We start from the raw sequence: 288,358 nt of genomic DNA, 5'->3' as shown, positions 1-288,358 counted from the left end.
ATTTCCTTATCTCAGGAAAGAGATCATTGCCATAGAGAGAGTGCAACAAAGGTTTGCCAGACTTGTTTTCAGGATGGCGAGACTATCTATGAAGAGGGATTGGGGAAAATGGGCCTGAATTGTCTAGAAGTTTGAAATATGAGAAACGATCTCATCAAAACATATCTGAATTATGTTTAAAGGGATATTCAGGTTAGATGCAAGAAGATGTTTCTCCTGTTTGGGGAGTCTAGAACTAGGTGACATAATTCAGAAATAAAGGATTGCCACTTTGTTTTGAGATAATGAGCATTTTATTCTATTTGGCAGGCTGTGAAGCTTTGGAATTTTTATCACAGAGAACTATTGAGGCTCAGTCATTGAATATGTTTAAGACAAAAATTGATAGAATTCTGATGACAGTGGCATATGGGTTTATGAGGATGGAATGGATAAAATGCATTGGTATTGATTGTATTGAATGGCAGGGCAGACTCGATGGGCTCCTACTCCAATGTTCCTATATTCATAAATCCATGTTGGCTCTTTTTGGAAATTAGTTTCTAAATATCTAATAATCGTATCTTTTATAATAGAATCTAGTATTTTCCCTAATATCAGCAGCAGATGAATAGGTCTGTAATTCCTGGTTATCTCCCCCTCTCTCCTTTCTTAAACAATGGAGTTACATTTGCACCCTTCCAAACTGCAGGTCTAGTTGCAGAATTAATAATATTTTGAAAGATGTTCACCAATGTATCTCCTATGATATAGTGAAGATCATCCTGAGGTTTGTTAGCTTTCAGTCTCTTTCATTTCTCCAATGCTTTTTTAACTAATACTAATTTCTTTCAATCCATGGTCACACTAAACTTGTAGATTTTAATTATTTCAGCGAAACTTCTTATATCTTCCTCTGTGAAGCTGGATAGCAATACACATTTAGCTTCTGTGCCATTACTGTATTTCCCATTATAAATTCTCTTGTCTCTGTCTTAACTGAAAATTCTATCATGCTATGGTCACTATTCCCTGAAGGTACTTTTACAACAAGATTATTAATTGCATAATTTTAGATCTAACGTAGCCTGTGTCCTATTTAGTCCTTCAACCGATTGTTCCAACAATGAGCTTTCTTCCTGGAATAGTTCTGGCTGGATGAATTCTCATGTTCTAGGAAGAGTGGTGTAGATTCTGACATTTACTTTGAGAACCCTCCTTTTACAGTGTTGTGATCTTCCAATGTGTTTTCAACCCTCAAATTTATGAAGGCTTTCAAAGAAAGAGAAATTGGGTGAAGGCATATGCCCTTGTGGCAAGCTCTCTCTACATGTCTTCATTGAAACAAACATCATTTCTTACATCCACAAACATAGTCCTCTTGACCTCTATTTACAAAGGTGATATAGACAAAGGTGGTGACTGCATAAAATAAGCCTGTGTTCTATGCATATGCAAAATATTTGCTGTTGTAACTAGCATACTTCACTTTGTGCCTTTCAAAAGTTCATGATTTTATTTGGATAGCCAGGCAATTATATTATAAGTTAATTTTTCAAGTCGCACATCTTAATTAGAACCTATACCATGTGGACTGCAGCAGTACAAGAAACCAGTTCACTGGTACTTTTATAACTGAGATAGATAAGCTCTTGATTGCCAAGGAGATCAAAAGTTATAGGGAGAAAGCGTGAAAATGGGGTTGAAAAACCTAATAGCCATGATTGAGTGGTGGAGCAGACTCAATGGGCCAAATGACTTAATTTTTACTCCTATGTCTTATGGTCTTATTTTCTTCAGGGCAATTGGGAGTTGTCCATCATAGTCATGAAAGTCCCAAAAAAGTTACAATTGAGAATGCGTATTTAATCCAATACAATCTTGATTATCCGAACATGAATTATCCAAATATCAGATTATCTGAACAAGATCTCAAGGTCCCATGAAAATGGCATTAGGCAACTCAGCATTCAGTCATCATTTAAATGGCATTATGATGTGCATTGCCGGATAACCGAGGCATGTTCGGATAACCAACACTCATAAATTACCACTTGTTTGTGATCAGACCAGTTATCTGAACAAAGTAGTCCCTCCTGTCTCATTTGAATAATTGAGCTTGTACTGTATTTGTTTATGAATAAAGGTTTTTTTTATATAATTTGAAAGTTTTGGTTTAAAATTTGTTAGTTTATTTTGTATTTCTAATTCAGTTTTGATTAGCTTTATCTTCTGGGGATAAACCTTTTCTAATTAGAACGAGGATATTAGATCATGACAACAAATAAGTCAAACTCTGGTTTGAAATTAATTTTATTTATTTTAATACATGATCTGTTTCTTTTAATTTTAAGACAACTTTTGAAAAGAAATTAAATGGTGGAAGCAAGGCATATTAAAATTCAGCAAGTATGACTTTAACTTCTAATTAAAGGGATGCTGCCAATATGTTACAAAGCAATTTCCTTAGTTTGGAGGCAGGATATGTATACTGATATTCTCTCATGCACACTGTTATTGCATATCAGTGGGTAAAGCAGAATTAATTACCAAAATGCAATCCGTACATTCCAGAAAAGTCTTGGTAATTTTTTTCTCAATACCTTGTTGTGGTGATACTCTAACAACAACTTGCTTTTGTATGGCATCTTTAACACTTTAAAATATCCCAAGGTTTTCTCAGAAGAATTAATTAAAATGCATAGACAGCAGGCCAGATAAACAGACATTAGAATGCAGATGATAAAAGTTTAATCAAAGAGTTAGGTTGCATAAAATGTATTAAATGAAGAAAGATTATGAGAGATAGAGAGAAATGGCCTTTGGCAGTCAATAGCATGACTTCCAAAGATGGAGGAATTAAAATTGGGGATGGACATAAGGCCAGAATTTGAGAAGCGTAGATAGCTCAAAAAACTATGAGATTGAAAGAAGTTACAGAAATATGGGGGCAGGGGAAGTGTTATCGTAAAGTTGATTATTTAGAACTAATTTATGTCAGATTTTTTCTGAAGACTACATTGGAATAAAAACAAGAATATTCATAGCTTCCAAGAATCATTGTTAATGATATTAGAATTTACTGTTAAAATGATTTTGAGGCCAATATTTGGATTGAAATGAAATTTCTGTCCTGGGTCTGTTGTAGTCATGTAACATCTTCCATGAGGTACACACCGTGTGGGCTTAAGCTGCACTTCAATAATCATCATCTTAAACTTCACTTCAATATAGTCCTCATGTTGTAGACAGTGCTTTGATGTACACTCAAAATATGGCGTCAGAAGAGATACTAAGATGTGTGTCCAGAGCTACCGAACAGACCAGATCTTGCATCATGCTATCAAATATTCCAGCTACAGAAGGCAGAACAATCATAAACAAAGGACAGGATGTTCATCATGAGGAGTAAGAAGCTGAATGGTTTTTCACACAAGAGGAAAGTATAGATTCTGAAGAAATATTTTACACTATGCTACAAGTTGGTCCAGTCAAGTCAATAAATAAAACCTGGTTTCTGACTGTTGGAATGAGGACTGCAGAAGAACAATATCAAGTCAACATAAAGTGTCAGATAAATACTAGTGTGTCATGCAACATCATGACCTTCACACATCTGTGCAAAGTGGCTCAACATAGCAATCCAAAAATGATGCCCTTGAAGTAAGTTTAAGGCGATATGATGGGACCATACACATGCTGAAAGGATAGGATACTCTGTGAGCCCATTATAATAACATGAGCAAGAATCAAGAGTTTCTGAATGTAGATGGCAAGCATATGCCATTCATCTCAGCTGGATCAAGTCTAAAGCTTGGATTGATACCCCTCAAAGTGCCAAAGGAGATTTGCAACATTCAGCAGCACAATAAACCATCAATAATGCTTCATATCCAACCTGAGTATAAAGATGAGTTCACAATATCAGGATGTGTTCTAGGGGAAGATGTATGAAAATACAAGATCAGTTCAGAATCTGCTGAGAAAATTGCCAACTGTCCTCAAGTCCAGTCTGAAAGGCAAGATAAAAAGCTGGAAAAGAAGAGAAATTTAAGAAACTAACAGCTCCTGTAGAATGGATTAATAGCATCATAGCAGTGAAACAACCTGGAAAGCTAAGATTATGCATTGACCCAAACGATTTAAATAAGGCTCTGAACAGATCCCACTGCCCCATGCTAACCATTGAAAGAATTTTGCCTTAACTTGCAAAGGCAAATTTCTACACTACTGTGAAGAGTAGTTATTGGCAAGTGAAGCTCGAGGAAAGAAGCAGCTTTTTAATTTTTTTTGTATATGTTCATGGACTTTGTTGACTGGCCATCCCTGGTTTTCTTGAGAAGGTGTTGTTGAGCTGCGTTCTTGAACCACTGCAGTCCACTTGTCTTAGGTTGACCCACAATGCTGTTTAGGAGTGAATTCCAGGATTTTGACCCAGCGATACTGAAGGTTCAATGATATATTTCAAAGTCAGGATGGTGAGTGGCTTGCAGGGGAACTTATAGGTGGTGGTTCCCTTGTATCTCTGCCCTTGTCCTTGTATATGGAAGTGGCTGTGTATTCGGAAGGTGCTTGTTAAGGTTCTTTGGTGAATTTCTGCACTGCATCTTGTAGATATTGCACAGAGCTGTTACTGAGCATCGGTGGAGGGAATGGAGGCCTGTGGCAATCAAATGAGCTGCAATGCCCCAGATGGTGTCAAGCCTCTTAAGTATTATTGGAACTGCGCTCATCCAGGCAAGTGGGGAATATTCCAACACACTTCTGATTTGTGCTTTGTAGATAGTCGACAGACTTTAGGGAGTCAGGAGGTGACTCACTGCCATATTCGTTGCAGTATTCCTAGCCTCTGACCTGCTTTTGTAGCCACTGCATTTATGTCGTGAGTCCATTTGAGCTTTTGGTCAATGGTAATCCTAAGGGTATTGATAGTGGGGGATCCAGTGATGATAATACCATTGAATTTCAAGAAACGGTGGTTAAATGGGCACTTATTGGAGATGGTCATTGCCTGGTATTTGTGTGGTGCAAATGTTAGTTGCCTATTGTTAGCGCAAGCCTGAATTTTATGCAGATCTTGTTGCATTAAACATGGACTGCGTTTGTATCTGAGGAGTTGTGAATAGTGCCAAACATTATGCAATCATTGTCACTTCTAACCTTATGATGGAGGGAAGGTCGCTGATGGAGCACCTGAAGATAGTTGACCATCTGTTGGGAAATACAGATGGTTGTGCACGCTGTTTAAGATTTCTAGCCCCAGAAGGATATGAACACAGGCAGCACTAGATAGTTAGTGATCTTCCTGGAGCGGAGACTGTCTGTCGATGGTCTGTTACTTATGGATCCAGAGACACAGCCAATGAAATCATTGCAAAGGACGATCAAAATCCAATGTGACTGCTGACTCGAGCTCACCAGGTAAACTGGAAGTTGAACAAAAAAGAATCCAATTAAAGATGCCCAAAATGGAGTACATAGACTATGCGCTGACAGTGAAAGGTCTTCACCCAGATCCTGAATAGGTTGAGAGCTCTGGTAGCGATGCAGCAACTGACAGATAGTGATTTGTTGGATTTGGTAGCCATTTGGCAGAAGATTTACCCAATTTGTCGTTAGGTTAGGTTCCTGGAAACAGCATTTCTCTCATTGTTGAATGCATTACATGGTGTGAAGTTGCTATATCTGTGCAGTAGATATGAACTACATTTTACTATAGAAATTAAGCCAAGTCATTTAGGTCGATGTGCTTTTTAACAACATATGTGTTAATTACTATCAATTAACTTCTTTAGTACTGGAAAGTAAGAATTATAAATGTAAATTTGTTTTTAAGCATTGTTGGAGATTTTAAAATATTGATTTGAACTTTTTTTTCTTCCTGTATCCTTTGTCCATCTTTTCTCATCTGCCTTTCTTTTCCCTCTCTTCTTATTTTTGCACATGATTTGGCACTGAATGTGCTGTTCTGCTTAACGTGTGCTTATTCACAAGTTGAACTGTTTAATCCTCAGTCAGTACAAATTATGAACTGATTTCTTCAAGAGGTAGATAGATGCTATATTTGCCCTATTCACTGACAGGTGTCCCACGGAAGGTGCCATTTGTAGCTGTTTGCTGTGCAAGGTTTCATAGAAATTAAACTTATCCACCTTGAGATTTACAGCAGATCTTAGGTTTCAAAATGACGATAAATGGTAGTAAACCCTAATCTGGTGTAGTTCAGTACTAATTCAATGGGAGCTAATATTGAGAGATACCAATAAACTTTTTCTGATTTTTTTTTAAGCCCAGAATTTTAAATTTCATGGAATATATATCAACATGAGTGCCTTAAAGCATTTAGTTTTGTTATCATGTTGCACTTCCTGAAACATAGTGACATGAGAGCGTACTCTTGAGAAGAGTGCTAACCTGAGAATTAACAAAATTGCAATGCCTCAGACATTGGAAGGACTGGTGCAGCTAATACAATTTAATTGTCTAGTGTCTTTGTGTCCAGCACATTGAATATAAAAACAGTTTCATTAACTTAAGTGACTTGATGTTTAAACTAAATTATTTTCTCAAGTATTTCTGTGAAAGTATAGTTTAAAAATCCCAAAATATGACAGATGACTAGTGTATTGAATGGAAGAATTTACACTGCAAAGTAGATGGTGCTTTTATCACATTTGTTGACCAATGAAAGAGAATTTTAGTGTATATCTAGCTGTTATATCTAACCTCACTGTTTAACTCACTATTTTTGTTTTGTCAGCTGAGATCCAATTGTCCTCTCCCCAATTCCTAAAATTAATGTAAAGCTGAAAGAAAATAGTCATTAATCCTTTGCTTTCATTTTGCTTCTGAACAACATTGCCTTAAAATTCTTCCATAGTCTTTCCAGAGAGGGCAGTAATGTACATTTCATTCAAATTAATGTCAGGCAAATTTCCTCTATGAATGCCAGTGCAATTGAGTGTAAAGCTGTTCCCTTAACAATCTGGCACTACTGAGTCCTGAACAGCTGTTTAGTTGCTATTTGTTTTAAAGGACAGCTGTCAGGATATATCTTCTCTACATTTAATTTTTTAAAAAACTTTGCTTTCAGGCTTATTAGAGTATGTTGACAACATTTTTATTTAAAGATGGGGCTATGCTTGATATATTTTTACAACTCTCACTTATTTATTATTTAGTTTATGCATAGACAGATAAAAAGAAACAACTCCATGCTGCTTAGGGCTGCAAAGTGAAGAAAGAAAAAGCTTGCATTTAAGCAGAGTTTTTTATAATCTAAAGATTTCCCAGAATGCTTCACAGCCAGTTACACTACACAGTTGTGTTGTTGTCGATACTGTAATGTAGTGAAACATAGGAGTCAATTTGCAGGAGCAGGAGTGAGGTAAAATGATCAAATAATCTTTTTTTGATTGAAAGACAAATATTGACCAGAATAGCTAAAGTATACAAGGAGAAACTATCTGCTCTTTTTCAAATAGTGCAACAGATTCTGTTCCGTCTAAGACAGCAAATGGGCATTGGTTAAATACCTGATTGAAAAGAACCTGACAATCAAGTATTCTCCTCAATATAGGCACTGGAGGGTCAACTTTGATTGTGCACTCATGCCTTTGGAATTGGACTTCAACTCATCACCTCGTAATATAGTCCCATCATGAACTCAAAACAATTTGCAATTATCTCTTAAAATTGCTCTTTTCTTTTGTTCCAATTTGCCCTTGGAAAGATTTTTAAAATTACTTACTTAAACTTTGTTAAGAACTATTGCATTTCATCTTCTTTTTCATCAAAGCAGTCCCAAGAATCTCTCTTTACACTTATTGATACTGAATCTAAGTTTGCAAAAAAAAAGGAATTTGCTCAGAATCCCCTGTTTTATTACTGAAAGAAGGACATACATATGGAGACCTTGGGACCAGGAATAGATTGTACAGCTCCTTGAAGTTGTTCTACTTTTCAGTTTGATTGTGCCTGATCTTCTATTTTGGCTCCACTTCCCACCCACTCCTCATATCCTTCGATTCCTGGAGAGACCAAAAATCTGTCGATCTTAAATGCATTCAATGATTAAGTATCCACAACCCTCTCTGGCAGACGTTCCCAACAATTCAAAATCTTCTGAGAATTTTTCCTCTTCCCAGTCCTAAATGAAAGGTCACTTATGCTGAGTCTCCCTCCATATTTGCGGTTACACAGCCAGAGAAAATAACCTCTCATAAAAGCAAAAGGAATAGAAACAAGAAAACATTGCCTCTCATGCCTAGTCCGTCTTCAATACAATCATGGCTGATCTTGATCTTCAACTTTGTTTTCACATGCATTGTTTCTTTCCCTGTGAAACTAAAAATCTCAGTCTTAACATCCATGTTATGGAACATCCACAGCTCTCTTGGGTAACGGACTCCAATATTTATAAATATTTGACTGAATAAATCTCTCACCTTAGGCCTCTCATCCTGAAACTGTGTCCCCTTATTCTGGATCCCACAGCCACGGAAAACAATTTTTCAATACCTATCTTGTCAAGCTCCTTTAGAATCTTTCATATTTCAATAAGATCGCCTTTCATTCTTCTAAGCTTCAGAAAATAAGCTTCAGTTTTCTCTGTCTCTCATCACAGGATAACATCCTCATCCCAAGGATCAATCTAGTACTCCTTCACTGCACTGCCGACAAAGCAAGTGTATCCTTCCTTTAACATACAGATGAAAATTGTGCCCAAGACTTTAAATATGCTTTCATCAAATTGTGTACAATTGGAGCAAAACATCTTTCATCTTGCACTCTGATCCCCTGCATTAAAGGCCAGAGTGCTATTTGTCTTCTAATTGTTTGCTGTACCTATAAGCTAACTTATTGTATTCCTTATATGAATTTAGCTAGATGTCTCTGAACATCAACATTTACAAATTTCACATCAGAGGGTAGTGGTGGAGGGTTGATTTTTCTGACTGGAGGCCTGTGACCAGTTGTTTTCCACAGGGATCATTACTGGGTTATATAAATGATTTGGATGAGAATATAGGAGGCATGGTTAGTAAGTTTGCACAGATGACACCAAAATTGGTGGTTTTGTAGACAGTGAAGAAGATTACCTAGGAATACAAAGAGATCTTGATCAGTTCGGTCAATGGGCTGAGGAGTGGCATGTGGAGTTTAATTTGGATAAATGCGAGGTGTTGCATTTTGGTAAAATAAACAATTGTAGTATGTATGCAATTAATGGTAAGGCCTTGGGTAGTGTTGTAGAACAGAAAGACCCGGGAATTCAGGTACATAATGCTTTTGAAATTTGCTTCACAGAGAGACAAGATGGTTAAGAAGGCATTTAGCATGCTTGTCTTCATTGCCCATAATTTTGAGTATAGGAGTTGGGATGTAATGTTGAGGCTGTACAGGATGTTGGTGAGACCTCTTCTGGAGTATTCTGTGCAGTTCTGGTTGCCCAGCTATCAGAAAGGTATTATTAAATTGGGGTGTGTTCAGTAAAGATGTAACAGGATGTTACTGGGATTTGTAAAGAGAGACTGGGTAGGGAGCTGGGACTTCTTACATTGGAGCGTAGGAGGTTGTCGGGTGACTCTATAGAGGATAATAAAATCATGAGGGGCATAGATAAGGAAAATAACAAGAGTGTTTTCCCTAGGGTGAGGAGTTCAAAACTAGGGAGCATATTTATAAGGTAAGCAGAGAAAGATTTAGAAAGGACAACTGAGGGGCAAAGGTTTTTGCACAGAAAGTGGTTCGTGTGTGAAATGAACTACTAGAGGAAGTGGTGGATGCAGGTACAGTTACAACATTAAAAAACATTTGGATAAGTACATGAACAGGGAATAGGTTTGGAGGGATACGGACCAAGCGTAGGCAAGTGGGACTAGTTTACCTTGAGAACCTGGTTGGCATGGAATAGTTGGACCGAAGAATCTGTTTCTGTCCTGCATGACTCAATGAGGGTTAAAGGGTCTGAGCTATAGGGAGAGGCTGAATAAGCTGGGGCTGTTTTCCCTCGCATCAGAGGCTGAGGGGTGACCTTGCAGAGATTTATAAAATCATGAAAGGCATGGATAGGGTAAATAGACAAGGTCTTTTCCATGGGATTGGGGAGTCCAGAACTAGAGGGCATAGGTTCAGAGTGAGAGGGGAAAGATTTAAAAGGGACCTAATGGGCAACTTTTTCACACAGTGGGTAATGCGTGTGTGAAATGAGCTGCCAGAGGAAATGGTGGAGGCTGGTACAATTGCAACAATTGGTACAATTTAAAAGGCATCTGGATGGGTATATGAATGGGAAGGGTTTAGAGGGATATGAGCCAAGTGCAAACAAATAGGACTAAATGAGGATAGGATATCTGGTCAGCATGGACAAATTGAACCAAAGTGTCTGCTTCCATGCTGTACATCTCCATGACTATTATTTCCTACCATATTCCATTAGTCGCCTCATTGTTCATTCCCTAAATCTATCTATATCACTTTGCAGCCTCTGCTCACATTTTATATTTCCACTTAGCTTTATTTCATCAGCCAACTGTATTGCCTTATTCTCAAACTCTTTGTCTCACTCTATCATTTGCAGCCTTCCAACTTGAAAATTCCTTGATTGTCCTACCCTTTGCTTTGAGCACATTCACCATTCTTCCATCCAGGTTGATATGTGGCACCTTATCAAATGCTTTTTGGAAATCCAATTATACAGCATATGATGGCTCCCATTCAGCTACAAAACAAATCACACCCTCAAAAAGCTCTTGTAAAATTACCAAACACTATTTTTCTTTCATAAGACGAGATTAACTCTGCGTGATAATACTATGGTTTTGTAAATACTTTCTTAAGACTCCATTAATTATAGATTTCAACAGTTTCCGAACAGTTGACGTAAGGTTAATTGGCTGATTTTTTTCCGTCTCCTTCCTTCCTTGAATTGTAGTGTTACAAATGTTGAAATCCAAACCATTGGGATCATTCTAGGATCTGAGGAATTCTAAAACAGAATCACAATCAGTTAATCCATAACCTCTTCAAATTTCTTTTTCAAACCCTAAGAATATAGATCAGGGGATTTGTCGGCTTTAGTATCTTAAGTTTCTAAAATACTTTTTTTCTCAACTAACATTTTTTAAGTATCTTGAGTTCTTAATCTTTATCATTCCATCCTGGAATCTTTGGTATGTAATTTCTGTCTTCCACTGTGAAGATGGAGACAAAGGGCTGGATTTTATGTTCTAATCAGGGATGCAATGGGAGAATAGGTAGAAGCTGAAAATAGCCTCACAGACAGACATGTTGTGACATGTTGTTTCCCCAACTGACATCTGTTGATGGGAGGTGGGATAAGTGGGGAACTTGGAAGATCTAAGGTTCACTAAAGGCTACTTTAGTCCAGTTAATGACAGCCAATTGAAATTTTTCAGTTGGCCTTCAGGTTTCCATAGCCAACATGGACCCTGTGGCTAACAAGTGAATTAGCACTCTAGAGAAGCCACGAGAGAACTTTCTTCATTGCCTGGGTACAGCAACAAATATAGCACTCCCAAATAATACTTGAAAGTTAAGATATTAATTGAACTGGAGCTCTAGTTTGAAGGACAGAAGAGCCAAATCTATTATTTGGGGCATTTGCAAACTTTACTGGGTTTTTTTTGTCCTTCTGGGTGCTCCTTCCTACTGGGCTGTCCAACCAGCTGCTGTTTTGACAACTCTCCCACAATGTTTCATTAGACAGCGAGCTGGCCCTCTTTCTATAAACTGGCCACCTTCAAGAAAATCCAACTGAGTGACAGTTTTAGAATTTTACCGCAGGTGGATTGCTTGCTCGCTGCTGGACTGGTAAATTGGTGATGAATGATTTGTGTTTCTCATGGCAGTAAGTCCCGCCCTCTGGAGCTGCTAGCCAATTCGACTAGCCACTAGCTCTAGCAACCAGTCCTATGAAGAAGTGAAGTAAGATTGAGGTACACTGGGGTTTATTGAGAGGCAAGGGTTTGACCAATTTAGACTGTGATAAAGGACTGAGTTTTTGGAGAACCAGCAGGTAAGTAGCAAAAAAAGGTGGGCACTATGTTTGTGGGGAGGATGTCTTTCGCACATCAAAGCATGACAACCAAAGATAGTACTCTACTTTCCTTCTCGTATTATTAAGAGGTTTTTTTGTTTCAAAGTAGACTGTACATTTCCACCACTTTGCTCATGCTAACTGTATTATGATGTGGGCAATGTATTACTCAGGCCAGTAAGGTTGTCAACAAGTCTAATTGACCATTAATTCTTCAGATAAGTATGGTAGGTATGCTGCCAATTTCAACACCACCCCTCCCAATGTATTATGGAGCTGAGCTTGAGCATAAGTGGGGAGATAGTTTGCTAAACTCTACCCATTTTACCTCCTCCATTACTACTAACATGCCTGATGCAAAATCCTCCCCATAATGTGGGCTTCTGACCCGTAGTTTAGCCTGGCACTGGGGTTCAGAAGCTCAGAAGAAAAATCCTTTCCAAAATATTTGTTCACTTTCAACTCTTTCAGTTCCCAATTTGCTGATATTCCTGGATATGCTAGTTCCTTTTCTCCACATTTATTCACCTATTGGTGACCTTTTGCTAGTTACTAAATTTCTCCTAATCCTGAGGCTTTCCATTATTCTTTGCAACATGTGTAAACCTCTTATTTTAATCTAATATTATCCGTAACTTTCCTAGTAAGCTAGAGATGGATCATTCTTGCTGAGTTTTTGTTTTAGCAAAATATAGTTTTGTCGAACATTTTGGTTCATTGTTTAACTGTTTCTCGTTCTGTTTGTTCTATCATACTTTCTGGTCTATTTACCGAATCTACATTTTGGTTTAAAGCGCTTAGGATTGGAGTCTATCTCTCTCAAATTTAACATGGAATTCCATTAAATTATGATAATTATTTTCTCAGAGGACCTCTGAGATTACTCATTAAAATTGCCTTGTTTCAGAATGCTTGATCCAAAATGGCTTTGTCCATGATTGATTCTACAACAGGAAAATGACGTGAAAGCATTCAACCATTGGAAAGGCTGGAGTTACCATGAAAGACTCTCCTTATCAAACTCTCAACTTGCTGAGGTGTGGTGACCTTCAGGTTAAACCACAAACACTTATTTCTCTCTAATGAGAGAGCAGCCATATGGTCCAGTATGGTCCAGACTTTGCTTTTATGTCTTACCATTGGGCATTGATCCTGGGTGGAAGAGGCTATTCTGTATATTAAACTCATCCCCTCATATTTTATCTTAGCGAACCAATTATATTTGTGAATTCTAAATTAAAAACGACCTCAATTCCATTATCTTAATAAAATATTTAACTAGAATGTGCAAGTAGTGCATAATATTGGCATATCTACCTTGGAAGAGAAAAATTGCTTTTTGTCCATGTTGTATTTGGCAATTAGGATAATTTCTCACTTTGGCCTCATGGTATTTTTGGCAAACAGTAGTGTCCCTAACTCTGAGCCAGGAGGCCCAGGTTCAAATCCCACCTGCTCTAGAGGAATATCTGTTTGAACAGCATGATAAAAACTATCTAACTTTGGCAAACATGGCTTAACAATTAGCAGTTACTTCACCAGGATGGAGTGAAAGAATTGTGTTGATATGTCTTTGTAAGTAGTTAAATCTGCATGGCTCATTTCCCATGTGATATTGTGAGATGGGAAAACAATGTGGGACAAATAAGATGAAAAATCTACTTCTCTAATGTACATGTTCCAGTCGCTGTAATGAAACACCAATTATCTGAGCAAAACATTAATCAGTTATTATTTTTAATCGAAATTATATAATGCAGGAGGCAATAAGCCTTTGATTGTTTGGCAGATTTTGCCTGTAAATAACAACAGCAATGCTATTTGTGGTCTATTGATGCAACTGTAAATAACAATACTGGTTGTAGCAATCCACGGTTGATATCAATGCCTACTCAACAATAGGATTTGCATTCTTGAATCAGGGACTTCAAGATAGGCAAACATTTATTAGCTCCCAGCAATGGTGCACTGTTTTGTTTTAAATTAGAGGTTTGTATTTAGGTAGCACCCTTTATAAGCTCTTGATGACCCAAAATACTTCACAGCAAATCAAATACTTTTGAAATGTACTCACTTTTGTGATATGGAAACACAGTAGTCAATTTAAGCATAGCACACAAACAGCAATGTGCTGGTCACCAGAATTGCTCTTTTAACAAATTCAGTTGATGGGTAGTCATCTACCAGAACACACATCTTTGAAATATTGCCTTAGGATTCTATATCCAGCTGAGAAGGTGGACTCTGTTGAGCATTATCTCTACAAGATGGCATTTCGAACATCAAAACGAGATGTTGTGATCAAGTTACTGAACTGTGACATGGCCTCACAATCTTAGACTCCAAATCAAGAGGGCTAAGAGTGACAACTTAGCTCCTATAACTGAAAAAGCATAGTCACCACTTCTTCATTCATTTAAATACCTTTTTCACCTCCCTAGTCCCAAAAGTTGCTGCTTCATCTCTTAACAGGTATTTGGAGAAAATTAAGTCAAAGGGGGAAAAGAAAATCAGCCGATTAGCAAATCCTTCTTGTCTGTTTTGTGTCTGCTGAAGCTCAGTTTCACCCACTGACCTTTCCTGGTGTGCATCGGGGTTAGTTCCAGCATTTCTCCCACTGGGCATTTTTTAAGTATAAACTTAAACAGTGAGGGTTGACAGGTTATTTCATTAAGGAAAAAGAAGCTGCATTTATTATTTTGGCTTTCCCAACCTCAGGATATCCCAAAGCACTTCACAGCCAACAAAATACTTTTGAATTACAGTCATGCTTGTAATGCAAGGAGCCAACCTGCATATCAAGCGAAGTTCCACAAACATCAAGGGACGTCACAAATGAACTTGTTCCTTTTTCCATACTCATATGCACAGACTTTCCAGCAAGGGAAACTCAGTCTGTGTCTGATTTATTTTTAACCTGCTGTCATCCCAAATCACTGAGGTCAACTATAGTGACACAGCTGCCTCTCCAGCTGAGATCAACCAGCTGATCACAGTACAAGAATTAAACCCGGCACCTTCCTGCTCTCTATTTTGCGTTTCCCTGCTGATTCATGCATTTACCAGTTGTGCCGCTTGTAATCTAGCCAGGCCTTACACCAGAACGTTGACACATTGCGCTGAATTCTCATCAATCCACCAGATGGAGTGTTCATGTGATCCTCAAATCTCACCACTGTGCCTTAATCCTTTTCCTAGGTTAGAAGTCAATTATGATAAACAGCAGATTACTCAGTGCCACAAAGGACTGGAAGAGGTGATAGGGAACGCATCCTGGATTGTTGAGTATGTTGAATACTTTTAAACTGTAACCCTTAGTTCTTGATTTTCCAAGATAGGGTAACATTCTGTCACACTGTCAAAGCTTCTCAGAATCTTCAATGTTTCAATAAGATCATCTTCTATTCTTCTCAACTTCAATGCAAAACAACCCAGATTTTCCTGAGAAGACCACCTTTTCATCCCAAGTGTCAACAGACTGAACATTTTCTGAACTGATTCTATTGCTGGTATCCCCCTTGTAGTAAAGGCCAGCATTCTCTTTGCCTTCACAGTTACTTGCAGTACCTGCATGCTAATTTTTTTGTGCTTCATGTGCATCGAGACCACTCATTTTCTTAATTTTTTTTTCTGTTTTATTATATTCCCTGCCTAAGTGGGTAACCTCAACATTACAGCACAAGAACAGGCCATTCAGCCCACCAGGTGCATGCTGACTATAATGCCATTCTCAACTAATCCCATCTCCCAGTATATGGTCTGCTTCCCTCTATTCCCTGCCAGTTTATGTATCTGTCTAAATGTCTTTTAAAATTTGTTACCTTACTTGCTTCTAACACTCTCCTGGCAGCATGTTCCAGGTACTTAGCACGCTCTGCATTAAAAAAATTGTTTCACACAATAGCTAATGCAGTCCAATCCAGGAGACATTCTCTTTCACACCCTCTGCAAAGCAGCTTTCCTATAGTCTCCATGACCTGCAGAACTCCATCAACTTAGCCAGAAACACACACAATATTCCAAATATTGCCTAACTAAAGTTTTATCGAGCTGCAACATGACTTGCCAACTTTTATACTCAATGCATGGACCAACTATGTGCTCGCATATCATGTGCTTTTTACCACTTTATCCATTTGTGTTTTTTTTTAGATTAGACTTACAGCGTGGAAACAGGCCCTTCGGCCCAACAAGTCCACACCGACCCGCCGAAGCGCAACCCACCCATACCCCTACATTTACCCCTTACCTAACACTACGGGCAATTTAGCTTGGCCAATTCACCTGACCCGCACATCTTTGTGACTGTGGGAGGAAACCGGAGCACCCGGAGGAAACCCACGCAGACACGGGGAGAACGTGCAAACTCCACACAGTCAGTCGCCTGAGTCGGGAATTGAACCCAGGTCTACAGGCGCTGTGAGGCAGCAATGCTAACCACTGTGCCACCGTGCCGCCCGTGCACCCTCCTGTGCAGCTGCAGCTCAAGTTGGGAGGTGGTGGTACAATTCAACAATCACATTCTTGGTGTAATGTAGCCACCTCAGGAACTGTCCTAGACTGAAATAGAATTAAGAATTGCTTGCTGGTTATGATGCTCTGTTCTTCACTTCCTTACTCTATGCACCACTTCCCATCTCTGCAATGTATAATCACTCTGTTATGCTGCAAGCCAGCAGGAACTGCATATAGCACACATCAGCAATGGGAAGCTATTCATTGACCTTCAAACTCCCCCCAACTCTTTAAATAAGTGCAGTACAACCTTGTTTCTGATCACAACAACTTTTCAGACCACCTCCAGCAGCACATGGTTATAGATGTGAAGAGGCTTATGTTTTGGGATGATATTTTCAATTTTTAAGTAAAATCAGATGAAGGAAGAGATACTATGTCACCTGCTCTGAATTCTGCCTGACAAAATGCTTGCGTGGTTTGGTTATTCAATGTTTATGAGGCCCAGGTTTTCCTGCTGGAAAAGTAGTGTGAGATAAACAGAAAAACAGGTAACTATAGGCTGATTAGCCGAACAGCTATTGTTGTCAAAGTATTGGAATCAATTATTAAGGAAGTAATAGCAGAACAGTTAGAAAAGCAGAATCTAATTAAGCAGTGTCAGCATGGCTTCATGAAAGGGAAATCATGTCTGACTAATTTATTAGAGTTACATGAGAAAGTCTCAACCAGAGTGGATAGAGAGTAACCAAACAATATGTTATATTTGGAGTTCCAAAAGGCATTCAACAAGGTAACTCACAAAGGCTACGTCATAAGAGCCCATGCTAGTAGTATATTCACATGGATAGGGAATTGACACATACACACAAAACAGCGAGTAGGGATAATGGGTTATTTTTCAGGTTAGTTACTTGTGACCAGTGGAGTTCCACAGGAATCAGTGCTGGAACCGTAACTGTTGACAATATATATTAATTACTTGGAGGAAAAAGTTAAAAAGCACACAACATCAGGTTATAGTCCAACAGGTTGGACTATAACCTGGTGCTGTGTGAATTTTAACTTTGTCTACTCCAGTCCAACACCAGCACCTCCACATCTTGGAGCAATAAGTGAATACACTGTAGCCAAATTTGCAGATGACAGAAAAATAACGGAAAGATAAATTGTGAGAGGGATACAAACAGTTTACTGAGCAGTACTGATAGGTTATTTAAGTGGACAAAATGTTTGCAATGATTATAATGTGGGCAAATGCGAGGTAGTCCATTTTGGAAGGGAGATTAAAAGAATTGATTAAATGGAGAGAAACTGCAGAATGTTGTAACGCAAAGAGACTTGGGAGTATTTGTGCATGAAACATAGCAAGCTGATACACAGGCACAGCAGGTAATCAGGAAGGCTAAGGGAATGTTGGCCCTTATTTCTCAGGGGTTGGTGTATAAGAGTAGGGAAGTCTTACTGCTACTGTATAAGGTGCTGGTGAGACCACAGGAAGAGTACTGTGAACCATTTAGAATCATAGAGTCATACAGTAAGGAAACAGACCCTCCAGTTCAATTTGTCCATGCTGACTAGATATCCTAAATTAATCTAGTCCCATTTGCCAGCATTGACCCGTATCTCTTTAAACCCTTCCTATTCATGTACCCATCCAGATGCCTTTTAAATGTTGCTATTGTACCAGAGACAGATCTCAATTAAAACATATAATCAAAAAAGGAATCACTCCACTCACTGTTGTAGATTTACAAAAAACAAAGTAAGGTTATACTTAAAACTAGCCTCTTATTGCTCCCCTGTGGTGAGTTGCCCCATGCGGGTTTGAATTTTGATGTTTGTTTATTTTTCTCAGATGAACGCTGATGTCCAGAGATACTTGAAACCAAACAGCAAAGGCAGTTAGCTTTGCAGGTTGCTGCTGGTTAAACAGGTTTACTGCTCCATTTGATTCACTTCCCATTTGGTTACTGCCTTTGTTTCTCTTCCTCCTTTCTAAAGTGCCGTTGTTTTGATTTTTTTTCTCCAAAGTTCCAAAACAATGCAACAGCTTATAAAACAGCAAATACTGTTCCTAGATATCAAGGAGATCAACTCCAACACTAAAAATACCTCAAAAAGGAGCAACTCTTACAGCCACAATTTTTTCCTGTGCTCCATCTTGGATTACCCAGAATCCTCATGGTCCCCTTATTTAAGAAAATGTATTCTTACAATGAAGGGGATACAGAGAATTGTCTGTGTGGAATTTGCATGTTCTCCCCGTGTCTGCGTGGGTTACCTCCAGGTGCTCTGGTTTCCTCCCACAATTCAAACGTGCAGGCTAGGTGAATTGGTCATGCTAAATTGCCCATACTGTTCAGGGATGTATGGATTAGGTGCATTATTCAGGGGTAAATAGTAATAGGGTAGGGGAATAGGTCTGGGTCGGTTACTCTTCGGAGGGTGGTGTGAGTTTGTTGGGCCAACTGGCCTATTTCCACACTGTAAGGATTCTGTGATTCTAATTTACTAGGATGATCCCACTGGTATGGAGGGATTGTCTAATGAACAAAGGTTAAACAGGTTAAGACTCCATTTATTGGAATTTTGAAGAATGAGAGGTGATCTCTTTGAAACATGTAGGATTATTAAGGAGCTTGAGAGAGTAAATGCTGAGAGGATGTTTCCCCTCCTTGGAAAGTCTAGGATCAGAAAGCATAATCTCAGATTAAAGGGGCACCAATTTAAGACGGAGATAAGGAGGAGTTTCTTCTCGTAGTGTCATAGAGATGTACAGCACAGAAACCCTTCCTATTCATATACCATCCAGATGCCTTTGAAATGTTATCATTGTACCAGCCGCCACCACTTCCTCTGGTAGCTCACTCCATACATGCACCACCCTCTGTGTAAAAATTTGCCGCTTAGGTCCCTTTTAAATCTTTCCCCTCTCATGTGAAACCTATGCCGTCTAGTTCTGGACTCCCCATCCCAGGGAAAATACCTTGTCTATTTATCCTATCTGTGCCCCTCATGATTTTATAAACCTCTATAAGGTCACCCCTCAGTCTCTGACAGTCCAGGGCAAACAGCCTCAGGCTATTCAGCCTCTCCCTATAGCTCAAACCCTCCAACCCCGGGCAAAGTCCTTGTCAATTTTCTCTGAACCCTTTCAAGTTTCACAACATCCTTCCAATAGGAGGGAGACCAGAATCGCACACAATGTTCCAAAAGTGACCTAACCAATGTCTTGTACAGCTGCAATTGTGAATCTTTGCTACAGAGTGCTGTGGGGGCAGAGTCCTTCTATATATTTAAGGTTGAGGTAGATCTTGATCACTCAGGGAATTAATATTATGTGAAAAGACAGGGAAAGTGGGGTGAAGAATATCTGATCAGCCATGGGAGACATTCTGCACCTTAAAAAAAACACGTGAAGCTGGGAGTATATGAGAAAAAGTATTAATCAAGGCCTATGAGGTCTAAAATGGCAGGTTTAGCATCAAATCATCTGAGTGACATCACAGTCTTCCCACTTGCATGTCGTGGGCCACCCATATTAAACCTGTACTGCAAGCAAAGTACACCATGCATTCCAAAACAGAAGTTGTCATTTTCAAATTTCTGGGCCTCCATATCACTGGTGTAAGTGGGAAAGCAGTACTGTGGTTTGCTCCAGATATGCTAGGTTGATGTTGAAATAACTCCACAGAGGCCAGTATCCCATCGTCAAGTCACCCTTTATTTACACATGAACAATCCTCTTAACTGATCCAGCTCTCTGAGTGAACAGGACCTCTGACACTCCAGTTTAATTTTGTTTTACTGTGGAGAGATAGCGGAGTTAACATTTTGTGTCCAGTGAACCTTATTCAGAACTTTAGACCTTAGAATCATAGAATCCTTACAGTGTGGATACAGGCCCTTCGGCCAAATCAGTCCACACCAACCCTTTGAAGAGCACCCCACCCAGACCCATTCCCCCTACCCAATATTTACCCCTGACTAATGCACCTAACTTACACATCCCTGAACACTATGGGCAATTTAACACGGCCAATTCATCTAACCGGCACATCTTTGGATGGTGGGAGGAAAGCAGAGCACCTGGAGGAAACCTACACAGATGGGGAGAATGTGCAAACTCCACACAGACCGGCACCCAAGGTTGGAATCGAACCTAGGCCCCTGGTGCTGTAAGGCAGCAGTGCTAACCACTGAGCCACCATACCGTCCATACTTCAGTTTATATTGGTCAGCTGAGGCTCCCTGATTGGATCAGATTAACAGCCCCAACTAGAGAATTCATATTCTTTATGGTCCACCTGGCTGACCATGTTACAGAAGTTATACGTTTCAAAGCAGAAGCTTTCAAGCTAAGGACCTGGCAAGTAAAATAAAAGATTTTAAATTAGCATGTGGTTGAAATACTGGAAAATTACCTCCTGTTGACTTAACTGACACTTTGAAGACCACTGCACAGTGGCCATTTTATTTCTTCCTAAATTCTGAACCAGGACTGGAAGACTTCCAGAATTGTACAGATTACTGACTACGACATATAAATAGGGAGTTGGAAAGCATCTCACCTTACAACAGATGGTGTCTCAGACTGCAGCTGTCAGAGACTTAACAAATTAGTACTCGCCTATTTTTATACTGTAACTGTGCAACAGACATTTTTATAGTTTCCATATTGCCTCTGAAATATCAGTACACTTTGGAGATTTGCAAAAGATTGATATTTGATCTATCTGAGAAATTCAATTGTGAAATATAGGAATTTATTTTGGTTTGAATGTTACTTTTGGTGGTAGTGTATTAAGATATTTGTTAAACATTCCTTTGACTGTGGAATAAATATTGGAGGGTTAATTCCTGCATTAAATTCATAAACAAAAAAATGTCATACAAAACACATAAATATTCTCTTGCTCTTATTGCCAGCAGTAATATTTGACCTGTGACCAATCTTGCTGTTTAACAATAACCATAACTGCAAATGTTTAAATAAGTTTGCAATCTGTTTTCATTTTGCTGATCATAAATCATACTCACAGCATTTTGCCACAGCTCACAGTTTTAAATATTCCTCTAATCAAAACTCTAATGGTTCTATGAGTTTATTTATCAATCAGTGGTTGAGACCAGGAGTACACCAAGTTCAATTCTCATATGTGATTAATTGGCTGATCTCAGATTTAGCATGAGCAGGATTGTGTCAATGAGTTCCGTTATAATCTCATGGAAGGGAAAAATAGACTGTGCTGTTGCTCGCAATTGCTATCCAAATACACTGCTACAATGCAGATATAAGGATAGCTATCAGATGAGTTTAGGACTGACTGCAGCAGCTTATGCAGTTGAATAATCTATGTTCATTGTCATGAACAATGACAACAAATTAAAGGAGGGCTTGTGTCCTTTGAAACAAGTGTCAGCAAAGGATTCAACACCATGGTGTTTATAGGAAAGGTGTGGAGAAGGACAGAAATAGCCAAAAAGACACAACAAGCTTGCAAATGTGGAGGTCACCATGATCATTTCTCACCTGGTTGGGAGCAAAGCCAGCAGCAGTAGACCATACCCAGGGATGGTCTTACAGATAAGAAAAAAAGATGAGTGTTATGTTGGGGAGATTATCAGATGTCAGGACTGGGGAAAGACAGACATTGTGAATGGAAAAGTTAATCATTGTGGTAGGACAGTTGGTCTTCAGAGAGACAGAGGATATTAGAGAAGGGTGTTAGATATCAAGGTGATGGGATATTGGGCATCAATAAGGTCAGATATCCTCCAGGCCATGGGAGAAAGATATTAGGACAGGAAATATCAAGGAGGGGATATCAAACATCAAGGAGAAGGGATATCTGCAGATGCTGGAGATCAGAGCTGAAAATGTGTTGCTGGAAAAGCGCAGCAGGTCAGGCAGCATCCAAGGAGCAGGATAATCGACATTTTGGGCATGATCCCTCCTTCAGGAATCATGCAGATTAGGCAAGTCCCATTTCCCATCTCCCAACTTCCATGTTTCCCAATCTTCATAAGTCATACAAGCAGGATTTCCCAAATGAAGTTCCCATTTGCCGGCAGAGATGACACACAGACACCCTGATACTTGACTCTGTAAAGCCACAGTACCCATGTACATGATGGGTTTATGTAATGTTTTCCTCATTTGATGATTTAAGCCTTTATCACTGCACTTGTTGCTCATTTTCTGGGTGTCAGGATGTTATGGTATCAAGAACATTGCACTCAGAGTTGAGGAGGTGAGTGAGATAGCAGCTCCTTACATTGATTTATCCCCTTTAGTGTATTCTCGAGTTCTCTGAAGACTAACACTTCGTCCAAGAGTGGTATTTTCAAATCGTAACTGAACTCTCAGCCTTGTCCCCACTTCAAATAACAACTTCTTCATTTTTTTTTCAAAAAGGTACACACTGATGTAATAATTTTCCCATTGTATGTTCATCTATCAAGTTATGTTTTGCTTTGATTCTTTGTGATTAAATATAGTGGGCCCTGAAACTCCACAAAGCTGTTCAGTCACCATCATAACTTCTCTCTGGCAACCACAATTTAAGAGGATTTATAAACAGCCATTTTTGGACATATATAGTACCTCTCCAGCATCCACAACCTTGCTGCTGAAATGAAGGTGGAAGAGCCAGGGAACCCAAAAGTAATATTCTTTTCTACTTTCCTACAGCTTACTCACAATTCAGCGTGTTCATAAATTATCTCAATGTGATTATATAATCAAAAAAAAAACTTGCTTCATCGCTCTAGAGTAAATAATTAAAGTTCTTGCACTTTGGGTGAATTATTTCTCCTTTCCTCTTAAGCTGCATTTACCTTTTCAGTGCCAACCTGTGGAAGCACTCACCATTGGACTTGGGCGAAATTCATTGATCCTCAATGACCAATCTGCATCAGGAGGTCTTTTTTGGGACCTGTAGCTTCCTTTCTATTCACATTCAGTGCCAAATTTGGCCACAACTTAAACTTCTTCCCTGTAGTGCTTGGAAGAAATCAGCAGAAGCTTGCTGTCTTGGCTCACAGTGCTGTATGAGCAACAATGTTCCACATCTGCTCTGGTCAGTATAACACTAATGCATGTTGTTTTCCCATCCTTTGACTCTCTAATGACTAATCCATTCTGAACTGCTTCAGTGCAATGGTAATATTTTTAATATAAATCCTCCAAAAGGGAAAATGGTCACAAATTTTGAATTGTTACTTTGACTCCACAGCAATAAGTGTCTGGTCATAGCAGGAATTCAGATTTTATCATTTCTTATCATAAATAACTGTACCTGCAAATTTGTTTTACTGAATAGTACATTTCTATTATGCTTATTTTCTAGTATATATTTTTTAAATAATGGAAAGAACAAATTAAATTATATTTGCTTTTCACTCACTGTGCTCAGATATATGCTTCACTCTTAAATTCTTTCAAAATCGAGTTTTTCTTCCTTCCTCTTCCTACTTTGTGTTTATTTAACATGAACTGTCACCTAGTAGTTTAGACTCACTGTACTGGATAATCTAAGATGACAAATCAAACTGATTCAACAACTGTCCTAAGGGTATTGATGACGTTAACAGTAACAGTTTCTAACAGACTATTTAATATGTGTGTCCCAGTGTGATGCACCAGCGTTAGTATCATTAAACTCCATGACATCAAATAAAATACTTTGAAATCCTTTTCCTTTTCCTCACTAGTCTATATAATATCTGGAAAGAGTGATGACCTTAATCACATGACTAATTATTAGCATTTTTGCAAGTAACAGGAATTCAGATATCTATCTATTTAAGAAATCCAAAGCATTAAAAAATAGTTACAAATCCTGAATCATAGTAGAGATTCACAGCAAAAAGTCACCAATTATTATCAGTATTCAAATTATATTAGCTGGAACTGGCATTAAGCTGGATGGGATAGATTTTGAACAGATCCATCAACTCAAAGATCAGCCATCAATTGCAGCAAAATTGTATTCAAACAGAATCTGTAACCACAAGGCCCTCCATATCCCTCCCTCTCTACCACATGCATTGTTGAATCCTCCACTATTAGCATCCTACTAACCAGAAACTGAACTGGACCAGCAATGTAAATGCAATGGCTACAGAAGCTGGGAAATCTGTGGTGTATAACTCAGCTCCTTTCCCTAAAAGCCTGTCAAAGGCATAAGTCAGAAGTATAATGGAATTCACTTACCTAGCTAAGCACTGCTCCAACCACACTGAAGACACTCGATACCTTCATGAACAAACCCATTGATTGGCACCCTATTGTTCTGACCAGATCCCAGGGGAGGTTCCCTAAGTCATTACAATTTCAAGAGGGGGCACCCCAATGTTAAGCTCCTGAGTGGGATGAACTGGCTCTCTTTCTTTATTCACCTACCCTCTCAGTGGGTTTCAATAAAGATTAAAAAGCATTCCTATCTTTGTGGGTAACTTTCTCCCAGACCCAAACGAATTTAGGCTTATTAAGGGGCCAATTTAATCAGGCTTTTTTGAATTAACAGAAAGAGTGAGTTTTGGAATTTCTAAACATGGTAAGAACTAATAATTCAACACCAATTTGAAATAAGAGGTGAGTGCAAAAAGCTAATTTACAGACCAATCTTTGAACTGTTCATGAAGACTGGGCATTTGCAGTGGTGGTTACTGATAGTGTTCATGTTGGCATTAAACCAAGATTAATGGCTTGATAGGTTGTGCTTTGTAGTTCTTCGCTCAGCTGGTTTGAAGCTTTCAGAATGGCAGAAAGGGACTTCCCATCCTACAAAACAAGGGTAACTAGGGATAGTTCTTCAACTGTGAACTTTGTAGCTTGGTAACATTTGAAACGAAATCTAATACATATGAGAGTGTTCAGTCCCATTAGTCCTCTTCAGTAGAGTTGAAACTGGCTTTTTAACCTCTATTCTTGTGCATTCCTAGAGGTCGAACACAGATGTTTTCCAAGAGATGGCTTTCTGCACAGAATGTGGAAGATAATCACCCTCTTCATTATTTCTTTTTGTCAAGTCTCTCCCTATTTGAAGTTTCTATGAGTATTTACATTTGCAACATACTATTAAATTCAATCGGCTTTGCCAATCACTGAATTTAAATGCACAGTTTTCTGTAGAAGCTTCCTTTTAAAAACAACACATTTTACACAAAAGTATGAAATGTGCCTGAATACTTTGATCCATTGTCATAGAACTAGTCATCATCTTACACTCACTGCCTCTACTGCCGATGCACTGTGGCCGCAGTATGTACCATGTGCATTATACACTGCAGCAAGAACTCATCAACCCTCTTTTAACAGCTATTTCTAAACCTGCGCTGTCTACCACTTAGAAAGATAAGATCAGCAGCTGTATGGGGATGCCACTGGATGCAAGTTCCCCTCTAAGTCATATGCCTAGAACCATATCTCATTCTTCCACTATTTCTGTGTTAAAATCCTGGACCTTTCTTAACAGCACTGTAGATATAAGTATGGTACATAGATGCAATGTTTTAAGAACACCGTTCTAAACCACATTCTAAATAGCATTTAGGGAAGCCCAACAAACATTGGTCGATCTAGTAATGCTCTGTTACCATTAAAGACTTATTTTTTAAAAAACAATTTTGCATCATTCATTATCAATTACAGCTGTATCTGAAGAAAACTGGCTAATATCTCTCAGAAAGGCATCATATGTGAGGTTTGTGAGGAAACAATGGATGGGCAGAATCAAAACTCCAGGTCTCCACTGATCAGGAAAGTAATAGACCATTTATTTAAGCCCATTAGGAGCTCATATAATATTAGTCCTGCAAAAGGAAGTATCCACTGAGGTAACAGAATATGATATAACAATGGAGGGGATTCACTGTTGGAGTAAAGGTTAAATGGGGATCTTTTCTGTAATTTAAAATACAAATTGCTTACTGAGTAGTATTTGGTCAGTGTTTCTCTGAGTTCATTTATATCAATAGAAGTCTTAGAACTTGAAATCTTTTTGTGCGATCCTTGCAGTCAATTATGGTCCTCTTGAGGATTTGTAACATCCTTCTGTGATTGGGTATTATTCTGAAAAATTGCTTCCCTATTATAGAATAATCTTCATTTCATTGTCGCTTCTTAAATGGCTGCTGTCTGGTTGATGAAGTAACTGTTAGTTTGATAAAACTGAGTGGGTTGCTTTGGCCACATCTGAGGGAAGTTAAGATTCAAGTTCTAGCGATGTGGAAAATTTCAAATACCGTTTTAAAGAACAATAAAAGTATAATTAAAAAGAAGCTACTTGCACATTGATTGAAATGCTGTGAAGCTACAAAACGCTGTTCATGAAGACTGGGCATTTGCAGTGGTGGTTACTGATAGTGTTCATGTTGGCATTAAACCAAGATTAATGGTTTGATAGGTTGTGCTTTGTAGCTCTTCGCTCAGAAGGCACTTACCTGACATTGAAATGCAAGGTGTATGTCAGCTGAATAGACATCCAAGTATAAGCAGAGGTGTAAGAAAATGTGACAAACCTAACATCTTTTCATGTTCACATGAATGGATAGATTTAAAAATTAACCAAGGCATTGATGTTATCATGTCTGACAATCTTCTCCCAATCCTGATTTGAAACTGTTCACCAGTTCAGGTCAAGGCTTTCACCCCAACTAGGAGAAAGCCCCCTCCCCACTCCCCCCTCCTCCCCCTTCAGGAATTGCTGGTTGATCAGATGACTGAGAACTCTTCAATCCCAACAACGCCACCAGGAGCAGTGCCCACTGCTGAGGTCACTGCAGATATCATACCAAAGGGAGAGGGGCAGTTTCTCTTGGCTCAATTAGACAACCCCACGAAAGGGGAGTGATTGAGTGGTCAGGGCAGAGCATCTCCATTGGCGGGTGGATTTTCTCTAGAGCGCACTGTTCTCAAACAGGGGAGACTCCTCCAACCCAGCCAACATCAAGGCTGCTAAGGTTCAGCTGGCAGCCTTTACTACCATGGCACGGGCACACATGCCATGAGCAAAATAGGCAGAAGGTAACAGAAGGAGGCGGGCTTTAAATGGCCTCAACTGGCCCACAGCAAGCAGCCCAACCAAAATTATCCATCGAATAGTAAAGTAGGTAAGTGGTAGGCACAGTGGCACCCCACCATGCCACCCAGTTTACATCTCTCTACACTGCCCATGCCCATCAACCCACTTCCACGGGGTTGGGGAGAAGGAACCTAGAAAACCTTACATTTATTTTGGGTTTATGATATGTTTGGGATGTCATAGATTTTAAGCAAGTTGGGCCAGCAGGAACACCGCGAAAAGTCTGTGATAGGATGCAAAGCAGGAGTCGTTAACTGACAAAAAGGATAATGGTGAAACGCAAAAGAAGGAAATGGGACAAGAAACAGGAAAAGAAATTACGAATCTGGAGGTTCTGTAAAAAGAAAAAGCAGAATTACTATCTACAGCTGTCGTTCACAAAAGGAAGTCTCAGCAGCCATTATGATCTATATTGTTGAACTCAATGTTGAATTCAGAAGTCTGCAAAAGTATCTGATCAAATTTATTCAGAGTGGCTTTGTGATGAAGAATTAAAATGATAGACAAGCAATCAAGCAGCACATACTCAGCAATAACCTGCTCACTGACACCTAGTTTATGATTTGTCAGGGTCACTCAGCTCCTGACTTCATTCCAGCCTTGGTTCAAGAATGGGTAAAAAAGCTGAATTCTGATATCAAGGCTGCATTTGACTGAGTTTGACATCAAAGAGACCTTGCAAAACTAGAGTCAATGAGAATCGAGTAATGATTGGAGTCATATCTGGCACATATGGAGATGGATGTGGTTGTTGGAATTTAGTCATCACAGCTCCAGGATGTCTCTGCAAGAGTTCCTCAGGATAGTGTCCTAAATCAGGAATGTGATGATATATTCCCCACTTGCCTGGATGACAGCAGCTCCACCACAAGAAACTAGACACTATTCAGGACACAGCAGCTCCCTTAATTGGCATCACATCCACAGACATCTCGTCCCTCCACCACTGACAGTAGAGACTACAAGATGCACTGCAGAAATTCATAAAACTCCTTAGCCTCCACCTTAAAACTCATGAACTGTTTCATCTCAAGGGATGGAGACATGTAAATACCAGCACCTGCAAGTTCCCCTTCAAACCAATCACCATCCTGATTTGGAAATATAATGCTATTTTCTGAATGGCAGTAAATGGGGAAAAGGGGATGTGCAATGAGACCTGAGTGTCCTTAAACATCAGTCACTGAAAGTAAACATGGAGGTGCAGCAGGTGGTAAAGAAGATAAACAGTATGCTGGCCTTCATAACAAGGGGATTTGAGTACAGGAGCAGGGATGTCATGCCGTAGTTGTACCAAGCTTTGGTGAGACAATACAGTATTGTGTGCAGTTTTGCTGTCCTGAGCAAAGATGTTTTGGCTATGGAGGAAGTGCAACAAAAATCTATCAGATTGATTCCTGGGATGGCAGGACTGATGTAGTAAAAGAAACTGGATTGGTTAGGACTATATCCACTCGTGCTTAGAAGAATGAAGAGGCCTCTCATAGAAGTACGTAAAGTTCTAATGGGACTAGACAGAGTAAACACAGGAAGGTTGTTCCTGATCACTTTGGAATCCAGACCAGGAAAGCTTTTAAGCTTTAAGCTGAGAAAATGTGTTAATAAAATGTGAATAGATTTATTCACTGCAAACAAATCAAGAATAAGCAGATTTAGAGGGGGTATACACAAATTAAATCATAAAATACATTGTAGCAGACAGTTATCAGCATTGCAATGTTTTTGATTAGATACAACTAGAGAAGGAAACAAGAAATTTCAGTTAAGACATGTAAATGTGGATGGGAAACGATTTTGAATTAAAGTAAGCAACAAACTTGTTTGAGGAGAAAGTGAGGACTGCAGATGCGGGAGATCAGCATTGAGAGTATGGTGCTGGAAAAGCACAGCCAGTCAGGCAACATTCGAGAAACAGGAGAATCGATGTTTTGGGCATAAGCCCTTCATCAGGAACGAGGCTTGTGGGCCGGGGGCTGAGAGATAAATGGGAGAGGGGTGGGATTGGGGGGGGTTGGAGAGGTAGCTGGGAAAACGATAGGTGGATGACCGTGAGGGAGAAGGTGATAGGTCAGAGGGGGCAGTGATGGACTGGTCTAGAGGGCAGTGCCGAGTTGGAGGCTTGGGACTGGAATAATGTGGGGGGAGGGGAAATGAGGAAGCTGTTGAAATCCACATTTATCCCGTGTGGTTGCAGGGTCCCAAGGTGGAATATGAAGCGTTCCGCCTCCAGGCATTTGGTGGTAATGGTTTGCCGGTGGAAGAAGCCCAGGACCTGCATGTCCTTAACGGAGTGGGAGGGAAAGTTGAAGTGTTCAGCCGGGGTGCGAATGTCCCAGAGAACATCTCTGGAGGAGGAATGCCTCATGTTGTGCCTTGGGATCCTGCAACCACACAGGATAAATGTGGATTTCAATAGCTTCCTCGTTTCCCCTCCCCCCACATTATTCCAGCCCAAACCTCCAACTCGGCACTGCCCCCTCTGACCTATTACCTTCTCCCTCAGCTTCATGCACCTATCGTTTGCCCAGCTACCTTCCCCCAATCCCACCCCCCTCCCATTTATCTCTCAGCCATTTTTCCTCATTCCTGATGAAAGGCTTATGCCTGAAATATCAATTCTCCTGCTCCCCGGATGTTGGCTGACCAGCTGTGCTTTTCCAGCACCACACTCTCAACAACAAACTGGTTTGAGTTTAAATATTTCGCAACACGTATACGATTATTTCTCTTTAGGAAAAACTAGAGAGATAGCCGAAGTGAAAGATTTATTGTATTTGACCTTCATTTCCCAACATTATTAGGCTATAGGCTTGAAATGATTTTGCTTGTGTTTTCTTATCCCAAGATATATTGAACGAATAACAGCTAAGCACTGGGAGTCCCAGTATGTGAATCTGCTTTTAGATTCTATCACTTCAAGGGAAACATTGCTCAGAACTGTTTATACAATCTGATTATTGTAGTTTAGATCAAGTTGTTTTTTCCAACTCAATTTGACTGAATTGTTCAAACTCTGAAGTTGACACAACCCACATGACTCCCACCTTCTAAAATTGATTAGTTAAATCATTTGCCTGCTCAGTGAAAATGAACCAAAGTAAATAAATACTAAACTATTTGACCTCATTTGAGTTACCATCTCCCTACCTCTCCAGGAGAAACTGGACATGTGGGAAGTTAAAATACTCTAATCCCATAATGTGAAGATCTAAGAAAAGAAGTGAGAGAATCTCCACTACCAGCTTCCTGATCCTGGTCATCAGGAACATCCTTCCTATGTCTATCATGACTAGTCCCTTTATAGGAAACTTTACAAATTTCTACACAATCCCCCTCATTCTTCTAAGATCCAGTTTCTCTTACTATGTCAGTCCTGCCATTCCAGGAATCAATCTGATAATTTTTTGCTGCTCTTCCTCCATAGCCAGAATATTCTTCCTGAGAGGAGAGCAAAACTGCACACAAACTCTAGGGTGTGGTCTCACCAAGGCCTGGTATGATTGCAGCAAGACATCCCTGCTGCTGTATACGAATTGTCTTGTTATGAAGGCCAGCATATCATTTATCATCTTTATCGCCTGCTGCACCTCCATGCTTACTTTCAGTAACTGATGTTCAAGGACATCCATATCTCATGGCACCTCCTCCTTTCTCGATGTATAACCACTCAGATAATAGTCTGCCTTTTTGTTATTGCTACCAAAGTGGATATCCGCACATTTATCCACATTATACTTCAATCTGTCATGCAATTGACCTCTCACTCAACTTGCCCAAGTTAGACTGAAGCATCTCAGTATCATCCCTATAGCTCCTCTCTCACACAGCTTTGTACCACCTGTAAACATGGAGTTATGGCATTTGATTCCCTCATTTAAATTGGTAATATATATTAAGAAGAGCTGGGGTTCAAATGCTGATTCCTGTAATATTCCACTAATCACCGGCTGCCACTCAGAAAAAGACTGATCTTTTTATTTATTTACAGGATATTGATGTCACTGGCTGAGCCATAATTTATTGCTCCTTTCTAGTTTCCCCTAGGGCAGTTAAGAATCAAACACAATGCTGTGTGTCTGGAGTCACATGTGGGCCAGACTGGGGAAGGAAAACGGCTTCCTTCCCTAAAGTTCCCGAGAGAACTAGATGGGTTTCCTAGCAATCTACAATGATTTTTAATTCCAAATTTTTATTGAATTCAATTTCCACCGTCGTCCATGCCAAGATTCAAACCTGGTTCCCCAGAACATTAACTGGGTCTCTGGGTTAATAGTGTAGTGATAATGCCATTAGGCCTGTTTCCTGTCTGCCAACCAGATTTGTTGTCAGTATATTTACCCATTCCCTTGCACTTCAACTTTGCCTGGGACCTTATCGAAAGCACTTCTGAAAGTCTAAGTAAACCACATCCACTAATTCCCCCTTATCAACTCTTCATCCTTGAATCATTTGAACAGATCTGTCCAGCATGGTTTCATTTTTGATTCCATCTTGTCGCTGTGCACTGCTATGAAGTATTTAAAATGGACTGTACCTTTTACAACATCTGAAATCACTTACACAAAGTTGTAAGAGTAAATTGCAAATTTCACTTTATTGAAAAGTATCACTGTGATTCATAAAAATACATTGGCTACAATTGCATTGCTTCAATTATATAAAGGCTTATAACAGCAAGTATTTCATCCTCATGTATGTTCACAGATAACAACAATCATTGGAATTCATAGTCTATGTAAAAAGAGTCTATAACCACTTGTTCATCAAACTGTGGGTTTTCAAGCACCCTATTGTGATAATGCATAGAAATGAAATCATACATCCAACACTAATCTAGTAAATGGAAGCCCTCAAGTTGATGCCAACTGGCAGAGTGAAGTAGCAAATAATGATTCTTTTTAACACTCAGACATTTTTTCAAACATTTAAAGAACAGGACTTCTAAGTGCCTTGACATCTTTATAATTCCCTTTAACAGCAGTATTTGACAATTCTTTTTGTCACTTCTGGAGATCCTTTTGGCAGGTGCTTTAGATATTTTAGATAGTCACCTCTGACAGGTCCAATTGACAATTACTTTTGATAATTTATTGATTTTGAAGGGTTAGTGATCATAGTTACCTAATACAGACAGTTGACAATTATAGCAATTATTTGATAGTTTATTGAGTTTCACAGGCAGCAGTTTAGATATGACACATCAGTTAATTAGACACAGAAAGTATAAAACTGTGACAGATGGGAACACTTCACTGATGCAGAAGCTATTCTAAAGAACAGAGAAGCAGAGATTGTTATTTTGTGACGGTAGAGTGTTCTTCTCTGATTACTTTGGCAGTAGTCTTTGGTAGTAACAATGTCGTTTGTCAATCAGGGTGAAGTAGCGTAACTCATAGTCTTCTCCCAAGAAGCTAGTTTCCCTAGAACCTCTGTGTCCCACTCTCTCCCACCTGCCATGTTGAAATACTTTATTTTGAGGCCTGGCAATCTATGCTGTGTTGATAGCATGTCTAAATTATATCAGTTCATGACCACAGGCAGTTACTCATGATGCGAGGTTGACCATTGCCTCCCCTCCATTTGAAGATTAGTTTTCATTCTTCTGAAGAGCTAAAATTTAATATTTTGTCCAAACACTGCATTGATAATCAGGTAATGTGCCCCCAAAGAAGCAAATTATTTACATCTGTAGAAGGCTAGTTACACAGTTATAGAGGTGTCATGCTACCCAGGAAATACTAAGCATGGAATACTAAAATAACTCACTTTTAAAAGGGAGTCCCAATTTCCAACAAATGTTGACAGTTGATAGTTTCAGTGAGATTGACAGTCATGTATTTATGCAATTTTAATGCACATTCGGCGCTGCTTTGAACAACTCTAAAGTGCATCTTACCTCCCCCAAAGGACACTTTTTCTCTCTCAGATGGCATTAGGCCTTCTACAAATGTATCACAGGATCATAACTAACAGTATCTGACTTCTTCAAAAAGGTACCTTGGCTATCTAAGAGATGCCACAAAGCTCTGCGCAGCTCCTGCCAAGTCTCATCTGTGTTCTTCAATTTTCAGACACCCAGCTTACCAAATCATGTGGAGTGGAGGAACCTGACGATCTCTGTGGGCAGTTGCCTCCATAGTGTGCACATGTGTGAATCACAAAGTGCCCCCACTCTGGCCCCTGCAAAAGGGACAAGTGCCTAGTTCAGGCATTGGACTTCTGATTTTCAGACTTGATTAACGCTTTTGACATGACAGAAAGGCTCTTTTGTTGCAAACATTCATGCTTGGGTTGACCGTTTCCCCTTATTCATCTTCCCAATAACATTCTCAAAGAAAAGCTCTACTGATTTGTATTTTTCATAATTCCCATAGTGAGCTGACTTAATCATACACTTAATTGTATTTAATCTGCTGTGAACATTTCTGATATGTTTCTTGGTCTTCCTGTACAAAATTCTCCCAAGCTTCAGGCTTACAACTTTTTTCAAAACTTTTAAGCCTTTTCCTTTGATTTATTTTTATGCCTATTGAGAGTTATAAGATCTTAAGAATCAGGAGTAGGAGTAGGGCAATTCAACCCCTCAAGCCTGCTCCACCATTTGATGCAATCAAAGCCGATCTCATCACGGCATCAACTCCACTTTCCTGCTCACTTTCCAAAGCAAGTTCATTGTATTTATAACAAGCTGGGGGGATTAACAGGAAACCAGTAGATGTGGTGTACTTGAATCTTCAGAAGTATGATAAAGTGCATATAAAAGTTCATGGGGTTTTGAAGATGGACTTTTAGCATGAATAAAGACTTGTCAAACTAACAGTAATGGGGAAATCAAAATAAATAGGTCATTTTCAAGCAAGTTGTAATGAATGGCATGCCAAGTGCTGGGTCATTAACTATTTCTGATCTGTACTAATGAAGGAACCAAGTATTTTGTAGTGAGATTTGATGATACAAAAACTGGTAGGAAAGGACGTTGTGAGGAGGAAACAAAAGCTCAACTTACATGCCTCCATCTATATTGGATCAGGAATGAGGGATTTAAAAATGGCAGAAAGGACCTACTTCTAAGATTCCTGACCTCTTTTCTATCTGATGGAATTTCTGTGACCCAGGATAAGATGCAAATTGGTACCCTTCATTGTGCAGAACTACTCCATTGCAAGTGGGCTTCTTAGAAGTCTGGCTATTTTAATGGAATTAGACCTGATTTTTTTAGGGAAAACTAGTTCACAAGATGAGACATTGTGAACCATTGGAATTATCCAATTTCAAGTGGGGAACCAAAGGAAAAGTTGTAATCTACCATTGAAATTCTTTCATTGAGATACTAAATAAATAAGTCCTTAAAGTTTTGACGTTCGATGCACTATTGTCACCTAGATTTTCTTTTACCAAAATGAATAATTAGAAAGTGACACGGTGGCACAGTGGTTAGCACTGCTGCCTCACAGCGCCAGAGACCTGAGTTCAATCCCACCTCAGGCGACTGACTGTGTGGAGTTTGCACATTCTTCCCATGTCTGTGTGGGTTTCCTCCGGGTGCTCCAGTTTCCTCCCACAGTCCAAAAATGCTCAGCTTAAGTGAATTGACCGTGCTAAATTGCCCGTCGTGTTAGGGGCAGGGGTAAATGTAAGGGAATGGATCTGGATAGGTTGCGCTTCGGCGGGTCGGTGTGGACTTGTTGGGCCGAAGGGCCTGTTTCCACACTGTAAGTAATCTACTCTAACCTAATCTAAAGCTGAACCTTGCAAAAATAAGTTGATGATTATATTGATCAACATTGTGTAAGTGTTGAGATTCATTAGAATGATTTTCCCATTAGAAAAAGTGCTCATATGTATCACAAGCTGAAGAAAACCTCGATTATAATAATCTGAAGTGATTTGCACACCCTGAGTCTTTAGAAAAGGACAGAAAAAACAGAGACATTTTTGGCTTTGTTATTCTTTGATTAATAGGAAATCTCAGCTCAGAAGAAAAGACCATTTGGTTTTTCCATTTCAACAGACTCTTAGATTAGATTAGATTAGACTTACAGTGTGGAAACAGGCCCTTCGGCCCAACAAGTCCACACCGACCCGCCGAAGCGCAACCCACCCATACCCCCACATTTACCCCCCACCTAACACTACGGGCAATTTAGCTTGGCCAATTCACCTGACCCGCACATCTTTGGACTGTGGGAGGAAACCGGAGCACCCGGAGGAAACCCACGCAGACACGGGGAGAACGTGCAAACTCCACACAGTCAGTCGCCTGAGTCGGGAATTGAACCCGGGTCTACAGGCGCTGTGAGGCAGCAGTGCTAACCACTGTGCCACCGTGCCGCCCACCAATCCAGACTCATTCCTGGATTTGTTATCATAGCTGAACCTATTTTGAGGGCTTGGTAGAGACTTAAAAGTTCCATTGCAGGAAGCTGTGTTCATGTTTTGACCGGTTTATGAGGTTAAGAAAGGAATATCTGTCATTGGTGTGGTTAATGAAATTGATGTTTTATAACAGATTAACTGCTTGATGAAATTTAAATCTTTAAATGGATTTTACAAATGAGTAATTTTTCAGTATGAAATGCATTTTAGAGAAATGTGGGAACATAAAAACATTAGAGTAGGAATAGACCATTCAGCTCCTTGAACTTGCACCAACATTCCAGATTATGGCTTATTTTCTTCATAAAATCAGTCCAGATAGAGACATTTTGGCCTGTCAAGTCTGCACAAACCCTCCAAAGAACATTATACCCACACTCCCCTAATCCTGCATTTATCATGGCTAAGCCACCTAACCTATACATCTTTGCACTGTGGAAGGAAACTGGAGCACCCAGAGGAAATCAACAGAGACATGGCAAGAACATACAGTCACCCACTCAAAGTTGGAATTGAACCTGGGTCCCTGGTGCTGTGAGACAGCAGTGCTAACCACTATGCTGCTCCAGGTATATCTATCATCAATTCCATTTTCTCAAACAATTCTACTATCCCTTGATATCATTATGATCTAGGAATGTATCTACCTTTGTCATGGATGTACATTAGGAAAGTGCTTTCATAGCACTTTGGGTAGAGAATTCCACAGATTCAATATGATCCGAGTGAAGAACTTCCTCCTCATCTGAGTTCTAAATGGCTTGCTACTTTTTCTGCTAAGGTTAAGTTCCCTTTCAGAATTTTGTATGTTTCAATGAGATTACCTTTCATTCTTCTAATTTGTGGATGTTATGGCCCAGGCTCCTCCGTCTCTGCTCATTGGACATTTCCACCAACCCGAATAACTCTGGTAAACATCTGTAGTATCCCCTCTATAGCAAGCATGTCCTTCCTTCAGATAAGGTGACCAAAACAGCACAATTCTCCAGATATGAGTTCACCAAGGTTCTATACAACTCGAGCAAGATACCTTTTTTACTGTGCACTGACAAATCTTTGTTTGTTAAGTGTTTTAAAAATTGTCATCTCAAAGGCATGGCTCCTACTGGATACTGGGTCAGTACCTATGGAAGATTCATGGTGAGCCATGGGAATATAAGGATGTATAGAGGGGTTATGGGGTGTATGTTGAGATATGAGAACATGGAGAATATGAGAATTGGAAATATGAGCACACATAGGGTGAGTGGGGAAATTAGGGTGCAGGTTTGAGGAACTGACATACTACATTAAAGCTGGACTCATGTCTCAGTAAAGTGAAGTAGGTACTCCGAAGCAAAGTACTGATCACTGTGCTGTGTAAAAGGGGGTTATTTCGATTCTCTAGTTCATTGTGCTGAGGATACCGATCTGGGCCTGTGCAACATCCACTTATTCCTATTTCTGGAAGACAGATTCCCAAGTGTGCCACAAAAATGGTCCAAGTTAGGCATTATATTTTTCCCTTGGGCATTATGCTTCTTGAAGAAAGAGCTTGAAATTGTAAAATACATATTTCTTCCTCCCAATTTCTTATAGGCAGTGAATACTTCTGTGCTGTTCTAAAATAACTAGCATTTACACACAATTCAATAAACATACCTTATTTGCTTTTCAAAAACAGTCTCATTTGATTCCACAGTTAATTTCATGCGAAAAATGTTATTCTATTTGTATTCAGTTTGTCTATTTACTTGGAATTGACTTGATAGTAGCATCAGCAAGTATTAGTTTGCACAGTAAACCTTTTGTTTCCTGCCTGTCCTAATCTGATCTTCCAGTTCAGTAAGCTATATAAAGCTGCTTGATGACTTTTCCCAATATTGCGATCACTACTAAATAATGAATGATAAAGAAAATAAATCTACTTGAATGGATGGTTTTGCCTGAGATATAACAGAATGCATTTTGAGATTAAAACAATTTTACAAATGAACAAATACAAACACATGAGAAAAGTCCTTAAGTAGCAAAACATGTTCGAAAGAACCGAGTTGGTCTGATTGTGTCTGTGGAGATAAAAACAAATGAGAAATGATTTGAAGGCCAGATCGTTTTACCCGGGACTTATTGAAGTAAGTAGGAGTCAGCTCTGGCCTGAAGTCAGCATCAATGATGTCATGCTGGTGAGTGAACATGGCCAGGTGTCATTGCCAGAATCAGAAGAAATCAATTTGAAACCAAAGTAATGAGGATGCTGGAGATTTGAATTAAGATGAGAAAGTGTTGGAGAAACTCTGCAGATCTGACAGTGTCTGTGGAGAGAGAAAAACAGAGCTAACATTTCCAGTCCAATATTCCTCTTGAGGAGGAGCTGGTCTCTGACAGTCCTCTGTGTGCCAAAGACCTGAGATGATTTTTCCTCAGCTAGCTGTGAAGTTGTCACCGTGAGGCGATCACCAGTTTGATTTCCCAAATATTCTAAACCTGACGTTCCCACCAAGGTGTCAGGATCTAAGCTACTGGGAGATCCAGAAAGCAGCCTTGCTGATGCTTCCTTGTAAACTCTTCCTCGGAGATCAGGAAGGTGCCTTCTGGAAGAGAACGTCTTTTGTCTGCAGGGGCCATGGACATCCCACTGAAAGGCATAAGGAAGGGATGGCGTTGTGGCCAATGGTTAGAAGTGGTGTGCAATGAATGACATTACCACAAGTTATTTTAAGAGTTGCAGTTGAATGAAGAAGTGCACTTTCTCAGTTGGCAGGATATGGATATCTAGCATCCCTACAGTCTTCTGAGAATGACAGGATTCTCCCCTCGTGATGGGTGATGAAACTGATGTCAGGCACCCCTCCGCCCGTCCTGACTCTTTCTGCCCTGTTTTGTGCTGTTTTCTGCTGGAATGAGAGAAAGGAAGGGTCTGGTGAGGTGACAGTGGTTGGCACAGCTATTAGTGCTGGTTACGGTAGTTCTGAAGGTAATGGTGTCCTGAGTAGGAGACTGGACAAAGCAGAGACTATGTAGTGTATGGTGTGAGGGCGGGGGCAGATTTGAGAAATGAATCTTGACACAACTGATAGCTAAAAAAAACCAAGAATCAGCCCATAATTGTTACAATAGCCTTTCTTTTAAAAAAATGATGAAAGGTACATGCAGAGAGTAAACTGACATAATAAAATGATAGAGATAAGGAAAATAAACCTTTTTTCTCCAGATGCGGCCTTACCTGATGAATTTTCTGTTTGTGTTTCATTTTCCAACATCCACAGTATTTAGTTTTTGAGAAACATTGATCTTTTTCATAATTAACTGTGATTTTTTTAAAAAATACAGGTAAAGGTTTTTTTTTGCGGAGCACGTTCAAATTGCTTTTTCTTTCACACAAAGCAAAGAGGAAAATTAACTGGAAGATTAAAAAAATGCAAAGATTAGCTGATGCTAAAAAGCTCAAAATGAAATATTTACACATCAATTTACAGAGCATTGGAGCCCAGTCAAAACCTCAAAACCTCAGTTTTCTTATATCCTAAATACAATCGGTATGCATTGCCTTAGCGAGGGTTACAAAAGTTGACAAATCTAACTACAATAAATGTTACTTACTTGGGGAATTTGTTATGTGTAATTTAACAACAAGAAGAGCTTTGAGGGTCCTGGTTCCTTACAGAAATGTCCATGAATAAACCTACATTCTGTGATGAACTTGCCCAGTTTCAACAACCTTTCTATGCTTTGATGGAGTCAAGGCAGCCAATTGACTGAGGTGGCCGGGCATAGGGAGAGGGAGTGAGTGGGTGTAACATGGAGTAGCAGTCACCTCTGCCAGTCCCTGCCCAGGGCTTGATGGCAACAGTCGAAGGTGATTTCTCAAGGGCTTGGAGCATTCAGTAATCCAGGCTAAGGGATGAAAAACACACCCGTATTACTCGAGAAGGTGTGAAAACTGGTCCTGTTATCCCAAAGTTGAAGGAAGTGTGGCAAAGCTGAAATAAAACAAAGAAACAAAATTTGGATTCAAGAGATGCACTTTGTAGCTTTCTATTTGTTAGACAACATAAAGGACAGAGATTTGGGTTCTTGTTGAGACATACCTTGAAGTGTATTTGCAACACAATTGTTTATATGATACAATATTGCAGACTTATTTACATAGAGGCATAGTGGCATAGAATCATATAGTGCAGGAAAGACATTGGCCCATCAAATTTGTACTGACATAACTACCATTAAAGGTGCTAATTCCAATTTCCTGAACTTATCCAGTATCTTCGAATGTTATGGTATTTCAGTTGCTCATTCAAATATTTTTTAAAAGTCGTAAGAATTCTGGCCTGCACTACTTTTCCAGGCAGTGCATTATGAACCCTGTTTCTGATCCATCTCACCATGTTCCTACAATTCCATGTGCTTTAACCTTCTCAATATGTCTCCCATGTGGAACTTTGTCAAAAGCTTTGCTTTAATCCATATCAACTACATCAATTGAACCTCCCTCATCCACACATTTTATTACATTTTTTAAAAATTCTAACAGATTTGTTAGGCATGATTTCCCTTTGACAAAACCATTCTGACTATCCCTAATTAACCCATGCCTTTCAAGTGGATATTAATTTTCTCCTTCCGAATTTTCTCCCAATATTTTGATACAAAGGGCTGTAATTTCCTAGTTTATCTCTACCATCCTTCTTGGAACCATATTAGCCATCCTTAAATCCTCTGGCACTTGCCGCTTGGCCAGAGAGGATTTAAGAATTTGTGTCAGAGCCCCTGCAATTTCCTGCCTCACCTCCCACAGCATTTGGGATGCAATTCATCTGGGCCTGGATATTTATCTGTTTTTAAGGCCAACAGAGCCTTCAATATTTCCCCTTTTCCTGTGTCTAACTGTGCAGGTTCCTCACATTGCATTTTCCTGAAATCTGCACTTATATTCTCCTTTTCCAAGATGAAAGTGAAGTATTCATTTAACATACTTCCAATCTCCTGCAGCTTCACACACAAGTTGCCATCTTGGTCCCTAATGGGCCCTACTCTTTCCCTGGCTAACCTCTTCCTTTTAATATATTATAAAGTACTGTAGGATTCTCCTTAATCCTATTTGCAAGTCCTTTCTTATGACTCCTTTTTGCTGTTTCAACTACTCCCTTGAGTTCCCCCTTGCACTGCCTAAATTCCTCTAGGTCCGTAGCTCAATTGCCTCCTTTGGAATTTCTAAAAGCCTTTTTCATCTTCCTCATCTAGTCCTGAATTGTCCTGCATATCCCTGAACTTATTGCTGCTACATTTCCCCAAAGGGTACTTATTGGACCTGTACTCTTCCCAGCTCCTTTTTGAATGCCACCCACTGCACTGCTATAGACTTACATGCAAGGAAAGGTTCGCAGTCTACTTTGGACAGATCCTGCTTTATTTTACTAGAATCGGCCCTCTCCCCAGGCCAGAGCCATCTTTTGCAGGCTATCATTTTCCTTGTCCAGAACAATTTTGAACGGTACAGTGTTGTGGTCACTATTGCTAAAATGGACCGTTACTACTTCATCAAACACTTCTCCAGCTTCATTCCCCAGAACCAGATCCAGCACCATGCCAATGCTTGTTGGGCCTGCTACATATTGATACAAAAACACTCTGCTGGATACATGTCAAGAAATCCACCTCCTCTAAATCCTTAACACTATCTCAGTGAAAGGTGAAATCCCTTAGTATAATTACCCGATTATTACTCATACATGCCCATGTGAACTGTCTACATATTTGTTCCTCTATTTCCCACTGACTCTTTGGGGGTCTATAGTACTCTCCCAGTAAAGTTGCTGACCCTTTAGCATTCCTAAGTTCTTCCACAAAAGCATCTTTTGAGGACCCTCCCAAAATATTATCTCTCCTTATTGCAATAATTGACTCATTAATTAATAGTGCTACATCACCATCTGTTTTGCACTCTCTTTTATCTCACCTAAAGATCCTATAGCCTGGAACGTTAAGTGGCCAGTTCAACCTTCCCTCAACTATGTTTTGGTGATGCCAACAATGTCAAACTTCCATGTATCAATCCACGCCTTTAACTCATCAGTCTTACTCATTAGACTCCTAGCATTAAAGTAAAGACCATTCAGCCTTGCCTTACCCACTTGACACTCAATGTATTTGATCTCACTCTGACTTGTTTCCTTTGCTGAAGCTCTACTTCATCAATTTTCTGTGTCCCATCCTCATACCAGACTTAACTCCTCCCAATAACACCAGCAAGCCCATCTGCAAGGATGTTGGTCCCAATATGTTTCAGGTGCAAACCGTCTTGATTAGATATGTCCTACCTTCTCCAAAAATAGTCCCAGTGATCCAGGAATCCCCTTGCACTAACTCCTGAGCAACTCATTCATCTGTCCTATTCTCCTATTTCTAAACCCATGAGCACATGGCTCTGGGAGTAATCCAGAGATTACAATCATTGCGGTTGCCTTGGAAACCCAGAGCTTTAACTTCTGCAGCTGGGATCACATTTTGCACATCTGGTCATCTAGTACACTGGCAGTGTCCAGGCCTCCCCCCACATGTCCTTTATGATGTTACTGTACTTTACATAGACATAACTGACTAACTGAAGACATTACATTGACACCATTACACAGAAAGATTGGCTGTTGGCAAGTTGGGTGACTTTATACCAGAGCATCACATGTTGTCATGTGAAAGTTACAGAGTTGATAAGTGTGGTGCTGGAAAAACACAGCAGGCCAGGCAGCATGCGAGGAGCAGGAGAATCGACGTTTCGGGCATAAGCCCTTCTTCAGGAAGCCCTTCTTTCCTGAAGAAGCACTTATGCCCGAAACATCGATTCTCCTGCTCCTCGCATGCTGCATGGCCTGCTGTGTTTTTCCAGCACCACACTTTTCAACTCTGGTCTCTAGCATCTGCAGTCCTCACTTTCTCCATGTGAAAGTTACAGGCCTGTCTGGTCTGGAATGTGTGCAACATTTCCCAATTTCTCTTTAAAGAATATGAAATGTTTTTCCAAAAACATGAATAAAGATGTATAAAGATATGTCACTGGACTAATAATCTAGAATTGCAGTTTAATGTTTTGGGAGCATTGGTTCAAACTCTACCGTGGCCAATAGGAAAATTTGAATTCAATTTTAAAAATCTAGAGTCAAAAGAAAGCCTTACGACAACCATATAAAAACTGTCAATTGGTGAAACTCATCTGATACACTGTTGTCTTTTAGGGAAAGAAATCTCCCATCATTACACAGTCTGGCCTACACATGACTCCAGACCCATAACTGTGTTATTGATTCTTGTCTGCCTTTTGTACAATTAATGATGGACAACAAATTCCAACCTGGCCAATGATGTCCAAATCCCATGAATGAATAATAAGAAATATAAATATATCATGTTTGTTCCAGGCAATTATATCTTGACTTATATCCAGGATTAAATGATATCACTCTAGTATGCTGTTTGTCATTGCAGATGAATGTGAGTCATTTGTCATAGATGTGGAGTTGTTGCCTGGCATGATATCCTTGATATCCAAGCCATCATTGTGTGTGCTAGGTCATTGATGATATGCAGTTTGGCTGTGATTTCTGTTTCTTCACAGGACTTGCCCATTGCTCATATCATATGACCTAAGGTGGACACAACAAAGTCGCAAATTTCTACAAACTCACATGTTCATATCACCTATGTCCATATGCTTTGTCCTTTTTCCAGTGGGGTTATGTGTCTGCACAATCATTGGCCATGCTGTTGTACCATTTTCTCCTTTCTTCCCAAGAATATGTCGTGCAAGAGTATGTTAACGTTGGAAAGAACTGCATGGATCTGTCTTCCAAACATGAAAGCGACTGGTGAGGGTAAATCAAGATGAGTAGCATTAAAATGCAACAGAGCTATCCAAAGATTTTGGCAATCTGCTTTACATTGAATTTTATTGAATGAACAATATAGTCTTTACACAAAGGATGGGAAAGGTTTTGGTTTGAAGTGAGATTCATGCTAACTGGCCCTCCATGGCTCATGGTGATGTCACTCATATAACCTTCTATTCTTCAGCACATTAATTATGCAGTCGACTTCTCAGACACTCGCCTCATAAATTTTAGCAACAGAAGTGGTCACTGTTGCCAGGACATTGTGACATTCACGCCACTGGCTGCATAATTCATTCTACACAGACTCTGGAAATCCACACTGAGACCCTGCACCAAAATCCTGAAGGTAATGTGTCACATGGGCAAGTTAGTTCCTTGGTTCGCTGTCATAGACCTGGAGGTGCTTCTAGATGTGTTGGTAGAAGTGGGGGGGGGGGGGGGGAGCGTGGGGAGTATGCCATCAGACTCAGCCAACTGGATCAAAATGATGATCTGGCTCAGTGCTGTTTCCTGGGTGAAACGCAATGCCTAAAGCTGCAGGAAGAAAGTTAATGCTCTTTCTTGCTTTGCAAAGGTAAGTGCCACTGTCTTCTCTCTACCACCTCTCACGCACAAGATCACCACTCACTTGAGCCTTGTCACTGCGCATGCACCTCACCCATTCTCATGGACGAGAACTTTCCTTATTCTTTGCATCATGTGCATTCAATGACTTTCAATCATCCTCCCAGGTTATTAACCTTAACTGTCCTCTGTGTTCCTACTGGTTCACTGGGGACACCTTGCCTCCTCTCCCGCTCGTGAATACTTTTCCATCAACTTTCTCTTTAAGTCATCGTGGGAAATACTGCCTCACCTCCACACTGGAATCAGATAATTCTCTTGACTGACTATGGTGGTGCATCCTGACTGACCATAGACCCTTGAACCCCTTAAGAACTGACCCCCTTTGAGTTCCAGACATGGCCATTTGGTTCGTATAAGTTGTTGGCACGTGTGACTGTAACGTAGCATAGTGGTACTTAGCAACTGTGTACTTCTTTGACTATTCAATGCCCTGACAAGCTGCAGGCCTCACCTTCTGCATTAAAAAGCAATGTTTGCCACCAAAGAGAAACCTTCAAATAAACACAAAGTGAGTGAATACTCAAGAGTTAAAGTGAAAACTGAAATGTTATCCAATACATCCTGTATGAGATATGTGTGTCCTTAGGTGCAAAACAGCAAAACATGGAAGAACCATGTAAGTCACAAATGCCACTGAACTCAATGTAGTGAAGTCCTGAAAAGCTTGCGGTGATTCATTCCCAAAGCACCCATGGTTTGGTGATGCCAACATGCATAGAAGAGAATATTGAAGAAACATACAGGAACCTTGCTGTGAAGACTGAGTTGTCTGAAAGTCCACAGAAGCCAACGACAATCTGCTGCTGCCTATTGACTACTGTGACTCCCATGTCAGGAATTGGCAACACTTTGTTTCTCAGAGAAGAATTGGAGCTGATTAGAAATACGGCAAGGTTAGATAATAATGCAATACAAATGCATGTAAATAAATTGGTGCCACTTATTAGTCAGGTTTAAAAATTGCTGCTTATAACCGAAGAGGGAAGCTAAAAATTCTTTTCTTGATGTCAAGCATCAGATTTTTCCATTTTGTCAATACTTTCCCAAATTTCTTGCTATTGTTCACACGACTCAAGGGAGCAGAAAATTCTGCCCATAGTCTGTGCTTCATACTCACTGATGTTACCATGCATTGCAAATACATAACTGACTGAACATATTACACTTAGTCCATTACATTGTTGGACTGACTGCAGATAAGGCAGGTTCCTTTATACTGAATTTTCTGATGTCATGTAACTATCTTAAACTACATTTCTGTCTGGCCTCTCATTTCACAGTGAGATCATATACCACTCTCCACACATGTTCAATCATCCTCCCAGATTATTAACCTGAACTATCCTCTGTGCTTCCTACTGGTTCACTGGGGACACCATGTCTCCTCTCCCGCTTGTGAATATTTTTCCATCAATTCTCCCTTTAAGTCATTGTGAGAAACATTGCCCTATCCCCCAGACTGGAATCAGATAATTCTCTTGACTGGCTGTGTTGGTACATCCTGACTGAACATAGACCCCTTGAACCGATTAAGAACTCACCCCCTTTGACTTCCAGACATGGCTATTTGGTTTGTATAAGTTGTTGGCATGTGCTGTAGGTGTGACCTTAAACCTGCTGCACCCTATCTCGGTGCTATGTTCAGAATGAAGCTACTCACTGCGTACTTTTTAAAGTTACTGCATCCTATCTCAGCACTGTATTTAGAATGAAGCCACTCCCTCTCTGTATGCTGTTTTTAAACCTGCTGCCTCTGCTTTTGGCTCTGTGCTCAGAATGAAATCGCTCCACACTAACTGCAATCTTTTAATCCTGCTGCCTCCTCTCTGAGCGCTGCGTTCAGAATGAAGCAATTCCTAATCTCCATCCTATTGTTAAACTTGCCCTGCCTCTACTGTCTTGGCCTTCTGTTCAGAATGAAGCCATTCCCTCCTCTCCACATCCTTTCTGTATTCAAATAAACCCACTGTTCCCTCTCCACGTGCTATTCAGACTTTCTGCCTTTTTTCTTGCTGCTGTATTGAAAATGAAGCCACTCCCATCTATGCCATAATACAATGCACAAACCTGGAAACAGGCAAGTACAAAGGTGTTGCAGCCGTTTCTGCTATTTAAAAACATAGAGTCATAAAGATGTACAGCACGGAAACAGACCCTTTGGTCCAACTCGTCCATGCTGACCAGATATTCCAACCCAATCTAGTGTCACTTCCCGTATCCCTCCAAACCCTTCCAATTCATATACCCATCCAGATGTCTAAGTGTTGCAATTGTGCTAGCCTCGATGACTTCCTCTGGCAGCTCATTCCATGCACACACCGTCCTCTGTATGAAATGATTGCCCCTTAGGTCTCTTTTATATCTTTCCCCTCTCACCCTAAGCCTATGCCCTCTAGTTCTGGATTCCCCGACACCAGGGAAAAGACTTTGTCTATTTATCCTATCCATGCCCTTCATGATTTTATAAACCTTTATAGGGTCGCCCCTCAGCCTCCGATGCTCCAGGGAAAACAGCCCTGGCCTATTCAACCTCTCCCGAAATCTTTTCCGAACCCTTTCAAGTTTCACAACATCCTTCCAATAGGAACGAGATCAGAATTGCATGCAATATTCCAACAGTGGCCTAATCAATGTCCTGTACAGCTGCAACTCCTGTACTCAATACTCTGACCAATAAAGGAAAGCATACCAAAAGCCTTCTTCACTATCCTATCCTATCCTGTGACTCCACTTTCAAGGAGCTATGAACCTGCACTCCAAGGTCTCTTTGTTCAGCAACACTTCCCAGGGCCTTACCATTAAGTGTATAAGTCTGCTAGGATTTGTTTTCCCAAAATGCAACACCTCATATTTATCTAAATTAAACTCCATCTGCCACTCCTCAGCCCATTGGCCCATCTGGTCCAGATCATGTTGTAATCTAAGGTAACCTTCTTCACTGTCCATTTCACCTCCAATTTTGGTGTCATCTGCAAACTTACTAACTATACCTCCAATGTTCACATCTAAATCATATACATAAATGACAAAACATTGTGGACTTAGCACAAGGACTGATCCTTGTGGCACTCCACTGGTCACAGGCCTCCAGTCTGAAAAACAACCCTCCACTACCACCCTCTTTCTTCTACCTTTGAGCCAGTTCTTAATCCAAATGGCTAGTTCTCTCTTATTCCAAAAGATATAACCTTGCTAACCAGTCTCCCATGGGGAACCTTGTCTTACTGAAGTCCATATAAATCATGTCTACTGCTCTGCCCTCATCAATCCTCTTTATTACTTCTTCAAAAAACTCAGTAAAGTTTGTGACACATAATTTCCCACGCACAAAGCCATGTTGACTATCCCTAATCAGTCCTTGCCTTTCCAAATATGTGTAAATCCTGTCCCTCAGGATTTCCTCCAACTATCACCGACATCAGTCTCACTTGTCTATACTTCCCTGGCTTGTCCTTACCACATTTCTTAAATAGTAGTACACATTAGCCAATCTCCAGTCTTCTGCCACCTCACCTGTGAATATCGATTTTACAAATATCTCAGCAAGGGTACCAGCAATCCCTTCCCTAGCTTCCCACAGAGTCTTAACTAGAACTAGTCACACAGTACACAGGGTTATCACTGAGTTGTGGATAAAGCTGCTCCTATGGAATTAACATCATTCAGACTGTCATGAGCAAAACTGAGGAGGTTCTACAGAAGTAAAGACTATGCCCATAGAACTTGAGTTGATTGGGAGCTCCTGTCAGAAGAGAATTTATGGCTAAATCCTCAATGATATAATGATATGATTTATGTTGATTATGATTTGATTGAACAATTATTTGATTGTTTCAGTAAAAATTACAAAATGATGAAATCTTGACCATTGGTTTGCCTTTGGGGCTGTTCAGTAAAATTGCTGGTATTGTGTTTTGTTGATCTGCATGGCAATCTTACAAGCAGATCCCCAATCAGATTTTAGTGCAGCATTGTAAAGTTGCCGTTGTTCCAGAGGACTGCTTTCTCATTGGGGAGCTTTGACCAATGGTGGTTTAACTTAAGAGTCACCATGCCTCAGGAGAGGGGAGACGTTGAGAAAGAAAGACTTTCATGGTGACTCAGCTCGTGAGGATATTGAATCCATGCTGTTGGCATCAGTCTGCATCATAACCGACTGTCCAATCATCTGATCCTGATTTGGGTCTGATACAGGATCCAAAACAGTAACGTACACCATACGATACACAGGTGGATTTAAATGTTTAGGAACAGATTATATCATAAGTGATATCAAAGAGCACCAAACATACATATCATAACCTTAAATAACACTGCAGCAACAGACTAATGCAAGGCAATTCATAGATAATGATGTAGTGCAAGTATTAACAGGTCAAGGGCAAACACATACCAGAAAATATATCTTTTATCATGAAGAACATCCACAGCACTGCCCATTATTTAGTCTTATGGATTAAATAGGCAAGATCACTTTTCTACGTCAAGCTTTTTGATGTGGTTAGTAACTAGTGGCTTTGACTGCTTCTTGCTGCTTACTGTAACGTTATTAGATTAGACTTACAGTGTGGAAACAGGCCCTTCGGCCCAACAAGTCCACACCGACCCGCCGAAGCGCAACCCACCCATACCCCTACATTTACCCCTTACCTAACACTATGGGCAATTTAGCATGGCCAATTCACCTGACCCGCACATCTTTGTGACTGTGGGAGGAAACCGGAGCACCCGGAGGAAACCCACGCAGACACGGGGAGAACGTGCAAACTCCACACAGTCAGTCGCCTGAGTCGGGAATTGAACCCGGGTCTACAGGCGCTGTGAGGCAGCAGTGCTAACCACTGTGCCACCGTGCCGCCCACAAACCCTGTTATATGAACCCTGATCTCGCGTCTTTTCAGCAGTTTTTATTTTTGTTTATTACGCCCTTACAGTCTTTGAATTGAATAAAAGTGCTAGTGTTCCTTGGGGTTTGGGATACCTTTGAAAGAAGTATTTATATTTTCTGAAACTCAACCAGCAAGTTAAAATTAATTGACAGAAAGTAAACTGTTTATCAATAACTTCCATCTGCAACTACAAAAAGTTGTTGTAAGGAAAGGAGAGGCATGACATACTGCCTGTAGAAACTCAGTCATCCACTATAAATTATTTTTCGAAATTTAGCCTAATGATTCAGTAATGTTATGGCATAAACGTCATCATAACACATCCTCCAATTCAGCATAGTGGTGCTGTTACAGAAATGATCATTATTGTGAATGCAGCCATCTCCTAAATGAATTTTGTAGTAATAATAGATATTCTAGTGCAATTTCAAGGTTCCAATCACATTTTGGGTTCTGTAACCATCGACGACTCTCAGATTATGGTCTCATTTGTAACAGTAGTCTATTCAAGTCTACAGAAACTCAGATTACACATTTAACTAAAACAAATCAAAGTACTGCAAATATGCAGCATGGCAGACAGCATCTGTGGAAGCAGGTGGCTTTTCATCAGAACTGGAAGACATCACAGATGAATACAGTGACACATACATAACCAGGAGAAGGAGACAGGGAAAGAACAAGAAGGAAAGATTCATGTTGCAACCACATAATGATGATGATACAAAAGAAAGTAAGGTAATAGTGGGTAATATCCAGTGATCATGTAAATGATTTCCAGCGTCTGCAGAATTTTGAATTTGTCTTAGACAATTAGGGCAGAATATTCTGAATTTTTCTCTCCAATTTTCACAATTGTACCTGCATCTCTTATGCTTCATTTTCAAGAAACTGTGAGAAAACTCAGGTGGGCAGCATTGTGACACTTTATACTTCTGTTTTGCTCTGACCAGACTTTAAAATCATAGGGTGTCAGTAAGCATAGGATGTAATGTGACCCTGGCACTTGCACATTCTAACCATCAACCACACAATGGGTAGATCGGTTTCTGTAGCACAGTGCACTCTTGGTACTGAAACTGCCATTATTAACTGATTACTGTAGGTGACCAATAGCAAGGGAATGTATTGTGAGTTGAGACAAGAGGTCATGAAATGAAACAGTCTAGAAAATGGCCCAGATTTAGCTCTCCAATTGCCTGGAGAACAGCTGGAAGAATTTCTTTTGCCTTTGTAGGAGGATGTAAGAATGCACTCCTGAACTACCACTTGTAGTAGCATACTATGTGCAGCTCCATTCATTTGAAACACATAACCCAGAATGGATTAGGACTTAAAGGCAACAATTGATACTATTGTAACTGTAAATTTTTGGAGTGGAGAAGAAGGGACTACCACATGTCATTTGTATCCTTTTATTTGAGAAAAGCATGCGGTTGAAAACAAACATCTGAAACATCTATGAAAGCTACCTGGAATGATATAACATGGAAGGCTTCTCTTTCAGTTTTTCCTGTCTGTTGCTGAAGCAACTAGAGAATAAATTTCCATGGGAGTTCTGCCAATTGTCTGCATAATTTCAGCAGAATAGCTGCAGTAAGTCCAGGTGATTCTTTCATGCTGTTTTCCTGAGATATTCATCATTCTTCTGCTGAGGGTATGATGGATGACTGGGAAATTCACCACCCCACCTCCCCTAACCTCACCCAAAGAAAATTTACCCCCTCTCCACCCAACTAACACCCTCATACCCCTTGCACTCACTACTTCTCCAATAACAGAGCTAAGATCATGAACTTGCATGATTTAATTGATCAATGGATGTAGGTTTGCTCACTGACTGGAAGGTAAAAACAATGACTGCAGATGCTAGAAACCAGATTCTGGATCAGTGGTGCTGGAAGAGCACAGCAGTTCAGTCAGCATCCAACGAGTAGCGAAATCGACATTTTGGGCAAAAGCCGATGAAGGGCTTTTGCCTGAAACGTGGATTTCACTGACTGGAAGGTTCATTTTCAGATGTTTCGTCACCATACTAGGTAACATCTTCAGTGAGCCTCCAGATGAAGCATTGCTGGTGTTTCTTGTGTTCTATTTATAGGTTTGGGTGAAAGCAGGAAACACCAGCAGTGCTCCGTCTGGAGGCTCACTGAAGATGTTACCTAGTATGGTGACGAAATGTCGGAAGATGAACCTTCCAGCTCAACAATCAAACCTACATCCAGAACCTCAACCTGAACTACAAATATTTTGCTTCTCAGAAAAATATATGCTGTCAATCGAATCAAATCCTTATCTCATGCTGCATTTTGAACAAGCTATTCAAACTTCTAATTTAGATTAGACTTACAGTGTGGAAACAGGCCCTTCGGCCCAACAAGTCCACACCGACCCGCCGAAGCGCAACCCACCCATACCCCTACATTTACCCCTTACCTAACACTACAGGCAATTTAGCTTAGCCAATTCACCTGGCCCGCACATCTTTGGACTGTGGGAGGAAACCGGAGCACCCGGAGGAAACCCACGCAGACACGGGGAGAACGTGCAAACTCCACACAGTCAGTCGCCTGAGTCGGGAATTGAACCCAGGTCTACAGGCGCTGTGAGGCAGCAGTGCTAACCACTGTGCCACCGTGCCGCCCCTACTAGCATCCACTTTATTTTTGCTTTTGAGATAATTGATCATTAGGACGATTGAAACTCATGTTTTACTTTTTGAGGCGTTATATTTGTGGAGCATCATGAATGACTTTGCGTTTGTGCACAGATCAGAGAGGAATAGACTGAACAATTCTCCAATGCTAAAAGCCTATTTTCTTCAGTCACGGTGAAGGTCATGCACGGCAACAGCATTAGAGCATTCATATGTTTCTTTGTTATAGACATAAAATATTTATGAATTAATTCGCAGCACACTAGTACTCGGTCAAATCTTCGATGCCCTAATGTCCGAAGTACAATTAGCTTACATTGTCTGTGGAAGCACGACAATCACCTGGCAAATCTAAAAAAAAAATGTTGCTTCCAAGGAGAATCTGGTTCATGCTGGGCACTGAAGCAAATACAGATTTGAGACAAGGTCATTGGCCTAATCCATTAATGCAATATTTCTCTCACCATTGATGCTGACTGACCAGCTGAATGTTCTCAACATTTCCTACATTTTAGTCAAATGAAAAAGCATTGTCTTTATGTGATATTGCGTATGCAAACTATTTTTTTATTTTTTTAAACAATAAAAGTTTAACTTGTAACCACCAAGGCAACAATTTTGAGCTCGCACCTCTACTTTCCAAGTGTGGTAATAGAGACTATGGGACTACAATTACTAATCACTTCATTTATTAACCCAGGTCAAACAAAACTGTGACCCACCAAGATCTAAATATTCATTTCTGGAAGTGCAAACACAGGAACTTTCCCAATCCTGAAAGCCTGACACTGGAGAAACTTCTCCCAAGTTTTTGGAGTTTCAGCAAGTGTTAACAGAAGGCATGTCTGCCAACTCCAAAATAGTGCAGCAGCAGCAACAGTGAGGGCCAGGTTTGGAGTTGAGCTGTTTAAAAGGCCCAGCTCAGAATTCCAGGACTTTATCCTAGTTATTAAAAAAAAAGTAAAACCTCACACCCCCAACACTTCCCATGCCTTATCCTTCCAAGTCACGCCACCTCATGCCTGTCATCTACTTCCCATGATCCTTCATTTAGTTCACACCATTCAATGTCCTTTAGTATGTTTGGTGCAGACAGAAACATTACTAAGTGCCTCTAGAGTGATATTGCAATCAATATCTTCATAATTATAAAATCATTGAACGACTTAATCTTGTGCTTACATATTTTAATTTGTAATAGTAGTGTTTCATTCTCTGCTAATGCTGAGCGTAGATGCACACTTCTTAATTGTTTCAAAGCTTGTTCTTAAATGTTTACTGCCCTTTTTCATTGAAAGACCATGCATGGTTATTTCACTGGGATCTGTCTTGGAGTGTGTCCTGAGATTAGCTGTAATCCAACAACCAATCAGCTCTCCATTTACACACTGCTTCGGGTCCAGAATAAGATCACGTCACCACTTCCTCGAGGTTTAAGAGTACGTTACCAGAAGGATCTTAGTTTGGGGAAGGCAATGGACGAGTGGTCTTATTGGTGGGCTAGTAATCAGAGACTCAGGTTTGAATTCCACCATGGCAGATGGTGGAATCTGAATTCAAGAAAAACATAAAATTAAAAGTAAAATGATAATCGTGAAACCAATGTTAATTATCGTTAAAACTGATCTGATTCACAACTGTCCTTTACTGAAGGGAACTACTGCCCTTATCTGGTCTGAATGTGTCTCCAGACCCACAGTATTGTGGTTAACATTTGCCTGCCCTTTCAAATGGCTGAACAAGCCATTCAGTTGTACCAACTTCTAGAAGTGGAAAAAAAGGAATGAAAATGGAAGACAACCTGGTATCAAATAAGACACCAGAAAAAAACAAAAGCAAACAGAGCCCCGTCAACCTTGCAAAGTTCTATTCACTAACACTTGGTGGCTAATGCCAAATTGGGAGAGATGTCTTACTCATCAGGTAACAGCCTGTTTGTAGTCACACTTCACGGTATTATACCTTACACACTTGGTTCCAGCCAACACAATCATAATGCTGGGCTATGTCCTGCCCCCCTCCCTTAGCTTATAAATCAAAGCTCCTCCATTGTTGATAATACTATAAATGAATAAAAGAATAACATTGGACTTTAAAAAACGTTAATTTAGGCTTTTCGCTAAAGCACAAAAGTCATCACAATATCGCTTCATATACCCATTTTTCATATGGGTTTATTGGCATCGGGTGCTACTACATTAAGCAATTATGAAGGATACTACTGAAACTGTGGTCCTGTCTTCATATGATATCTGCAAACATACTGTTAAAGCAACAATCATTGAATATGATCAGGAGTGAGTTACTTTTCCTTTCTCTAATCCAAACTGTTACATTACCACCATTGTCAGAGATTAACTAACTCAAAACAGACCAGGAATGGAACATTCACTGTCCACATGAATCAGTGTTACCTGAACTTACCAAGTGAGTTTTGGAAAATGTCCTGAACCCATTTTAATCATCCAGTTATTTTACACAGTTGTTTAATTAGTAAAGCAAATACTTTAGTTGATGATGCATTATTTTAATTAAAAATAATCTAGCAAACCTTTGTTTCTTGTCTGAGAGAAAAAACTATCCTGCTTTTGTCAAACTGTAATTTAAAAAGTGAGTCAATTATTATTTCAGGGGCTTGTTTTCCTAGCTCTATAATAAGAAATAAACAGGTGCATGTGAATATGATGCTTTAATGTATGTTACTCAGATTGACATAATGAAACATCGTGCAAAAAACATTTAGAATTCATAATCTGGTATTGTTCAGAAGTAACAGATGAACTCTCATTGGTTACCATGGCAAAACCAACATTAGAAGTAGATCTTCTGTTGTACTATTTACTCGTTCCATTTTGCGCTCATTGGTTTGATGCAGGTTCCAAGCGAAAGTGCCAAATTCTTCATACAGTGCTTTCACATTCAGTGCACATCTATTGAAACATATGTCTGTTATCTGATTCTTTCTGGACTAGACCCTTGCAGCTTGATTACACCCAAAATGAACACAAACGGTTAGGGCATCTGCATTACTCACTGCTTGTACTGGGCTGAGACCCAAGCAAAATTGGATCACATTAATCAGCAAGCTCATCAGAAGGAGGGGGCAAATTATTCCAGGGTTTGCGAGGGAATGATTAAAGATGCCGATAGATTGTCCAAAGGAATTTGATGGAACGGCACTACCATTTCCACTGCACTAACTTAAATCATGACTGAAAATCTATTGGCACTTTACAGACCAGCACACAGCAGTCCTTAAGTAGATCCTTAGACACTCAAACTGTGATAGAACGGAGAATGGGAAGCTCAGATTCCTCCATTTACATCAGAACATCACTTTGTAATCCCCAGTGTTGGTTTACAACCATAGTTTACTATTTTATAAGATGTCATGACTGTTTTGGGTTGGCGGGCTAGACAACTCGAAGTCACCCAAGCCTTTAACACACATCTCAGTTCTGATTTGGCATGACATGTAATGAGAAGGCCAAAAGCCTACTTTCCAACAGTGAAATGGAGCGCTACAAATTGAATTCTCACATTTTTTCCTAGTTTTAATTAATAACCCATGAGAATTGCCAGAATGCTAGCCATCAAGACGAGTGGATTTTAATGCTTGGGGGAAAACAGTTGAATTCATGGAGTGCAAGTTTTAAAACACTGATTAAAAACCCTGTCTTCACCAAATTTCAGGTGTGTTAAGCTTGAGAAATGCTAGTCAAACCATTTCCCAATTTCAAAACCAAAGCCTGCAACCTTTCTCCATACCTGCCACAATTAACTGTTGGAGAAATGGATAGGCCATGTTCAGGTTTTCTGAGTCCCGAGGCAGCTTCAAAGAAGTGCAAATTGATTAGAATGTCCACCTCAGTTCACTAAGACAGCAGTCCTGCTTCCCAACATAGTCTTCCACACATATCTTGTGTCCTCCATGCTCACCCATGTACCCATGCTGTCTCATAGCTGCATTTCCCTTATATTCCCCATGCAGCCAGCAGGGTCCCTCATAACCTGATGCCCCATTACACTCTGAATGCACTCCATAGACATGCCATCTCTCAACTTATACACACATGCACACACATAATCTCCATGCGTACAGTCTTTAGATGTGGAGGAAAAAGTACATTTCCTACAATCTAACAGCAAGCTTGTCACACAGCTTAACATGTTAAAACTGTCAATAAAACTGTGAACACAATCCCTGGTAAGTTGTTCTTTAATTTTGAAACATAGTAAGGCATATATAAAAGTCCCCAGCTATCAAATAGAACATAGAACAGTACAGCACAGTAAGGGCCCTTCAGCCCTCGGTGTTGTGCTGACCTATTCTATTGTAGGATCAGACTAACCTTCATTCCTTTCATTCTACTAACTTCCATGTGCATATCCAAGAGTCAGTTAAAGGTGCCTAATGCATCTACTCTACTACCATGACCGACAGTGCATTCCACATACCCACCACTCTCTGAGTAAAAACCTACCTCTGACATCCCCCTAAACTTTCCTCCAATTACCTTAAAATTATATCCCCTCGTGATAGACATTTTTGCCATGGGAAAAAGTCTCTGGTCATCCACTCTATCTATGTCTCTCAATATCTTATACACCTTTATCAAGCCACCTCTCATCCTTCTTCACTCCAATGAGAAAAGCCCTAGCTTCCTCAACCTTTCTTCATGAGACAGGGCCCTCCAGTCCAGGCGACATACTGGTAAATCTCCTCTGCACCCTCTCTAAAGTTCCCACTCTTTCCTATAATGAGGTGAACAGAACTGAACAAAGTTAAAAATCACACGACACCAGGTTGTAGTCCAACAGGTTTATTTGGAAGCACACTAGCTTCGGAGCACAACACCTTCGTCAGGTGGTGGTTGCTCCTGAGCGGCACTCCGAAAGCTAGTGTGCTTCCAATTAAACCTGTTGAACTATAACCTGGTGTTGTGTGATTTTTAATTTTATACACCCCAGTTCCTACACCGGCATCTCCAAATCAGAACTGAACATAATATTCCAAGTGTGGTCTAACCAGGACTCTTTAGAGCTGCAGCATAATCTAGCAGCTCTTAACCTCAATCCCCTTGCTAATGCAAACCAACACACCGTCAATGCTCAACATCGTGACAAATTTACATCTGTTAGACAGAACCCTATAATCAATCATTTACTTTGTCATGCAACATCTAGTAATGACATTTGTGACATTTGAAACCGTCAATCCATTGAACCAATCTTTAACCAATTTCACAGCAGGCTCCGAGGCTCCTGAACTGTCAAACAAGGCTGTCAGAAAGCTTCCAAAACCCAGCCAGCCTGATGCAAATACACATTTCCCCTTTGACTGTAAGTGGTAACCTAAGTGATTGGATGTGTCTTTGAGGTCACAATCCAACCCGAGGCTGTCTCAACCCACATATGAAGTTGGTGTTAGATTGGGAAGGCACAGAAATTCAAAATTACAATGAGAAAATTAAAGTTTTTGCCATTCCTAACTGCTTCCACCTCCACAAAGAATGGAATGTATGGCTCTAGAAACAAGTTTAGAAGTGAATAGGTGCAGAGTGATCAGGCCAAAGGTTATGGATGGAGAATCTACTGGTTTCCTTTTGCGCCACATTAAACCTGAGCGGAAGACCTTAATTAGACACTGAAGCATCTCATTCCACTGCCACAGACATTAGTGGGGGATTTGCCAACAGGGATTCAATCAAGAAAGCCTTGATGGATTTTCTAAGACATTCTTGGGTGTCTGGCGTTCAAAGGCTCAGTGTACCTGAGTAAGGGAGCTGGCATGAGGAGGAAAGAGTCTGCAGAAGCCCCCTGCTGCTCTATCAGCCACCCGCTGTTCAATCTGTTCAGTGCCCTCCCTCCTTGGGACTCCTATTCCACCCATACTTACCCATCTCTAAAGGATCCATTGCCAAAGGCCCAGATCTGATAGGCAGGTAATGCTAAGAGATGGACTATCCAAAGTAGAACATGCAGAGTTCAGCAGATTTCCCGGTGCATATTAGGACCGTTATTTTGTTGGCACTTTGATTAGGTTTATAGGAATGGCACCAGGTCTCACTGGTGATAATATGCCCTGTCCTCCCCACATCCACATTAAATTCCACTTTATAAGCCTTGTTCATAGAAGACACAGATCCTTTTCTTTGTTATAAACAAGACCATTTTGTTTCTCAATTTTCAAGATGAAATCATATAATCCAAAACAAGAGTGGAAACTGTACAGATTTAAATTACTAAGTGTGAAATTTATCTTCATTGGCTGGAGAAATAGGCTGGGATTGGATTAACCACACTTCTATTTTCTCAGTCCAGAAAACTTACATCACAGAAGCAGGCCATTTGACTCAAGTCGTCCATACTGGTTATTATACTGCATCCCACAAATCCTCTCCATCAAATTCAAACAGTACAAACCTATTTTTTTATTTTGTTTATCAAACTTCCCTTGAATACATCTGTATGTTTCACCACAACTCCTCATTATGTGAGCAAATTCCACATCCTGATCATTCTGTGGATAAGGAAGTTTGTCCTGGATCCTATCTCAGATTTCTTAGACTCATATTATGATCCTTAACTTTGGTCACCCCCTTCACAAGCACCTTATTAATTCCTTTTGCAATTTAATAAACCTGTATCAGATCACTCATCGTTAAGAAAATAGTACATCTTTTTTGGGCCAAGTCTATTACTGTCTGATTTGTATCACTACTAGTTGAACTCCCCACCCCACCACCCCCCCAATCCCCACTGAGCTAATTCCAGACACCGGTATCCTGTCACCAAGTCACCCTTTATTTACATGTACATAATATTTGACACTGGTCAGGCTTCCTCAGATGGGTCTCTTAGAGTGAACAGAACCTCTGACATTCCTATTTTTATCTGTCAGCCAGGACTCCCTGATTGGGGCTGTTAACTTGGTCCTGTCAGGGAAATCATATTCTATGAGGTCCACCTGGCTGACCTTGTTACAATCATTACACCCACAACAACTCTGAACCAGTGGCCGCTCAATAATGGGTAAATTTGCTTAACCTATGAGTGTTAGGCATGGAAATAATCAAAACAATGTCGACTAGCTGCTGGCAATTAACATGCTTCAGAACTAGTTTAGACAGTGAACGGGTTTTATACTGACACTGACTCTGGCATCAGTAGGAAGGCACATTCTTTTTCTTATTATTGCTTTAATGATTTTGGCATTTAATGAGCACAAAATCAAAATTTCAGTTTTCATTTTGGATAACTACAATGGCCCCAATTTGCATACCCACATTCAGATCTCTTAGAAGTTTCTGAGGTTGCATTTATTGTAGTTTGAGAAACATTAATGCTTCCTGAAAATGTCCTAATGAAAGGTCACAATCTGAAACGTCAACTCTGTTTCTATCCTTACAGAAGCTGAGTTTTCTTTGTTTTTATTTCAAACTTCTCGTGTCCAGTTTTGATTTTGGATTAGTCTATGAACTAAACCAATCCATTCTAATTAATTGGAAACAATGCATTGGGCCAGACTTCGCTGGAGGCATAAAACATTTTATTAGTGCATTTATGTCAAAACAGCAAATTACACGAAAATAAATTCCAGAAAGGTACAGTAAATGTAATTTATATAATGCGTGTTTTCTGGAGTTGTACTACATAATCAATGCACTAATGAAAATTAGACTCAAATAGTCCTACAATAATTAAAACAATAGAGTGCTGCTTTTCAGCTGAACATTTGCTGCCTATGATCTCTGCATATATGGGATCTTATTTTATATGAATCGGTTATTTAATTAGCAAACTAAAATTCATAGTAAAATGTCATAGAAAAATGTTTGGATAAGAATCAGATGGCTAAGGATTTTTTATTTTTTAATTTGTATCAAATTTTAACTTGTTCTTTGATAACCAGAAACTACGGACTCTGTACTGAAAGACTCAATGACATTTTTTATTACAGTGCTTCCTTTTTAACCCAAGTGATGGGAAATTATGTTACTGATTGGTTATTTCCCTTTGTCACTTTACAGGGCTTTCTCAAGACACCTCCTGATAATAACTACAGTTATTAAATGACTTGGGAAAAATATCAGCCACAAGAATGAAAGGGTTATCAAGCAACCGAGGCCAACATCATGCAACTAACTGTGACCCTTTGTGTGATACGTTGTCCCACCACCAGGAAAGGAAGCCATACATTCTCAATCCAGTTGACTCCCACCATGACGATCATTCCTATTGCCCCCAGAGGAATTCCTTTCACTCAGAGTGCCCGGTTCCATTCAGTGATCAAATATCTAGTAGTACTTTTCCCAGAAGACATTACAGTTCACAACATGACCTTAAGGAAGAATGTGCCCTGGTGCCTGCACCTTCATCCAACAAAACCAATCGCATCCCTGCCAACCTTCTGGACCAATTTGAGAGGCAACTTCCAATCCGCCGGGATGGGTTCCACACATTACAATATAAGCGGTCAGCCCTGGAACACCGAAGTGAAAGTCCAGGAAGAATCCGCCACTTGGTTCACTCAGTGCAAAAGCTGTTTACCAAGTCACATTCTCTCGAAGGACCTTCCAAAGGAAATATAAATGGTAATAAAGCAAGTCCTGATGAAATGCATGCGACGAAACGTGGCAAGCGCAGCAAAAGCAAAGATAGGAAGTCGGAACTGAAAAACAAATCTAATATTTCAGGGTGGTGGAGTTCAGAAGATAACTTGGATGGTGATGTATGCATTTATCATGGCCCAACAAATGTAATGACTATGGGTCGTTGTCCTGACCGTTCAACATCTCAGTACTTCATGGAAGCTTATAATACTATCAGTGAACAGACGTTAAAAACTTCCAGAAGCAATAATGACATGAAATGCACAACTTGTGTAAACATCCCACTGAATGTTGATGCACAAATCATGAAGAAGAGTTCGTGGTCTTCAACATTAACAGTGAGCCGAGCCCATGAGGTTTTTCAGAAATCCTCAATGAATCTTGATAATAAAACGGTCATGAAATCGGAGTCGTGCCAGAAAGAACGTTCATGCCAGTATCTCCAGGTATGCACCCAGTGTATAGCAATATCGAAGCACATTGCTGCTACAAATATTGTGTACAAGTTATTAATGTTTATATATATGTACAATAGCTATGATTTATGGACTCTGTTGGAAACAGCAAAGTATTACTAGCACACCAAAATAAGAAAGATTTCAGATTCCAATTTATTACACTGGAAAGAAAAGCTTCATTGGGGCATTGGAGTTATAAGAAGTCTTTAACAAATTAACCTGCATGAAGATTGAGAAGTTCACATTAGCAGAGCTAGCCACAAAGAATTAATACCACGGATTTGGGACTGTTTCCAAGAAGACAGTTTTTTTTTAACTAGGGATGAGCTATTTTGGATCTGTTGATGTGTAATGATGCAGGTTTAATAAATGATCTCAGAGTAAAAGGTCCCCATTAATGCAGTGACTGTAATGTTGTAAAATTTGGTCTCCAGTTTAAGAGGGACAAACATGAGCCCAGAATAACTGTACTAAGCCTAAGTAAGGGTAGTTACAAAGTTAATGAAGGCAGAGTTGACTGGAGTGGACTGGGAAGTTTCCGCAGCAAGGGTGGTTGAAGAACAATGACATTTGAGTTCATGGTTCACAGCAAAGATATATCCCAGTCAGGAAGAAGGATTCAAGAAAGGGGTTAAGACAACCATGGTTAACCAGGAAAGTTAAGGATAGCATCAAATTAAAAGCAAATATGCCCAATATGGCAAAAATTAGTGATAAGCCAGTGAATTGGAAAATTTTAAAAACCAACAAAAGATTACCAAAAATAAAGGAGAAAATAAACTTTGAGGGTAAACTTGCAAGTAATGTCAAGGAAGAGAGTAAGAGCTTCTTTAGATACATAAAAAGACGTGAGGCCAAAGTGAAAACAGTCCAAGTAGAGAATGAGGTTAAGGTAATAATCATGGGGAACCAGGAAGTGGTTGAATAAATAGGTAAAATAAATATGTCAAATAAATACTTTGCATCAATATTCACAGTAGAAGACATGAACAGCGTTCCAAATATACTAAATAATCAAGGGGTAAAACATGGTGGGACAGGGCAGAAGAAATAAACGGTCGAGAATGTGGAGCTGGAAAAGCACAGCAGGTCAGGCAGCATCCGAAGAGCAGGAAAATCAACATTCGGGCAAAATCCCTTCATCAAGAACGTCATTTTCCTTCAATGTCAATTTTCCTGCTCCTCGGATGCTGTCTGACCTGCTGTGCTTTTCCAGCACCACACTCTCAACTCTGATCTCCAGCATCTGCAGTTCTCACTTTTGCCCAGAAGAAATAAACACAATAGCTATCACTGGAGAAGATAAATTAGGGAAAGCAACAGTACGAAAAGCTGTTATGCACCCTGGAGCTGGTGGGATGCATCTTAGGATAGAAAGGAAATTATGACAGAAATAACGGATGCACTCATTGTAATCTTCCATGCATCCTTAGATTCTGGAATAGTACTAGAGGATTGGAAAACCACCTTTATTCAAAAAGGGTAAGAGACCAAGAATAGCTAACTATAGTCCAGTTAGCTTAACATCTGTTGTTGGGAAAATGTTAGAGTTAATTATATATGCTACAATAGCACAGCATTTAGAAATACATCAAAACGTAAGCAGTAAACATGGCTTCATAAACTTGACAAGTTTATTAGTATTCTTTGAAGAAGTAACAAGCAATACAGATAGAAGTGGAGCAGGAGAGATAATATATTTGGATTTATAGAAGGCATTTAATATAGACCCACACATTAGGCTGCTTAATAAGATAAGAGTCAATGGTATTGGAGACAGCATTTAAACATGGATAGAGGATTGGCTAACTAATAGAAAGTAGAATGTTGGGATAAGGCAAACATTTTCAAGATTGCAATCTGTAACAAATGGGAGTGCCACAGGGATATAATATAAAAGCAAAGCATTCAGAAATGCATAATAAAATCAAGCAGAGTCAATGCGGCTTCATGAAGGGGAAATGATATCTGACAATGTTATTATAATTCTTTGAGGAGGTAACAAACAGGATATGTAAAGTGGAACCAGTAGATATAAACATTCAAAAATAAATACTGCAGATGCCAGAAATCTGAAAGAAGCACAGAAAATACTGGCGAAACACAACACATCTGGCAGCACCTGTGCAGAGAGAAACAGAGTTCACATTTTGAGTTTGGTATGATCCTTCTTCAAAACTGACCATTCTAAATATGTTGTCCTTTTTCAATGACATTGTACCAGTCTTCACCACATCCTCTGGCAGCTCATTCCACACACATACCACCCTCTGCATGAAAAAGTTGCCCTTTAGGTCTCTTTTATATCTTTCCCCTCTCACCCTAAACCTATGCCCTCTAGTTCTGGACTTGCTGACCCCAGGGAAAAGACTTTGTCTATTTACCCTATCCATGCCCCTCATAATTTTTAAACCTCTATAAGGTCACCCCTCAGCCTCCGATTCTCCAGAGAAAACAGCTCCAGCCTGTTCAACCTCTCCCTATAGCTCAAATCCTCCAACCCTGGCAATGTCCTCGTAAATCTTTTCTGAACCCTTTCAAGATTCACAACATCTTTCCGATAGGAAAGAGACCAGAATTGCATGCAATATTCCAACAGTGGCCTAACCAATGTCCTGTACAGCTGCAACATGTACTCAATAATCTGACCAATAAAGGAAATCATGCCAAACGCCTTCTTCACTATCCTATCCTATCCTATCCTATGACTCCACTTTCAAGGAGCTATGAACCTGCACTCCAAGGTCTCTTTGTTCAGCAACACTCCCCAGGAACTTACCATTAAGTGTATACGTTCTGCTAAGATTTGTTTTCCCAAAATGCAGCACTTCGCATTGATCTGAATTAAACTCCATCTGCCACTTCTCAGCCCATTGGCCCATCTGGTCCAGATCCTGTTGTAATCTGAGGTAACCCTCTTTGCTGTTCACAACACCTCCAATTTTGGTGTCATCTGCAAACTTACTAGCTGTACCTCTTATGCTCGCATCCAAATCATTTATGTAAATGACAAAAAGTAGAGGACCCAGCACTGATCCTTGTGGCACTCCACTGGTCACAGCCTCCAGTCTGTAAAACAACTCTCCACCACCACCCTCTGTCTTCTACCTTTGACCCACTTCTATATCCAAATGGCTAGTTCTCCCTGTATTCCATGAAATCTAACCTTGCTAATCAGTCTCCCATGGGGAACCTTGTCGAACAGCTTACTGAAGTCCATATATAGATGCTCTGCCCTCATCAATCTTCTTTGTTACTTCTTCAATCAAGTTTGTGAAACATGATTTCCCATGCACAAAGCCATGTTGACTATCCCTAATCAGACCTTGCCTTTCCAAATACATGTACATCCTGTTTCTCAGGATTCCCTCCAACAACTTGCCCACCACTGAGGTCAGGCTCACCAGTCTGTAGTTCCCTGGCTTGTCTTTACTGCCCTTCTTAAACAGTGGCACCACGTTTGCCAAGCTCCAGTCTTCCGGCACCTCACCTGTGACTGTCGATGATTCAAATATCTCAACAAGAGGCCCAGCAATCACTTCTCTAGCTTCCCACAGAGTTCTCGGGTACACCTGATCAGATCCTGGGGATTTATCCACCTTTAACTGTTTCAAGACATCCAGCACATCCTCCTCTGTAATATGGACATTTTGCAAGATGTCACCATCTATTTCCCTACAGTTTATTTCTTCCATATCCTTATCCCCAGTAAATACTGAGGCAAAATATTAATTTAGTATGTACCCCATTTTCTGTGGCTCCACACAAAGGCCACCTTGCTGATCTTTGAGGGGCCCTACTCTCTCCCTAGTTACCCTTTTGTCCTTAATATATTTGTAAAACCCCTTTGGATTCTCCTTAATTCTATTTACCAAAGTTATCTAATGTACCCGTTTTGCCCTCCTGATTTCCCTCTTCCGTATACTCCTACTTCCTTTCTACTCTTCTAAGGATTCTCTCAATCTATCCTGTCTATACCTGACATATGCTTCCTTCTTTTTCTTAACTAAACCCTCAATTTCTTTAGTCATCCAGCATTACCAGTACCTACCAACCTTCACTTTCACCCTGACAGGAATATACTTTCTCTGGATTTTTGTTATCTCATTTCTGAAGGCTTCCCATTTTCCAGCCGTCCCTTTATCTGCGAACACCTGCCTCCAATCAGCTTTCGAAAGTTCTTGCCTAATACCGTCAAAATTGACCTTTCTCCAATTTAGAACTTCAACTTTTAGATCTGGTCTATCCTTTTCCATTACTATTTTAAATCTAATAGAATTATGGTCGCTGGCCCCAAAGTGCTCCCCCACTGTCACCTCCTTCACCTGCCCTGCCTTATTTCCCAAGAGTAGGTCAGGTTTTGCACCTTCTCCAGTAGGTACATCCACACACTGAATCAGAAAATTGTCTTGTACACACTTAAGAAATTCCTCTCCATCTAAACCTTTAACACTATGACAGTCCCAGTCGATGTTTGGAAAGTTAAGATCCCCTACCATAACTACCCTATTATTCTTTTGGATAGCTGAGATCTCCTTACAAGTTTGTTTCTCAATTTCCCTCTGACTATTAGGGGGTCTATAATACAATCCCAATAAGGTGATCGTCCCTTTCTTATTTCTCAGTTCCACCCATATAACTTCCCTGAATATATTTCTGGGAATATCCCTTCTCAGCACAGCTGTAATGCTATTCCTTATCAAAAATGCCACTCCCCCTCCTCTCTTGCCTCCCTTTCTATCCTTCCTGTAGCATTTGTATCCTGGAAAAATAAGCTGCCAGTCCTGCCCATCCCTGAGCCATGTTTACGTAAATGCTATGTTATCCCAGTCCCATGTTACTAACCATGCCCTGAGTTCATATGCTTTCCCTGTTAGGACCCTTGCATTGAAGTAAATGCAGTTTAATTTTCTGTCCTACCTTGTCCCTGCTTGCCCTGATTGTTTGACTCACTTCTGTTCTCAACTGTATCAGTCTCAGATTGATCTCTTTCCTCACTCTCTCCCTTGGTCTCCCCCCTCTACCACCCCCCCCCCCCTCTCACCCCACCTTACTAGTTTAAATCCTCCCAAGCAGTTCTAGCAAATTTCCCTGCCAGTATATTAGTCCCCTTCCAATTTCGGTGCAATCCATCCTTCTTGTACAGGTCACTTCTACCCCAAAAGAGATTCCAATAAACCAAAAATATGAATCCTTCTCCCATATACCAGCTCCTCAGCCATGCATTCATCTGCTCTATCCTCCTATTCCTGCCCTCACTAGCTGGCCACAGAAACGTCTGTCTGTACCTCGGACTACAGAATCCCCTAACGCAATTGATCTCTTGGAAGCCGACATACCCCTCATTGCATTAGAGCCAGTCTCAATACCAGAAACTTGGCTGTTCGTGCTACGTTCCCCTGAGAATTCATCACCCCCTACATTTTCCAAAACAGCATACCTGTTTGAAATTGTTATATCCACAAAAGACTCCTGCACTAGCTGCCTACCTCTCTTACCTTTCCTGGAGTTAACCCATCTATGTGACTGTATGTGAGACTTCCTATAACTGCCATCCATCACATACTGTTGCTGTTGCAAATTCCTCATCGCTTCTATCTGTCTTTCCAATCGATCCACTCGATCTGATAAGATTCGCATCCAACAGTATTTATGGCAGATGTAATCCGCAGTAACCCTTAAACTCTCTTTAAACTCCCACATCTGACAAGAAGTACATATCACTGTAAAGGCCATTTTTGCTCCTTCACAATCTACAGACCCAGAAACTAACACTGTCTTATTCATTTACAAAACACTGCATCAGGTTAAATTAATAGCTATGGCTTATATTTTAAGTTTAATCAAGAGACTTATCTCCAAAAACATATAATCAAGAAAGAACCCACTGTACTCACTAATACAGTCTCTTGGACAGACTTAAAACAACAATTAACTTATCTGATTCTGTGTTGTGAACTTCACCCAAACCAGTTCCTCCAAGATTAGTTGTGAAATTCACTGTTTGTTAATTTTCCCAGACACACTCCGATGTTCAGCGACACATGAATTCAAAAACAGCAAAGGCAGTAACTGTGCAGGTTTTCTCTCTCTCTCTCTCTCTCTCTCTCCTGCACTGTCCTCACCATGTGCTTCCTTTGTCTGCTCTTCTCCCTTTTAAAACTGCTGTTGTTTTGAATTTTTTTCCCAAAGTTCCAAAACAATGCAACAGCATATAAAACAGTAATTGTTGCTCCTGGAATTTGAGGAAATCACCTCCAGCACCTAAAATACCAAAAAAAAAGGAACAGCTTTTACAGCCAGAAATTTTTCCTGTCCTCTGTCTTGGATTACCCAGAATCCTCTCATTGGAGATTTGAAGAATGAGATGAGGCCTTATTGCAACATACATTTTTATGTAGGTGAAATTATATACTCGAGTGAGAGAGTCCAGGATGAGTACCTATGATCTGACTAGGGCCCATCCATTTAAAGGAGAGAGTAGTGAATCTGTGGAATTCTTTACCACAGAGTGCAGTCGAGGCTAAATCTATTCAAGGCTGAGATGAACATATTATTAATCAGTAAGAAAATCAAGGGTTATGGGGAAAGAAGGCAGGAAAGTGCAGTTGATGTTTTATGGCAGAGTAGATTTGATGATTCGATAGCTACTTCTGCACCTACATCTTATCTTATGGTCTTACCCACATTAGTCAACTTTAGAGAAAGACATTTCTTACTCACAGTCATTTTATTATACCTCCTGGATACACCTTATTTTATATGCTGCTTGGAAATCCCTCAGTCTTTGCTTTTACTACATGTCTTTTAACTGTTCTCCTTATACTAGACTTCGCTAGTTTTATTTTCAACCAGAGATGGGATTAGAGTGGTGCTGGAAAAGCACAACAGTTCAGGCAGCATCCGAGGAGCAGGAAAATCGATGTTTCAGGCAAAAGCCCTTCATCAGGAATAGAGGCAGTGTGGAGAGATTTATCTCTCTCTCTCTCCACACTGCTCGTCGATTTTCCTGCTCCTCGGATGCTGCATGAACTGCTGTGCTTTTCCACACTTTCATCCAGAAACTGGTTTCCAACATCTGCAGTCATTGTTTTTACCTAGTTGATTTCAACCAGAGATGCCAGCCAAGTCTGTGGTTTGAGTGATTATGATTTTCATCTTTTCAAGATCATAGTTACCAATCGTGTGCTCTATGGCCTTTGCAAAATTCCCACAATGGATTCCTCACATATATCCTCAGTCTTGAGAATGCAACTTCATTTAACATGGCGCCATACAGCATGGAAACAGGCCCTTGGTCCAACCAATCCATGCCAACCTCAATCCTAAACTAAACCAGTTTCACCTGCCTGCGTTTGGCCCTCCAAATATTTCTTATTCATGTACTTATTCAAACGTCTTTTAGAAGATTTTACACACATGAAGCACTGTCTGTGTAAAAAAAATTGTCCCTCATGTCTTTTTTAAATCTTTCTCCTCTTACCTTAAAAATATGCTCCCAGATGTGAAATCTTGCACCCTGGGGAAAAAAAAACACTTGCCATTCATCTTACCTATGGCTCTCACGACTTTATAAAACTCTATAAGGTCACCTTTCAACTACTTACTCTTCAGTGAAACAAGTCCCAGTCTATCCAGTCCCTCCTTATAACTCAAACCCTTCATTCCCAGCGACATCCTGGTAAATCGCTTTTGAACCGTCTCCAATTTAATAATATCCTTAGGGCAACAAGAACTGGACACAGTCCTCCAGAATAAGCCTACTTGCCTGCCCATTTTCATTTCTCCTGAATATTACTCAACTTCTCACCTTTGTTTATTCATCATGAAGCTCTTTGACACGGTGGTGGTGAGGGTATGGGATGAATTGTCCAGAAGTGTGGTCAAGGAAGGTAGAATTGAAGCCGTCAAGAGGGAATTGGATGATTTTTCAAGTAGAAACATTGTTCAGGATGAGAGGGAAAAGGGAGTGATTGGCACAGAGTTAAAATGCTCAGAGAGCCAACATACACATGATGGGCTGAGCAGTCTCTTTCTTTCTGAAACAATTCTGTGATTATGATGCTGCACTTTGCTAATGATAACTTCACTTTTGCACCACTTTATTTAGCTGCTTAGAACCACTATCAAGGTCATGTTATGACACGAGGTAAAGCCTCCTGTTTAATTTAAATCAGCAACACAGTAAAGATTTATCCTAAACAATCATCTGTGAAAATTCAAGAGGTCAAGAACTATTTAAACTAAAAATTAACAACTTTTTTATTAAATATAATAGAGAATAATTAACTAACAGCTATTTATAACTCCTTCCTCTAACCTATCTTTTACTTTCCCTTCTACAACGCTAATCCGATAAAAATCCCTATTAAGATTTACAAACCAAAACTTCTTATCTCAAAACGAGGCAGCTTTCAGTTCTTCTCCGTATTCCTGTCTTCTTTTCTTCTTCTTAGGAATTCTGCTTTACAGGTTTTTGATCGATAAAGGTTCCTTAAAGAGAACTATTTTTCAGGCAGTCTTTGCGTGCTGGCAGCTTGGCAGGTCTCCTCCCAACTGTTAAATTTTCTCTGGTGTTATACCCCCAGAGCATTGGATTGTGTCATTGGTTTTTAAGATTGTTAGTATACTAAATTCAAACTTGATTGGAATTTGGTATTTTTTGGTATAATTTAAACTTATTGGCCTAATTCAAACCTGTTTTCTTTTTTCCAGGCAAACCAGCTAATGTAGCTTTCAATAAGTGTTACACTGTTACTTTATTGAGAACACTTGGTGCTGTCACATAGTTCTGCTAGCTTCTAATTCACTTTAAGAGTATTTACTGTGGAAAAGTATAGAGAAGGTATAGACTGAAGGGAAATAGATGGTGACATCTTGCAAAATGTCCATATTACAGAGGAGGATGTGGTGGATGTCTTGAAATGGGTTAAGGTGGATAAATCCCAGGACCTAATCAGGTGTACCCTAGAACTCTGTGGGAAGCTAGAGAAGTGATTGCTAGGCTTCTTGCTGAGATATTTGTATCATCAATAGTCACAGGTGAGGTGCCAGAAGACTGGAGGTTGGCTAACATGGTGCCACTGTTTAAGAAGGGTGGTAAGGACAAGCCAGGGGACTATCGACCAGTGAGCCTGATGTCGGTGGTGAACAAGTTGTTGGAGGGAATCCTGAGAAACAGGATGTACATGTATTTGGAAAGGCAAGAACTGATTAGGGATAGTCAACATGGCTTTGCACGTGGGAAATCATGTCTCACAAACTTGATTGAAGAAGTAACAAAGAAGATTGATGAGGGCAGAGCAGTAGATGTGATGTATATGGACTTCAGTAAGCTGTTCGACAAGGTTCCCCATGGGAGACTGATTAGCAAGTTTAGATTTCATGGAATATAGGGAGAACTAGCCGTTTGGATACAGAACTGGCTCAAAGGTAGAAGACAGAGGGTGGTGGTGGAGAGTTGTTTTACAGACTGGAGGCCTGTGACCAGTGGAGTGCCACAAGGATCAGTGCTGGGTCCTCTACTTGTTGTCATTTACATGAATGATTTGGATGTGAGCATAAGAGGTACAGTTTAGTAAGTTTGCAGATGACACCAAAATTGGAGGTGTACTGGATAGCAAAGAGGGTTACCTCAGATTACAACAGGATCTGGATCAGATGGGCCAATGGGTTGAGGATTGGCAGATGGAGTTTAATTCAGATAAATGCAAGGTGCTGCATTTTGGGAAAGCAAATCTTAACAGGACTTATACACTTAATGGTAAGGTCCTAGGGAGTGTTGCTGAACAAAGAGATCTTGGAGTGCAGGTTCATAGCTCCTTGAAAGTCGAGTTGCAGGTAGGTAGGATTGTGAAGGAGGCGTTTGGTATGCTTTCCTTTATTGGTCAGAATATTGAGTACAGGAGTTCGGAGGTCATGTTGCGGCTGTACAGGACATTGGTTAGGCCACTGTTGGAATATTGCATGTAATTCTGGTCTCCTTTCTATCAGAAAGATGTTGTGAAACTTGAAAGGGTTCAGAAAAGATTTAAGAGGATGTTGCCAGGGTTGGAGGATCTGAGCTACAGGGAGAGGCTGAAGAGGCTGGGGCTGTTTTTCTTGGAGCGTCGGGGGCTGTGGGGTGACCTTATAGAGGTTTACAAAATTATGAGGGGCATGGATAGGGTAAACAGGCAAAGTCTTTTCCCTGGGGTCAGCAAGTCCAGAAGTAGAGGGCATAGGTTTAGGGTGAGAGGGGAAAGATATAAAAGAGACCTATGGGGCATCTTTTTCACACAGAAGATGGTACATGTATGGAATGAGTTGCCAGAGAAAGTGGAGGAGGCTGGTACAATTGTAACATTTAAGGGGCATTTGGATGGGTATATAAATCGGAAGGGTTTGGAGGGATATGGGCCGGGTGCTGGCAGATGGGACAAGGTTGGGTTGGGATATCTGGTCAGCATGGACGGGTTAAACCAATGTGTCTGTTTCCATGCTGTACATCTCTATGACTTTATGACTCTAAGATACAGTACACCCATATCTTGATAACTGTTGTTTCTGAAAATGGTTATGAAATAAGATAGTTTTGATCAAAAATGTGTTTTATTATTCTGCATCATCTTACCTGTTTCAATCATTTGTTCTTTTACACGTCTTCCTCTAATGTACTATAATAACGTCACATCAATAAAAACTAAATAAAGTGGTACAAAAGTAATTCTGAATAAGAATTACATTCAAAACCTTTTGCTTCTTCCCATTAACTAATTCCTTTCTGCATTGGTTGTACTTTTGTAGAGTTGCATTTAGCCTAATCCCACAATATACCGGATTACCTTGAATAGTTTCCTAAACTTATCTAGGTTAAGGCCTATGTGCCATTTCTGAGTCCATCTTATGAGTTGACCTAATTCTTGATTTTTCAGCACTCCTTATTAATTGCATTACCATATCCTGTCTCATCAATAAATTTTGCTCTACTCTAAATAGTCACCTCAAATTAAATTATGAATAGCAAGGGATTTATAACTGGATGCCCCTCACAGTGATCTCCAATGTTTGACTAGTCACTGCCTTTAGTTAGTTTTCTTCCCAATTCCCTTTGCTTTCTTTTCCAATTGTTAAAACAATTCTCAAACTAGTTTCAATTTGACATTAATTCCATTAATCTGAACTTTGTACACAAATCTTGTGAAAATATATTAGATCTCATATGAAAATTCAAGTAAGTTATATTTTCTATATTTCCCAATTGTCATTGAAGATATAAAAAGCAAATTATACCCCATAGCCTAATGTCAATGTTCTCCATAATGGTACATCAGTGTGCAAAACACCTCCAGATGCAACTCACTGCTTTTATTCTGCAAAAGTGATTACTTTCTGTATTTCCTGTAGTTCAAAAGTGAAAGTATTAGAACACCTAAGTGTTCACCACCAGCCTAGAATATAAACGAAACATTTCTTGGCTGGTGAAATGCGCTAATTCAATAAACAGAGCATTACACGAGAGAAGCTCCAACATAATGAAGTCGGAAGTTTTGCTTCTTTTCCTACAAATTCCCTGAACACATTTCACATTCACATTAAAATTTCAGTGCTTGCAAATCAGATTTCATGATTGAATTTGGGTTGGTGTAGAATGAAAAATAAATGCAAGCAAAACGGCAAAAAGTAATGGAACCAGCCTTTGCAGCTTTTCATGGAAGACTGGTGTTCCTAACTGGATTATTATACCTTTGACTGCTCTTTATTGCTGATGTTCATCGCTTGGTGTTATGGGATCTCATGGGCTGCTTTTCAGTGACCCACTGAATCTCATCATGATTCCCTTTTGTATTTTTCTCCCTTAATTCTGTATTTCTGAATTGGATATAATTTCACGTAATTTGCATGACAACTCTGCTTAAGTAGCAACAATGGCATTCCACTCAACATCATCTTTAAAGTATATATACAATAAAATTTATGTTCCACCAATAAATAGTGTGCATTTATGTTAGAAGTACCAGAAGATGTATAAAAGTGTTCCAGTGCAAAAGTTATTAACATCCTTCTCTTAGTTACTCCTACTCCTGTCAAAACCTATATGCAGAATCTTATTGGCATTTGAGCACAGAGTCATACTGCATGAGAACAGACTTTTTCGTCCATGCTGGCCATAAATCCCAAAGTAAGCTAGTCCCTCCTGCCTGCGCTTGGTCCATATCCATCAAAACATTTCTTATTCATGTACTTATCTAAACGTCTTTTAAACCTTCTTACTGTAACTGTATCCACTACTTTCTCAACCTCCTATGCTCTAGTGAAAAATGCCCCAGCCTATCCAGCCTCAGCTTATAATTTAAACCTTCCATTCCTGATAACATTCTGGCAAATCTCTTCTGAACTCTGACCAGCTTAGTAATTTCCTTCCAGTAACAGGGCAACCGGAACTGCACATGATACTCCAGAACTCCAATGTCTTGTACACTTTTAACATAACATCCCAACTCTTATACTCAATGGTCTGAGCAATAAGGGCAAGCATACCAAATGCTTTCTTAACCACACTATCTATAAGTGACACAAGCTTCAAAGAATTATGAAGTTGGACCCCGAAGTCTCTCTGTTCTACAGCACCACCCAAGGCCCTACTTCTAATTGTATAAGTCCTGCCCTTGTTTGTTTTACCGAAATGCAAGACCTTGCATTTATCCAAATTAAACTTCATCTGTCATTCTACAGCTTAGTGTCCCCTTAACCACGACCTCACTCCAATCATCAGACCATCATCTCCTAGACCATCCACCTCATCGTCTCAGGGGATCTCCCATCCGCAGCCTCCAACCTCATAGTCCTGGAACCCTGAAACACCCATCCAAGCTCCAAAGGATCTTTTCACATCTGGCAGAGATTTTGCTACGCATCCAAACACCTCATCTACTGTGTCCGTTGCTGTCGATATGGTCTCCTCTACAGGATGCCATTTCACAAAATGTTTCAGTGAACATTGCTGAGACACATGCACCAAACATCCCAACAACCCTGTGGCTAACAACTTCAACTCCCACTCTCACTCTGTCAAGAACATGCAGGTCCTGGGCCTTCTCCACCGCCAAATCCTAGCCACCTGACAACTGAAGGAAGAACACCTAATCTTCCATCTTGGGACCCTTCAACCACATGGCATCAACATTAACTTCACCAGTTTCTTTATATCCTCTCCCCCCACCTCATAAGCCAGCCCTGAAACTCAGCACTGCCCTCTTGAACTGTCCTACCTGTCCATCTTCCTTCCTACCTATCCAATCCACTCTCCCCACCGACATATCATCATCACTCCAACCTTCATCTACCTATTTCCTTTCCAGCTAACTTCCCCCACCCTCCTATTTATTTCTCAGCCCCTTCCCCCCAACCCCCCCCCCCCCCCCACCCCCACCACCACCATCACCACCACCACCCCATTCCTGATGAAGGTTTTATGCCTGAAATGTCAATTCTCCTGACTGGCTGTGCTTTTCCAGCACCACACTTTTTGACTCTGATTTCCAACGTCTACAATCCTCACTTTCTCCTAGCCTATTGACCCAATTGATCAAAATCTCATTGTAACCTTAGATGACCTTCTTCACTGTCCACTATACTACCATTTTTTCAGGAATGTGGGTTATGGCAAAATGTGTGGCAGAATCTGCAATGAGTACAATGAGGTCCATCTCAATGTGGAGATCATCTCACTCCATCTGGATGCTTTTCACAAGCAGCAGGCGAGATTCTCGCTAGGCAGCTTTGAGGTGCCAATGGATGATGATTATTGTTTGTTAATTGCTTTGTTAATGCCACAACTCATCTCACTAATATTTAGCCTTCAATCTAACCAAAGTCATCAAACAAACTAGACAACAAGGTAACTCGATATAGAACTAGTGTGTGTACCTGGCAGATTCAGCTTTCCACTTGCTCTGAATCACCTCCAAGCTGGACATGGCCCAACAACATCTCAAAATATGGCACCTGGCTAACTGCTCGCATTCCTCCTTCACGGACATTTGTATCCACCATCTGTCAATCTACTGTAACCATTCTGGCACTTCTACTATTGCCTGTTCTGGAAGGCAGGCTTTTATTGCAGGCTGCATTGGAATTGTCCTAAAAAGGCTGCAACAAAAGCACAATGTGCACAAGGTGAGACATCCAGCCCATGGATTGGACCAGGCTGCCATTTTAGCATTACTCCCCTGGTCCCTTAGAGTTTGCTCACTTAGCTCCTACCTAAATGGTCACAGCACTTGCCTTGCATTGCCAATTAGCACAGTCGCATAAAGAGGCAGTTGACCTTGTTGTTATGCATTCCTCAACTAAGAGGATTGACATCGTACTGTGCAGCACTTTGCTACATCAATCTCACACATCTGCCATGTGCAAGCAGCTTATGTAGCAAACAAACATAGCATGTATCAGGCAGCCATATTTCAAAGTTTTCGTGGAGCGATATTCACCAAGATCCATGGAGGCACCCATCAATCAGGAAGTCTCAGCACAGTAAATCATGAGCAATCACCCATACTGGTCAGGTGTCAGGACAGGATGGGTCTCAGTTCTGGGAGAGGGGGCCAGACCTCTGCATTCCAGGGAATGGGACACCAATTATCCATTGATTCCATAGCAGCAAATCCATTGTGTAGAGTTAATGCAGTTGATGAGATGTTATATGCATCAATCATGGATCTGGGCATACCTTGCCCAGGGCCATCCATCATTTTGTTGGAGAGAGTGGGTCACCATCAACATCGGGTCCATCCACAGAAGCAAAGGGAGCATGGGAGGGTAGTAAGAGCTTCCATAGCTGCTGCACTGATCCTGAGCAGATCAGAGTTTAGAAATGGTGGCTGCGTGTTCAGGGCTGGGACACAGAGATTGTGAAGCTAAAGTACAATATACCATGGCTGGGAAGAGTGTATTGTGGGACTGGGGCTCGTCCACAGTCAGGGAGGGACATAGTGTGGCCACAATAGGCATGGTTACCTTACATGCCATGTTCTAGCTGGGAAGGGGAAACAAGGGTAGGCGAATGTACCCAGTTTTTCGGGACTTAGGAAATGTGAAGTGTGCAGTAGGAGGACATGTGGATATTTGGGAGCTCACTGAAAATGTCAGGCTGACTCTGGAAGCTGCTGAAAGAGGAGTGCTCATTAACCCCTTCCATCGTGTTGGCAATCAGTTACGTGCACTGGGGAAGAGAATGGCCGCAGTCAGACTCAGAGTGAGCGGAGCAAGTGACTCAGCTGGTGAAAGCGGGAGCTGCAGCAAACACAGATCATTGGGCTTTTAAAGGGGAACAACGTAGGTCACAAGCAGGCAGGGTGCCTACACTCTTGTGGCCTTATAGCACTGACCCTGTATGTACAGGTTAGCTCACCACTACAGCCAGTACGGGACAACCTTTTGGCAGTTACACGTCTGTGCACAGAGGGAGAGAAGCATCAGGAATATTGAATCAGGAAGGCTGACTGTGTCACCAGCACCACTGCCATCTCTGTGCATTTCTCCCCCTGAATGCAGGTGATGGAATCGGCTGTCATAACAGAACTCCACTCCTAAATCTTTGTGTGTGGCCTTGAACTGCTGTTGGCTGATGGGAAAATAAATTGAGTGTTTGCATAGAGAGAGAGTCAAGAGCAGATACATGAAGGTTAAATCCTCAATATTTATGTATTCAGTCCCATTTACAAATCAAAACCTTCTACACCCGTGCTACTGAAATGCCCTGAATAAGCTGTGTTCATTTTCTCGCTCCCATTACATCTCAGTGCACTCCTTGGTCTTGCAGCTGGGGCTGGAGGGAGCCCATTCCGACATGGAGCCTGTTGACCCGAGAGATTTGGCAAGGGGACTATGAGGCTACTTTTGTCTAACCAGGCCTCACATGCTGAGGGTCTTCCTGTATTATATCTCACTGGAAATAAAGCCCTGCTATTACCCGATTCATCACAAATGTTAAAGATTTTATAAAAATGCAGACTGTCTTTTGGATCCATGTTGGCCGAAACGGTAGACCACGTTTCTGTACTTAACAGAAATTACTATTCACTATAAATAACAAAATTGCAGCTACAACAAATGATTATGAACTATTGATACGTAATTCTATTTGTTAAGACTCTGTGACACTCTTTTTAAAACTCCCCCTATACAGAGGGAACTCGATTATCTGGCATTCGATTATCCGAATATTGGATTATCCGGCAAGGTTACAAGGTCCCAATTCCTGGCTAAACTATGTTATCCAGCATTCGATTATCTAGAATTCAATTAACTGAACGAAATACTCCCCACCCGTGTCCTTCGGAGAATCGAGGTTCTTCTATATACATATGCAGACACAGCCAATTCACTCAGAATTCACTGACTTTATCCTTTTGTGTTTGTCAAAACCTACCACTCCTTGACCTTCCCTCTCCAGGGGTACATTTGCTTGCAAGAGACATAGAGCAACTGGTTCACACCTACAAAATCTCCAATTTATTGGCTAAGAGCCACAGCTTACAGCAACTGATGAATGGAGATAAACTTGCTTTTGTCCGGCTTGACATTTATTTTTTAGTAACTGCAGAGAAAAGGACAGTTCACACGATAAATTATTCAGCCACCCCGAAACTCATCAAACAGTTCTTATTAGGCAAAAGGCATTTATCATCGACAATGGCTCCCCATTCCACAGATCAACCAGCTACGTGCTGCTGACTGAATTTCCCTTTGTATATAACCCATTGTTCTAGCTCACCTGCAACTGGATTCCCCGCCCTCTTTCCCATCACGTCTTGAACAGACAGCAGTGTAAATAGCACTTACAAAGTGAGTCTGGTATCTTATTAAAGAAAGCAACAATCCCTTCCAAAGTTTTTTTTTAAAAACTGTCCTTTTTCCTGTCTACCATGAGAAGTACAGGAAAATAAAAAGATGCAGTCTTTACACTTGAAGGGGCAAGATGACCCTTCACTTGGCTTGAATTTACAAGTTTTGAAGGGATCAGGTAGAGTGGAGAAGGAGGGTCCAGCCGCCCATGTGTAGAAACTGCTAAGGATCTTTGTATGGTTCCACTTGTGGGTAGGTGCTGATACTGCCCTATCTCCTTGCAAGGAGCAGCAGCTGGACTGGGGTCAAGGCTTCCGTCCCCCTACCTTCACTACTTTGGTCATGAGTACCATTGGCTGGGGAAAGGGATTGCAGATGTGTGCATCTCTCCAACTGCACCGGATCTGTCTGGCAGCTGGCAACCCTGGCATGGAAGCAGGCAGAGCAGCTGCTGCTATTTCTTCCTTGGCCTGTGATGGCGCTGTCATAGTGAGGTGCTCACCAGATCTGTATCCACATTCTCTATATGGACAGTTATCCATGAGGTCGAGAGTATGGTGCTGGAAATGCACAGTAGGTCAGGCAGCATCTGAGGAGCAGGAATGTTGATGTTTTGTGTGTAAGCCCTCCATCAGGAATGGGGATATTCATCAATTCTGCTCCTCAGATACTGCCTGACCTGCTGTGCTTTTCCAGCACCACACTCTCGACTCTGATCTCTAGCATCTGCAGTCCTCACTTTCTCCTAGTTATCCATGATGTGTCAGTAGCTGAGCATGTGGATGTGCAGAAGGCAACCCTGTCAAAGCTTCCTCTGAGGCCTCTTCATTCTCATCCTTAGATGTCCATGCATTCAGTTCCTATTTCTCTGTATTCAGTGTGGGAATGCTTGTGAGACATGCAAGGCCAAAGAGAAAGAAGGCTATGTGGCCTGTGGTTAGAAGTGGTGTGCAATGATTGAGAGCAATAGCAAAGTTAACTGGAGAATGGCAGCGGCATGGCTACTTACTTGTTTCTCAGGACATGGATGACTCCGCATGCCCATGCACTGACCAGGATTCTCTCAACATCTGGATAAAGACATCGTTTTCAGGCAACTAATGCTGGTCTCTTTGCCCTGTTTTGTGCTATATGCTCCTCGATGAGAAAAATAGGGTGAATGAGTTAGTTGAAAGTAGATGGCACATATCTGTAATTGCTGGTACATGTGGAGAAATGGTGGTGAGATATAGTGAAGTTGAAGGCAGCAAAAAGAGCATGCAGGGTTTGTGGTGTGGGAATCTAGGAGGAGAGTAACTGAGGGAAGATACTGCATACAATAGTGAGAGGGTAGAGCATGGATCTTGGTGTGAGGTATATGCAGTAGTTGAGATAGAACAAGGCAGCAAAGACCTTTCAAGTCATTAATTTTTCCACAGCAAGTCATTGACCTTTCCACATTATTGGCCGTTCCTTGATACCCTGAAGATGGCACTGTCCGGGGTGATGATCGAAGACCAGAACGGACAGTCTCGTGGTGTGACCTCTTCTGCTGGTCCTTCTCTTCTTGACACCACACACTGACCAGGTGCCAGTCTTCTCCTTCTTTCCCATAGTCCACTTCATGAACAGGGCAGCATCGGAATGCCAGTGTTCATCTGGGGACATGGCTGCATTGTATAGATCACATGGACATGAGGGTTGCCCGTGTTTTGGTGGATAGCTGGTGAGTTGTTGTAGGAATTGCACATTATGAGATCGGATGGAAATCAGTTGTGACAAATGCTATGTAGGTGAGGGGGTAAATTTTGAAGATTGGGTGAGAAAACCTGCTCGGTCTCTTGGCAAAGAAAATCATCCAAGAGACTTATACAACTCAGACTTGAGTAAAAAGAAATAAGACTCAGCCCAGTTGTCACTTTCAGTTAGTGGCAACAGGCATTCTTCATAATGACTGATAAGTTTGCAAATTTCTCTTTGAGATTACAAGTGAGTTGTCTAGTATTAACTAGTGGGCTGACCCAATTTATAAAATGCAAAGTGTAAACACGAGACCAAGCAAACTCAATTTCAGATCAAGAATGATGCTTTCATTTGTGGATGAATTAGTCATAGAGATGTACAGCAGGGAAACAGACCCTTCGGTCCATGCCGACCAGATATCCCAACCCAATCTGGACCCACCTGCCAGCACCTGGCCCATACCCCTCCAAACCCTTCCTATTCATATATCCATCCAGATGCCTTTTAAATGTTGCAATTGTACTGGCCTCCAACACTTCCTCTGGCAGCTCATTCCCTACATATACTATCCTCTGTGTGAAAAATGTTACCCCTTCGGTCTCTTTTATATCTTTACCCTCTCACCTTAAACCTATGCCCTCTAATTCTGGACTCACCCACCACAGGGAAAAGACTTTGTCTATTTATCCTATTCATGCCCCTCATAATGTTATAAACCTTGATAAGGTCACCCCTCAGCCTCCGAAGCTCCGGGGAAAACAGCTCTAGCTGAACCACCCTCTCCCTATAGCTCAAATCCTCCAACCCTGGCAACATCCTTGTAAATCTTTCCTGAGCCCTTTCAAGTTTCACAACATCTTTCCAATAGGAAGGAGACCAGAATTGCGTACAATATTCCAACAGTGGCCTAACCAATGTCCTGTACAGCCGCAACATGACCTCCCAACTCCTATACTCAATACTCTGACCAATAAAGGAAAGCATACCAAACGTCTTCTTCACTATCCTATCTACTTGTGACCCTATTTCAAAGTACTATGATCCTGCACTTCAAAGTCTCTTTGTTCATCAACTCTCCCGTGGATCTCACCATTAAGTGTATAAGTCCTGTTAAGATTTGCTTTCCCAAAATGCAGCACCTTGCATTTATCTGAATTAACCTCCATCTGCCACTTCTCAACCCATTGGTCTATCTGATCAAGATCCCATTGTAATCTGAGGTAACCTATCTCACGGTCCACTGCACCTCCAATTTTGGTGTCATCTCTTATGCTCACATTCAAATCATTTATGTAAATGACAAAAGTAGAGGACCCAGCACCAATCTTTGTGGCACTCCACTGGTCACAGGTCTCCAATCTGAAAAATAACCCTCCGCCACCATCCTCTGTCTTCTACCTTTGAGTCAGTTCTGAATCCAAATGGCTAGTTCTCCCTGTATTCCATGAGATGTAACCTTGCTCCCATGGAGAACCTTGTTGAATGTCTTACTGAAGTCCATTTTGATCACGTCTACTGCTCTGTCCTCATCAATCCTTTTTGTTACATCTTCAAAAAACTCAATCAAGTTTATGAAAAATGATTTCCCATGCACAAAGCTATGTTGACTATCCTTAATCAGTCCTTGCCTTCCAAATACATGTATATCCTGTCCCTCAGGATTCCCTCCAAGAACTTGCCCACCACCGATGTCAGGCTCACTGGTCTATAGTTCCCTGGCTTGTCCTTACCACCCTTCTTAAACCGTAGCACCATGTTAGCCAACCTCCAGTCTTCCAGCACCTCACCTGTAACTGTCAATGATATAAATATCTCAGCAAGGGGCCGAGCAATCATTTTCCTAATTTCCCACAGAGTTTTCAGGTACACCTGATCAGCTCCTGGGGATTTATCCACTTTTATGTGTTTCAAGACATCCAGCATTTCCTCCTCTGTAATATGGACATCATGCAAGATGTCACCATCTATTTCCCTACATTCTATAACTTCCATTGTCCTTTTCCACAGTAAACACTGATGCAAGATACTTGTTTAGTATCTCCCCCAGCTCCTGCAGCTCCATTCAAAGGCTGCCTTGCTGATCTTTGAGGTGCCCTATTCTCTCCCTAGTTACCCTTTTGTCCTTAACGTATTTGTAAAAACCCTTTGGTTTCTCCTTAAGTCTATTTGTCAAATCTATCTCATGTCCCCTTTTTGCCCCCTTGATTTCCCTCTTAAGTATACTCATACTGCCTTTATCCTCTTATAAGGATTCACTCAATCTATCCTGTCTGTACCTGACATATGCTTCCTTCTTTTCTCTTAACCAAGTCTACATGCTAAGTTGATCAATTGAAAAAATATAAATTGCGTTTTTAATTTCATAGTTCTGGCATATTCTCTTCACATGCTAATATAAAGAGAAATTTCAGGCGTAATCTTTCCGAGAGTATATTTTTCCAAGGAAAACCCAACAATTGGTTCATTATTCATTCTAGTTGCATTTGAGTTTCCCTACTGTACTCAGTCAACAAAAATACATTGAAATAACAGAGGTTTTGAAGAAAAGAGCATTTTGTGAAACTGGCTTGCACTATGCGTAAATGTCAAGGTTTGAAAAATGAGTTGAGATCTCAAGTTCTGATTCTCCTCTTTTACATTGTATTTTGCTTTTTTCATCTCTTTCTGGTCTGTTGCCCTGCAGACTGTGCACGGACTACTAAAGCCACCTGGAAAGCTTATGCTAAGGATCCATGTTTATCTTGTCCATTGACGCTATCGCTGACTAGAGGCAGGTGACTGCATAAGTACTGAGATACACATAGTGTTTTGAGTTTTGATTACAATGAAACTTTCAACAATGAATAATGAGTTATTTACAGTCTCAGTAATGAAAGAAACAGTTTAGGAACTGATTGTGGGATTTGTGTTATAAATGGTAACATTTCATGACCACTATTACATAGGAGTACATCTGCCAAGAGACTTATTGCCTTATGGATTGGTACTAAACTGAAACCCAACTCCCAGTTGAAACACAGACAAAACTGCTTCATTCCAACAAAATGGGCAAAGATTTTCCAGTGCTTCATTTATTCCTTTCTCTTTCATTCATCCGCACATACACCCAGTGTTTATCTGACGGTCTCTGCCAGAAATTTAGCAGCTCAAAATCCCATCATAATTCACTATCAAACTGCTTGGAAACCCAACCAGACACTGCATTTAAATGAGGTCAACTGTTCAATAATGGTTTTGATTCAGTCTACCCATTCTGGCTCAGGGCTGCTTCCCTGCACCCACCTCATGTAGCTGTCTGCTTTTATGTCCCAAATAACTGGCAATCAGTTGTAAAGAGTAGATTTTAAAGTCTGGTCTTTAATCTAATCTATTTTACCTCATCTGGTTTGCACAGTTGGTAATTGCCACAACTCTGACAATGTGATAGATCATGTCCAATGTGAAAGTTGCACAAAACAAAGCCAGGGTTGGAGGAGGATGTTTTACGAGTTTAATTTCACAAACTAAAACTGGATGTCAAAACATTTAGCTTAGGAAACAAAGATAAATTCCCCAATCCATGCAGATTGCTTAGTGCATGAGTTCTTCTGCCTCAGGACACACTGAATATAGCTGAAATAACTGTTTGTGGCAGAAAATACATTTAAACCCAATTAACAACCTATGGTATTGATCACAGTTCATTTTGTGTCTTCAGAGAAGTGTCCGCCTTAGCTCAGTGATAGCAATCTCACTTCAGAGATAGAAAGCTGTAGGTGGTAGAGCCTTGAAGGTATGAACACTTGAGTATGGTATTGAAGGAGTGCTGTAGTGTCAGTGTTGCTGCCATTTGGATGAGATTTTTAAGCAGTTTGCCCTCAGCTGGATTTGAGAGACCCCGTAATAATATTTAATGACAACCAGGACAGGTATCTTGGCTGATCAGCAACTGCAAGAAAAAAATGGTAGGCTAGCCATTATTTCATTGATAACAAAAATAGAAGTCGTTAGAAAAGCCCAGCAGGTCTGGTAGCATCCGTGAAGAGAAATCAGAGTTAATGTTTTGGTGACCCTTCCTCAGAAGTTCTACCAAGCTTTTTCAGCAACTTATGATTTTGTTTCTGATTTGCATCATCTTTTAGTTTTTATTATTTCATTAATGTTTTGGGACCTCACCTTGTTTCTCTGATGTGTCACATTGACCACAGAAGTGGGTAGACAACTGCAAAATGTCCAGAAATTGTGTATGTAATATATAAATCCATTTTCTTTGCTTTAAAATGGAACCTATTATAGTCCCATCTGCATCAGTGAAATTTATTGTGTAATACAACATGAAAATTGAATGGTACAGTAGGTAGATCTACTTTATAGATCTGGGATGTAAACCAACCTAGACAAATAGATATAAATGACCTTTCAGCTTCCAAATGTGGAGTGAAATGAGTTTGTGCAATATCCTTCCATGATATGGACCATCAGCTTAAATATGTTCATAGTTTGGCATGAATTGTGCTGAATATCAATTGTGTAAGTCTAATGCCTCAGAATAGTTAGAATCAGGATCTTAAATTTCCATTAACTTTGCAGCGATGTGCGGAAAGAACTTAGTAAATAGATTTTTCCATAGTGTTCCCAACCAAGTTCGAGCAATGTGTGGCAAACAGCCAAAGAAAAATCAAAGGCTGACTTGAAAACCAACTAAAATTGTTAATACTTTGAAAATTGTGCATGAGCAAGATGACAGGCTTAGTCAATATCTGAAATAGTGATAAATTCCTTTCAATGATTAGCAACATGGTCACAAAATAAACCTAATCACAGAAACAAGTGAATGGGAGATTAGACTCTGAATTTCCCAATCACAGATTATGATTGAAGCAAAGCCTATAAATGCATTTGACAGGAATTAAATATTTGCTTATGAAAGGCATGTTAAAGGATATGAAGAGTAACGAAGAAAGAATTGGTGACTCATGTAGAAAACAAAACACTAGCACATACTTAATACACATCTGTTTCTACACAATAAAATTCTAAAGTTCTGAATTTCTTATTGTCCTTAATTTACTGGCAGCATTAACCCTCATATCACCATCCTTTCCTGCTAATTGGATTCAAGAAAGTAGGAGCTTTGTCATAGCAAGGCAGTATGGAATAACAACAGCAGTAGTGTTTTCTTTATGAGAGGCAGGAAACTAGTTTATCTCCAGTTCCATTCATCATTTACTGGAGGTTTATACTTCACTGAATTTTGTAATCTGTTGAGCAGCAGATTTGAAGTCTTCATCATTGTCTCTCTATTCAGGCAAGTTCGTTGGAGGAGAAGGTTACAACACTGCCTGGTGCTTTTATTGTATCAATCTGAGCATTTCAGAGCGAAGCAAAGCTTGGTAAAATGCAGTTGCCCCATGCTTCCAGCTTCAGTACATACTCTGGAATTCATGCAACAGCTCTCCATATGTGCAGCAGTCTTCAGTTTTAATCATGGGATGTGGGCATCGCTTGCTAGGTCAACCTTTATTTCCCTGAAGCCGGTAGTGAGTTGCCTTTTTGAACTGCTGCAGTCCCTGGGTAGATGTTGATTTAGCAATTGTGAAGGAGCATTGATATAATTCCAAATCCAGATGGTGTATAAGTTGGAGGGAAACTTGCAGATGATGGTGCTCCAGTACTACTGCTGCCCTGGTCCTTCTAGCTGGTAGAGGTGAATGGTTTGGAAGATGCTGTTGAAAACACTTTGCTGAGTCACTGCATCTTGTAGATGGTGCATGGTGCTACCATCAGGCATTAGTGGTGTTGAAGAAAATGGATAGAGTGCCACTTATGTGGGCTGCTTTGTCCTGAATGGTGGCAAGCTTCTTGAGTCTTGAAATCGAGACCCAGAGAGGGCTACAGCGCAGAATAAGGCACTTCAGCCCATCGAGTTTGCACTGGTCAAAGCAAACATCAAACCATTCTAATTTCATTTTCCAGAAATTGGCCCATAGCAATAGACAATAGATTAGATTAGATTACTTACAGTGTGGAAACAGGCCCTTCAGCCCAACAAGTCCACACCGACCCGCCGAAGCGAAACCCACCCATACCCCTACCCCTACATTTTCCCCTTAACTAACACTACGGGCATTTTAGCATGGCCAATTCACATGATCTGCACATCTTTGGACTGTGGGAGGAAACCGGAGCACCCGGAGAAAACCCACGCAGACACGGGGAGGATGTGCAAACTCCACCCGGTATTTTTAAGCTGTGTCCTCTGGTTTGGCACTCACCCATCAGCGGAAACTTGTTTCCTGCTGCCAGAGTGTCCAATCCTTGTATATTTTGACATGGCAAGTGTATATTAAATAATCTGAGGGGGGGGGGGTTGCCTCTATTGCTCTAAGGCAGTAAGGTTCCAGATTCCCATCATCCTCTGGAGCTGTACATTTCTGTGACTCTATGGCTCCTCTAATCCTCTGTCCCTTGCCTTAAAACCATACCTTCTGATCATTGATCCCTTCACCAAGGGGAAACATTTCTCCCTGTCTACCCTACCTTGTTCCTCATAATTTTGTACATATCCCCCACTCAGGCTCCTCTGCTGTAAGAAAAACAACCCCAGTCAACCCTAAACAAAAAGAGAAATTGCTGGAAAGGCTTTGCATGTCTGGCAACATCTGTGGAGAGAAATCAGAGTTAATATTTTGGGGTGAGTGACCCTTCCTCAGAACAGGTAGTAGCTCGGAAAATGTCAGTTTATATGCAGAAGATAGGGTGGAGGGAGGGGTTAAGGAGTAAAAGATAGGTGGAGATAGAGCCCAAAGAGAGAGAAGAACAGTTGGACAGACAAAGAAATGGATAATGACCTGGCTAGGAGGGTGGGTAGCTATTATTGGGGACTGTTAGTGGCTATCAATGGGTTGTTGTAATTGAAGACTATGTAATAACAAGGCCTGGTATTTGGAGATTGGGGAAAGGACAGGGGAGAAGCTCAAGCCCTAAAGTTGTTGAACTCGATATTGAGTCCTGAAGGCTGTAGAGTTCCCAAGCAGACAATTAGGTGCTGTTCTTACAGCTTGTGCTGAGTTTTGCTGGAGTACTGCAGTAAGCCTGACACAAAGATGTTGACCAGGGAACACAATGGTGTGCTGAAATGGCAGGCATCTGGAAGCTCAGGGTGTTTTCTGCAGACAGAACCTAGGTATTCTGCGAAGTGGTCACCCAGTCCCAACATAAGCTTCCTGGTCTTAAACGTTACGTCTCAAATGAGAAAAGCAAATATTCCATATGCCATCTTAATCTGCCTGTCTCACAATCCCAGTGGACATGCACACCAAAGTCCCTCTAATGCTCAGTGTTGGAGCTACACTCATCCAGGCAAATGGAGAGTGTTCCTTAACATTCCTGACTTGCCTTGTAGATGATGGTCAGGCTTTGGGGGGCCAGGGAGTGAATTGCTTGCTGACCTGCTGCTGTAGCCACTCTATTTAATATGGCTAGTTCAGTTTCTAGTAAGTGGCAATCTCCTGCATGATGCTAGTTGCAAAGTCAGTAATAGTGCAGCCATTGAACATCAAAAGACGATGGATCAATTCCCGCTTGTTGGAGATGGCCATGGCACAAATATTCCACGTACTTGTGAGCCTAAACCTACATGTTGTCTTGGTTTTACTCCATACAAATACAAACTGCTTCTGCATCTGAGGAGTCTAAACATAGTTCATCAAACAGCACCACCTCTCAGCTCATGATGGAGGGAAGATTATTAATGAAGCAGCTGAAGATGTTTGAGCCTAGCAAGTTGTTCTGAGGAACTGCTCTGTTATCCTGGTGCTGCGATGATTGATCTCCAACAACCACAACCATATTCCTTTGTGCCAGGCTGGACTCCAACCTACAGAGAGCTTTCCTTCAGATTTCAGTTGAAGTGGGCCTTTTGAGGTCGCACTCGGTTAAATACTGCCTGGGACTCAAAGCAAGTCACTTTATCTCTGGAGTGTAGTTCTTTTATCCAGATTAGACCAAGCTATAATGACATAAGGAGCTGAGTGGAGTTAGCGGAGCCCAATCAGTGAGCAGATTATTGCTGAGCAGGTGCCGTTTGATGCACAGTCAATGACTGTTTCCAGCACTTGGCTAAAGATTGAGAAGAAACTGATTGTAAAATAATTGGAAAGGTTGGATTTATCCTGCTTTCAGTGGATAGGATATACCTGGTCAATTTTTCACATTGTCAGGTAGATTCCAGTGTTCTAGCTATACTGGCACAAGTTGGTAAGGGGTGCAGCTAGTTCTGAAGCACAAGTCTTTAGTACTATTATTGAAATGTTGTCAGAGAGCATAACCTCCGGGTTTCCTCCGGGTGCTCCGGTTTCCTCCCACAGTCCAAAGATGTGCGGGTCAGGTGAATTGGCCATGCTAAATTGCCCGTAGTGTTAGGTAAGGGGTAAATGTAGGGGTATGGGTGGATTGCGCTTCGGCGGGTCGGTGTGGACTTGTTGGGCCGAAGGGCCTGTTTCCACACTGTAAGTAATCTGTAAGTAATCTAATCTAACCTTTGTCGTATACAGTTCCATGGAATCATAAAAAAGTTACGGCATGGAAAGCAGACATTCAGTACATCATGTCTACACTAGCTGAATAAACCAGCCTAATAAACTAATTCTAATCTGACTTTCCAACATCTGGTCCACAGCCTTACAGATTACAGCGCCTCAGGAGTAAGTCCGGTATCCTTTTAAGTGAGTTGGGAATTTCCACCTTAACCTCCAAACTGGGCAATGAATTCCTTACTACCTATTAAAAGCTCAAAAAGCTTTTCTTCATTTTCCTCCTACCAGCCCTGTAGTATTTGTCCTACCTGCTGCAGGTAACACATCTTTTCTTTCCACTCTAACTAAGCCACTACTTTGTGCACCTCAATTAATTAACCTCTCAGATTCCTCTGTTCAATGGAAAATAAACATTGCATATCAAACCTTTTCTCATTGCTGCAATTTTTAAGCTTTGGCTTGTAAATCTCCTGTGAACTCTCACCAGAGCAATAATGTCCTCCCTATAATTTGTGGCCTTCAGGCATTTCTTGGTATTCTTTGGCGTGAATCAAGTTGGCTCTCAATTAGTGGCTATGACACCTCAGGAGGAAGCAGAGATGGATCATCCACTTGGCACTTCTGCCTGAAGATAGTTGCAGATGCTTCAGCATTATCTTCTGCACTGATACTGGGTTAGCCTGTCTTTGAAGATGGAGATACTTGATTAGATGTTTAATTGTCCATCACCATTCACAACTGAATTTAATAGATCAACAGATCTTGATCTGATCTGTCAATTGGGGTATCACTTCTACTAATACAATCATGGGCAGATGAATCTGCGACAGATAGCTTGGGTCGACAATGTGAAAGGGGAGGTGTTATCATAACGATAATGTCACTGGAGTAGTAATCTAGAACCCAGGTAATGTTACGGGAATATGACTTCAAATCTCACTGCAGCAGATCGTAAAATTTGAATTCAGTAAAATTTTGTAATTAAAGGAAAAGCAAGCGTTATCATGTAACTATTATTGATTGTCATTAAAAACCCACCTAGTTCACTAATGCTCTCCTCTCCTTACCTAATCTGGCCCATATGTGACTCCAGACTTATAACAATATAGTTGACCCTTACCTGCATTCTGGACACTTAGTGACATCCACATCCTGCAACTGAATATAAAAAAGGAGCTTGACCTTCTTGATAGTTGTACACTGTCTGATGCAAACCCAGTTTAACACCGATGTCATAAATATAAACAGAAAAAACTGGAGAACCTCTGCAAATCTTAGAGCATTGATAGGCAAAGAAGCAGTATTAGAGTTTGAGTATAGTAGAATTCTTCTTCAGAGCTGTTATGTCTTTTACAGTTACTCCATTAGGTTTTGACCAGCTTGACAGTATGGTGCTATTGAGTATTCTAGGTCTTTAAAATCCCCCAGCCACTGTACATTCAATAGTTCTACTCCTTCTGCCACCCTCACAAGTTCTTCTTCCAAGTTGTATTCAACTTGGTGAAGTACAAGGGCAGCAGAAGGGTAGGACAGTACATACTGATCAGCAGGTTTCCTTGCCCACGTTTGACCTGATTTCATGAGACTTCATGGTGTCTGGTGTCAACGTCACGGACTCCCAGGACAAGTTCCTTCTGAGTATATTCCAGTATTCCACCACCTGGGGAAGGGATGGGAGATGGGATTGTCTGGGATGTTGTAAGGTTTGATTCCAAGGGTATGTCTGTCAGGCTGTGAAATGCTTGACTAGTCTGTGGGATAGCTCTTCCTGTTTTGGCACAAGCTCCCAGATATTAGTAAGAAGGGAATTGTAGGGTTATCAGGCTGGTTGTGCCATTATCATTTCTGACGCCTCTGTCAATGCCAAGTTGCCCATCTGGTTTCATTCCTTTCTTTATAATTTATAGCAGTTGGATGCAATTGAGTGTTTGCTGCACCATTTCAGAGGACAGTTCATTGCTGTTTGTCTAGTGTCAGAGCAGATCAGGATGACAAAATTTCTTCCCTCAAAGACATTAGTGAATTTCCTCACTGGGGACTCTCATTCTATCTGGCAAGTACTGGAGGTTGATAACTATTTGAAAGTCGCCTTAAACTTCAATATCCAATAAGCAATCCTCTTTGAAAGGCTGGACTGTAGATGTAAGTTTGCATGGTCACACCTCCTTGGGATGAAGGACATCTTGTTTCTCAAGTGAGGGGCCACCTGGTATTTTTCTTTCACTTCCATCTTCTTTGAACCCATGTTTCAATCACTTTGTGACCTGCTGTCAAATTGATTGTTGAGCTGCTCCTGAGGTTCTGTGCAGGCAAAAAGCAATGTCAGGTATAATGATCCCAGCTCTTGGTACTATTGGGAAAGGCAGATCCCAGAATGAAATTCAGCTTGATAGATCATTTTAAAACATTTTAGTTAACATGGTGGTCAGTCATTGAAACACCATCACACGAGGCTGCAGAGTTTCTTTGACATCACAATGGAAGTTTATTGCAGCAAACATGGAAACAAAAAATAAACAAAGCTGTCTAGTTTTTTTAGACTGTTTAGAAAAATCTTAAGATACACCACAAAACAAATGTTCAGCCTATTTTCTAGCACCATCAATTTACAAAGATCCAGGCCCAGAGAAATGACCCCTCTGTGTGGAGTTTGCACATTCTCCCCGTGCTTCCGTTGGTTTTCTCTGGGTGCTCTGGCTTCCTCCCCCAGTCTAATGATCTGCAGGTTATATGGATTGGACATGCTAAATTGCCCACAGTGTTCATGGATGTGCAGTCTAGGTATGGGAAATGCAGAGTTACAGGGATAGGATCGGGTTGGGGGGGGGGGGGGCGGGGTGGGTGGTGGTTGGGTCTGGGTGTGATGCTCTTTGGAGGGTCGGTGTGGATTTGATGATCCAAATGGTATGCTTCCACATTGTAAGGCTTCTATGATTCTATATCAAATCTTTACATTCTAGTTAACTGAATTTTCTCAGCCTCTTTCCTATAGCTATGTAGACTTGAATACTCTTGCTGCGACCTGACCTGTGTTTTACATATGTATAGCATAGCTCTATTACTTTTGATTCTATTGCTCCATTAATAAAATAAAGCATCCCGTAACCTCTCATAGTAACATTCTTAATGATCTGGTCGCTTTCAAATAAATAAATATTATCAGCTCATGCATCTGCGTTAAAATTGTAACCTTTAATTCATCATTTACTCCCTATTGAAATGTACTACTTCATATTTTTCTGTATTGAATTTAACCTGTTGGGTATTCTTCCCGTTAACCAGTTGATGTCTTTCTACAACTTGTCGATAACCTCCTCATTGCTTGATACAATTGTGAGTTTTATATCATCCGAACAGAAATGACATTATACCTTGTTTAACCATGTCCCTGTCACTAAATAAATTCAAATGTAAAGGCAATACAGACCTGAACAACATTGGTCTGTTTATCAATCACTTTTCTAATCTGAGCTAAGTTAACAATTGGTACATTATCTGATGCTCCTGGATTAGAAACATTAGCTAGGAGTCCTGGACTTGGTCACCATCTAGTACCAACTTCTAGAAAATGCAAGTGGGCAGGCACTGTGAAACTGGGTTCAAGCTTAATTTGTCTGAGATCTGCCATGCCAAATCAAGAATAACATGCCAATATTCACATTCCAAGTTCATTCCTTAAGAAGGCATGACTGAAAGCTGGAATGGCGGAAAGAAAATTGACCTCTTTTCTGGCAGAAAATTATGGCCAAAAAAATAATTTAACAGGACTATGCTCTCATCCCCTAAGGATAACTGAAAGACATCAGACTTCATTATCGGTTAGGCTACCACTTTTTCATGATTCTTCATTAAATATGGACTGCTGATCCCCAAACTTGCAGCCACTCCACTCCCCGCGCCCCCCCCCCCCACCCCCTCACTTCCACCTCCAGTTACCAAAACTAAAAAGATGACATGGAGATTCCTTTTGTGAGCTGTTTTAGAATTATAACAGTCAGAAAGTTTACAATTGTACTATAATGATTGCTGCACAAAGAAATCAGAGGCAGTTCACCCCAACGTTTAAATTCCATTTGGCCTGCATTTATAGTGGGAAGATTGTGATATGAAAGCTGCTTGTCTAATTTCCACTAGGAGAAAGTGAGGACTGCAGATGCTGGAGATCGGAGTCAAGAGAGTGATGCTGGAAAAGCACAACTGATCAGGCAGCATCCGAGGAGCAGGAAAATTGACGTTTCAAGCCCTGACTGGCTGTGCTTTTCCAGCACCACACTCTCAACTAATTTCCACTAGATCCAACTTTTGCAATACTTGAATATAATCATCAAATAAGAATAAATGCTATTATATAAATTACACTTGATTTATTTATGCTTATTAATTTTCTTGATGTGACTCAAACGTCTTTGTCCTTTTCAACAGTCTATTAAAGTGACCTGGCTATCAATAACAATGTATTGGTTCATATTTTAATTAATTTAAATGTTAAATTATCATACAATCATAGAGTTTGCAAGACACTTTTTGGGTTCAAGTCTGTACTATCAAAATTAATTCATATTCTCTTCAAAAGCTTTGAAAATATTATCTTACAAAATTGCTGATGCTATTAAAGAGAAAATCAACTATCCAAATGTAGTTGATTAGAGAAATGCTGACTAAAAATGCCGAGCTATTTATAATTGTTTCAGTATACAGATGATAAGTAGCTGTACCCTATTTGTGAATGCTTAATTTTGTACCCTCCCCTCCATAACCCCCTTCAGTATCACAATCTTTCTGAATCATCCAGTATATTTCAAAAGCAAGATTGATGCTGTTTTTTTTAGATTAGATTACTTACAGTGTGGAAACAGGCCCTTCGGCCCAACAAGTCCACACCGACCCGCCGAAACGCAACCCACCCATACCCCTACATTTACCCCTTACCTAACACTACGGGCAATTTAGCATGGCCAATTCACCTGACCCGCACATCTTTAGACTGTGGGAGGAAACCGGAGCACCCGGAGGAAACCCACGCAGACACGGGGAGAACGTGCAAACTCCACACAGTCAGTCGCCTAAGTCAGGAATTGAACCTGGGTCTCAGGCGCTGTGAGACAGCAGTGCTAACCACTGTGCCACCATATAATCTCTTTATACTTTAAAAGGCGATATTTAGTCATCTTTCAATGCCAGGTAATATGCTAGCTATTGTCTCTCAGTCACCCTTTTGTAACCAGGTTGAATTGCTAATGAGAGGTTTATCTGAGCAGAAATTGCGACATTCCACTTCAGTGACACCATGAATGCAGGTACTTACTTCAGTCCATTGCTCTTGCTATAAACCATCTGCTTGCAGGCTCATTCAGCTAATATTGTAAAACATTGAAACAGGGGAAATATTAGAATCATATGTCCTGTCAAAAAAAACCCTGCTTTTATAGGATTTTATAACAATTTAGTAAAATCGGCTTCTATTTCAAACAATAAGAGCAGTTTAACAGCTTTATTTTGTCATGAAAGTAATGTCTGTATCCTCACACTGTTGCTGTTTATGTCCCCAAGGGTCTATCCATTCCTCCCAACCATTGCTCATCAACATGCTGCCTCTCTTAAACTAAGGTAATTAGCTGAGTCCGTAATATGCCTTACTTACATTTGCTAGAAGTGACACACATTTCTTTGCAAACAAAAAGAATTTGTTCAAGCCCTGCACAGGAGTTTGAGAGCCAATTGTTTCCTATTGCTTTCTTGATGCAATGCCTCATTGAATCAGAGTCAACTTGCCAATCAATCAGAATTCCAACTTCCTGTAGCATAACTTGCTGCAAATATTTAAAGTTTGGCATTCTTGCTTTTATCCTGATCAGTGAAGGGCATGAAGCTTGAGGGACATGTCTGTCATTTTCAATGATTGATAAATATTTCCCACTCCACAGACCGGATTTTTGGAGCCCTTTCAGGATAGGAGCAAGTTGGGGGTTTAGAATACCATAACATGGCAAGGAAAAGTAGTGGCAGTGAATTGGGTCGGAGGGGCACAGGGTGTTGGCGTGTTCATTGTCTTCCAGCTGCCCATGCTAACTTACCAGATGGTGCTCCCAACCAGAGGTTAATTAAGCCAAATAGGTGGCCCATTTAGGACCTTTTTCAGTATGATGGACATTTAGTAGTGGCGGTAGGCTCTCAGGTGAACCATGATAGTGACCCTTGCTTAGGATGAGATAGTGTTACTCCTAATTGGACATGCTTTTGTCCACAGAGATAACTGCTAACTGAAATGATCATCCCTGTAGCAAAAATGCCACATGCTTTCACCAACCACACATTCCTCCCCTAAGCCTGCTCTAACCAGTTCCAACAGCCTTGACCTTATTTACCTGAGAGGGCAGAATCCCCCTACCTTGTACTTTTCTTCTAAGGTGTACCCCAGTTGTGGGTACTACTCCCTCTATTGGCCAACAGTTCTTGAGGCAAGTGGCCATCCTATAAGAGGACTACTGACCGGAAGGCAGTTAATTCAGCTCATACCATGTGATACAAAGAAAGCGATGAAGGCACTGATCACTGCAAAGGCTATGGGTCCTGACAACATTCCAGCACAGGTATTGAAGATTTATGTTCCAGAACATGCCGTGCCGACATTCAAGCTGCGATAGCACAGCTCCAACTGGCATTTACTCGACAATATAAAAGATTGGCCAGATGTGTCCTTTCTACAGAAAGCAGGACAAATCCAACCTGGACAATTACCACCCGATCAGTCTACACTTAATCATTAGCAAAGTGATGCAAGGGGTTCTCAACAGTGCTATCAAGCAGCAGTTGTTCAGCAATAATCAGTTTTCTGATACTCAATTTGAGTTCCATAAGGCAATTTAGTTCTTGACCCCATTACAGCTTTCATCCAAATATGGAGAAAAGGGTTGAACTGAAGAGGTACGGTGGGAGTGACAGTCATAGAGATATACAACACGGAAACAGACCATTCTGTCCAACTCATCCATGCCGACCAGACATCCTAATCTAATCCCATTTGCCAGTATTTGGCCCAAATCCCACAAAACTTTTCCTATTCATATACCCATCCAGATACTTTCTAAATGCTGTAATTGTACCAGCCTCCACCACTTCTTCTGGCAGTTCATTCCATAGATGCAACACCCTCTGCGTGGAAAGGTTCCTCCTTAGATGCCTTTTAAATCTTTCCCATCTCACCTTAAACCTATGCCCTCTACTTTTGAACTCCCCCGCCCCAGGAAAAAGACCTTGTCTATTTACCTGATTATGCCCCTTGTGATCGTATTAATCTCTATAAGGTCACCCCTCAGCCTCCAGCATTCCTAGGAAAATAGCCCCAGTCTATTCAACCTTTCCCTATAACTCAAGCCCTCCAACCCTGGCAACATCCTTACAAATGTTTTCTGAAATCTTTCAAGTTTCACAACATCGTTTCTCTAGCAGGATGACCAGAATTGTATGCAGCATTCTCATAGTGGCCTAACCGATCCCTTGACAACAAGGCAACATTTGACCAAATGTAGCATCAGAGATCCCTAGCAACACTGGTCAATAAAAATCATGGGGAAAACTCTCCTCTGGTTTGGATCATTCCATTAAAGGAAGACTGGTGTGTTTGTTGGAGGTGAATCATCTCAGTCCTGGAATAACACGCAGGTGTTCCTCAGGGCATTGTCCTCAGCCCAACCATCTTCGTCTGATTCATCAATGATCTTCTCTAGCGTAGGATCAGAAGTGGGAATGTTCATTGAGGGACAACTTGCAGCACCATTTGTAATTCCTTAGATATTAAACAGCCTATGTTCATATCCAGCAAAACCTGGACACCATCCAGGTTCGAACTGATAAGTGACAATTCATACCACACAAGTGCCAAGCAATACCATTTCCAACAAGAGAATTTAATCACAGACCCTTGATGTTCAACTGCATTACAATCACTGAATCCCCTGTTATAAACATCCCAGAGGTTACTATTGGTCAGAAACTGAACCAGAGCAGTCATATAAAAACTGAGCAAATCAGAAGCTAAGAATTCTGGGGTGAGAACTCACCTCCTGACTCTCCAAAGCCTGTTCACCCTTCAAAATGCACAAATTAGGAGTGTAATTCAATAGTCCCCATTTGCCTGACTTGGTAACAACATTCAAGGAGCTCAGCATTATTCAGGGCAAAACACCCTGTTTGATTGGTACCCCATTCACCAAATTCAACATTCACTCCCTCCCCTATTGATGCACAACATGCACTCAGTAATTCACCAACATTCTGTCAGCAGCACCTTCTGAATCATGATGTCTGCCACCTTGAAGAACAAGTGCAGCAAAGACGTGAAGGTGTTGGACTAGGGTGGACTAAGTTAAAATTTACACAACACCAGGTTATAGACCACCAGGATTATTTGGAAGTATGAGCTTTCGTAGCTTGTAGGTACCTGACGAAGGAGTAGCGCTTCAAAAGCTTGTACTTCTGAATAAACGTGCTGGTTTATAACGAAGGGCAGCAAATACATGGGAACACCACCCACTGCAAATATCCTTCACCATCATGACTAAGATTCATTAAGTGTCAATTGGGCAAATTCTGGAACTCCTTTCCTAACAGTGCTGTGAATATATGTACACAACTCCCAACTCTGAAGTGGTTCCAGAAGACAGCTTACCACCAGCTTCTCCAGAGCAATTACTGATGTGCAATAAATGGCAGCACGGTGGCACAGTGGTTAGCACTGCTGCCTCACAGCGCCAGGGACCTGGGTTCAATTCCCGCCTCAGGCGACTGACTGTGTGGAGTTTGCACATTCTCCCCGTGTCTGCGTGGGTTTCCTCCGGGTGCTCCGGTTTCCTCCCACAGTCCAAAGATGTGCGGGTCAGGTGAATTGGCCATGCTAAATTGCCTGTAGTGTTAGGTAAGGGGTATATGTAGGGGTATGGGTGGGTTGCGCTTCGGCGGGTCGGTGTGGACTTGTTGGGCCGAAGGGCCTGTTTCCACACTGTAAGTAATCTAATCTAAAAAAAAATGTTGACCCAGAGCAACTCCCATATCTGTGAACAAATAATAAAAATTCGATACCTACTTGCCTTGAAATGTGACTAATAATCCTGCAAAGGCTGAAGCTGGGTTGCCTCCAGCTTGTCCCCAATATAATGATAAAATTCAGCCCACAGCATTGAGAAGTATATGTTGCCTGGTGCCAGTCAAGATTATATAACGTGGGCCTCCTATTGGGCAGGAAGATAGAAATAGGAGCAAAGTGTTATGACCCAGTTAAAGGCTGATAACATTGAAATAGAAACCAAACCAGTAAAGCTATGCCACAAGATTTAACCTTTATTTTGAATCAAAACATTAACCTTGCTATGTATAGAACAAAATTAAACACAGCCAATACAATTAAGCTGACACTATAGCTTAGAACTACTTAAGGTTATACATTCAGGTTACTTCTTATTTCCCCTACAAACTCTCTTATAAAACACATCAATCTTCAAATCAATTACTTTAGTATGATGCACCCATAAACATTCCACTGTCCTTAGGAGAATTCTCCTCCACCTAATCTGAGGTAAAACTTTAATTTACTCTTTTGATTTTGGAGATCTTAGTTTCTTGTTCCAACTGCCTTTCCTAGACATAAATGCTAATCTACTGGCTACTTTACTTTGCATTAAGACCCCAGCTTCTTTACTTTGCAATATCAGGCCCTCTCCAGTCTCCTCCACTTACTTCAAACTGGGGAATCAGTCAGCTTCTGTTCGCTTGCGAAATGGAAACTGAAATTAAGCCTCCACTACCATTCACACAATCAATGATCTGGTTGAATGACAGAGTAGGCTTAATGGGCCAACTTTGAAAAGTGTGGTGCTGGAAAAACACAGCAGGTGAGACAGCATCCAAGGAGCAGGGGAGTCGTCATTTCGGAGGTAAGCCCTTCACCAGGAATAGGCCATCTTGATGGGCCAAATTGCCTATTCATATTTTCTAAGTGTTTATGTTTATTCATTATCTTTGCTGCTTGGCACCTTTTGATGGTTTTTTAAAATTAATTATTCAATTTCTTATATTAGCATATTGCTTTGACATTTTTTTTGCTAAATTCATGTTTATTATTTCGCGAAACCAGATCTCAGACAATTGCTGTCAAGTTTCTTGCTGAAGGGGAAAGAGAAACTAAAAAAAACTGAAAGCTTCTTTGAGAGCTGGCAAAAGTGGCTTTTTTATATAGGAATAAGAGGTGTTAAAAATGTTCAGCAATTCTGGTGGCATCTGTGCAAAGAGAGTGCCAATAGTTAGTTACCCTTTTCCAGAACTAGTGCAGTTTGTGGACATGAAGTATTGATGTATTTTCTCTCTCTCTCTCTTACATATGCTGCCTGGTCTGCTCAGTATTTCTAGCATTTTCTATTTACTCATCAGTTTTCCATTAGCTGCAATACTTTGTTCTCCTATCATTTGCTCAATGCTGGGCCTCTGTGAATGTGGCTAATTACAAGTTAAATTGAGGAAACATTTATCACTAAATGCAAAGCCCAAATCTCTTTGATGTTGCTGTCCAGATATTGCATAGGGTGAGGTTCAATGAAGTGGAGCTGATAGTGAAATACGAATAACCAAGTTGTGTGTAATTGCCTGACAAAGAAGAAGCTGTAAAGCATATCTACTGAAACCTGAGCTTTTAATAGACATCATAAATAAAGACATAAAAGGACAAAACCCAAGACATCTTGCTTCAACTGTATGAAATAAAATTACACCATTATGACAGAGATAGGATAAATAGACAAACTTTTCCCTGGGGCAGGAGAGTTCAGAACTAGAGTTACAGAGGAAAGATGGGCCAAGTGCTGGCAAATGGGATTGGATTAATTTAGGATATCTAGTCGACATCAACAAATTGGACTGATAGGAATGTTTGTGTGCTGTACATCTGTATGACTCTATAGATTAGATTCCCTACAGTGTGGCCCAACCAGTCCACACCAACCTTCCGAAGAGTAACCCACCCAGACCTATTTCCCTCTGACTAATGCACCTAACACTGTGGGCAATTTAGCATGGCCAATTCACTTGACCTGCTCCTGGAAACAAGAAAAGCACTAGGGCCCATGATTTTTCTTCCAGGCCATAACTTCACTCTCTGCCCCCCTCTGAGTTTCCAATCTCAGGTAGAGTGTGGGACCATGGTACTTTGTAAAATCCAGCCCATAGTGTCTTTAACCATGATACCATATTGGAGCAATGAAAGTCAGGGATTTGCAAGATCCCAGAATCAGAAGAAGGCAGAGTTCATGGATGATTGTAGACCTGAAGGACATTCCAGTGATAGGGAGGAATTAGACGATGGATTGTGGAGAAAAATTCTTTTTTCTTAAAGTCAGAAAATTTCTTAACCAGAAGCCAATGTTGATTTGATTTGATTTATTTATTGTCATGTGTGTTTTGTTATGAAATATGGAGAGAAGTGTTGTATAGTGTTACCATTCTTCGGTGCCATCTTAAAACAGAAAAGTAAATCAAAACATAGAATACAAAGGCAGAGAATAAAGAAATAAAGGAAACGTCTTCAAAATTTCAGTTCTTGGTGTTAAGTGCCCTGCCACTGGCCATCAGTCTGTTGGGGGGGGGGAGTGGTGCGAGGTCAGGCATGAGTCCATTAGCCGTCCTGTCACTGCTGAAGTGACAGTCACCACTCTATAGTGCCATTGCGCCTCCACTGATGCCATCTTCACTATGAGTCCTCGCCAATGCAAACACCACCAATGCAGACTACCACACTGGCCCAAACTCTACCATGCCGTGAGTCAGCTGCAGGCCCACTTGCACATGCTGTCACAGCCAATGCTGCTGGGTCTTGTACTAGGCGCAAACTCAGCCCCTCTGCCTGTATGAATCTATGCTGGATGCAGACGCTGCTGGCAACCCAAACTTGCCTCGGCCTCAGTAGCCGTGAATCGGCACTAGGACCACCTCGTTGATGCACCAAAACTCACTCTGACACTGCCACCACTGTATGTCACCGCTGATGTTGTCACCGTGACCTCCCAAGCTCTTCAAGAGATAAGTAAAACAAAAGAGGAAAAACAAGAAAAGAAAGAGTAAATGAAGAAAAAGAAATGAAAAGAAAAGCAGGCAGAGCAGATGAGCCCTGGGCTCAGAAGCCCTACTCCAACACCGTCTTACCAGAAGGAAAAACGTGGAGTTGTGATGAGCGAATGTGACTTAGTAAAAGGTTGGACACAGTAGATAGACTCTTGGATAAGCTCAGGTTTATGAAGGGTGCAAGTATGGAACCATCAGAACCAGATGCAACAAAGGATGCTGCAGACCTTCTCCAGCACTTCCTGTTTTTAATTCTTCCGAATATATTTTATAAAATGTAAGACAATATTGTTTAATAATCTTTGTTGGGTGGTTGGTATGTTTATATTGTAACAAATTGCATTGTCACATAGATGAAGCCATGTATTCTTTCTTCAATAGCTGATTCCACCAGATATGAATATTAGCTTGGTCAAAGTGATTTATATGTTCAATTACTGTTTCATTTGTTCAATATTTCAAAATAATTTAGAAAAGGAGTATTCCAAATTATGATGTTATATTTAATTAGGTTCCACAAGATGAATGGAGCGGTTATTCTCCACAAAACAAAGACGATGAAATTCCCTGTCGACGAATGCGCAGTGGGAGCTACATTAAAGCGATGGGAGATGATGACAGTGGCGACTCAGACACTAGCCCTAAACCTTCTCCAAAGATTTCTGCACGGCGTGAGAGCTATCTCAGGGCCACGCATCCATCCCTAACAGAGCTCAGCACACTCAAGTAAGTAGAAATGCGTGTTTGAAAAAATCTCCAGCTAATGTCTTTACCTGTATTTTTATTCATTTTGGAAGATCGGGACCAATGTCATTTATTGGCAATCCCTATTGCACTGCAAAGTTGGTTACAGGCCTTTTACTTTACACTGCTGTTTTTTAATATAACTAAGTGGCATGCTGGTGCACTTCAGAGTCAGTCATGCTGATGTACAGCGAAGTCATGTCTGGGCCAGAGCAGGTTCCCTCACCTCGGTGACATTAATGAGTCAGTTAGGGTTTTATTATAGTCTGAAAACCTCAAGATTACTTTTATTGACACATGCTTCTTTTTCCAGTTTTTGAAACTATGTGTCTACATTTCTGGCAATCCATTGGGGGCTAAAATAAAATTTCAACAGGTTTGTGCGGAGGCGTTATGTATCCAATACTTGAAACTTCACAACTTAACAATTTTTCATGGATTAAAGGGAAATATTTTCCTTATTACCTTAAATGACCTTCTTCAGAATAAATTTCAAGCAATGTCATAAAAATTGCAGCTTGTGATAGATGAATAATAATGCTTAACAAAATAATTATAACTGTGTTTTATTGCTAAACTTCTCTTTTTAACTGATTAAATGTTTCGAACTGTGAACTTTCAGTGCTGGAAATAAAAATGCCTTTTCACAACCATAGAATCTCAGGATTATAACAGCACAGAAAAAACCATTCAGCCCATTGTATCAACACTGACTCTTCAAATGAGCATCATTAATAATGTCAATCTTCTTCTTTTTCCCATACCCTTGTACACTATTTTTATCCAAATAACCATCCAATGCCCTCTTACATTCTTCAGTTGAATCTCCCTTCACCACATTTCCAGGCAGTGTATTTCATACCCTAACTACACTGTGAGAATTTATTTTCTATCACACCACTATTGCTTCTTATGCACATCACTTTAAATCTGAGCCTTCTCGTTCTTGTTGCTTTTACAAGCAGGAATAGCTTCTCCCAATCTAGTGTATCCAGCCCTGTTATGATTTTGAAAACCTCTATCAAATCTCATCTCAGCCTTCTTCTCTCCAAGTAGAACTGTCCAACTTCTTCAATCTAAAATAACTAAAGTTTCTCATTGCTGGAACCATTCTTGTAAATCACTTTTGCATTGTCTCCAGTGCATTCACATCTTTCTTATAATGTGGCAGTCACAACTGTATTCAATACTCCACTAAGATGTAACAAACACTCAACATCAGCTCTTTGCTCTTATACTCTAGGGCTCTATTAATAAAGCTGAGGGCACTTTTTGCTGTACTAACCGCGCTCTCCACCTGTCCCTACCTTTATTGATCTCTGCACGTAAATACCCAAGTCCCTTAGCTCTTGCACCCCATTTAGAATTGTACTGGTCTCTTTATGATTGTCCAATGTTATTCCAACCAAAGTGCATCACTTTTCATTCTCTGCATTGAACCTCATCAGCCAAATATCTGCTCGCTCCAGTGATTTGTCAACTACTTTTGATCTCTACTTTAAGTGAATCAAAGCAATTTAAAAATTCTTCTTTATTTGATTTCAAATTGCTTTAGTGACCACTGTGGAAACTCTCATCCCCCTTTCTCATTGCCCTTTGCATCCAGAGACAATAATAGGTCAAGTGCAATTTGTTAAGAAACAGTAGCCTTCAAAACAAAATCAATTTTCAGTCTGTTTGGATTTGCCACAAGTTCGTAAAGTATGAATGATACGGGATTCTGAAAAGCTGCTTATTCATGTGGCTACAGCACAATACATAAACTAGGAGAAGGATTTAATAGACCTGTCAAAACTGACAATTGTACACTAACCTCAAAAGACTATCAGGAGTTGAATGTAAATTTAGTCACAATATCCTTGACTGCACCAGATAGTTACTCAACACCTAATATGATTCCAACAACTCATGCATTAGCAGAGATTTTGGGATTCAAAAACCTACTGGTTTTATTTTTCTTGGTTGTATTTGCATATGGGAAAATTCTGCATGGTCAGAGGAAATCTATGGAAAAGTGTATCACCTCAAACGAACTTGCATAGAAATGATATTACTTATTTTTTTTTACAGTGTGTGGGCCTTATACATCTTAAAGTTTGCACTGCACTGGCTGCCCTCGGTGTAAACAGTTAGCTGATCATTGGCCAGGAATCAAACCTGAAATCTTTATGATCAATCTAAGCCATCAAGTCTCACCTTTAATAGACAGGCCATTCTGTTATAACGCATGTTTCATTACTGTGAATGCACTGTAACGCAATTGACGAGTTGGGGATGCTGTTTCGACAGCGCCAATTTTTAAACATATGTTGGTTGTAATGCAGTTACAGCCCCAACACTTCAAGTGCTGTTTTAAACGTGTGATTTTTCTATAACCAGAACATAACCATCGCATTATGCACGAACTGCCTGTACACAGGATACAAAGCACCATAACCTGGAGGCACCCAACTTATGAAGAAGGAAAACTTTTACCCGAGAGAGATAAAATTAAAAGCTGATCAAATTTCATTAAAGTTACCAGCTTGTTCAGAGTTGTCCAACAACATTTGAATTTCCCCTAGACTTTTATTGGCTTGGGGGTGCATGGATGAATGGAATCACACTGGTGGCTGTTCATCAACATTATACCACAAGACCTCATACATAAACAAAATACTATGTGTACTGGAGATCTAAAATAAAACAAAGTGCTTGGAGATGCTCAGCAGGTCTGGCAGCATCTGAAAAGATAAAAATGGAGTTACTATCTTGAGTTCAAAATGACTCTTCTTGAGAACTGACCTCTCTTACCTCAAGATCTCTTTGTTAAGTTGCAATTTAAAATAGTTCTAGTAATTAGAATAATTAACAAAGCCATTAAATACCTATTGTCAGTGTCTCATAAAAATCTACAGCTATTACCATGCAACAGTACACTGTTACCATGCATAACATTTAATAATGCAATACTCTAATTGTTGTGCATAATACTCTAGTTGCCCATCTCTGGTTGAATGAATGCTGACCTTGGCAGTGACTCCCATATCCCTTGAAAGAATAAAGCGTCTGCATATGTTCAGTTTTTGAAATGTAATCTTAGGAGAGAGATATTGGTGTTAGAAGAGATATAGTGCAGGTTCAGCAGTATTACACTAGACTTTGTGAGCTTAAATGATGACTGATATGAAAAATGACTTGCATTTCCTTGAGCTTAGGAGGTAAAGGGGTGATCTATTGAAGAGTTTTAAATGACAGAGAGATTTGATTTTGATTTCCTCAACTAAGGGAAATTTGAACAAAAGAGTACAACCTTAGAAGTAGTAGGTCTGTAATTTATTATCTAATAATTTGACCAGTCTACAAATGCTTCTCGTATGAAAAATCTACACCATCCAAACCCAAAAGCAAAGAGAATCAACGCTGTATGATAACTTATGTGAATAAATCCACATATGCTGAATTAAAAGTAATATGTTTTATTAAAATTAATGTACATTAGTCAACTAAAGAATTTTAAAAACAAGATTTTCCCTTACATGATGGAGATGAGAGGAATTTATTTTCCTCTTGGAGGGTAGTTAGTGTGATAGATGTGTAGATAATGTGTAAATGAGACCATAACCAAATCAGACTTAAAGACACAAATGGTTTTCTTGTAAGTCTTATGTTCTTAATTGCTACTCATTCATTTAAAAACAAATATTCCAGTTGCTGGAAATCTCATATAATGAAAAAAAGCACCTGTATTTTCTGAAGCTTTTATATTGGTGTTTCATTCTAATTGAGCTCGGGATACTTTTATATACAGTAGTTGCTGACAATCAGGTCGTTCAACAACTTGTGTGTATATATTCCATATGTCTTTATATATATATAAACATATAGGATATATAAAAAATATATAAATGATTTCAATATAGGAAAATGTCCCAGGAGAGTTATCAGACAAAATTTGACACTAAGCCACATGAGATGTTAGGATAAATGTAATTCAAAGAAGTAATATTCAAGGAGCAATTTAAAGGAGAAGCCACTTGCTGAGAGTTGGAGGGGTTTTGGGAACAATTTCCCGAACTGAGAGCCTGACTACACAATAAAGCACATCAAAAACGTGAGAGAGGCTGGAGTTACCAACAGTAATCGTTAGCCATATCCATTCAGTTGTGACTAACAGTGAAAACAAGAAATAGGAACTGTAAATTCATAAATCACTGTAAACATGAGAATTGTTTCTGTTTCTTAGCATCATTGCTAATGACAGTATAGTTCTTTTGGTGCCTCCTACATCTTTTGGATTCTTGCCAATCTTCTTCTTCCCACTACCAATGAGTCATCTAACCACCCCCAGCTTTCCTATTGTGATTTGAATGAACAAGACAGTTTTTGTCACATATCTTACTATTAACAGGAATGGTAGCTTTCTATTTTAGTAATCGGTAGATATCAAGCTGAACTGTTTGCAATTAAAACTCATTACTTCATTGGCATTATCTACAAGGATTATATTGGAAAATTACCTCAAGTGAGCTTGTTTTAATTTGTCCACAAGTTTTGCTAGCTTCGTGCAGCTCACTACCACTTTCTCAAGGGCAAGTAATACTGGCCCAACCAGTGTCGCCTACGCCTCATCGCCTACGCCTCATGAATGAATGAAGATGTGATAAAATCAGAGCAGTTACTCCTTTTTTCCATTCAAGAGAGAATGTATGGAGAGGTACAAAGACAGTTGGTGGAATCTTGGAGAGTTCTGGCTGATGGGGGTTAGATGTGGCAGAATTGGGCAAGAACTCCGACAAGGCCATCTCAACATCAAGGTCATCTCGCTCCATTTTCTATTAGTGGTATGGAAAGATTCTCGTTATGTGATAACAGCAATTGTTAGGGTAGGGACTAACACATGTTAAGTATCTTCTTAATGCCACAACTTGTCTGATCAGTATTTAGTTTCCTGTCTTACCAATCCACCAAACAAACTAAACATGGAGAAAACTCAACAAAGAAACCACATTATGTATGGCAAATTCAATTCACCATTTGCTCCAAACAATGTTCATATTGCCTATGACCAATCTGGTACCCAGAGTATGATCAATGGATACCAGACTCAAGTGCATCTACCCCACAGACACTGGCAGCTGGCATCTCCCAACCCTTCCTAGTACTGGTACATATTTGGAAATAGAATTGCACTGCAGGACAGTCTAGCAACTAGCATTGAAAGACTGTAGCAGGGATGCCATGCACACAGGCACAGGCACTTTGCTTACAGTCTGGACTAGGCTACATCTCACTACCTCTCTGAGCACTCACTTATTTGTCGCCTACCCCTGCATGCTCACATCGTTCCCTGCCCTACCTCACGTGGACTTGCATTGCTTTGTCAATGAGCATAGTCACACATTAGGAAGCTCAATTCAGGGAAACACATCTTGCTGTATGGTAGGTAGGTCTATCTAGGTAGGTAGATATGGTAGGTCTATCTCCCACGTGCAGAATTGTAGCAACAGCTCAGAAAACAAACAGAGACTGCAAATGCAGCAAGCAGGTAACCTTGTCTTAAGGAGTAGTTCTTACCAAAGTCCATAGAGGCACCCATTAGTTAGGAGATCATGATGTATTAAGTCAAGACCAGCCTCAAAAGCCCATTAAGGGAATTAGCCATGGTCAGGTGTCCAGTTGATGTGTTCTGTGTCAGGAGGTCTTTCCCTCTGCACTCAAGCGAGTGCGTCATGATCAATCCATTGGCTCTGTAGCTAAGGCAACCAGGGAGATGTATATGCACCAGTCAGAGATCTGGGCACGTCTTACCAGGGTTGTCCAGTCATGTCAGGTAAGGGGACAGGCCAGGGCCAATCTGTCAGGTCCACCCACAGAAACAAAAGGGGTCATGGGTTGTGGACCAAATGCAGCGATTATCATGAGACTCGTTGTCTGCAGAGTCTGGGCAAGGATACAGTTCTGAAGAGGAGGGCAGTAGGTAAAGCATGGCTGCAGTGGGTGTAATGTGGGAGGGGGTCATCTATGATCAGGCTTGGCTTCGAGTGGGAAAACAGTGAATGACCACATCTGCAAGGGCTGGATGGGAAGGGAGGCAGGTGTAGGCCTGTGTAGATGGGTTGGGTACAGGAAGTGAGGTTATGGATCAGGCCAGACCCCCTCAAAATATTTTAAGAAGATTGCCAAATCCTAGCATTTTCTTATCTGAAAGGCAGATGTGAAGTGGAAATTTCGTGTGTGATGTAGCTGGTCAAATCATTCAATCTTAAGCAAAAGAGAATTTATTTAAAGCACAGTTGAAACACAAACAACAGAAAATGGAATTTAGACAAACTTAACTCCTGGAAAACTTAACCAACCTGATACAACAACTTAACCAAAGAACTGTTCCAATCTATTAACCTCCCATAAACACATCCCTTGGCAAAAAGATAAATTTAAACACAGATTCTCACAGGCAGGAGGGAACAACATCCAAAGAGATTTCAGAGAGGAAGTCAGTCAGGAAACATTTGCTGAAGCTTGCAACCTCCTGGTCTCCAGCATCTTGTGAGTACCACAGTTAAGCCAAAAGAAGATAAAATCTGAACTGGAAGAACTGGCCGCTCCCCTGACATTGTTAAAATAGGCTCTTCCCAGACCCCGCTGCCCCTCTGTCTTTACGATCTTTCTTTCAAAAACTCAAGGACAAAATAGCCTTGTTAAAGTGACAACATCGCCACATGAGGAAATGTGAAACTTGTGTGGTCAATGGGATGGGCTACTCAAAGTGGGATGTGGATGTTTGGGGTCTCCCTGGTATATGCAGGTGAGGGTAGAGGCCAGTGGCAGTGGAACACTCACTGTGGACCTTACACCGCAGTGGAAATTGAAAGTGCGCAATGAAGAAGAAAATGGCTGTGAGCACACTTGAAGTGGGTGGGGTGAGTAACGTGACCTGGGAGGGAGAGGGGCCCTCAGTAGGGCTTTTATAAAGGGAAAGAACATCTTTGGAATGCCAGTGCTCGTCCAGGTACATAACCAGCTTTTAAAGATGGCAATGATGCAAGGGATAGAGTAAAAAGTGAGGTCTGCAGATGCTGGAGATCAGAGCTGAAAATGTGTTGCTGGTTAAGCCAGTTTTTCAGCAGGTAGCTACAGAATGGTGAGTTGTTCCAAGACTAACGCATGGTATGCTGGGCAGGAATCAAACCTGAGAGACATCATGGAATAGAGGAGAGATAATTAATGTGGTGAGTTGGGTAAGGTAGGGCAAGAAACCTGCTAGACCTTGTGATCAATAGACCTCCAGAAAACCGTTGCAGTTTGGACATTTCATCTACTGCTTCAGTTCCATTCCATCACAAAGAATGATTTTCTTAAAAAGTAGCTTTCAAATACCCTTGTTCCTCCTAAAATAAATTGAATTCATTGATTTATGGAAGGTTATATTTATTTGCAACATGTTATTGTAAACAGAAATAATCTCATCCAATGCATTTCATATAAAATGTGATAAACTGAGCTGTGAATCCATATTTATCCTGCACCATAGATTCCTGGTCTTTGTGTCTTGTGCCATCAGAGTAATTCCTGTTCATGGGAAGCTTTGAGACATTTCTAACAAAATACAATCAAATAATAAGTAACATAATTGGAATATAGGTCACGAGAAAACACTGATGGTAAAATTAGGGTATCCCCAAGATATTGTATCATTATATTAAGGGGAAGAGGATAACCATGTAAAGAGGAGACAATTTGTGCGCGGAGCTGGAGAAAATTGGTCGGGTGTTAAATGAGTACGTCACTTACGAGAAAGGGGACAAAGGTACAGAATTCGAGAAGAAGGACTATGAGGTTCTTGAGCAGATTGACATGGAGAGTGAGGAGGTATTGGAGGTTTTGGCAGGTTTAAAAATGGACAAATGCCTAGATCTGGATGCGTTTTATCCCTGGGTGTTCTGACAGATAAGGGAGGAAGTTACGGTGGCTCTGACCTACATTTTTAATTCCTCTCTGGCCACAACTAGTATGGTTCCACTTTTCAAGAAGGGTGGCAGAGATAAACCAGGGAATTACAGACCAGTAAGTTTCAAATCAGTGGTAGGGAACCTGGTGAAAAAAATTCTGAAGGAGAGAATTAGCCTCCAGTTGGAGAGAGAAGTTTTGATGGGGGTAGTCAGCATGGTTTTGCCAGAGGGAGGTCATGGAAATAAATTTGATAGAAATCTTTGAGGAGGTGATCAGGTATGTAGCTGAGGGTAATGCAGTTGATGTACTTTACCAAGATTTCACCAAAGCCTTTGGCAAAGTAGCATATTGGAGGTAAATACTTATGGAATCCAAAGTAACTTTGCAAGTTGGATCCAAAATTGTCTGAGACCGAAGTTGATGGGAGAAAGCTGTTTGTGTGACTGGAGGACAGTGCCCATTGGTGTACCACAGAGATCAGTGCTGGGTCTCTTATTGGTGGTAATATATATAAATGAAAAAGATAGGACTGTTGGGAGGATGACAAGTAAATTTGCAGATGACGCAAAGGGAGGTCAATAATGAGGAAGGGAGCCTATAGGAACATGAGAAGGCCCTCAAGCATACTCAAACATTCAATAGGATTCAATATGGATGATCTGCCATTCCTCATATACATTTTCCTGCCATTTCCTCATGACTCTTGATTATAAGACACAAGAGAATACTCAGTGAATGGCAGGGCTATCGGAAACTCTAAGGAACTGAGGAACCTTGGGGTGCTTGTTAACAGATCCCTGAAAGTGGCAGGACAGGTTAATATAAAACATAGAACATTTGCCTTTATCAGTCGTGGCATAGACTATAAGAGCAGGGAGGTTATGTTGGAACAGTCCAAAACTTTGTTAGGCCACAACCGGAGTACTGCATGCAGTTCTGGTTGTCACACTATAGGAAGGATGTGATGGCACTGAAGGGGTTTGCAGAGGAGATCATGAATCATAGAATCAAACAATACAGAAGAGGCCCTTCAGCCCATCCAGTCTGGATCACCAAAAATAAACTACTAACTACACTGATCCCAATTTCTTACAGTAGGCCTTTAATGTTAGACACGTCAAGTGCTCATCCAAATACTTTGAAAGATGGTGAGGTTTCCCATGACAACTACCCTCCCAAGCAGGGCAGTCCAGATTCGTACCAACCTCTAGATAAAAGCATTTTTCCTCAAATCCTTTCTAAATCTCCAGCCTTTCACTTTAAAACTATGCTCCCTTGTTACTAACACTTCAGCTGAGTTAAAAATCACACAACACCAGATTATAGTCCAACAGGTTTAATTGGGAGCACACTAGCTTTTGGAGCGTTGCTCCTTCATCAGGTGGTAGTGGAGGGCTCGATCCTAACACACAGAATTTATAGCAAAAATTTACAGTGTGATGTAACTGAAATTATACATTGAAAAATTGATTGTCTGTTAAGTCATTCATCTGTTTGAATACCAAGATAGTTTCACTTCTTTCGTGTGGAAATCACAAAACTTTTGTTTTAAAGTTGTATTCTCGGGTTAGCTGTTAACAATGGGTGATAGCTAGACAAGATGTTGAAGGTGCTAGCCCCCTGTGTCCTCTGTCTATGCCATGATGTTTAGATTGATTCTGATCTAAAAAGTGAGATAACGGAGTTTTACAGGAATGCATGCAGTTTTTGAGCAAAGTACAATGTAACGCTGCAAGTACAAATTCACCCCACAAAATATATGCGTGCATGTGGGTCTTTGTCCGTGTGTGTGTGTCTGTCTGGGTTGGGGGTCGTGAGTGTGTGAAAGTGTATATGTGTGTGTGTAGTGAGTGTAGTGTGTCCTAAGTCTGTGAGAGGGTGCATGTGTGAGTGTGGGAGTGTGTGTGTCTGTAAGGGTGTGTGTGGGTGTCTGTGTGCGCGTCTGTGTATGTGTGTGTCCATGTGTATGTGTGCATGGGAGTGCATGTGTGTGTGTGTGAGAGAGAGAGTGTGTGTGTGTGTAGGAGTGTCTGTCTGTGTGTGTGTGTAGTGCAATGGTGGTCACCTGTAATGTGACATGAACCCAAGATCCCAGTTGAGGCCCTCCCTATGTGTACCGAGCTTAACTATCAGCCTCTGCTCGGTCACTTCGCTGCTGCCTGTCCCGAAGTCTGCCCTGGGCGATGGTCACCCGAAGATCCGAGGTCGAATGTTCTGGACCGCTGAAGTGTACCCCAACTGGGAGAGAACCCTCCTGACTGTTTATTGTTGTGCGGTGTCCATTCATCCATTGTCGAAGCCTTTGCTCGGTTTCTCCAATGTACAATGCCTCAGGGCATCCTTGCCTGCAGTGTATAAGATCGACAACATTGGCTGAATCACATGAGTACCTGCCATGTACAAGGTGGGAGGTGTCCCCACACATAATGGTGGTAGCCCATTGTTAACAGCTAGCCTGAGAATGCAACTTTAAAAAAGGTTTTGTGATTTACACATGAAAGAAATTAAACTATCATGGTATTCAAACAGATGAAGGACTTAACAATCAATTTTTCAATGTATAATTTCAGTTACATCACACTGTAAATTTTTGCTGTAAATTCTGTGTGTTAGGATTGAGCCCTCCACTATCACCTGATGAAGGAGCGTCGCTCCGAAAGCTAGTATGCTTCCAACTAAACCTGTTGGACTATAACCTGGTGTTGTGTGATTTATAACTTTGTACACCCCAGTCCAACACCAGCATCTCCAAACCATGACTTCCGCTGAGGAGAACAGCTGCTTTCTGTTCACCCTTTCTGTGCCCTTCATAATCTTAAACAAGTCTATCAGGTCCTCCTTCAACCTTCTCTACTCCAAAGAAAAAAAAAATCTAAGCTTATCTGGCCTTTGTAGCTAAGATGCTCCATCCCAGGCAACATCCTGGTGAATCTCCTCTGTACCCCTCCAGGGCAATCACATCCTTCCTATAGTGCGGTGACCAGAACTGCGCACAGTATACCAGCTGTGGCCTAACCAAAGTCCTGTACAGCTCTAACATAAGCTCCTTGCTCTTATAATCTATGCCTCAGCTGATAAAATGGGTCTAATGACCCATTTTAATGACGGTGGCACAATGGTTAGCACTGCTGCCTCACAGCGCCAGAGACCCGGGTTCAATTCCCGTCTCAGGCAACTGACTGTGTGGAGTTTGCACATTCTCCCCGTCTCTGCGTGGGTTTCCTCTGGGTGCTCCGGTTTCCTCCCACAGTCCAAAGAAATGTGCAGTTTAGGTGAATTGGCCATGCTAAGTGTTAGGTGATGGAGTAAATGTAGGGGACTGGGTTGCTCTTTGGAGGGTTGGTGTGGACTTGTTGGGCCAAAGGGCCTGTTTCCACACTGTAAGTAATCTAATGACATGACCTGCCACCTGCAGGAACCTGTGGACAAGCACTCCAAGATCCCTGTGTTTCTCTGTGCTTCATAGTACCTTTCTATTAATTGAGTATCCACTATCTCGTTACTTCTTCTAAAAGTACATCACCCACATTTATCATGGCTAAATTCCATCTACCACTGCTCTGCTTATCTGACCAAGCCATTTATATCCTGTTGTAACCTAACACCTCATTGTCAACCACTCAGCCCATGTTTGTGTTATCCACATACTTAATTACCATCACCACGCCCTTCTCCCCTTCTCATGTACAAATCTCACAAACAATAAGGAACCCAGCATGGATCTTTGTGATACATTACTGCACACTGAGCTCCAGTCACACAAACAGCCTTCTACCACCATCCTCTGTCTCCTATCACCCGTTTTATGAGTTTTCTATGCAAGTCCCTGTCAAAGGCATTGATGAAATCCATATGAACTACATAATTCGCCTCATCTGCACTACTCTCCTTGAAAAATTCCATTAGATTGTTCGACATGACCTCACTCTGACAAAATCATGCTGACTATCCCTGATCAAATCTTACTTCTCTAAATGGAAATTAATTTTCTCCTTCATTATTTACTCCAATATTTTCCCTATCATTGATGTGAGATTCATTGATCTATAGTTCCTTGGTCCATCTCTTGAAAAGTGGAACCACATTAGTTGTCATTCAGTTCTCTGGGACCTCCCCTGAAAATATGGATCAGATCTCCTGTCATTTCCTCCCCATCTCTCACAGCAACCTGAGACATAACTTATCCAGACTTGTCGACTTTTAAATCTGCCAAAACGTCTAATGCCTCCTCAATCTTTATATCCATCTCCTCCAATAATCCACCTTCTTAAATTCTGTACCTGCATCCTCCTTTACCTGAGTAAAGGATTCACCAGGATATTGCCTGAGATGGAGCATTTTAGCTATGAAGAGAGGCTGGATAGGCTTTGGCTGTTTGGAATGAAAACATCTGAGGGGGGAACCAAATAAGGTGTATAAGATTATGAGAGGTATGGAAAGGGTGAATAATAAGCAGCTGCTCTCTTTAATTGAAGAATCAATAAAAAAGGAGCATAATTTCTGGTGAAAGGCAGGCGGTATAACGGGATATGAGGAAATGTTTTTCACCCAGAGAGTGACAGAATCTGGTAAGCACTGCCTGGAAGGGCAGTAGAGACAGGAAACCTCGCAACCTTTAAAAAAAGTACATGAATGACCACACGAAATGTCATCAATTTCAAGGCTGTGGGCCAACTATTGAAAAATAGTATTAGTGTAGATCGGTTGGTGCAGACTCAATGCCAAATTGCTGTTCTGTCCTATATGTCTCTATGTGTCTTGTGGCTGAATAATGATCACTCATGACATACTGTACCTTCAACCAGTCTGCTCTGACAGTCACTGCTCTGAATGCAGGATCCATTTTGAACCATTAGCTTCATTTAAAATACATGGAAGCCAGAAATAAACAATCTGGATAATGTATTCAGAAATGCTTAACAAACTCTGTGTTGTATCATTTACCTATCCTAGCACAGAAAATGTGGCTCAGGTTTATATCAAATTCCTAAAAGCTGCTCTTGGTTGTAATGATCTGGGAGGTGTTTCACATCTTCATAGAGATGCCTCCGTTGAAGTTGAAAAACTATGATTCTATTCAAGGCACAGTTGTGTTTTTTTTTCTCAAAAGAAGTAGATCCCTAATGAGACTGAAGACTGCAAACAAAAAATCATCTTGATCCGCAAGAGGTTTTTCTGGGACCATGGCTACAGGCTTTAGCTCTGGGAATGTTGTGCCTAGTTCCAGAGCTGGTCTGGATCTGGACTAGGACTCAGAAAATGAATATAAATGTACCCATGGCCAAAGGGTAGAGCATTAGATGTGCCATTTCCACGCAGTATTGTTGAAATACTCAACCATTTGTCATCATCTATTGCTAATCTTGTATTATTACTACAGCCTCAATAGTTACGTTTCAAAACCAAGTGTCCCTGAAAATGCCCTACTGTATCATAACTTATAAGGAAAAGTGGGTGTTTCTCTCCTTTCCAGAGAAAATTACCACTCATCATTTTCTCAGCTGATTTTTTACATTTCCTGCTCACAATGAACAAACTGCCCTCTTACTGAAAAGTACCCTCATTTTCCCTCAGGATATCAAGCGAACATTCTCCCAAACTTCAAATACGAAGCCACAGTTACCTGCGCGCAGTCAGTGAAGTCTCAATTAATCGAAGTTTGGATAGCTTGGATCCTGCAGTGCTTCTTGCCTCGCCCAAGTTCCGTTCTCGCAACGAGAGTTACATGAGGGCCATGAGCACCATCAGTCAGGTAGGCAATTTGTGATTATTTAGGTTGAAATTTTAAGTAATCTTACGTGCTCTGATCTAAAAAGCACTTGATGAAATTTCTGTCTGTAGGTGAGTGAGGTGGAAGTTAATGGACAATTCGAATCTGTTTGCCAGTCAGTATTTAGTGAGCTGGAGTCCCAGGCAGTCGAAGCGCTGGATTTGCCTATGCCAGGATGTTTCCGTATGCGAAGTCACAGCTACGTGAGGGCCATTGAACATGGCTGCTCACAGGATGATGAAAGTTTGTCACTTAGGTCAGCATCACCGCCTCGAACAACCACTACGGTGAGGACCATCCAAAGCAGTACTGGTAGGTTCTTGGATGATATTGAAACCCCTTCTCTCTAAAGTGTGTGGGCGGGTGTGGCTAGGAATTGGGAAAATAATGAGCAAAAAGGACCACATTTCTTTTTTTGTCTGCATTGGTCCTTCACTTCTTTGTAATTGCCAATAATCATGAATTAAATTTGAATTCTCCAAAATTGCTCAGGTCAAACATTACCAAGTTGTTAAATTAGGGAGAAAGGCCACTATTCTCCCATTTGTCATTTGAAGAATTCTGGGAGCCAGAATCTTGTCAGAAAATGAAACTCAGAAAATTAAGTCAATTTTAGATAATTTACTCAAACTTCATACACCAGACCCCATGGAATCAGGAAGTGTTCCAAGCTTTTGCTATCAGGCATTAATGGGTGGAAAATCCTGGGCTACTGCATCTTGTTGGATAAGGGTACCTGTCTGTAACACAAACTCAAAACTAACCCTCTCACTTACCCCTCCTGTTCCTCAAATGCATTTATTCTTGCCTACACTGTTAGTAATATTTGATAATGATGAATGTTGTGACTAACAATTGTACATTCAATAGCAAAATTAGTACTGTCTCAATGAAATATATATTTTATCTTCATTTAAAGACTGAATTGTAGCATATCAATTCTAGAGATGACAGATGGTTTTGAGAGGGTGCCAATGCTTTTACTTGTTGTAAAGTTAACCGTAATATCTTTTGTCCAATAACAGCTGCTAATTATTTCTTGAAATGTCTAAATTGCTTATTTGGTTCAAACAGATTTCACACTGTGTGACTCTAGGTAAAGGAAAATCACACTAATTAGACAATAGAGAGCAATGCAAAGAAAAAGGAACCATAATAGCAACTGAATGAGTTTATTTAACTTGACAGATTGTTCAGGGCTTTGCTGGTGTAAGGTTAAAAGGTAACAGCATGTTTTAAAAAGAGTAAATATAAAAGGCCGCATTCTTAAGATGGAGTTTCACTCATTGGGAGCGTAGTATGTAGAATTGGCCTATTATTGGCCTAAAGTGTCTAAGATAACCTGCATTCCTATTATGCAACATCCATGTGAGAGTCCAGCATCACTCAGTCTAGGGTCTAATATGACTTAACACATGTTTCATTCTTAAGTACATAATTTCCTGCCATGACCTTTAGACATATGTAGATAGTGCTAACTTGCAGAATTTAATAAGGACATAGAAAGAGTGCATTTAATTCACACTAATTTTCAGTAAACTGACAGTACTAAATTATTTTGGCCTTCCGGGATGCACAGCAATATGTTTTTTGTGCCAGTTGTTATGGAGTAGGCCAGACCACTCAAAACATCTCTTGCCTCTAACTCAAGCTGCTTCATTTGCAATTGAATTCATGCCATCTCTGTAGATTCTGATGGTTTCTCCAGCAAGTTTAAATGTTGAGCTACTGCTGTAAATATCTCTCCTTTCCTCACAGAAGCAGGCAGTTCCAATTCCAGCTTGTCTGCTAATTCCTGCAGCTTGATCTTATTCACTTTTTGCAGAATTTCCAGAGTCACCGCATCCACATCCAGAAAACCTTCGGCGACTGAAAGAGCCATTACTATCCCAAGCTTTGTCTACCCAACCAAACCAACACCCGAAATAAAGATGCTGTTTAAAATCCCGCAAAGAACCCACAATTTGTTATGGACTAGGCCAGACTACTCAAAACATTCTTGAGCAGGCAACCCAGACCATAACTTTGCAATTTGTTTCTGTAAGTGTACAGTGAAAATTACCTGGAGTTAAGTTGCTAGCTTGACTACTAGGTTTTAAAACAGACAGAAATTTATTCACAAAATTACACAATGAAACACAAAGAACAGAGTAAAGAACCCCTACAGAACACAGTTTATCCAAACTAGACTTAATTATGCTGTTCCAAATATACATAACAGTCCCAATAATCAAACCCCTTAACAAGCAGTTTTTATAAAAAGGTACAGATGCTTACAGTTTGAAGTTAGAAGGGCAGAGAGAGATAGAGAGAGAGAGAGCCTAGCCACACAGTCTACTGCTGACCACTTCCCTTCCATTATACAGGTCACTTCTAAAACATGACCACTTTGGCCTGAAGTCTCATCTGTTTACAAATAAACAACAGGTCTCTCAAAAACCTTTTCATCTCTGTACCAGACTAGTCTAATGAGAGCCCAGCGCATTTATGATCACTTTGAAAAAATCAAGGACACAATATCCTTGAGAAAAGGAACAGCTTTTAGAAAAAAGGAACCAGCTTTGTGACACAGTGGCTGGTTTGTGATGGCATCAGACTTGGAAAATTAATGATTGTTGGATTGGTCTTAAAGGTTACCAATGTTATGTGGGAATAGAACATTTCCCATAATTCATTGATGCAGCAGTCCCATGTCAAGAGCAACGTGACCTTGATTTGAGATGGTTCTTTGTCTGCACCTGCACTTTTATCAGTTTAACAAGAAAATTGACCACTTGCAAATTGTGACGTTTAATGTTCCAGAAATTGCATTCCTACAGAGCACAGAATTGTAACTGCACTTGGGGCCATGGGGCAGGTTTGGTTGCAGTTTGGGAGTTAAGGTCCCAAGAAATGTTATCATTTGGAAATCTGACATCGTTTTCCCATTTCTGAGTTTTATTGAAGTCCTTTTGGAACTGAGTGGGAAGCTTCCACAGAGTTGTCAGGTAAGTAATTTAAACATTTAAGATAGTCACTGGTTTAACTCATAGTTAGTTACAGAGTTTCCTAAGCTGAAACCATGTTTCTGTGTGAAACTGGGCATGGCCAACAAGGTGAGGATGGAGCAAAGAGCCATTGTTCAAAGAGAAGAACATTTACATAGTGAAACTTAATAGGTGGCTATGCAAAAGACTTGTGATCACAGCACTTGTTCAGAGAGCCAGATTTCACTGTTTCACCCGTGATTAACCAATGTTTTGGAAATAATTTTATTTGCTGACAACTTCCCTTATTTTGTTCCTGATGAAGGGTTTATGCCTGAAATGTCGACTCTCCTGCTCCTTGGATGCTGCCTGACCTGCTGTGCTTTTCCAGTGCCACATTGCAGTCCTCACTTTCTCCTTCCTCGATGACAGTTTTCACTGTAGTTTGGAAGCAGCTAGCGTAAATCTGCCTGTAGATCTCTGAAGAAAAGCTAGAGTAGCAACAATGCCATGAGCAACAGTCCTCTCCTCTTCTTCTCTTCAGCAAACACATGCTGCATCACAGAGCAGAAGAGGTGGACCCAGAGATCCAGCTTGGAGTGGGAGATATGCCAATACAGGTTCCACACAGGCAGAGGATCACTTTGCTCAACTAGTCAGGCAGGTCAAGCATCTGATGCTTCTTAGAGCAAGACGTCCTACATTGTAGAACTAGTGGAACTGAAGAGCATGCATTGCCAGTGGCTCTTAGCCCACAATTGTGTGTGAGAGGTGTGTGAAAAATGTTTTGTATGGTGGGGACACATTAACAACATTTGTCATGGGCCACTATGAGACATGAATGCAAGATGTTAGTATGATGCAGATTTGTATTAGTAATGGTTGTTCTAATAGAGATGTGCAGAGGTTCCTGGTGAGAGGGGAGCTGCAAGGTATGTCGGTTTGAGATGAGTTGTGTAGGAGAAGGCTAAAGACTACGCAGTGCAGGAATTGGCAACTGTAAGTGAGAAGTATTCAGTGTTTCTGCCCTTCTAAGTCAATTGTGTTTCTCAGGGCATTATGTCCTATTTGAGAAACCAGAATCCTAATACACATCTCCTCAGTCACTTTCGTTGTTTCATATGAGAGGCTGATGTCTTCCCCCTTGGAAAGCAACAATTCACTGCTACACTGTCTCTGAGGATTAGGGATAAGTGAGAGCTCTGGAGCCAGGAACAGGAGAATAGATTGCAAGCTTCCCTTACCTCCTTTCCATTCCTTCAATTACTGTAGCCTGAAAAGGTGGTATAGAATTTGGCATCATGCCCTCCCATTGTAATTGGGCAGGAAACCCAGAAGTGAAATGAAAGAGCAAAAAATGAGCAAATGTTTCTTGACATTCTTTCTCTGAGGTGCATGTGAAAAGGTCATGCAGCACTACTTTGAAGAGTATTCTCATCAACCTCTCTGTCTCAGGCAGCAAAACTAAGAACAGATTATCCAAACTTTATCATATTGCTGCTTGGCATAAGTGAGGACTGCAGATGCTGGAGATCAGAGTCGAGATTAGAGTGGTGCTGGAAAAGCCTGTACTATGTGGCCAGACACTATCAGGAATGAAGGGCCTTTGCCCGAAACGTCGATTTTCCTGCTCCTCAGATGCTGCCTGACCTGCTGTGCTTTTCCAGCTCCACTCTAATCTAGACTCATATTGCTGTTTGTCATGCACAAATTGACTGCCACAGTTTCTACCTTACATCCCAAAATCTGAATTAGGGACAGAAATAAGCCACCTCACCTCTGAAGCCAGCCCTGTATGGCTAAGTTGCTTATTCCACATTGTCACCCCCTCGTGATAACATTTCACCTCCTTGTTTCCCAAAAAACTATTTCCCTCTGCCTTAAAAAGATTGCAACTTGGCTACCACTACCTTTGAAAGAAGAAAACTTCAAAGACTCATGACTTCCTGAGAGGAAAGAAATTCTTCTCATATCTGTCTGAAATGGGTAATCCTTACTTTAAATAGTAATCCCCAGTTCTGGAATCTCCCACAATAGGAAACATCGTTTCCACATGGATCTTGCCAAGACTCCTCAGGATAGAGTTGTACAGTCATAGAGATCTACAGCATGGACACAGGACCTTCACCTCAAATTGGTCTATGCCAACTAAAAATTATCATTCCCGCTCACCCCATTTTCCTGCACTTCTAAACCTTTCCTATCCATGGATCTTTCCAAATGCCTTTTAAATGTTGTTAATGTACCTGCCTCAACCACTTCCTCTGATAGCTCATTCCATATGTGTACCATCCTCTGTGTAAAGAAGTCGCCCCTCAAGTTCCCTTTGTTTCTTCCCCTCTAATCTTAACCTGATGCCTTCTGGTCTTAAATTCCCCAACCCTGAAATGACTGAGTACATTCACGCTGTCCATGCCTCTTGTGATCTTAAACACTTCGATAAGATTCCTCCCTCAGTATCCTACACTCTAAAGAAAAGAGTCCTAACTTGTCCAACCTTTCCCTATAACTTAGCCCCTTGACTCCTGGCAACATCCTGGTAACTTTCTTCAGCACTCTTTCCAATTTAATAACATTGTTCCTTAAGCAAGGTGACCAAAACTGAACAGAGTACTCCAAGTGCGGCCCCACCAACGTACTGTACAGTTGCAACATTGGATGGCATAATGGGTCAATGGTTAGCACTGCTGCCTCACAGTGCCAGGGACACGAGTTCAATTCCAGTCTCAGGCGACTGTGTGGAGTTTGTACATTCTCCCCATGACTGCATGGGTTTCCTCCAGGTGCTCTGGTTTCCTTCCCATAATCCAATGATGTGCATGTTAGGTGAATTGGCCTTGCTGAATTGCCCATAATGTTCGGAGCTATGTAGGTTACGTGCATTAGTCATGGGTAAATATAGAATAACAGGATAGGGGAATGGGTCTGGGTGGGTCACTCTTCGGAGGGTTGATGTGGACTTGTTGGACCAAATGGCCTGTTTCCACACTTTAGGGATTCTATGGTTCTATGATTGAACTTCCCAAGTTCTATACTCAGTAGTCTGACTGATAAAAGCCAGTGTGCCAAAAACCTTCTTCACTGCCCTGTCTACTTGTGACTGTACTTTCATAGAACCATGCACCTGAACTTCATGGTTCCTCTGTTTCACTGCACTCATCAAGGCCTACAATGATTTGACTTTCCAAGAAGAAACACCTCACAATTATCTATAATAAACTCCATTTGTTCCTTCTGGGCCATTTCCCCTGCTGCTGTTTCTGATAACCTTCCTCAATGTTTATGATACCACCTATTTCACTGTCATCTGCAAAGTTACTAATCATGCCTTGTCCATTCTCATCCAAATCATTGATTATAGATAATAAACAACAATGGGCCCAGCACCGACTCATGAGGTACACCACTAGTCACAGGCCTCCAGTCTGGCAAGAATCCTTCCACTAATACCCTCTGCTTCCTACTATCAGGCCAATTGTATATCCAATTTGCCAGTTCACCCTGGATTCCATGCGATCTAATCTTCCAGAGCAGCCTACCATGTGGAACTTGACGATCTTATATATTTCAAACAAGTTGCCTCTTACCATTCAAATATCGATGTGATATAAGGTTAATCAGTCTGACTTTTCCTCATTATACAACCTGCTGATTCTAGGTATTGGTTTAGTAAGATTTCTCTGAACTGTTTCAGATAAATTTACATCCTTCCTTAAATAAGGAGGTCAATAATGTGCACAATCAAATGTGGTCTTACTAGTGCCTGTGAATAGCTGAAGCATAATCTCCCTAATTGACTATGACTTTGAGGTGCCGGAGTTGGTCTGGGATTAAAATCACACAACACCAAAGTTAAAAATCCCACATAGCACTAGCTTTCGAAGTGCGCTCCTTAATCAGGTGGTTATGCAATTCCCCTCATGGCAACAGTAACATTCTCTTAACTTTTCTAAAGACTGTCTACATAGAAAGCTTTTACAAATCAGGTATTAGGATCTGTATGCCTCTCAAAACTCTGCAATCTCTAACCATTTAGATAATGTGCTTCTTCTTCAAAATGTTCTTCAAAACAGACAATTTCACATTTTCTCATATTGTACTCCATCTGCTATTTTTTGCCCATTCAATTAACCTGTCTATTTCCCTTTCTAGCCCCTTTATGTTCTCTTTGCAACATATTTTCCCACCTATCTTTCTGTCATCAGCAAATTTAGCAACCATACCTTCAGTCCCTTAATCCAAGTCAATTATATAAATTGTAAACACTTAAAGTCTCAGCACCAATCCCTGTGACACACCCACATATTACCAGAAAATTGCTTAAGTATGCCTCCAATGCTTCCTGTTAGCTAGCTAATCTTCTATTCATGCACTTTGCTGCCCACTAGACCATGTGCTCTTTTTTCTAAGCACAGTAACTATCAAATATTTTCTAAATCTAGGCACAGTGTATCCACTGGTTCCTCTTTATCCACAGCACGTTACTTCTTCTGCGATCCTCAAGTACCACTGTGGTGGGCTGCTTTGAAAGGTTAGTTCGTATAGAATCCAGGGTGAGCTAGCAAATTGGATACACACTTAACCAATAAGGTGGCTAAGCATGACTTACCTTTCACAAAACCATGTTGATTCATCCTGATAACCTCGAACTTGTCTAAGAGCAATGCTATAACACATTTATAATAACCTTCAATATGTTCTCCATGTCACACGTTAAGATAGCTGCTCTTTAGTTTCAAGCTTTCTACCTCCCTTCCCATTTTGCATAAAAAAGTTATGTTTGCTTTATTTTCTAATCTAATAGAACCTTCTCCAAATCTAGAGCAATTTGGAAAATTTAAAGCAACAGGTCAACCATTACACTAACCACTTCTTTTAAAGCCCTTGGATAAAGTCCATGAATACCTGAAAAATGGTGACCTACAGCTCCAACGACTTGATCAGTTTGACATTTCTGCTGGTTGTAATTTTCTTGAGTTCCTCCCTCTGTTCGATTTCCTGATTTACGGATATTTCTGAGAGAATACTTATTTCCTTTATATGAAAAGTAATGCAAAATGTTTGGTCATACTTCCTGTGAGACCAGTGCACAATTTGTTAACTCTTTTCTATTTGAAATATCTATAGAAACTCTTATTATCCATTTTTATATTTCCTGCCAGCTTTCTGTCAAGCTCTATATTTTTCCTTCTTATTAGTATTTTATTCACCTTTGCTGCTTTTATATTCTGTCTGATAATCTGACCTGGCACCCATGTCTGCATAATTGTATGATTTTCCTTAAGTTTAATTCTAACCTTGACAATTTCATTGATTTGCAGATGATGGGTCCTGCTCTTGGATTTTTGAATTTTTCTTTCTTGTATTCTGTGTATTCCAAAACATCCTCTTATGTGTCGACCACTGCACCTCTATTGGACTAACCCTCAATTTAATTTAACAGTTCACCTTAGCTAGCTGTGCCCTCATAATTGCCCTTATTCAAATCTCAGGTATTAATTTTTGACCCATCCTTCTCTCCATGAAACTGAGCGTAAAATTTAATCATTCAAATGCAACAGTGGCTACACTTATAAAGCGCTTAATTAGCTGTAAATTGCGTTGGAATGTTGCAAGGTCAGGAAGGGTACTGTGTAATTTGAGTCTATTTTATTTCTTGTAAACGTTTCAAAAAGATTAGTTTTGGAATGGAAGCTATGTGTTTTAGAGAGGGCTGGTAATGCAAATATTTCGTTAAACAATTTGATTTTTTACACAACAAAATTCAGTACAGTTTAACGCTCACTGCTCGTAATCTCAATGACAATTTTTTAAACAGTTACGGTCACAACTTCGTATCAGCGCACGCTGCTGTATCATTATGATCCCTTGGAATGCAGAATTCAACTAGTTCTGAACAATTGTCAAAGTCAGGCTTTTGTCTGAATTTGACTTATGTTCTGTGTCAGTGAATTCATTTTAAATTATCAACAATGTTCAGATTCCTCCTCGCACAGCTGGTTTCTGATAAATGCAATACCTGTTGCCAAGAAACCTTCTGTTTTAATCAGGGTTCTTTGTAACATGACTACTTGAATCATTCAACCAGTCAGAGAATGAGAACACAATTTTGAGTGTTTAAAAAGATAATTGAGGAAGATTTCGATGTATGGATCAAGATTAATTGTAGTGCTTGAATTAGCTCCACGCAATTGAGGGAATAAAATGGTTTGATTCCACAATGTCACTGATAGGAAACAATTTGGCCTTTGGGATGCATTAGTATTAAAATAAATGGAAAGAATTTGAGTTCTTTTGGATTATTTACTTAAAGAGTGAACAAATATAATTTAGTTTATCTGAATTTAATAGATGTAGTTTATTCCTTGAAGATTCAGTGTTCATTTCACAAAACCAATTTGCATTTATGTGCTCCCTTTCATGTAGAAACACAAGCATTTCACAGAGTTGCAATGAAAATAAGACAAAGAATGGGAAATTAGGATGAAATTTAAGGACCAGGTAGGAAATTAGCCCATTGAATATGTTCTACCATTTAACAAGATTGTTCCTGAACTGAAGTTCAACTCCATTTACTTGCTTTTTCTCAACGTTGTTTAGTAAATTTAGTTCACAAAAATCCTACAATTTCAAATGGACAATTGATCTCACAGAAAAGATTTCCAAGCTTCAATCACTTTAGATGCATTTCCTAATTCTATTCCTGAAGAGATGGGCTTTAATTTTTAATTTATGTCCCACGTCTAGACAATCCAAAGAACATAAATAATATCTATCTACTGCATCTTTCCTGTAAATAGTTTGAGAACTTTGATCAATTTGCCTCACAACCTTCTGAATTACTTGGAACAAAACCCCAGCTTGTGTAATTTCCCTATACAATATATCCCTTGAAATCCAGATATAATTCTATTACATTTACTCCGTCAAGGCCAAACTATTTGTCCTAAGGATTGTTGACCAGAGTTATTTACAGTATAGGCAGTCTCTAGGTTGCAAAAGGGTTCTGTTCTGGAGTCTGTTCACAAATCAATTCACTGTAAGCCAGAACACAATAATACAAAGTGAAGGAGCCAATCATAAATGCAGGACATGTTTTGATGTCAGATTTTTAAACTTACAGCGCATATGAGATTGCATTCGTAAGTACAAGCATTCATGAATTGGGCAAGTTGTTGGAGGGAATCCTGACGGACAGGATGCATGTGTATTTGGAAAGGCAAGGACTGATTAGCGATAGTTAACATGGCTTTATGCATGGGAAATCATGTCTCTCAAACTTGATTGAGTTTTTTGAAGAATTAACAGAGGATTGATGAGGGCAGAGCGGTAGATGTGATCTATATGGACTTCAGTAAGGCGTTCGACAAGGTTCCCCATGGGAGACTGGTTAGCAAGGTTAGGTCTCATGGAATACAGGGAAAACTAGCCTTCTTATACAGAATGGGCTCAAGGGTAGAAGACAGAGGGTGGTGGTGGAAGGTTGTTTTTCAGACTGGAGGCCTGTGATCAGTGGAGTGCCACAAGGATCGGTGCTGGGTCCATTACTTTTCATCATTTATACAAACGATTTGGATGTAAGCAAAGGTATACTTAGTAAGTTTGCAAATGACACCAAAATTGGAGTTTAGTGGACAGTGAAGAAGGTTACCACAGATTACAAGGAGATCTTGATCAGATGGGCCAATGGGCTGAGAAATAGTAGATGGAGTTTAATTCAGATAAATGTGAGGTGCTGCATTTTGGGAAAGCAAATCTTAATGGGACTTAGACACTTAATGGTAAGGTCCTAGGGAGTGTTGCTGAACAAGGAGACCTTGGAGTGCAGGTTCATAGCTCCTTGAAAGTAGGTAGATAGGATAGTGAAGAAGGCGTTTGGTATGCTTTCTTTTATTGGTCAGAGTATTGAGTATAGGAGCTGGGAGGTCGTGTTGCGGCTGTACAGGACTTTGGTTAGGCTACTGTTGGAATATTGCATGCAATTCTGGTCTCCTTTCTATCAGAAAGATGTTGTGAAACTTGAGACAGTTCAGAATAGATTTACAAGGATGTTGCCAGGTTTGGAGGATTTGAGCTGTAAGAAGAGGCTGAAAAGGCTTGGGCTGTTTTCTCAGCAGCGTCGGAGGCTGAGGGGTGACCTATAAGGTTTATAAAATCATGGGGGGCATGGGTAGGGTAAGTAGGCAATGTCTTTTCCCTGGAGTGGGGAGTCTAAAATTAGAGAACATAGGTTTAGGATGAGAGAGGAAAGATATAAAAGAGATCTAATGGGCAACTTTTTCAAGCAGAGGGTGGCACGTGTATGGAATGAGCTGCTAGAGGAAATGGTTGAGGTTGGTACAATTGCAACATTTAAGAGGCATTTAGATGGGTATATGAATAGGAAGGGTTTGGAGGGATATGGTGCTAACAGGTGGGACAAGGTTGGCTTGGGATATCTGGTCAGCACGGACAGCTTGGACCAAAGGGTCTGTTTCCATGCTATACATCTCTTTTGCTCTCTGACATTCACAAATTGAAGTCCCCAGTACCTCACATGTTGTCTGGCCAGCTGTTGTACAGCTTGTGCAGGACACTTTGCCTTTCTCACTCCTGTCCTCTCGATATAAAATCTAGCATTTCATTAAGCTTTTGAATTATTTTAATACCTGCTCATGATTGTTTAATCATATATGTATTCTCAAGTCTCTTTGGATCTCCTCTGTTCAATAGACTTTGGGGTTCTCCTTAAGTTTAGTTTGTGTCTAAGTCAAATACAACTATAGAGTATGAAAGAGTCAATCTAAACATTTATGAGTCCTGATTATTTAGAAGAACGATTTCAAGTACAAAAATATTTTCCCACATTTTACAGACTGTATTACAGTAGTAAAAAAGAAATAATACTTAATAAGTCTTTTTCACTCAATCTGTTTCAGAATTCCAATTCATGGCACTGGTTGAGTTGGTACCAGTCTCCCATTCAGTTGGCTGAAGTTCTCCCTCTGTGTTTGATTGTCCTTTTTGAGCACTGAACCACTAAAATTCAAGCAATGTTAATCCTTGCTAGTCCCTCTGAGGTGGTGAGAATAATGGCAGGTGAGGTGACTTAAGAGAGAGTCCAAAAAATCAGACCTTCAATATCAAGAAAAGCTGTCTATTGATGAGGAGTCAGGCTGTGTCCTCTTGCATGCAGAGGTTCCTTGAGTGTCATAAATTACATGCCAAGAGAAGAGACAGTAGTTGAAGAAAGATAAAGCCTCATGCAGAACAACAATAAGGAAGCACCACCAGAGAAGAGAATAACACAATGGAACTTACCAAGTTTGTTGCCCATTGTTGTCTCCACATAGCACATGAGGGGCCTTGGTCTTGTCTGACCAGCTCAACTATCTCCTCTACATAGGAAGTCAGGAACTTGATATCTCAACATCTCAGTCACATGTATAATGAGGTGAGAAAGTGTAGTTACAGGAGATAGCTCACCACAGTCATGGTGAAAATGATGCTATGAGACACATTCACCAACTTCAACATGGAAAACTCTAACCTTCAAATGCTTATCTTGTTATCCCCATCCTTTGTGTCCTGCCAGTAAGCCCATTTTCTAACTAAATAAATGATTTGCCTTCAATTCTATGAGCTTTAACTTTAGCAAACGCTCCCTTAATAGGACTTTCATCAGCAGTCTTATGAGTGTCCCAGACCAGATGTAAAGTCAGGAGCAAGGTCCATTCAGATATAGAAGAATGTTAAGACAGTCCATTGAGTGGAGACGACAAGGGCAGGATAACATACATGGCTGGTCTAGAAAGGTAAATTGTTCTTATTTGAATAATGAACTTAGAGCATTGATTGACATTTGGAATATGATCTTATTGCAGACACTGAGGCATGGTTGAAGGAAGAACAGGGCTGGCAGCTCAACATTCCAGGAGATAGAAGTTTCAGGCATGATTGGGCGGGGGGATGTAAGAGAGGTGAGAGCATTGCATTCTTGATAAAGGAAACCATCTTTATAGTAATGAGGAAGGCCAAAATTTTGGGGGTAGTGACAATAACTCTGTATATTTCAAAATCATAATGGGAAGGGATGGTGTAGTGCAGAAGTCCCTAAAAGCCACTTTCAATATCCTGAGAGAGGCAATGGGGGACTGGGAGCAGCTACTTGAAGGTAAGTCTCTATTTGGAAAGTATGAGTCTTTTAACGGTAGCATAATGAGAATTCAGGCCAGTGTGTTCCTCTTAAGGGCATGGGCAGCAAGTCCAGGAAAACCTGGATGTGAAGGGATATCAAGAGTTTGATGAAGAAAAAGAGGAAATATATGTCAGGTACAGTGCATTATAAATTCTGAAGGCCCTTCAAAAGTATAGAGAAATCGGGAGGTTGCTTAAAAAGGAAATTAGGAGGGGCCATGAAGTACCTTTGGTAGTTGTGGTCAAGGAAACCCAAAATCCTTTTTTATATTAAGAGTAAGAGGATTACCAGGGAAAGTGTGGGGCCTATTATAGACCAAAGGGGCAATCTGTGCTAGTGGAAATGGTGGACTCTTAAATAAATATTTCTCATCTGTGGTCACAAAGGACATTGTAGCTGGCAATTTCAGTTGGGGTGGTATGGTTCTAAAACCTGTTATGATTAATAAGGAGATATTAGATATGTAACAGCATAAAGGCCCATGGCCTGATGAGATGTGAGCCAAGCTGCTATGGGAAGCAAGGGTGCAGATATTTAGTATCTCATTGGCCACAGGTGAAGACTCTGGTGACTGGAGGATAGCTATTGTCATTCCTTTATAGAAGAAGTTAGTCTGACATCAGTGATAGGGAAATTATTGAAAAATATTCTGAAGGATAGGATTAATCAACACTTGGAAAGGCAGGGATTGATTAGGGCATGGATTTATTAGAGGGAGATTATGTCTGTTAAATTTAACTGAGTTTTTTGAAAAGATGACTGAATAGATTGATGGAATGATTTAATTAACGTGATTTATATGGACTTTACTAAAGCCTTTGACAAGGTCCATCATGGTTCAAAAGATAAAGAGCCCATGGGATACAGGGCAAGTGGGCAAACTGGTTCCAAAATTGGCCTACAATTATGAGGCAATTGGTGATGGTGGAGGCTTGTTTTGTGATTGGAAGTCTGTGACTACCACAGGGATCAGTGCTGGGACCATTGTTGCTTGTTATGTACATTAACGACTTGCTGTGAATGTAGGAGGTATGATTAGTGAGTTTGCAGATGACATGAAAATGGATTGTGTTGTTGATAGGATGATGATCTCAAGGCTACTGTCTGATATTGATCAGCTGGTGAATCGGACAGGGCAGACTGAATTTAATCCAGGTATGTGTGATTTGGCAAGTCTAATAAAGGAAGAATAGACACAATGTACACAATGCACACAATGGCTCCTAGGGAGTATTGAGGAACAAAGGGATCTTGGCGTACAAGTCCATAAATACCTAAGGTACAGATAGTCAGAGTGGTGAAGAGGGCATACGGGATATTTACCTTCAGTTAGCCCAGGTATAGAATATCAGAATATTGGAGCAAGGAAGTCTTGTTACAAAATTATAAAACACCAGTTAGTCCACAGATGGAATGCTGTGTGCAGTTTTGGTCACCACACTGTTGGAAGGATTTTGTTGCATTGTTGCAGGGTGCAAAAAGATTTCCTGGGATGGGAAATTGAGTTATGAGGAAAGACTGGAAAGGTTGATTTGTTTTCTTTGGATCAGGGGAAGCTGAGGTTTATAAATTGATCTCATTGAGGTATACAGAATTATGGGAGGCAGGAACAGAGTAGATCATGATAATTCCTTCCTTAGACATGTCCAAGACTAGAGGGCATAAGTTTAAGGTGAGGTGTAAGTGGTTTAGAGGAGATCTAAGGAAAGATATTTTTTCATCCAGTGGCTGGTGTGTATATATATGTGTGGATTGTGGTACCTGAGAAAGCAGTAGGGACAAATACTCTTGCAACTTTTAAAAAGCATCTGGATGAACACTTAAAATGCCAGGTAAGCTGCAGGTAAATGGGCTTAAGTATAGTTTGGTATTGGTGGTCAGCATAGACATGGGTCAAAGGGCCTCTTTTTATACTGGATGACTCTAAAAATAACATCCATAGAGATTTCACTGTAGAAGTCATGCAATGCAGTATGTCATGTCCTCATCTGTGCAGGATTTGATGATTTTGGAAGGTAGTTTCGAAATGTGGCCAAATAGATTGACTGCCAACTTGTAAATATATGAATGACAGGCAGTAAGTGTTACAGTGATTCTTGGTCAGCTATGTGGTGGAAAGTAAATGAAACCTCTACCATCACCATCCATAGCTCCAGGTATAGCTTGCATGCAAAAGTATACAGTGTCACAATAACTTGAACTCCTTGTTGGCGGGACGGGGAGGGGTGTTTGGGGCAGTTGATTCAGATGGTAGTGCAGCCAGTGTAGTTTGATTGATGTAGCAGCACAGTGATTGGTACCCGTTTCTGGCTGGGCTGTCTCCATGCTCTACACGTGTGGAAAATGTAGTACTTTGAATCAAGCCTGCATTTTGGCAAGTAACCAGAGAATGAAGAGACAATCCCCTGTCCACTACTTTATTTCTTTTTTTCAAAAACATTAATGAGATTCATCAAGCATGATTTACTCTTTACAAATCCATGCTGCGTCCCTCTAATCAGCTGGAAATGTTCAAAATGCTCAATCACCCAATCCTTAATTGCAAATCTCTCATAATTTGCTGACAACAGATAATTGGTCTGTAATTTCCTGGTTTCCTTATCTCTCATTTTCTACATAAGAAATAACTTGCATAACTTTCCGATCATAAAGAACTGTTCCTGAATCAAGAGAGTTTAATGACCCAAAGTTTGTTGTGATGTGTGTTGTATAGGAGAGGGAGGTGGAGAAGCAGAAATGTTTATAGAGTGTTCTGAAGCTTGACCTTTTTAAAACTGTTAATATTTAAAAGTGTCCCCTTTAATTTAAGATGATACTGAATGTGTGATGACGCTGTGGCTTTAAGAAGTGTGTTTTGCCCTGGTTTCTTTTAGAGAGAGAGAGACTGACGACAGGTGCCGAGCAGTCTATGAGAAGATAAGCAATTTGTGAGTCATTGTCTTTCTATAAATTTGAACAATATAAGCAACCTGAATGAGTGCGATCAGACTTTCACAGATCCAAGATTTTCTGTTAGCTTTTGGCAGTTGTTGCTGAGTCTCAGCAGGCTGGAAGGCAATGAATCCCTCCAGGCTGTTACATTCTCTCTCAGAATTGTCTTTTCATGTTTTTTTTTCTCCTGGATTGGGCAACTGAAAAGATTTGTGAAACTTGAGAGCGTTCAGAAAAGATTTACAAGGATGTTACCAGGGTTGGAGGATTTGAGCTATAAAGAGAGGCTGAACAGGCTGGGGCTGTTTTCGCTGGAGCGTCAGAGGCTGAGGAGTGATCTTATAAAGGTTTACAAAATTATGAGGGGTATGGATAGGGTAAATAGACAAAGTCTTTTCCCTGGGGTCGGGGAGTCCAGAACTAGAGGGCATAGGTTTAGGGTGAGAGGGGAAAGATATAAAAGAGAGGGTGGTACATGTATGGAATGAGCTGCCAGAGGAATTGATGGAGGCTTGTACAATTGCAACATTTAAGATGGGTATATGAATAGGAAGGATTTGGAGGGATATGGGCCGGGTACTAGCAAGTGGGACTAGATTGGGTTGGGTTATCTGGTTGGCATGGACGGTTGGATCGAAGGGTCTGTTTCTGTGCTGTGCATCTCTATGACTCTATAACTGCATGTGAAACAGTCTATTTTCTGAATTTGTCTTTTGCCAAGGGTGTGTTTATGGGATGTTATTAGATTGGAACAGTCACTTAGTAATAGCTGCTGCATTTATTATTCTGTTAAGTTTTCCAACAGAGTTAAGTTATTCTAAGTTCCAATTTCTTTTGCTGTATTTTAACTGTAATGTTTGAATAAATAGCGTTATTCTTAAGGTCGAGTATTTTGACCAATCGAATTGCATCTGGAACACAGTACCTCCCTTTTAGTTTTAAAATAAGAAAAAGATATACACAGTCTAAGCTACCTTCTTTATATATCATGAGGGGGCCTGGTCTTTTCTATAACAAATGTTCCAGATCAAGGGATTTTGGACATACTAAACCTTTGAGGAGAAAGTGAGGTCTGCAGATGCCCAGAGACAGACCCATGTGATTTACTTCTCAAGTGGGAAAAAACACAACCAAGATCAATTGAAAATCAAGTGGCTTGACACAGAAAAAAGTGATGACCAGCTTTTGGATTTGGAGACACAGGGTCAAAGCATGGAACAAAGCAGAGTAACCTGTTCGTATGTTAACAATTTGGCTGTCAAAGTTTCAGTTGGTAAAGAAGAGGAGACAATGGCTGAGTGTCATCATCATTAGATTATTAATCCAGAAACTCAATTAATATTCCGGGGGACCTGGGTTCAAATCCTACCATAATAGATGGTGATGTTTGAATTGAGAATCTACTGGAATTAAGAATCTACTGATGACTATGAAACCATTGTCGATTGTCGCAAAAGCCCATCTGATTCACTAATGACCTTCAGGGAAGGAAATCTACCATCCTTACCTGGTCTAGCCAAAATGTGACTCTCAATAATGTAGTTGACTCTCAATTACCCTCTGAGATTGGCCTAGCAAGCCATCCAATTGTATCAATCTCGATCAAATCTCAAAGAAATCAAACTGGATCAATCATCTGGCATTAACTAAGTATCGGAAACAACAACGGCAGAAACAGCCCTGTCGACACTGCAAAATCCTCCTTATTAATACCTGGGGGCCTGTGCCAAAATTGGGAGAGCTCTCTCACGGACTAGTCAAGCAACGGCCTGACATAGTCATGCTCATGGAATCATACCTGGCAATGTCCTAGACAACACCATCACCATCCCTGGATATTTCCTGTCCCACCAGTATGGCAGATACAGCAAAGAGGTGGCAGCACAATGGTATACAGTCAGGAAGGAGTTGCTCTGGGAGTCCTCAACATTGACTCCGGGTTTCATGAAGCCTCATGGCAGCAAATTAAACATGGGCAAGGAAACGTCCTGCTGGTTACCATATGCTGTTCTCCTCCATGTTGAACAACGCTTGGAAGAAACACTGAGAGTGCAAGGGTGTAAAATATACTCTGGGTGGGAGATTTCAGTGTCCACCACCAAGAGTGGCTAGCAGCAGCATTATTGATCAAGCTGGTCAGGTCCTCAAGGAAATAACTACTAGACTGGGTCTGTGGTAGGTGGTGAGGGAACCAACAAGAGGGAAAAACATACTTGATCTCATCCTTATCCATCTGCCAGCTGCAGATGCATCTGTCCATGTCAGTATCAGTAAGAGTGACCATTGAACAATCCTGGTGTAGACAAAGTCCCACCTTCACATTGAGAACAACCTTTGTCATGTTGTGTGGCACTATCAGTGTACTGAATGGAATAGATTTTGAACAAATCTAGCAATTCAATACTGAGCATCCAGAAGGTGCTGTGGGCCATCAACAGCAGCAGAATCTGGGCGGCACGGTGGCACAGTGGTTAGCACTGCTGCCTCACAGCACCAGAGACCCGGGTTCAATTCCCGACTCAGGCGACTGACTGTTTGGAGTTTGCACGTTCTCCCCGTGTCTGCGTGGGTTTCCTCCGGGTGCTCCGGTTTCCTCCCACAGTCCAAAGATGTGCGGGTCAGGTGAATTGGCCATGCTAAATTGCCCGTAGTGTTAGGTAAGGGGTAAATGTAGGGGTATGGGTGGGTTGCGCTTCGGCGGGTCGGTGTGGACTTGTTGGGCCGAAGGGCCTGTTTCCACACTGTAAGTAATCTAATCTAATCTAATCTAAAACTGAACTTCAATATGCTATGCAACATTATGTCCCAGCATATCCCCTACTCAACCATTACCATTAAGTCAGGACTCAACACTGGTTCAATGGAGAGTGCAGGAGGGCATACCAGGAGCAGCACCAGGTATCAACCTGTGAAGCTACCAAACGGGTCTGCTTGCATGCCACACAGCATAAGGACCAAGTGATAGACAGAGCTAAGTGATCCCTCAACAAACGGATCAGATCTAAACTTTGCAGTTCTGCCATATCTAGTCTTGAATGATAAGGCACAATTAAACAACTCACTGGAGGAGGAAGCTCCACAAATATCCCTGTCCTCAATGATGGCAGAGCCAAGCACATCAGTGAAAAAGTAACGGCTGAAGCATTCACAGCAATCAGTAGCCAGAAGTGCCAAGTGGATGATCAAATGTCTCCTCCTCCAGTGATGCTGAGCATTTCAGATACCAATTCACTCTGTGTGATATCAAGAAACAGTTGGACACACTGGATACTGCAAAGGCTATGGGTACTGACAACATTCGAACAATAGTACCGAAGACTTGTGCTCCAGAACTTCCAAATAGTCATATGATACAATAATAATGGAGTTCTTGATTAATGGAAAATCATCATCTATCAATTTGCCTGAGCCATAAATGAGGCAAAGATATTCCCCAAAATGGAAAGTGATGATCACCCAATACTTAAGAGTGTGGAGGGAGAAAGGGAATTGGTGATTACCAAGCAAACAAAACAGAACAGGCAGGTCGTGCAAAAATCCCTTGCATGCATCCCATTCTTAAACCAGCATTTTGTTCTGAATACTGGTCAAAATGATAGATCATTTGTGGACCATATCCTAGAGCCAGGTTTGAAGCATCACAGATGGCTCAGCTGTCCAGGGGGTACAACAAAGGCAGAAGAGCAATAGGAATAGGTGATTCAATAATTTGAGGAATAGAATGTGGACTTGTTGGGCTGAAGGGCCTGTTTCCACACTGTAAGTAATCTAAAAAAAAAAGATATTTCTGCAGATGCAGGCATGCATTGAAAGTGATGTGTTGCCTCCCAGATGCCAGGATCAGATATTTCACTGCATCCTGATTGGGGAGATTGAACAGCCATCATTTGTGGTCCACATTGGTACAAACAATATGGGCAGAAAAAGTATGCGGTTATGCAGTCAGAATTTAGGGAGCTAGATAGCAAGCAAGATCTCAAAAATAGAAATCTCCAGATTACTTCCAATACCACTTCTCAGTATAGAAAGACAAAGAAAAAGCAGATGCGTGTGTAACATTAAGGGTGATTGGAGGATGGTTTTTGGTTCTTGGGACATTGGGACAGGCTATATAAGAAATGGGATCTGCGCAAACTGGATTGGTTGGGACTGAGTTCCCTGCAAGTGTTTTACTAGTGCTCTTGCGAAGGGTTAAAACTAACTTGGCAGGGAGGAGAAAGTGAGGACTGCAGATGCTGGGGAATCAGAGTCGAAAAGTGTGTCACTGGAAAAGCACAGCAGACCAGGCAGCAAGCAATGAGCAGCAGAGTTGATGTCTCAGGCAGAAGTCCCTCATCAGGAATGTGGAGGGGGAAGGGTGAGGAGAGATGAATAGGGTGTGGGGCTGAGAGGAAGGTAGGGGCTGCCTCAATTGCCAAATCAAAGCCACCACCAACTGGAGGAAGAACGCCTCATCTTCTGCCTCAGGACCCTCCAACCACATGGCATCCATATTGACTTCACCAGTTTCAACATCTCCCCTCCCCCATTTCATCCCAGATCCAACTGTCCAACTCAGCACCACCCTCTTGAACTGCCATACCTCGCTACCTTCCTTCCCACCTATCCATTTCACCCTCCTCACCAACCTATCACAATTACCTCCTACTTATCGCCTTCCCAGATACCTTCCCCACCAGTCCCATCCCGATCCCCATCCCCATCCCCCTATTTATCTCTCAGCACCCTCGTTTCTCCCTCCACATTCCTGATGAAGGGTTCCTGCCCGAAACATTGACTTTCCTGCTCCTCGGATGCTGCCTGATCTGCTGTTCTTTTCAAGCACCACACATTTCGTTTCTAACTTGACAGAGCCAAAAGATCATATCAGAGGTGTGCACAGAAGATGTGGAGAGATAGATGGCACATGAATAAGGAACAATAATTTAATAGTTGGGGTTATAAGGAGAAAAGTAGCAACTTTTAAAACAGGGGTGCTGTGCATATTTGTGGTAACTAAGATTGTTGAGTTATTAACACTGGTTATCATGTAGAAATACAATGTGTGGCTATACTAGACACTTGCCTTGAGACAAGAGAAAAGTTTAAAATTGAGAAGGAAGCGGTATTAAAGAGACTGTATTTAAAATGATGAAGGCACTAGGAGTAGATAAGGTACTTTCAAGGATACTTAAGGAAAAGGGAGTGGGACTTGCAGAGGCACTGTCGATAATTTTTCAATCTTCCTTATACCCAGCTTGTGGAGACAGTCATTAGGAAAATTGTAAATGTCACACTCTTGATCAAATTGGTGTGCAAAGATAAGCCCTGCAGCAATGGACCAGTTAATTTATCTCCATGCTGAAGAAAGCTCCCATAAATAATGTTTCAGGACGAAATAATGTTTACTTGGGCAAATGTGGATTTATACGTTTGTCAGCATGGCTCTCTTAAGAGGAAATCATGTTTAATTAACTTGCTGGAGTTTTTTGAAGAGTTAACAAAAGGAATTGTGGACAGACTTATGAATAAATTCATAGCTCATCAATTAAAAGGCACAGCACCAATAGTAGATATGTAATTTACTGACAAGAAATAAAGAGTTAGTGGATGTATTTGGGGCAGGAGGAATGAGTATCCTCGAGGTCTGCAGACCTCACTTTATCCTGGAGATCGCCAGGGCCAGTGTTGGGACCCTTGCTGTTCTTGATTTATATCAATGACATGGACGTTTATGTACAGGGTGCAATTTCAAAGTTTACAGATAATAAAAACGCGGAGGCTGCATTGTGAATTTTGAGCAGGTTCATGTACAAGGTAAGAAGCATAATGAAAAGATAATGGAATGGGTGAATAGGTGGCACAAAATGTGAAGAAATGTGCATTCATTAATTTTGGTGGGAAGAACACAGAGAGACAGTAAAACATAAAGAATAAAACTCTAAAGCAGGTGCCAGTGCAGAGGGATTTGGATGTGCATGGGCATAAGTCACTGGAGGCGACAAGACAGATTGAGAGATGAGTTATTGAAGTATGCAGTCTCCTAGGCTAAATTGTTTGGCTCATAGCATACAAGAATAAAGAAGTTACGTCAAATTTGTATGAAACATTGGTTCATTCACAATTATCAGGAGTCTGAACAGAATGAATAGGGAACAATGGTTCCCACTTGTGGAGGGATTGAGAATAGAAGGGTACAAATTCAAGTATTTGATAAAAGCATCAAAACTGACATGAGCAATTTTTTTTTTCGTGCAGTGAGTGGTTAATGTCTGGAATGCAATCCCTAAGAGTATGATAGAGGCAGATTTGATTGAAATATTCAGAAGAAAATTAGATTGCTGTCTGAAATGAATAATGTGAAGGGTTATAGAGAGAAGGCAGGGGAATGGAACAAAGTGAAACGCTCATTTGGAGAGTTGTGCATACACGATGAGCCAAATGATCACCTTCTATGTTGCAGTAGTTCTGTGGTTACCTGTAATGTGCTTCTTAAAGTGTACCATAGTAAATATATTAAATATCCCGAAATGCACAGACACTGGATTCCATCATATTATTTTATGAAAGAAATCTAATTTTCATTTAAATCTGCTTCCACAGTTGATCCAAGTGACCTGCTTCATTCATTGTTCACTTGTTGAACCACTTGTTCACTGAAATAATAACCCATAGTTTGCTGTGAAAGTAACTATGAAGTGATCAGCACTGGCTACTATCAGGTATAAATGTTAAAGTAACTTCAGGTGACAGTGGATGTGTCATTAAAGGCAGAAATAAAAATGTTGGAAGTGCTATACTGCATCAACTTGTGAGAACAATTTTGTCTGTTCTCTCTCTCTCTCTCTCTCTCTCTCTCTCTCAATAGATAATATTTCTTACCTTGGCTTTATTTCACTTTCTGTACCAGATTGGGCATTAAATGTACTTCCTCTAAGTTAATGTCTCCTCTGTGCCCTTTCACGTATAAGCCTCAAGCTAATTGGCCAAGCAGGTACATCAACATACCAAGATATCTAGTTTCCCTATGTTGTTAACAGTTCACATCATCTTCAACAACTTGCAATTCAAAAACTAATAAAACCTGGAATACATGGGAAAGTTGAACTAATCACGAATACTTGAAGTATAAGTTGTGGATCTTTGTTTTTATTGTTACAAACAAATTACGGTGTACATGGTCCCATAGTGTACATTATCCTTCCAACTTCCCTTTTAAAATCCAAAAGTATCACCTCTCAACTTCCTCTTTTTCAATAACAATATGTCTAGTTTATTTAATCTTCCATTGTTCAATTAATTTATTTCCTTAGACACTTTGCTTGACCTCTTCCCTCGCCTTTCAACATCTGCACAGTAAATTTCTTGTCTTGATGAAATCAAAGTTGTTCATGGTATCTCACATCCAGTTGCACCAACGAATTATAAATTTTGAAGATTTTCATGAAATGTGAGCATTGTCGTATATTGACTGTCCCGAACTGTCCTGGATATGAGATGGAAGTGAGCGGCCTTCTTGAAACGTGGCAATCCACATGCAAGCACACCCACAATGTTGTACAGGGTGGTTTTCCAGAACTTAGACATAATGATAGTGGTATTATTACAAGTCAGGATGGAGTGCAACTTCAGGGACCCTCCAGATGAATTGAATTCCAATGCATTTTCTGCCCTTGTCCTTCTAAGTGATAGATGTCACAACTTAGAAGGATGCTGTTGAAAGAGCCCTGGTGAATTGTTGCAGTGCGCTTTTCAAATGGTACACATTGCTGCCACTGTTTGTCATTAATGAAGGGAGTGAATGTTGAAATTGGTGGATGGGGAACCAATCAAGCAGGGTGCCATGTCCTGGACTGTGATAAAGCTCTTGAGTATTGTTGGAGCTGTGCTCATCAAACAAGTGGTGCGCATTTCATGACAGTCCTGAATCACCCTGTAGATATGATCAAGCTTCAGGGAGTCAGGAGGCAAGATAGCCTTGCTTCACCCAATGCCACAGAACATTATTGTGACATCTTCAACAAAGTGTTAATCAGGTCCCTTAAATTTCTTTCTTTTTCCATGCACTTAATTTTCTATTTGAGCAATAATACCTTCCTGAATATTGTGCCTCCATGTGAAACATTGTAATTCTCTGCATCGAGCCTCATTTACCACCTGACGGCCATATAAATATATTCAGTTTTTTGCTAACATGAGAAGCATTCTGTAACTACAGAAATGTAATGATAGTGAGTCATTATGTTCCACCATGTCACCATGCTCGCTCATTTATGAAGCATTATCTCTACAGGAAATAAAATGAAACCTCCAAATTTATCTCATCAGGTCTCAATGGTCTCCAATGATGTCAATAAGACCATGAGCCTTGATTTTTAACATTACCCAGCTGTGAAAATGGGTAGCCTTTGATTGAAATAGCAAAGCAGTACTAATAGAGTCATACAGCATGGAAACAGATCTTTGGCCCAACTAAACCGATCACGTTCCCAAACTAAACTAGCCCTACTTGCTTGCATTTGGCCCATTCAAACTTTTCCTACCCATGTAATTATCCAAATGTCTTTCAAATGTTGTAACTGTACTCGCATCCACCAATTCCTCTAGCAGTTCATTCCACATATGAACCATCCTGTATGTAAAACAAAGTTGCCCCTCATGTCATTTTTAAGTCTCTCTCTTCTCACCTTAAATCTATGTCCCCTGGTTTTGAATTCTCCCCCCCCCCCCCCCCCCCGCCCAAGGGAAAAACCTTCACTCTTCACCTTACCTATGCCCCTCAAAATCTTATAAACCTCTATAAGGTCACCCTTCAACCTCCTATCCTTCAGTAAAAAAAGGTCCCAGTTTTTTATCACTGAAGCCTTCCATTACTGGCAACATTCTGGTAAATCTTTTCAGAACCTTCTCCAGTTTAATAATATCTTTCTTATCGGGGTGGCACAGTGGCTCAGTGGTTAGCACTGCTGCCTCATAGCACCAGGGACCCATGTTCGATTCCAGCCTCAGGCAACTGTCTGTGTGGAGTTTGCATATTCTCCCGGATTTCCTCTGGATGCTCCGGTTTCCTTCTACAATCCAAAAAATGTGCAGGTTAGGTGAATTAGCCATGCTAAGTTGCCCATAGTGTGAGGTGCATTAATCAAGAGTAAATATGGGGCGGATGGGTCACTCATCGGGGGGGGGTCAGTGTGGACTTGTTGGGCCAAAGGGCCTATTTCCTTACTTTAGGGAATCTAATCTAATCTAAACAGGGCGACCAGAACTGTTCACAATATGCAAGAGGAGATCTCACCAACGTCCGGTGCAACCTCAACATGACAAAGGCAGTGAAGTGAAGCATACCAAACACCTTCTTAAGCACCCTGTCTACTTACTATCTTTTCTGATGCATTTTGAACAATGCAATTTACAGAGATGGGAGAGGCATCCTTGGCAGTCACAGGACATCTCATGAAAATAATAAAATTTCATCCCTTACACAATAAAGCCCCCAATGCTGAGCAAAACATCCTGCAGTCCCACCTGGTCTACTCTGTGACATGCAGATTCAGTGTCAAAGAAGGCCTGGAAAATGAAATAATTTAACTTTTCTTCAGCACTGTTATTGACCTGTACTTTTGTCCTTCGACCTTCTAGAACAAAGGGAGACCAGTTCTTCTTAGGCAAGGGAATCAAGAGGAGAAAGTGAGGTCTGCAGATGCTGGAGATCAGAGCTGAAAATGTGTTGCTGGAAAAGCGCAGCAGGTCAGGCAGCATCCAAGGAACAGGAGATTCGACGTTTCGGGCATAAGCCCTTCTTCAGGAATGAGGAAAGTGTGAGGCCAGGCAGGAACGTGGAACTTAAAACCCAAAGAGAACAGACATGATCATATTGAAGGGCAATGCAGGATTGAGGGGCCAGATGATCTACTTCTGTTCCTAGCATGTGTTTGTATGTCCTGTCAGATGTCAAAACCCAGGTTTATCTTTCAGAAGAATCAGAGCAATACTTTTCTTGTGTTATTGTTTTTAGATATTTTCATTACATGTCACAGTACGCACATAAGTCAAATGACTTGTAGTTTTTTCATGCTGCATTCAAATAGTTTCACTAAAATTCAGGCCAAAAGTCTTGAAAATTGAGGTTTACCAGATGTTTATCAGTCTGACTCCTTACAGTCATTGAGAGCATTGGGGAAAGGAAAGGGTGGAGGTGCAGATCTGCGTGGGATTTTCTTCAGGGAGTTGGTGTGGACCTGATGGGCTTCCTTTCGCACTGTAGTGATTCTATGATTAAAAAACGTTATTGAACCAGGTGAGTTTTAATGACAATTGACAACAGTTACAGAATCATCATTAAGCTATTAATAATTCAGATTTTGGGATCTGTAATTTCAACCCATGCTGCCAGAACATGAACCTGGGGTTCTGGGATAATGTCAATGACCAATGACCTGGCCATGATGCCATCTCCTCCCTTCCAGCAATATGACTATAAATGACATGTCTGAATTGTTCTTCAGACTCACAGTAATGTGGTTGATTCTTAACTGTTCTCCCAGCAAGTAGGGAAGGGCTATTACGAGGGGGCATAGCTTTAAATTAAGGGGTAGTAGGTATAGGACAGATGTTAGGGGTAGATTCTTTACTCAGCGAGTTGTGAGTTCATGGAATGCCCTGCCAGTAGCAGTGGTGGATTCTCCCTTTTTATGGGCATTTAAATGGGCATTGGATAGACATATGGAGGATAGTGGGCTAGTGTAGGTTAGGTGGGCTTGGATCGGCGCAACATCGAGGGCCAAAGGGCCTGTACTGCACTGTATTTTTCTACGTTCTAAATAAAGGCCAAACCAGTTACACTAACATCCAATAAACACATTTTTTAAAAACCCAGAATAATTACCCAACACAGATGCCTCAATTTGTACAGTCATGGAGACTTTGTGGAGTTCTCAAACTGGTGGGTAGGGCTCAATTCCGGGATTCCTGTCCCCACTCATAGATTCCAGAAATTTCACATGTGAGATATGAGACCACAGCCTGCAATCTTGACCTGGTGGAGCTGGGCATTTCTTGTCCTGCCACAATTTTTGTAGAGCAGAGTCTGCTTCTCCATTGCTTAAGTTTGATGGATCTCAGGGGATTCATGAACAATAGTCTAGATTTGAAAATATTTTAAAAGAAATGTCCAAAAAATGTTACTTAGGCACCTCATGTCCTCTCAGGATGGCATATCAAGTCACAAACCCACTCCAAATGGCACTTTATAAACTCTAGCCTAGATTAGAGTGGTGCTGGAAAAACACAGCAGGTCAGGCAGCGTCTCAGGAGCAGGAAAATTCGACATTTCGGGCAAAAGCCCTTCAACAGGATTGCTGACCTGTGCTGTGCTTTTCTAGCACCATTCTAACCTAGACTCTGGTTTCCAGCATCTGCAGTCCTTGTTTTTATCACATTATAAACTCTATGCCAGCTCATGGCTATTGTGCTTCCATATACCCAGTATACACTCAGTATATGATCAATGGACTATCTCAAAACAATGACATGCATGAATTTGCTTTTAAAAAAAAGCCATTTATAAATCCTGCAAAGCAATGCATTCTTAAAGGCCTATAAAAATATCAATTAAATAGACCATTAAAATATTAATAACAGGCACTTTCGCCACTTTACGCCACTAGATCAAAGCAAAATATTGCAGATTCTGAAAATCTGAATCGAACGCAGAGAATGCTGGAGAAACTCAGCAGGTGTGGAGAGAGATATAGAGTTCAGGTTTGAGTCTGAAAGGTTCAATTCTGAAGTACAGTCATATCAGACATGCAACATTGTCACTGTTTATCTCTCCACAGATGCTGCCAGACCTACAGAAACTCAGCAGGTGTGGAGAGAGATATAGAGTTCAGGTTTGAGTCTGAAAGGTTCAATTCTGAAGTACAGTCATATCAGACATGCAACATTGTCACTGTTTATCTCTCCACAGATGCTGCCAGACCTACTGAGTTTCTCCAGCATTCTGTGTGTTTGTTTCAGATTTCCAGCATCCACAATATTTTGCTTATATATGCAATTGGGTTATGCCTTTTGTAAACAGTAAGATGTTCTCTGTCTATCAACAAAACAACAGCATATTTAAAGGTGGGCTCTGATTGTCACAAATTTAATCAACCCAGGAGCCTATGAGGAATGATTGCTGAGACACAATTCTGTGATTTCCACTTTATTTCTATTTCTGGCAGTTTCTACCATTCCAGAGTAAGGGTGTGGCAAGCTCTTTTACATGTAGCATTCCTTTCTTTGCTGGCTCCATTATGAGCTTGGGCACTCCAATTACCTGCACCATCCTCCCTTCCCCCCGCCCCACCAAACATTTCTATGGAATTGGGCCCCTATAACAAGGATGTGTGGTTCATAGCGCTTCAAATTCGTCATGAATTACAATAGATCCACAATCTGAAAATAAACTGCTCTTCGAATTCTTTCCTTGATAGACGTTAAAATTAAAAAATAATCTTTGTTTTTAGTTTCACTGCTTACATGCTAAAGTGTAGGTTAAGTGTGTTTCTGTCTGCCGTGAAAAGAAAATGTAGAAACATTCTTCCAGTATTGAGATTTATTGGAATAACTGAGATTACATATTCAAGACTGACGAAAATGGTTGTGAACTCAACTGTCATAATCTGAAGTATTTAATTGTTCACAGCCCTTTCAAACTGGATTGCAGAGAAAATAGACAGGCCATCTGGTGTAACCTAGAAATATAATCTGGTCTTGATGTTTCAGTGGACTTCATTACCTGAAACAAGAAAGATGTGTTATAACAACTGATCTCATTATGTTTGACTGAGTTTGATAGATAATTTTAAGGAGTTATTTAAGGATTATCTGTTTTTGATCTCATTATATGTTCTTAGAACATATAGACTACTTCAAGTGATTTATATGTTTTTGAGTAGATGTTTTGAATGAAGATTTTTTTCAGTATGAAATGTGTTTAAATGTGACTATGTTAGATTGGGGTAACTTTAATCTTGTCTAATGTTAATTTCAAAGACATGGCTCCTGAGATCTGCAGAAGTGCATACTAAGTGTTTAGTTATGGAGTTTTTATGGGATGCACAGAGGCAGCATGCAGAGAATTTAGAATGGGACTAGGCATGGCAATGAAGGCTTGAAATCCTTACATTCATTGCAACATAATCCCAGTAAAATATATAAAAAATTAGATTCATTGGAATACTTTTCTTCTAGGAGAAATTGAGTTGATGTATTTATTATCATAGGAAGCATTTTAGCCTGCCAGCCTGGCCATCTGTTCAGTTCTGTGGCAACATCAAGCCTTTCGGAAAGAGTGTGTCTAAGGAGGCAGATCTGGCAAATCAGGAAGTTTCCTAACTCGACTTTGCCATTCCCTTCAGAATAACTAGGCCAGGCTTATTTATGAAGGCAAGGAGCCTGTTTACCTAAAGGCATCAATTCTGTAAAGATTAAATGTGGAAAGTTATATGTTCTATTTTTCAAATTGAAAATAAATTACAGACGTAATATATCTTTTTTTATACATAATCTGATTATTTCAGTTTATAGAAATTACTCAACTCTGGAGATTTTGCAAAGGCACCTTACACCATCAACTTAAATGGTGATGCTATCAGTCTATGATTAGAGACTTATGCTGAGCTAACATGAAAAACGATGAAGAAAATCACTGCTTAGCAGTATCATGATGTGTTTTCCAATATATCATGCTTCACTGTCCAGGCTCCATGAGGATTAAAAACACCTCTCTGCTGTAATCGTTTGCAGAATTGTGTTCTTGGTATTCAAGATGTAGATATAACTGGCAACTGTTAGAATGTTGCAGTTTTTGTCATTTTTAATTTCCTTTTGTCTCTTGTGATTATATTTGAAGATCGTATGAGGAAAGGCTGAGGCACTTGGGGCTGTTCTCATTGGAGAAAAGAAGATTTAGGGGAGATTTGATAGAGGTGTACAAGATGATTAGGGGTTTAGATAGGGTAGACACTGAGAACCTTTTTCCGCTAATGGAATCAGCTGTTACTAGGGGACACAGCTTTAAATTAAGGGGTGGTAGGTAAAGGACAGATGTTAGGGGTAGATTCTTTACTCAGCGGGTTGTGAGTTCATGGAATGCCCTGCCAGTAGCAGTGGTGAACTCTCCCTCTTTATGGTCATTTAAGCAGGCATTGGATAAGCATATGGAGGTTATTGGGCTAGTGTAGGTTAGGTAGGCTTTGGTCGGCGCTGTATTTTTCTATGTTCTATGTTCTATATTTTAGATTAGCCATATATGTTGTGAATTGTTGGTAAAATATTATGTAAGATAATGTTCCATTTCTTATATGTGTGACTCCAGATGGATCTCATTTATTGGGCTAAATTTGCTGCTATTCTTACCAATAACAAGTCTCATGTTGTAGCATATTATAAAAGGGGAGGTGATGGCCTAGTGGTATTATCACTACTTAAAATCTGATTGAAGATTTGTAGCTCGGGTATCCGTTGTTGTGGTTCTGCTCGCCGAGCTGGAAGTTTTTGCTGCAAACGTTTCGTTCCCTGGCTAGGGAACATCATCAGTGCTGTTGGAGCCTCGTGTGAAGCGCTGCTTTGATGTTTCTTCCGGTATTTATATTGGTTTGTTCTTGCCGCTTCCGGGTGTCAGTTTCAGCTGCAGTGATTTGTATGTGGGGTCCAGGTCGATGTGTCTGTTGATGGATGTTCTTGCCGTTTCCGGGTGTCAGTTTCAGCTGTAGTGGTTTGTATATGGTGTCCAGGTCAATGTGTCTGTTGATGGAGTTTGGGGATGAATGCCATGCTTCTAGGAATTCTCTGGCTGTTCTCTGTCTGGCTTGTCCTATGATAGTGGTGTTTTCCCAGTCAAATTCATGTTGCTGGTTGTCTGAGGGTATGGCTACTAGAGATAGCTGGTCGTGTCGTTTTGTGGCTAGCTGATGTTCATGGATGCGGATTGTTAGCTGTCTTCCTGTTTGTCCTATATAGTGTTTTGTGCAGTCCTTGCATGGTATTTTGTAAACTACGTTAGTTTGGCTCATGCTGGGTATTGGGTCCTTTGTTCTAGTAAGTTGTTGTCTGAGCGTGGATGTTGGCTTGTGTGCTGTTATGAGTCCTAAGGGTCGCAGTAGTCTGGCTGTCAGTTCTGAGACGCTCCTGACGTATGGTAGAGTGGCTAGTCCTTTTGGTTGTGGCATGTCCTCGTTCCTCGGTCTAGACCAGACAACAACTCACTAGAACAAAGGACCCAATACCCAGCATGAGCCAAACTAACGTAGTTTACAAAATACCATGCAAGGACTGCACAAAACACTATATAGGACAAACAGGAAGACAGCTAACAATCCGCATCCATGAACATCAGCTAGCCACAAAACGACACGACCAGCTATCTCTAGTAGCCATACCCTCAGACAACCAGCAACATGAATTTGACTGGGAAAACACCACTATCATAGGACAAGCCAGACAGAGAACAGCCAGAGAATTCCTAGAAGCATGGCATTCATCCCCAAACTCCATCAACAGACACATTGACCTGGACACCATATACAAACCACTACAGCTGAAACTGACACCCGGAAACGGCAAGAACATCCATCAACAGACACATCGACCTGGACCCCACATACAAATCACTGCAGCTGAAACTGACACCCGGAAGCAGCAAAAACAAACCAATATAAATACCGGAAGAAACATCAAAGCAGCACTTCACAAGAGGCTCCAACAGCACTGATGATGTTCCCTAGCCAGGGAATGAAATGTTTGCAGCAAAAACTTCCAGCTCGGCGAGCAGAACCACAACATATTATCACTACACTATTATCTAGAACCGCAACTAAAATTCTCGGGACCTGAGTTTGAATCCTGGCATGACAGATAGTAGAATTTGAATTCAATAAAAACCTGGAATTACGCGTCTAATTATGACCATGAAACTGTTGCTGATTGCCAGGGAGAAAATCCCATCTAGTTCTCTAATGCCGTTTGGGGAAGGAAACTGCCAGTCTTACTTGGTCTGGTGCTAAATGTGAGTCCAGATCCAGAACAATGTATTTGACTTTGCTCTCTGGATAATAAATGCCAGCCTAATAAATGTCCATCTCCCATGAATGAATTAAAATATAATTATATTGAATACTGAATATCAGGACTGGCTCAAAGAGTTACTGCTGTTCACTGACTCAAAGTTTGTTTACAAGGTAAAGAAATACCTTGTACTAATAGTTTCTGTTATTGACATCTTAAAGATCTTGGTAGAAGAGGATTTCAGTTCAGAAAAAGTGATGTCTTACTGCAGTCTTACAGAACATTTTTGAGACTGCATCTGGTGTATTGCATGCAGTTATGGTCATCTTCCCTAAGCAAACTGTACTTGCTATAGAGGGAATGTAGTGGAAGTTCATAGACTGATATTGGGAGTGGGTGGAGAGTGTGGTGCAGGAAAAGCACAGCAGGTCAGGCAGCATCCAAGGAGCAAGAGAATTGATGTTTTGGGCAAAAGCCTTTCAGCAGGAATATTGGAGATGGCAGGGCTGTCCTATCCGGACAGATTGGTTGACAGGTGTTTCCCAGCAGCTTATGGGAAGCCAGGAAAGAGATTATCAGGCCCCTTGCTGAGCTATTTATATCATTGGGTAAGGTGCCGGAAGACAGGAGGTTAGCTAATATGATGCCATTATTTAAGAAAAGCTGTAAGGAAAAGAACGGGAACAGTAGACCAGTGAGCCTTACATCAGTGGTGGGTACATTGTTGGAGGAAATTCTGAGGGACAGGATTTACATTGTTGTGGTTCTGTTTGCCGAGCTGGAAATTTGTGTTGCAGACGTTTCGTCTCCTGTCTAGGTGATATCCTCAGTGCTTGGGGGCCTCCTGTGAAGCGCTTCTGTGATCTTTCCTCCGGCATTTGTAGTGGTTTGAATCTGCCGCTTCTGGTTGTCAGTTCCAGCTGTCCGTTGCAGTGGTTGGCATATTGGGTCCAGGTCGATGTGCTTATTGATTGAATCTGTGGATGAGTGGATGGAAACATCACAGAAGCGCTTCACAGGAAGCTCCCAAACACTGAGGAAGTCACCTAGACAAGGGACGAAACGTCTGCAACACAAATTCCCAGCTCGGCAAACAGAACTACAATGAGCACCTGAGCTACAAGTCTTCTCACAAACTTTGAACAGGATTTACATGCATTTGGAAAGGCAGGGACTGATAAGGGATAGTGAACATGGCTTTATGCATGGGAAATCATGTCTCACTAACATGATTGGGATTTTTTGACAGAGAAGCTTGATGAACGCAGGGCAGTAGACTGTTGTCTACATGGGCTTCAGCAAAGGTTCTACATGGTAGACTTGTTAGTAAGGTTAGATCACATGGGATCCAGGGGAGCTAGTCAATTGGAAACAAAGAGTCCTAGGTGTACAAGTGCATAGAGACTTGAGACTGGAGTCAGAGGTAGACAAAATCATAGAAGCCCTACAGTGTGGAAGCAGGCCATTTGGTCCATCGAGTCCACACCACCCCTCCTACCCATCCTATCCCTGTAATCCTGCATTTCCCATGTCTAATCCATCTAGCCTGCACATCCCTGAACATGATAGGTAATTTAACATGGCCAATCCACTTAACCTGCACATTTGTGGACTGTGGGAGGAAATCGGATCACCCTGTGCAGACGCAGGGAAAATGTGCAAACTCCATCGACAGTCACCCGAGACTAGAATCAAACCGAGTTCACTAGTGCCGTGAGGCAGCAGTGCTAACCACTGAGCCACTTTGCCACCCAAGCAGAGTTAGCATTGAGCCAAGTGAATATATTCAGATTGCATTTCTATCCCATTTTTACAGCATCAATATTTCAACTGCAAAATATGGTAACAAGTCAAGAACTTTTGAAGAGAGGGCTAGTTTAAATAAACACCATTTGACTAGCTGCATTTATAATCACGCAATTTTAATTTCTTAGGAAGCTGTAGCATTTACTTCTGTTATCCTCATTACCAGTTTAAAAGGTCAAATAATAAGTTTTTAAAAAGTAGCATTGCCCACATTTAATATGAGATGTAGTGCTGCATTGACATGTGTCAGTAGTAGCGCAAAACAATAATTTTCTCACACTGGTGGACTCTAAATAGATGCATAATTGATATAGACCACTTTTTGTTACCTGGAGAACTGTAGTTATATTTTTGGTATAAATGTTACTTTTTAATCAGTTGACCTGATGCAGAAGTTGAAATACAACTATATGCTCATTTCATCTTGACTACACACATTAATGTCACCATATCTCCTTTTCATATCAAATATATCATGGCTGCTGCAGTTATATTACCCACAGAATGACTGCCACAGGCCTATCAACAACACCTTGTCACACCAGTGACAGTAGATTTTAAAATCATTGCATTTCTTCACTATCTGATGACAAAAATCTGAAGCTGACAAGAAATTATTTAAGACAGAAATAAAGTTGTGACTGAAATAAAGAAGGTGTTAGTATGCTTTCCTTCTTTAGTCAGAACATGGAGTAAAGAAGTCGGGACATCATGTTGTGGTTGTACAGGACATTGGTGAGGCCACCTTTAAAATACTGCATACAGCTCTGGGTGTCCTTCTATGGGAAGATGTTAGATTAAAAAACCAAACGTTCGGGTTATAGAGTAATACAGCATAGTTTGGAGTTCAAATCTTCCATAAACGTAATGTAAAACTGAATTCTAACTGTATGTGGTTATCTACAAAGGAATTTGTCATAAAATCATTGCACTAGAAATTATTTTAAGATTATTAATCAGGTTTACAGTGTGATTCCTTTGCACTTAGAGGGAATGCTGAAGTCAGTGTGTTCAGCCTCCATTCCAAACTTCCTTCCCTGTATATTGACTCCATCTCTCTCTGTGGCAACAGTTTGAGACTAAACCAATCTACTTGCAGCTTTGGTGTTATTATTGGACCCCAAGAGGGTGTTTCTGCTTACATTATCATGCCATCACAAAGACAGCTATTTTCTACATCTCTACCTTGCTCCCCATGTGCTGAGACGGTGAGCTCTGGTTTGAGACTCCCAACCAGGGAAAATATCCTCCTGCATCAGACTGTCCAACACAATTGGAAATTTATACATTTTAGATTCCAACTCATCCTTCTAAACTCTATAGTGAATACAAGCCCAGTCATGGAGTTATGGAGTCATACAACACAGAAATAAATTTTTCAGTCCAACTTGTCTGTGCTAAACAGATATTTCAATCTGACCTAGTCCCATTTGCTTGCATTTGGTCTACATCCCTTGAAGCCTCTTCAGAGTATTCATATCATGTTACTGAGAAAGCGGGGCTACAACTGGCAGCTAGCATGCCTGACTCTGATGTTTTGCCACCTTGAGATATTGACTGTTGTGAGTTTACCACCAACAGGGTGTTTTGCCAGATGTAACAATGTTTATGTCATCTCCAGTAAAATCACAAACTGAGTGTGAATATTATAGTATTGAAGAATACCACAGACCTTGGGCCAATTTACCCAGCCATTTGTTTTCTGCTGTGAGGACAAGACTAAAATACCTTTTATACCTTTCATACCCACACATATTGCAGGGCAGATTGCACATTTTGAATACCAACAAACTCTAACGACTGAATCCATTTAAATTATTGAATGAGACTATCCAATTGCTGGAGGTCACTTGCACAGGTAAGCTGACTTTGAACAGTTGACTGCCCGAATTAAAACAAGCATCCTCATTTAATTAGGTAAGTACCATTAAACAACATGTTCCTTTGTTTTGCTTACTTGCTAAGTACTCTGTAGAACAATTAATGTTTCCATTTGTAGAAAATAAGCACAGGAATTTAATGCAAGAAACCATAGTGCAGCTCATTTGCTTGATATTACAACGTTTGAAAGTGGTTTAGATCCGGTGACAACATGAGTACAAAATAAGACCTTAAAGATCTCTTCAATAGTTATATTATGCTTATGTATATGTGACTTCTGAAATCAAAATAAAAGGAAATTTGATAACAAAAAAAACCTAATTGTACGTATATTGCTTTTTGACACTCTAGCACCAAAACAAGCAAAGTATCATTGTAAGTATAGTTATTTACAGATTCTATGAGAAATGTTGGGATAGAGAGCTGCTAAAAATGTGTTAAGATAATGTTACCCCATTTTCAGTTGATAATCATGATGTATATTGTACTCGATATAATATTTATTTAATTACATAAAAATATTCCTCAACTTATTTTCCTTAACAGTAACTGGTGAGGCTTAACTGAAAAATGCAGCTACAAGACCATGATAGAATTACAACCATTTGAAAGTGAAACCTCTTGCTTAAGTTGTAATATAAAAGGCAATTTAGTTCATTCAGAAATTACTGCCAGACATGTTCATTCAGACACTGATCATTAGTTAAAAGATTTGAAAATGAAAAACCATAAAAATGAATGCTTGTTTCCCCAAGTGTCTCATCAAATCATGCTAACCAAGAAAGTTTCAAGCTTGATCCTTGATCTATGACATGAACTGCCCTCAGTTGGAGCAGAAGAGTAATCATAGCCTTTAGCTATCCTAAATTAGCCAGCTCGCTGTGATTGCTATTCACTGATTCATGCTGGAAGGTCTGTCTGTCGATGTGCAGATGTAAAGAGAGAACAAGATGGTATACAGCTGTGAAGCTTTGCAAAGCTTACCAGTACTCAGTCTCCAAGTTGATATATCAAGAATGGCTACTTCAACTAATGTATCAATTGAACACTGACATACATGAAATTATTTGCAAGTTAGATGAGAAAAGCTGAAAGGGATGTGAAAAGCAGCTCAATAAACAAAACCTAACTGAAGTAGGAATTCAAAGTTTGGGAGAAGATTTGTAGCTCAGGTGCTCATTGTTGTGGTTCTGTTCGCCGAGCTGGGAATTTGTGTTGCAAACATTTCGTCCCCTGTCTAGCTGACATCCTCAGTGCTTGGGAGCCTCCTTTGAAGCGCTTCTGTGATGTTTCCTCAGGCATTTATAGCGGCTTGGCTCTGCCGCTACCGGTTGTCAGTTCTTGCTATACCGGCCACTGCAGCGGACAGCAAGAACTGACAACCGGAAGCAGCAGAGACAAGCCGCTATAAATGCCGGAGGAAACATCACAGAAGCGCTTCACAGGAGCTCCCAAGCACTGAGGATGTCACATAGACAGGGGACGAAGGGTTTGCAACACAAACTCCCAGCTCGGCAAACAGAACCACAACAATGAAGTAGGAATTATCAGTATCAGACTTCTTGTTTTATACTTTAATATCTATTTTCCTTGCTCAATTGTAATATTCCTCTGCCATCAAGTCATAGACTAATTCCTAACTCCATGTTAATTCATTATGCCAATCCTACTGATGTTAGAAGAAAGCAAAGCATTGTGAGGTTGTAGAATTTACTTTTTTAATTCATCCATCTGTGGGTTTGTAAGTTTGTAAAGTGGGATTTAAGTTTGAAAATCATAATGGAGTGAATAGCCAGTGTCTTTTCCCCAGGGTAGAGGACATAAATTTAGAGTGAGAGGGAAAAGAGACCTAAGGGACAACTTTTTTTCATGTGAAGGATGGTGCATATATGGAATGAGCTACCAGAGAGAGTGGCGGAGGCTAGTACATTTACATCATTTAAAAGACATCTGGATTTGTAAATGAACAGGAAGGGTTTAGAGGGATATGGGCCAAATGCTGGCAAATAGGACTAGGTTAATTTAGGATAATTGGTCAGCATGAACAAATTGGAGAAAAGGGTTTGTTTCCATGTTGTAGAACTCTAGGACTGTATGACTCTTCATGGCTAGGCCAGCATTTATGACCTATCCCTAATTGCCTTTGAGAAGGTTGTAGTAAACTGTCTTCTTGAACTGCTGCAGTATACCTGCTGTAGATGTCTGCACAGTGCAGTTAGTGAAGGAATGGTGGTATGGTTCAAGTCAGGAATTTATGTGAATTAGAAGAGAAGTTTTCAACTGGAATTTTTCCATACATCAGATATCCTCGTTCAGTTACTAGCTCATGCTGTGTAGGTGGTGTGCAGACTTTGAAGAGACAAAAGGTGTATGGAAACAGGCCCTTCAGCCCAAACCAATCCTTCGAAGAGTAACCCACCCAGACCCATTCCCCTACCCAATATTTACCCCTGATGTGGCAATTTAGCATGGCCAATTCACCTGACAGGCGCACCTTTTGGATTGTGGGAGGAAACTGGAGCACCCAGAGGAAACCCATGCAGACATGAGGAGAATGTGCAAACTCCATACAGACAGTCGCCCAAGGTGGGAATCGAACCCAGTCCCTGCCACTGTGAGGCAGCAGTGCTAACCACTGATCCACTGTGCCACCCTTACTCACCACAGAATCCCCAGCATGGGATGGCCCTTGCTGCCACAGAATTTATATGCCTTGTCCAGCTCATTTTCTCGTTAGTATATTGATAATGAGGAATTCAGCAAAGGTAACACCATAGAATGTCAAAGGGAGCTTAATGAAGTCTGCCGTCTTGGAGATTGGTATTACCTAGCATTTGTGTGGTACAAATGTTACTAGCCACTTATCAGCCCAAAGCTGGATGTTGTGAGGTCTGGTTGCCCATGGATGACTTTAGTATCTAAACAGTTGAAAATGGTGCTGAACATTGTGCAATCATCAGTGAACATCCTCACTTCTGACCTTTATGATGGAGAGAAGGTCATTGATGAAGCAGCTGAAGATGATGGGACCTAGGACACTCCCCTGAGAAACTCCTGAAGAGATATCCTGGGACGACCATCTTCTTTTTTGTGATAGGTTGCTACCAACCAGTATAGTATATTTCCACTGCTATGCTCCCTCCTGTCCGACTATGCTCCTTCTTCTCCGATTCCCTTTGGTTCCTGTTTTGCTATGGCTCTTTACTGCTATACTTGGTCAAATACTGTCTTGGTATCATGCACTTTTGTCTTGCCTTACCTCTTGTGTTCAACGCATGTGTTTAGATTGAGGCTGTATTGAGATCAAGAATTGGGCCTAGTGGAACCCAAACTGAGTGTGAGCAAGTTATTAGAAGTGGTAAGTGCCACTTGGTAATGATCCCTTTCATCACTTGGCAAGATTAGACTGATTGTTCATTAATTGGCCAGTTTGGATTTTCCCTGCTTTAAGTGTACAATCAATACATGTTCAAAATTCCATACTGCTGGGTTAATAACTTCACTGGAATGGTTTGGTTAGAGGCACAGCTATTTCTAGAGCACAAGTTATCAGTCCTACTGTCAGAATGTTGTCTGGGCCCATAGCCTTTGCAGTATCCAGTGCCTTCAATTCTTTTTTGATATCACATGGATTGTATCAAATTGGCTGAAGGCTGGCATCTGTGATGTTCAAGTGGAGATCTAATTGGATCATCTACTCAGCACTTTTGGCTGAAGGCATATACAAATGCTTCAACCCAATCTTTTACACAAATGTGTTGGGCTCCCTCACCTTTGATAATGGGGGTATTTGGAAGCATTCTGCTTGATAAGACATCTATAAGGCAAAGTTCCGGAGGAATTAAATGCATAATTATGACTTGCAAACAACTTTGGGTTCCTAGTTGTTTTTGCATTATCATTATACATAATTATACAGAATCATCATACAATGCAACTTTTTTTGAATCTCATCAAACTAGACAAACAAGAAAATAGTTTCACCTAGAAGCAGTTGTCCAATGTTGACATTAGCTGATTTAGCTGGGAAACTACAATTCACATCAATGCCATGGGTGAAAGAGAGGGGGACAAATAAACACCAAGAAATTGGTTGTGTACTTCACTTCTGTCTGTGTAACAATTTATGATAGCTTGTAATTATAACTGTTTCAAAAAGTAGAGGCATTTTAAGTAGGAGGAAGTGTAGGATATAAGTCTGAGAGTTAGGATCAGGCCTTTCAGGTAGCACTTCTACACACAAAGGGTGCGAGATGTTTGGAACTCACTTCCACAAATAGCAGTTAATGTAGGATCAGTTGTTAATGTTTGCCAAGCTGAGAGGTTGATTTGCAGACGTTACATCCCCTGTCTAGGTGACCTCTTCAGTGTTTTGGAGCTGCCTGTGAAGTGCTGCTGTACTGTGTCTTCTGGAATTTATTCAGTCCTGTTCCTGAAACAGGAGGTTCCAAAACACTGAGAATGTCACCTAGTCAGGAAATGAAAAGTCAGCAAATCAACTTCCCAGCTCAGTGAACATACCCACAACCTGTGCTACAAATCTTTATGCACACCTTGATCAGTTTTTAATTTTAAATCTTAAAAAGACACATTTTTTGTAAAATAATGGAATTAAGGGATATGGGCTAAAGGCAGTTTGGCCACAGATCAGCCATGATCTGATTGAATGATGGAGCAGGTTCAAGGGGCTGATTGGCCAACCCAGATCCTACATCCTATGTTCTACTCCTAACTTTGGATCAAAGTCTTCCGTGAATGTTATTTTCTATCACCTACTGCACTGAGTTTTCATGCTTTTTCAGGTTGCACCTGGAAGGTTTATTTATTGGATTGAGTAGCCCATCTTTAATGTCATTCATCAGTCTTGGTCAATCACTGGCAGGTAAAATAAACCTGAAGTTGTTTTACAAGTATGTTAAAGATAAAAGGATAATGAGGGAAAGAATAGGGTCTATTAAGTGGTAATTTGTGCACGGAGCCAGAGGTTTTAAATGAGTACTTTAAGTTGTTGTTCACCAGTGACAGGGATGCTCTAGGTATGAAAATCACAGAGAAGGTCTGTGATACAATTAAAGAAATTAGCACAAATAGTGGTGTGGTAGGTTTGAAAGTCGATAAATCTCCAAGCTGGATGAAATGTATTCCAGGCTATTGAGTGAGGCAAAGGAGAAAAGCCAATGTGGTACCATTATTCAAGAAGGGAGCAAGGGATACACCAGGAAATGACAGGTCAGTCTGTCTTACCTTGGGGAAGCTATAGAACTGATCATAAAGGACAGAATTAATCTGCCTTTGGAGAAGCAAGGGGTTAATCAAAAACGGTCAGCAAGGTTTTGGGGATAAGAGTATCTCATGTCTGACCAATTTGATAGAACGTTTGCAAGAAACAGGTGTGTAAATGAGGGCAATGTTTTGATATATTCTACATGGAGTTCAAAAAGGCTTATGATAAGGTTCCACTTGGGAGACTGATAGTAAAGGTAAAAAGCCATGGGATCTAAGGAAATTTGGCAAATTGGATCCACAGTTGGTAAAGCAGTGTTTTTGAGTCTCCATCAAGTGGGATCCTACAGACATCAGTGTTGGGGCCCTTATGATTTGTGGTTTATATAAATGATTTAGACTTGATCACTAAGATTGCAGATAGTACTAAAATTGGCAGGATGGTAAATAGAAATGAGAATAGCCTTAGTTTGGAGGAGGAAACAGATGGACTGGTGAGATGGGCTGATCAGTAGCAAATGGACTTCAATCCACACAAGTGTGAGGTGATGTATTTGGGTAGGACAAATAAGGCAAGAGAGTACACGAAGAGCAGTAGGACTCTGGGAAGCACAAAGAGTCCTTGGTTTGCATGTCTATTGGTCCCTTAGTGTATCAGGACAGGTGGATAAAGTGATTAAGAAGACATAGGATATACTTGCCTTTATTAGCAAAGCATAATGTTTAAGAGCAGGGAGGTTATGCTGCAATGCTATGAAATGTCGGTTAGATTACTTACAGTGTGAAAACAGGCCCTTCGGCCCAACAAGCCCACACCGACCCTCTGAAGAGCGACCCACCCAGACCCATTCCCCTATATTTACCCTTTCACCTAACAACAGGGGCAATCTAGCATGGCCAATTCACCTAATCTGCACATCTTTGGAATGTGGGAGGAAACCGGAGCACCTGGAGGAAACCCACACAGACACAGGGACAATGTGCAAGCTCCACACAGACAGTTGCCCGAGGTGGGAATTGAACCCGGGTCCCTGTAAGGCAGCAGTGCTAACCACTGTGCCACCGTGGTTAGGCCACAATTAAAATATTGTGTGCAGTTTTGGAATCCATATTATAGGAGGGATGTGATAGCATTGGAGAGAGTGCAGAGGACATTTACCAGGGTAGTGTCTGAGGTGAGGTTTAGTAATGAAGTGAGATTGGAAACACTGAGGTTGTAGTTCTAAAGGCAGAGGAGTTGATTGGCAGGGGGGAGTGGGGAGCCTGATACAGATGTCTAAAATTCTGAAAGGCATGCATATATAAGGTAAACAGGAAAGAACATTTTCACTTGCTGGAGAGATCAGTAACCAGGGTCATAGATTCAAGGTAAAGGACAGGAAGTTTAGAGGGCTGTAAGAAAAATCCTTGTTCACTTAGAGGATAGTGGGAATCTGGAACACCACGCCTGTAGGACTGATAAAGGCAGAAACCCTCATAATAAACATTAAAGAAGTATTTAGATATGCACTTGTGATGCCAAGGCATACAAGGCTATCGGCCAAGTGTTGGAAAATGGGATTAGAATAGAATGGTTGTTGTTGTCTGGCATGGACATGATGGGCCAAAGGGTCTTTTTCTGCACTGTAGACCTCAATGAATTGGACTTTTACCTCATATTTTTTCATTATCACATCTCAAACTGCTCTTCCCGATCAGTTTCATCCTTCCAGATAGCCCATCACCAGTGTCAAACAAATTCTCCAAATTTTCATTATTTGTATCAGTTCCTTTATCAGTTAATTATATCTAAGGCAATTCGTCAAGCCTGTTAGCAAGCTGTTAGTAATGGCCATTCAGTTCAACCGCTCTTATTTCTTATCAGATCATTGAACTATACTGCTGTTCACTAAAGTAATTTCTAATATTATTCCACACACGAGTGAATTCACATATTTCAGCAAACAGCTTAATTAGGCAAGGTCAAATGAAAAGCCTAACACAGTTTTGTAAAAGTGTCTGACAGTTGTGATCACATGGAGCATTGTCAGAATTTGGGTCACTTTTCGGCCTAAACACCATTGTCAGCAGCTAATAATAATTATTCCATTAACTTTGTTCTAAGGGAATGCCGTCCTGTGCAGTTGCCAATAAAATAAAACTTACAGCATTAACCTTTTGTTTTAACCTATGTCAGGCTAATTTTATGTTACACGTGTAAAGACCCAAATTTCCTGAGCAGCAACAGCAGCAATCTCATTGCCTTGTAAATTCCCCAGACTCAATGGTGCTAAGTATTTCTGCTGTGGTTGGCTGATCTGGGTTTCAGAGAAATGGGCAAAGGAGCATCCCTCAGGGCCGACTTCAAGAATGGAGTAGGGTGAGGATAAGCGTCGAGAGTGTGGCACTGATAAAGTACAGCAGGTCAGGGAGCATCCGAGGAGCAGGAGAATCAATGTTTCAGGTAAAAGCCCACAAGATCCCTGCCTTTCTATCGCATTAGCTGCCATTTGGTAATTTTAAAGGCCCAATCTTTGAATCCTAATGAATCAATGAGGGAGTGAATAGGTAGATTTGATCAATATATCATATCAGTTGCATGACACTGTGATCTTTTTCTACAAATTCTGTGTCTTATGACCCTGCTGCACAGCTCCATAACAAAGGATCAGCGCTCCGAAAGGTAGTACTTCCAAATAAACCAATGGGACTATAACCTGGTGTTGTGGGATTTTTACCTTTGTCCACCCCAGTCCAACTCCGGCACCTCAACATCAGAGACAAATGTGGCAGAGTGAGTTCCAACTCATGCATTATTCATACAATTGTTTTAATACAGTTGTCTTACTATTCCAAACATATTATAGTGGTGGGGTGGGAGGGGGTGTCGAGGGGGATTGGTTAGTTTGGATGGCTGGTTCACCATCTAGGACTGTCCTTCTCAACCGCTCCCCTTACCTAAGGCATGGGGACCCTCAGGTTAAACCAACAACAGTCATCTGTCCTTCTAACGAGAGAGCATCCTTATGGTCTGGTAAGACAATGGCAACTTTACTTTTTATAGTGGAATAGATGAATGAGGCACTTAAGTGACCATTAATTAACAACTTGAGGGCCTCCAAGGACCCAAGCGTTAGTTAGCTGCTTAACCCCTTACCTGCCCACTGTAATATGGAAAACAGAACAGTAGTGGAGGGGAGGATGACAGGCAGTCTATCTGTTTTATTTTTAAAAGTTCCTGCTTTCAAATATGATGGGTAAGGAGGCCATGAAATTAACCCAATGTATTTTCTAACAGAGAGATGCATAATTGCTTTGAAAACATTCAAAGCATTTCACATCTGCATTGCTCAATGTATTAACTCTAGTTAATGTTAATTTATTAAAGTGTGTACTGCCTGTGTAACTTTGCTTCCACAGTTTTGCTGATGTTTATCTTGTAATGAACATTGACAAGTGTTGCTTACCTAAAGGTACAATCCATTAATGCAAGTCCTATGTGGGAGTGGGGCTTAGAATGCCTATTGTTTTATTTCCACCTACTGCACTTTGTTTATCTTACCTTCAGTGGGGAAGGATTGGAGATGTTTCAATTACTTTTGGAGCCATGAACTAGCAATTAGCAAAATCGCCCAAACTCCCGCAAGAATGGATTTCAATGGACATCATATGAATGTGTCTTATATGTAATACATCTCCTTTCCTATCTGATAATCTGACAATACTGACAGAGCATCTCTGTCTTGTGACTGAATGATCCCCAGACCATGATCATTCCCACATTCTGTAGCAACCAATGTCTTTTTCAGCACTTTGTCATCGGCCCCTCTGAGCACATTAATACTAATAGTATATAACAGTAAAGCATGCCACTGGAACATAATTAGACAGAAAAAAACAGTGAGTCAGAGAAGAGATTAAGACATGAGGAGGTAGGTTTTAAAGAGCGTCTTAAAAGAACAGAAAGAGAGAGAGCGAGAGAGAGAGAGACAGAGAAATTTAAGGATGGAATCCAGAGTTTTCAGCCTAACTGAAGTGGGTAGTAAAGAAAATGACAGAGCTGCATGAACAGTAGGTTCTTAGAAATTTTTAGGGCTGAGGAGATTATTGATTCTTGGGAGGAGACTAGGCATCTGCAATTGGAAGTTTGAGTATCAAGGCTATCCATGTAATTTTGTCTATCATAATACTGACTGACCACGCTATACTCTGCATTATCTTCAGAGTAGATCTGTGGAAGAGTCACTGAACTCAAAACATGAACTCTGTTTTCTCCTGATTTATGCAGGCAGACCTTTCATCAGCAATTCATGTTGGTGGGAATTTTGCGTGGTGGGAGGGAGATGTTGTGTTTTTTTTGTTTGACCGCAATAGCTAATGAGTTTTTTTTCCATTTTTCTGTAGGGACTGTAATTTGTGATCATCTATTAAATGGAAACTTACCTGACTATTAAATAAATAGATTTAGACAGAGATGGGCAAGTAGATAGTGTGCCATAACTGCAACATACGGGACTTAAAGAAGATCTGGCATAACCATATATATGGAAAATGTTGGCAGATATAACACTTTGAGTCAAATGTGTTGAGCCAGAGAACAAGCCGCATACATTGCAGAGAACCAGGAAGGAGAGAAATTTCAGGGGATAGTTACACCATTAGATTGAATAGAATTTTACAGTTGGTCAATAGACAAGGACTAGTAGGTAGAGAGTTCAAGGATCTAGAGATTGTGAAGCCTCTACCCCTAACTGATCAATAAATATCAGGAACATGTGATTGAAAATGATGGGCAGTACGAACAAAGTGATCATGGTACTTTGACACAGAAGGCCTTTCAGGAGTGATAAGTGAAAAAGAACGCCATGTGTTTCTCTTTATTGCATTCACTGATTAAAATCACTTCTGTCAAAATTTCAATTGTGTTTAGTCAGTCACAGGATGTGGGCATCACTGGCTAGGCTAGGTTATTGCCAATCCCCAAACACCCAAGTGGCAGTTTAGAGTCAACGACATTGCTGTGGATCTGGAGACAGACTAGGTAAGGATGCCATATTTCCTTCCTCACTAGACAACAAAACTTTGCTTTCAGTCCACTATACATGGTATTCACATTGCAGCTTGTATCAAGTTCCAATACTTGGGAAAATAAGCAATCAGAAGCAGTCGTAAAAACAAATTATGAATTTATGCTAATGTACCACTGTGCAGCTTCAATTTTCAACTGTTATCACTGAATTCCAAATATGTCCAGGTCAAAATCAGAATTTTCCAATAATATGAGTAAAGTAACAGTGAATAAATGAGTAAGACTTTTTTTTCTCCTGTTCTTGTATTAGAAACAAAATAGCTTTCAACATCAATGTTGTCCCTGTACAAAGTTAAAAATTCCGACTCGGAACCCTCCAACCACAAGGGATGAATGCAGATTTCTCCAGCTTCCTCATTTCCCCTCCCCCCACCTTTTCTCAGTCCCAACCCTCGGACTCAGCACCGCCTTCTTGACCTGCAATCTTCTTCCCGACCTCTCCGCCCCCACCCCCTCTCCGGCCTATCAACCTCACCTTAACCTCCTTCCACCTATCGCATTCCCAACGCCCCTCCCCCAAGTCTCTCCTCCCTACCTTTTATCTTAGCCTGCTAGGCACACCCTCCCCATTCCTGAAGAAGGGCTTATGCCTGAAACGTCGATGCTCCTTCTCCTTTGATGCTGCCTGACCTGCTGCGCTTTTCCAAGCAACACATTTTTAAGCTCTGATCCCCAGCATCTGCAGTCCTCACTTTCTCCTAAAAATCACACAACACCAGGTTATAGTCCAACAGGTTTATTTGGAAGCACTACTTTCAGAGTGCTGCTCCTTTATCAGGTGGTTGTGGAGAATAAGATTGTAAGACCCAGAATTTATAGCAAAAATTTACAGTGTAATGCAACTGAAATTTAATATTGAAAAGAACCTGGATTGTTTGTTAAGTCTCTCATCAACTGAACATGTTGATTTCAGTTCTTTTATATGTAAATCACAAAACTTTGTTTTAAAAGTTACATTCTCTACTGAACTTTAACAATTGGTGCCATGTCGGTCCAAATAATGTATTGAGGGTGTTAGTTCCCTGTGTGAGGCTGTCTGTGCCACAATGGCCAGATTGATTCTAATCTGAAAAACAGATATACAGAATCTAATATGGATTCATGCAGTTTTTGAGCAAAGTAAAATGTAATTCTGCAAGTACAAATTCACCCCACAAACATATATGTGTGTGTGGTGGGGGGGGGGGGGGGGGGGAGGGAGTGTATGTCTCTTTAGACGTGTGTGTGTGTGTGTGTGTGTGTGTGTGTGTGTGTCTGTCAATCTGTATAGCGCAATGGGGTCACCTCTAGTGTGACATGAACCCAAGGTCCTGGTTGAAGTCATTCCCATGGGTACCAAACTTGGCTATCAGCCTGTGCTCGGCCACTTTTTGTTCTTGCCTGTCCCGAAGTCTGCCTTGGAGGACAGTCACCTGAAGGTCCAAGGTCAAATGTCCCGGACCATTGAAGTGTTCTCCAAATGGGAGGGAACACTCCTGTCTGTTGATTGTTCTGTGGTGTCCATTCATCTATTGCCATAGCCTCTGTTTGGTCTCACCAATGTACCATGCCCAATGTTGTCCCTGTTAACATAAGACACTTTTTGCGTTACTTCCTACAAGTAAGAGATGTAATTAAAATTTGACTTTTACTGTATATAATTTTAAATTGTTACTAAAGTACAGATACTAGCAAACATGTTGCTTGCACTAGTGATCTGAGTTTTCAAAATCCGCGTGTCTTCTAAAAACCATCACCATCTCTCGCTGCCCGACTTATTCATGATTCCTCAGAGAGCTTTTGCACTTAGTTTGTTGTTCGTAGCTTCTTTTTAAACTGTATGAATTGTTAGAGAACACATCCCTTCTTCTTAGACAGTCCCTCAGGATCAAGGATGACATGCAAATGACTGGAGAACAGATATCTAATCTGTGTAAAGAAAATTATAACAAACAGCTGTTAATTTTCTGCTCCATTGTCTGTTACAGTCTGGTTTGTAAGGAGGTTACTGCATGCATTTTGTTCAGGAATTACGTAATTGAAGGTTGACTGGGTTCAGCGATGTTATGCTGGAGTTGTCGTTACTCATTTCAATGATATGATGCCTCAATGCATGATCATGCTTATTCATATATTCAGGAAAGGATGATGACAGAGAATCGTGGAGGGGAATAAAACTGTCCCGGTTTAATTTGAGGTATGGCTTGTGTTTTGTTTAGCCAACACTCAACTTGGGGTGTTGCTTCAAAATTAAAAGAAAGTAAGACAGAAAATAAAGTATGCAGAAGTGGGGACTGCAGATGCTGGAGGTAAGAGTCAAGATTGGAGTGGTGCTGGAAAAGCATAGCAGGCCAGGCAGCATCCGAGGAGCAGGAAAAATCAGTGTTTCAGGCAAAAGACCTTCATCAGGCTTTTGCCCAAAACATCGATTTTTCCTGCTTCCCGGATGCTGCCTGACGTGCTGTGCTTTTCCAGCATCACTCTAATCTTGAGAAAATAAAGTATATCGATAGTAAAAATTAGGTAATGCAAGGATTGATTTTTAGGAGTTTCTAGATTGTGGCACCAAAGGAAGGTTGATGGCAAAGTACAGTCCTGTAGCTTCAAAGTTCTAAAAGCATATTGCTTAGAATAGCTCAGGCTGTGTTTTCCCAAAAAGAGCTAGGAACAGAATCTGGGAATTTTTCTGACTGGCAGATCCATCCCTGGGATAAGCAGCCACGCATGGAGATTTTCATGAGTGTGCCCCTTAATTGCCATGGAGACAGATTGTCTTGTCCATTTAGGGGCAGTGGGTTGGGGTCTCAAAGGTTGAGGGCCAGTCAGAACCCTTTCAGCTTGAGAGAGCTCTCATAGAAACTGCATAACTTTGAAGCACGCTCTCCCCAACTTTTACAAATCTTCACTTAAAAATAAATCCATCTAAAAGCAACCACTGCGGAGGTTGAAAGCAGGTGGTACAGAGCAATTTCTCTATGGGGAAATTTGCGGCTGTTCTGCCAGTCAGGCAGGTGTGAAGCATTTCTATCCCTACCTGGAGTACAGCACACCGAGCAGTTGTCTAAACAGCAGCACAATCCTCAGTTCCCTTACTGATTCAAATCTGTCTGTCTCAGCCCGGAATATATTTAACAAAACAGCCTCAACGGCCCTCTGTAGTCAAGAATTCCACAGCTTCACTAGCTTCTGAGAGAAGAAATTCCCCCATATCTCCGTCTTAATTGGATGATTTCTTTTTAATGCTGAGTTAATGCCCTCTGGTCCTAGACTCTCAGATGAAAGGAAATCAGATGAGTTTTCATGCCTTTCAGCCAGGGGAGACAAGAGAGCAGCCCTCAAGCAGTAAATCCACCATAATGTACTCAGTTGCTGTGGCCATAGCAGTGTTCTCCAAGACCTGCCACGGAGTCACTTTGAGCCAGGAAACAGGACCATTTAAAATACAAATAGAGTCATAGAGATGTACAGCACGGAAACAATCCCTTCAGTCCAACTCGTCCATGCCGACCAGATATCCTAACCTGATATAGTCCCATCTGCCAGTACCTGGCCCATGTCCCTCTAAACCCTTCCTATTCATATACCCATCCAGATGCCTTTTCAATGCTAGACCAGGCAAAAAAAATCTTTAAGTTGAGTTCTTCTTTGTTATTTAACAGAACACACAATCCATGCTTACAAAAGCAAAGTTACAATATTCAAACTGCTAACTTAAATGATCCATGAATACTTCCCTGCAGTCAGAAACTTTCTCCAACATTCTCAACATTCTGCCCCCAACAGGCAACATTCCTCATTAACACCCATCCTGGATCTGATAAAGTAAGGCTATGATCTGAAAGCATGCCCAACTATATTAATTTACATTGCATTCTGAAAGAGATAGTTACATAAATTAATTTTAGCAACATTCATCAACTTGGGCTCAATTTAGCACTCCTAGGGGTTATATATTTGATGCAAAGCAATTGGGAGAATTGCTGTGCACATTGGAGGTGGCTCTGCTTTTGGTGGAACTTGATCAGATGTTGAATTGTGGAAAGAAAGAAATAATGCTGTGAGCAGCTTAAATCCATGAGTGCTGCAGAGCTGCTTGCTTCTTGTCCTTCCATTTCCTCAAAGTCACTGCTTTGTGTATTCTTATGAACTGTGCTATGAAGTGCGTTGTCCGTTTCCACAGGGCTTCTGCTCCATTGCTGTAAAATGGGTGTCTAGTAAATCTCCAAGTATTGTCACCCCATTGCCTCTCCTGCATGGCTGTAAACAGAGTGAAGAAAACAGTAATTGTTTCAAGCAACACACACAGTAGATACAAGAGAAAATACATGCTGTCAAGTTGGCCCTGGCATTTCTGATACTTTGCCAACACATCTTCAATGGCATATGGCAGTTGAACAGAAGGTCCTTCACTCACATGTGGGCTTTTGTCACATTTTTTACAATTATATCAGCAGAAAGTTCATGAGAATTTCAAAGTGTGTTTTAAACGTTTGTAACTTCAAAACATAAGGCAAGAGAATCACAGATATGTAGATCTTAATGGCAACAGGCATGTAAGCAAGAGTACATTGATTAGATTACTTACAGTGTGGAAATAGGCCCTTCGGCCCAACAAGTCCACACCGACCCGCCGAAGCACCACCCACCCATTCCCCTACATTTACCCCTTTACCTAACACTAGGGGCAATTTAGCATGGCCAATGCATCTGGCCTGCACATCTTTGGACTGTGGGAGGAAACCGGAGCACCTGGCGGAAACCCACACAGACACGGGGAGAATGTGCAAACTCCACACAGTCAGTCGCCTGAGTTGGGAATTGAACCCAGGTCTCTGGCGTTGTGAGGCAGCAGTGCTAACCACTGTGCCACCGTGCCACCCACTACTGTATGAATGTGAAGTCAATACTCACACATAATGGTGAAAACATTAGGGAATTTTTCAGAATATCAGCCATAGAAGACATACTCTGGCCCTGGTTCCTAGTGCGAAATGGAAGTCAAATCCATTGTTGTTGATTTGGTCTCTGTTAGACATGAGTGTGATTAACTGTAAAGGGTAATTTTGCAATAAGAAGCAAATTGCTTTTGATGGCAGGCAGGCACAGATGACCTTTTCATTGGAGTCATTCCATAGACAAAAATGACAGTGACAGCTGGACGTAAATGCAGAAGCGATAGTTTCAGTCTCGGCAAAACACAGTGGAATACTATTCTAGACTTGGTGTCTCCCAAATTAATACTGTAATATAACACAAACTACCAGAAGGCCAAGGCTTTTCAATGCCTGCTATTTGCAAGTATCGCCAATTTAAAGAAAGTCAATGTACGTTTCATGAAATAGTTGCATGATGGCTCTTTTAAAGCAGAGTACAAACTTCAAATTTGCACATAAAAGACAATCTTTATGCACCGGTTTTCAAAGAACAACTTTTTCACTCTAATTTACTTCGTGTTATGGTGTTCATTCAATGGTACACTCCCAAAAGTACAGTTGTTTTCTGTATTTTACCTAAGTAATTGCCGTACTTCCAAAATGAGCTTAGGCAGAAAAGCCCTACTGTCAGCCATTATCATCATAATCATTGCAGCCAAGCCCAGTCCTGTTTGCATCTAATGGTCATCTAAGTGGACTTCCCAATGAAAGTTAATGAATAACAATCTGAAATGGAAGCCGAAGCAACCTAATGTTATTTGAATATTGTTACAACCAGATCCTGGGCAAGGTTCTTCAACTTGTTGAATCCCATTGTGAATCATTGATGAACCCCATCAATGATTCTAAACAAGTTTAATTTATAAACAATCCCTTTCCTTTTAGCTACCTTTCTCCCAGACATAAATTATGTTTTCATAAGTGCAGATTTAATCAGGGTTTCTTGAATGAGCAAAAAGAGTGAGTTTAGTAATTAGTTAATTAACACCTGAGAAGAAATAGTAACACATGTACACACACTGTAGGAAAAAAGGTGAGTCCATTAAGAATTTTTTTTTAAAAATATACAGATCAGTCTCTAACTTGCTCCTGAGAAAAAAAATAAGACAATGTGGGTCTATATTGGATGGCACTGGTAATGTTGACATTGACTGTTGAGCAGTTTTGAGATTTTTGATTTTACATTTTTATGGAAATACTGTTGTTCTGACTCCTTTCAGCAGATCCTGAATTTCAGCATTCAGAGTGTGAAACAGCATTTGTCTCTGTTCTATCTGCAATGTTGAGGTTTTCAAATGACTGCCCTCAAAACTGTGACCTTCACAGCACTCTAGAATGTCCAGCCAATAACATACATGGGTTAGTGTTGCTGTCAGTTTTTAACCCTTTATTTTAATATTTAGGGAGAATAATACAGACATAGCTATAAGAGGTAGCTTTCTGCAGTGAGTCGTGTTGTCAGCCTCTTTATTAACTTTCCTTGTTAAGGCTCTCCCTATTTGAGGTTTTCCTCACACTTTACAGGTGCAACATTTCATGGGCTTCACGTGGGACTTTGCCAAACGGTCACAGAATTTAAATCTGCAGTTGTGGTTTCTCGGTAGCAGTACCCTTTTCTGAAAACAAAACCCCATTTTAATATTAGAAGTTTAAAAAAAATCAATAAATACATGGTGTTTTGATCCATCATTATAAAAATATTGATGTACACCTTGGTTGAGATGAACTAAATTAAGATTAAAAATTTAATTGGAGCTGGGAATTTGTTTGGCACAGTAATAGACCATGTGGAATGTTTACTCAATTCTATAAAATTTAATCCAGTTTTGGTCAGACTACATTTGGAAGGATATATTGATCTTATATCATATCACTGGGATTAAGGTTGTGATGAAAGGGCTGGATTATGATGAGAAACAAGGCGAAACTCTCCTTGGACTGACTTTGCCTAAATGAGAGCTAAAACATTCCCTGTTGTAATAACTCTGGTTGTGCACTTATTGCTTCTAACCTTTCTCCTCAGTCTTTCGATATTTACTCTAAAATAATTAAACCTTGCACTGATTCCCAAACCAAAGAATATAGTATTTCTCTATTCACTTTAAAAAAAACATAATGTTAAAAACAAAAATTTAATCATTTTAAATTTAGAACAACTCTTATTTGGAAAATAAGGATAATACAAAATATGGGAAGAGCACAGAAAATTTGGTTCTTAAAAAAAGTTGTAAAGTGCTTTGGACATCCATGTCCATGAAAAATGCTAGATCAATGTATGGCTTTTTAATAACTGAAGGACTGAACGAACATGAATGTGTTAAAGAAACAAATTGGGGGAAGTAATGTCAATCTAAAGTACCCACCTCCTGATACCAAATCCAGATTAAAAATGTAGTACCTCTTTGTATTTCTGTTTTGTTTTGCTAAATTTAACTTTTTCAGTTATTTACCACCTCATTCGTATGAGATTTCTACTGTCAATGCCTCATTTGCTGTTAACAAGCAAGGTGAAAAATGCATGTTTTTTTATTCACTGGCTAGTCCAAGATTTATTGCCCATCACTAGTTTCAATGAAGAAAGTGGCGGTGAAGCTCCTGTGGCCACCTTGAACTGTTGCCTTCCTAGCCTCTGAGCTGCTCATGTCACCACAGTCCTTATATTGCTGTCTGGTATAATTTCTGGTGTATGATAACTGCCAGATTTTTGATAACTGAGGATTCAGTGATGATAATGCCATCAGTGTGAAGGATCTCTCGATTCAGATGGTCATTGTCTGGCACTTGTGTGGTGCAAATATTACTTTGAGTTGAAAAACTATGTCACATCTCCAGTTTTCTGCAGCCAATGTAACTTGAACCCATTCACTTAGTGGTATTACTTGACCTTAATGATGACACTAGTCAGAAACATCATAATTACAAAATAAACTTCTTGCAAATTCCATTCTATTAAAATCGTGGCTATCACCCAGAATGGAATCAGTTTCAAGCCTAGGGGCACAGTTTTGAGATGAGAGGAGAGAGATTTTAAAAGGACATGAGGAGCAACTTTCCTACACAAAAGGTGGTTCATACGTGGAATGAACTTCCTGAGGAAGTGGTGGATGTGTGCACAATATAACATTTAAAAGACATTTGGATAAGTACATGAATAGGAAAGTTTGGATGGTATAGGACAAGAGCAGGCAAGGACTGGTTGGACCAAAGGATCTGCTTCCATACTGTACGACTATGACTGTAATTGAATGAATTACCCAGGTGATACAAAAGCCTGCATACCTATTGATCTCTGCAAAACAAAATTAGCATAATCATGGTCATGTTTAAATTCAAATTATAATTCCATCAGTAGAAGTCATACTTGTGTCATAAATGGGAAGAATCCAGTCAGTATTTTAATTTTGATTATTTTAACTGCTGTTCAGAATTGTTCAGAATTTTCTATGTGGATATGGAAGATTAGCAAATTTGGAAAAGTTGTGAAGACTTGCAATCCTTCAAGTTTGGCTTTCAACAGCAGGGGGAGCAATTGTAGCATTTGAACTATCTCAGTCAAAGCAGAAAATGTACAGAAAAGAAAATAGAATGCTAGATAATCTTTCTCTAATCATTCATCAGAACTCAAAAAAAATCTGTATTTTGTTTTGAGCAAATAGTGATAGCAAAAAGAGGGGAGAAAAGCAAAAGGGAGAGGATAAATGACTAAAGAACTAATGGTACAGGGCAAAAGACTGATAATCGAGATGTAAGGAAAGACAAAAGGTGGATCTAAAAGAAATATGTATACATGTGTGCGTGTTAAAACAGAATTATCACCACCGGATATCATTTAAAAGTAATAATGATGCATATAATCAGTGGTGTCAGAGGTTATGCTCTGAAATTGTTGAACTCAGTGTTGAGACTGGAGGGGAGTAAATTGCCTAATTGAAAAAGACAATACCGAGGAATGAGATGGGCAAGCACTATTTCGTTCTGATAATTGATTATTCAGTTAATTGATTGAATGCCTCTCCTCTGGGGCCCAGAGGTTTCTGTTAAAGTTCCCTCCCCAATCAGGAGACGAGACAGCTGCACACTGCGCGCAAGTTCCTGCCTGCCCCCAACCCCATCCAACACTGACCCCACCCGCCCCCTAACCCCGTCCAACATGCCCCCCCCCCCTTAACCCCCAACCTGGCTGCCCCCTCAATCCCATCCAACACCACACTCCACCCCTGCCCATGCCCCCAACTCTCTTCTGGTTGGAATCATACCTGGCACAAAGGAAGATGGTTCTGGATGTTGAAGGTCAATCATTTCAGCTCCAGGGCTTCACTGTAGTTGTTCCTCAGGGCAGTGTCCTTAGCCCATCTGTCTTCAGCTGCTATATCAGTGACCTTCATTCAATCATAAGGTCAGAAGTGGGGATTTTCACTGATAATTCCACAATGTTCAGGACATAGAATCCCAACAGAACAGATAGAGGCCATTCGTCCCATCAAGTCCACAGTGACACCCCAAAGAGCATCCCATCCAGACCCACAATCCCACTCCATCCCTGTAATCCTGTATGTACCGTGGCTAATCCACCTAACCTGCACATGTTTGGCCAGTAGGAGGAAACTGGAGCATCCGAAGGAAACCCATGCAGACTCAGGGAGAATGTGCAAACTCCACGCAGACAGTTACCCAAGACTGGAATCAAATCCAGGCACTGTGAGGTAGCAATGTTAACCACCGTGCCACTTCGCTGCCCAAAATCCCACTTTGTGGCTCCTCCTGTACTAACTGTCTGCTGGCCCTGCCAGCGTACTTTCATTTCGTGGTATACAAGGACACCCAGATCCATTTGGATAGCCACACTTTCCAATTTGTCATCATTCAAATATACTTTGCCTTTCTATTTTAAACACCAAAGTGTATAACTAAACATTAGCCACATTGTACTGCATCTGCCACGCGTTTGCCCAATCACTGAAATTTTAAAACAGCCTTAAAATCTCCTTGTGTCCCTCCTCACAATCCGACCCAGTTTTGGAGTCAGCAAACTCGAAAATGTTATAATTCGTTACCTCATCCAGGTTATCTACATATATCATTAATCTCCCTTACTAATTCTACCAGTTATATCCTCACAAAACTCCGGTAGATTTGTTAGCAAAAACATTCCTCCTTTGGCAACCAGTGAGATATTATGGATTGTTTCTAAGAGCTAAGGGCTGCATATCTGAAGAGATAGCTAATGACACCCGCGAATGCCTATGCAACAGAATCACCAACATCTTTCAGCTGAAATTGTCAGTTCACAAGAAGCACGACCAAGCAGGTCACCAGAAATTTGGTGGCTATAATTTCAGATAGATCTAGCTTTATTATGGTTTCCTTCATCACAGTTTAAGGAGGCCGCTTAAAGTGTTGTGCATCTTGAAGAGGTAGAAGTTTCAAATTGTTCATCAGAGCAGAAGGAGGAAGACGATGTAGAACAGAATTGTGCCATGACTCTGCAGGGAGGTAGCCAAGCCTATCTCATTAATCAAAGCTCTGATTAGGATGGATTGATGTTTGGACCAATCTGATCCAAGCATGCTTCATGTGAGCACTAGTCATCCAACAGGACTACATGCTCTATTACTCTCTTGGCTCTGAGCGTTAACACATTCCCACTGCCCACAGTTCTGAATAGTTCCATTCTTATCAAAAATGTGTGGCATGCAGCTGTCTAAAGGTTGCAGTGTCGGCATTCACAGACCATTGTATCACTGTTCACTTCACTCTTGTATTGCCATCAGAAAATGGAAACACAAAAATGTGGGTTTGTGCTGCAACATGCTCATGAATGAAATATAATAATTTCATATAACCACAAACAAAAAACACCTCTCGGTGCACTCGTTGGTGTGGTGACCATCTATCACAGACATTGTTGTGGAGTCCTCCCCTTGATGCCTCACATAAGTTGGAGGTAACTTACTTGCATGTCTCTCCATTCTAAGCCCCTGACTCTGCATTGTCTCAGGGAACATTGAATGTGGGTACAATTCTGTTATAGCTGATCAAAATATATTATGTTTGAAATAAAGTATCTTTACTTATGACTCCCTCAGCCTTCCAGCTGCATCCTGCTGTGCATTACTGTGCCTGTCTTCAATCCAAATACAGAGTTCCTGTTCATGACCCAAATGCAGAGGTCCTGCCCATGATGCAAATATGTATCGGTTCTGCACTGACCCAAATATAGAAGGCCTGCCCATTACCCAAGCGTAGAGGCCCACTTACATCCCCCCAGAGCCCTCCACTTACGTACCCCACTTTCCCAGGCCCTGATCTTCCTTTCACCTATGGTTCTGGGGAGATAAATGAAGGTGATCAAAGTTTGCTTCTGCCAGCAGATGTCTCTGCAGAGCTGCAGTATAACAGTGCAGCTATAGTTTTAGCCTGCCATCGTGCAGGGAGAATTGGAGATTTCTGTATCTTCCTACTATATCCGACATGGATTCACACCTTTCCATCGCTCACTTCCTCATGCACCTCCACAGTCTTCAGGTCTGTCACTTCTACTTTTGTCAGAAAAGAAAGTTTGGACTCATCATCCCCTTTCCTTCCTTGTGAATCATGTCATGTAGGGATGAAATTAGACCTTCTAACTTGCTCTTCCACCACCCCCCACTTCCTCTAATTAGACAGTATGATCTCTAGTCAGCTAATGCCAAAATCAATGAAAGTTGATTCTCATGACTCTTTCCAACAACGGCCTCAATATGAAACCAATGTCAGAATTACCATCCCAAGCCAAAGATAAAATCTACTGGGTCTCCATGTTGCACAATTGATAACAAGATACTGGAGATTGTGCAAAACTAATTTACATAGATGAGACTAGACTAAGAGCTAATAATGATCAGAAAAGACTGAATAGTCTGGGAATCTTCTTCACAAGAAGAGCAGATGAAATGGTAATCTTTAAGATTTTTAAGATTGTGAAGGATCTAGATAGAAGTCCAAATCATAACAGAAGCAGCATGCCATAGAAAGTAAGTAAAGAGATCCCAACAACTCGCATCTTAACTCTGTGGTCCTGCCACATCGGGTTGTGGCTAGTTTTAGACAATTGTGGTCACATCCCACAAGTCAAAGACTGAAGTGTTTGCAGCAATCTTCAATCAGAAATGCTGAGTAGATTTATTTCAGGCGCCTCCTCCCGAATGAACCATCAGATAAAATTTGTTCCTGAGACGTGAGCCTCACTAGCTAGGTCAGTACTTGTTGCCATTCCCTAATTACCCTGGAGATGGTGGTAATGAGCTATCTTCTTGAACTGCTGCAGTCCTTGATCTGTAGCAACATTCACACAACTGTGAAGAAGAAAGTTTCAGGATTTTGACCCAGTCACAGTGAAGGAACCGTGATAACATTCCAAGTCAATATGGTGTGTGGCTGGGAGCGGAAATTTGAGATGGTGGTTTTTCCAATCATCTGCCATGCGTTTCCTTTTAAAGTGGTCAAGGTCATTGGATGTACAGTGAAGCTTAAAATGAAGGGTATCTACAATTGCCTGCAGTAGGAATTGAGGAAAAACTGCAATGAAAATGGTGATTATTGTTATTTGATCACAACTATCAGCTCATTCATATGTAAGGCTGAGGCAAATGAAGCCCATATTCCACTAGCACTGTTACAGCCACACAGCTGAACATTAGACCTACTTTCCATTATACTGTGACATATCTTGAGACTGCTGACGTATCTGAGGGGAATCACAGTTGAACCTATGCTTGTAGTGAGAGAATACTCATCCAGGTTCTCTTTGAACATGATGCCGGAAGTTTAGTCCCCAAAAGACAATGACAAGGAGGAGAATCTGCTGCCTGCCTGCCTGCTTGCCCCATAAGATTCACCAGCCTTTTCACACACACACATATAATAAGCTGAGAGCTATGCAGTTGTGTGAGAAAAGCTAACGCAGTCCCCAACAAGAGAAGTCACTCCTATTTCCACACCTTGATCATGACCTTTATCAGATGGGCCAAGGAGTAGCAAATGGACTTTACTACGATAAATGTGAGGTGCTGCATTTTGGAAAGGCAAATCAGGGCAGGACTTATATACTTAAAGGTAGGTTTCTAGGGAGTGTTGCCGAACAAAGACACTTTGGGATGCAGATACCTAGTTCCTTGAAGGTGGAATCCAAGGTAGATAGGGTAGTGAAGAAGACATTTATTGTCTTTCTTGGTCAGTTAGGATATCATGTTGTGGCTTTGCAGGATGTTTGTTAGGCCACTTTTAGAATATTGTATTCATTTCTCGTCTCCCTGCTATCGGAAAGATATTGTTAAACTTGAATGGGTGCACAAAAGATTGATGAGGATGTTCCAAGATTGGAGGGCTTGGACAATAGGGAGAGGCTGAGTCGGCTGGGACTACTTTCCCTAGACCATCGGACATTGAAGGGTGACCTTATAGAGGTTTATAAAGTCATGAGGGGCACAGATAGTGTGAATAGTCAAGGTCTTTATTCCCATGGTAGGGAAGGCCAGAACTAGAGAGCATAGGTTTAGGGTGAGAGGGGAAAGACTTAAAAGGGACATAAAGGGCAACGGTTTTGTACAGAGGGTGATACGTATATGGAATGAGCTGACAGAGAAAGTGGTGGAGGCTGGTAGATTTAAAATGCATCTGGACAGGTACATGAGCAGGAAGGGTTGAGAGGAGTATGGGCCAAATGCTGGCAAATGGGTCTAAGATTAATTTAGGTTCTCGGGTCAACATGGACAAGTTGGACCAAAGGGTCTGCTTCCATGCTGTACAACTCTACTACTCTATGACCTGATGCCAGACTTAGATTGCAGAATAGAAGATTGCATCCATCATCACAGAAGTCATTATCCCATTCGGTTGACTCCACAACATATGTACCAGGAAATAAATGCCCAAACTACATACAACATAGGCTATGTGCATCAAGAACATCTTGGCTATCGAGATGAAGATTTGTGCTTCAGAACCAGCCGTGTCAGGTTGTTCTAATACAACTAAAACTGCTCAAGGTTTCGGTATATCCTACTCACAAAGCAGGAGAAATCTAATCTTATCTAGTTAGTGCTACTTTGATCATGAAGGATGTGAATGAATATGGAAATAATATGAATCAAAGTCAGTTTTTATCTTTAATAGTCAACTTTCAATAAGATGATGCGAGGAGTCATTGACAATACTTCTAGCGGTCCTCACCATAACCTGCTCACTGATGCTTGGTTTTAGTTCCACCATGAACTCTCAGTTTCAGAGCCATGGTGACTTCAAGCAAATCTCAGAAATGAGCTGAGAGAGGGCCATTTGATAAAGTGTAGTGTCAAGAATCCCCAATAAAATTGAAATCAAAGGTAATCAGTGTGCTGGAGGAGCTCTTCACTGGCCGGAGTCAAATTCAGCACAATGGAGGATGATTGGGGGGCACTCTTGTGTCACAGTGTTGGTATCCCTCCTTATGAGCCAGGTGACCTGGCTTCAAGTCTTGCGAGAAGTTTTCAGTTCATCCCCCAAAACTGAAAGGTGCTGCCTTTCAAACAGAGCATTGGACGGCATTGTGTCAGAGATCAATCAAGCTAACACAAATTGATTTAAGGATCCTGGGACTTTGGAATATGACCTTGATATGAATGTGTTATTTTTGAGTCTCTGGACTGGTTCATAATTAAAACTGTTAATGTTGATAATGCCAGTGTTACTCTACGACTGGTTTGAAAGCTTGAGAATACTGTACAAGCCCGTGCTGGTCCAGGCAGGTGCCCAGGTACAAACCTAGTGCAGCTGCCTGCATAAGTCTAATCCATACTTGGTGAAACCTGTCAGGATAAAATGTGCCACGTAAATATTTTTAAATACCATTGTTTTAGCTACTAAGCAAACATCCATTCTCAGACTTCTTGCAAGTGAAGAGGAAATAATATTTAAAAGGCAGGCCACATACAATATACACAAGCAACAGACATGCTCGGGCAGAGGCCTGGATTTGTGCATGGTTTGATAAAAGAACTGTTAAAAGCATTTGCCACTCAGTGATGTGGTTTGAACAAAAGCGAAATACTTGAATAACAGACTCCAAAATACATTTAATTAGACTTTCAGGCAGACTACTTGAGATTCTTGATTTTTTTTTGAAATGGCATGTTTACAGTTTTTCTCTCCATACAGAAGTGTAATATACTGCTCTCATTAAAGATAAAAACCAACTTTGATTCATATTATTTCTATGCTCATACTCATTCTTCATGATCAAAAATGGCCAGCTAGAATTCATTAAGTTTGCGATTCAGTGTTTTTGAAGATGGCTAATCAGGCTAATTTAATTTGAAATGTTTGCTGCATGTTTTGTTGATGTGAAAAGAGTGCCTGTGCCTCTGAACGTGCTCATGATTACTGCTGGCCAGTGCAATGTTGTCCTATTCATAGGAGGTGCCAGCTTTGCTACCTCAGTTTTTATGTTTGCACCATCAGAGCTCACTGTAACAAACCACGGATGCTGTTGCTGCAGTATGTTGGTGAATCTCAGACTTAGGTTCCTTGTCTCACCAGTTGATCTCAACTAATCTCTGCCAGAAGATCATGGGTGCAGGTCGAACAACACTCAAGAAGCTCAACACCATCAAGGGCAAAGTAACTGCTTGCTTGGCACAAAAAAGTTCCTTCAATATTCACTCTCTCCATCACCATTTACAGTGTTGCCAGTTCAAATCATCTCCAAGATGCACTGAAGCAACTCACTGAGCCTCCTTTGACAGCCAGCACCACTCTAATCTAAACTCTGGTTTCCAGCATCTGCAGTCATTGTTTTTACCTAGCATCCTCCAGACTTCTGACTCCTGCCACCTTAAAGGACAAAGGCAGCAAATGCAAGGAAACACCATCATATGCAAGTTTCCTTCCAAGCCACACCGTTCTCCAGGCCAGACCCCCTCAGAATATTTTAAGCAGGTGGCCTAGACCCTAATGTTTTCTTAGTTTGAAGGTAGATGTGAAGTGACGTGTTCCAGATGAAGTGCAACTGGTCAAACTACTTGACGTTAAGCAAAACACAATTTAAACACTATCGTTAAAGTACAAATAAAAATGAAGGAATTCAGAATAACTAAACAATTGGAAAACCTAACTGAATAGTAGATACAATACGTATTACTAATTAATTGCTCCATTATAGTAACATCCCTTGAACATAGCCCTTGGCAAAAAGGCAAATTCAGATACAGATTCTTGCATGCAGTTCTCCAATCCAGGAGGGAAAAAACATCAAGAGAAATTTCAGAGAAAGTAGCTGGTAGGAATCATTCACTGAAGCTTCCAGCTCTTTTGAGACCCCAGTGGCTTCTGATTCTACTGAAAAAACCAAAACCCAGAGATCTGGATCTGTGAGAGCAGGCCACACCCATTCAGGCTGCTTCCACTGTTCCAACTTTTAAAAAACCCCAAGGCCTCATAAGTTGTTGACTTAAGTCGTCTTCAGTAGCTAGTTCAGTGCCTCTGCCTTATAGCCTCTCCTCAATAAAAAAAACAAGATAAAATAATCTTTTAAAGTGACAGTGTCATCACAACACACCATTCTGACTTGGAACTATGTCTCCATTCCTTCATTGCCACTGGCTGAAAATTCTCTAAGTCCCTTCCTAACAGCACTGTGAATGTACCCATTTCTCAAGGACTGCAGCAATTTCAAAAAGTCAGCTTGTAACCAACACACAGTATTGTAATGGGAACTACATGTTGGCCAGGCACCGATATCCACATCACATGAACAAATACATTAGAAAATTAGTTTTGGTGTTAGCTTGTACTATCCTCAAATATAAGTCATGAACAGTCTGTTGTATGATATCTACTATAGATGCCTCTTTTGCTAATGCAGTCCTCTGTGATTGAGATGTAGGTGGGCCTCTGCGCTTGGGTAATAGGCAGGTCCTCTATATTTGGGTCATTGACAGAACTTATACGTATTTGCATCATGGACAGGGACCTCTGCTTTTCGGTCATTGGCAAGGAGTTATAGCTGAGCGAAAGGCAATTATGATGTGATTTGGCAAGATTTGGGATACATAGGATGGGGAAGGAAACTGTAGGGGATGGGCACAATTGAAAGGTGGAGCTTATTCAAGAAACAGCTACTGCGTGTCCTTGATAAATATGTACCTGTCAAGCAGGGAGGAAGTGGTCGAATGAGGGAGCCATTACTAAAGAAGTTGAAGCTCTCGTCAAGAGGGAAAAGAAGACTTATGTTAGGATGAGCCGTGAAGGGTGCTTGCAAGTTACAAATTGGCCAGGAAAGACCTAAAGAGAGAGTTAATAAGTGCCAGGAGGGGACATGAGAAGTAATTGGCAGACAGGATCAAGGAAAAGAAGAGGGCCAATCAAGTGGGATGTTGTGCATGGAGTCAAAGGAGATAGGGGAAGTGCTAAATGAATATTTTTCTTCAGTATTCACACTAGAAAAAGATAATGTTGACAAGGCAAATACTGAGATACAGGCTACCAGAATGCATGGTTTGAGGTGCATAAGGAAGAGGTGTTAGCAATTCTGGAAAGTGTAAAAATAGATAAGTTCTCTGGGCCAGATCAGATTTATCCGAGGATTCTTTGGGAAGCCAAGGAGGAGGTTGCAAGGCCTTTGGCTTTGATTTTTAAGTCATTATTGTCTACAGGAATAGTGCCAGAAGACTAGAGGATAGCAAATGTTGTTCCCTTGTTCAAGAAGTGAAGTAAAGACAACCCTCTGAGCCTTACGTCGGTTGTGGATAAAGTGTTGGAAAAGATTATAAGAGATAGGATTTATGATCATTTAGAAAGAAATAATTTGATTAGGGATAGTCAACACAGTTTTGTGATGGATAGGTCATGCCTTACAAACATTATTGAGTTTTTTGAGATGATGGATGAGGGCAAAGCAGTTGATGTAGTGTATATGGATTTCAGCAAAGTGTTTGATGAGGTTCCCCCACGGTAAACCATTGCACAAAGTACAGAGGCACAGGATTGAGCGTGATTTAGTAGTTTGGATCAGAAATTGGCTAGCTGAAAGATGACGAAGGTTGATGAGAAATGTTCATCCTGGAGTTCAATTACTAGTGGGGTACCGCAAGAATCTGTTTTGGGGTCACTGCTGTTTGTCAATTTTATGAGTGACCAGGATGAGGGCATAGAAGGATGGCTTAGTAAATTTGCGGATGACACAAAGGTCGGTAGAGTTATGGATAGTGCTGAAGGATGTTGTGGGTTACTGAGGGACGTAGATAAGCTGCAGAGCTGGACTGAAAGTTGGCAAATGGAGTTTAATGCAGAAAATTGTGAGGTGATTCACTTTGGAAGGAGCAACAGGAATAAAAAGTGTTGGGATAATGGTAAGATTTTTGGTAGTGTAGACGAGCAGAGAGGTCTTGGTGTCCATGTACATAGATGCCTGACCGTTGCCATCCAGGTTGATAGGGTTGTTAAGAAGGCATATGGTTTGTTATCTTTTATGAGTAGAGGGATTGAGTTTCGGAGTCACAAGGTCATGCTGCAGCTGTACAAAACTCTGGTGTGGCTGCACTTCGAGTTAAGACATGTAAGATAACCAGAGAGTTAAATACGGTGGACAGTGAGAGCCTTTTTCCTCAAATGATGATGGCTAGCACGAGGGGACATAACTTTAAATTAAGGGGGGATAGATACAGGACAGATTCTTTACTCAGAGAAAAGTAGGAGCATGGAACACACTGCCCTGCAACAGTAGTAGACTCACCATCTTTAAAGGCATTTAAATGATCATTGGATAGACATATGGATGAAAATGGAATAGCGTAGGTTAGATGGGCTTCAGATTGGTTTCACAGATCAGTGCAACATCGAGGGCTGAAGGAGCTTTACTATGCTGTAATGTTCTATGTTCAAAGTCTTAAGCTGCAGTGGGTAGCATCCCTACCTCTGCTCCCTGTTTGAGTCTCACTCCAGGACTTAATGACCAAAGAAGGTGTGTAAAAAAAGCAACCAAAGCAAGTTGATTATCAACTTATCAATCCTTTCAGTTTACCTAGGATTACTGCATAAGAACATAAGACCTAGAAGCAGAAATAAGCAATTCAACCTCTCAAGCCTGCTCCTCCATTTGATACGATAATGGTTGATCTTGTTTCAATCTCATCTCCACTTTGCTGCCCGTTCTCCATAACCTTTCAAACCATTACTAATTAAAAATCTGTCTGTCTCCTCCTTAAATCCACTCAATATCCCAGCTTGCACTGCACTCTGTGATAATGAATTCCACAGATTCACGACTCCATGAGAGAAGTAATTTTGGCTCATCTCTGTTTTAAAACTGTTACCCCTTATTCAAAAAGTATAACCTCTCATCCTAGTACGCCCAGTGAGGAAACATCCCCTCTACAAACCCTTTAGTATCTTGCAGATCTCAATTAGATCTCCCCTCATTCTACTAAATTTTAGAGTGTAAGCTCCAGGAATTTCACACACAACGTAAAAGTGGATGATTTTGCACGGAGTTCATCTTCCACTCAGAGGCCCTTCCTCTCCCTTGTGTGCTGCCACATGTTTATTGGTAAGCATGGTCAGCAGGAAATGTAGGAGAGAGCCACTGTGTTTTTGGAGCTACTATGAGCAGCCTCATACTTGGAGCTGTGACGGCGAGACTGTGGGCCTGGTCTTTCAGGGAGACTCTGGCTTGAGGAGGCAGGGAAGGAGCTGGTTATGAGATGGTAATGAGAGTCTGATGGTGGAGATGGAGTGTGAATTGAACTGTGATGGTGACTAGGACAGGGTAGTCATAGTCAGGTCACTGGGTCATTCGCACTAATATTTATTTTAAAAAGAAATTGCTTTTTACCAAATTGCATTTAAGTCTGGAATAACAACTTGGTCATTTTCATTTTAACACAGAATATTTGCTGGTAGTGTAATAGCAATATTGGAAACCTTTGGAGAGCAAAGCCCTGTAGATTATTTTATTGAAATTAAAGAGGACAAAGTAAAACCGACAGAGTGAGAGGCTTAAGAAAGAGAGGGGTATAGAGAGGGTGAAGGGGGCGGGAAAGACAAAGGGGGTGAGGGATAAAACAAAAACAGAAAGTGCTGAAGAAACTCAGCAGGCCAGGTGAGAGATAAACAAGTTAACACAAATTGCATCATCATGATCAAGTGTGATCTGCCTGAAATCAGGGCCTTGGATCACAGTTTGCTGGTGCTTCAACCTGAGACATCTCCAACCAGTTTTTGTCAGTGCTGGTTTGCCTTTCCCACTACTGTCAGGGGCAGGACCGAGATGGAGGCTCAAAGTCTACTTCAATCAGAACAGGAATTGAACTTATACACTTTGCATTATCTTGTACTGCGTGCTAGCCTTCTAAGCTAATCCACCCTAAAGCACATACTTAATTTTGCTAAAATAGATGAACAGGGGACCTTGCTGAGTGCAAGAATAAAAGTAGACAATTTAATAGCAATGGACATGATATTTGAGCCCAATCCTGTCCTCACTTGACATCCATACCTCTGTCAGCTCTGGTTCTGTGTTGGCACTTGCCTTCCCAGTCTGAGGATTTGCAGGTTCAATTTATATTGCAGGATCTGTTTCTAATTCTCTGCTGGGAGTGCTGCCCTGTGGAGGGTGCCTACTTTGGTTGAAATATTAAATTGAGACCCTCCCTACCCACTCAAGTGGATTGGAAAAATTTCTTGGCACCATTCTGAAGAGCAGAGCAGTTATCCCTTGTGTCCAGGCCAATATTTATTCATCAGTCAACATCACAAAACAGATTATCTGGTTATTATCACAATTGCTATTGTGTAAGCTTGCTGTCTGGAAACTGGCTGCTGTGTTTCCTATATTGTTACAGTGGATTATACTTCGTGGATTGTAATACGCCTTGGGCCACTCTGAGTCATGAAATTTATTGTATAAATGCAAGTTTTGTTTTAGCATGAGTTCATTGGATAGCAATCTAAGGCAGCATCTTCTGATCTCTTAGAGTTGAGTTTAGAGTTGGGAAGGTCATTTAAAAAGGTGGAATAATAATGCACATGAATGCTCCTGCCTTCCCATCGCTGAAATTCCAGGCAGGAATGCCCATGGTCAATCTTCCCACCCTGCTGCCAATGGCCAGCTAGTGACCACTCTAGGACCTCAGTCTGCCACCCCCTGGTTTGAGCCAGCTCTCCAGCCAGTCAGCGAGACCCCCTGTATCTTATAAAGATTCCACCAACAAGATGGGAAATGCGTTAAGCAATATTGTCTTGCCTGATTCAGCGACTGCATTCATTGAATTAAATATAACAGAATATCTGCTGAGATCAAGACTTTTTTTTCATTCAGTTGCTGCAGCACAATAAAAATAAAACTACATTTTTAAGCCTCAGGCAATTTGAATAATTAATTCACAGGAGGCTTTGAACAAGTTCAATCAGCAAGTAAACTGTTGGAAAATTTTCTTTAATAAATTTTTGGCAACATCTCATTCATCATTATTTGGATCACGAAAACATGTTTTTAAATGGTCTATTTCGGCTGTCATTGCTGCTGGTGCACAGTGATTTCATTTCCCCCCTCTCTCCTGCAGATCTGTCATATCCCATAAAGTGTGTGTGCTACATACCTGACATGCTGAAACTCATTTCCCTATTTACCAGCCTCTCAGCCAAAGTAATGGGGGAAAAAAAATCACACAGATAGTGCCCTTGTCTGCTTGGTGTGATTGCATGCTTTCCCCTTGCATAGATCCGCCACATTAGAGGGTTTAGGTACCAGTTTTACAAAGTCACCTTTTAAGGACTACGAAATAACTGCTGGATTATTGATGGAGTTTAGTCAACCATGCATCGGTTAGGTGAAAGTGAGGACTGCAGATGCTGGTGATTAGAGTCAAGATTAGAGTGGTGCTGGAAAAGCACAGCAGGCCAGGCAGCATCCGAAGAACAGGAAAATCCACTGGTGAAGTCCACATCTCTCCACTCCCGAGGTTTTGCAGCCTCATTCCTGATGAAGGGCTCCTGCCCGAAACGTCGATTTTCCTGTTCCTCGGATGCTGCCTGACCTGCTGTGCTTTTCCAGCACCACTCTAATCTTGACATGCATCGGTTACTTTGTTGTGACTTAGACCACCCAATGCACTGCTGCCTCACAGCACCAGGGTCCCAGGTTCGATTCCAACCTCAGGCAACTGTCTGTGTGGAGTTTGCACATTCTCCCTGTGTCTGCATGGGTTTCCTCCGGGTGCTCCAGTTTCCTCCCACAGTCCAAAGATGTGCAGGTTAGGTGAATTGGCCATGCTACATTGCCCATAGTGTTAGGTGCATTAGTCAGAGGAAGAAGGGGTTTGGGTGGGTAACTCTTTGGAGGGTCATTGTGGACTGATTGGGCTGAAGGGCCTGTTTCCACATTGTAGGGAATCTAATCTAATATAATCTAATCTAATGTCAGATCTGCTTCTCTTCAATAATTGGGACAGGTTGACTGGCCAATCATGAGCAATACCCTGGATTACTCTCATGTCAGAAACCAATGACTAAAAAAATGGTTAACTTGGGACTGCATTTCCATTATTAGGTCTGTCTCCTTGGTGCCGTATTCACTTATACACCGCTAACCCCTACTGCTGATAGTTGATGGTTTGCATTCAGACTTGCGTTTCTAAGTCTCAGAATGTGCTCATCAGTAAAATGAGTCACTATAAACTATAGTGATCGGTTCTTAAATATGGTCCCTAATTAGTACTTTCTAGCAACTCTCATCATAAATTTGAGTTTCATAATCTAGACTTTGACGGATATCTCTTTACTTTGGAACACAAAGATATACACTGGAGAACTTGCACTGGCCCTGATGTTTCATATGCTTCATCCATATTCTTGTGTGAGGAGATTTGGCAAAGAGACATGCACACTATACTTGAAAAGTAGAAAATCAACAGTGAAGAATTTTACAACTTCCTTTTGACATGAATTTTTTTCCAATTAATTTGCGAAATGTGGGCATCACTGGCTGCTCAGCATTTGTTGCCCTTGAGAGGATGATGATGAGCTTCCTTCTTGAACTGCTGCAGTCCACTTGCCGTGGGTTGTCAGGATGGTGAGTAGCTTGGAGGGGAACTTGCAGGTGGAGGTGTTCCCATGTATCTGCTGCCCTTGTCCTTCTGGGTGGAAGTGGCTATGGGTTTGGAAGGTGCTATCTGAAGATCTTTGGTGAATTTCTTTGGTGATATGTAGGACAAGTTCTTCCCTTTTGTTCTCTCATTTTAGAAAACTGTTGCTATCTTAGGTTGTGCGCAGCTAGCTGATCCATGAGTCAAAGTCTCAAAAGCAAACCAAAAGCAACAAAAATATCTGTTGGAAATATCTTGCCAGCAGTAGTAGATTTTTAAGTCAGTCTGTTTCTACAAAAGTAACAGTTTGTCCAATGAGTCTTTTAGTTATTGCCACTTCATGCCTTTTTGTTTTTTTTATGTCAGATATTAATATTTTATACAGTTTTCATCCTTTCTCAATGTATTCCTATTTTGTCCGTGACTGCAAGTCTACCCTCACCCAATGTGGGGTCAAAATTAGGTTCATTTGCAGTTGTGTGGCATTTAAATGTCAGGTAAACTATAAGCCTTCATTAAGGTGAATTTTTACTTTGACTGCCGTACAGAAGAAAAGAAATCTAAGACTTATATTTACATATTCCCAAAGCACCCAGCGCAAATGAAGTACATTTGAAGTGTAAAATTGGCTGCTGAATTATTTTAATGACATCAATGACTTCTATTCAAAATATTTCATTGTTTGCAAAACACTTTAGACATCGAATGGTACCATATCAATGTAAGTCTATTTCTTTGAACTGGAGGGCAGTTAAAAAAGGTTTGTATGGATGACTGTCAAAGCCTATGGAGACTTTGAGGAGGGATGGTATACCACAGTCACAGAAGCTGTTATTTGGGACACGAGCTATTCCGTAAGTTTTGTTTTATCTGTCTGTGGAATGTGGATGTCACTGTTTTGGGCCAGCATTTATTGTCCATCTCTAATTGCCCTGGCAAAGGTGATGGTGAGCTACCTTCTTGAGATTCTTGCAATCCTTGATATTATGACATATAACTAGTCAACATCTTTGATAAGTTTGAGGCATGAGGCTGCATTTTTATTGACCTGGAAGGAGCAGATCAGTCAGAAAGATGTAAGGAAGATGCAATTCAAAAGCCACTGCTCTGCTTTATACAGATAGAGGTAGAGTCATAGAGATGTACAGCATGGAAACAGATTATTTGGTCCAACCCGTCCATGCCGACCAGATATCCCAACCCAATCTAGTCCCACCTGCCAGCACCCGGCCCATATCCCTCCAAACCCTTCCTATTCATATACCCATCCAAATGCCTCTTAAATGTTGCAATTGAACTAGCCTCCACCAAATCTTCTGTCAGCTCATTCCATACACGTACCACCCTCTGAATGTAAAAGTTGCCCCTTAGGTCTCTTTTATATCTTTCCCCTCTCACCCTAAACCTATGCCCTCTAGTTCTGGACTCCCCAACCCCAGGGAAAATACTTTGTCTATTTATCCTATCCATGCCCTTCATAATTTTGCAAACCTCTATAAGGTCACCCCTCAGCCTCCGACGCTGCAGAGAAAACAGCCCCAGCCTGTTCAGCCTCTCCCTGTAGGTCAGATCCTCCAACCCTGGCAACATCCTTGTAAATCTTTTCTGAACCCTTTCAAGTTTCACAACAGCTTTCCGATAGGAAGGAGACCAGAATTGCATACAATATTCCAACAGTGGCTAACGAATGTCCTCTACAGCCGCAGCATGACCTCCCAACTCCTGTACTCAATACTCTGACCAATAAAGAAAAGCATACCAAACACCTTCTTCATTATCCTAACTACCTGCGACTCCACTTTCAAGGAGCTATGAACCTGCACTCCAAGGAGTCTTTGTTCAGCAACACTCCCTAGGACCTAACCATTAAGTGTATAAGTCCTGCTAAGATTTGCTTTCACAAAATGCAGCACCTCACATTTATCTGAATTAAACTCCATCTGCCACTTCTCAGCCCATAGGCCCATCTGGTCAAGAACCTGTTATAATCTGAGGTAACTCTCTTCGCTGTCCACTACACCTCCAATTTTGGTGTCATCTGCAAACTTACTAACTGTACCTCTTATGCTCGCATCCAAATCATTTATGTAAATGACAAAACGTAGAGGGCCCAACGCCGATCCTTGTGGCACTCCACTGGTCACAGGTCTCCAATCTGAAAAACAACACCCCACCACCACCCTCTGTCTTCTACCTTTGAGCCAGTTCTGTATTCAAATGGCTAGTTCTCCCTGTATTCCATGAGATCTAACCGTGTTAATCAGTCTCCCACGGGGAACCTTGTCCAACTCCTTACTGAAGTCCATATAGATCACATCTACTGCTCTGCCCTCATCAATCTTCTTTGTTACTTCTTCAAAAAACTCAATCAAGTTTGTGAGAAATGATTTCCCACACACGAAGCCATGTTAACTATCCCGAATCAGTCCTTGCCTTTCCAAATACATGTACATCCTGTCCCTCAGGATTCCCTCCAACAACTTGCCCACCACTGAGGTAGGGGATAACTTAGGAGGACTACTGATCTTAGAGTGCCAAAAAGGATTATGATGGAACCAAATTGGAAGTCTCAGGGGTAGTACACAGTCCAGTGTTGCTACTGAGACAATTGAGGTTTGATGGTGGTTGGGAGATTAGGAGTGGAGGTAATTTTGAAAATGTTATAATTTTGAAATTGCCCTCTGTACACCAACATCTAGACAATTTACATGTATTGCAAAGTACTGATCCCTGAGGAAATCAACAGCATACCTTCCTCCATTCCAAAACACATTGAGGATTCCCAGCACAACATCCTCCCACCTGTATACCAACACCTCTGCCAGTGTGACAGAACATACTGAGGAATAGTGATAGTGTTGTTTGCTACATGGTCTGTGAGATGTGACTCTGTGAGTATGGCTCTGTCAGGTTGTTGCTTGACTAGTCAGTAAGACAGCTCTCCCAATTAGGAGGATTGGCATGTTGGTTCAGTGGTTAGCACTGCTACCTCACAGCGCCAGAGATCTGGATTCAATTTCATCCTCGGGCGACTGTCTGTTTGGAGTTTGCACATTCTCCCTGTGTCTGCGTGGGTTTCCTCCAGGTTCTTCAATTTCCACCCACAGTCCAAAGATATGCAGATTAGGTGGTTTGCCTGTGCTAAATTGTTCCATAGTGTCCAGAGATGTGCAGGCTAGGAGGGTTAGCTATGGGAAATGCAGGGTTATAGGGTTAGGGTAGGGGTGGGTGGATCTGTATGGGATACATTCAGAGGATAGGTGTGGATTCCATGGGCTGAATGGCCTGCTTCAATGCCGTAGGGATTCTATGAGTCTTTGGTCAACAGGGCCAGTTTTGCTATTACCATATGTCCATCAGCTTTCATTCCTCTCTTGTGACATTTTAGCAGTCTGGTCCAACTAAGTAACTTGTGAGGGCAATTGAGATGACAGTTAACAGTCAGCCACATTGCTCTAGGTCTGGAGACGTAAGTAGGCCAGACCTGTTAAAGCCAGCAGATTTCCCTCCCTAAAAGACACTCATGAACCATATGGGCTTTTACAAAGTCAATAGTTCCATATTTAATTCAAATTCCACTCTCTGCCATGGTGGGATTCAAACTCTGATCCATAAAACATTACCTAGATTATTAGTCCAGTGACATCAGTGACATCAAAACATCAGCTGAAGCCTCTGGATTGTTCATCAACTGACATTACCAGGATGTTACTGTTCCCCGAAGATGGGGAGTAGGGTGGGACTGCTCAATGAATAGAAATGTAAGCATGTTTATGACACAAGAGGGTAAACGTTCGAGGATAAAATGATTGCTTGGTGGGGATATAAGATAGCAGCTACCAATAGGATAGCTAAGGCATTGATATCAGGTCACATGACATTGTGTCTAGAAGGGCATCGTCTATGACTCATGCAGAGATCTCTTCCTGCTCTTTATACAATGCATATCACTCATTAGTTACCAAACCCTGCCACATGTCCATCTAAAATCACTTAAAACAGTCCATGCAAACATACTTGACTGTGTTTACCAAGTTGTTGCTGATAATGGGGTCCTTGCCAGTGGCAGCATGGTAAAATAAACAGGCTGCTGTTGGTTTTCTCATTCTTTTCATCAAAGGTGATGATATTTTACTGACTAGAGCACTTTCAGTCTGTTGTGATTTCTGCATAATTGTTGTGCACCAGACTCTGAAACACGCTTGACAGAAGAGCAAATTGAACTGAAAGTACTCCCACAGTTGATACTATAAATTAATATGACACTGGTTGCTTCACCATTCCCAGCCCCTAGGGCTTAAGTTTACTTTAATTTCCTTGAAGTGAGGCCACCCAGACCTTTGGTGATTTCCTCCTGGATTGTAGAATAGCATGTAATGTTTGTCAAGTTGTTTTTTTATTATTGTGTTGATGATATTCATCCATTAGTATTTTATGTTTCATGAATTCTTCTGAGCTTACAAGTCTAAAGCTTATATTCTTGAGCTGTCAGACTGAATGTTGAAACCAACAACAGCGTACTCATGAGCAGAAATATGGGTACAAAATTACCTTATCTGTTTAGTGGTCACTTTCATTCACTGTGCAATAGTATCTTCTGACAAACATTGATTATCCAAGCCACTGGCTGAAGAAATCTTAAAATTTTCAAAAAGCATGTTTGAATTTAACAGCCATCCATCATTGTACATGTATGGGCTTTCAGCATGTGCCAGCGAATTAGTGTTATTGCTGTACAAGAGATTGCTGAGGGTACATTCAGAGTACTGCGCACAATTTCTGGTCATAGTCATAGAGCTGTACAACATAGAAACAGACCCTTTGGTCCAACTCGTCCATGCCGATCAGATAATCCAAATTAATTTGCCAGCATTTGGCCCATATCTCTATCAACTCATCCTATTCATATACCCATCCAGATGATTTTTCAATGTTGTAATTGGACCAGCCTTCATCACTTCCTCTGGCAGTCCATTCAATGCACGCACCACTCTCTGCATGAAAATGTTGCCTCTTAGGTGCCTTTTAAATATTCCCCCTCTCACCTTAAACTATGCCCTCTATGTTGGGCTCTGCCACCCTGGGGAAAAGACCTTGGCTATTCACCCTATCCATGCCCCTCATCATTTTATACAAGGTCACCTTTACAAGGTCACCGCTCAGCCTCTGGAGCTCCAGGGAAAATAGCCCCATCTATTCAGCTCAAACCCTCCACGCCCGGAAACATCCTTGTAAATCTTTTCTGTACCCTTTGAAGTTTCACAACATCTTTCCTCTAGCAGGGAGACCAGAATTGAACACAGTAGTCTAAAAGTGGCCTAACCAATGTCCTATACAGCTGCAACATGACCTCCTAAATTCTTTACTCAATGCACTGACCAATAAAGGCAAATATTCCAAATGCCTTCTTCACGACCCTTTCTCCCTGGGACTCCACTTTCAAGGAACTGTGAATCTGCAGTCCACAGTCTCTGTTCAGCAGCACTCCTTACCATTAAGTGTATTGATTGCCCTGATTTGCCTTTCCAAAATGTTGGACCTCACGTTTTATTGCTGGATTGAATTGGCCCTTGTTTTTGTAATGTTCCATAAATAAGTGTGAGCATATACATTAACGGTTCGATACCCATATTGCAGAACATTAAAGGTTCGATACCCATATTGCAGCTAATTTGACCATTCCGTAATTTGGTGCAGTCCTCTTCAATGTTGATTCTTCCACCAAATTGCTGTCATCTACAAATTTAGAAATTGTGTTTTTGGTTCCAAGCTCCTAATTATTACTTCAAATTGGGGCAGTTGTGGTTCCAGTAGTGATTGTTGTGGGACACAACAACCTAACTCTATCATCAGCAATATTCTCTCTTTCTGCCATTGGTCACCTGACTCCGTATTCTCTAATTTTACTGGTATCTTACCAATTATCCAAACTTTTAAAGATCCAGGAGATTTTAACCTACTGCGAATCCTCTTGCAAGGATGCCTTCCTTGAAGAAGCTCTCTTCCTCCCTCTACAAGGATTTCAGTGAGTCTCCTCCCTACCTTTTATCTTAGCCTGCTTGGCTACTCTCTCTCATTCCTGATGAAGGGCTTATGCTCGAAACGTCGAATTCCCTATTCCTGAGATGCTGCCTGGCCTGCTGTGCTTTGACCAGCAACACATTTTCAGCTTTTAAAGATCCAGGTAAATTACATTGATTGCATTATCATTGTCTTCTCTCTCACACACACACAGTTCTTCAAAATTGTTGTCAAGTTAGATTTTCCCTTTTAAAAACTATTCTGACTATTCATTGTAATTTTTTTGTGTCTCTAGGTATTCTTTTATGCTGTCTTGTAATTAGGATGCTGTTATTTTCTGCTTTTAATGTCAAGCTGACTGTTCTATTATTCCCAGGGAATGTTTTATCTCTCTTGTTAAATGTAGGAATTACATGAGCTATCTGTCAATCCTCTACATTGTTTTAAAATATATGGAGTAATGCTTCTGTTATCTCTTCCTTTTTCAAAATACGTGGATGCAATTCATCCAAACCCCTCTTTCAGTTTGATTCGTTTATTTAATATGTACTTTATTTTAGTTCACGTGCACTTATCTCATTTGTCTTATCATCACGCAGTGCCATGTCTACCGTTCTATATCTCTGGCTAATACTGAAGTGAAATAATGAATTAATGTTTCTATTATTGTCTTGTTACTTCTCTGTCCTTAATGGCTCTGCTCCCTAGACAGCTTTTTGAGATGGCCTGTAAAACATTTTACTATCTCACTTCATGTTCTTTGATAACATAATTTCATAGTTCTTTGCTGGTTGTTTTTCTGATTTCCCTCCTAATCTCTGTTATCTTGCTGTCTATGTATTTGATGTCCCACTGCCAGCTTCTTTCAACCTTTGCAGTTCAGAGTTTCCACTCGTGTCTCATCAGCAGAATGGATCAAGCTCTTAAGGAAATGAACATACAAATTAGAAGCAGAAATAGGCCACTCAGCCCTTTGAGTATATTCTACCATTCAGTGAGGACATGGATGGTCTGTTTGTATTTTGAATTCCACAGTGCTCTATTCCTAATAATTGTTTTGCCAAACCTCTGTCTTGAAAATGTTCAATTGCCTCTCTTCCACTGTCTTTTGATGATTTGGAGATGCCAGCGTTGGACTGGCATGGACAAAGTTAAAAATCACACGACACCAGGTTATAGTCCAACTGGTTTATTTGGAAGCACTAGCTTTTGAGGCATTGCCTCTTCATCAGGTGGTTGTGGAGCAGGACCAGAAGAATTAATAGCAAAAGGGTTAGAGTGTCACAGAGTTGTAATGATATATTAAACAAACTTAGATTAAGTCTTGCATCTTTTAGGGTGGGATATGTTGGTTTAGGCTCTTTAATATGTAAATTCGAAAACTCCTTTTAAGTTAAATTCTCAAGGTAGTTTCAGTTTATTTAACAATAGGTGTTATCTTAGCTCAGACAATGTATTAAAGGTGTGAAAATCTGTCCCAATGTTGAGTCAATTTTCTTTCTAAAGTGGGACTTTCAGAATCCTAGATGGATTTATGCATTTTTTGAGCAAAATAAAATGTAATTCTGCAATGTCAAATCTACCCCATAGATTTGTATATGTGTATGTGCAGAACAGACAGAGTGGGTATGTATATGTGAGTGTGTGCATGTAGGTGTGAGTGCATGTGAAAGAGTACGTGTATGTGTGTGTAAGTTTGGTCAAGTATGTGTGTGAGTATGATGGTGTATAAGCCTGTAAGAGGGTGCATGTGTGTGTGCATGACAGAGGGTCTGCGTGAGTGTGACAGTATGTAGGAGTGTGTGTGATTGAATGTGTGTGAGTGAATGTATAATGCAGTGGAGTCACCTGTAGTGTGACATGAATCTAAGATCCTGGTTGAGGCCATCCCCATAGGTATCAAACTTGGCTATCAGCCTCTGTTCAGCCACTTTGCGTTGTTGCTTGTCCCAAAGTCCACCCTGGAGGATGGTCACCCAAAAGTTCAAGGCCGAATGTCCAGGCACACTGAATTTAGGGAAGACTTCAGTGGTCACACACACACACACACACACACACACACACACACACACACACACACACACACACACACACACACACACACACACACACACACCCTCATGCTCATAAGCATGCACCCACTCACAGGCTGAGACTCCATCACACATACTTGACCAAGCTTACACATACAAATACACACTCTTTACATGCACACACTCACTCTGTCTCTCCTGCACAAACACACATATAAATTTATGGGCTGGATCTGTTGTTGCAGAATTACATTTTATTTTGCTCAAAAAATGCATAAATCCAAGTAGGATTCTGAAAGTCCCACTTTGGGGGCAAAACAGACTCAACTTTAGGACAGACTTTAAGTTCACACCTTTAATACATTGTCTGAGCTAAGATAACACCTATTGTTAGAAGACACAGAATTAATAGCAAAGGGGTTAGTGTCACGGAGTTGTAATTATATATTAAACAAATTTAGATTGAGTCTTACATCTTTTAGGATGGGATGTGCGGGTTTAGGCTCTTTAATATGTAAATTCAAAAATTCCTTTTAAGTTATATTCTCAAGGTAGCTTCAGTTTATCTAAGGTCCTCCTCTGCAACCACTGATGAAGAGGCAATGCCTCGAAAGCTAGTGCTTCCAAATAAACCAGTTGGACTATAACCTGGCATCGTGTGATTTTTAACACTGTCTTTTGAGGCAGCGTGTTTTAAATTTGCACAACTGTCTGACAGAAAATACTTGCCCCCATCTCTCTTGAAAGTGCAACCTCTAACTTTTAAACAGTATTGTCTAGTTCCGGAGTCAGACATAGAACTAACATCCTTTACACATCCATCTTGTCAAAACCATTCAAGATGTTACGGATTTCAATCAAAGCACATCTTGTTCTTCTAAATGCAAGTGAAAACAATCCCCATCTGGTCAACTTTTCCTTAAAAGAACATTTCATTCATTCATTCCAGCTATCATTGTAATCAATCTCCACCAAACCCAATAAAGAATAGCATCCCATTATCTTTTTGATACTTGCTCCACCTTCACAATAACATTTTGTGACTCATATATCAAAATGCATTGAAGTCTGCAGTTATTGAGTCGTAGAGTCATGCAGTGTGGAAACAGACCCTTTGATCCAACTCATCTGCGGCGACCAGACATCCCAATCTGACCTAGTCCCTTTTGCCAACATTTGGCCGATATCCTTCTAAATCCTTCCCATGCAGATGCCTTTTATATGTTGTAATTGTACCAGCCTCCATCACTTCTTCTGGCAGCTCATTCCATAAACACACCACCCTCTGTGTGTAAAAATTACCACTTAGCTCTCTTTTATATCTTTCACTACTCACCTTAAATCTCTAGTTTTGGATACCCCCACCCTACGGAAAAGGCCTTGGCTATTCACCCTATCCATGTCCATCATGATTTTATAAACCCTTTTGCCTCTGATGCTCCCGGAAAAAGGCCACAAACCTATTTATCATCTCTCTCAAATACCCCAGTCCCAGCAACAATCTCGTAAATCCTTTCTCAAGTTTAACAGTATCTTTCCTATAGAAGTGCGACCAGAATTGTACGTAGTATCCCAAAAGTGGCCTCAGCAATATCCAGTACAACTGCAACATGTTTTCCCCAACTCCTATACTCAAATGTTCTGCTTGCTAAAGGTAAGCTTGCCAAATGTCTTCTTCACCAACCTATCTACCTGCAACTCCACTTTCAAGGAACTATGCACCTGCACCCCACTGTCTCTTTGTGACACTCCCCATGACCCTACCATTTAGGCAGCACAGTGGCTTAGTGGTTAGCACTGCTACTTCACAGCACCAGGGACCTGGGTTTGACTCCAGCTCCAGGCAACTGCCTGTGAGGAGTTTGCGCATTCTCCCCCTGTCTGTGCGGGTTTCCTCTGGATGCTCCAGTTTCCTCCCACAGCCTAAAGATGTGCAGTTTAGGTGGATTGAACATATTAAATTGCCCACTGTCCAGGAATGTGCAGGTGAGTAGGACGCAGCCATTCATCATTTTAATAGTGCATTTTCCCACAATATAGTCCTTGTGCCAGATTTATGCACACTTAACTTATCCACATATATCTGCATCCTTGTTATGTCATCTTCCCAACATTATTTCCTATCTATCTTTGTGTAATCTGAAAAATCAGCCACCATACCTCTAAATCATTGATGTCAACTGTTCAAAATTGAAATGATAGCACAGACCCAACTGGGACTCCACTTAGCGCATACTGCCAAAATGACCTATTTGGGAGTGTATTGTTTTCTGCTTGCTAGACGATCTTCTGTCCATGCAAATGTGTCCATAAGTTCCTATAATGTGCAGTATATAGAGGCAAAAAAACTGCAGATGCTGGAATCCCAGGCAGACAAGCAGGAGGCTGGAAGAACATAGCAAGCCAGGCAGCATCAGGAGGTGGAGAAGTGAATGTTTGAGGTATAACCCTTCTTCAGGACTTGTTCAGGACATTTCAGGATCCTGAAGAAGGGTTACACCTGAAATGTTGACTTCTCCTCCTCCTGATGCTGCCTGGCTTGCTGTGTTCTTCCAGCCTCCTGCTTGTAACCTTTTATGAGGCACAATGTCAAATGTCTAACAAGGCTAGACAGGATGGATGTTTCTATTGACCGGGAAGTCCAGAACCAGGGGTCACAGTCTAAGGATATGGGATAGGCCATTTCAAACTGAGATGAGGATAAATTTCATTACCCAGAGAATGATGAACTTGTGGAATTCTCTGTCACAGAAAGCGACTGAGGCCAAAACTTTAAATGTTTTCAAGACGGAGTTAGATATACACTGTTGTTCTTAGGGCTAAAAGGGTCGAAGAGAAGGAAGACAAAGCAAGAACAGGGTACTGAGTCAGTTGATCAACCTTGATCATCTTGAATGGCAGAGCAGGCTCAAAGAGCCAATTAGCCTACTCTTGTTCTTATATTCTATATTTCAATCTCTCCTGGAAATCTAAGCTCAGTACATCGATGGGCTCTCCTTTATCCACAATGCATGATACCCATTCAAAGAATTTTAATAAATTGTTTTTAACAGATTTCCATTTCACAAAGCAATGCTGACTCTTCCCAATTGTCTTTACTTTTTTCTAAATGCCCAATTATAATCACAAGCACCTAAAATTACTTCATAGATCATTTTTATATATCATCAGCTCTGAGGGCAGAATCTTCCAGGCTGGTCCTGTGTCTTTAGATGGGTGGCCAAAAGAACTTAATCAGAATCAAAGAATCCCTACAGTGTTGAGCAGGCCAACCAGCCTGGCGAGTCTACACTGACCCTCTGAGGAGCATCCCAATCTCCCCCCCCCACCACCACCACCACCCGATTTTGGAATCCTTCATTTTCCATGGCCAATCCATCATGGCGATTCCATTGTTGAAGGACTGTATACCAAGGATAATGAAGTCACCAGGAGTCTGCTATTAATTGCCACATGCATGGAGAGCAATGTCAAGATCAAGGTTCCAAAGATCAGAAATGAAGAAGAGAAAATCCAGTTATTAGCCATGGAAGATGCCTGCGTTTAGATCAGAGTGGTGCTGGAAAAGCACAGCTGGTCAGGCAGCATCCAAGGAGCAGGAAAATCGATGTTTCGTGCAAAAGCCCTTCAAACGTTGAGTTTCCTGCTACTCTGATGCTGCCTGACCTGCTGTGCTTTTCCTGCACCACTCCGATCTAAACTCTGGTTTCCTGCATCTGCAGTCCTCAGTTTTGCCTATGGAAGATGCCTGCCCCTGACCATATCGAGATGGCTGAAGACAGGTTTTTGTCCAACATATGAGCAGTCAGGTGAGGGCCTGAAGATTAATTTGTCTATGTCAAAATCTCAAATTGAAAACAAGTATTTCATTCCTATTATTTATTGATCAGTAGTTCCATGCCAGATGCTTGACCACATTAATCCAGCAGCTGCTGAGGTTAAGGACACACAGACCTGTTCAGTGGTGAAGCAGGCAAGGGACCTTTGGTCTGCCCATGCTCCTATTCCTTAATGCAGTAATGTGGCAAAGTGGAAATGCTTTTTCAGGTGAGAAGTTAAACTGTCTCTTGTATGCTATTTTCAGCAAATATGAAGTCTCTCAGGCACTATTTTCAAGAAGCTCAGGGAGAATGTGCAAGTTGATCTGGCCAATACTTAACCTTTACCAAAATCTAAAATTAGATTATCTGGTTAATGTTTTGTAGCTATTTGTGTGACTTTGCTGTGTACAAATTGCTGTCTTCTAATTGCGTGAGTGACCACAATTCACACGCACATAAATGGCTATAAAGTGCTTGGTCTTGCCTGGTGTCATGAAGAGAGCTTCTGTAGATGAAGAACAGTAGAGGTCCTTTGCAGGTCTGTGAGAGTGTTGAATGAAGAGGCCCATATTGATACTTCTTTTATACACACTACTAGCAGGCAGTGGATAGTAATCAGCATCTTCTTATTGTACTTTTTCTCCTCCAAATCCTTGTGAATTAACAGCACATGCAGACCACATCTCAGAGAATGAAATCAGTTGACAGCACAGAGTGTGGATTAATTGATCTGTGTTACTCCTGATTGGATAGAACTCAGGCAGAACTTTTAGATAAAAGACTACCTGATCTATTTCATAAGATCGATACATGAAAGGATGATGATTTGATCCACATTTGTTAATCCATTCAAAAATATCTTATTTGCTGTTTATACATCTAGTTGTTTGACATCCACTGTTTTTCTTGCATGACCTTTCTGAGTGTTGCTCACACAGAATTCAAGTGTGGTCTTACTTGAAAAATGGAGCTGCAGGTTTGCAAGTTAAGACTTTCTTTCTCTACTACATTGTCACACAGAATCCTGTTCATTAACATTATTTGATTTTATAAATAAAACCAAGAGAAAAGTTGCTGAGTGTTGCCAAAACTAATCCAATATCAGAAGTTTCTGATCTGCATCGAATAAGGCAGTGCATAACAGTTCAGAAGACCTCATGCAAGGAAGTAGGTTGTGGCCATTGAAAGAAGCAGCTCATATTACATTGTAGTCTAATTGCCCACATAGCTGTGGGATCTGTTTCTAAAAGGAGCCAATTCAGCTCTTGTTTCTTGTTTATTGTAATTAAAACAAGCAACTTCTGGAGGGGTGAGTTTTATCAGGAAACGAGCAAATTGAACTATAGAAATGGAAAACAGCTTGTGCTGTCAATACATTGGTAATCTGCATTCCTCCATCCAAATTGAAAAAGGGACTGTAAGGCTTCAATGCTGTTTTAGTCAAAGGTGTGAAGATGCTGAAAAGCATCAGAATGAGAAAGAAACCGGATTTAGCAGGAAATGAGGAAATGCATTGTTTCTGCACTGTTTGGGCTAGACCAAAATTGTTGAGAAAAATAGCACAGTAATTAAATACATCAGTTAGATTTTCAAACCATCACTATTCATATTAAGTCAAGCTTGAATTTCTTATTTTCTCCCCTTCTTTAATCTGACATAAATGGATTTCTGTGTGGTCAAATCATTGCTAAGACTGCTACCATTGTGTTTTTTACATTGCATAACTCCATCCCAGTCTAAGTGTATCAGCTGCTGAAACTCTCATTTCATGCCTTTGTTCTCTTTAGACTTGACTATTTCATTACATTCCTCACCAGCCTGCCATAAATTTAAATTCATCCAGATGTCTGCTGCACCTGTTCTAATTTTTCTAACTCATAGCAAATCCAATTCACCCATCATTGCTGTACTCACTCACCTATATTAGCACCCAGCTGAGTAACACTTTGGTTTTAAAATTTCCATCCTTGTTTTGAAATACAAAAGCAGAAATTGCTGGAGGCATTTCAAAAATCTGGCAGCATTTGTGGAGAGAAAGCTGAGTTGATATTTTGTGTCCAGTGATCCTTCTTTCAAATGTTTCCATAGTCTCATCCCTCCTCACTTCTGTAACCTGAGGGCATATTGTGAGGGCTGATTTTTAACATGAGAAATTTAAATTTACTGTGAACAGAAAATTGATTATTCCTGTTAAGACTGAAATGCAGCCTCATGTGTCTGGTTTATATCTGAAATAAGGTACCTAAGTTTAGTGACATTTTAGCTGGCAATTGGTTCATCATCTCAACAATCCAAATTAAACAAGTAACTGTTTCAGAAAACACAGTGACACTATACCACCTTCCAATGTACATTAGTGTTTGTTACAGTGTATTGAACTTTCCTCTTGAACTTTTTAACAATATCTGCAATCAACTCCTGCCCTACGTATTACCTTCTATCCTCCATAAAATTAGAAGTTTTGCTAATCTCTGGTGTCTGTGTCCTAATTTGCACTGACTCCAGTTCACAGATTACCAAGATACTTATTGATTTATATTGGCTCTCAGCTATAGGCAATAACATACTTAAAATTTTCCTTGTTGATTTAAGTTCCATCATAACCTTGCCCCTTTTTACATCGCCTCCACACCACAGTGCTCAGAAATATTTGTGTTTGTCTACTTCTGGTCTGCAGCCATTTCAAATTTTAATCTGTCTGCTATTTAAAGATCTCCTGCTGAGGCATATCCTGAAGCAAAAATCCCTACTCCCTCCAATCACTGCATGAGTTGGCAGTTTACTTCAAATGTTAACAGTTCGACATGAAAAGCTTTAAATTAATAAGAATTCCCCCATTTTCCTCATTCCCATTGTTTCAAAGAATGTTGTATGTGTTGTACTTGTTTCATGATTTTAAAAACGATCAGTCCTACTTTTTATTATTACTTGTTACTTTAGACTTTATCAACACTATTGTCACCAGTGACACCTCACCCAAAGCTTAGTCTTCTGGTTTGAACTCAGATAGTAACATAGAGTCATAGGGTCATAGGGATGTACAGCATGGAAACTGACCCTTTGGTCCAACCTGTCCATGCCGACCAGATATCCCAACCCAATTTAGTCCCACCTGCCAGCACCCAGCCTATATCCCTCCAAGCCCTTCCTATTCATATACCCATCCAAATGCCTCTTAAATGTTGCAATTGTAGCAGCCTCAACCACATCCTCGTGCAGCTCATTCCATACACGTACCACCCTCTGTGTGACAAAGTTGCCCCTTAGGTCTCTTTTTTCTTCTTTCCCCTCTCACCCTAAGCCTATGCTCTCTAGTTCTGGACTCCCCAACTCCAGGGAAAAGACTTTGTCTATTTATCCTATCCATGCCCCTCATAATTTTGTAAACCTCTATAAGGTCACCCCTCAGCCTCCAACGGTCCAGGGAAAACAGCCCCAACCTGTTCAGCCTCTCCCTGTAGCTCAGATCCTCCAACCCTGGCAGCATCCTTGTAAATCTTTTCTGAACCCTTTCAAGTTTCACAACATCTTTCCGATTATATTATCTCTTTGTCTTTTGGAGAACTGAATTACACCCTTGAAAAGAAGTTACCTTCGCTTCCACACAGATGCACTCCTAGCCCCAGCTATTTTCTAACCTCAGGATCATTTTCTCAAAGTCCTTAGTCAAAGCAGCCCTCCACATTGAGGATGAAGATTTGCTACTGTGACTCATGGTCTACCAGTAAAAGTTTTGAATGTCATTTTTTTTCAAAGTTGATCTGCAGTGTGCTGTGTGTGTGAGATAAGCTACCTGGGAATTCTACAGAGTAATTCGCTCTGACATCACTGCAATTCTAGATGTCAGAGAAAAAACTGCAACCCTCTCAATTAGCTTTGTAAATACTTGAGAAGGTATATTGCTGGTAATTTGTAAGTGGTAACAACAACTTATATATTGCCTTTATAAAGAACCATCGCAATTAGTATTGTCATAGAGTCATAGAATCATACAGCACTAAAACAGACCCTTCAGTCCAACTCATCCGCATCCACTAGACATCCTAATCTGACCTACTCCCATTTCCAGCATTTGGCCCATATCCTTCTAAACCCTTCCTACTAAGGTACGTAACAGAGCATAATAAAAATAAATATGACATGCAAAGCCACATAACAAGCAAGGGAAGAGGCAAAGAGGTGTAGAAAGGAAATTCGTGAGTTTAGGTGCTAGGCAACTGAAAGTTCAGCCACCAAACATAAGAAGGAAGTGATGTGCAAGACATCAGAATTACATGTGTACATTTATCTCCAGGTTAAGTTTACAGATGAAAAGGGGTGGGACAACAGAGGGATTTGGAAACAAAAATGGGAATTTTAAAATTGTGCCATGGCTTGACTCAGAGCCAATGTCTTTCAGCAAGCACAAGCATGACAAGCGAATGTGTCACTCCCAGCGTGAACTATGACACAGCAGATTTTTTTTGAATTCACATTTATGGAGAGTAAATCATTAAAACCCAGCCAAGAGGACTTATCTCCAGGTAACAAAATCAACAACAAAAGTTTCCGCAGCAGGTGAGCTTGAGATAGTGGTGAAGTTAGGCAGTGTTACAGAGTGGCAATAGTGTGGGGTGTCAATATGTCATCTCTTGCTTACTTACGGATCAAGTGTGACACTAAGATTATGCATGAACTGGTTTTGCCTCAATTTGTTGCTTATGAAAGGAGTTTGGAGTTGGAACAAAAAAAATTACAGTAGCCCTTGCAGTATTTAATTGGAAGAAATTTCTGCTCATCCAATACTGATAATGTAGCAAGTGCAGAGGGAATGAAAAATATAATGGTGAGATGGAGCTGCCTGTCCTAGGTTTTACTGTGAAAACTATTGCAGTGCTTTTACAGGATGTTAGCGAGGGGCAGAAGGTGGATGGGAAATAGGGCAGGCCAAGGATAGATCCTCAGGGGACACTAGAGTTAAGAAAATGGGAGCAGTCAGACAAAGCACTGACTATGATTAGATTGACATCAAAACAAAGTGATTTCAGACCAACCCTGCTGTGCGACAGTGGAGAGGTATTGAAAGAGATTATCTGGTCTGTCATGTCAAAGGCTACACAGTCAATATGTTTGAGGAGAGATAGTTTAGCTTTGTGACAGTTGCAGAGCATATTATTTGAGATTTTGTTAAGAGCCTTTTTGGTAATGTTGCAGATGCTATACAGATTAAGGAAAGCCATGATGAAGTTCGCAGAAAGTTGGGCTTGCATTTGGTAGGAGACTTCACATTCAAGAACTTTGGAGAAGAAAGGGAAATAGGGTGCACCTTGCAGGGGACAAATTGTGATGATATCAGATTTGAAGGAAAGGGTATCAACAAATGAATTGAGAGGACATAAAACTACATTGAGTTACATGGAGGCCAGGAGGAGAAGACAGGTGGCAACAGTTCAGAGGAAAGATGATTAACAAATCTGAAAATTGCTCTTGTGGACACATTGAGTCTAATGAAGCCATGGGATAAGACAGGAGAAAATCTAGAGGAAGGTGCAAGTTCAGTGATAGGGGAGCAGATAACCTTGAAGCAAGTCATTTTATTTGGGCTAATAGAAGGGAAGGTAGGGCAGCATGGTGACTCAGTGGTTAGCACCACTGCCTCACAGCACCATGGCCCCGGGTTCAATTCCAGCCTTGGGTGACTTTTTGTGTGGAGTTTGCACATTCTCCCTGTGTCTGCGTGGGTTTCCTCCCACAGTCCAAACATGTGCAGGTCAGGTGAATTGGCCACGCTAAATTGTCCATAGTGTTAGATACATTAATCAGAGGGAAATGGGTCTTGGTGGGTTACTCTTCAGAGGGTCGGTGTGGACTGGTTGGGCCGAAGGGCCAGTTTCCACACTGTGGGGAATCTAATCTAAAAAAAAGTAAAGAGAACTGATGGATGAAAGCAAAGAAAATTTACAACAACAAAGGAAGCTGTTTGGCCCATTATTGTCTGCTCTGATCAACAAAGAACTAGCCTCCCTACTCCCACCTTTCTGCATTAGGTTCACAGCCCAACAAGCCACATCGACATCAGTCTCAGTGACAAAGAAATCCACAATTTCCTCACACTTGTTGTTGGCGGTCAGGTCAGGCAAGACAAGGGAGACTGTTGAAGTAGTTTGCAGTTGTGAAAAAACAGGAGGTTATTTTTGCATTCTTAGATGATCTTTTCGAATCTTTGTCCTTTGGAGTGAAGGGAGCTGAAATGCAGGCAATAACCATGGGGGAATGGCCAGGGTGATATAAAAACAAATGGGCAGGTGAATTGAAAGACTTGCAACAATTTTAAAGGAAATCTTAAAGGTATGGTAATAAGTGGATTCATGACAGATCATGTCTCCTGTCATGTTTTCCATCCTAGTTCCAACCTGAAATGTAGGACAGAGAAACCTAGCCTGAGGGTCAGCTGACTGTTTAAATGAGGGGAATGTCACCACAACCACATGCAGATTTTCAGCAGGAGCCAGTCAGTGATGATCAAAAGATGACACTCCTATCCTTAATCCAAGATTGCTGAAGCCAATTATACTGTTGCCACAGGCTAAAGATCAAACCTAGAGCCTACCTCGTCTGAACTTGCTGCATTGCTGTGCGTGTTTTGTAAAACCCATTCAAAATCGCAGCAAAAGATTATGAGAATGCATTTGGTAATTACCCAAGTGGCTGCTATTGAAAGACTGCAGTTCTCACTCTGCTTAGTTTTCTTTTCCAAAGAAGTCAATACTTTGTGCGACTGGTCAAGACCAACTTAACAGCATTCCTCTACTCCCCATCCTCCCTGCCCTCAACACTACATAGACCCATAAGGAAAAAGGAGACTAGTTTCAGTAGAATTTCAAGATAAACTTTAATATTTGACTCTGCCAAAGACTGATAAGAGTTCTCATGGTCATTACAGCTGCATTGTTTTGAGTGGGAGCTATCTGTCTGACAGCCAATGAACAACCTGTGAAACTGTGAGACAATCTTCCTTGTTTGTCTTCCTACTGTTTCAGGCTTCATTAACCTTCATACATTTCACCTCCTGCATTAATGGCATTTCTTTGAGACAAGAGTAGTGGCTGAAATGTTTTGAAGTTAAAGTAGACAATGGGTTACTGCATTAGCAGGGTGAATTAACAGATCAATATTTTAACAATTCTCAGTGTAACATTAATATTTGCTTTGGTTCCATAGTATTTAAATGGTGTTGATGTGGTTCATTTATTTGCATTGATAGTGTAAAGAGTAGGTCACAACACGGCTTTCAATTTTTTTTCCCAAATGATGTTCCACACATGGAAATCAAAGTCTGCACAAGACAACATAGCGAATACTGGAATGGGGGCTGATGAAAGAAAACTAAACATTCTATCCAGTTGCAGCTACAATCAAATAACAGCATGTGGCATTCAGGAGCACCACCACTAGCACCCCTTTTTATTTTTTTAAACTAAAAGAGTCAAGGAAGTATCAGAATGGGTGTAAAATATTTTGAAAGGGGAGAATGACCAGCAGAAAGTCATTGTACATGTTGGTACCAGTGACGTAGGTGGAGAAAGGGATAAGGTTCTGCAGAGAGATGATAGAAAATTAGGCAGGTGAAAAGCAGCTCCTTCTGGGTAATAATATCTAAACTACTCCTGATGCCGAGTGCTCGTGAGAGCATGATGTGGAGGTGCTGGTGTTGGCCTGCAGTGGACAGTGACATCAGGTTATAGTACAACAGGTTTATTTGAAATCACAAGCTTTCAATCAAATAACCCTGCTGGACTATAACCTGTTGGGTTATAACTTGGTGTTGTGTGACTTCTGATCTCATGAGATTAGAAATAGAAGGATAGGGCAGATAAATTCATGACTGAGGAGATGGTGTAAGCAGCAAGGATTTGCATTTTTGGGCCATTGGGATCTCTTCTTGAGTAGAAGTGACCTGTATAGGAAGGATGGGTTGCGTCTTAATTGGAAGGAGACCAGTATCCTCGTGGGGAGATGTGCGAGTGCTACTCAGGAGGCGTTACACTGGTAAGTTGGGGGTGGGGTTGTGGTGACACGGCAGAGTCATGGGGGAAAAAAAGTATATCTGAGGCTGGTAGAGTAGATAAGGGAAGCAAGTTAAATTTAAGATTTAAGAAAGATGGTAAGGAAAAGCCAGGGAATTATAGAGCCTGACATCAGCGGTGGGCAAGCTGTTGGAGGGAATCCTGAGGAATAGGATTTACATGTATTAGAAAGGCAATGACTGGTTAAAGATAGTTAACATGACTTTCGGTGTAGGAAATCATGTCTTACTAAGTTGATTGAGTTTTTTGAAGAAGTAACAAAGAGGATTGATCAGGGCAGAGCGGTGGATGTGATCGATCTGGACTTTAGTAAGGAGTTCAAAAAGGTTCCTCATGGTAGACTGGTTAACAAGGTTAGATCACATGGAAAATATGGAGAATGAGCCATTTGGATACAGAGCTGGCTCAAAGGTAGAAGACAGAGGGTGGTGGTGGATGGTTGATTTTCAGACTGGAGGTCTGTGTTCAGCAATGTGCCACAAGGATCAGTGCTGGGTCCAGGGTTTTTCATCATTTATATAAATGACTTGGATGTGAACATAGGATGTATGGTTAGTAAGCTTGCAGATGACACCAAAATTGGAGGTGTAGTGGACAGCGAAAAAGGTTACCTGAGAGTACAACGGGATTTTGATTAGATGGTCCAGTTGGTTGAAGAGTGGCAGATGGAGTTTATTTTAGATAAACATGAGGTGCTGCACTTTGAAAGGACAAGCCAGGGCAGGACTTAATGGTAAGAGCCTAGAGATTTTTGCTGAACAAAGAGACCTTGAAGTGCAGGTTCATAGCTTCTAGAATGCAGAGCTGCAGGTAGATAGGATAGTGAAGAAGGCATTGGTATGCTTTCATTTATTGGTCAATGCATTGAGTATAGGAGTTGGGAGGTCATGTTGTGGCTGTGCAGGACATTGGTTAGGCCACTTTTAGAATATTGTGTTTAATTCTGGTTTCCCTCCTATCAGAAAGATGTTGTGAAACTTGAAAAGTTTCAGGAAAGATTTACAAGGATGTTGCCAGCGTTAGAGGGTTTGAGCTATAGAGAGAGGTTGAATAGGCTGGGGCTGCTTTCCCTGGAGCATCAGAGGCATCATGAGGGGCTGATCAGGATAAATAGACAAGGTCTTTTCCCTGGGTTGGGGGAGTCCAAACCTAGAAGGACATAGGTTTAGGGTGAGAAGGGAAGACTTAAAAGGGACCTAAGGGGCAAACTTTTCATGCAGAGGGTGGTGCATGTATGGAATGAGCTGTCGGGGAAGTATGGAGGCTGGGACAATTACAGCATTTAAAAGACATCTGGATGGGTATACGAATAGGAAGGGTTTAGGAGGTATGGGCCAAGTGCTGTCAAATGGGACTGGATTAGTTTAGTTTAATTATTCTGTTTACAGCAGCAGGAAGAGCGGGAGTTTGGACCAGGAGCCTGTCGGGAAAGGTGAGTCACTAATTTAAATCTTTATATCTGACATTGGAGAGCAGAGGTTTCTGGGAAAAGAGGGACTTTTTTTTTCCGCCTCAGCTATATAAGTGAGTGTTTTCTAAACTACCCATCCATCTCCACTAACCTTAACCACCAAGGAGACATCAAGAAAACTTCTCTTCTTTTTTACTTTTTGATCGGGGACTAGCAGGGATGGCAGTGCAGGGAGAGGAATATTCCTCCTGCATGATGTTTGAGGTGAAGTTCGCCTGTGCCATGTGATCACGAGACGAGAAATAGGGAGAGATATCAACTGAACACGTGGCTGCAGGGATGGTACAGGACGAAGGGTTTCAGGTATATGGATAACTGGGGCTCATTCTGGGGAAGGTGGGACCTCTACAAACAGGACAGTCTTCACTTGAACCAGCAGGGCACTAATATCTTGGGTGGGAAACTTGCTGGTGCTATTCGGATGGGTTTAAACTAGCTCAATAGGGGGACGGGAACCTGAGGTGTACTTCCAGTGCACAGGAAGATGTGAGTAAGGAGGACATGGATAAGATTTCACAGTCACAGGAATGTGCTGGCAGACAGCAAGCTGGTTTGAAGTGTGCCAGGAATGTCTGGAATAAGGTAGGTGAGCTTGCAGCATGGATAGGTACCTGGGACTTCAATGTTGTGGCTATTTCGGAGACATGGATAGAGCAGGTCAAGAATGAATGCTGCGGGTTCCAGGGTTTAGATCTTTCATTGAGATCAGGGAAGGTAGTAAAAGAGGGGGAGGTGTGGCCATGTTAGTCAAGGACAGTATAACTTGGCTGAAAGAACTGAAAGGACTCATCTACTAAGGTGGTATGGGTTGAGGTTAGAAACAGGAGAGGAGAGATCACACTGCTGCTCCGCAAAGTTCCAGGAATGTGGAGGAGAGGATTGGCAAAATGATTCTGGGTAGGAGTGACAGGAACAGGGTGGTCATTACAGGGGACTTTAACTTCCCCAACATTGACTGGAAATACTATAACTCTAGTATATCGAATGGATTAGTTTTTGTCCAATGTGTGCAGGAGGGTATCCTGACACAGTATGTCAAAGGTGAAAACGTGTTGCTGGTTAAAGCACAGCAGGTTAGGCAGCATCCAAGGAATAGGAAATTCGACGTTTCGGGCATAAGCCCTTCATCAGGAATGAGGAGAGGGTGCCAGGCAGGCTAAGATAAAAGGTAGGGAGGAGGGACTTGGGGGAGGGGCGATGGAGATGTGATAGGTGGAAGGAGGTCAAGGTGAGGGTGACAGGCTGGAGTGGGGTGGGGGCGGAGAGGTTAGGATGAAGATTGAGAACGTGGCTGAAGAGCTTCTGTGCAGAGGAGATGACCTGGGGGGTGCAGTGAGAGAGAGACTAACTGAAATCCTTGTAGAGGGAGGAAGAGAGCTTCTTCAAGGAAGGCATCCTTGCAAGAGGATTCGCAGTAGGTTAAAATCTTCGGGTAAAAAGTGAGGTCTGCAGATGCTGGAGATCACTGTTGAAAATGTGTTGCTGGTTAAAGCACAGCAGGTTAGGCAGCATCCAAGGAATAGGAAATTCGACGGGCCAACAAGAGGGGAAGCCACACTGGATCTGGTGCTTGGTAATGAACCACGTCAAGTGTTTGATTTCGTGGTAGGTAAGCACTTTGGAGAGAGTGACCATAATTCAGTTATGTTTAGTTTAGCGATGGAAAGGGATAGGTATATGCCACAGGCATGAGCTATAAATGGGGAAGGGCAATTGTAATGCAATTAGGCAAGACTTAGAAGACATAGAATGGGGTAGCAAAATGCAGGCTATTGGGATAATCGAAATATGGGGCTTGTTTAAGGAACAGATATTGTGCGACTTTGATAGGTATGTCCCTGTCAGGCAGGGAGAAAGTAATAAAGTTAAGGAACCATGATTTATTAAAGAAATTGCATCTCTTGTTAAGCAGAAAAACTAGATTAGATTAGATTCCCTATAATTTGGAAACAGGTCCTTCGTGACCCTCCGAGTCCACATCGAAGAGGGAGGCTTGTGTGACGTTGAGACGAGATGGTTCTGATGAGGCAATGGAGAGTTACAGATTAGCTAGGATGGATTTAAAGAAAGAGTTAAGACGAGCAAGGAAGGGATATGAGCAGACTTTAGCAGGTAGAATAAAGGAGAACCCTAAAGCTTTATATAGGTATGTGGGGAATAAAAGGATGACTAGGGTAGGAATAGGGTCAGTCAAAGACAGAAGTGGTAAGTTGTATGGACCCAGTGGAGATCGGAGAGCTGCTAAATGAATATTTCTCATTGGATGTGTCTGACTAGTGGCTTGTATGGTTTTTGCAAGACTGCACTATGTTTGTACTCCATTCCCTTTGAAAAAAAAGACCAACAGTCCACTTGTTTTCCTTATTACCTGCTGAACTTGTACGCTAAATTTTTTGTGATTTATGCACTGAAATCCTGGATCCCATTGCAGTTTTTTCTGCAGTTTTTGCCATTATAATAATAATTAATAATTCTTCTATTTCTCCAGCCAAAGTGCATAGCCTCAAATTTTCTCATATTCCAACTGCCAAGTTTTTGTCTAATCATCCAGCTTGTTTGTACCCACCTGTAAAGACAAACTAAAGTCTCAGGGGGGCCACACTGTCATTGGAGAAAAATTGGTGATGGGTTTTACCTGAGTGTCACCAGATCTGAGACAAGGTACAAATGTGAGAAGGCAGGACCTTCATGGTAACCTCAGCCAGTAGGGGAATTGAACCCACTGTTTTGGCATCACTCTGCATTGCAAACCAGCATCCAGTCAACTGAGCTAACCAACACCTCATCTCAATTCTTTATGTCATTTTCACTACTTGCTATTCCACCTGTTTTTCTGTCAGCTGCAAACGTGACGATAGTACATTGACTTCCATCATTCAAATATATATTCTAAATAATATGTACTGATGGCTACAGCATTCCTCTCGTTATAGATTATCATCCTGAAAATCCTTCCTTTATCCCAACATTCTGTCTTCTATTAGGTAAGCATCCCTCCAACCATGCTAAATACAATCCAGCACCCCCAGGAGCTGTTATGTTATTAAAGTAGCATCATGTGCAGTACATGATCACCTCGTGTAAATTCCAATATAGCACAGCCACTAGCTCCCCTTTATCAAAATTTGTAAAGTTCTCAACAAACTTTAATACATTCTTCAGATATGACTTTCGCTTTATGAAGGTACGTCAACTCTGCTTGATCATAGACGTATTTCTACAAGCTCTACAATGACACCTTTTTTAATGGAATCTAACATTTTATCAATACAGATGTTATACTAGTAGCAGTAAGCTGATTTTTGCCCCCTTCCATTTTAAAATAAGATGTTAGATTGACAACTTACAATCCTCCAGTACTTTTATGGAATATTGGAAGATTACTACCAGCACATCTACTATCTCTGTAGACCCTTCTTTTAATATCCGAAAATGCAGTCCATTCAGTCCAGGTAGTGTATCAGCCTTTAGCCCCATTAGTTTCCCTTGTACCTTTTCTCTAGTAATACGTTTGTGTCTGTTTCCTTTACCCCACCCCAACCTTAGCCCCTTGATTACTTCCGAAAGCTGTTAGTCTCCACTACCTTGAAAACTGAAGCTGAGTCTTTATTCAGCTCATCTGCCACTTCCTAGTTCCTCATTATTATTTTTCTAGCCTCCTTCTCTGGTCCACGCTGAACAATGGACAGTATAACGGCATTGTGAAAATAGTACTCCTAATGAGTGACACAGAACTATCTACTCACTGAGTGCCAGAGTAATCAAAAATCTGCAGTACAAAACAAGCAGTGCATAATTCTGGTCAATATTTATAAGAATAGCCTCTCTATTCCTTTTTATATATTTAAGTAAGCTCTTACATCATTTATATCACTTGCTAATTTTCCCTCATGGTTTAGATTCTCCCTTTCTATTACTATTTTGTTTTTTTTGGGTTTTAAAACTTTCCCAATCCTCTGGTTTACAACTAAACTTTATGACATTGTATCCTTCTTCTTTTCATTTAATACTATGCTTCACTTCCCTGGTTAACCATTTATCATTTTATCGCCTTTCTAAAATCCTTTAGTGTGCAGTAACTTGCAACACTCACCAGTAGATGGAACGTCAGCAATACCTAGTTCCAATAAAGCAGTGTCATGGAGAACTCAAACTAAGGTTGCCAACTGTAACTGAAGCCATTCTGGAAAATTTCTTTTCCCCGAAAATTATGTCTTTAACCAGTCAGTTCAATCCTTGCACAATCACGAACTTCAGAGTTAAGCTTCCCTTAATGCTGCTCCTGCAATTATTAGTCTGTCATGCTTTATCTTTGTAGCTGCTACAGGAAGTAGTCCAAAATGCATAACATCTCTGCAGACAAAGAGCTCAAGACCTGTATAAGGAGGCCACATTTATTTTACTGTCTTATAAATATTGACAAGTATTATGCTCTGCTTGTTTTGCATGATAAATTCTTAATACCTCTAGCACTCAGTGAGTAGATTCTTCTTTGTCATACTTAATATAATGGAAGTAATGTTTCACAATGTCCAATGTTCAGCATGGACCACTGTCAAAGTTGTGTAACTACAGATTTAAGTTTGAAATAGATCACTTCTAAATATTTCTGGACCGTGTCAAACCCTTGCACGCTCTGTTTTTTGACATTTGCCTGGAGTGCAAGTTTTCTCAGCAGCTAAAGCTTTTTATGCATTTATGTAATTTCTTTGAGCTCAGCAGTGCTTCTTTTATCTCAAGTCTCAAGAGTCTCGGCAGGAAGAAATTTATTTTGAGCTGAAGTTGCTATGAATTTTTCTAGCAGGTGAGGTAGTTGCAGGCGCAACCTCCCCACAGTTCCATGGAAACTCAGGTAAGAGCGCAATGCACATGCAATACCAGTGCCGGTTTCCAGTGGTTACTTTTTTATGACATCATAGTTTAATGTACACAATTAGATAATTATTTTTGATGAACTTTAATATCCTACATAATTTCCATAAAAGCTGTGGCCAATCTGTTTAAATCTTATTTTAATATCTCCTGGTTTGTGGCCTTTGTGTGCCAGCAAATTGAAGCTGCAAGTTGAGAGGGTGAGTTGTCAGACCTAAGCTCAGTGTAAATTCAGGCTGGAATCTTATAAAGACCTGAATGACATGGGCTGTTGTCATTAAGAGATGTAGCAGAATTGCATGAGAAGTACAAGCGAGGCCTAGTTCAATATCAGGAACAATTTACTACATCTTTTAACAATGTTCTGGGTGTCGAGATGTGATTCTTGCTAGGCAGCAGTGAGTTGCTGTTAAGGGGGATTGTTGCTTGTTAACAACCATATTAACTGCAAATTTTGCTTCATGAATATGCTGCTTTATATTGTACCAGCTGACACGAGCAAACTAGACACCAAATATTCTCGACATGGAAGTCACAGCGGATACCTAATGACTTCAGCTTGTTCCACAAGAGTTTCATGTTGAATACCAGGCACAAACATCTCAAGGCATGCTCCATGAGCACCAACCACATGCACCTCACACCCACGGACACTGGTAACCAACATGTGACAAGCCTCTAAGAAAGATCGCGACACACCTCTGGTCCATTGAAACTTCTACATTTCCATGCCGCACCTCAGGGCACAAAAGCAACTGTCACTATAATACTGCAGCAAGGACACTTTGTGCTGAGGCACCAGAAATGTCTGTCCATTCAGGGAAATCTTTGCAGTGTTGAATTGCGCTGGGCACAGTGAGTGGTAGAATGGGATGAGAGTCACATGGGAGGAGTGCATTAGGACTGGGAAAGGTAGTTAATGAGATGGATTTGGGAAGATGCAGTGAGAAAACATGTTAGGTCTCAAGGAGAGAAATCCTCTATAAAATTGATACTTAACCCAAAAAAAAGACATGAAATTTAGCCCTTGGTTTCTGAAGTTTTGAGTTTTTGAGAGAGCGGTGACTGGTAGTCGAACCATTCCTGCCCTTTTGGTGAACTAACACCAGTTGTTACCCCAGGTAACTGCTAAATATGACCTCCTTAAATGAAGAAATAGGCAGAACACTTTCCAACGAGCCCACTTTGCTACTTCCAGAATATAAAGAGTTTAAGAAGAGTTCCAGGCAGTGCCAGGGTCCACCTCATTTTCTGGTCCCTGTCCAGGAATTCCACTGCCTTTGATCTGATCAGAATTGCAGCACTCAGATGTGTAGTCAGAATGCTTCATTCTCTGGTGTTGAAAACAATGTTTCGAAAGAATTTAAATTTACTTTCGATCTTTGTTCTTTAATTGCTTCTGCTACAGTGTAACTGTTGTTGACAGTTATGACCAATAAGTTATGATGACCTTGTTCAGATAAATAATGCCATTTCCTCTTTCAAGCCTGTTTGACTCATGTGTAAGTGAGCACTTATTTATATTCATTACATTTGACTATCAGCTGTGATTTGTTCATACGCTTGCACAGATAAGGTAGCCTTGTTGCAAACTTGGTTGAGAGACAGATAATTAAACTGACAAGTTCTTCACCAATTAACAAACAGTTTATTTTAACTTAAAAATGCTATTTAGTTACCCCGCAGGTTCCTTCATCTCGTTTGCTGAGGTGTTTCATGTCTAGATTCTGTCAGACACATTGTACTGTGATTCTACATGGCTACACTGACTCAACAAAACTCAAAGCAAGGTTTTGAATTTCTCATTATTGAACGACACTTAATTTAATTTAATTTTCACTTTATCCCTTGAGTTGTTTGACTGCTGCGTTGATTAGAGTCATAGAGATGTACAGCATGGAAACAGACCCTTCAGTCCAACTCGTCCAAGCCAACCAGATATCCTAACCTAATCTGGTCTCATTTACCAATCATTGGCCGAATACCTCCAAACCCTTCCTATTCATACACCCATCCAGATGCCTTTTAAATATTGTCATTGTACCAGCCTCCAGCACTTCCTCTGGCAGCTCATTCCATACATGCTTCACCTTCTGTGTGAATAAGTTGCCCCTTAGGTCCCTTTTATAACGTTCCCCTCTTACCCTAAACCTGCCCTCTAATTCAGGACTCCCCCACCCCAGGGAAAAGTCCTTATCTGTTTATCCTATCCATGCCCCTCATGATTTTATAAACCTCTATAAGGTCACCCGTCAACCTCCAGGGAAAACAGCTCCAGCCTATTCAGCCTCTCCCTGTAGCTCAAATCCTCCAACCCTGGCAACATTCTTACAAATCTTTTCTGAACCCTTTCAAGTTTCACAATATCCTTCTGATAGGAAGGAGTTCAGAATTGCATGCAATATTCCAAAAGTGGCCTAACCAATGTCCTGTACAGCCGCAACTGGACCTCCCAACTCTTATACTCAATGCTCTGACCAATAAAGGAAAGCATACCAAATGCCTTATTCACTGTCCTATCTACCTGCGACTCTACTTTCAAGGAACTATGAACCTGAGCTCCAAGGTCTCTTTGTTCAGCAACACTCCCTAGGACCTTACCATTAAATGTATAAATCCTGTTCTGATTTTCTTTTCCAAAATACAGCACCTCACATTTATCTAACTTAAACTCTATCTGCCACTCCTCAGCCCATTGGCCCATCTGATCAAGATCCCGTTGTACTATCAGGTAACCTTCTTTGCTGTCCATTACATCTCCAATTTTGGTGTCATCTGCAAACTTACTAACTATACCCCCTATGTTTTATCAAGTTTTAATTCTCTTCACTCCCTTCTGATTGCTTGCATTATCTTCAAAGATTTAGAAGGGCCTAGGCATGCTAGGAAAGCAATCTGCATTGATTATGGCATTATGTCTCACCCTTCAGCCAATAAATAAATACTCCTTAATCAAAAAAAAGGTCAAGGACCTGGAGATCTGAAACAAAAACAGAATCTACTAGAGAAACTCAACAGGTCTGGCCGCATCTGTGAGGAGAAAACAGAGTTAACGTTTTGAGTCCGGTGTCTCTTAATCAATCAGAACTGATAGCAGCTTGGCAAAAATGCTTTTTATGCTAATAGTGTGGTTGGGGGTGAGGGTGAAGCATGCTGGGAGAAGTGAGTGGATAGGTGGAGACAGAGTCCAGAGAGAAACAAGTATGAAAGGGGTAGGCAAATAAAGGGACTGTTGATATTAAGCCAGGACAGAAAAGAAACTGAATAACTAATAATGAAAGCTGGGCTTAGGAGAGAATGGGTAAGCTGCAGTGAAAGCAATCCATGTCATGTGATAACAGAGATTAAGAATGAATGGTTGTGGACTTGAAGAGTGTTGTTTAATGCACTCGGTGAATTTCTCGTCGACAGTACACACTGCTTCTGCTGAATGTCGATGATAGAATGAATGAATATTTGTGGACACATGGGCTGTGTTGACCTGAATGTTGTCAAGCTTCTTGAGTATTGTTGGAGCTGCACCCATCCAGACAAGTGAGGAGTGTTCCATCATAGTGTTGGTTTGTGTCTTGTAAGTGCTGGACAGGGTTTGGGTATCAGGACTAGGTTTCTTGCTGCAGGATTCAAAACCTCTAATCTGTTCTTTTGTCCAGAATATTATACACTCATTCAGTTCAGCCCTTGGTCAATGTTGTATTGCTGGCTCTTGTGGGTTCCTTCTTGGAAACTGCTTTGGGGAACCTTTCTTGCTTTAGTAATAATCCTTGCCACAAGGAAACAGGTTAGGGATGGGGCAGTGTTATCGCAGTGGGGGAATATTGCTGATGGGTGGCAAATTATCTTCATGGAGGAAGCAAGAGAGTTGATGAGACAAGGAAATAATTGAGCAGGAGAGACACTTTGCCTTTTCTTGCCACTTCAACAATTAAAAGCATGATGAAAAGGTCCACTGGGGACTTTATCAACTCACCAGCTCTGACACCTCTTACAATTAATGACCACTTAAGGGCTTCAACTCATGAATGACCCAATAATCTGACTTCTCAATAGGCAAGAAATACGGTTGGCTTGCCTACTATTTGATGGGGCCCTCCATTTGCCCTGACCTGGGATAATCAAAGACACAGATTGGGGGTGTCTTCTTAAAGCAATCCCCTGCCCTCATTTCAAACTCCCTTCTCCTTGCAGCCCCCATCCAGTGAGAAACAAAAGTAAACTGCTTTTAGAAACTGAGGCTTGACCAATAATCTTTCTGGATTCAGAAGCCACCAGTCTCTGATTGGCCAGCAGCTTCCCCTGAAGCAAGACTCTAGTACAATAGACGGCTTCAAGGGCAGCATGCAGTACTGCACACTGACTGGGCACACATGACAGATCTCAGGTTCTCACCAGCAGCCAAGCAATGTCGTGGTGCTTGTTGGAAAATTCTTGTGATGAGGCATTCTGCCAAATGACTGGAGAAAGATACAGTGGTTTTCGTTGGTGTTCATCCCAAGCAGCTTCCTGACTCAGGACTCTGTTCTCTACGGTCTATTCCCTAAAACGCACACTAAGACAAACATCAAGTGCACCTGGAGGACCATCAACTCGGTGAAAGATGCTGTTTGGTCTGCATGAAATTTGTTGGTCTTCCAGAGCAACTTCACTGAGTGTTGCAGACTGGCACATTCCAAGGTCCAGGACTACGTGCTGAGGGACACTCTAAAGCTTATGGCAGCTGCTGCTAAGGTGCAGTGGTGAAATATCCTGCTGAAGATAAATGTGGGTCCATTCGGTTACCAAATCCTCCTAGTGCCTCAAATGTATGTAAATATAGTATTGTATGTAAAAGTGAGGTCTTTGGTTTTTACAATAGAGTCAAACTCCAGTGTTTGTTTCCTTGATAAGCTACTGTGAAGTTGAACTGTGGTTCTGATTATGTATATAAAAAAATATTTTATCAATAAGGCATATTTTGAAATAAAAAGAAAGAAAACTAGAGGATTGTACTTAATGGATCAAAGTCCAGGTCAAATAGCAGCATTATCCAATCATGCTGCTTTGTCATTAAATCATCAAAGACCTGGAGGAGCACATGTGCCCCTATAATTGAGCAGTCTTAAGAAAAGTACATTTTTGGCAAGTTTCCTAAAGTTAAAAGTACCAGGTACTGATTAGTATTTAAATTCTCCAGTCTTTCTATGCAACAACAATGATATGCACAATCTATCTCACAGACAGAAAACTCCTTTTGTTCTTCTCCATCACTGTAGATTAATGGTTTTAACAATTTGTAATAGTATTAATACATATTAGTATTTTGTGACTTGTGTAACTTTTAAAGGAAAAGAAAATTCATATAAATTTGTGTAGAGACATCTCTGAACTCACAGATACTTTGTGAAGTTAGATACAGAAGTCAACAATTCATTAATTTGTTTATTGCATACTCATAATGAAGTATTTTTTCACAAGAACATTTCAAAAATCCACTTGTTTGAACAACCTAAAGTAATTACGATGGCAAGGCTGAGAAAATGAATTTGAATTTTCTGGTAACACATATTTTCATACATAACAGAATTTTCTATTCATTCATATGGCAAGAGATAAATAATCAAACGTTCAGTTGTAAATTCTGTCCAGTTATGTAAAATCGTGCTGACAGGCATGTGTATGTGACGTAAATGTTTGTAAATAAACTTCATTGATCAGAATTTCTATTTTTATTAATAAGTGAAATAACCTTAATTGCTTGCCTCAGGATATCTTTCTCCCCTGAGAAAATGCAAAAGCAAGGCTTAAGTGCAGACTCTGTCAGTAACTTTGTTCCTGGTATACCTGATACTAACTGTAAAAATCCAGAAATGTGATATGTATGTGTACATTTGCCTTTGCTGCAAGGTTTATGATCATTGCCACATTTCCAGAATGTATCATCTTTTCAATTTTGTGTACAAAGTTGATATATCTTACATTAATAAATTCCAACATTGGTGGATGAAATATCTTTTACGATAAAACAAGTTTAAAACGAAAGAGAAATGTTGTTATTTACAGAACTTCAATCTCACTAACAATTTTGCTTCCTGAACCTTTGCGCTTCCTGCTCACTTCAGATCCTCCCTGCTCCTCACTCTGCAGCTTTTGAAATGTGATCCCTCACTCTCTCTGAACTACCCTATCATAACTTTCCTCTCCTGAACCTTCCTGTGAGTGAGGACTTGGGAGCAGAACAGTGGGGCACATTTTGAAAATTATTTTAGAAAGATTGAATTGTAAAAACCACTGCATTCCTTAGCCATCAGGACTCTCACATCCATGACACTGGAGCATTACGTTGGAGAATGGACATAAAGGACCATACTAAAACAAGATATAACATCGAGCCATGAGGAGAGAGTAGGTCAGATGATTAAAAGCTTGGTATTGAGGTAGATTTTATGAGTGTCTTAAAGTACGAAAATGAGGTACAGTGGTGAAGGGAGATATTCTAGTGCAGCCATAAATGCTACAAAGTGGGGGCGGCACAGTGGTTCAGTGGTTAGCACTGTTGCCTCACAGCTTAGGGACGCAGGTTCGATTCCAGCCTTGGGCGACTGTCTGTGTAAAGTTTGTCCATTTTCTCTGCTCCTGTATGCATTTCCTCTGGGTGCTCCAGTTCCCCCCCCCCCATAGTCCAGAGATGTGCACATTAAGTGGATTGGCCATGCTAAATTGCCCAGTGTACAGGATTGTGCAAGCTGGGTGGGTTAGACATAGGAAATGTGGAGTTAAAGTGATATGCTCTTTGGAGGGTTGGTATAGGCATGACTGCACTGTAAAGATTCTATGATTAAAATCACGGATAATAAAAAGGTCAGAACAATGAGAGTACAGATATCTCAGAGGGTTTGGGCCCTGGAGAAGATAACAGAGTTAAGGAGAGGTGAAGCCATAAAGTGATTTGAAAACAAGAGTGAGAATTTTAAAATTATTATGTTGGTAATACAGGAACCAATGTAGACAGTGAGCACAGGGATGAGACAGGTCTTGGTGTGAAATTTAGACACAAATAGTAGAGGCTTGGATGGCAGACATATACATACAGACACGCACACAGACACCCACACACACCCTTACAGACACACACACTCCCACACTCACATATGCACCCCCTCACAGATTTAGGACACTCTATACTCACTACACACACACACATACACTTTCTCACGCTCACAACCCCCAACCCAGACAGATACACACACACAGACAGTTAAGACTCACATGCATTCATATATTTTGTGGGGCAAATTTGTACATTGCACTTTGCTCAAAAACTGCATGCATTCATGTAGAACTCTGAGCTCTAAAACTGCACGAATTTATGTAAAACTCTGTTATCTCACTTTTTAGATTAGAATCAATCTAAACATCATGACATAGACAAAGAACACAGGGGGCTAACACCTTCAACATATTGTCTAGCTATCACCATTGTTAACAGCTAACCTGAGAATGCAACTTTTTAAAAAAGGTTTTGTGATTTACACATGAAAGAAGTGAAACTATCATGGTATTCAAACAGATGAATGACTTAACAGACAATCAATTTTTCAATGTATAATTTCAGTTACATCACACTGTGAATTTCTGCTATAAATTCTGTGTCAGGATCGAGCCCTCCACAATCACCTGATGAGGAAGCGACACTCTGAAAGCTAGTGTGCTTCCAATTAAACCTGTTGGACTATAACCTGGTGTTGTGTGATTTTTAACTTTGTATACCCCAGTCCAACACCAGCACCTCCAAATCAAGGATAAGGAAAGGTATCGAATTAACACATTGAGGAAAAGAAAGCTCTTTATATTTGATTATTCTGGCGGCATGCTCACTATCTGTCAATTCAAACTTCCCCATCTCCTCTCACAAACTCCCATTGGCATCCCACTTCCTCCATTTTACTGCTCCTCAGTGCTATTCCTGACACAAGTCAAATTGAAGAGTAGTGAGATGGGGACACAGGTCGATACTGAGTGTAGAGGGTGTTGCAATTGCTGTGATTAAAACTTGTGTTGCTACCATTAAATAAGAAAATCAGGAAACACTTGCCTGTGATTGAGTTGGACGACATCTTCAGCTTGTAGCCTCAATAAGTTGTTATTTCATCAGTCACACCAAACCTCGAAACTGCCTTCCTCATTAGGCCCTTGATGCAGTCAGGAGAGCAGGTTCCTTAAAGGAAAGGTCACACTTCTTCACATGGTCAGTGGTGAACAACTCTACCATTGACCGGATGATCCAGCTCTGTATCACTGCAATTCTTCATCATGGACTGAAACTGTTAACTAAATGTCTGCATTTTGGTCAATCAAAGCTACAGGAAAGAACATTTTTGATGGAGACAGTTGAAGAATTTCTTCTTTTGCAGACGCTGCAGTGGGAATACTTTTTCCAAAAATTGCCTGACTGGAAAGTTTGGCCGTACACTTGAGAAGTGTATTCAACTTGGGAGTAAATGGTATGAGTCTGGTACACTTTATGTGTAAGACAATAATGGGGGAATCAGGTTTAAACCCTTGGGATATTTTTCAAAGTAGGGCAGGCTAATCTTTTATCATACCAAGTAGTTGGCAAAGTATGCAAAGCCACTTTGCACTTTTAATAGGTTGCGCCATGTCTAAGGCGATATGGTCCATACTAAATAAACATACGTATTTTTCAAAATTTCACATGCATATATTGCAGCGGGGCACACCCGTCATTTAAAATTGAATTTCTTCTGCATTTTCTTTCAGAAATGTGAGTCTGCAAAGCACGCTTGCAACATAACCAGTGTAACACGTCAGTCTCTGTCTGTCTTATTGAAGCTCCTTACACTTCAGCATTATTTGTCCACTTTAAAGACAAGACGATATTGGAACAAAGCTGGTCAGAAAAATATGTAATTTTATATCCTTAAGTTCCTTCCAGGCCTTGCTGGGCTAGTTCTGGTGCTAAAAAAACTTGAGGGAGTGCACAATGGTAAAATCCATAAACTATCTGAAGCTGATGGGTAATATCAATTATTGGTTTGTGTAGAATAGAATATGATTTCCTTAATCGAGGCTGTTAACCAGGTCTAATCAGGGAGCCCTGGCTGACAGCTATCGACAGGAGTCAGGGGTTCAATTCCCTCTGCAGCTGGCTTGTAGGAAGCTGGATTAATGTCAAGAACTCTCCACATATAAATAAAGGGTGACTTGGTGATGGGATACCAGCCTCCGTGGAGTTATTTCAGTTCAATTATTCATTTCCCACTTGTTCTCACATGTACTCACTTCATCTTACACAAACACTCAAATGAAAACAAAAACAGACATTTCTGGCAAAATTGAGCAGGTATGACAGCATCTGTGGGGAAAAAAGGTTAATGTTTGGAGTCTGGTGACTCTTTGGAAGAGATAGCAACCTGAGGAAACAGTGATATTTATGCTAAAGATGAGGTTGGGGAAGGAGGGCATTGTCAGGACTGGAGAGGTGAATGGTGTTAAACATGGGATAAACCCCTCTGCCAATTTTCAACCTGACGCACAGAGAAGCTCACCTCATGCTGTAATCTGTTAAATTTTGAGAGGCAAAGAACTATCCCAGAGGTCATCATTTAAAGTTAAAAATTAACAATTTTATTCTTAAAGTCTAACAGAGAATACTAAAAAAAACACACACTCTTTTCTCTTAAATCTATGTTTTACCTCCCACTCTACAATACTGGTCCAATAAATTCCGTCTTAAATTTGCGGCAAAATCAATTTCAAACCCAGGTATAGTCTTCAGATGTCAAACTTTCTCAGTAGATTCTTCTAGGTTGACTTTGGTGTTCTGCTGCACAAATTTCTTATAGACAGGTACCTTTCAGAGTGCTGTTCTGCTGGCAGTCTGTTTGTTGGTGGCTTGGCAGTTCTCCTCCTAACTGTTCAAAACTGTCTGGTTTTATACCCCAAAAAAATCAGATCATTTCATTTGTTTTTCATGTCATCAAAAATATTACGTTTCAAATTCGATTGGATTTTGGTATCTTGAGCATAATTTAAACTAATTGGCTAAATTTGCATTTATTTTTACTCCATAGCAACACAACTCCAGATATGTGTTTCAACCAAGTGTTACATTTTTACTTTGTTAAGGACTCTCCGTGCTTTCAGCCAGTCCTTGCTGACTTTTCAACTTGCTGAAAGGTACAGTGCACACCAACACCTTCATAACAGTGGATAGGTGGAGGCAGAGCTCAGAGAGGTATGGAAACTAAGTCCTTTGCTAAGTACAGAACGTTCAGCAACAGAGAGCAGTAGATCAGAAGGATCATAAATATATTCTCCCCACAAATGCTGCCAGACCTGTAGAGTTTCACCAGCAATTTCTGTTTTTGTTGTACCACATCTCCAACATTCATTGGTCATTGTTCTATTTTAGCACTCACCATGTAAACACTGCCTGATGGGTATAGTGCAGCCAATGTTCTCATTTATGCCCCTCTTTTGTTATTGTAGCTAACTTCCAAGAACTAGTCTGAACTGTTCCAGGTGATCAGCATCTCTCAACATTCTGGATCAAACATCCCAGCAGAGCAAGCACAGGCTCAGTTCAATCTTCCCACAGGTTATCTTTGCAGTCAATTCAGGAAAGTGCAGTGGTGAAGAAAAAAGTATGAATGAGCAGCATGGTAGTAGAGAAACAGAAGCATGTTTATCCTCAGCTACTGAAACAGTGAACATGGATGTTGCAGGGCCTACATTTAAGATAAGGATATTAACAGTGTACTAATTGTTCACTGCTAACATTAGTGATGTGGAGGAGCTTAAATCCTACTGTCATCCACTGACCAGACAGTGATTTCCATGGGTTGGACCAGGAATTATTTCCACTTGATAATGAGGCCCTGGAGTTGGAATCACTCTGGGAATTGGATGACACCATTCACTCTGCCAAAGAGAAGCAATGCTCAGATCCCGCACTAAAAGGAAGTTTAAGATTAAAGGTTTAGTCCTGCTATGATTAAATCTGTAAAGTCAAGCTTCTGTTAGTGTCAGTCATGACACCTTGTGGCAAAAAGGAAAATTTTTAATAAAGCTGTAGTCCCATTTTTAAAAATCTTATAATATTACTATTAAATTAGTCAGAATGGCAACTGACCAAAGTGATTCTATAACAGAGTACAGTGAAAGTGTTTATGATTTCATCTCAAACAATTGGTACCTTACATGGCATTTAAGTTTATATTTTAAAGTAAAATGGATCAGTGCACTCCATAAGAATAATTTAAGGAGTATTTATACTGGTTTCTATAATAATTAAAACAAGACAGAGAGTTTTGTTAAGCATTTACCTTGCCCTTAGTAAGGACATTTTTAATTGTAGTACAGCTGTTTTTTGTTACTTGCCTCATGGCTGAGTAATTGATGTCGGCAGCTGTAAAGCTTGTCCTGCAGCAACAGCGGCTCCCTTGATTTTTGTTCGACAAACACCATTTGTGGATTAGTGAACTGAGTTGATAAAATGCCTGTAAAACGGGAGGGGGAAATTCTATGACAAGGTTGCTAAACAACACTGTAATGGTTGATCCACTTGGTATCTGTTACAAACTACTGTACAATGCAGGAATAAGATCTTTTATTCCCACCAGCTGCAATGCTGAGATCATGTGGTTAGAAACCATTGACGGTTTGGAAAACAAATCCTGACTCTCTGCCCCTGAGTTATTTCCTGCTCTATGACTCAACAGTAGGAGTGGTAGTTCTAATGCTTTCTTGTGTAATTTGTCAACTTTGGTGTTTGCCGCCAAGGCTGTCTGGAAGTTGAGGGTCACTGGTGTTTCAAAGTTGCTCTGTGCGTCTGGCAGAAAACAAACAGGAACTGATGAAAAGCTTTACTGTTTCTATTCCTAACTGCTGGAGCATACCATGGGAAATCAGTGATGCTAATTCGGCACATCTTTCTGTGTTCTGAAAAGCAACTTGAGCCAAGTTCTTGAACTGTCTGTCCTTGTTACAGGTGTATTGCTCTGTCATTTAATAGGACCTGGCACTGCAAAATCTCTGTGGTAATTTTCTATCTGATTTTAGATGGCAATTAAAAGAGACTTTGAATTTGAAAATAAATAAAACTTTATGCCTGTGCGTATACTATCCTATCCTGTTGAGTTCAAAGCAGATTGACATTTGCACAGAATTGGAAACAAAGTTCAGATGAGTCGATGCTTGACTGAAATTAAAGCAAAGGATGTTGACATCTTCTGCAGTATCACCTTAGGGCTTTATTTCAAGTATGAAAGCAGAATTCACATGGGTTTGACCTCCTTGTTTCATTTCTCTGGAACACAGCCAAGCCCATCTGTCTAAACTGTATTGCAGCCTTTGTCTGGTAAAGAAACAAGTCAAATTTGCAAAGTTCATGTTGTCCTCAGGGAAACCCTTGCTTTGGTGGTTCAAGTAGTTGCCACCAGCTGGAGTTATGAAACTATCAATGTGCGAAAAATAACTTGATTTTGTTTTCACGGAAGTGCTTTTTTAAAATTCCTTGGCAAATGTTGTCCCTTAAATATAGTGGCAGGCCTAAGCATTTTCAGCCCATTATACCTTGTGCGCAAAGCAAAGTTTGATTCAACAGCTGCATTTATATGATAAAAGGCATAGAAACTAATGGTCAATATTACTAAATTGAGACTGAATTAGAAAATACATCCTTGAGCTTCACTCGTGGATCTTATTCCCATGAAACAATGGGGCTAATAATCAGGATTTGTTGCTAGTGTCACTTTACTAACTAGGTACTTACCTATATCATTGGCTGTAGCAAACACCACTTGTTATAACGAATAATTTTCTGTCCTGAAAATGAGTAGAGAATAAGCTATGCCAGTATTCCTGTCATTTAAGGGAAATGCTTTTCCAAACCACTTGACATGAAATATTATGAAGCACTTTGTAAACCTACCTAAGAGCAACATCAAACCATTAAGAAACTATGAGGTATTGCATTTGAAACAAAATGTACTGAAAGTTCTCATCATGTCAGGCAGCATCTGAGGAAGGAAACAGAATTCTGTTTGAGGTCGGTTGCCATTCCAAGCACACGCCAGAATTAGCTGGCACTGGGAACAAGGGGAATTTGACAGCTTTATAAATTTAAAGGTTTGGTTTGTGCAGGATGAGTCAGTCCACGTGGTTTATAATTATTTTATTAAAATTCAGGGTGGTTTACTGATTTGTTGCTTGTATGTCTGAGCTTATCTGAAGGCAATAACATCTCACATAATACAAAAGCCAGTTATAACTTGCTTCAGACTGCAGCTGTTCAGTCTAGCTCAGGGACCAAGAAACTGATTGTGGCTTTGTGTATTTTATTCAACGAATCATAGCCATGTCAGTGTGTGTGTGTGTGTGTGTGTGTGGCCTGCATCATCAGGTATGCTTCAAATTTTCGAAACTTGCTGGAGTCCCTTAAGGTGGTACCTATGAGTATCACCTTTGGTCCTGTCCATATGGTAGGACTGTTGAAATTTTGAGGATGAAGGGGGATTTATTGTGCCACGTTCTCACTCAAATCATCGTGATTGACCTTACACTAGTCAGGGGAGGACCACACCCAGGCATCAAAGAGCCCATTTTACCTGCTAATGATGACACTAGCAGTGCAGCCCTATTTTAATCTCAGCTTCTCAGCTCCTCTGGCTCAGTTTTCCATTCCAGCCTGCTGTCATCCCTCATCCTTGTTCTGTGAGGAAGTGGTGCTGTGGCATTTAAATGATGCCCTGAAGTGAAAATGGCCTGGACTTTCTGCTGAACTCTCAGTTTGTGGGGGATGGTGGTGGTTGATTTTTCATGTCCTACCACACAGACCACCCACACAATATGCCAAACCCACAACCAGCACACTCACCAAATCACCCACTCACCAAATAAAAGGTTGTCATTTTATATAGTGAATGGATTATAAAAGGAGGAAATTTTACTCCAACTGCATAAGGTTCAGATTTGATCTATGTTCAAATTTGTTCTCCTTATTTGAAAAAAAGGGAGGTAATTATGGTAGAAGTAGTTCATAGCAGATTCACTCAACTCATGAAAAATGCACCAATTCTTAAATAACTGACAGTTAACTACCAAGCTTTATAGAAATAAAAAAAATTAAGCAGTTTGACTCTAATTGGTTATGACATTGTTTTCAGAAATGATTTAGAGGATATGTGGAATCTATTTTGTGATTCTCAATGCTCAAGTTCTGCACTGCAAAATGATTAATGGCCAGCTTATTGAAAATTTTAAGATCCTGGGAAGATGTTTCCTCCTGTGGAGAAGATTAGAACAATTGACACAGAGTAAAATAAAATGTCTCCCTTTTAAGATGAAAAAGTGAGAGTAATCTTTTTCTCTCAGAATGTTATCAGTCTGTTGAATTCTCATCCCCTAAAAAACAATGAAGGCTGCTTCTCTGATTTTATTCAAGATTAAGTTAGATTTTTGAGTTGAATCTGATGGGTTATAGGCAGGAAAATTGACTAAAGGCATTTTGTTGCATGGTGGAGCAAGTTCAAAGGAGCAATTAGCCTGCTTCTAATATCTCATATTCCAATAACCACATTCCACCCCTTTACCAGTCTGAATATGCCATAGTCATTTAGTTGTATGTACCCTGAATATTGCTGAAAAAAGACACATTTTGTTGAAGCTTTTGATCTTGCATTCATTAGGACAACTCACAAGAATACCAATTCAAGGGAAAAATAGGTCTACTATATGAGAGGAGAGTGCCAATTGTTTGGAAAGTGGACTGTCATTGATAGAGACATTATTATGCAGAATATACCGATAAGCACGATTGGCAATTAACTTCCAAGTTTAACTTTGTGTAAACTTTACATCAGGCAGGTTGACCCTGATTGGTTTGGTAATTGTCCTGAGAAATTATCTTGTGAATGTTGTCATCTAATTTATTGACTCTGTACTTCTGTCTGTCTGAAACTAGGTTCTTTATTTGGGACATGAAAAGCTAGTAAGGCTATGACGTAAAAGAGGGAAAATGACACTTTGTGCTGTGTTGATCTTGTGGAAAATAGACCTAGACAAAATAAGCCAAATAATCTTCTTCTGTACATCAGGATTCTATGAGTCTACGATTAGTTTTTGTTAACCTGTGCTTGCTAACCATTTCCTAACTGATTAGAGTTATTTTTGTAATCACTGAAATAAATTACTTCGCTATTTTATACTGACTATAATTTGCACCATTTGCAATGAGTTTCTTTAAATTAACTCCTAAACTGCAGCTGAAAGCAAATATGCAATTCTTCTGCAGTTGGTGCTGTACTTTGAGATCTAAGATGGCTGTCTTGTGAACAGCTGCTGAATTTACCATCTGCATTTGTGAAAAAATAAGTGGGATACAGCACTACATTCCCAAAATTTCCATAGTAGTGCAAATGTGTCCTATATCTCTACTAAGGAATACTGTATTGAAGATGGGTATAAAAAAATTTCTGCATGATCATTTAGCCCAATTCATACAGTGAGTATCAAAACAGAGCGATGCAAACCAGCTCACAGACATTAAAAGGCAAGTAACTCACTTCACCCAACAGGAACCTCATAGGTCAACTAAGTCAGTTCCTTATAACATATATTGGGACCCAAAGGATCCTTCAGCAGTACCTTCCAAACATTTACTCTCTACCACTACCATTTAAGAACAAGGACAGCTGTGGCATAGAACACTGCCAGCTGCATTTTCCCTTCCAGGAGACGCACCATCTGAACTTGGAACTAAATCACCATATATTTCACTGTTATTGGATTACTGTGATCAAGGGAGGTGGTATAGTAATGTATTCCTGGTCAGTAGTCTAGAACCCCAGGCTAATGTTCTGGGATCAAGGAGTCATTTCTCACCATGGTAGATGGGGAAATTTGAATTCAACAAAATCTGGAATGAAAAGCTAGCCTAATGGTAGCCATACAACTACTGAAGATGGTCATGAAAACTTACCTGGTTCACTCATGTCTTTAAAGATGGAAATTTGCCATCCTTACCTGGTCTGATCTGTACTTAACTCCAGACACAGGAATGTGGGTTGACTCTTAACTGCTGTCTAGGCAATAGATGTTGGCTGAGCCAGTGATGCCGACATCCCATGAACATTCTTTTTTTTAAAAAGCATTGTTGGTGTACCTACACATCATGAACTACAGCACTTCAAGAATGCAACTCACCATCACTATTCAATGACAATTCAGACTGGATAACAAATGCTGGCCTTGCAGAAATGTTCATATCCCACACCACATAAACAAAATAAGGAGAGTTTGCAAAATATATTTTACTCTGGCTCTTCTCCAAGTTGTTAATATATGTCATAGATAATTGAAGCTCTCAGACTGATCCCTGTGTCACTCTATTAGTCATGGCATTCCAACCTGAGCTCCTATCTTGTACAATGACCTTTTAAGTGACACTTTATCAAATGTCTTTTGGAAATCCAAATATACAGCATCTATCAGTTGGCCTTTACTAGCTCAGGTGGAACTGGGTACTGCAGATGCTGGAGATTAGAGTCAAGATTAGGATAGTGCTAGAAAAGCACAACAGGTCAGTCAGCACCCGAGGAGCAGGAAAATCGACATTTCAGGCCAAAGCCTTTCATCTACTAGTTCAGCTTGTTATATTCTCAAAGGAGAATGTGTTGCTGGAAAAGCGGAGCAGGTCAGGCAGCATCCAAGGAGCAGGAGAAACGATATTTCAAGCATAAGCCCTTCCACAGGAATCAGGATTCCTGAAGAAGGGCTTATGCCCAAAATGTCGATTCTCCTGCTCCTTGGATGCTGTCTGACCTGCTGCGCTTTTCCAGCAACACATTTTTCAGCTCTGATCTCCAGCATCTGCAGTCCTCACTTTCTCCTATATTCTCAAAGGATACTACCAAGTTTATCAAACATGATTTCCCTTTCACAAAATTATATTGACTCTGTTTTATTGCATTAAGCATTTCTTAATGGCCTTTCATTTTTTTTGCTTAATAATGGACTCCAGCATTTTCCCAATGATAGATGTTAGGCTAACTGGCCTGCTTTCTGTATCACGTGCCAGAATGACTCAGTGGTTAGCACTGTTGCCTCACAGCACAGGGATCTGTGTTAAACTCCAACCTTGAGTGACTGTCTGTGTGGAGTTTGCACATCCTCCCTCTGTCTGCGTGAGCTTCCTCCCAATCCAGAGATGTACAGGTTAGGTGAACTGGCCATTCTAAATTGCCTATAGTGTTGGGATGTGTAGGTTAGGTGCATTAGTCAGGGGTAAAAATAGGGTTGGAGAGTGGGTCTAGGTGGGTTACTCTTCAGTGGAGTGGCGGGGGGGGGGGGGGGTGTCTGTGAGGAATTATTGGGCCAAAGGGCCTGTTTCCCCAATATAGGGATTTTAATCCTAATGATAAAAAGCAAAAAGTCAGTAAGTAGTGCCCAGACCTGAATGAGGAATGAGCAGCCTAACAAAGTTTTGAAATATCCACTGCAAGATTGGGTTTAGATTAGATTACTTACAGTGTGGAAACAGGCCCTTCGGCCCAACAAGTCCACACCGACCCGCAATCCACCCATACCCCTACATTTACCCCTTAACTAACACTATGGGCAATTTAGCATGGCCAATTCACCTGACCCGCACATCTTTGGACTGTGGGAGGAAACCGGAGCAAACCCACACAGACACTGGGGGAACGTGCAAACTCCACACAGTCAGTTGCCTGAGGCGGGAATTGAACCCAGGTCCCTGGCACTTTGAGGCAGCAGTGCTAACCACTGTGCCACCGTGCCAGGTTGATCTATTAAATGTGGTCTAAGTGCAACCTAAAACCCACAAACTAAAGTGGGGTGTTCACCTGACGCCTCACTCTCAGGATTTAAAATTGAATGCAATGTGTCATTTTGTATCTGTCTTCGATTGATTATCTGTGGAACTGTACTGGAATTGCACGTTATGGTTATATGTGAAGTCCTGTACATTTCTGACAGTTATTGAGTTAAGGAGTTTGTTGAGAGCATATGGACCATTTTCAATTTGATCCAAATAATTATTTTGCAAGCTTATGGATTTTGTTTGCACCGCATGTAAAAGGTAGCTTCCGTAATTATTCTTATTATTGTTGCATGAAGTGTTTTGGCACTCCATTTTTACTCAGGAGGGTGAAGAGCTGTTCAAAAGTTTTGTCACTATTGCGAGAGACTGTACATTATGGGATAGCTTGTCAAATCCTTTTCATTCAATTGCAGTTTTAGAATTTTATCACAGTTACGTTAAAATTTGAAAGCAAAGCTCTAAAATTGGTCATGAGTATAATTGTGCATCCAATACCCAAAATTTTGGAGAAATATTTGACATTTTGTTTTTTGTCTGTCTAACCAGTGTCATCGTGTATTACTACATATAAGAAGAATCCTCCTCCAGTTCCACCACGGACCACAATTAAACCATTCATCTCGATCACTGCCCAGAGCAGCACAGAATCTGCTCAAGATGCATATTTGGATGGTCATACCCAGAGGGGTGATTTAAACAGCCAGTCAGGACTAAGTAACTCTACAGAAAGTTTGGACAGTGTCAAAGCCTTAAATGCTGCTATCGAAGCTGCAAATGCACAGGTTCATGGACCATCTAACAGTCAACAGCACATTGACAACACACCAGCAAGTGACAAGGGAATCCTGCCAGCAGGGGAATCAAAGGCGGATGTTTTGAGAAAAAACAAATGTTCTTCTGTTGGAATTCAGGTGGAGTATCCCTTGTTGCTTATGTTAGTTGTGAATACAAGGTGCTGGTAGACAATTTTAGTTTCATTGGATTTATAGCTTAAAGTGTTGAGTAAGGAATTCAGTATAGTTTAAGTTTTGCACTACAACATCAGTGACAGTTACTTCCAAGATAAAATTATAGCACCTCTTAATTTGCAAACTATGTTTATAGTTTCAAATGACTTTTGTGAAAGAATTTTGTTCTACAGGTAGGATCTTCAGACCTCAGATCATTGACATTCGTTGTTGGGCACCCAGGAGGAATAGTTTTTCTTGGCATCATTACATTTCATTGATATCTTCTGTTGCATCAAGACATAGTTCTGGTAACTTGCAGTAAACTTCTTCAGCAGCAATGATCTGAAGTTCTTTTTATGTTTTAGTTGGACTCTCTGAAATTATCACTTTCTTTCCCTGCTGTCTGAAAATCAAGAACAGTGCATTTTAAAATGTGGCAAATGTACTAGTGTCAATTTGATGGGAACAGAGATTTGGATAGGTCTGCAAGTAGCCCAGTTTCCAATTGGGAATTTGCCTTATGTTTAAATACAAATCAGGCAGGACAGAAGGAAATAATTTACAAGATTTTTTTAAATGTTCTCCAGAGCTTGGGATTCCTACGAGCTATTGAAAAAGTAGTTTTGAGTCTTAAGGAACCACTGCAATTGTTTAATGAAGGTGTTTCCATAATGCTGTCAGTGGGTGGTTTCAGAATTTTAGCCCAATGCTAGCTGTTTAATCCCAATCTGTTGATATTTCTCCATTTATGCTAACAATGATCAATATTTTTATATAATTCTTTTTATGTTATGGAATCAATAACATGGCTTAGTAATAATGACTGAGCATCAAATAGTATTTTGTTACTTTATTGAATCTAAAACCTGATACCTGCTCAACTACTCTTGCATGTGATGTTTTATTATCCAATGTAGAAGTGCCAATGACACTAACCATCTTTACATGATTTATTATGATAACCCTTGTTGAATCTTTGTTCCTAAGGTGACCTGATTTCTTTGGTTTACTGCAACAACTGAATGGGGTCAAGTTAGTTCAGTTGGCTGGACAGTGAGCTATGGAGTAGAAAGTGAGGACTGCAGATGCTGGAGATCAGAGTTGAGATTGTAGTGCTGGAAAAGCACAGCAGATCAGGAAGCATCCGAGGAGCAGGAGAATCAAAGTTTCGGGCATAAGCCCTTCATCAGGAATGAGGGCATTCCTGATGATGGGCTTACGCCCAAAATTTCGATTTTCCTGCTCCTCAGACATTGGCTGATCAGGTTAGAGTCTGTAGCACAGGACTCGATCCCCATTCCGGTCGAGATAGATTCAGAAATTGTTTCTTCAGCGTACCAGTAGTATAAACATTGGCACTTTTGTGCAGTTCAGCAATTAATCACCAAAGACCTGCCTTCAGGCAGAGAACTTAAGAACTGTCAGATGTAAATTTTAGCATCTATTCTAGTGCTTCTTTGCTGTTCAGTAAGCTGGAGTATTGTTTATTTTTGTTTCAATATGAAAGTTATAAACTAGGTCAAACTGTATTGTGTAGAATCATGATGTTAATGTCTCTGGGAGACCTGGAGTTGCTGTAATATATCACTTAGTCATCAACACATGAATCACTGGCTCTGCTGCTACACACAATAACTGTGTGAGAATGCATGCTGCTTTTTCTACCAACTCAGTTTATTTGTTTGAGATGCAGATTTGTTCACATACATAACGTGAACACAGACGCGATTTTTCATGATCAATGACCAAAGGCTGCTTAAAAGTGCTATGTGTGCTCTTTAATACATTCAAGATTTTGTCATGTGTTCAACTAAATACGGCTGGAACAATTGGAACTATCACGTCACCACAGTTAGCTTTTCTGCTGCCTGGATACTGTAGACTGATTTCAGGTCTCCATGTACACAGTTCTGGACTCATTCCAAGGCAAGCTGCTTTTGTATAAGAGTCAAGTCATAATCATCGCTTACACTGGAATGTTTTCTTTGTAGTTTAGATTACTTACAACAAAGTCTTGTTTTACTGATTTGATAAATGTTGACCTTAAGCTAACTTGTTTGTTTCAGCTAGACTTGTGTTTCTGATCAGTTGTATGCATGTTGCACACCTATGTACTTTGATTGTTACACTATTTGCTAAAATGTAGCTTTACCAAAAATCTCAAGCATAAATTAAACATGCAGTTTAGTCATTTTCCTCCTGAATGGCTGAAATATGTCTGACACGTCTTTGCAGTTTTAACAAGCTAATGTTTTAGCTTTTGCAGAAACCAGGGTGATTTAATCATTTCAGAGTGTTCGTTTACAAATTCATGATGGATGATAATGCAGTTAACATAGTATTTAATGTACTAACTTATCATGGTTGCATTTCAATGCTTTGTTGTGTAATGATGTTTTTAGTGACCCATTCCTTTGCTTACAATACAAGTATTGATGTACATAGTGATGAACTGACACCTGTTTATGAATGTCTGCAGTATTTAAAATAACAAAGCTCGGGCATAATTGAATTAAAATCGTATGTTAAATTATTATTTATCTATTTTATCAGATTTGTTTTGTCTTATAAATTGTTCTTTACCTATTCCTTTCCCTCTTAGGTTGATGGGCCTGACCAGCCCACTTTAGCAGATTTCAACACAAACAAATTTCAGTCAGTAGGAATTCAAGTGGAGTCAGAGAAATGGTAAGTTGAATCATTCTGTCTTGTTTCACACAAGATATTATCACATTTTGGAAATCACCCTTCATTATTGCAGTGCAACAATATACACACCATAGATTCCTTGACTATGTGGTAAATTATTAGACAGTACCCAATTACAAGATAAGTATGGACTCAAAAAGTAATTTGGCCCAACACAGCTCATCCATTTACTTTGCATTTTTTGTTGGTGAATTGTTCCAGAACTTTTGTACCTACCAGTCTTTTAGGAGAAAGTGAGGACTGCAGATTCTAGAGATCAGAGCTGAAAATGTATTGCTGGAAAAGCGCAGCACATCAGGCAGCATCCAAGGAGCAGGAGAATCGACGTTTTGGGCATGATACCTTCTCCTGAAGAAGGGCTCATGCCCGAAACGTCGATTCTCCTGCTCCTTGGATGCTGCCTGACCTGCTGTGCTTTTCCAGCAACACATTTTCAGCTACCTACTAGTCTTTGCCTTGTGAAATTAGTCAGTCATTCTGTGTGAGTATCCTTTAACATAGGAAAGTATTATCACATGAGACTGAAAGCAGTAAAGAAACTTTGGAACTGCAAAAACTTCTCGATACTCTAAACATGTCACCATATTTACTCATTATCTAATGGCCTGTACAAAATTGACAGCAAAGTACTACAAATTGGTGTATATTTATTCCATTAATAAAAAGGCTGAAATGAATTTTAATTGCATTATTGCTGTCTCTTTTATTTCATATATTTCTTTTATTTGGCTACTCACCTTATTAATCTAATCTTAATGTTGTTGCAGTATCTAACTTAGTTTTTGCAATAACAATTGATTTGAAAGAAGAGGTGAAAATAGTACTTAAAACCTGGAAGTTCTAACTCCATGCTGGAAGAGTGAATTCTAACTGCTCAAAACATTTTCACTGACAGTGAAAGATTATGGCTTTTGTGACCTTCTACTGCTAAGCTACACAATTGCTTATTAACAAAATTTGTTTACAAAGTAACATTTCCAGATGGGCAAGGTTTTGTTTTAAGTTACCACTTAATTGCGTTTTCCTTAAAACTGTTTGAGAATACTCTATGTGCCAAAACTCAAATAGAAACTGGAATTCTTGCATAATTATTAGTAGCTCTGTTTACACTGAAAAATCTTGTTCATTCACTTTACATAGAATACTTATGAAAATCCAAAGTCGTGTATGCCTGTGAGCATGCTGCTGACTATTGTTTCACCAACTGCATTGTTCGAAAGAATTCAAGATCGGAATAGTTTGCTCTACTTTTATTACTCTTAAAGTAGTAATTATGGCCAGAAACAGGCAAACCTCTGCTGGGTAAAGTGAACTGGGCACCACTTTTTGCAAAGGGATCTAAACTTGCTTTCATTGGGAAAAAAGAAGCTTGAATGCAAATATATTGTAGGTTGATAACGGCCAGGAGGACTAGGTACATTTATATCATCTAACTTGATGGCAAGTACAGTTAGAGGCCACAAGTAGCAAAATAATAGCAGGACCTAAGATACGAAAGAAAATATTTCCTTTCACACAAAAGGTATGTGAAACAGACTGCCATCTGTAACGTACTGCTGTAGCAATTAGCTGCTTTAATCAATTTAAGGAGAGATTAGATTAAATTGATTAGCCCTCTTGCAAGATCTTCAAATCTGCGTGACTCACCCACCACAAAGTAGGTGGATCTTCCGGGCCCACCTTTTACAAGGGCGTGGAGGGGAATGTAATTGGATGCAAAGTGCTGTAGGCCAAATGCTGTAAAGTAGGATTAGAACAGTTAGGTAATTGTTTTTGACTGGTGCAGACTTGATGGGCTGAAAGGCCTCTTTCTATGCTGCACACCTCTATAACTTAATAAGGTGTAATGAAGTGGGGTTGGTGATAGTCTGTCTACCACATCGATGAGTTGGATTGATAGCCTGGCAATATTACACATGTTGTGCATATGCTTCACGATGGCAGACACAAGGCTTAGCGACCAGTCTTCACACATTGCCCTCTAAGACAGGGACAGCATGTTATTCAAGAATGGTAGATATCATGGCAGTGGTTAACTCTCCCTTTGGTGATTACCCACACTCTTACCATTTCCTATGGTTCAAATTGGGCATTGAGCAGGGATGAAGAAATCAAATGTGAGTGGAATCTTCTGCAAGCAACTTTTAGATGGCAGGCAGGGGAACATAATTGGACAAGAGGTAAATAATCAGATTCCTGGTTAAAGTTTAGGGAATAACTTCTCACAACATTTCAGGTAAGTCACTTTCCTGACCTTGATGATCAGGAATATCTCTTGCACTTATTAGCATTTCATGAATACTTATTAGCACCCCAGCTGTCTAGAATTACATTCACAAGTGCAATCTTGTTATGGGAAACCAGCATGTCCACAAACTCATATGTCTATATACTACATATACATCACACACACATCCTGGCTGGGTAGACATTGTCATCTCTGGTAAGTAGAAACTTCTTCATTAACTTGGCTGATTCTGAACCAAGCTGGTTCTTGCAAGGTGCTCACAGTGTTAGGAGAGAAACCGCATCACGTGAAACCAGTTCATGAGAAGTCACAGTCATATGTAACCTTGCTTGTAGTTCTCACACGCTTACAGTGTAAGAAGTGAAGCCTCAGTGAGTCAGCAAGCCTGCCTAAAGTGAGGCATCCATCCTAGCTGACACCAAAAGTCTTTCTGGATCAGTGGTGCTGGAAGAGCACAGCAGTTCAGGCAGCATCCAATGAGCAGCGAAATCGACGTTTCTGGCAAAAGCCCTTCATCCTGCTGAAACATCAATTTCGCTGCTCATTGGATGCTGCCTGAACTGCTGTGCTCTTCCAGCACCACTGATCCACAATCTGGTTTCCAGCATCTGCAGTCATTGTTTTTACCAAAAGTCTTTGCCAAGGCAAACATGCAGGGCTCAACTTCGGTCAAAGAAATGAACAATAGGGGACAAATCCATAAGGACTTGATTTTTGGGACCACTGAAAGGAAATGGTGGGAGGAAACTGGGATGGAGTCACAATGATAAGGGCTTAGTCGACAAGGAAGAGTGGGAACTGCATGTTCAGATAGGGGAAAACAATGGGACAGTTAGCTTGCTGAGAGGCGAGAACGAGCAGGTGAGTTGAGTAAGTGGAGCTGTAAGGCTAATTCTGGACATGGACCTCAGTCCAACACTAGCACCTTCACATCTGGACATGAGAACATGGATGACAATGGAGTTGAAAGGAAAGACAGGAAGATTAAGAGAGATAGTGAAATGGCTGACAGTCACAGGAGGAGATTGTTGAAGAATAGTGTCTGATGGGGCTACCAGAGAAGATGGAAGGCCACCTGCAGTGAAGAGGGGAAATTGAAGTGTAGAAAGGCATGGTAGAGGATGAAAGGATGATATACAAATGTATCACAGAGATTGAGCAGTACAAATGGCCCAAAATCAGTTCGTTTATATTCCAGCACAGCACAAATACACCAAAACAGAATCAAAAAAGAAAGCAAAAAATACTATTACTTGATCATACAGTTCAACACTATGCATCAAAGGGAAGTACTCACTGCAGAATAAAGGTGAATAATCTCCATCAACCCACAACACTGTCCCAGCCATGTTCCATGATACTTTTAACTCTGAGAAGAAGGGCATCTAATGTTTCACCAAGAGTCATGATGATGTTGTGAGGGTCAAGGAGTTACTGCATATGGAGGTACACAGATTCTGTGTATCTCCAAGCGATGACACCATTATGCAGGCTATATATTCCAAGATCCATGAAGCTGTATTACAGGGAATAATAAAGGCCACCAAGATACAGATTGCCATATGTATGGAAAGCAATGTATAAAGATCAAAACTATAAATATCTTGCTTATGGCAGAATGAGGAAGTGGAAAATTGATCAGACATTGTGAAAACTGCACTGCACAATGTCGAGGTGGTTTAAGGGCAGGCTTTTACTCAACCCCTGAACAGCCTGATGATTCCAAAGAGTAGCTGGACTATGGCAAGATCTCAAATAGAATACTGATACGTCGTTCTGATATTTCTTCACAGATCAGTATTTCTATGCCATAGGTTTGACCAATTTAACCCAGTATTAGCATTTCTGAGGTTAAGAAAGAAGAGGACAAGAAGAAGGAGGAATGGTCAGTGCCAACAAGACCAGGGACATGAGGTTCAGGAGGTTGCAGTGGTGGACAAACACACATCATCTCAAAAGGGGACCAGGGTCTTCAAAACTAGTGAATGTTGGGAGTGAGATCAGGAGTGCCTAGAAAAATACATAGATTTGTTGGTGCTGTACTACCCTTACCCGAGTTTTCATTAAGACGTTGCAGCTGGCAGGAGCAGATTAGACATTCTCTCTCTAAATGTCTATTATTATTCAATCCCCCTTACAGGATAGGCACAAATGCCTTTGCTGTCCAGTCCTGTACCTCAAAGGTGTCAGATGGAAAGTCAAAAATGTTACATTACTCATTTTCCAAAACCCCTCATTTATATAACAGAATCATTAAGAAACATTAGCATTCATATATACAGACTACGGTGTTAGTCTCAGAGCTGTGATTCTCCATGTAGGTAACTAGTGAGAAGAATGGGAAAACTTGAGTGTTAATATTTTCTGATTGAAAGATGGCTCAAGTGTTGTCAAAGAGCTATAGCAGATGAAAGATAATGAAGGGTTATATGATGTGTGTGCCTTAGGTACCTCTGAGTATTCATCCTGCAGCCATCCTTTGTGGTTGCTTCTCTCTTCTATGCAAGCCTTTGGTAAAAAGCTGTCAGATGTGTACTTTCTGCTAACTGTGAAGAAAGGTCAGATGGCACATAACTACTCTTATGTTTTAATTTTGAACATTGCCAGATGTGTAGGCGGCAGTATTTGTAGATGTAAGTTTTTCTTCCAAATCAACCTGGTGGCTCAGTGGTTAGCACTGCTGCCTCATAGCAACAGAGACCCGGGTTAAATTCCCACCTCAGGCGACTGTCTGTCTGGAGTTTGGACATCTCCCTTTGTCTGCGTGGGTTTCCTCCAGGTGCTTCAGTTTCTTCCCACAATTCAAAGATGTGCAGGTCAGGTGAATTGGTCATGCTAAATTGCCCATAGTGTTAGGTGCATTAGTCAGGGGTAAATGTAGGGAATGGGTGGGTTGCTCTTCAGAGGGTAGATATGGACTTGTTGGGCCGAAGGGCCTGTTTCCATACTGTAGGAAATCTAACCTAAACCTGCCCAGGGACATTGTATTCTGGAACAGGTCAGACCTGAACCCAGCCCTCCTAGCTCAGAGGTAGGAATGCTACCACTACACCACAAGAGCCCTTGCCTTTCATAGTTTTAATGGAGTGACTGATAATGACTGGACAGGAGGTATCTGATGCAAATATCTGGTACTTAATCTTCTGTGTTATAGTTCTGTGCAGTCAGAATTTCACACATGGAGCGTGAAACACTGAGTAAAGACTGGTACATACTCTATACCTTGAGCACAGCAGATTGAATGATTTTGCGGATGGGTGAGAAGGTGGTTGGCTGGGCCATATAAAATATGCCTACCTGTTGAAAACACACCCAGAAGGTTCTCATGATGTCCAGCTTTTTAGTTTCATCCCAAACCACACTGCATATTCTCACTGAGACAAGCCAATTCTCTATTCCTGAGATGCTGCCTAACCTGCTGTGCTTTGACCAGCAACACATTTGCAGCTGTGATCTCCAGCATCTGCAGACCTCATTTTTTACTTACAGTAGCTATTGAGCCAAGGTTCAAAGTCCAGTCAATTCTACAATCCTATCAAAAGAATTCTTGGTAGCAAGTGGCTTGCTGGTATATAATGTAATAGTGCAATGTAAAAGTAGAGTGGAGGACATGTCTAACTCTTTGAGATGCTGCTTCCCACAAAATAACATACAAATGCAAAGGAGAATATTTATGGCTCTTCGGGTTTGCAGTTTAACATCCACCATTGCTCTTTTTGGGACCTTGTTGCCATATGACAATTCTCACATAAACCAAATTAATTCTGTGTCTTAAAAGTTTTTTGTATCATTTCTGAGAAACATGATAAATTGCTATAAGAATGTAAGATTTTCATTTTCTTTATTTTGTGTGTGGGAATGAAATATTAAATTTGGATAAATGTAATATTTTTATTATGAATGAGGGAATCCACATTGATTACAAATTAATTCCGACAATGATTGTTCCAAGTGATATGGAAATTGTAGTAACTCATGACAATTTGCAACTGATATGTTTATAATCTATAATGTTTATTAAATCTCCTTGATGTACTTGTAATAGTGGATATTAATTGTGATCCAAGTAACTGAAATTCGTATGAAACATAACCTCAAAAGGTAAGCGAGGACTTTTCTAATGCACATATTATTTTCCTTTCTCCCTCTCAGGGGTGCTCACCCTGTAACACCCCTGACATACTCCCTGCCCTTAACAACACCCTACAACACCTACACCTCCCAGCATATGTTTTTGTCAATGTAATCAACCAACAGTGAGGTAGGCTCATAACACCATAGCTTTAATCTGTGCAAAAAGTGAACACATTGGAATCTATAGCTTGTTCACCAGACAATGCATGACTTTCATACTACAGGCCAGAATAGCCCTATAATTATACATGTTGAGCATTAGATGGTCAAACCAAGATTTCCAATCATTCATCCTTATCCTTTTTACTTTGGTCATTATATTTCTAAAATACAGTTTAATTGATTCCTCTTCCAGGTGGGTATTCATAACCACAGAAATAACTCCCTTTAAAATCATTCAGTTGCAAATTAGTCACAAGTATCTAATAATATTATGTTTTAATAATCATCATATCACCACTTCCAAAGAAGTCAAATTTTATAGGGTCTAATAACTGTTTTATTGTAACACTTCTGTCAGTGTATGTGCTTTTCAGTTTGTGCATTTGGTTTGTTTGTGAAAACATGTGTTGGTGTATTTTGAAGATGTTTGAATTTAGAAGTTCTCCAGTTCAATATATCTTAAATTTCTGTTGTCTATTGTCATTAAATTGTATCTTATCCACAAGGCTGCACTAATTTGAATTGTTATTTTCAAAATAAATCTTTGTTAAGTTTGTATATAACATGTAAGATATACCTACAGCATGGAACATTCCAACTCAACATTCGTTGACAATTCCAATGTCCTGATTCTATAGTGGGTAAAGCCATTTTGAAGAGTCTGTGTTTGCTGTCTGTACCAGATACATGCATTGCTGATGCTGTAAATGAATGTTACAATCCAGTTTTGTTAAGAGCCCATAACATGGTATCTCTGGGTAAAAATAAGGTCTTCCCTAATTGGAACAGTTTAATAAAAGGCAAATCATTCAAATTAATATTTATTATGCTTCCAAATCAACTTCCTGGAACAGACTGGGCATCTATATTAAGATTCTGGATTAGTGGTGCTGGAAGAGCACAGCAGTTCAGGCAGCATCCGAGGAGCAGTAAAATCGACATTTCGGGCAAAAGCCCTTCATCAGGAATAAAGGCAGAGAGCCTGAAGCTTATCTCTCCACGCTTCAGGCTCTCTGCCTTTATTCCTGATGTAGGGCTTTTGCCCGAAACGTCGATTTTACTGCTCCTCGGATGCTGCCTGAACTGCTGTGCTCTTCCAGCACCACTAATCCAGAATCTGGTTTCCAGCATCTGCAGTCATTGTTTTTACCTATCTATATTAAAGATGCCCACTACAGAGGGAACAGCTCCTGGCCAATGTTAATTATGACTCAAATCTACTAATGTTGTGGGAACACATAAATGTCAACAAATCCCCTTTAATTCTTGTGGAGAACCACGTAACCTAGCCCTAGTAGTAATTATCCCTCAGAGCTTATGAAGCAGCCCCTTGGTTGTTTGACTAACTTCCAAAGCAATTGTGATCCCTACCCCAACCATGATCAGCTGCAGCCTAGGTTCAGATAAGCAATATCTAAAACCTGCTGACCTCTCCCTTTGACTGAACAATTTCAGAGGCTCTTGCCTCCTACTATCCCACACCTGACATGAGAGTTCCTGCAACACAATGAGCATCCAAATGTACCAAAATCTTTACCACTCCTCATTACTGTCTTCTGCTGCAAAGCCACTTCGCAGGACACCAATCTAAATTTGCAGCTTCCCCCATTGTGCCTAGTGTTCACAGTTTCACAGCATTGAAATTTTCCACCCCACTTTAGGAAACATATTCTGGTCATGTGAAAGCAGCAGTATTTCACGCACCTCTATGTCCTGAAGTGGTTATGTAAGACTTCTGCAGATAAGGCTGGTTTCTAACTCCCACTCAGAGTGGAAGTTTATCTTAGGTTATCTTAGGTTTGATGAAAGTGGGGTTAGCTCTCCTTTGCTAACAACTCCCACACTTAGACTAAGAGTTGGTAGGAAAGGGGCGCTAACCCCACTTTCATCAAACCTAAGATAATATTGGTACCTTAGAAGGGATGATAAGACCTTACACACAGAATCCACACGCCATCGCTGGATGATGATCCAGAGTTAATTTATTTTGTTGCCCCTCAATAGCATCCAGAGCACATGTGGTCAATGCTTTCTCCCATGGTGGCAGCTGAGAATTAGTTAACTAGGATGTTCGTATGTAATGTAGCTCAAACTTGGCAGTATGCTGACCTTGGCAATACAACTTACAGTTTAGGACTATCAGCTACAGTACTTTCCTTCATAATTTATATACATGAAGATAGCTCAATTGTTTTGTTACAGCTTTATTTCTATTCTATTGAAGCTTTCGAAGATTTACACGGTCAAACAGTGTGACAGCAGCAGTACAGGCAGATCTGGATGATCAGGAACACCCAGAAGACTCAGTAGGACCCGAGGAAGTGGCTTCAGGCCCATTGATAAGGCAATTTTCCAAAGATGCAAGTACATCCACAGCTAGCTTTCTTGGAGTGGAGGGAAATCACGTGCAGGCCTACGCACAGGAACATGAATTTGACTCAGACTTTGATCCTTCTTTTCTGCCTCCTCCTGAACCCTGGATCGACTCTGTATCAGAGGCCAGTGTAGAAGCAAGTCAGAGGGCAGTGTGTCAAAGGGATGGCCGATGGTTTATGAAGTTGCTTCAAGCCGAGAAAGAACGAATGGACGCCTGGTGTAAACAAATGGAAAAGGAAGAACAAGACAATGATCTTCCGGAGGAAAGTAAGTGATGCTCTGCATTCGAAACAAATGCATATCCCAGCTAGTTTATAAAATGTATCTGATCTTATCTCTTGTTTACCTACAGAGATGAATATTCTCAGTTAATGTTGTCCGTCAAGATTACTGTGCAGACAACTAACCTTTTCAGAGGCCAGAGGCAGCTTCCCAGTATCAGAGTAGTTGTCGTGACAAGTGCTCCATTCTGCTAGGAGACCCTCCTCCCTCACGCCCCGTCCCCCCCTCCCCTCCCCAACCCACCTGTTATCGCTGGCTATCCAGTGGAACAGTTGCCCCTCCAAGGTGACAGCATAGAGACAAAAAAACTGCAGATGCTGGAATCCACAGTAGACAGGCAGGAGACTGGAAGAACACAGCAAGCCAAGCAGCATCAGGAGGTGGAGAAATTGATGTTTCAGGTGTAACCCTTCTTCAGGACGGGGGGTGGGTGTAGGGGGAGCTGCAGTAAAGAGGATGGCAGAGGCAGAGTGGTGAATTGGGGATAGATGAAGACGGGTAGAGCTACAACCTTGTTGGTCAATGGGAGGAATGAATCTAGTTAGTGGCAGGGAGGAGTGGAAGGGAGGGGGAGGGGGAGGGGAGGGAGGTTATTTGAAATTGGAGAACTCGATGTTGAGTCCTCCAGGCTGTAGGCTGCTCAGGTGGAAGTTGAGGTGTTGCTCCTCCAATTTGCAGTTTGGTTTATTGTGGCAATAGAGGAGGCCAAGGATGGTCATGTCGGAATGGGAGTGGAAAGAGGAATTAAAATGGGCAGTGACTGGGATGTCCAGTCAGCCCCTGTGGGCCCGGCTCAGATGCCTGGTGCACCATTCCCTAACTTTACCTTTGGTGTCTTGATGTAGAGAAGACCACAGTGGGAACACCTGATGCAGTAAAGTAGGTTGGAAGAGAGGCAGGTGAACCTCTGTCTCACTGAAGGATGGTTTGGGCCTTGGACAGAGGTGAGGATGGTAGTGCACTGGAAGGTGTTGCATCTTTTCCAGTTGCAGGTGAAGGTACCTGGGGGTTTGGGGTGGTCAATGGGGAGAGTGGCGCAAACCAAGGACTCTTGAAGGGAATGGTCCTTGCAGAAGGCAGAAAGGGGTGGGGAGGGGAAGATATTCTTGATGGTGGTGTCTGGTTGGAATTGTCGGAAGTGTTTAAGGATGATGTGTTGGATGTTGAGACTGGTGGGGCGGTGTTGAGGACAACGGGGATTCTGTCTCTATTGCATTCGGAGGGGGGACTGAGTTTAGAGCAATGGAACGGGGAGTGGAGGTGGTGCGGTGGAGGGCTGTCTTGATGACAGAGGAAGGAAAAGCACGTTGTTCAAAATAGGTGGACATCTGGGAAGCTTGGGAGTGGAATGTCTCGTCATCCAAACAGATGCAGCGGAGGCAGAGGAATTGGGAGAACGGGATAGAGTTCTTACAGGAACTGGGTGGGAGGAGGTGAAATCCATGAAGTTACGGGAGTCTGGTTTTCTTAAGTTAATTGATTTTCAAAGCTCTTCAGAAGATACATCTACCTCTCTCTCTGTCTCTGGAGCTTTGCACCTTTGGGACTGCAGATGATTCATTTCTGCACTTACTTTTATTAGTGCTTTAGCCTCATGATACCAGCTGCTGTGCTCCGTCGTGCTGTAAGTATGCGGTTTAGCTGTGTATTGGAGTTATGACAAGAGGTTGGGACCTGGAAATGCAACCCCCATGAGACTAGAATGAACATTTAAAAGATCTGAAAAATTAGCTGTTTCTTTCTCCTAAGAGATATCCCTTACCAGCTACCCACAAATAAGAGGCCTATTGCCTTATTTCAAGTCTCTACTGCAGAATAAGAATGTTTTAAAGAAGAGGTTCTTTCAGAGGTTTATGCCTCACATAGAGTTCACAGAGGTTCCTTTGGCCAAGCTGGGAGATGGTAAGAAAACCATGTAATGATAAGATATCGAAGCATAAGTAGGATATTTGGCCTATCAATCTGCTCTGCCATTCAATAAAATCATGGCTGATTTGATAACCCTCAACTTCATTTTCTTGCCTTATCTGCTTCAGCCTTGATTCCTTTACTGATTAAAAATCTGTCTGTCTCAGTCTTGACTATACTTAATGGCAGCTATTATCTCTGTAGCTGCTTCCTTCAGAATCTTGGCATGCCACACATCAGGTCCATGGGACTTACTGGCCTTTGCCCATTAGCTTCCTTTGTGTCTTTTTTCTTGTAGTAATTATTGCATTTATTTCCTTCCCCTTCCCCACCTTTAGCTCCTTTGTAATTTTGTGTCAATGGAATCCTATCAATATCCTGTATCCTGACGTCTGATGTAAAGTATTTATTCAACTCCTCTGCTATAGAGTCACAGAGTCATACAGTGCACAGAAGGTCCTTTGGCCCATGAAATCTACACTGACAATGACTGCCATTAAAAAATGCATGAATCCCAAATTCCTGCCCTTTCCCATATCCTTGAATGCTGTAATATTTCAAGTAGGCGAAAGTGAGGACTGCAGATGCTGGAGTTATCAGAGTCAGGAGTGTGGTGCTGGAAAAGCACAGCAGGCCAAGCAACACCAGAGAAGCAGGAAAATCGACATTTCGGGCAAAAGCCCTTCATCAGGAATGAGGCTGGGAACCTCGGCAGTGGAGAGATAAATGGGAGGGTGTGGGGCTGAGAGGCGTAGGTAGTTGAGAGTGCAATAGATAGATGGAGGTGGGGGTAAAGGTGATATGTCAGAGGGGAGGGCGGAGAGTATAAGTGGGAAGAAAGATGGACAAATGGGACAGGTCATGAGGGCGGTGCTTAGCTGGAAGGTTAGAACTGGGGTAAGGTGGGGAAGGGGAAATGAGGAAACTGGTGAAATCCACATTGATGCCATGGGGTTGGAGGGTCCCAAGGTGGAAAATCAGGTGTTCTTCCTCCAGGTGTCAAGTGGTAAGGAAGTGACGATGAAGGAGTCACCTACAAAAGGACCCAACCACCAGAGATATATTTCCCTCTCCACTTCATCCATTTTCTGTAAAGACCGTTCCCTTCATGACTACCTGGTCAGGTCCACACCCCCCCCCAACAACCCACTATCCTCTCCCGGCATCTTCCCCTGCCACACCTAGAATTGCAAAACCTGCGCCCACACCTTCCCCCTCACCTCCATTCAAGGCCCCAAAGGAGTCTTCCACATCTATCAGAGTTTCCCCTGCACTTCCACCAATGTCATTTACTGTATTTGTTGCTCCAGATACGGTCTCCTCTACATTGGGGAGACAGGATGCCTCCTCACAAAGCACTTTAGGGAACATTTCCAGACCACCTACACCAACCAACCCCATCTCCCCGTGGCCGAACATTTCAACTCCCCCTCCCACTGTTCCAAGGACATGCAGTTCCTGGGCCTCCTCCATCGCCGCTCCCTCACCACCCGACACCTGGAGGAACAATACCTCACCTTCCACCACAGGACCCTTCAACCCCATGGCATCAATGTGGATTTCACCCATTTCCACATTTCCCCTCCCCCCACCTTACCCCAGTTCCAACCTTCCAGCTCAGCACCGTCCTCATGACCTGTCCCATCTGTCCATCTTCCTTCTCACCTGTCCTCTTCACCCTCCCCTCTGATCTATCACCTTTACCCTCACCTCCATCTGCCTATCGCACTCTCAACTACCTAACTCTCCAGCCCCATCCCCTCACGTTTATCTCTCCATACCCGTGGCTCCCAACCCCATTCCTGATGAATGGCTTTTGCCCGAAAGGTCGATATTCCTGCTTCTCTGATGCTGCCTGACCTTATGTGCTTTTCCAGCACTACACCCTTGACTCACTATAGTATTTCAATTGCTCATCCAATTTGTAAGAGTTCCAGGTATCCACTACCCTCTCACATAGTGCATTCCAGATTCCCACCTGAGTAACAAAGCTTTTTCTCAAATCCCCTCTGAACTTCCTGTCTGTTACCCTCAAAACTATACCCCTCATGATTGACCACTCAGCCAAGGGCAACAACCACTCCCTACTCATCCTATCCATCTGCTTCATAATCTTGTACACCTCAATCATGTAGCCCCTCAGCCTCACTACTCTAAAGAAAACAAACCAAGCCTGTCTAGTTTCTCCTTATAGCTCAATTGCTCCATCCCAGACAACATCTTGGTGAACCTCCTCTGTACCCCCCCATTCTTTCTGTGATGAAGTGACCAGAATTGCTATATTTTTGTTCCCCATTATTATTTCTCCAGCCTCATTCTTTAAGGGGACTACGTTCACTTTGACTTCTGTCTTCCATTTTATATATTTAAAGAAGCTCCATGTTTTAATATTTAATTTGCTAAATTATCCTCACAGTTCAATTACATTCTCTTTTTCTTTTCGGGTAAGCTTTTGCTGGCATTTAAAATTTTTCCAGTCCTCCGGTATACCACTGATATTTTGTCACATTAAAACAGGGACAGAAACAGTGACCAAAACATAGTAGAATTTATGATTTGGAGATGCCGGCATTGGACTGGGGTGTACAAAGTAAAAAATCACACAACCAACACCAGGTTATAGTCTAACAGGTTTAACTGGAAGCATTAGCTTTTGTAGCACCGCTCCTTCATCAGGTGGTTGTGGCTAATGAAGGAGCGTCACTCCGAAAGCTAGTGTGCTTCCAATTAAACCTATTGGACTATAACCTGGTGTTGTGTGGTTTTTAACATAGCAGAATTTAGCCTTTGGTTTTAGAGGGCAACATCGAGGTCAGAAACAAATGTGTTAAACTTAAATAACAGTAATACAATGGTATAAGGACAGAGTTAGTTGGAGTGGGCTGGGAAAGCAATTTAGCGGTGAAGATGGTTAAGAAACAATGGGAGACATTGAAGAAAATAGTACGTGCCTCACAAGAAAAATATCACATTGAAAGACAAAGCATTCAACATGGAAGTGATCAATGCTAGGCCATAGAATTGGGGAAGTTTTGAAAACCAACAAAAGATGACAAAAGAAAGCAAGGCTAAGCTTGCAAGTAATACCCAGATGACCAGCTTCTTTCAATATATAAGATGGAAGAGAAAGGCCAAGGTTATCATAGATTCCCCAGAGAATGAGGAAATAACATCAGAATCAGAAAGTGCTGGTGAAACTCAGAAGGTCTGGCAACGTCTGTAAAGAGAGATGCACTTTGAGTTCAGTGACAATTGTTTACAAATAGCAGCAACTAAAAAATGGGGCTATTTATGATGGTGACTGGGTGTGGGATTGGGGAATGGGAAAGGAGTGAGTCCAAGAGATGGAGACAGTGCCCACAGAGAGAGAGAGAGAGAAAAAGAGAAAGAGAGAGTAAGAGGGGGAGCAGGCAAACAGCTTGCTGATAGTAAGAGACAAGTAAATGCTGAATGGATGCCAAAGAGAAGTGTGACTCGTTGAAAATGGGCCGGTTGAGCTGGCAGCAAACTGTACCTGTAATTAGATTAGATTAGATTAGATTACTTACAGTGTAGAAACAGGCCCTTCGGCCCATCAAGTCCACCCCGACCCGCTGAAGCACAACCTAGCCAGACTCATACCCCTACCTTTACCCCTTCACCTAACACTACAGGCAATTTAACATGGCCAGTTCACCTAACCTGTACATCTTTGGACAGTGGGAGGAAACCGGAGCACCCGAAGGAAACCCACGCAGACACGGGGAGAATGTGCAAACTCCACACAGTGAGTTGCCTGAGGCGGGTATTGAACCCAGGTCTCTGGTGCTGTGAGGCTCTTGGGTAGTTTGAAACAAAAAGGTTGGAATCCATCTGAGATAAGTCTGAACAGGAAGCAGTTGCTGAGGAGGAATATGTGACTATGATAGCACACTTCACCAAATACCTTGTCAAACACTAGCAGGAAAAACAAAAGTAATGGTGCTGAACAAGAAGAGATATTCAAAAAGAAATCTTGTCAGAGAGAAGAACAGAACTTCTACAAGATGTAAATATTCACTCTTCCCATTAGTCCCCATTCAACATTTACTGCTTCCCCCAGCTTATTATCAGAAATCCTTTTTGCTGCCTTCCATTTTTTTCTCTCGCTGTGGACACCATCTCCATCGATTTTGCTCACTGCTCTCCCCATTCCCCCACCCCATCCCCGCCATCACCACCATTCCCCAGCTGCTTTCAGCTCCGACAAAGAGTCACTGGATTTAAAATGTTACCCCTGTGTTTCTCTCCACAGGCACTGCCAGACATGCTGAGTTAGTCCAGCACTTCCTGTCTTGGTTGTTGGCAATCTGGCTGTTTAAAGATATTGCGGAAGAAGATATTGGTGAGGTACATCAGGGTGTAGTTAGCATGCACTTGGAAGTTAGTGCTGTGTTTTCGGATTATGTCACAGTGGGGCAGTATTAGAAATAAAGATTGGAAATAAAAATAAACAGAATAAAGAAGAAACACAGCAGACTTTATTAACTTACAGTACCTCAAATCTCTTTCGAAATGGAGTCATAGAGATATACAGCATAGAAACAGACTCTTCAGTCCAACTTGTTCATGATGATCAGATATCCTAAACAAATCTAGTGCCATTTACCAGCATTTAGCCCATATCCCTCTAAACTAGTCCTATTCAAATACCCATCCAGATGCCTTTTAAATATTGTAAATGTACCAGCCTCCACCACTTCATCTGGCAGCTCATTCCATACACACTCCCCACCCTCTGATTGAAAATGTTGGCCATTTAGGCCCCTTTTAAATCCTTCTCCTCTCATCCTAAACCTATGTCCTCTAGTTCTGGACTTGCCCACCCCAGGGAAAATACTTTGTCTATTTATCCTATCCATGCCCCTCATGATTTTATAAACCTCTATAAGGTCACCCCTCAGCCTCCGACTCTCCAGGGAAAACAGCCCCAGCCTATTCAGGCTCTCCTTATAGCTCAAACCCTCCAGCCCTGGCAACATCCTTGTAAATCTTTTCTGAACCCTTTCAAATTTCACAACATCCTTCGCATAGGGGGAGACCAGAATTACACGCAGTATTCCAATAGTAGCCTAACCAATATCCTGTACAGCTGCAGCATGACCTCCCAACACCTATACTCAATGCACTGACCAATAAAGGAAAGCACATGGACCAAACACATTGGATTATCATTTATCACTTTGTAGAACACATCCAATCAGCCTACAAGCTTGACCCTAGCTTCCAGTTAACTGTCTTGTTAATTCATGACATCTCTCTGTCCTCTGTCTCCTACACATCTCCATTGAGGCTCAAAAGAAGCTCAAAGAACAGACCACACTTTCACATGAGGCACAATACAGCCTTCCAGACTCAACTTCAGATTCAAGAATTTAAGCTGATAAACCCTGCTCCCTTTTGTTTTTTTTTTAATTAGATTACTTACAGTGTGGAAACAGGCCCTTCAGGCCAACAAGTCCACACCGACCCTCCAAAGACCAACCCACCCAGACCCATTCCCCTACATTCACCCTTTCACCTAACACCAGGGACAATTTAGCATGGCCAATTCACCTAACCTGCACATCTTTGGACTGTGGGAGGAAACCGGAGCACCCGGAGGAAACCCATGCAGACACGGAGAGAATGTGCAAACTCCACACAGACAGTCGCCTGAGGCGGGAATTGAACCCAGGTCTCTGGTGCTGTGAGACAGCAGTGCCAACCTGGCAATTGGGTGTTAATGCATTTGTTTTCCCATTTCCACTTTCTACAGACACATTTTTTGCTTCTTTACCTGCCCCATTACAATCTCCATTTGCCTTGCAACATGATTTGTTTTGTAAACTCTCCCACCTTGAGAAAACTGGGAGAAAGTGAGGACTGCAGATGCTGGAGATCAGAGTCAAAAAGTGTGGTGCTGGAACAGCACAGGATCCTTGATGCTGGCTGACTGGCTGCGCTTTTCCAACACCACACTTTTTGACTCCATCTTCAGAAAACCCCAATCTTTCCCATTTGCTCTTTCTAGCCCTTCCCTTGCACTTAAAATCTGTTACACCTCTAGCTTTCTTCCAATTCTGATGAAAACTGTTTCCTCCTATGTGATTAGCAGGGGTGCTGTGTGCTTCTAGCATCCACAGTATCATGCTTCTGTATTGAGAGAGGAGAGGATTTGAAAAAAAAAGAGACAAACTTTCTCTTATTAAATTCTTTTCTTGAAAATCAGAAATCTCAAAACACTTTACAACCAATGACAAACTTCTGAGCAAGTGTGATGGCTGCTGTAACAAGGAAGCTTTGTTGTTTTGTGATATCTATAGAAGGAATGCTGGAACGTAAGGTCTAGATAGTTGAAGGCATGGTTGTGAATGATGGAACAAAAGGAGGACAAAGTTTATGGGGAAGTGGGATATAATGCAGGATAGAAGAACAGGAAAGAGCTGCAGCTTATGATGAGTAATGGAAGGGAAATCAGGCAGGAAAGCAAGTTACAAATTTATGGAGCACATGGGTTGAATTAAGGGATGGAAATGATGGTAGGATGAGGAAGCAGGCAATCTTAATGATAGAGAAAATATGAAAACAGAGATTAGCTCCAGACTCTCAGATTACACGTAGTTTGAGCCAGCCTTGGTCAGTGGCCAAGAAATAGAGGAACACATTCAATACAGAAACGAGTTTGAGGTCTGTGGCAAAGACAATTGGCTGAATTTTCCCATTTTTGGCAAAGTAATTTTTTCAATTAGATTTACAGCACCACATTTGCCATGGCCCATCCTGATTTTCCTCATGCTATCATCCACTTCTCAGCTGGATGCAAATATTTCAAAGTCCAGAAGCTTCAACAATTCTTTGCACAATGTTTAATCGCTTTAAATGAATTCTCCAGTAATTTCCAATTCAGTTCCAATGACTTCAGCAGATGATCGGAACCCCAGAGAAATGGAAATTTTACTGCTCGATCAGGCAACTCCTAAAGAAGTTCTCCTTCTTTGTGTCATTGATGAAAGTGCTTTTGCCTAAGAAGGACAGTTTCCTGCTCACCTCCACCCACGTGGCAGTCAGCTGAAAAGGATACTGCCAAACTGAGAGAAGGTTCCCAATTAATTATTTGTTTAGCTGTAAGCACAGAGCTGTCACCCAACACAAGCAACCTGATTGAGATATCTGCCAGAATAGGCACACACTAACTGATTAGACAGTAATCCCAAAGCATTAGTCCTGTTATAGAGTCATACAGCATGGAAACAGACTCTTCGGTCCAACCAGTTCATACCAAACTGAATGAGTTTCCAAACAATTGTACTTTTGTTGATAGACAGCATTAATGACTAAATATTAATTGAAGAACACATTGGTAATTCACTTTACAGACTTGACCGATAAGGCTGTCAAGTTTATTGAACATTCTAACACTTGGTTCAATATTTCGCACATCAGGTTCTGTATAACTTGCTATCTAATTGAAGTCATGCTGCAGGTATATAAGGCTTCAATCAGTGCACACCTGTAGGACTGTGCTCCATGACTGTGCATAGTTTGAATTTCTAAGGATGTATGTGCATACCGTGGAGGTAGTAGAGTAAAGCTTTGCGAAAGTAATCCTGGAGATGAGGCATATGAGATGCTGAAACAATTGGATATATCTAATTTAGAGTTTAAAAGAAAGAGACATTATCTCATTGAAGCAAACAAGATTCTGAAGGGGTTTGACAAAATAAACCTCAAGGGATTGTTTCCCGTAGCTAGGAAGAGTAGAACATGCGGATATAGTCTCAGGGTAAGAAGCCATGATTTAATACAGACGAGGTGAAATTTCTTTGAAGTTGTGAATCCTTGAAAGTCTTCATCCTAAAGTATTCTGACACTAATTTGTTGAGTGTATCTAAGATATGGAGAATTTTGTTTACTGAAAGAATCAAGGGAAAGTGGACGGAAATCCAAAGATGAGCTATGATCAAATTAAATGGTGGAACAGCCATCAAAGAGCCATGAGGTGTAATCTTCCTATTTCTTATGTTCTTCCTGCCCAGTTGCAAGACTTTGATGGTATAATCTGCTTTTCCCAATCTGTTCACTGATTTCTTCACCTGCATATTCCTGCCATGTAGTTCCACCACAAGGTATGGCCCTGACAGGATCCTTACCCACCTCCCACCCCACCTCAGCTCTAGCCACTGCCTGATTTGCTTTACAATTAACAAAAGAGGTTGGAAACATTTTTTGTTTTGTTGGGGGTGGGGGGGAGATGCGGAAGCATTGTTTTAGCGTATAATGATCTGTGCTCATGGGGCTCCAGAGCTTAGATTTTGGAGATCCTGGTAAGGACAATGCAACCAGATGTTGTATGTGGAAAAGCATTATAATAAGTGAGACAGATTTCACATTATTATAGATGTACAAAAAAAAATCAAGGCATTCACTTTGATTTCCTTTTTAAAAATGATGAAACATAAATATATACATTGTATAAAATTATGTTATATTCAGATGCAATGTTAACACAATGTTGAGAATATCAGTGGTTATAGTGAAACTGTCAACTTTTATGTTTTTTGTTGTCTTTTCTGAAACATTGAAACATTTTCTTCACAAGACTATATTATTGCTTTAACAACCCAATTTTTACTTCATTGGTTTTATGTGAATTTGAATGTCATAATCAAATTATGATTTACTAATGCTTTAAAGAAATAGCTTGCATTTTCTCTATCTTTTTCAACAAAGTTACTCACATCTTTATGGGAAATATTGACTGTAAGGCAGTATAATGTAGCATGTATGTTGTTTGTACAAAAAGGATGATTTGAAGCTGAGATGGGTGGTCAAACCTGGGAGAAGAATAAAAAATTGATTTGTAATTATCATGTCTCCCTCCCCCATTTTTCTTATTTCAAGGATTTGGCTGGCTCCTAAATGTTGAATCGATTTAAAAAGTAATAACAGTACATCCTGGAAATCAGAAATAAAAGCATGGAGTATTAGAAATACAGAAGGAATCATCCAATATCAGAAAAGAAGAAAGACGGGTTATGCTGTTGTGAATGTAAAATGGTTCACTAGAAATATCACAGTCCCCCTTTTTCTTAACAAATGCTGGCTATCTCTATATTTCCTGTTTTTTCCATCTTTGTCATAGTATAACAATACCACCCTTCAAAGCTTTTAATGAACAGGAAAATCAAGACTGTTGCTATCTCCCGGAGTGCACACAAGGTCTACTGCAAAACATTTTACAAAAGTAGCATAATGTGCAGTTGGTTTGACAAGTTTAACTAGACACATTATGATGGGTTGCTCTTATCTTTTAGCTAAACAATATTGGAATTGGAAATTTCCCATTTCAAAAGGGCGTCTCGTTCAACTTAGATAAAAATCACACAACACCAGGTTATAGTCCAACAGGTTTATTTGGAAGCACTACCTTTAAGTGCGCTGCTCCTTCATCAGGTGGCTGTGGAGTATAAGATCATAAGACACAGAATTTATAGCAAAAGTTTCCAGTGTGATGTAACTGTAATTATATATTGAAAAAGGCCAGGATTGTTTGTTAAATCTCTCATCTTTTAGAATGACCATGTTAGTTTCAGTATAGATGAGAGTGGTGCTGGAAAAGCACAGCAGGTCAGGCAGCATCTGAGGAGCAGGAAAATTGACTTTTTAGGCAAAAGCCCTTCATCAGGACTGAAGGCAGAGAGCCTCCAAGATGGAGAGATAAATGGGAGGGGAGGGGATGAGGCTGGGAGAAGGTAGCAAAGAGTACAATAGGTGGATGGGGGTGGGGATGAAGGTGACAGGTCAGAGAAGGGTGGAGCGGATAGGTGGAGGGAGATTGGCAGGTAGGACAGGTCATGGAGACAGTGCTGAGCTGGAAGGTTGGAACTGGGGTGAGGTGGGGGGAGGGGAAATAAAGAAACTGGTGAAGTCCACATTGATGCCCTGGGGTTGAAGTGTTCTAAAACGGAAGATGAGGTGTTCTTGTTCCAGCCATCAGGTGGTGAGGGAGTGGTGGTGGAGGAGGCCCAGGGTCTGCCTGTCCTCGGCAGAGTGGGAGGGGGAGTTGAAATGTTGGGCCATGAGGCGGTGGGGTTGATTGGTGCCGGTGTCCCGGAGATGTTCCCTAAAGTGCTCTGCAAGAAGGTGTCCGGTCTCCCCAATGTAGATGAGACCACATCGGGAGCAACGGATACAATAAATGACATTGGTGGATGTGCAGGTAAACCTTTGATGTATGTGGAAGGCTCCATTGGGGCCTTGGATGGTGGTCGGGGGGGAGGTGTGGGTGCGGGTTTTGCAATTCCAGCGGTGGCAGGGGAAGGTGCCAGGAGGGGAGGGTGGTTTGTTGGGTTGTGGACCTGACCAGGTAGTCACAGAGGGAACGGTCTTTGCGGAAAGCAGAAAGAGGTGGGGAGGGAAATATATCCTTGGTGGTGGGGTCCGTTTGGAGGTGGCAGAAATGTCGGCAGATGATGCGGTTTATGCGAAGGTTGGCCGGGTGGAAGTTGAGGACCGGTGGTTCTGTCCTTGTTACAGTTGGAGGGGTGGAGTTTGAGGGCAGAGGTCTGGGATGTGGATGAGATGCATTGGAGGGCATCTTCATCCACATGAGAAGGGAAATTGCAGTTTTAAAGAAGGTAGCCATCTGGTGTGATCTGTGGTGGAACTGGTCCACCTAGGAGCAGATATGGTGGAGGCGGAGGAATTGGGAATACGGGATAGCATTTTTGCAGGAGGTAGGGTGGGAAGAGGTGTAATCCAGGTAGCTGTGGGAGACGGTGGGTTTGAAAAAATGTCAGTGTCAAGTCGGTTGTCATTAATGGAGCTGGAGAGGTCCAGGAAGGGGAGGGAGTGTCAGAGATGGTCCAGGTGAACTTAAGGTCAGGGTGGAATGTGTTGGTAAACTTGATGAACTGCTCAACCTCCTCACGGGAGCATGAGGTGGTGCCGATGCAGTCAACAATGTAGCGGAGGAAGAGGTGGGGAGTGGTGTAACTATAGAAGATGGACTGTTCTATGTAACCGCCAAAGAGATAGGCATAGCTGGGGCCCATGCGGGTGCCCATGGCTACCCCTTGGTCTGGAGGATGTGGGAGGATTCGAAGGAAAAATTGTTACGGGTGAGGACCATTTCAGCCAAACGAATACAAGTGTCAGTGGAAAATACTGTTGGGGACATTGGGAGAGGAAGAAACAGAGGGCTTGGAGGCCTTGGTAATGGCGGATGGAAGTGTAGAGGGATTGGATGTCCATGGTGAAGATGATGCTTTGGGAGCCGGAGAAACAGAAGTCTTGGAGGAGGTGGAGGGCGTGGATGGTGTCTCAAACATATGTGGGGTGTTCCTGGGCTAGGGGGAACAGGACATTGTCAAGGTAGATGGAAATGAGTTCAGTGGGGCAGGAGTACCCCAGTGCTACACCAGCACTTCCAAATCCTTCAACTTAGTTGGCAGTTGATAAAAATGGAGAAAAGAAACCTTGGAATTGTTAGTGGAGTAGATCAAAAGGGACCATAATATTGTTATCAAACTCTGGATCTACATCAAGAAATCATCATTACCATGACTCTCTGACATTCACCTGGACATAAATTGTTGAATTACATTTAGCAACAGAACGCCTAGATGATTGTTTGTCCTAGCCTTCCAATTGCAGAAATTACTCAACTTTAAAAAAAAGCACTGAACTTTGTCAGTGTAGCTTAATGCATTTTGTATTGAGGTTGTAGATTTGTTCGCTGAGCTGGTGTGTTTTTCTGCAGACATTTCACTGCCTCATGAGGTGACATCGTTAGTGCGTCTTCGATAAGGTATTGGTGCTCTGTCCCGCCTGGTTTCCCCATTTTTAGTATTTCCAGTTCTGCACCTGAGTGGTTTGTATACAGGGTCCAGTTCAATGTATCTATTGATTGAGTTCTGGTTGGGGAGCCAGTCTTCAAGGAATTGTCTCACACGTCTCTGTTTAGTCTGTGCTAGGATGATTACATTGTCCCAGTTGAATCTGTGTCTTTCCTTGTCTGCATGGTCGGAAATGACAAAGTAAGAGTCATGTCTGGCAGTGGTGAGTTGATGTTCGTGCACTCAGAATTGACTAACCGACTACTCAGACCCCTATGAATCTTAGTGGCCCACAAACCAGTCGCTCCGAAAGCTAGTGTGCTTCCAATTAAACCTGTTGGACTATAACCTGGTGTTGTGTGATTTTTAACTTTGTACACCCCAGTTCCTACACCGGCATCTCCAAATCACAAACCAGTAAACACCTTCCACCAGCTCCTGATAAAGATCCGACACCCACATCCAACAGGATGAATGTTATCAACAAGAAACCCTACAGGGAGAAAACTGACCATACAAGTGTACAAGCATCAGCACTCTCTCATTTCCAGCCACACAGACAATGAAGGACACAAATTAAACTAGGACAATGTAACCATCCTAGCACAGGCTAAACAGAGTCATGCCAGAGAATTCCTTGAAGCCTGGCACTCCATCCGGAACGCAAATCAATAGACACATTGAACTGGACCCTGTGTACAAACCATTCAGGTACAGAACCAGAAGTACTAACAAACGGAGACATATAAATACCAGGCAGGACAGAGCACCAACACCTTATTAAAGATACACTGACAATGTCATCTAGTGAGGCAACACAATGTCTGTAGAAAAACACATCAGCTCAGCGAACAAATCTCCGACCTCATCCATAACCCGCATTACAGATCTTTTCAAAGCTCTAAGCATTTTGAATTGTTAGTTAATCTATATATCGCTGACTACATTAATAGAATTTCATTCGCAAACAGTATCTGCTGGCCTGGCTATTCCACAACTCTGGCTGAAATAGTAGGTGATGTTGTGTTAGTTCTGAGGAAGTGTGGCAGAAAGCTATGGGAAAAGGTTGCTTAGAGATTACTGATTTAGCTGCTTCATTTGAAAAGTTTTCATACTAAAGTTGATAATGTATGCTTAAGAGGTACTGATTTTCAATTGCGAGATATTCAGACGGCCATGCAGTTGATCATGGCTCAAAGTAGCCCTTCCCCTACCACATAGTAATCAGTTTGGTTTTCATGTGAATTCATTGCTCACTATACATTGAGCAACCTTCTATTGATGAAACACCTTCTGCTGTTGCGATAACACGGATTATCCATTTTATGAGTTGCATGATTCAGCATGCTTTGTGAGTTCCTAATACTTGTTATCTACCTGACAAAACAATTATTTCCTCACCAACTGATGACTGTCTTTTTTGATCAGGAGAAGTGACATTTCTTGATTGGGACACAATGTACAATAATATAAATTTTACCCAAGTTCTATGATTTCATTTGTAGATGCAAATGAAACATAAAGTATTTTGCAACAAATTGCCAATGTACCTTGTTAGATAGGAGAAGTAAAATTCAAACATTGTGCTGTTGTATGAATTCAAAGCTAAATCTGGGGAAATGCAAAAACGGTCGTGTCAGTTCTGTGATCTTCCAAATAGCAGACATAATACAATGTATCAGCGTTTATTAATGGGAATTACTGCTCTTATCACCTTCGTTAACACTGAATTTCACCTCATTGACATGCAGGTTCAATTCCACCATTGCTGGATTAAAAAACAGATGCCAAGAATTCCCGATTTGATAAAAGTGCCCACTGAAGTATGCAGTTGGCAATGCAGCAGGTAGCCTTGCTGCTGCTTCCTGTAAGGCGTCTGTGCAGTCCTCCTCAGAGATGCAGAAGGCAATCTCTTGACTACAGTCACCATGGACACCCGATTGGGACCAGCAAGACACAAAAGAGAGAAATGTGTGACCATGGGGCAGGAGTTGTGGCATGTTAAAATGAAATGCAGTTTAGGGGTAATGGGGAACCAGTACAACATTGGATGGTACTTCCTATTTAATTGCTCGAGACATGATGTTTCTGCACTGTTGAGGGTTGTTTTCTGCAGACTGAGAGAATGATGGATGGAGTGAGATGTGTGTGTGTGTGTGTGTGTGTGTGTGTGCGCGACTATCTGTTCATCTGCCAGACAGACCTGGCAGGGGTTTGGTCCTCTGGCAGTCCTGGAGAAAGGGAATGTCTTTCAGCTACTATAAAGCACCTTTAAAGACCAGTCATGCACCGATCAAGTGGTAATAGTCGACAGCTGCTTTGCACAATTCAGTTTAATTTGCCCTGAACATGGCAGACAGAGAGTAATTGGCATCCAGCTTTTCTGACAGAACCTGAGAGGACCTGTTGGATTGGGGTCCTGTGCTCCACTCTCAGTCAGTCCCCATTGACTGTGAAGTATGGCTTGAAATGTTAATGACTGATGGAAGTCCAAGGCTAGAGTCGCCAAGTTACAGCTCAGATTTTAATGTCAGGAATTGTCGCTGTCTTGTTTCTGTCCACTTGGTGGGGAATGGGAAACTGCATATCATTACAATGAGATATCACCATAATGACAATACTATCAAACACTAATATATGCAATGATTAATGAGAATCTTGTCTTGCCATTCAACACTTGGTTGGAGAATGGGATGGTTTGTTGTTGACAATGAGAAGCTCTTCACTGCTAATCTCACATTATCTTCCCAACTTTCTGACCAATTTCAGTTCAAGGACTGGGAAGATTTTGCCCTAAATTTTGTTAAGTAACTGAGAGCTGAGGTGTTGAGCATTAAGGTGATCCTTTTGGTAATTAAGGTTTTTTTCTCTCCAAATGGGAGTACAAGAATTAGATTATAATGAGGGAGAGAGGTACAACACCAGCCTCAATATCTCATCCTAACCTACCTTAGCCCATTGGCAAAACATATCTAAATGACTAGAGGTGAATCCGGGTGCTGTCGGTGACCAGGGTATCTTTTGTACCTTGTCAAGGTCTGCATTTCCATAACTTGGTATCGACGCACTATCAAGACCATTTCATCTTGGATTGTTCTTATCCATCCATTTGGCTCAAACATCAAGTTCTTTTTCCATTCCTTCATGGGATGAGAGCATCATTGGCAGCCAGAATTTGTGGGTGGCACGGTAACACAGTGGTTAGCACTGCTGCCTCACAGTGCCGGAGACCCGGGTTCAATTCCTGCCTCAGGCGACTGACTGGGTGGAGTTTGCACATTCTCCCCCTGTCTGCGTGGGTTTCCTCCGGGTGCTCTAGTTTCCTCCCACAGTCCAAAGATGTGCTGGTTAGGTGAATTGGCCACGCTACATTGCCCGTAGTGTTAGGTAAGGGGTATGGGTGGGTTACGCTTCGGTGGGTCAGTGTGGACTTGTTGGGCTGAAGGGCCTGTTTCCACACTGTAAGTAATCTAATCTAATTTATTCCCCATTTGCAGTGGGGCTTGAGAAAGTGATGGTATTCTGCTTTCTTGAAATGTTGGTGTCTAGATGAGGTAGATTGGCCTGTATTACAAAATAATTCCAGTGTCAGAGAAGGAACAGTGATACAGTTTCAAGTCAGAATGATCTGTAGCTTGGATGGAAACCATAGTGCTGTTCCCATGTCTCTGCTGCCCTTGACCTTCTGTTTAATTGGTGGAAGTCATAGGTTTAAGTGCCATCAAAGGAAGCTTGGCAAGTTGTTATAGTGCATTTTGCATGTGGGTACACACTGTTACTACTGTGTGTTGGTGTTGGAGTTGATGGTTAAGTTAAATAATAGGATGCCAATCAAGCATTAACCTTGACCTGAATGGTGTCAAGCTTCTTGAGTGTTGTTGGAGCTGCACCCATCCAGGCAACTGGAGAGTATTCCATCACACTCCTCACTTGAGCTTTGTAGATGGTGGACAGCCTTTAGGGAGAGGAGTTGCTCACAACATAATTCCTAATCTCTGTGTGTCAACATTATTTGCAATTTCATCATCAGGTACCTGTAAATTATTGAATGCCCCACTTTTCCTTACATTTCACAAAACCACTTCATAAAGTCCACTAACTTCTCAGCAGAAGTTTCCTGCTTCTCACCTCTTCAACCACTACCTACTGTACCTCTTTGAAACAGCAGTCAGCAAAAATTCAAAGAAAACTCCCCTGAAGGGACTTAACACAATGGTCAGTGTGTGGTAATTTCTTCTAGCTGTAGAAGAGTCTCAGGATGAGGGGGTTGACTGTATAGTTGGTTCAAACCCCATTCAGCTCAGAATGTATTGTACAGTTACTATCTCTGTTTGGTTTAGGAATTCTTTACTCATACTATCCTCCTCCAAGAGCTGAAATACTAAATTGATGCATTCATTCTTCATCTCAGTCCTGCTATTGATTTTCATTGTCAATAGTAAAGTGACTATTACTTGGCGATGAAAGTGATGCCTATGTGATAACCCAGCCAGAAGAAGCAATATTTTTTGTTGATTTTGATATCTGCATTCTACACTTTTTTGGAGGAGGATGGGAAAGGCATTTGATACAACTTGTGGATTGTCCAAATGCCTAGCATGCAAATTTCAGAAATGCCTAATGACATATTTTGCTACATCCCAGTGCTTGTGGATGCCCCTTTTGTTATAGAAACCGGCCCTTCAGTAAATTATCTGAGTCTGAGGTGGAAGGGGTAATTGCTAGAATGCATCCCCGCAGATGTCCTTGATGAGTATTTTGAAGAAAGTGGCTGTCCATTGGCTCAGAAGCTTTGTCCATTGAGTAGCTGCGGCAACCAGGAAGAACTCCAGCTGTCGGCTGATCTGAGGCTGTAGTACAGGACCATCATTTGACTGCCTTATCTTTGGGTTAGGGGAGGAAAGGAAGTGTTCCTGATAACAGTACAGCAGCCCTTGCCTGTTTATGGATATTGAGTAAAGATGGAGGCAGATGGAAAATGGTAACTGGATATTTGCTTATACAGATTTAATTATCCAAAATTGAGCATAAACAAGGTTTTAATTTATTTACTTCACAGAAAGTAAAATTGATTACAGGTATTCTGAAAATTTATTATGTAACAGTTTCTCTCATTTTTATTAACTTTTTAAAAAATATCCAAAACATTTAAGCGCTTAGCTGAGTACAAACTTATTTTCAAGTAACACTGCTTAGGTATTGAACTGAAATATTACTGTGCAGTGTACAGATTATTTGAAGTTCACTGAATATCACTTCTTTCTGGTGTTGTTTATCTTTAGTTTTGGGGAAAATACGAAGTGCTATTGGAAGTGCTCAACTGTTAATGTCACAGAAGTTCCAACAATTCAGCGGACTATGTGAAGAAAACATGGTATGTGAATATTGTATTAATCTGCATTCCATCAAGCTTGTTCCCGCCAAATTACTGTAACCATGACAACATTGATTCACCCCAGCAGTGACTGACCTGAATTGTTTATCTTCCAACAGTTTTAATTTTACTGGCAGAGCAAAACCATCAAAATAAGGATCTAATACAAGCAAAAAAAAAGCCTATATGTCTATGTCTGCATGTATTCTTAGAAAATAAAATAAGTGCCAAGCTTACACATTCTTTTCCTGCTGTGCATAGAATCCAAATGCTTGTCCTCGATTAACCTCCCAAGACTTGGCAGGATTTTGGGACATGCTGCAGTTGTCTATTGAAAATGTCAGTATGAAATTTGATGAGCTGCATCAACTGAAGGCAAGCAATTGGAAGCAGATGGAACTTCCTGAAAAGAAGGTAACTTTAATATTCCCAATAAATCGGTTTTAAAAAAACAAAATGCATTTCTCTCATTTGCAGCGTTTTCAGGTTTCTATCTGTAATGCCTTGGCGGTTTCACAGATCTATTTTGGGTGACATTTACAATAGATGTCAGATAATCTGAAAAATATTCTGTGCCTAGCGATTCTATGAAATGCGTTGTAAATGTCTGATCAAAGAAGCCTTGCAAGGTGGATTTTGAAGGAAGGTTTTGGATGTTGAGTAGACTGAACTCAATTAGTTCAGTACAAACCACAGATCAAACTGGGGCAGGGTTATTATTCACTTTCATCACCAAGAGAAATTAATAGATTGAAATTCAGGCATATTCTACAAAAGCTGACAATTAAAAGTAAATCTTTAATCACAAAATATTTTTGTTACTACTATTTCCCTGAGTTCGCAACACTCATGATGGCCCCTTGCCCCAACTACCCAGTTGCATTGCTTCCCAACCCTAATGGTAAATTTGAGTAAATAGAATGTTGCAGTACCAGTTCTTTCTAGAAGTGAGAGTTCATATATTATCCAGCAAATCTGGCTTTGAAGACGTACCTTGAACAGGTGCAATACTAAACAGTTGTGGAAGACCTATTGCTGTACAACAATGGACTGGTCACACTGAAGTCTGTGAGGCAAGAAATCTTAAAAGGACTTCACAGCAGATACTTGAGAATCACACAGCGCAGTTATAGATCTCTGCAATCTATATAGTGGCCTGATATTCCAAACGAATTTGAAGATTTTATCAAATTATGTCTCATGTGTGCTATCCACAGTCAGGTGCCATTAATGCCTTAAAAACTTATAACATGACTGTGGGAGAAGACGGCACAGATTTATCTAATGACAAAAGGAAGACACATCCTTTACTCATCGACTACTACATTGAAGCTACACCAGAAGCAGTTATTGGAGCACAGATTTGCAACACATTGTTTTCCAGAGGAAACAGTTCTGGATAACAGATCTCAATTTGTGAATGTGGAATTCCATAAGTTCACTGCAGAACCAGGTATCTACCACTTCTCCAATTTATCCCTCGGGGAATGGGGAAGCAGTGAAGGTGATCAAAACCATCAAGTCCCGAATGTCCAAGATTCCAGACTTGTACTTAACAATGCTCAATGTAGATCAACATAATTAAAACGTATATTCACTGGCAAAACAATTCATGGAAGGAAGATTAAAAACAGAAGTACCATTGTTGTGATGCAATGTCAGGCTGAATATAATGTCTCAGGACAACAGGAAGACTGTGAAGAGAGAGAAAAGACCATAGAAGGAAACAGAAGTAGTATAGCAGAAGGCATGGAACAAAAATACTGTCAACTTTGTGCAAATGTCTGGAGGAAGGACAGATGAGGAGAGCCAACAGTCCTTCAAGCAATAGATCACCTAAGATCCAACAAAACCTTGACATCTGATGGAATGTTCAGGAGAACTGGAAAGGTGTTGATCTGACTCAAGCCAAAAGTGGGAATGAATTTAGTTACCACTGGATGTGAACAAAGACACAGGCAAAAGTGAGGACTGCAGATGCTGGAGATGAGTGTCGCGAATGTGGTGCTGGAAATGCACAACAGGTCAGGCAACATCTGAGGTGCAGGAGAATCGACATTTCGGGCAAAGCCCTTCATCAGGAATAAGACAGAGACAGCCAACCTCTGTCAAATGCAGACAAGATTGTACAAAAGTTAAAGGAATGGGAGAGAACCATTAGTCCTGTGTGTGAAAATCAAACAAAGCAAATCAGGGCAACCATTCAGATGTCTAAACTCTTTTGTCCTGTTGGGTTTGGATTTTAGAGGTGTGGAAGATAATGTTAATGATATCAGTTATAGTGCAAATAAATTCAAAAAGCAAATTGCTAGAATCATGTAAACTGAGCCACAGACAGTGGTTAAGATCAAAACAGTGAATGTTTTCAGGAAGGAGAGAGGTAGAATTCTTAGGAATAAAGAGATCAAAGGGCATGGGGAGAAAGTTGGAACAGGATACTGCTTTGGATGATCAGCCATGATCACGTTGAATGGTTGAGCGAGTGCCAAGTGGCCTAAACATGTACCTATTTTCTATGTTTCTATGAGTAACAAGAAGCTCAGGTGGACAATGGATGATGATTGACTTATTGTGTTACTCTGACATCAGCAGAGCAGAGCAGAGCAAGGCAACAAGTAAGAAAGAACAGATCAGAGAGAGAGATGTAATATGGGGGTGGGGAAAGTGGAGACACTACACCAGAGAACCATATTCAGTAACCTGTAAATAAAGAGTGGTACAGTACTGAAAAGTGTGAGAGCCTTGTGGATAAGGACAGCTTAGGGAAACTAGAGACTAAAAGGGGTAGCAGTGTAGTGAAAAGAGAGCAGCACTCAGAGTGCAACCCAATACCCAGAGAAACAAGAGACGGATCCAGTCTGCTCACAATGAATGTCAACGGTAGTATTAGCATAAGGCACACTGAAACAAGGATCATATCAGCATGATCATAGCAGCAAAGTATAAAATCACTATAAAGTAGACCTTCCAAAAGTTAATTTATAGGATCTATGTTGCTGGCAAGACCAGCATCTGTTAGCCATCCCTACTTGTCCTCAACAAGGTGCTGCTGAGCTGCCTTCTCGAACAGTCCCTGCAGTTTGTGTAAGGAAAGTATATTACTGTTAAGTTGAGAGTTCTAATATTTTGACCCAGCAACAATAAAGGAACTGCCATATTTGTTCAGTCAAGATGATGCACGATGGTCCATGTTCTCATTTGTGTCGACATGTGTAAATGGGAGTCATTGGATACATAAAATAGCTTGGAAACAGCTGGGTAGAAGGCCTGACTTGATACACTGGCAATGAATAGCTATCACATCTCTTCACCCCCACCCCACACAATCATTTACCCAATTCATGCCATCTCATTTCCATAACCCTCTCACCATGGCTCCTTATATACTTCATGTCAACCTTTGCTCCTCTAATACCTTCAATGACCCTCTCTTACCCTGATTCCATGCTATGACTCTCCCAATCCATGCCACCTTACCTACTACACATAGCCTCTAAATGCCTCAATGCCACCTTAGTACCAATCCATATTCCCTTATCACCCCACCTTTTTTCTTGTATGTACCCATGCCAACTCCCCCCACCTTATCTCAGTCCCAACCCCCGGATTCAGCACTGCCCTCTTAACCTGCAACCTTCTTCCCAACCTCTCCGCCCCCACCCTCTCTCCGGCCTATCCCTCACCCTCACCCCCTTCCACCTATCGTATTCCCAGAACCCTCCTCCCCCCCCCTCCCCCCACCTTTTATCTCAGCCCACTTGGCACACCAGCCTCATTCCTAAAGAAGGGCTTATGCCCAAAATGTCGAATCTCCTGCTCCTCAGATGCTGCCTGGCCTGCTGCGCTTTTCCAGCACCACACTTTTCAACTCAACTCACCCAATATCCAACATGTACAGTGGTCCAGACCTATGTTTAGATACAACAAAGCTTTTGTGTGGCTCTTGATGAATTCACTATTGTGTAATCAGTGACATAGCACTGATCCTTTAATGATGGCCCTCAGGCCTATGTCAATATAGTAGATTAGCAGGTACTGATTCTTTTCAAACTGTGGAGGTAACCTTTGCAAATATTGAAAGGAAATTTAAATTCATGACATCTTTACAGTTCTCTTGATCATTGCTTTCACATTTCCAATCAGCCTGATAGTTTCAATGAGTTTATAGAACATCCTAAGCATGATAATGTCTATTTTTAAAAGCTCAGAGAGCACAAGATCTCACTCAAAGAGCCCCTTACCTCTTTCACAGTGCACCCCATCTCCAGTAAAGAACATTTGACCATCTGCAAAAGTGTCCCAGGGCCATGTCCAAAACCTTATACATGCAAAGGACTGAAAGTTTTAGGCATCATCTTGCTGTCTCTAAAGCACATTCATCATGCTATGGACATACCCAGTGAAAACAAGATCAATCCGCAACAGTCTCACTTTAACACATACAGTTGCTTCCATGAACGGTGATGGATGTCCAAATTAGTCAGGCCTCCACCACCACTCTCATAACAATGGAGAGGCTCTCCATATGCATAGAAGTTCATACCTAAATACTCAGCCTTCATTTCCTCTGCACAGCAATTACAGATTTGATATTTAACATTTAAAATAATGCTTAAGACATTTAATAGCTCATAGGCTTCTTTAAAGGCTTAGTTCATTACTATTTTAGTTTTATTGCTGACATATCAAGATCATTGCAATTTTCCTGTGTCAATATTTAAATTGTTGTGTTGCCCTATAAATGATGGAAAAAGGATATTTCCTCCAGCAAATTCAGTGCAAGGTACATAATTAAAATAAATTGTTATTATGTTTGTGTACAGACCTCCCAAATGATAACAGAGATGTGATAAAATATAATGCACTTAACAATGTTGCTTATAATTAATACATTTTCTATTGACTCATGTAAATTCATGCAAGCATCAATTGCCTGCTAACCACAAGCATAAAAAGATAATTTTAATACTTATATGAGGAAACATAATTTTAATATTTATATGAGGCTAACGTAAACTCTGCTACAATTAGTGTGGTATGATAGCAAACAGACAAAGACAGTCTGCACCTCATCTAGACTGAGTTAACAATGAGGTGCTACAATTTCCCATAATATCTTCAGGCTGGGTAATAGAGAAATTAGCCAGCTCTCTGTTTCTGATTGCTATCAAATGATCCTGGCTGAATCAGGATATTGAATAAAGACGGAATTGCATTCAGTTTTAATTCTGCCCACAATTGAATTATTCACCAAAATTTAGAAACATTTACAAGATATTGAAATAAAATGAGGTGGAAGATTGTTGCATGTTTGTGAAACACTATCCAGGCATGAGCTACTGATATTGGCAAGAATGGGCACTGCAGAAGAAAATGGGCAGAAAATAAATTGCCTTTAACAAAGGCTTAACAATCATTTATTATAATGTAATTTTTTTCAGCCAGTAAAACAAAAAGATTTAATACCAGTCAAACAAGAATAGCCAGTGAGTACTGATGTTAAATTGAGCTAATTAGATGTCAGTAATCTGCAAATTAGATGAAGTTAAAAATTACATAACACCAGGTTATAGTTCAATAGGTTTATTCAATGAACATCACATCTGCATCTCAAAAAAAAGCCACTTGCCCAAATCTTAAAAAGGTAATGTCATACCTAAATGATTTAACTATTACTTTTAGAAGGAAAACACATACCCCAAGAGAGTACATGTACTGAAAAATAGAAACTTCCCTTTCTTGCCCTTAATCCAACCATTATGTATGTTGTTCACTAAGTCAACAACATATGAATATATAAATGAGTTAGGAGCAGAAGTAGAACATTTGAACCTGTTTCACCATTCAGTAGAATTATGTCTGGCTTGATTATTCCACATTCCTGCTTATCTTTCACTCTCATGCTAGTCAAGATTCTATTTACCTCTTTCTTAAAGACTCTACTTCAACTGTCTTTTGAGAGAAATCCAAAGACTTACAATTCTCTGTTAAACAAAGGTTCCCCTTATTTCTGTCATAGAGTCATAAAGTCATAGAGATGTACAGCATGGAAACAGACCCTTTGGTCCAACCCGTCCATGCCGACCAGATATCCCAACCCAATCTAGTCCCACCTGCCAGCACCCGGCCCTTATCCCTCCAAAACCTTCCTATTCATATACCCATCCAAATGCCACTTAAATGTTGCAATTGTACCAGCCTCCACCACATCCTCTGGTAGCTCATTCCATACACATACCACCCTCTGCATGAAAACGGTGTCTCTTAGGTCTCTTTTATATCTTTCCCATCTCACCCTAAACCTATGCCCTCTAGTTCTGGACTCCCTGACCCCAGGAAAAAGACTTTGTCTATTTATCCTATCCATGCCTCTCATAATTTTGTAAACTTCCATAAGGTCACCCCTCAGCCTCCGATGCTCCAGGGAAAACAGCCCCAGCCTGTTCAGCCTCGCCCTGTAGCTCAAATCCTCCAATCCTGGCAACATCCTTGTAAATCTTTTCTGAATCCTTTCAAATTTCACAACATCTTTCCGATAGGAAGGAGACCAGAATTGCACGCAATATTCCAACAGTGGCCTAACCAACGTGCTGTACAGTCGCAACATGACCTCCCAACTCCTGTACTCAATACTCTGACCAATAAAGGAAAGCATACCAAACGCCTTCTTCACTATCCTATCTACCTGCGACTCCACTTTCAAGGAGCTAGGAACCTGCACTCCAAGGTCTCTTTGTTCAACAACACTCCCTAGGACTTAACCATTAAGTGTATAAGTCCTGCTAAGATTTGCTTTCCCAAAATGCAGCACTTCGCATTGATCTGAATTAAACTCCATCTGCCACTCCTCAGCCCATTGGCCCATCTGGTCCAGATCCTGTTGTAATCTGAGGTAATCCTCTTCACTATCCACTACACCTCCAATTATGGTGTCATCTGCAAACTTACTAACTGTACCTCTTATGCTGGCATCCAAATTATTTATGTAAATGACAAAAAGTAGAGGGCCCAGCATAAATGAGTGATTTTTTATTATGACTGCTAGTTCCAGATTCTCCCATCAGACAAAAAGCATCTTTTCCCCAGACAGCCTGCCTCAGGGACATATATGTTTCAATCCCTTTTCAGCTCCAATGTATACAACCTTAGCTTGTCTTTTTCATAAGAACATGTGCCCATTTTCAGTCCATTAAACCTACTCTGAACTGCCTCCAACGCATTTGTATCCTTCCTTAAAGAAGCAGACCAAGATTGTACATGGTATTCTGGAGGTTGTCTCACAAGTGCCCTGGACAACTGAAGCTTATGCTCCCTACTTTTGTATTCAATGTTCCTCGCAATAAACAAAAGCATTCTGTTAGCTTTCCTAATTACGTATGTCCTTGCACGTTAACATATTGTGATGCATTTACTAGGCCACTCAGATTCCTCTCCATTTCTCTGCCATCTCTCACTATTTAGATAGTAGGCTTCTTTTATTATACTTCCTGGCAAAATTATGTTTTCCCAACCCCAGGTGTGATAAAATAGCTTACCAATATTAACGGTGTTAGCCATTTGGTTAAAAATATTGCAAGAATAGAACCAATTTAATCAGGAGAGAAGAGAAAATGAGGCTTACGAAAAAATGCTGGTGCTACAAATCTGCAACTTTAAAGCAATATTTCTGAGAAGGAAAGGAGCAGGCTTCTATTTATGCAGTTCATTTCAGAATCTCTGAATGTGCCAGAATACATTGCATTTTAAAAATATTAATAGGCTGTAACATAGCACTTTGTTTTGCATGGCAAAATTCCACAAAATAAACAAGATACTTGAGTGGTTACTCTGTTTTAGTCAAGTTGATTTAAATATTGGTCAGTGTCATTATTCTTGTTGGGTAGCACAGTGTTCAGTAATTAATACCACTAGGTAAAAACAATGACTGCAGATGCTGGAAACCAGATTCTGGATCAGTGGTGCTGGAAGAGCACAGCAGTTCAGGCAGCATCCAACGAGCAGTGAAATTGACGTTTCGGGCAAAAGCCCTTCATCAGGAATTCCTGATGAAGGGCTTTTGCCCGAAACGTCGATTTCACTGCTCGTTGGATGCTGCCTGAACTGCTGTGCTCTTCCAGCACCACTGATCCAGAAATTAATACCACTACCCCACAGCGCCAGGAATCCAGGGTTGATTCCAGCCTGGAGTATCTGCCTGTTTGCCTCTCCACCGGGTGCTCCAGTTTTCCCCCACAGTCCAAAGATATGCAGGTTAGGTGGATTGGCCAAGCTAACTTGCCCTGCAGTGTCCAGGAATGTGCAGGTTAGCTGTGGTTAATGCAGAGTATTAGAAATAGGGCGAGGGTTTCACCTGAGTGGGATACTCTTTATGGGGGTTGGTACAGACTCGATAGGCTGAATGGTCTCTTTCCATGCTGGGTTTCTGTGATTCTTCAAATTGTGCTATATAGACTCTTTTACACCCATCTGAGATACCAACAGACATCGACATGTTGGCTCAGTAGTTAACACTGCTGCCTTACAGCACCAGGGACCCAGGTTCAATTCCAGCCTTGGGCAACCGTACATTGTCCACAGTGTGGACTCGATGGGCTGGAGGACCTGCTTCCACACTATAGGGATGCTATGTTAACTGAAAGTTTTCACCCTCAACCACCAAGCTCTCTTTTAATGCCACACTGAAGTATCAACTTGGATTATGTGCTCAAACCTCTGGAATCTCTTGATCCACATTCTTCTGACTGAGAGAGTGGTCCCACAAAGCTAAGTGTGAGTTTAACCACATAAGAAATGAGACAATTTGTCTATTGGAGCAAGTTTGTTTGCTGACCTATAAAATGCTGTTTCTGACTGAGCTATTGCTTCCCGAAAATCTAAACTTAAGTACAAGGCTGCAGAGCTACAAGAACATTCTGTCCTTTCCTGCCTTTCTTGAGATATTATGTTGATACTGTGTAGTTGGGCACCAGAAGGAAAGATAATTGCTGTGTGAATTGGTGACATGGTGTTGTCAATAACGTTGAGTAATTTTGATAATGACTTGATACGTTTTCAGCGACAGCAACAATGTTTCCAGGTACTGTATGCATCTACGGATTGTGTGAAATGCCGCAGTTGTGTTTTGCCACACCTACCTGAAGAATACTAGTCACTCACATGCCGTTATATTTCTTGCTGCAGGAGAAAAGAATTCCTCCTCCTGTGCCAAAGAAACCACCAAAGGGTCAAGTGCCCCTCAAACGTGAAAAATCACTGGAAGCCACAGAGAAACAAAGGCAGGAGGCACGGAAACGCCTGATGGCTGCCAAGCGAGCTGCATCTGTGAGACAGAACTCCGCCACAGAAAGTGCAGACAGCATTGAAATTTATATCCCAGAGGCCCAGACCAGACTATAAGCCACACTGGGTAGGAACTGTGATAACTTCGCAATTGCAGGGTGGGTTATTTGTAGCATATTCATGTTACAAGTTCAATAGGGACACAGCCAAGTGTTCATATCCCTTTAAGCCCCTTTGGAATTTGAAATATCAGAACAGTTTTGCGCAGGGGTGGCATTCTTGGTAAACCCAGGCGAAGGATTGTAAGCTGTTCAACTTTCTATCATTAATGTAGCTGCATTAAATATTTGCTAACTGCCATGTCATTTGCATGGCTTCACATTAATTGTTGTTGCTGTTGCATTTTTGTAACCTCTGTACGTGGCTCCATTGAATCATCCATATCGATAGTTAAGTTTCAACTGCTGACAAATAGTTAAATAAAATTAAGGAAAAAAACTAGAATTTATGTGTGCACAGCAATAGAAACACCAGAATTTAATACTGCTGAAAGGTCTTTTGGGAAATTGATGTCTTCCTAAGTGTAGATGTTAGAATTTAGGACCAAGATTAATTACTTCAAAATGGATGAGTGCATAACTCTTAACACCTCACACTTTTGTAACTGGATTTTGACAGCAGTGAACCCTAAGTGTGCTCACAGCACTATGAGCAAAGGGCGAGGTGCTTTGTCTTGTTCTTTGAAGTGCATAATCTTCGGAAGCTACATGCATTCATAAACAACAAAGGTTAACACTGATACATTAAATAAAAACTAAAATCTTGAGTGGCAGATTTTAAAGATGTTTTATGGACTGTCCATCTGCTCAAGCAGTTAGTTACTAAAAGTCAGTAATGGCAGGGAAAGAGAATTTTTTTTATATAATGAGCAAAATGGGATAGTTGCAGGCAACTCTTCAGAAAAATTGAGTATGTGAAAGTCATGCATTAAATGGGCTTCCTAATCTTTGTGTTCCCTGTATACCCTGTACACTTCCATGTACACTCAACAATAGCATTCGAGTACTCTGGTAAGAAGGTATGAAATAGAAACATTTTATGAGATTAGCATTGTAAATGAGCCATTTGGATGATGCGGTGATGATACAGTGCATACGTTTAAAGGTATGAAAGTTATAATGTTTATTTTCTGAGAAGAGTGCCTGCTTCTGAAATTCACCAGATAAGGGCTAGTGATTCTTTGCCATACCTTGAGAACAAACTAATCTGATCCTGTCAGGTGTCTGACAATTTTTTTAACTGTCTTTTATCAATTTCCCTTTGAGCTACAATACCCAATATTCTTGTTCACTGTTACAATTTGTACGTGCTTTTGATTCAAATGTGTCCAATTATCTACCTGCTACAGTAATATTACCAGTTAATAAGTAATGTACTTTGTCAGTGTGCTAAGCTCTTTACATTTTCAATTATTACACTTTCAATAACTTAGAGATCTGGGCTGGTAATGCATTTGCCTAAATGCAATGCATTAACCTGTTCCTAATAGATGCATATATGGTGTGTGATATGAAAATAAACCCTTTTTTTCAAAGAAAGCAAATATGTGTTTTTGTCGAACAGAAATGTCCTCTGTCTCCTCCAAACCCCAGAAAACACATGTTTTGCTCTCAGTTTTTGGGTAAGAGAATTATACATAAATTAAATATACATTATACTGCATCACTTTCCATCACCTGGAAACAGTCATTTGAAATTTCAAACACTGTATGTGCACATGTGGTCAATCTTCACTGTGAATTTGGAGGACAATGAAAACCTGAAAAAAATTGTTGGAAAATAGTACTTCCTGTATATCAGTTCCATTGGGAGCATTTCCTTATTCTTTGCACTTTTAGCCTGAATAATTGGCTTTAGCCTCCCTCACAACTCGGATTTGACCAGGGCAGAATAGGGCAATATGTGGATGACATTCTACATTCCTTTTTATTAAAAATATAAAACTGTTGAACTGTTCTACCTTATATATATAGACTGCTAGTGAAAGTAAGTAACTTCATAATGTTTTCCACAGCATATGAAAAGAAAAAGTTAATTATTTGTGCAAATGACATTAAAACCTTGCATAAAACTGGTAGTCGATTAAAAATGCTAAGGAGGTTGTTCTAATAATGCCCCCTCTCCAATTATCCCATCACCGGTCAGATTTGAAGATGAATGTTATATTTAAAAGTTGTTAACTTTTTTGTTACCTCATTTGTATTTATTGTTTAAATGTAAATGAATCCTTAACTTATTGATAAAGAAATAGACTACTCTTTGAACAGCAATTGATGTTAATAGCAGTATGAAATACTGAATGGAAAACAAATCACCAGAGAAGCCTGAAATGATACCCCTCTAATTTCAAAATAGTTTGTGTGTTGGTGGAGTTTAATTATTCAAATAAAGGTTTTTTTTGTAAATAGTTGAATGTTTACCATGATGTAAAATATTAAAAGACTTAATTAAAATGATGTATACTTCCAGTTCTGAGTTGTGTTATCTGAATTTCTTTGTCATTCTGATCTTCTGTCTTATTCTGAAGGCAAAAGAAGGGCTGGGAGATATAGAGACTGCTGGATGACTAAAGAAATTGAGGGTTTGGTTAAGAGAAAGAAGGAAGGATATGTCAGGTATAGATAAGACAGATTGAATGAATCCTTAGAAAAGTATAAAGGCAGTAGGGGTATACTTAAGGGGGAACTCAGGAGGACAAAAAGGGGACATGAGATAGGTTTTGGCAAATAGAGTTAAGGAGAATCTAAAGGGTTTTTACAAATCCATTAAGGACAAATGGGTAACTAAGGAGAGAATAAAGCCCCTCAAAGATCAGCAAGGTGGCCTTTATGTGGAGCTGCAGGAGAAAGGGGAGATATTAAACGAGTATTTTGCATCAGTGTTTACTGTGAAAAAGGACGTGGAAGATATAGAATTAGGGAAATAGATGATGACGTCTTGAAAAATGTCCATATTACAGAAGAGGAAGTGCTGAATGTCTTGAAACGCATAAAATTGGATAAATCTCCAGGACCTGATCAGGTGTACCCTAAAACTCTATGGGAAGCTAGAGAAGTGATTGCTGGGCACCTTGCTGAGATATTTGTATCATCGATAGTCACAGGTGAGGTGCTGGAAGACTGGAGGTTGGCTAATGTGGTGCCACTATTTAAGAAGAGTGGTAAGGACAAGCCAGAGAACTATAGATCAGTGAGCCTGACCTCGATGGTGGGCAAGTTGTTGGAGGGAATCCTGAGGAACACGATGTACATGTATTTGGAAAGGCAAGGATTGATTAGGGATTGTCAACCTGGCTTTGTGCATGGGAAATCGTGTCTCACAAACTTGATTGGGTTTTTTGAAGAAGTAACAAAGAGGATTGATGAGGGCAGAACAATGGACGTGATCCACCTGAACTTCAGGAAGATTTTTGACAAGGTTCCCCATGAGATGACATCAAAATTAGAGATATAGTGGATAACGAAGAAGGTTACCTCGGATTACAACAGGATCTTAATGGGCCAATGGGCTGAGAAGTGGCAAATTGAGTTTCATTTAGATAAATGCGAGGTGCTGCATTTTGGGAAAGCAAATCTTAGCAGGGCGTATACACTTAATGGTAAGGACCTCGGGAGTGTTGCTAAACAAAAAGATCTTGAAGTGCAGGCTCATAGCTCCTTGAAATTAGTCACAAATAGACAGGATAGTGAAGAAGGCGCTTGCTATGCTTTCTCTTAGTGGTCAGAGTATTGAGTATAGGAGTTGGGAGGTCAGGTTGCGACTGTACAGGACATTGGTTAGGCCACTTTTGGAATATTGTGTGTAATTCTGCTCTCCTTCCTATTGTAAGGATGTTGTGAAACTTAAAAGGGTTCAGAAAATATTTCCAAAGATGTTGCAAGGATTGGAGGATTTGAGTTATAGGGAGAGTTTGAATAGGTTGGGGCTGTTTTCCCTGGAGCATGAGAGGCTGAGGGATGACCTTGTGGAGATTTATCAAATTGAGAGGGGCAAGGATAGGATAAATAGACAAAATCTTTTCCCTGGCATGGGGGCATCCAGAATTAGAGGGCATAGGTTTAGGGTGAGAGGGGAAAGATATAAAAGAGACCTCAGGGGCAACTTTTTCACGCAGAGTGTGGTACATGTATGGAATGAGCTGCTTGAGGAAGTGGTGGAGGCTAGTACAATGGCAACATTTAAAAGGCATCTGGATGGGTATATGAATAGGAAGGGTTTAGAGGGATATGGGCCGGGTGCTAGCAGGTGGGACTAGATTGGTTTGGGAAATCTGGTTGGCATGGATGAGTTGTACCGAAAAATCTGTTTCTGTCTGTACATCACTGACTCTAAATACTGCTATTGAGGTACTACTATAGGCATTGGCAGCAAGATCCTTCATTAGATAACCATTTGAATGAACGTCTGAGGTAATAATTATCAGTGAGCATCCTCATGGCATCCAAACATGTATTTGCTGGTTGGCATCAGAGGAAAACAATTAGAAAGGAATACACACACTGCTTTTCTCCTCCCTGTTCCTGAAGGAACTATTGATTATGATCCATGTGAGTCAATATGAGAAAATGCATTTTGATTCTTTGACTAAGTCTGGTCTCTCTGTGTCTCGGAATTACACCAAGCAGGACATTTACCCAGGAAAGTATGAAGAGAAAAGGTTGCTTATTTTTAGATTGTACACTTTACCCCCATTCTGACTTCTGAGGAGATGATGCCATTCCTTTGAAAGATTTTGTGACTGGCATCCACCTTTTGTATTTGGTCAATTGGCAATTGATATATAATCAATGTCAGCATATCCCCAGTGTGCACTCATGGCCCAGCATATCCCCCATTCAACCATTACCATCTAGCCAGGGGATTAACCCCTAATTCAATAGAGAGAGGGGGAGGGCATGCCAGAAGCAGAGCCAGACATGCCTAAAAATTAGCTGTCAACCTGGTGCAGCTACCAAACAGGACTACTTGCATTCCAAACAGTATCAGCAGCATGAAACAGAGCTAAATGATCCCACAAACATCAAATCAGGCCCTGCCACATCCAGTCATGAATGGTGATGGACTATTGAACAACTCACAAATATTCCCATCCCCATTGATGGAAGAGCCCAACACATCAGTACAAAAGAATTACATTCACAACAATCTTCAGCCATAAGTGCCGAGTGAATGATCCATCTTAGCTTCCTCCAGGTGGTCCCCAACATCAAAGATACCAATTTCAGATAATTTAATTCACTCCACATAATGTCAAGAAATGGTCGGAGGCACTGGATAATGAAAAGGCTGTGGACCCTGAGAACGTTCCTGAAATAGTACTGAAGACTTGAGCTCCATAACTTGTCGCTCTCATAGTCAAGCTGTTCCAGTACAACTACAGCAGTGGCATCTAACTGACAATGTAGAAAATAGCCCATGTATGCCCTATACACAAAAAGCAGGACAAATCCAGACTACCAATTACCGCCCCTCAGTCTACTCTTGATCATCAGTAAAGTAATGGAAGGTGTCATCAACAGTGCTATGAAGCAGCATTTACTCAGCAAGAACTTGCTGACTGACACTCAGTTTGGGTTCCACTAAGGCCAATAGGTTCCCAAAGACAAACATGGAGAAAGTGTTAAATTTCAGAGGTGAGGTGAGAGTGACAACCCCTGAGATCAAGGCCACATTCGACCAAGTCTGGCATCATGAAGCTTAGCAAAATAGGAATCAATGCTGCTTGGGATCATGCTTGGCACACAAGATGATGTTGAGTTTGTTGGAGATCTCTCAGCTCTAGGGTATCACTATAGGAGTTCCTCATGGTACTGACCGAGGCCCAACCATCTTCTACTGCTTCATCAATGACCTTCCCACCATCATAAGGTCAGAAGTGGTCATGTACATGGATGATTGCACAATGTTCAGCACCATTCGCAACTCCTCAGATGCTGAAGCAATCCATGTTCAAAGGCAACAAGATCTGAACAATATTCAGGCTTGGGCTGACAAGTGGCACATAGCATTCATGTTATACAAATGCCATGAATTACCATTTCCAATAAGCAGCCCCTTTAGAGTTAATGGTGTAACCATTAATGAATCCCCCACCATCAATATCTTGCGGCTTACCATTGATCAGAAATCCAACTGGACATACCACATGACCAGAATAGCTAGAAGAGCAGGTCAGAGGCTAGGAATACGGCGGTGAGTAACTCACCTCCTGATTCCTATCCACAAAGGCGCAACTCAGGAATGTGATGGAATACTCTCCACTTGCCTGGATGGATGCAGCCCCAACAAGACTCAAGAAGCTTGACACCATCCAGGACAAAAACAGCCCACATGATTGGCAGCACATCCACAAATATTCAGTCACTCCACCTGCAACGCTCAGTAGCAGCAGTGTGAACTATGTACAAGATGCACCTGAAGAAATTCACCAATGATCCTTTGATAGCACCTCCCAAACCCATGACCTCTTCCATCTGGAAGGACAAGGGTGACAGATACATGGGAATACCATCTCCTCTAAGTTACCCTCCAATCCACTCAACATCGTAACTTGGAAATACATTGCTGTTCCATCACTGTCGCTGGGTCAAAATCCTCAAACTCTCACCCCAAGGACATTGTGGGTCTACCTACACTACATTGACTGCTGTGGTTCCAGAAGGCAGCTTACCAACACCTTCTCAAGGGCAACTAGATATGGGCAATAAATACTATCCCAACCATTGGCACCCACATCCCATGAATGAATAAAGAAAATCTCAGACACATTGTGGACATTTTTTGCATCTTTGTTGAGATCATCACAGAGAAGGAGACCACCAAAATGGTTTGCTGGTTTGTGGGTGGGTTAAAATTCATAACTGTACTCTGTTGTCCAAAGAACTAACCTCTTCCTGTGAGCACTGTTAAAAACATGATATTTTAGCTGATATAAATGTTTCTTTGTATACTTTATAAATTATCAGTTTCTAATTTGTTGCACTGCTTGGCTGTCATCCAATGGTGGATGAACAGAAATTTCTTCCAAATACATATTTGAAATCTAGCCATTGCCCTTAGTTGCCTCATCATGAACTCCATTCCCTCATGACCAAACCTATCTCATTGCCTTACAGCTCTGTTGGTCGGAACTGAATTGTTGTGAACAAAGGTGTTCTATTCTGTGAAGATCTGGAGGTGCTGGTGTCGGACTGGGGTGTACAAAGTTAAAAATCATACAACACCAAGTTATAAGTCCAACATGTTTATTTGGAAGCACTTGTGTTTGGAGCACTGCTCCTTCAGTAGGTGGTTGTCTTCAATCACCTGATGAAGGAGCAGCGCTCCGAAAGCTAGTGCTTCCAAATAAACCTGTTGGACTGTAACATGGTGTTCTGTGATTATTCTCTCAAAGGATTGAGAATCTGTGGCATTCACTATCTTAGTATGGTGGATGCCAGGACATGGAGTAAATTTAAGGAAGTGATTGACAGATTTTAGGTTCAGGTTCTAGAATTACATGGCATGGGCAGGAAAGTGGAGTTGAGATTGAGATGCAATCAGCCATGATCCTATTAAAAAACAGAGCAGGCACGAGAGGCTGAATTGCCTACTCCTACTCCTAATTCTTACATTCTTAAGTTATTTAGCACCAGGATGAGCTTCTTTTAAATATTCTTTCATGACATGTGAGAATTGCGGATGAGGCTCATCCTTATTGCCAAGGAGAATGGCAAATAAGCTGCCTTCTTGAACTGCTACACTCTAACTGGAGTAGGTAGATGCATAGTGGTGTTGGCAAGGAAGCATCATGATTTTTTTTCCCAACAACAATGAAAGAAAGGGGATGTTGCTCTAAGTCAACAGGTATGTGACAGGAACTTCCATCTTGGTATTCTAGGTGGAGAGATTATTGATTTTGAAAGTGTTGTCAATGAAACTTTGTGATTTTCTAGAGTACATCTTATACATGGTACACATAGCTGTCTCTGTGTATCAGTGATGAGGGCAAGTGAATGTTTAATTTGGTGGGAGGGGCATCAGATCAAACAAGTTGTTTTGTTTTGGATGGTATTGTGCTTATTGGATGTTGCTGGAGCTACATTCATCCAGACAAGGGTAGAATATTCTAGTTGGCTCCTAACTTGCAATTTGAGAAGAATGGACAGGTTTTGGGGATTCAGGAGGTGAGTAATTTGTTGCAGAATCTGCATCATCAAAGCTATCCACTTCAGCCTCCGTCATGTGACTCGATCACTTTTGCAAGAGTTCGACCAATGTTGAAAGCCTAATCCAGGCCTTTGTCAGCTCTAGTTGTGACTACTTCAGTAGTCGCCTGACCAACCTATTATCTTACACACTCCTTAAACTTGAGTCCCTTCAAAATGCTGCTGCTTGTACCCGAACTTACACCATAGCCAATTCTGCCATCACCTCGATGTTCACTGATTTATGTTTGCTGCTGGTATAGCAATGCTTCAATTTTAACATTTTCATCGTTTTCAAATCCCTTCATTGCCTGCACCCTCTCTTATCATAACCCCCTCAAATTGTACAAGCCTTTGAGAGCTAGGAGAAAGTGAGGACTGCAGATGCTGGAGATCAGAGTCGAAAAGTTGCGGCGCTGGAAAAGCGCAGCAGATCAGGCAGTATCCAAGGAGCAGGAGGGTCGACGTTTTAGGCATAAACCCTTCTTCAGGAACCCTTTGAGAGCTCTCTGCTTCTCCAATTCTGATTCTTGCTTATCCCCAATTTTAACTGGCTTCCATTCTTTGGCTGCCTGGACCTTAATTTGGGGAATTCCCTCCCTACCTTGCTAACCTTAAAAGGACCCTTAATATGTAGCTTCTTGTTGTCTCACAAAATGTATTTCAAAATGTGACATAAAGTCAGTTTTTAGTTGATAACAGCCCTGAGAAGTATCATGTGACCTTTTGAGCCTGCATTGCAAAGTGGTTGAAACATGCTTTATTATGTGTCAATGATTTTAATCCAAAGAAACATGAGGAGTTATTTTATATGAAGTTGGTCATTAGTTGCCTGGAGTAAATAATCAACATTATGAAAAATATAAATGTCTGAAGAAAGGGCTTAGACTTGAAGAGTCAATTCTATTTTCTCTCCAAGGGTGCTGCCAGATCTGCTGTATGTTTACAGCAAGTTTCTGTTTTTATTTCAAATTTCCATCATCCACAGTAATTTGCTCTTATCTGTTCTGAAAAGGAAAGGTCAGTTTTAGAAAAAAATAAGTTGTATGAGTAAAGTCATCATAGTCTAACTAGACCATAAAGCTGTTGTCTCATTAGAGAGAGAGAAAGAGAAAAAGAGACACACACACACACACACACACACACACACACACACACACACACACACACACACACACACACACACACACACACACACACACACACACACACACACACCAAATAGGGATTTAACCTGAGAGTCACCACGCTGAGGGGAGCGGTTGAGAAAAGAAGTCCTTCGTGGTAACCTCAGCCAGCGCTGTTGGAAATCAGCTATCAAGCCAACCAAGCACATAACTGCCTTTTCTGCAATTAGCCGAGGAAGAAATAGCCAAGCTCCCCAGTAGTCAGAGGGACTGCTGAAGTCCAGGCACCTGCTCAACCCAACAAAGGAGGGGACCCCTTGATGTCATCCATTAAGAACTTCATCCAACTGTACAAACAGATGCAGGAGCAGTGGGCATGTTTGCTGGAGGCAAATGGAAAACAGGATCAAATGTTGAAGATGTCCACTAATGCTATCTGTACAGTGATACCTGCAGTGTGTATGATTCTGACTGGACTAGTTGGCAGCACACAGACTTCCACCCCAACCATTGATCCTCAGCACCAACAGCAAGGCCGTAGAGGGGAAAGGGACCTTGACCTCACTCCAGATTCTACTTCCTCACAAGAAAACAGGATGGTGCCAGTGGGCAGCCAACCAGAACTGGGAACTACACACAGGCCGTGTCGAGGTCTCCTCATAGCACACTCCAAAGTGGCCAGACTCTTCTTCATCTCTCTTCTGCCTGTGGTCATTCAAGACAAAGACAGTGAACCTACATCTGGGTGTGGCACTCTCTGCATGTCCAGCTGCTCCAGTCACAAATCTCCCTTGGGGTCACCTACCCAAACTTCCAAGGGCAATATGCTCTACTGTACAGCAGGCTCCCTCCACCTCAGCTGTGGACCCCAGATGCAATTGTGGTCTCCCTCCTATTGGAAAGATATTGTGAAACTTGAAAGGGTTCAAAAAAGATTGACAAGGATGTTGCCAGTTTTGGAGGGTTTGAACTATAGGCAAAGGCTGAAAAGGTTGGGGCTGTTTTCCCTGGAGCATCGGAGGCTGAGGGGTGATCTTATGGAGGTTTACAAAATTATGAGGGGCATGGAAAACCAGGCCCAGCCTATCCAGCCTCTCCTTCTAACTTGAACCCTCCAGTCCCAGTAAACATCCTTGTAAATCTTTTCTGCACCCTCTCCAATTTATTAATATCTTTACAAAGCAGGATGACCAGAACTGTACACATTATGAAGGCTTCCATCAGTTTGTATCCTTGACTTTTATTAAACAGAAAAAGCATGAAAAAGATTAGATTAGATTACTTACAGTGTGGAAACAGGCCCTTCGGCCCAACAAGTCCACACTGACCCGCCGAAGCGCAACCCACCCATACCCTTACCTAACACTACGGGCAATTTAGCATGGCCAATTCACCTGACCCGCCCATCTTTGGACTGTGGGAGGAAACCGGAGCACCCGGAGGAAACCGACACAGACACAGGGAGAACGTGCAAACTCCACACAGTCAATCGCCTGAGTCGGGAATTGAACCCGGGTCTCAGGCGCTGTGAGGCAGCAGTGCTAACCACTGTGCCACCGTGCCGCCCACAAAGATCATGGCATTAAGCTGCACTTTCAGTTGGGATTATACAGGGGATGCTGGCCTCAGCAGCATTAAAATGTTTACATTCAGTGGGCGGCACGGTGGCACAGTGGTTAGCACTGCTGCCTCACAGCGCCTGAAGACCCGGGTTCAATTCCCGACTCAGGCGACTGACTGTGTGGAGTTTGCACGTTCTCCCCGTGTCTGCGTGGGTTTCCTCCGGGTGCTCCGGTTTCCTCCCACAGTCCAAAGATGTGCGGGTCAGGTGAATTGGCCATGCTAAATTGCCCGTAGTGTTAGGTAAGGGGTAATGTAGGGGTATGGGTGGGTTTCGCTTCGGCGGGTCGGTGTGGATTTGTTGGGCCGAAGGGCCTGTTTCCACACTGTAAGTCTAATCTAATCTAAAAAAAATTCAGTGAATGAGGATTTCACACAACCCATTTTAAGAGGTTCACAAAGAGTTCTGCTGGCCTTGTTTTGGCTGATGCTGCTATTATAGGGGGTTGAAGGTTCTTACCTCATATAATGCTGCACCTCTCACTGATCCCTGTCATCTATCCCACAGCCTCTGTGTACCCTCCAGTTGCCTAGAGCACTGAATCCACAGATTACGTAAAATCCTGTGTTTGCGTGTTACTGCACCAGTCATGACTACAACAACCCTGTTATGACCAGGTAGAAACTCATCTGGAGGAAATGCCTTAGTTCACTCCAATGGAAGAAGCGAGAGATGCAGGTTAATTAAAATTGAAAAACTCAATGTTGAGTCGTTCGGACTTTAGGCTGCCCAAAAAGAAGATGAGGTGTCTTCCCAGCAATTTCTGTTTTTGTTGTTTCAGATTTCCAGCATCCACAGTTCCTTGTTTTATTGTAGGGGTTTGTGATCTTCCACAACGAAACAATGAACAGGGAGCTGGCTATTGGCATCGTCGGTATTCAGAATGGGTATTACTGTAGTCTATTCAACAAGCTGGTGTTAAACCTGCAAAACCACAACTCCCTTTGTTAATATTTAGTTGTCTGTGTGATGTTAAAACCTGAGACGACTCTCAGTGGCCTTGTACTTTCACCCATTCCACTGTGGAATTCAGAGAATGTGTCACTGAACACATCACACACACACACAGCACACACACACACACACACACAGCACACACACACACACACACACATAACACACACACACACAGACACATCACACACACATCACACACACACACACACAGCACACACACACACACACATAACACACACACACACACAGACACACAGACACATCACACAGACACACACACATAACACACACACACAACACACACACAGACACATCACACACACACACACACATCACTCACACACACACACACACACACACTCAGACACCACACACACACACACTCACACAGAGAGACACATCACACACATGCACACATGCATACACACCACATGCACACACACAGACACATCACACACACACACATGCATACACACTCAGACACCACACACACACTCACACACGCATATATCACACACATCACACGCACACACAGACACACACAGAGACACATCATCCACACGTGCACACAGACACATCATACACACAGACACATCACGTACACACTCAGACACATCACACACACAGACACATCACACACACGCACACAGACACATCGCACACACAGACACATCACACACATACACGCACACAGACACAGACACAACGCGCACACACACAGACACATCACACGTGCACACACACACACGCACAGACACACATACGCACACACACAGACATATCGCACACATGCACACACAGACGCACATACGCACAAACACACCACATGCACACACAGCCACACACACGCAGAGACACATCATACACACGCACGCACATACATACACAGACACAGACACATCACACACTCACACGCACACAGACACATCACACACGCACACACAGAGACACCACACACTCACACAGAAATTCACACACACACATTGCACACACACAGACACACCACACATACACACAGAAACGCACACACAGAGACACATCACACACGCATACACACACATGCACACACATCACACAAACACACACAGACCCACACACAAACACATGACACTACACACGCGCACACGTCACACACACGCACACACAGACACACACACACAAACACATCACACAAACACACACAGACACATCACACACACACCACACGCACAGACACACACACACATGCACGCACACATACACAAACACATCACACACACACCACACACAGACACATCACACACACACAGAGGCACCACACACTCTTACACACACACACAGACTGACACGCACACACCACACACAGACAGACACATCACACATAGACAGAGACACATCACACATGCACACACACACAGACACATCACTCACACACACGCGCACACACACACAGACACATCACACATAGACACATCATTCACAGACACATCACACACACACACACACACACACACACACACACACACACACACACACACACACAAACAACACACACATTCCTTTGCATTTCAAGATCTTCTTGGCTCACGGCTGCTGGAGGCATTTTCTCAATTGCAGCCAAGTCAGCAATTGCATGTCTTGGAACCGAGAATACTTCAAAACCAATCCAATATACAGATGTCCAATACTTCAAATGCAGTCAAATGCTTGTGGCTGATATGAATGCAAAGTAATCTGAACTATGTCTGCAGGGGCGTATTCACATTGTTAAAAATTCTAATCTGTTCCAGCCCTCCTCCCCAACACAGAGAAACATACAGATATCCCAATCACACAAAGCTCAGATATGTTCGCATTCATATACCACACACATACACATAGTAATCCCGACAATCACTGAAACCCAGAACTACTAAAGTGGCTAAAGAATCACTGTTATGACTGGGCATATAGTCTGGAACATATTGGCAGTGGGAGTAAGATATATTGGACTGAATCTTCTGTTTCTTTGACTAGCTGTGAGTTGAATCAAGTAGATTTGGAGGGTTTTCCAGTGCAAGGCTTTGTAAGTTTTCTCACCATAGCTGACCAAACTCGTCCCATTACCTACCCTGCCCATCCCTCGTGGGTCACTCTTGTTTAATTCTAGTCCCATCTTGTCATGTGCTGTTCTTGGAACAGCTCAATAATCTCCAGATATTCCTCAAAAGACCAACATCCCTTGTGCCATCTTTAAAAGGCCGCTGTACACCCTGACAAACATTTGCAATCTGGCATTGCCCTTCACTGGCACCATCGTGGCACAGCAGCAACAAGGGCATGTTCACAGCATATCCCTGACACTTAGAACCCCATTATCCCACCCTAGTTGCTATTTAACCACCAGACTACACATTTTGCCCATCCTTAGCTACATCCTGTCTCAGCACTTTCTTTAAGTCATTGCTACTATGTCTCCAATGCCCACAGCAGCTTGTCATTGTCCAGGGAGGAACATCACATACAAACATTCAACTAGACAATTCTAAGTGGGAATGTTTACTTACAAACAGCAAAAGAAACCACAAACAAAACCAATAAAGCTGCAGTTGGTCAACTGTTTTATAGTCCATGTTTTATAGTCCATGATTGTCTTTTACACCCAGCAAGTTGTCAATCTACCATATGTCAATCAGGCCCTGCCTGGCTTGTAAAACCAATTGTAGCTGATTTCTGACATGTACAAGGCAATCTTCCTGCTCCTCAATCTCCTCATCCTGAGAAGGCTGCTCCCATTCCCCTAGCTCCTCAGCATCTAACGCATCACCTCACTGACTGCTTCAATTGTGCAGAGCACATTACATCAGGAAGATGCAGCAAACTCTATCCAAACTAGCCCCTCCACCTTCCAATCACCTCACCAAAGACAGCTGCATGCTGTGAAATCACATCTGAAGCAGCCCCTTTCACATGCCTGCCAATCTGTGCAAAGTTTCCTTACAGCAATTCTTCAAAATTAGTTACCAGTGCACCCTGCTATGCTGGTCTGTAAGCTTCCGGTAAGTGGATTGGAGAGATATCATGAATTTGGCAATTATTGGATGTCAATGTCTGTGGATGAGGAGTGCCTGCAGCTAGTGCTCAGGTATCGCGCCCTGAGATGATGTTTGGTTCTGAGCAACATGGAGGCTTGTCACAGCAAATGGTGAGTCACCAGGTACCTGCTCTGGTTTCCATGTCGAGAATTCTTGACATCTAGCTTGCTTGGCATATTTAGCAAGATACAAAGTCAAATATGTTCAAAATCTCACCATAGCTCACATCATTCAGACGCCCAAAACATCAACTCTCCTGTTTCTCGGATGCTGCCTGACCTGCTGTGTTTTTCTTACACTATACTTTTCGATTCTGATGTCCAGCATCTGCAGTCTTCACTTTCTCCAATGAAATCCACCTATTTGAGTTTTGTTTTGTTTTCTGCTGTTTTGCTCCTAGATTGAACTTGACTGTTTTTGTTAGAATATGCTGGAGAGCATCAGTATTCCCACTTGTGAATGCTTGTGAGATAAAATAGGCTATTGACTGTGGAGAAGCAGGGCACAGCACTGTTACAACTTAAGTAGGACAAGAACAGCAGTGATCATACCCACTGTTCCAAAAGCTGTCCCAAAATGTATAAATGTGTAACATCCCAATGAAATCACTAAAGTAACCAATTCACCTGACTGACTGCTACTCAGAATGAAAGAAATTCACACCAGATTTTGTTATTAACAGAAAACTATCTGTTTATTGTAATACACTTGATTTTATGAAGAGGAAAAACAAGAAAGGATTTCTAATCTCCTAGTATACAACTAAACTATATCCCTTCAAAAATTCCCAAATACCTGTGTACTCAAAGACAAGTAAGACAGACAAAAATCAAATGGTTTACAACATATATTTTGTGGGTGGAAAATAATATATACAAGCTAAACATTATGAAGATCAGAAGTCCAGGCTTTTAGGGGGAAAAGTATATTTTTCATAATATTTTTGATTTTAGCAACGATGACATGGTATAGTCTCCATGGGGACATTGTAATTCTTCAATTCAATAGTTGATCAGATGAACCTAAGTATTTTCTTGTTTTAAATTTCTTTCTTTTAAAGTTTTCTTGGTTATTTTTGTCTTATTTTCCCAAATGAAGAGAGAGAGAGAGACAGAGAGACAGAGAGACAGAGAGAAATAGATGCTTCCTGTTTACAGGTTTTAGACGCTTCCTTATTGCTATCCTCGATACAAACAGTTTATTAACACTTTCTTTTAACTATGGCTTGATCAATCAAAAGACTGTCACCAGGCAGAATTTTCTTAATTCAAAATAATTCTTAGTCCTTCTCAGTCTTAAATTATCCTGCTCACTTCTTCAAAAAACAACATAGTAATCCACTGTTAAATAATACGCAGTATTTGACTTTTAATTTGTAAAGCTCTCCTGGGGATTTACTTATATCAGTCCAACTTCCATTCAGTCATAGTCCCAAAAAAGAAATTCTGTGGCTTCTTGCAGTGTCAAAAATTCCCCAATCTGAAGTTAGTACCCTTATCCATTAATATTGCAAAAAGCATTAGAAAAGGTCAATTTAACTTCTTAACCAAAGTTGTTAATTCAGAACAGAATTCTGTGACATGAGAACTACATTAAAATTGCACTTTTTTCAGAGAATTTGAGGGAATGAGTACTATTGAAGTAGTCTTTTATCCTCCACAAAGTTTCTCTCATAAATTGAAATGTTAACTTAATAATCCACAGCTGGATTTTTGTTGAAATGCACGGAGATTTAAATGGGCCATTTATTGATTTGGCAAAACCTGCAGGTCCATCAGGATTGACTGACATTTAGGAATGTTGCATTTCTGCAATGTCATTGGAATTTCACTAAATGGTTGAAAAGCAAGCCTTTCACCTGGTTACATCTAAAAGAATGTTGACCTCCTGGCACAACATAGAAATGCTTTACCTTATTTTGCAATGTCAATCTGCTATAGTTTTAGGTGAGTTTAAGTGTTTTAAACAAGATTTGTACCTCACACGACTTCATTCTCCAACTCAAGGGCAGGATTCTGATTTTCGTACTTGAGACAAATTCACCGAAGTGAACACCAGTGGAGACGAGCAACAATAATGAAAGCAGAAAAATTTCAGAAACACACAGTATGTCATGCAGCATAATTGAAGAGAGAAACAGAATTAAAATTTCAGTTTCTGTGACCAATCAGAGAACAAAATAACTTCACTTTGCTTTTTAACAGGCACACTCTTAGATTTAGCAGCCTCAGGACCGTGAGGACATGCCAGATCTTGGAACTTAACAGTTTTCAAAACAAAAAATTGGAATTGTGTCAATTGTGCCAATTTTTGGGTGGCCAGATTTGAGAGTGTGCAGTTGTAGTAGAATGATGATGAACTTAGTGTACTCAGCATGTTGTCATAGCTTAAATAGCACCTTACTGTACACAGTGCCTATAGTGTATAAAGAACTGAACAAGTCATTCAAGTGTATGCTTGTGTTTAAGCACCACATAGCCCTCCCATTGTGTTACATTTATCATTATCAACATAGCCTTCTGATTCTCTCTCCCTGTGTACTTTGCATTACATTAATGTTATTTGCCCCCACAAGAGTGACCAAACTTTAAGGTTCTTCATTCAGTGTAAAGTACTTTGGGACAAACAAAGATCATGAAAGTATTAAATAAATTCACACTTTTCTTTCTTACTATCTAGCACCTCCTTAAACATGCAGACCAAAACATCCTAAGAGACACAAAACAACTGTAATTTGACATGTTTCTCAAATTTCTAAATTATGATTTCCATTAACTTGAGCTGGAATCTATTATTAAAGACATTGTAATAGTTCACTTCAAAAAAGATTAGAAAAAGACAACATGGTCTTACAAGACATAACTCGTATGGTTAATTTATTGAAACTTCTTGAGAATATCACTTGTAGAGTAGGCAAAGGTTGTTACAGTCCTGTTGGGGACTGTTGATGTTTGAAACAACATAGCAATTAAATGACAGAACTATGCCTCAAGACTTCAAGTTTTTTTTTACAGAAACTGACTTTGTTGTATATATAAAGAAACATTAAATACAACACCAACAACTTAACATGATAACTTCCATAGCATTTTATAGTGAATTTATAGTATAAGCTCAGTTCTTCCTTTTACTTCTTCAAAAGGTTTCCTCATCTTACAAGAACATGGAGGCTAATTTATTTTGCCTCAGACCAGTATGGAGTCATAGACTCATTTAGCATGGAAACAGACCCTTCGGTCCAACTCATCTATGCCGATTAGGTTTCCCCAAACTAAACTAGTCACATTTGTCAATGTTAAGGAATCTCAGAACAAATTCCTCTCAATTATTTACTACTTTATTACCTCCGCTAGGTCTGTCCTGCCAGCAAGGCAGAACATACCCAGGGAAAGTGATGGTGGTGTCTGGGATATTTTCTGTAAGGTATGATTCAGTGAGTATGGATATATCAGGCTATTGTTTGACTAGTCTGTGAGACAGCTCTCTCAACATTGGCAGGACTCCAGATTGTAGTAAGTCATGTCAACAGTTTGCAGCATTATCCAGGCCGGGTTTGAATTGAATTGAATTTATTGCCACGTGTACCGAGGCACAGCGAAAGCTTTGTCTTGCGAGCAACACAGGCACATCACAGAGTTAAATAGCATAGATAAGTAAATAACAGGTAAACAGCGGCAAAAACAAAAACACAGGTACAGGCAAATGCTAAGCGTTTGTGAGTCCATTCAGTATTCGAACAACAGTAGGGTAGAAACTGTTTTGAAATCGGCTGGTGCGTGAGTTCAGGCTTCTGTACCTTCCCCCTGATGGTAGAGGTTGTAGAAAAACGTTGCCAGGGTGGGATAGATCTTTAAGAATGCTGGCGACCTTTCCTTGACAGCGGGCCTGGTAGATGGATTCAATAGATGGAGATTCGCCCTTGTGATTGTCCAGGCCAAGTTCATCACTCTCTGTAATTGCCTCCTATCTTGAGTGGTGCTATTGTCATTTCTGGTGCTTAGATCAATGCCAGGTGGCTTGTCTGGTTTCATTCCTTCTTTGAGATTGTGTAGCAGTTATATACAACTGAGTGGCCTGCTAGGCCACTTCACCAGGCAGATAAGAGTCAATCACATTGCTGTGGGTCTGAAGTCATTTTTTACTGAAGTGATATGTAGGCTATACCAGGTAAGGATGTCTTCTCTGAAGGA

The 288,358-nt window shown here is 40.9% G+C and overlaps 1 protein-coding gene across 2 annotated transcripts; it reads left to right on the top strand.

Annotated features, from left to right (window-relative positions):
- The first annotated feature begins 60,105 nt into the window (after positions 1 to 60,105).
- Positions 60,106 to 269,281, top strand: LOC132815443 (disks large-associated protein 1-like). 2 transcript variants are annotated; one of them, XM_060824382.1, is made up of 11 exons: positions 60,106 to 61,062; positions 100,756 to 100,970; positions 114,495 to 114,672; positions 114,762 to 115,006; positions 148,610 to 148,635; positions 228,452 to 228,816; positions 231,458 to 231,543; positions 240,333 to 240,751; positions 259,794 to 259,885; positions 260,147 to 260,299; positions 269,066 to 269,281. In XM_060824382.1, the coding sequence occupies exons 1-11, from the start codon at positions 60,106 to 60,108 to the stop codon at positions 269,279 to 269,281; spliced, it is 2,952 nt and encodes a 983-aa protein (XP_060680365.1). The 2 variants fall into 2 exon arrangements, with proteins under 2 accessions (XP_060680365.1, XP_060680364.1); XM_060824381.1 differs by lacking the exon at positions 148,610 to 148,635 and having other exon boundaries at positions 114,762 to 115,002.
- Positions 269,282 to 288,358: the final 19,077 nt, after the last annotated feature.

The sequence above is a fragment of the Hemiscyllium ocellatum genome, chromosome 4, assembly GCF_020745735.1.
Source record: "Hemiscyllium ocellatum isolate sHemOce1 chromosome 4, sHemOce1.pat.X.cur, whole genome shotgun sequence".
In the NCBI taxonomy this organism is placed as follows: Eukaryota; Metazoa; Chordata; class Chondrichthyes; order Orectolobiformes; family Hemiscylliidae; genus Hemiscyllium; species Hemiscyllium ocellatum.
The sequence above is the reverse complement of the archived record's forward strand: the minus strand, read 5'-3'. Positions and strand labels throughout refer to the sequence as shown.

Coding starts and splice junctions, on each gene's coding strand:
- LOC132815443 (XM_060824382.1), top strand. CDS start 60,106: ATGAAAGGGTTATCAAGCAACCGAGGCCAACATCATGCAACTAACTGT. Junction 148,636..228,451: donor TATTTCAACTGCAAAATATG/GTAACAAGTCAA, acceptor CTGTCTAACCAG/TGTCATCGTGTATTACTACA. Junction 228,817..231,457: donor GTTCTTCTGTTGGAATTCAG/GTGGAGTATCCC, acceptor TTTCCCTCTTAG/GTTGATGGGCCTGACCAGCC.